Consider the following 279,694-nt stretch of genomic DNA (forward strand, 5'->3'; position numbering starts at 1 on the left):
AGTAATAGATTTGTAGTGAACGTTTCATCTGTTCTTCCTACGGATAATTCATGGAAGTGCCTGCGAGGGGCCAGAGTGAGTCTGGACACGAGATACAACGGATAAACCAGGCAGACAGGAGAAATAGAAAATAAGTGACAAAGGGAGTTCCCGTCGTGGCTCAGTGGCTAACGTAATCCGACTAGGAACCATGAGGTTGCCGGTTCGATCCCTGGCCTCTCTCAGTGGGTTAAGGATCCGGCGTTGCCGTGAGCTGTGGTGTAGGTTGCAGACGCGGCTCGGATCCCGCGTTGCTGTGGCGGTGGTGTAGGCTGGTGGCTACAGCTCTGATTCGACGCCTAGCCTGGGAACCTCTATATGCCACGGGAGTGGCCCAAGAAAATGGCAAAAAGACAAAAATAAGTGACAAAGTAGTAAAATTCAGTACTCTTATATTGGTAGTGTTACACATTGCCAAATGATAAAGAAAAATAGAAGCGGGATGAGAGACTAAGAATGAGATCTGGTGACTTTAGGTAGCTAGGTAGGTCAGGAGAAAGGCCCCATAAGAAGGAGCATTTTCGCCCCGTGGACACCGTGGGGGCAAAAGCAGAGGGAGAGTGAAGGCTACCGTGTGTTTGGCCAGCTCAGGAACCAGTGTGGCTAGAGGGACAGAGAGGACAGAGTGTGAGCTGAAGGGGTCCTGGCCCTGGTCAGAACCCTGACGGCTGCGGGCGTCCACTGCGTAGTTGAATGGAGGACTTGCTGGCTGAAAGGAAGAGAGACCCTTCCTAGGATTTGGCACTGCTTTTCTGAACCTTCACCACCCCAAGACTTGGCTTGGGGGGGGGGGGAAGCGGGTCCCTGCCCAGTGCAGTGTTGGCTGGAGCACCTCAACAGGAGCTGAAGTTGCCAAAATGGCTCCACTTGTGTGTGTGGCATCTCAGCTGGGGTGGCTCAGAATCTGAGTTCTGCTTGCTTGGACCTGTCTAAGCAGCACAGTGAAAACTGATGTTCCAAGGCTCATTAAGGGCAATGCCCAGAAGTCACACAGGGTCAATTCTGCTGCCTATTGTCAGTCAAAGCACATCAGGAGGCCAGGCCAGTTTTAGAAGAGATGGGACCAAGATCCCACCTTTTTTTTTTTTTTTTTTTTTTTTTTTTAGTATTTTCTTTCTCTACCTTTTAAAAAATAGCTTTATTGAGATGTAATTCATACATGATACAATTCTCCCACTTAAAGAGTATACTTTAGTGGCTTTATGTATATTCACAAAACTGTGCAACCATCACTAATCTAATTATAGAACATTTTCATAGTGTCTTCATGGGAGACTAGACTTACAGGGGTGGGAGGAATTGTGGTGGTCATCTTTGAACCTTAGTTCAGTAAATAAAAGTAGTGATGGGAGTTCCCACTGTAGCTCAGTGGGTTAAGAACACAACACAGTATTCACGAGGATGCAGGTTCGATCCCTGGCCTCCTTCAGTGGGTTAAGGATCCAGCGTTGCTGCAAGCTGCAATGTAGATCGCAGACAGGGCTCGGATCTGGCATTGCTGTGACTGTGGTGCAGGCCAGCAGCTGCAGCTCCAATTCCACCCCTAGCCTGGGAACTTACATATGCCCATATGCCTTAAGTGCAGCCCTAAAAAGAAAAACAAAACAAAAACAAACAGAAGCAGTGACAATGGGTAGGAGGGAAGTAGTGGACCTATAGATGAAACAAGGGACAAGGGTTGAAGCTGAGTAACAGGTATATTAAACTATTCTGTCCAGTATAGGTACAAGATTCAAATTTTTTCAATAGTAAAAAGTAAAAAAAAAAAAAAAAAACCCAACTATGTGGGCCGTGTATCCCTAGGAAGGCTCCGTCTCTGCAGGGGTTTGGTTACTCTAGCTTGAGAACTGTGTGGTCTTGACCGCCACCCCCTCAGCCTATCAGGGCTGCCCCCCTCCAAGCATTTTCCAGTATTTACAGGTTTCAAAGCTAGACTGTAATTTTTCTGTCTACTGATCAACAATGAAAGTATGTGGAAGTTCCAGTTGTGGCTCAGTGATAACGAGCCCTGCTAGTATCCATGAGTATGCAAGTTCAATCCCTGATCTCACTCAGTGAGTTAAGACTGGCATTGCCGTGAGCTATGGTGTAGTTCTCAAACTTGGCTTGGATCTGGAGTTGCTGTGGCTGTGGTGTAAGCCAGTGGCTGCAGCTCCAATTCAATCCCTAGTCTGGGAACTTCCATATGCCACCAGTATGGCCCTAAAAAGTGAAAAAAAAAAAAGATGGAAGCCAACTTCATTGCCCTGAATTGTTGCCTAGCAACCTATTTAGAGAAAGTGTCCTTTGCTCTCTTTCTGGTCAACCTTGTTTTCTACCTCCTGAAAAGGGTGGGGCTCAGGGAGGCTATGGTTGAGGTGAGAGAAATAGGTTGAGAAAGACAGTCAAGGGGTGAAGGAGATACTAACACTTGGAGAGAGAATGAAACCTGAGGACTGAAGCCATAGGAAGATGTTTGTGCTCAAAGCGTGAAAGACTGTTCCTCATAACAGTTCACCTCCTCCCCAAATCCTCTCTTTCCCCCATCATAAGTGCCCTTTGCAACATTCCTAGTTTGTGGTGAATCGGCCCATTAATTGCCTCCCACCAGAGACAAGGCTCTCTCATTGAACACAGCTCAATTAAGTAAAAATGCACTTGGCTGCAAGTAATAGAGAATACAGTTAACTGCAGCTGAAAGAAATAAGGAATTCTTTTTCTTTTTTTTCTTTCTAAGGGCTGCACCCATGGCACTTAAGTTCCCAGGCTAGGGGTCGAAATGGAGCTGCAGCCACCGGTTTACGCCACAGCTACAGCAACTCCAGATCCAAGCCTCGTCTGCGACCTACACCACAGCTCATGGCAATGCAGGATCCTTAACCCGCTGAGCGAGGCCAGGGATCAAACCCGCAACCTCATGGTTCCTAGTTGGATTCGTTAACCACTGAGCCATGACAGGAACTCCCTTGATGCCATTTTTCTGACAGCATTTGTTTACTTTGTGTTCAATTCCTGGCCTCACTCAGCGGGTTAAGGATCTATCATTCCTGTGCGCTGTGGTGCAGGTTGCAAATGTGGCTCAGATCCCATGTTGCTGTGGCTGTGGCGTAGCCCAGCAGCTGCAGCTCAGATTCAATCCCTAGCCTGGGAACTTCCATATGCTGTGGGTGCTGCCCTAAAACAAAACAAAACAAAACCAGTCATCAGGAAGCACCACTAATACAGTTTTGATAGCGTATTGTAGTCTAGACTTCACTTCGGAAGCTATAACATCTCAATGAGGATGACACCACCTGTATGGGACTTACATAACGTATCTGAAAATGTTTTCAAAAGCCTGTAACACTACATAAAAGAAAAAAAAATTGTACAGACCAAGGAACAAAATAGCTGTGAGGGTCTCCTAGAAGGGGCCGTGGTCCAGGCCTGGTTTCATGGGATTGGGTAGCTCTTTACCCAGCTAAGTCTTCCTGAGCCAGAATCCCATGTTTGAAAGTCCACCCTTCCTCTCTTTGCAAGTATTCTTGGGAAAAGTAAGACCTTAAACTCATTCATACAAAAGTATGAGCCACACTGGATAACTGAAGGACATGTTAGAAGAATGAAGGATGGCTTGGGAAGAGGTGTGCAGAGAAGGGACATAGAAGATAAACTGAAGGTAAGTCACTTCTTTCTCCCTACTTCTGATTAGGGCCAAAGACCTAAGCATTCATGTTCCATGAATCCATATCACTTGCATTGCTTTGTTCAGAATGACCTGGAACAGGGCTCTGTCGATCTGGTGGTGAACATACCTTCTTTATTCTGCTAGGGGAAAAAAAAAATGTCAGAAAATAGCTCCAGGCAAGTACATAACATTGAGTAATAGGCGGAAGTGAAAACATTCTGCCATCAGGTTTGCCTAATGGTGAAACCAAGATGAGACTGAGACACTAAGGGAAGGAAAGGGAAGAAGGAGCCATGGCCTGATGTTTCTAGATATTAAGTGCACATGAGTCACCTGCAGATCTTGTTACAAGGTTTAAGTCTGGGGTGGGGCCTGGAGTCTGCATTGCCCGAGAGCTCCCAGTTATTGACACTGCTCATTACGGAGGCTACACTGAGTCAGGAGGCCTTCAGATGACTGCCCCACACCTGTGACTACTGTGTGACACAGGGCCTGCGAAGGTCTGAGGAGACCATAGAGTAGGCAGAGCAGTGGTGAGCACCCTGCCATGAACTCACCTGGACAAGCACTCATCTTTCCTGGTATCACTTTTCTAATCTATCTAATGAGATAATTAGAACAGATGCTTCCTGAAAGCTCATCCAGATTTTTTTTTTTTTGGCCGCACCTGTTGCATGTGGAAGTTCCTGGGCCAGGGACTGAACTTGTGCCATGGCTGTAATGAGAGCCACAGCAGTGACAACACTGGATCCTTGTGCATTCCTGCTATGGTACAGTGGGATAAAGGATCCAGCATTGCCCCAGGTGCATTGAAGTTCGCAGCTGTGGCTCAGATTCAATCCCTGGCCTGTGAACTTCCATATGCCATAGGTGTGGCCACTAAAAAAAAAAAAACCCCAAAAAACAAACCCCCTGGATCTTTAGCCCACTGAGTCCCTGGGAACTCCTCTCTTCCAGATCTTAAAACCTGTGATTCTATATCTTTCAGTACATAAGAAGATTTCATTTAATTTTGCATAAACACACAAAACTCTGATTCCAGATATATAAAATTAGAGTTTTGTTAAACTAAAGGAGTTCCCTGGTGGCCTAGTGGTAAGGAATCAGCATTGTCACTGCTTTGGTTTAGTTGGATCCCTGGAAAGAAATAAAATAAATCTCAAATTTCCTTTTAAGAGAGAATCATCAAACTTTAAATGCCTATTTTCCAAAAATTGATTTAGAAGCAAGGTCAGGTTAAAGTTATGACAATAATTTTTCAAGCAATTTCAAACATATAACTTGGTACAGTTCCTGTAAGAATAATTTCTTTCAAAGAATATTAACTTTGGCTGTAGAGTCAGACACTTCCATTTATTAGCTACCTAACTTCCAAAGGATAAAACGAGTTTTAATTTCTGCAACTACAAAATGGAGATATAATTGTGAGGACTGAATGCAATAAAGGGAAAGTGCAATTTAGGGACATTGTAGCTCATTCTTTAAAAAACAAAACAAAACAAAACAAACTTATGTATTTATTTATTTATGTATTTATTTATTGGCCTCACCCAGAGCAAGTGGAAGTTCCCAGGCCTGAGATCAAACCCAAGCCACAGCCATTACCCAAGCCACTGCAGTGACAATGCTTGGTCCTTAACTTACTGAGGCACAAAGGAACTCCTATAGCTCATTCTTAGTGCTGTTATGCCTAAGAAAGCAGTGGGAGAAGGGTGAGAGATGAAGCTGGGTATTTAGGTAGAAAAACCCTCATAGGTCTCTGGATTTTCTCAGTGGCAGCAAATCTTTATCCTCAGAGGGTGCATTTGGCTCCTGGCAGCAGTCAAAAGTTGACCAGAACATAGTCAGGTGAATGTGTTGAAAAGCAAGGTGTCTGAAAGTAATGGGTTAAGTCAAGACCATGAAAATGGCAGAGTGAGAACCCTGGAAACTTCTCTCATCTAGAAAAGCAACAAAAAAAGCTCTCATAAAACATGGCCAGAATTGTACTTTTCAGAACTCTGGAGATTAGCCAAAGGCTTGCAACAATCCTGAAGATGTTTATTCAAGAAAAATAGCTGAATTTTGGTAAAAGCAATGAGTTTTGTGGCGATTTAACTCACCCTAGTCTCCATCTCCCCAGTTCCACTACAGCCTTAAAATCAGCAGTCCAAGAGCCACTTGAGAGAGCACAACAAAGCTACTTGAAAGCCCCATTCTCAGAAAACTGTTACTTTATTTGACTAACTCAGAGCTCACTCAGGGCAGACAGCCTTTTTCCTGCATTTGTCCCTTGAAAACAAATAGAGGCAATTGTTTAACATTATGGATGCCTGAGGCTAAACAGGGGTAAACAGGCTAATAAAGTAAAAAGCTGAGAATGAGGCATCCATAGGGGGCTTTGAAAAGCTCTGACATATTTTTGGGAATCTAGGCCACCTGTGTGCATAGGGCTGTGCATGCCTGGTTCTAAAGAACATGTTTTGTGTTTGAACCCAATTATAATGCCTTAATCTATTCTTAAGTATATCATCTATATTTTTCTGTTAGTTTCTCATATTTGTCTTACTCCAATTTTTAATAAATTTCAGACTTTGACAGTTTTGTTTTTTGGTTGTGCCCACAGCATGTGGAAGTTTCCAGGCCAGGGATTGAACCCGCACCACAACAGTGACCACATCGATTCCTTAACCCACCGGACCACCAGGGAACTCCTTGATAAAGTTTTAATGACACTTTTATAGAGCTTTTGCAAAAATGCTGTCCGTTTTTACACATGTACATTTCATTGGCTTATGTAATAATATATATAATTAATTAAATGATATAATAAAGATAAACTTGCATGTGTAGGTTAGCAAATAAATACAGCTGATTTAAGTAAGCTTACAATGTAACTGATAGAACCAGCAGAGCTCAGGCATAACTGAGAGGAGTCAGTGGTGGCGAAGGGCGAACCAGAGCACAAAGCAAAGTGCCAGTATATTGAGTAGGTTATGTGGAAAGCTTCAGTCACAAATGGAATGTTAATAGGAATTAGAAATAAAGGTTTTGCAATTACACCTGAAATTCAGAAGTCATGAAGGACCAGATAGCTATATTTGTTTATAAAAGTATTAGGGCTATCACATACCCCCTCCAGCCCCAAATAAGAATAAAGTCAAAGAACACTGTTAAGAAAAAAGGTTTTGCAACATATATGACCGTCAGTCAAATGACCAATTTCCAGCATCTCATATAAATAAAACATTAAATAACCTGTTATAAAAGTGAGCAAAGAATATCAATATGGAATTTAGAGAATAAGAAATACAGGAGATCAACAAAGATAAGAATCTGCTTAACCTGTTTATAAAATGTATCTCAAAATAAGATAATATTTCATGTATGAGATAAGCGAATAAATTGATATCAATAAGATTGTGGGGAAACGGACATTCTCATGTTTGGTGAAAGCATAAACCAATAAAATCTTCTCTGAGAGCAATTATTTAAATTTAAAAATGCAGGTGCTCTATGACCTAGCAATCCTACTGCTAGAAATTTACCCATGCAATGATTAGTGAAAATATTTGCATAAGCATATTCATTGCAGCACTGTTTGTACAGTATAAACTGGAAACAGATGTCCATCAAGAAATTAAGTTACGGCATATCCACCCAGATGATGGCGTACAAGGCAGTGATTTAAAAGAATGGGGTATTGTAGGTTACAACTGTCAAATACAGAAAAATTGATAGGGTTTAACCTAGTATAATGAGGGTTTAGATCTGGATCTGGACTTCTTAAAAGTTAGGTTATACTCCAGGTTTTTCTGTAAGAATGTGTATCACATGATGACATACAGACACTTAAGGTGGAAAACACTCGAAACGTCATGAGTATGCTCTTGTCAGTGACCTAAATACCTGCTCTACAATTGTCAGCATTTAAAAACAATAGGATTTACTCAGTGATACTGAGAATAGAATTGTTCAGGAGACTGGATGTTTTCTTTAGCATGACAAGGCTATGGTGTCTCTCTAAACATTAAGTAACCTGGGAAAACTAACCTAAATATACAGAGAAACAAAAACATTCACAAAATATATTATTTCTTTTAAAATAGAGGATATGTATATCTTTTATACCTATTGAATTAAAAATATGTACATAGTATTTACTCATATTAAATTAAAAAAATAAAAGAATGAGATAGATCTGAGTATGCTGTATGGAAATATGTCCAACATGAAGAAGCCAGCTGCCGAAAATATTGTTCAAACCCTTTGGCCTTAACAAAACGCATGATGCTTGTGCAACATTTTCCCCTAGAAGAAAATACAAGGACTTTAAGAGGTTGCCATAAGTTTGAGGGGAACTCTTCTTATTCCTAGGGGAAGGGCATGGGTCTTCCTTAGCAGTTTGAAGTTTTATTATCACACACAGAAGAACAGAGGCATGGCAGAATCAAAAACTGTTACTCCTGCCTTCCTAATTTATTTTTATTTTTCTTTCTTTTTAGGGCCGCACCCGTGGTATATGGAAATTCTTTCAATCAGAGCTGCAGCTGAGGCATACGTCACAGCAACACCAGATCTGAGCTGCATCTGCAACCTATGCCGAAGCTTGTGACGGACGACACTGGATCCTTAACCCACTAATTGGGGCCAGGGATCCAACCTGCATCCTCATGGCTACTAATGAGGTTCATTACTGCTGAGCCACAATGGGGATTCCTTAATTGAAATTAAAATTACTTAAATATTAATATTTTCTCCAAGAAGTTTTCTTACAGATGAAAAACGGCATATCTAACTGCACTTGGGGAAGATATGAGGCAAGCTGATTTCAGACATGGAGACGTCCTTTACTTAGACTGACATGGAATATCAGGAACACCAGAGTAGAGAGGTTGGAGCTGGGAGAACAGGGGAACAAGCAGTGGCCATAGTGCAGATGGAGCTTCCCATCAGACATTCTTTTTTTTTTTTTTTTTTTGTCTTTTCTAGGGCCTCACCCGTGGCATATGAAGGTTCCCAGGCTAGGGATCTCATTGGAGCTGTAGCCACCAGCATACACCACAGCTGCAGCAACACGGGATCCGAGCCGAGTCTGCGACCTACACCACAGCTCACGGCAACATTGGATCCTTAACCCACTGAGCAAGGCCAGGGATCAAACCGCAAACTCATGGTTCTTAGTCGGATTCATTAACCACTGAGCCACGATGGGAACTCCCATCAGACATTCTTTAATCTTCTAAATCCCCTTTAGTTCCCTCCTGACAGCACCCCCCAAACATAGCCACTATGTAATCCTAGAAATAAATTTCACATTTAGCACTCCCAATCTCTTCTGCTAACCCCTAATGAATGTAACTAACCAGTTAGAAAAGCCCAATAATGAAAACTCCCATAAAATAATCTTCAAAACTCCTATACTTAAATTACTAAAGCACATCTTTATTTTGCAATTGAACAGTTTAAAGTCACAGCTAGAATCGCTTCACGTTTGCACCTGAACAACTATTTCTCAATCAAAATGAAGTATGGCCAACAAAATATGTATAATAGCATTTCACATAACATAAATTGCTCTTAGGACTAAAACAGTTTTAATGCAAACCAACATTTTTATCTTGTTTGCTGTTAGTAGTCATAGATTTTCTTTTACATGAAATTGCAGGAATTATAATTTTTAGCTGGAATTAAGACAAATCCACAAGGCCTTTCAAGCATAGTAAGCTGCAGTGACAAATACATAATGATGATTTCAAATTATCCAGTGTTGAACACATTCACGCTGACACATTTTAAATGAACCCTAAGCTTGTCTCCTAATCATGGGAAGCAACATGGAGATATTTTTGTGAAGTGGGGGAAGAGAATTAAAAAAATTAAGGGGCTAATTCTGTTTTGCTACTAGTTCAGTATAATCAAACGTGAAATGGTAGCAGATATGTAAAATTATAATTTAATTAGGAAATAAACTAGACTTTTAACTAAATGACTTTTTGCCTTTTATATTTACATATAGCACCTGTTACAAGAAAAAAAAATCCCAAATTAAAACAGCATCTACATAGAAATATTTTTAAAACTACTACTTAAAAATATCATTGATATATGTTCTAAAATTAAGCCTACACTGTAGAAAATAAAGACTAGCTTTTCTTACTTGAAAAGACTGCAAAATGGATTGTAACTGCAACGGCCTGATGCTATAAGAAACACTGGTTCGGACAGTTTCTATTTGCTTAAGCACATGTATTCTAATAACAGAAACTGAAAACAGCTTAATGTAAACTGTTCAGTCTCTTAAACTTGCCCCTCAACATGTGTATAAAGTGTCAGGACTTTGCCCCCTTCAACTTATTTGCAGTGAAGCATTGACTTAACACCTAGGCACGACTCAAAACAAATGGATTTCCAAGTATTCGTGTAATGTACGAAAATACAAAGCAGAAATGATTACAGTGAACCAATCTTGGCTGAAACTAGCTGAGAGAACTCAGTCCAGAAAGACTGTCAACTGGGTAGCCTTTATTGTACTAAATAAATTACAGAAAAGTGGCAAAGCTGAAATTACATTAGTAATCTTTTACATTAGCAAATGATCAAGAGATCATTGTAAAGCATTTAAACTTGGGTCCAATCCAATGAGCTCTACATGCTAATTCATTATATTTTTTCCATATTTACAAAACTCCTAAGATAAATTTTATCTTTATAAATTAAGTCAGTAGTAAGCATGAAATAAAGTGCTATTTGAAATTCAAGAAATCAATTTCAGCATTGAAATCTGACCTCCTCTACAGAATACAAGAAAGCGTGAATAACATTAACTAACTGAAGGGTGGGAAAAAACAAGTGCCAGAGAATCCCAGAATTGAGTGGAAATTCTTGCTCAGGAAGGCAAAATACTGGAACACAATTCCGGAGTAGAAACTAAAAAGCTTCTTTTAATAGAAGGTAAAATGGTGACTACAGTGGATTTGGGGAAACCACAAATCAGCACCTATTTTTGTCTCAGATTTTAAGTAGGGCTGAGTTTCCTCAATGACCTCATGGTGATAATTTCATGAAGCAATATGACATTTTAGTTAAGATTATCAGAAGGAATATTTGCTAAAATTTGGAAACTCCTGGTGTTGAAGAGGCCTGATACTAATCCTTTAGTAACTGTAACAAAAGTTAATGAAGGAAAATATCTTCTTCACAAAGACTCTACTGTATAGGGAAAATTATATGTTTTTTTAAAAAGTTGGAGATGGAAGGAGTCAAAATATTGAAGGCTCCATTGAGTGAAGCTTAATGAGTGTTAAATAAGTACTGCCTTTTAAAAAATTGTTGAACAAATTATCATGCCTGTTGGTTTAAAATGTAGGGTTTTTTGGTCTTCTGTTCAGCTGAATTAATGAACCCTTAAACACAAAAGATACCACTGGTCCAAGTTAGAGTTGGGCTCAGTGGTTTACGAGATTACCTTTAATAAAAGCAAACTATTTATTTGTCAGGGCTTATGCACATATCTACTGTGGTGAATCTTAGGCACGGTTATCTGGCTTCACCAAAGTTACACATTCTCAGAATGGTGTCCTCATTTGTGGCAGACACGGTGACAAAGCCTGAGAACTTCCCTTCACGGTAAACACGTGCAGCAGAATGCTTATCTTTACACACACTCCAGAAGTCTAGAATTCAATTATTTTACATTTTAAAACAGTATGCACATATTTTTTTTTCAAATTCTCCATTCCAGAGATAACACAAATCACAATGAAAAAGAACGTACATGAATTCAAATGTTTCAATAGTGATCGCTCATTTATAAAGAAAATTATTTTTCTTCTAAAATTGCAGTTTTTATAATGAAGTGGAAAACATCCTTCCTTTCCTTTTCAATTCCTTGCAAACTTTTTTTTTTTTTTAAAAAAAACCAGTATCTTTAGAATTAAGTCTTAATTCTAACATTTGGAAGATACATTCATTTCTTTACAGCATGAAAGACATACAAATATCATTCTTTCCTTTTTAAACAATGAAGCAAAAGAACGATCTTTTGTCCATAGAAAAATATTTTCTGTATCATTTACACAATAGCTAGGAAAATTCTACAGTGTTTAACTGAAACTTCTATGAGCATAACAAGCAACATTTCATTCTTATACTGAAAATGAGCAAACATTTTCATTCTTATATTGGAAATTTTAAAATGTTTTGGGAAGTTAAACATTAGAACTTCCTCCTGAAATTGCAGTCTTTAAATTGCAATATTGCTAATATCTTTCACTTTGTAAATTAAATAAAATGGTTTACTTATTTATTCACCAAACCATATCTAGTCAATGTTGATGGATTGCACCCTAGTAGATTCCACTTTTGGCTGCCCATTTAGCTTGGATTCCTACAATAAAGGTAACAATGACCACGCAACTTTAGAAGTCAATGGTAGACTGCAGTGGATAAACATACAAAAAAGTAGCAGCAAATTTAGATATGGAAACAGAAATATCTATTTGGTGTCAACCCACAACAATTTCACCAAGATTATAGAAATAAAATGTCAACTTTCTGGTTGAAATAGGACTCGTTTTTGATAATGTTGAAAGGCTTATTGTAGTAATTGCTACTGAGAATAAATGAAGTCTGTGTACAATAAAACATTGTGTTGAAAACAGTTGCAGATATGGTAAAGTAAGTTAAACACAAAAAATACAATTTAGGGGTTAATTTCATAGGCTCTTAATAAAATTGTTGAAATGATCTATTAGCAGTTAGCCCTCAAATAAGTTTTATTATTATACAAACTCCTTTGGATCTACATAATTCTCTAAGAACTTTATAAAACAGTTGCTACAAGCTATGCTGTGATCACACTGAGACACCAAGAAATCTTTGCCAACAGATCAGTAATGCCTGATATTTGACAAAATTAATCCAGTGGGTTTTAAAAACATAGATATTTTACTTATACGAAACACCAGAAAAGAATTGGTGGTTTACCAGCTGAAGCATGTTTGGGAAGCAAGCAAGATTAATATAAAGTAGTTACTTTGTTGATGTGGCAGCTTACATAAAAGCAAGCTGTGGCATAATTTATCTTTGTCTTATCATATTATTAGAGATGTTTGTTCCAACAAATATATATCTTAATGTAAGGGACTTAAATGCAAATTCATCTGAACTACAAAATAATTACCATAAAATAAAAGAGGTGTAAACACATCCTACATTACTATGGCATAAATAATTTCTATGAATTCAAAACTACTTTGGCAACCTTACCATCAGAATATCTTTAAATATTCAAAACACAGATATTAAATAGAACATTGCTAAAAATTCTTGTTTCCTTCTCCCTTTCTGATAAGATTATACAAGTAATGCTTTAATTCTACTACATGTTCGCATTATGAACATAAGATTATTTAATTATAAGTGGACACACATTCTAAATCTTAGTTCTATGTTGTAAGTGCTTCTAAAAATTGGTCTTCTAATTTGCATTTCAGAACATTTTCATACTGCACGTGTATCAGCCTAAATACTTTACAAAAGCTATTACTTATCAGGGAAGCATGACAAGCAGAGTAGGGGTCCTAATTAGGACTGCTTTTTAAAGCCTACTTGTTTTCTAAGGTCATCATAGTTATTAAGTAAAAACACTGCCTGAGTATATAACTCTTGAGCTGAAATAGACTAAAATTCACAAGAATTTTTGATATTCACATATGTTGCCTATAATAATAGAAGGTGAGATTGGATAAAATCTTTCAAGTTTCTTTCAGCTCTCAAACTGTAGTACTTCTAGTGGAGTAAGGAGACTTTTGTTCAAATACTTGACTAGACCTGATCAGATGTGCCAACACATTATAAACAACTCTATAGTTAAAATAATCCTTTACTCCTGTTTGTGTTAGCCTTTGTGAAACACACAAATATATAATCGCACAAAAGCATCTCTATGTGTATATATTAGTGCTTGAAACCTTCAAGCAGTTAGTCTTAATGGCTTAACATACCTTTATACACTTGAAGTGAGTTTTTACATAAAATTTTCTCTTTACTCTTAATTGAAATGATCGACCTCCCCCCCCCACTTGAGCCAGTAGACCATACAAAGGAAATTATTTCTTCATGCTATTTACGCTGCCTCTATTTTGAATGTATGCACTGGTTTAACAAATACTGCCAATTATTCTTGTGAATGTAGTCTATTCCAAAATACTCCTCATCCTATGGACACAGTGCTGACACAGATCAGATGTTCAATAAAACAGAGAAGAAAGGCTTTCACAAGCATTTCTGGGCTTTTACAAAAGCCCTTTGATTCACCAACACCTATTTCCACTTGTGAGAATAACAGTCAGCACTTTCTTGTGTGTGTGGAGTTGGGGGTGGGGGCTGGCTGCTGGAGGGGGAGAGTCGTCAAGATACAAGAAATTTGGCATTTTGGTCACACACTATTACTTTGATATGAATGGAGTCTAGAACTACTTGGTGTATGAAAGCTGGGATTATTCCTAAATCCTATCTAGATTAATGAACAGATTAAAAACTTCTCAGGCATAATGGATAAAGTCTTATCTGTTAGATGAACAGGGAACCATAACTAGCATTACACTTAAGAGTCTAATAAAGATGTCTTTTAAAAAGGATCTTTTCTGTACATAAAAATACTGACAGAGAGTAGCTTCCAGATGAAAAATTTATATGAGAAATTCAAATTTTTTTTAAACTTCTAATATATTATCATTTAAAGTCTGTCACTAGTGATTTAAAAAGGCAGCAGCGCTCATTGCCATCTATTAGAGTTACCCTTAGAAGTGTAAACGAAGCCCTAAATCAAGGAACATGCCAACCATAACATTTATCTGCTTTTATTTATACGACTGTATCTTTTAAATCTATGGTTGTTATATTCTGTCCATATTAGGACAGGTTAGGATAGGTTTTCTTTTTGATTCAGGTGAAAAACTATTGCCAAAACAGTTGTTAATTATGTAGACCCCCACATTTTACTTTTTCACATTGCAACTTACCATGATGTCATACAGCAGCTTAAATTACATTTAGCTGTTGGTAGAGAATGGAATGTTCAAATAAGACTATATATAGTTATTTACTAGCATATACTGTCTTGACTGTGAAACCCAGAAATAGATATGAGAATTTTTTTGGACATAAAGGTTATACTTTTATCTTGAAGAAATAAAAAGGTAAAATATTTTAATACAAATAATTTATTTGGCATCTTGGCTGTTAATATTTAGGAATTAACTTCCTAACATTTTACTATTATGAATTTTGACTATCTGGAATAACATCATTTAAATTATACTGAAAATTATTAAATGTACATTTTCCCCCATACTAACTGACATTCCAAAATATCTACCTTCAACTCTAAATTTTATCAAGACTATACAGAAATATTCAGAAATCACTAGTAAATGAATCTATTTTAACCATAATCTATATAAAATAATTGTGTAATATATAACATTTCAGTAGCTGAGAAAATTTCCACTTATATTAAAACTGGACAATTTTAAAGTTCTAACTCTCTGTAGACTTAAAAACAAAACAAAACAAAAACCCTGAAGAAGAAAATATACACATCCTTAAAGGAAATCAGATCCTCCATCAGGCTGGACAATCAAAATGCTCCCTATAACATGCATATAACTTAATACGTATATATAAACTAGAGTAATTTAATTGTACACAAAAATGACAAGAAAGCCCTCATTTCAGTTACTGAGAGATTACATTTAGAAATAATTCTGTCACATTTCATTCCTCATGTGTGGTATCCCAGCCAACAGACCAGTGTGAACAAAGCTTGATATGAACTGCAATGAATGCTGAAGAGCAATACTTAGTGACAGAAGTCAGTCACACAATCAACTGCTCTAAGTTTACCTTAGAGTATCAATATGTTTAACTTTAATGTGTATATCAGATGCCAGTTCTAAAGTTAGGGATAAAATAAATACGAAATTTGAAGAATAAAGCATCTTTTAACTTCGGCTGCTAAACTGTAACCCTTGTCCCGCAGGAAAGGAATGTGCAGATTTCAAATAATCCCATAGCAGCAGAGCGCTCACTCAGAGTAACACAAATTGTCTTGGCTTCTTGTGGCAAAATACAGGAATTGAGTAAGAAATAGGATTTCATTACCCTTCTTTGACTGCATAACTCTTGATACAAGAAGCTATTTTAAAAAATGTGAACTGATCCAAAATGCATAAAACTGTAAATGTACAATATACATACATACCTCCTAATGGGGTCAAATGAGTGCCTTTTCTTTAGACATACAAAGACGTCTCAAGGCACTTAAGGGGTTAAGACACAATGCATGCATTCCTTTACATCAAGTATGTGAAATCACATGATTTGGAATAAGCCAAACTTATGATAAATATAAGTTACAATATTAAATTCAAGAAAACTTGTAGATTCATATTTATACTTTCTATAAGATGCTGGTAAATGGACATGTGCAGCATTTCCTGGGAAAAGCAAATTCCACCTTTCTTCTTATGAACAGCAGGTCTCTATGGGGGGCGGGGGGAGTATAGGAAAGATGTGCTGCATCCATAGGCAGTGTATTGGCTAATATTGAGAATGATATTGCTAACGTTTAAAAAATAAAATCTGGTAATCAGTATAGTAAGAACATGAATCACGGGAAACACCAGAGCTGACTCCTGATGTTTACTCCTTTCTGCTTTCAAGATACAAGCGTACAACAGAGATGACGAGAACTCTGAGCCTCGCTGGCGGCAATTCTACCAGAAGGGGACTGCACGGCACCACCACAAAATTTCATAAATTACCCTGAACATACTTAGTTATTCACTATTTGTTCGGAGCAAAGCATGAAATAGTCTTCAAACACATGAATTACAGATTTTGAGAGAATGACTTTTTTTTTTTTTTAAACATAAAGTGCAACAGTGCTGAAGTTTTCAGTTTTTCTCAGTTCTTCATTTTTTTGTTTAGATGCCATTTCCTGCAACAGTATTATGGCACAGTGAATATAATGGAAAGCAGTTTTCCAACACACATCCTAGACCTTTGCTTATTTATTTGATGATGTCGTTAAAGGTTTAACAAATCCTTCTTCATAAACCTTCAAAATAGCTTCACACACAAATCTGTATTGACTCTGAAAAAAAAATATAAAAAACAGAATTGATCAGTAAAACTTGAAGCCAAACAAAAAAAGGACAAACATCTCACTTGGCTTGCCTATACAAGAAGTACAAAGTAAAACTGCACAAAGATACCATTTTTCACCAAGAGACTGGCAAAAAATAAAGTCTGATGACACACTTTGTTGGCAAAACTCACTCAGACATTGCTAGTGGGAATGTAAAATACTACAATCCCTATGGGTGGATATTTGGTAGTATCTAATAAAATTACATTCCTTTACCTACTGACCCAGAAATCCCACTTCTAGGAATTTATCCAAAAGATAAACTAGAAAAAGAAATTGAAAACATTTATTCATATATGAGGCTATTCACTGCTGAATTATTTATAATAACAAAAAAGCAGAAACAATTCAAATTGCCATTAATAAGGGACTGGGTGAGTAATCTGGTACACGGTCACGGTGGAATACAGTCTAATGGAGGGAGAAGGAATAAAAGTCTACAGCCTACTGCAGAAAGATTCCAGGATACTTTGTTACGTAAAAAAAAAAAAAAGCAAGGCAGAGTAAAGTGCTTACCATACATTACCCTTATAAAAGAAAGGGGGGGGGGATACAAATACGTATCTATCTCAATATATATGCTAAGAAAAAGGCAAGGGAAGGAACATCATTTAAAAAATGATTTCCTCTATTTACCAGAAGGAGTGAACAGGGTGCAGGAGAGGAGAGAGACTAGACTTCACTGAATATACCTCCTTCTTTGATAGACTTTACTGTGGAACTATGTCAAGATAACTCATCATTAGAACATTAAAAGCCTCTATAAATGGAAAACACAAAAGAAATCAATGTGTGTATCTAGTTGATGGCATAACAGAGGAGCTATTTCAAGACACTCTGAAACAGTAATTTGACTATGTATCTCTTGTAGAATATACATCCCAAAACAGAAAGAACTGTGGAGATAACTGAAAATTCTTTTTGGTAACCATACTGTTGGTAGTAGCAGTGTTAGTTTTGTTAGTGTAAGACTGTTGTTGGGTAATGTGGAATAAAACAAACAAGTACTTGTCATATTCTAGATATTGTAGAGAACCAAGATTCTTCTTAAAGAAGAAAAGGCACAAAGATGTAAGTAGAAAATAGTAAGTAAAAACACATGGTCTTGGGAGTTCCCATTGTGGCTCAGTGGAAATGAACCTGACTAGTACCCATGAGGATGCGGGTTCGATCCTTGGCCTCATTCAGCAGGTTAAGGATTGGGTGTGGCCGTAAACTGTGGTGTAGGTCGCATATGCAGCTCGGATCTGGCGTTGCTTTGGTTGTGGCTGACAGCTGCAGCTCTGAGTCAACCCCTAGCCTGGGAACTTTCATGTGTCTGCATCTGTGGCCCTAGAAATCAAAACCCAAACCAAAACAAAACAACACTGTGGCTGAATCTATATTGGAAGCACCAGTATTTTTTTTTTTTTTTTTTGGTCTTTATTTTTTGTTTTTTTGCCATTTCTTGGGCTGCTCCTGCGGCATATAGAGATTCCCAGGCTAGGGGTCGAATCGGAGCTATAGCCACCGGCCTACGCCAGAGCCACAGCAACTCGGGATCCGAGCCGCGTCTGCAACCTACACCACAGCTCACGGCAATGCTGGATCATTAACCCACTGAGCAAGGCCAGGGACCGAACCCGCAACCTCATGGTTCTTAGTCGGATTCGTTAACCACTGAGCCACGACGGGAACTCCTGGTCTTTTTTTTTTTTAGGGTCGTAGCCGCAGCATATGGAGGTTCTCAGGCTAGGAGCTGAATCGGAGCTTTAGCTGCCAGCCTACGCCATAGCCACAGCATCACCAGATCCGAGCTGCATCTGTGACCTACACCACAGCTCACAGCAACACTGGATCCTTAACCCACTGAGCGAGGCCAGGGATTGAACTTGCATCCTTATGGATACTAGTCAGATTTGTTTCCGCTGGGCCACAATGGGAACTCCAGGAAGTACCAGTATGAACTCATGCTAGGTTTGTTTTCATATCTCTGGCAATTTCAAGAGACAGATATTAACACTTACCCAAGAGCAAAAAAACCCCCAGTGCTTAGAAGGTGGTCCCTGAAATAAAATCCCAGTAAAAAGGACCAGGACTTTTGGGAGAAATTATTGATGCTAAGTCTGGGGTAGGAAATGTACAAGTGAAGCGCATACATCTTTACTGATGTCAAGGAATCTATCAAAGTTACTAGAGTCTTGACATAAAGGCTCAGGAGTCAAGCTGAATAGATTCCTAGGGACCAAAAAGGGGACAATTTGGACATGATTAAGGAAAACAGGTGTTCCTATTGTGGCTCAGTGGAAACGAATCTGACTAGTAACCATGAGGATGCAGGTTTGATCCCTGCACTCTCTCAGTGGATTAAGGATACGGTGTTGCTGTGAGCTGTGGTATAGGTCATAGACATGGCTCAGATCTGGGGTTGTTGTGGCTGTGGCATAGACCAGCAGCTATAGCTCTGATTCCATTCCTAGCCTGGGAACCTCCATATGCCATGGGTGCGACCCTCCTAAAAAGAAAAGAAGAAAAAAAAAAGAATTACAATGGGTTGAAACATAAACATATGTTTAAATCCACAATTTCAAAATAATAACAAAACAAACAAAAGTTTAAGTGGTTGCCATTGGGAGAGGCCAATGAACCAATTCATTGTATTGAAAACTTGTAAATGAAGGGAAAGGGAGCATCAGGTGTTCACCTTGTCTGTCCTGTATAGACTGTATCACTGGCTAACCAAACAGCAGATGAAAAGTTTCTCTTAAAGAAGTATTACAACCAATAAATAAAAAAGGAATGATAGAATATCATCATTTTACAAGCCCAATGAATTTATGATACGGCTACTGATCATGCAAGGCTGCTAACTTCACAAAAAGGAAGGTACAGATATCATGCCTCTTGAAGGAAGAACATAATACCACTGAAGTTGCTACAGGCTACGATCCATTTACCACTTCTGGAAAATATAGAGAACACTGCCTTGGGAATGCAACCAACAAAATCCAGACTGTGGGAAAAGAGGTAGCACAAACAACCTGGTCTATTCATTGAATAAATTGCAAGAAAAAAGAGAGACATAAGAGGAAGATACAGATTATATACATATATCTCCAAAATGACTGAAAGCAGTATCTAAAAGAGTTGTTACACATCCATGTCCACAACAGCATTATTCAACAATAACCTAAAGGTGGAAATTAACCAAATATCCATCAACAGATGAAAGAATAAGCAAAATGTGGAAGATATACACAATGAGCTTTGAGGGCATTATACTAAGTAAAATAAGCCAGTCACAAAAGACAAAAACTGTATGATTCCACTTATATGATGTATCTAGAGTAGTCAAATTTATAGAAACAGATGGTGGTCAAATGGTGGTTGCCAGGGGGCTGGGGGGAAGGAAAATGGAGAGTTGTTTAAAAAATCTATTATGTGTGGGAATTCCCATTGTGGCCAGTGGGTTAAGAACCTGACTAGTATCCATGAGGATGTGGGTTCGATCCCTAGCCTCTCCCAGTGGGTTAAGGATCCAGCATTGCTTGCAGATGTGGCTCAGCTCTGGTGTTGTGGCTGTGGCGTAGGCCAGCCGCTGCAGCTCTGATTCAACGCCTAGCCTGAGAACTTCCAGATACTGCAAATGTAGCTTAAAAAAAAAAAAAAATCTATTATGTGTGGATACAGATACAGATAAAGACCTCAAGAAAATAATAGCACATCAAGTGAAGCAACACATAAAAAGAATTATACACCATGTCCAAGTAAGACTTATCTCAGGAATGCAAGGTTAGTTTAACAGCCAAAAAATCAGTCTAATACACTACATTAATAGAATAAAAGACACAAATCACATGATCATCTCAATAGACACAGAACAAGTATTTGTTAAAACTGAATACCCTTTCCTTATGAAAACACAAACTAGTAAGACAGGGAACTTTCTCAACTTGATAAAGGGCAATAATGAAAAAAATCCATGGCTAACATGATACTTAGTGGTGAAAAACAGAAAACTGCCCCCCTAAGATCAGGAATAAGACAAGGATGGCTGGTATCACCACTTCTATTTCACGCTGTACTGAAGGTTCTTGTCAGGACACTTGCACAAGATGAAGAAAAGAGATGAGACAAGATGAAATGAGGTGAAAAGAAAAAAAAAAGAAAACCAAGGTATCTATACTGCAAAGGAAATAATAAACTATATTTACAAATGATATGATCTTGTATATAAAGAATCCGAAGGAATCTACTTTCACATATGCAAAAAATTATTAGACTTAATAAATAATTTCAGCAAGGTTGCAGTATACATGATCAATATGCAAAATTAGTTTTATTTCTATACCCAAGCAATGAGTACTCCTAAAATGAAATTAAGAAAACAAGTCCACTTACAATAGGACCAAAAAAGACTAAAAAACTTAAGAATAAATTTATAGAAACAAGATTAAAGAGAGTTATTATAGCACCCAGCAATTCCACTACTGGGTATATACCAAAGAGGAATGAAAACATTTTCACACAAAAACATTACACAATGTTAATGGCACCATTATTCATAATAGTTAGAAACTGGAAATAACCCAAATGTCCATCAATAGATGAATGTATGGTATATCTACTCAATGAAAAAGGAATGAAGTACTGATATATGCTATGGAATATATAAACCTTTTAATAGTATGCTAATTAAAATAAGTCAATTACAAAAGAACAAATTATAGGATTCCATTCATATGAAAGGTCTAAAAGAGGCAAACCTACAGAGACAGAAAGTAGATTAACAGTTGTCTAGGCTGGGTTGGGGGAAGGCTGGGGAAGGTATGGGGGAATATGGATACAGAGTGTCTTTTGGGGGCTGTTGAAAATGTTTTAAAATTAGATAGCAATGATGGTTGCAAAGCTCTGTGATATACTATGAAAACCAACAAACTGTACACTTTAAAAGGGTGAGTTTTATGGGTATGTGAATTATCTTTTAATAAAGCTATTCTAAAATTTTAAAAGAAATGATTTATATGAAACAATTATAAATTGGAATATTGGTTATTGCTAATATTAGGGAATTATTGTTAATTATAATTTGGTATGATAATGGTATTATGATTTTGTTTAGAAGGAAAAACACTCCTTTTCTTTTGGAGATAAACATTAAAATATAGACAAAATGATACAATGTCTAGGATTTGGTTCAAATATGGGGAGAGTTAAGTGGCAGTATAAAGGAAACATTCAATGTAGTGTCCACTATATCTTATTGTCTATTTTTGTGTATGTTTGTATTTTCTATAATTAAAAGCTAAAAATAATGACAGGCACCTATTAGATCACATATGTCAATTCACTTCAGAAACCATAATGCCACCAACAATGCTAATATTCCACATTGGCTTAATATAGAAGATAATCTTGGAGTTCCTAATGTAGTTCGGCCAGTGAAGAACCCGACTGGTATCCAGGAGGATACGGGTTTGATCCCTCGCCTTGTTCAGTGGATTTAAGATCCAGCTTTGCTGTGACCTGTGGTGTAGGTTGCAGACGTTGCTGTGGCTGTGGTGTAGGTCAGCAGCTGCAGCTCTGATTGCACCCCTAGCCCAGGTATTTTCATATGCCATGGGTATGGCCTGAAAAATTAAAAAAAATTTTTTTAACATTAACTCTAAATTTCATGATTCCTCTTCCAATTCTTGGGACATATTTCAAAGTCAGTACAGAATATAGTAAGTAGCTTAATTTCTATGATTTTTATTGTTGCAATTTAAGTTCTTATGTAAAATAAGAAAGGCAATTTCACCACAGCTGTTTCACTGAAAGCAGGTCTATCAAGATTCTCCAGTTTAGGGATACCACTGTTCTTAGCATTCCATTTGACTGATAACACAGGGCAAGTTCCTCTGTTACACCTGTTTAGGCAGTCAAGAATTAACATGCTAGCATGGTGTTGACAAACATTTTATGTAAAAGACTAGACAGTTACTTACTATCCAGTTATTTACTATAGTTAGAGTAATATTTATTTACTATAACTAATTTTTTAGGTTTTGCAAAGCACATAGTGCCTGCTGCAACTTCTCACCTCGGCTGCTGTAATGTGAAAGCAACATAGATATTATGTGAACAAATGACTATAGCTGTTTCCAATAAAACTTTATTTATTAAAAAACAAGTGGGGGAGTTCCCGTCGTGGCGCAGTGGTTAACGAATCCGACTAGGAACCATGAGGTTGCGGGTTTGGTCCCTGCCCTTGCTCAGTGGGTTAACGATCCGGCGTTGCCGTGAGCTGTGGTGTAGGTTGCAGACGTGGCTCGGATCCCGCGTTGCTGTGGCTCTGGCGTAGGCTGGCGGCTACAGCTCCGATTGGACCCCTAGCCCGGGAACCTCCATATGCCACGGGAGCGGCCCAAGAAATAGCAATAGAAACAACAACAACAACAACAACAACAAAAGACAAAAAGAAAAAACAAAACAAAACAAAACACAACAAGTGGTAGGCCAGTTTCGGCTCGTGGGCAGTATTGGCTGATCTCTCTGCAAGGGTTATTAGCTTCTTTTTTTTTTTTTTTTTTTTTTTTTTTTGTCTTTTTTGTCTTTTGTTGTTGTTGTTGCTATTTCTTGGGCCGCTCCCGCGGCATATGGAGGTTCCCAGGCTAGGGGTTGAATTGGAGCTGTAGCCACCGGCCTACGCCAGAGCCACAGCAACGCGGGATCCGAGCCGCGTCTGCAACCTACACCACAGCTCACGGCAACGCCGGATCGTTAACCCACTGAGCAAGGGCAGGGACCGAACCTGCCACCTCATGGTTCCTAGTCGGATTCGTTAACCACTGCGCCACGACGGGAACTCCATGGGGTTATTAGCTTCTGGCAGGGAATTAAAAAGAGAAAAATGTGGTTTGGCATATACATTGACAACAAAAGTCATGTTGAAAACACATGTGAAATGCATGTGAAATATGTAGTACTGGAGTTCCCGTCGTGGCGCGGTGGTTAACGAATCCAACTAGGAACCATGAGTTGCGGGTTCGATCCCTGCCCTTGCTCAGTGGGTCAAGGTTCCGGCATTGCCGTGAGCTGTGGTGTAGGTCACAGACGCGGCTTGGATCCTGCGTTGCTGTGGCTCTGGCGTAGGCTGGCAGCTACAGCTCAGATTCGACCCCTAGCCCGGGAACCTCCATATGTCGCAGGAGCGGCCCAAGAAATGGCAAAAAGACAAAAAAAAAAAAAAAGAAATATGTAGTACTTACAGGTGTTTGAATCATCATGGCTCGCTGATCTCTCATTGTTCTTACAATATCTAGTGGATAAACTGGTTGATTGCATTCAATGAGACACATGGCTGTTTCCATAGTAATAAGAACCCCAGTTCTTCCAATACCAGCACTAGAAAAGACAAATATGGGACAAAATCTTACTCATACTGTTCTGTTAAACTTCTTGTGCTTTTTGTGAAGAAAATTAGAGTACCAAATCATATTATGGTAGAAGAATTATTTAGTTTTAATATTTTAGAGTAACAAAAGTAGCAAGCCAACTGGAAACTATTTTGAAAACCAAAATAAAATTCACACTAAATACAGATTAAATGGTTTGTATCTACACTCTCTCCCACTCTTGGTTTTAAAACACAATTTTAAAAGAGTTACATTTCAGTTTTTAAAAGGTGAACAAAGTACAGAAGCTTACTGGAGCAATCTCTTTAAAATGCAAAGTAAGAATTACAATAATAAATCATTAACAAGCATGCAAAAGACAGCTATTTTACACACTCAAAAAATCAGTTTTTAAAGCCAAATTTAATTTTGATTTACCACTGAGATAGTTAAGAACAACTCTGTGAAGTATTCTCTGTGAAGGTGGATACAGTAGCGACGGGGACTAAGGATATGAAATGGCCAAATGTGTCCACCATTCCTGCATTTTGCCTCTCATATATTTGGTCTACAATTTGCTCTTAAAAAATGTTGGAAAGTTTAAGAATAAGCAGATACCTTAATACATCCTCTGAATAAAGCACTTAGTAATAAAGGTGATCAGGATGAGGAGAAAGTAATTTCTGGATCTCAATCTCTGGGTCAGTGGCAGTAAGGCTAGAGTCATTGTATTTGGTCCATTGGGGGCAGAAGGAGGCCTGAGTCTGCAAGGAAGGGAGTGGTCTGCTACTGTTCACTGGGAGCTCTTGGAAGTGGCAGACCCTGTGATGGCACTGGGCAGAGCCATTTCAAGACAGGTGAGATGCTCACCAAATGTCCTAAAAGGGGCCAGGAAGGAGTACCTTGCTGGAGGGAGAAATATAAACTTTGGACAGCAACCAAATTCCTACAATTTTGTATTTCATCAAATCTGAGATACCATTAATTTTAAGACGTAACTCAATTTCAGAGATGTTGAACTATAAAAAAGACAAACTTCTAAGAGTCAATGTGGTATTATTTTTACTCATGATAAAATTCCTGCCAATCATGTTAAAACATACCCTTTGCCTCCTACCTTCAGAGCATAACTCTGAGTTCTCTCTAATTATTAGAGTGACAACAAGAGCTTAAAGAAAAAATAAAAGAGGTATTCCTTTTACAAAAAACGATGTATGTAGGAACTCCTGTGTGGCTCAGCAGGTTAAGGATCTGGTGTTGTCACTGCTGTGGTTCAGGTTTGATCCATGGCCCGGGAACGTCTGTATGCTGCAGGGGCAGTCAAAAAGAAAAAAGAGACATATTTTAGTCAGTTAATCATAAAAGACAGAAAATAAAATACCTGCAATGAACAACAATAGGTTCTTCCTTGCCGGCCCTCTTATTTCGTACATGACAAACAAAATCCAGAAAGTCACTTGAATCATCAGGGACCCCATGGTCAGGCCAGGCTATATACTGGATCTGAGTGAGTTGACGACTCTCATTTTTCTAAGTATAAATGAAAAATTATGCACCTGACTTAGAAAAAAATCCTTAAAATATAAACATTCCTGTCATTTTAATTTTAGAAGAAAAGCAAAAGAAACTATCCACATTGCCTCCCCCTAAAAAGTAATGTATAAACTCAATAAAACCCAAAAGTTCAAGTTCAAGGGAAAAAAAAACATTTTATAGAAACACTTGTATCCATTTAAGCATCAGTTACTTGGATTATTCTTCTTATAAACCAATTTCTACATTTGTGAAGTAATTTTAGAATGATAATCAAGTAAACAGGAAAAAACAGATTAAGATCCCAGAGATACCTTTAAAGAAAACTAAAGAATTATTAGGTGTGCAAAAATTTTTTAAGGAAAAAAAATTGGGGGGGGGGGCGCGGGGGGAGGCCGCACACACCACATATGCAAGGTCCCAGGCTAGGGGTTCAATCAGAGCTGCAGCTGCTGGCCTACACCACAGCCACAGCAATGAGGGATCTGAGCTGCGTCTGTGACCTATACCACAGCTCATGGCAACTCCAGTCCAGATCCTTAACCCACTGAGTGAGACCAGGGATTGAACCTGCATCCTCTTGGATATTATTCAGGTTCATTAGTGCTGAGACAGGATGGGAACTCCAAAAAAATTTTTTTTAATGAACAAAGTTGGGCTAATCCTGATAAACACAAGTGAAATTACGAAAATAGGAAAATAAAATTTCGAAATAAATGTAGATTAAAAACTGGAGATGATAAAGATAAAAATCAAATCAGGACTCTCTTTTTTGGGGAGTCAAGAGTTGATATAAGAGAGAAAGAAAGGTATTGAATTTATATATTTTGGTTCAAATCTCAACTTTACCAGTTAAGACAGTATTTCAAAGCCTTACTTTCTTCAACTGAAAAATGAAATAACATTTACACCTCAAAGGGAGAGTCTTATATTAAAAGGATTCAGTGAGAGGATCCCATAAATCAGCCAATCACAACTGTTTGGAATCATATGTTCAATAATTGATAGATACAGTCATTCAACACTATGAAATCTGGTTATTGTCATTTATATTACATGGAGCTTCTAGATAAGATAAGACCATGAAAGAAAAGGTAATTAAGAGAGAATTCCCAGGAATTCCCTGGTGCTGTAGCAGGTTAAGGCTCCAGTGCTGTCACTGCTGTGGCTCAGCTTCGATCCCTGGCCCAGGAACTTCCGCATGCCCCAGGAGCAGCCAAAACAAAAACAAAAACACAACATGCTGATTTTCTTGCCTCTGTTAAAAAAGAGAGAAGAATTCCCTAAGTGATCTCAGTTTAATTTGGTAACTGATTTTTCAGATGAATTGAAGATTTCTAATTTAGACTATTTTTTACTATGTTAACAAAGAATTTAATGGTGCCTTAATCTACAAGAATGGGTAATGTAAAACCATATTTTATTATGTTTTGGGGTAGTATCTATCTGTCTGTCCATCCATCCAGCCACCCACATATGTATGTATTTATGGTAGCAAATTAATTTTCCCAATTATATTTCACTCAAATTTTAGAAACTGATTTGTGTCTTAGCATAATTCTGAGGTACTAAGAGTTGCAAAGAAAAGCCATTATAATATGTAAAACCGCCTTGGAATATCTACAGGTGGAGTACAATATAGGAACTATGCTGAAGAAACACACATCATTGTATGTAACCATATTCACAGCTTATCTATTTAGGAAAATGAAGACAGTAGCTTCTTAGCTTGGTTTTTACATATGACCAAGAGTTAAACAGTAAATATCCAATAAATCCAAAATTCATTCTGATAGTTATCTCTTGCCCATAACATTTTGAACCTTCGTTTAATTTTTTATTTCTTGTGACTTTAGCTTGATTCAGTGCCAGATCCCTTTAATAAATTGGCACCATTTCTGGTCAGTAAGGCCCCTTGTCTTGCTGGACTCTTTTAATCACACCTGGGGAGGGGTGCAGTGGGGGTGGTATGTGGTTCTCATTTCCATGGATGCCTGTGCTGCCTGCTCTTCTCCATCATTATTTCTCTCCTCTTCCAGCCTCTTCAGAATCACAGGAGCTGGTACAGGCACTGAAAGTGGGTGCACTGTCTCTGGCAAGCCTCACAAGCCCTCCACACATATCTTCCAAGCCATCATTTATTAGTCAGTTTTCACTTCTGGCTTTGTATTTGGAAGCCAAGTGGAGTGACCCAGGTAGCAGTAAGAAAAACTAACATGAGAAAGCTATAATCTGGAGTTCCCGCGGTGGCAGTGCCAGGATGCAGGTTCAATCCCTGGCCCTATGCAGTGGATTAAAGGATCCGGTATTGCCACAGCTGTAGTGTTGGTTACAGCTGTGGCTCAGATCTGATCCCTGGCCTGGGAACTCCGTATGCTGTGTGTGGCATGGCCAAAAAAAAAAGAAGAAAGCTATAATCTGCCTGATGTCAGAGGGTTCTGCCTATGATCTTTTTCTCCTTAATGAGAAAACTATGAAATTGATCTGCTCTACTCTTTAAAAAACTGGAATAATTGATAGTTTTGATTGTGCTTTCCATTTCTACTCCAACACTTTATTGATGTTACTTGGAGGAAGAAACTTTTATAACCAACACCCCTGGTATAATTTTTATGAATAGGAAAGGTATTAAGAGTAGCAAGTATTATTTACTAAATTATTTTTCACTGATCATTCATACTTACCTTCAGAAGCTAGAAATACACTTATAATAGTAGAATACATTTCATAAGATTCTAAAGTATCCCAACGAAGCAAATAGTTCAGCAATTTTTTTTATATTTCCTAGTAACTAGGACTCATCTTTTGAAGTCTTTACCTTGAACACAACAGTTCTAATCAATGGATATCCTGCCTTCCTACCTCCTGGTTAAATAGTGTCATCTTCCTGAAGACATAGGCAGTGTTTCCTTCTTCTGAGTGACAGGTGACTTGGTAGCATCCATAGGATGAACTTCCTGTGGGTTCTGGCCAATACTGGTGACATTTAACCTGATATCAACAGATTTTAGAAATATACATAATTTAGGTTCTCTAATTTAAAAACGTTTCAATTTTTAAGAACTTTCAAACTTACAGAAAAGTGACAAGAATAATTTAATGAACCCCCACAAACCCTTCACCTACATCTGCCAACCAGCAACATTTTTTTCTCTTTATAATAACAATCTGTTTGGATATATTTTGAGACTGCAAATATCCTATTTACAAGCCTCCACTGAATGTTTTACCATTCATGACTAATTCTTGCCTGAACTAATTACTACCATGACAGTGGCAAAATGGTACACTAATTTTGATATTTCTTTGATTTAAGTTAACAATGCAAAAGAATCTTCAGAGTTCCTGTCGTGGTGCAGTGGAAATGAATCTGGCTAGCATCCATGAGGACGCAGGTTTGATCTCTGGCTTTGCTCAGTGTGAGCTGTGGTGTGGGTCACAGACATGGCTCAAATCTGGCACTGCTATGGCTGTGGTATGGGCCAGCAGCTACAGCTCCAATTCGACCCCTAGCCTGGGGATCTCCATATGCCGTGAGTGTGGCCCTAAAAAAGACAAAAAAGAAAGAATGAAGGAAAAAGAATCTTCAACTAAAATGCCAACTGCAGTGTGACTGGATTACTTTGCTGTACAGTAGAAAATTGATAGAATACTGTAAACCAGGTATAATGGAAAAAATAAAAATCATTATAAGATTAAAAAAAAAGAAGTTTAACTTATCAAAAATAAATGAAATGCCAAATGCAATCCATTTATTTTCATAATTAGGATTAAAAAAAACCCCACTTTACTGACATACAATTCACATACCATTCCATTCAGCCATAAAATACACTATTCAATTTTTCTTTTTGCAGCACCCAAGGCATGTGGAAGTCCCTGGGCACAGAGATCAAACCTGTGCCATAGCAGCAGCCCAAGCCACAGCTGACAATGCTGGATCCCTAACCCAGTGAGCCATAAGAGAATGCCAATTGTATATTCATGGAGCTATGTAACCATTACTACAATCACTTCTAGGACATTTTCATCACTCCCCAGAGAAACCCATACCTGCGGGTAATCAGTGTGCATTTCTCTAATTCATCATCCTTCCTCCACTCCAGACCTAGGCAACCACGGATCTACCTTCTGTTCCCTATGAATTTGCCTTCTTTGGACATTACATATAATGGAACCATAAAATATGCAGACTTTGGTAAATGGCTTTGTTCACTTAGTACATTTTCTAGGTTCATCCATGTAGCATGTATCATTTTTTCCATACCTTTTTATTGCCAAGTAATATTCAATTGTATGAATATACCACATTTTATCTGGTACATCTGGACTGTTTCCACTTTGGGGCTGTTAAAAATAATGCCATCATGAACACCTGCATACAAGTTTTTGTATGGAGATATATATATATATACACACACACGTATGTATTTTGCTTTTTAGGGCCATGCTTGTGGCACATGGAAGTTTCTGGGCTAGGGGTCAAATTGGAACTGCAGCTGCCAGCCTATACCATAGCCACAGCAATGCAGGATTGGAGCCACGTCTGACCTACATCACAGCTCATGGCAACACTGGATCCTTAATCCACTGAGTGAGGCCAGGGATCAAACCTGGATCCTCATGGATACTAGTTGGGTTCGTTACCACTGAGCCATAACAAGAACTCCTGGATATATGTTTATAATTCTCTGGGTACACCTAGGAGTGAAATTGCTGAGTTACAATAACTCTATGTTTAGCCTTTTGAAGAACTGACAGATGGTCTTCTAAGGGGGCTGCACTATTTTACAAATACCATTTTCTTCACACCATCATCAACACTTGTTATTATCTGTCATCTTTATTTTAGCCATCCTAATAGATATGAATTAGTATCACACCATGGCTTTGCTTTGCACTTCCCTGATGGCTAATGATGCCAAGCATTTTTTCATGACCTTACTGTCATATAAATATCTTCATGGGAGAATCATCTATTCAGATTCTTTGGCCATTTTAAAATGTGGTATTTGTTACTTTATTGTTAAATTGTATGAATTCTTTATAAATCCCTCATCAAGTATATATTAATCCATTTAAATAATAAGCTAATACCTATATCACATGTATTATAACACATTTATTATGTGTTGGTCACAGTTTTAAGCACTTAATCAAAATGATTCTTATGATACCATAAGAAAGGAAGTTTAAAACTTACAAAAGCAACTAAATCAACATGAATACTGACAGTATTAATAAGCAATGTAATTTGAAAAAAGTCAAGCAAGGTGTAAGATTCAAGTACGACTTACTCTGCCCCGTTCAACTTGTGTGGTCAACATGACAACCATGGAGGACCCTTGTTCCCAAGTCATCTGCCAAAAATCAGTACAAGTGTGTGGTAATGGCCCTTGACAAGCAATGTACTGATTTATAATTCTAGAAGAAGGAATTTCCATCTAAAAAGAAAAAAAGCACAAAAACAAAATCATTTGCATTATTAATTTTTATTATGATCAAACATATAAAAATCATCTACTAAATAACTGAATACAACTAACCTCAATAAAGTGCAAAGTTAGTAAAACAAATCTTTATCAACAATTTATTTTATTTGTAGAAGAAATTTCTTGGCAATGTCCAGTAGTTATACATATTTATCTTTTTATTAGTGGAAAAAGGAATTTAAATATTTTCTAAAGTACTCTTTTGGTTTTAAAAGTAGTTTTTCAGGGAATCATGTTCCAGAGGCAGAGACTTGGTATAGAAATAAGAAATATTTGTCTCTACATAGAAAAAAAGCTTACAGTTTCCAAAGGGGAAGAGAGGGAGGGATAAATTAAGAGTTTGGGATTAGCAGATACAAACTACTAAGTATTAAATGAACAACAAGGTCCTACTGTAGAGCACAGGGAACTATATTCAATATCCTGTAATTAACTAATAGAAAAGAAAAAATAATATTTTGTTTCTAAAAACTTATTAAAAAATTTGTGAAGGGCAAAAATTCTGCTTAGTTTAGATTTTTTGTATCCATGATATAATATATAAATTATGTAATATGTACATCATTATATATATTATATATATACAACATGAAAACATATTAAAAAAAATTTTTTTTTTCTTTTGAGGGCTGTACATGGCATATGGAAGTTTCTGGCTAAGGATCAAATTGGAGCTGCAGCTGTTGGCCTATATCGCAGCCACACCAATGCCAGATGTGAGCCACATTTGTGATCTACATTGTAGTTCATGACAATGTCAGATCCTTAACCCAGGATGAGGTTAAGGTTCCCTGAATGAGGCCAGGGGAAAAAACCTGCATCCTCATGGATACTAGTTGGGTTCTTAATCTGCTGGGACACAATAGCAACTCCATGGAAAAATATTTTAAATTCATTATTTTCAGAAAGTAAGACTGAGGAAGATAAGTCATCATCCTATTACATTTTTACAACTGAATTAAAAAAAAAGAGAAGGTGACATATGCACATGGCAAGTAGAAGGACACCAGCGGGTGAGAAGAGAAAGAAGTCTCTTTTCCAGCCCAGCCTCCAGTTCCCACCCAGGGGGCAAGTCTTTCTTCCAGTTCCTAATATATCCTTTCAGAGATGTTCTATGCACAACACACAAATATACATGCAAAACTGTCTTCCTCTTTTTTCCATAAAATATAAATGTATGAGAAAACTCTGTAATAATCCATGATCCCTTATCCACATTCTCAAATTCCCAAAGCTCTGAACGGTAAGTTTGTTGTTGTTTTCTGGCACACCTAACCTAACCGGGACTCATCTGACAGCAATATCTGACCTGAACTGACCTAAGACTGTTTATAATCAATCTGTCCCACTTAGTGGGACAAGCCATAGTTTGTGCTGGGGCAATGCCCCATAGTGTGCTGGGGACCTTACTTATTACAGTATATGGTATAGGCACTGAATAACCTTTCAGAAAGCCCAAACATTCTGAATCCCAAAGCATATTTGATCCCAAGGTTTCAGATAAGGGATGTAGACTTGTACATGGTATTATCAAATTCTTTAATATTTTAATCTTATAGGTGAAAAATGGTAATTTCTTACAGTATTTTCTTTTTTTTTTTTTTTGTCTTTTTGACTTTTCTAGGGCTGCTCCCATGGCATATAGAAGTTCCCAGGCTAGGGGTCTAATGGGAGCTGTAGCTGCCAGCCTATGCCAGATCCACAGCAACGCGGGATCTGAGCCACGTCTGTGACCTGCACCACAGCTCGTGGCAATGCTGGGTCCTTAACCCACTGAGCGAGTCCAGGGACCTAACGCACAAACTCACGGTTCTTAGTCGGATTCATTAACCACTGAGCCTTGACGGGAACTCCTGGTACTTTTCTTTATGTGACTTAAGTTGAGCGTATTGTTCATTTTAAGCGTATGCTATTATTTTTCTAAGTGTTGTAACAGTATTGCCATTTTTCTTAAAAAAAAAAAAAAATGCCTTAGCAGAGAACAGCTGAATCTCATTATTCAGATTCTGTATTTGCAAATTTGCCTACTTGCTAACATTTACTTGTAACCCCCAAAGACTTGCAGGGTGTCTGTAGTCATCTGCAGACATAGCCAAAGAGGTGATAATTCTGAGTCACCTCAAAGTCAATATTAGCTAGAAATGTGCACAAGATATCATCTTGCTTTCCTGTTTCTGCTCTAATGTTATAAACAAGTGTCCTTTTGGGGTCTATAAAGGGCCATGTTAAAAAAAATTTTGTGCTTTTTGGTGATTTCACTGTTTAAAATGGCCCTATATATCCCCTTGGAGCAATGATTCAGTATTTGCTTATTCTGTGTTCATGAAGACTTCATAGACTTTCTATCACCCAAAATAAGAATGACTGTAAGTGATATATTTAAGCTTAAAAAAAAATCATCTGTGGTTAGTGTCTGGATGACACGAGTCTGGCATCTGTTGGCAGCTCTTTGAGCTGCACAACAGTGTACCAGGGAGGACCCTCATACTACTCTCTCTACTTTTGTATGGATTTGAAAATAGTCATAAGCTTTAAAAAAAGGTTTTCAACAACTGTCTTTGTGTATCTTTTATTATTTTCATTGTACTGTTTTTATTTTTCTTATTCATTTATAGAGCTCTTTGTATACTGAAGAAAGGAGCTTTTTGTAGTATTTTAAATTTAGTTTCTAAAATACAGCATTTAAAAATTCAGTTTGTCGGGAGTTCCCGTCATGAAGCAGTGGTTAATGAATCTGACTAGGAACCATGAGGTTGCGGGTTCGGTCCCTGCCCTCGCTCAATGGGTTAATGATCCGGTGTTGCCGTGAGCTATGGTGTAGGTTGCAGACACGGCTCGGATCCCGAGTTGCTGTGGCTCTGGCGTAGGCTGGCAGCTACAGCTCCAATTAGACCCCTAGCCTGGGAACCTCCATATGCCGCGGGAGCGGCCCAAGAAATGGCAAAAAGACCAAAAAAAAAAAAAACTTCAGTTTGTCGTCTGATTTTAGCACTTTGTAAACATCTCCAAAATTAAAACTTTCACAATGCCAAATTCACCAAATTTTTTTTATAGTTTAGATATGTCTACTTTCTGAGATTTTAAATTATTCTCATATATTTTCTCCAAGTACTTTCATGACTCCATCTTCATTCGTATTTTGATATATCTAGAATATATGCTGACATTGAGTAAGTGAAGTATTTATAGGTAATGATACGATGTATGGATCTGTTTCAAACAGTCTGGATGAGGGGGGAAGAGATACAGACAGGTGGGGGGTACAAGTGCAACAAAGCTGGCCATGAACCCACAACTGAGTTATGAGTGTAAGAACATTAGTTTTACTTTTTCCTCTACTTTTCTATGTTTGAAATTTTCTGGATTATGAAATTAAGGAAAAAGGCAAGTAATGATCCTTCTTCTCCTCTCCAAGGGGGGAAATGCCTCTTTACAAATGATATATTCTAGACAGCTGACCCAATCTATTCACCAGATAATCTGTCTTATCTTCAATGACTTTTAAAGGCTACCTCTACCATAAATAAAGTTCTAGTATTTATTTCTATTTCTGCACTATTCTTTTCCACTGCCCTGTGTATATTTAATATACCAGTACCAAATTATTTCTTTACATATTAATCTTATAAAAATTTTCATTATCTGAATGTTTTAATAGTCTCTCAAGGTTAGGCTTTTAACAAAAAGGAATAAATCTCAAATTTACAGTGGCCCCTCTCATTCCAAATGACAAAGGTATAATTAAAAACTTACATTTATATAATTTGCATTAATATAGTCTTCATTGCCCTTTAAAATGACCCGTGTAGCATCATCTGAAAAAATTTAAAAGGAAGAATGTTTTAATAAAGTTATGTTTAAAAGATGAGGCTTAACATACAGAGAGGGTAGATACTTACAAGGTGAAATATCTCTATATCTATTTTTGGAAATGTTCTGAGGTAATTTGGCACAAGACATTGTCATTCCAGGTTTTTTCCGATATAGTTGCTTAAAAAAAAAAGTATAAGGTGAGTCCAGAAAGGCATCAAAAGTTTTTTTGTTTTTCAAACTTGTTTCTATGCTATCAAGAAATACGTTTTTTCCTTAGAATACCTCATCAATACAATTATGTACCTTAGGGTATTGAACCAGATTTGCAAAGTTCAATTCTGCACAACTTCTGAAATTAATTATATACTTTTTGAAAAATAGTAAAACAAGTAAAAACAATTTTGCTTACAGCAAAAGTACCTGAAGGTTTGAAGAACAAATATGCAAAAAGCATTTAGCTTTCATTTAATTTAGATATATTTACAAGAATAATTGATGTGTCCTAAATATTTTATAATCACAAATGTTTTATTGCCACTTATCTATAACATACTTCAGAGCAACAAATATTAATGATGGCTACACTGACAGAACTAGAGAAGGATTATATATGACAAGGTACAAAAATGATTTTCCTTTAACTCAGCAATTTTAAATCTATAATAGTCTTATCTCCATCGGCAACCTTTCATAAAAAGTTAATTTAATTATAGAAAAAGTGTAGTTTGATGACATACCTATAAGATCTCCTTAGCTGTCTCTTTTATTTATTTATTTAATTAATTTATTTATTCATTTGTCTTTTTAGGCTTGCACCCGTGGCATACGTAGGTTCCCAGACTAGGGATTGAAATGGAGCTGTAGCTGCCGGTCTACACCGCAGCCATAGCAATGTGGGATCCAAGCCGCATCTGTGACCTACACCACAGCTCACGGCAGCACTGGATCCTTAACCCACTAAGCAAGGCCAGGGATCGAACCTGCATCCTCATGGATACTAGTCAGATTCCTTTCCCCTGCGCCACAACGGAAACTCCCTTATCCCTCTCTTTTAAACAGACATCTATCGATGAAACCATAGCTAGTGTTTTGGGGAGCAATTTTTGAAACTTTGCATGTGGGAACTCTTTATGTCAAATATTTCTCAGAATAATACTTTATCGTATAAACTATAACTGACAGTAGATGAGGCAGTCAAGAAGCCATGACATTAATTAGAAAATATGGGCAAATGCCTTTTCCCTCCGATACTACTTACATCGAACTGAGTTAGTACTGTTCCAGTGATGAGCCCCTCGGCTAGCTGGATCATGGACTCACGCAGGGAATGATCATCCTGATGGCCGCTATCTAGTGGGGCTTTCTCAGGAATGTACTGGAAGTCTGGCTCATTTTCCAGCTTTTCTTCCACTACATCATATACAGCTACAAAAACAAAATCAAAAAGACTCGTGAAAAACTTAATGAACTGCCCAAAGAAATTTACTGGGTATTATTGAATTTTGTGTCAGGAAAAATATTCATTTATTCATAACTCATCAGATCTGAGTCTGAAGCCACTATGTATGGGCCAAGAGTGGCCTTGGAATTGAAGTACCCTTGAGGAAAAGAAGGTTTTTGGCCATATTGCTGACAATGTCTGTAACTTGAAGAGACATTAAGAAAAAAAGGAACTGCCAAGAAGCTGCTCAGAACAGATCTGCCCTTAATTTATGGGACCCAGGGCAAGAGGACAAATAAAGGCCTATATTCTGTATGTCTAGACACAGAAAGTTACATATAAACTGAACAGAATGCTAAACAAAGTATGTTCTATTCTCACTCCTTGGCATACCTACAAATCAACTTGGGAGGCCAGATTTCAAATGAGAATTCTAGGCCAGAATTCATGGTCATGGCACTGTGAGAGCCAGACGCTAGACTGTGGCCCGTGGCCCACCCTCCTTCTTTCCCAGCCTCAGCTCTACTCTTTAACATGGGGGCCTGTAAACACATCCATGAACTTCCCAGCTCTCACTGAAGCCTATTCTACATCCCGACGGAAATTACTTCCTCTATGCTATACTGTGATCAACCCTTGGGATAATAAGACCTGGGAAGAAATGGTCCTTCAGACCCAGGAAGTGAAGTGGGCTCAGAGTTCTTTGGCCAGAGTGTTGAGGGTTGAAAGAAGTAGTCCAGAAAGGAGGGAAAGTCCCAGGTGATGCCCTGGCTGCCCCACTGGTCCTGCAAAATCTTGACCCCCATGGGGAGGGGCAAAACTGAAGCAGAGTGGAGCCCTTTGAAGGATGCAGTCAAGCTTTTGCCCTTGTATAAGAGGTTTCATTCCTGCTCAAACATGTACGCAGTTTTGAGAAGAACAGATTTCTGAAGTGAAGAATGAAAAAAGACAGAATATGTAAATGCATTTTGTCTGTGAAGAAATAAGATTTAAAGGGGAAAAGACTGGGAAAAACAAGCTCTTTTTTTTCTGACTTTTTGGCAAACATATTTTAAATTTTGATAACACATTATTCTTTAAAAAATGGACATGACAGGATATCTCTGGTGGCTCCGTGGGTTAAGGATCCTGTGTTGTCACTGCCACTGCTATGGTGTGGGTTCTATCCCTGGTCTGGGAACTTCAGCATGTCAAGGGTGTGACCAAAAAAAAAAAAAAAAAAAAACCAAAAAACCATGACAGACCCACACTGAGAGTGAATAAGAGAATTTAGGTCCTACAGGTCCTAGTCTGGATTTTGATGGTAAAATAATATTCGAAAGATCTTTTGCCAAAAAAGTAGGCCCTAAGTGGGTTCCCCTTAAAGTATAAATGGGGTGATTTGGAACTGTGAAAAGGCTACGACTTTTCTATTATATAGACTTTTGTTCATATTCTGCCTCTATACTAGTCATGAGTTTGTGAGCATATAACTCAATGTCTCAATGCCTACATGCCTTCAACTACAAAATTAGGATAATTTATTTATCTCACTGGGAGGTCAAATGAGAATATGTAAGAGCCCAGGTGTATGGAAAGCATTTAATTACTATTAGCTAATATTATTAAGTTCTTTAGAACCTGATATCAAGAGAAAAGAGAAAAACACAAATTGAGAGATAATTCTTAGTATAAATTTAAGTTGCTTTATGTGACATAAAATGCCTGTTTTTAGGCATTTTTAATCACCTAAATATCAGATTTAAAAGAATGAGTTCCTAAAAAGTTAAAATACAATGTTCTGTTTAAGTCCTTTGAATTTTCCTAGAAAGTCAATTCTAGACCATGAATGCAGAAAAATACGAAGTATAGGCATATCTCACTTTATTGTGCTTCTCCGATAACTGTGTTTTTTACACATTGAAGGTTTATGGTAACCTTGTGTTAAGCAAATCTCTTGATGCCATTTTTCTGACAGCATTTGTTTACTTTGTGTCTCTGTGTTACAGTTTGGTAATTCCTGCTATATTTCAAACTTCTTATTACTATATTTGTTATCGTGATCTATGATCAATGATCTTTGATGTTACTATTGCAAAAAGACAACTTGCTAAAGGCTCAGACGATGGTTAGCATTTTTAGCAATAAATCATTTTTAAATTAAGGTATGATTTTTTTTTTAGACATGATGCTTTTGCACATTTAATAGACTACAGCATAGTGCAAACATAACTTTTTTATTTTTTTAATGGCTGCACCCTCAGCATACGGAAATTCCTGGGCCAGGGATTGAATCCCAGCCTCAGCTGCAACCTATGCTGCAGCTGCAGCAACTCCATATCCTTTAACACACTGTGCTGGGCCAGGGATAGAACCCTTGCCTCTGCAGCAACCCGAGTTACTACAGTCAGATTTTTAACTACTGCACGACTAGTGGGAACTCCAAACATAACTTTTATATGAACTGGGAAACCAAAAAATTCATGTGACTTGCTTATTGTGGTATTTTCTTATTGTGATGGTCTGGAACCAAACCCACAATATCTCCAAGGTTTTCTTGTAGAGCAGATGAAATGAAAATGTCTTTTGGTACCCAAAAAGCAAAATGGGTGGTATGTGGGGGGAATAGGCAGAGTTCTAATTATATTGTACTTCCCTGTGGTACATAGCCAGCAAGTGGGCATGAGGCATTAATCAATAATTATTCTTGTGGTTAAAAGCTATGATTAATATAAAACTATTCAGAACAAAACTAGAAGAACTGTCTAATGCTAGGAGGGATGGACTTCAAGAATCTTTCTCTTAGAGGAGACTGATGAGTGCTGAGGAAACTTGGAACAATGCCATTGTGGATTCTGGCTCAAGGATTGGGATTGTTGACTGGAGAAAAAGGATAGCTTTTGGTAAAACCCTTCTGAAAAAACTGCTGAGAGACTGAACTTATTCTGTATTAAATTTACTCTCATAGCCAAAGCGGTAGAATTAGGAACAATGGGAGTGAAGGAAGATGGACTTTTAGATCAGTTACTAGTTCACACTGTCCAAAACGGGAATGAACTGCTTCAGGAGCCACTGGTGTTCCACGTGGCAGGATACCCTTGAGGTTGTTGTGGAAACTGAACTATAGCTTGTTATAGTTTTCTAAACGTGTAACAGAGGTCTAAATTTACTCTTTCATTCAGCAAGTGTATCTGAGCACCTGGAGGAGAGGGGGTCTATGGCAACTATGGTGGTCAGAGAGAACTTTGTGAGGATGACATCTGAGCAGAAACCTGGATGAAATGAGGGTATAAGTCATACAAAAATCAAGAAGCATATTTTAGGCAGAAGGACCATCCAGGAGGCCGGCACAGAGGACAGGAGAGTGAGGAAGGCTCAGTGGCAGGCAAGGTAGCTAATAATTTGGATTTTACTCCATGGGCGAAGGAAGCTGCTGTGCTGTGAGCAAGAGACTGACATGACATGACCTATGTTCTAAGAAGCCCACTCTGGCAGCTGTGTCAAGTAATAAAAATTAATGAATTATAAAAATACCCAGTGCTCACAGAGTACTCACCGTTAGGTCGAACTAGCAGGACGAGCTCCCCAGAATGTTTCTCACAGCTAGCTTTAATAAACAGGACCACCTGATCATGGGTATGTTCCGCAATGTCCCGACCATTGATCAGTACAACTTGGTCCCCTTCGTTCAATCGAGGGACACACAAGTCAGCCTGTAATGGGATTCAAGTAAGGTTTCAGATTTGCACACAGCTTTCTGGAAGTAAGTCATGGGAATTTACTTATATTTATTTATTTACTTACTTTTTTTGGTTTAACTTTTATTTATTATTTTATTTTATTTTCCCACTGTACAGCAAGGGGATCAAGTTATCCTTACATGCATACATTTACATTTTTTTTCCCCCACCCTTTGTTCTGTTGCAACATGAGTATCTAGACATGGTTCTTAATGCTATTCAGCAGCATCTCCTTGTAAATCTATTCTAAGTTGTGTCTGATAAGCCCAAGCTCCCAATCCCTCCCACTCCCTCCCTCTCCCATCAGGCAGCCACAAGACTGTTTTCCAAGTCCATGATTTTCTTTTCTGTGGAGATGTTCATTTGTGCTGGATATTAGATTTCAGTTATGAGTGATATCATATGGTATTTGTCTTTGTCTTTCTGGCTCATTTCACTCAGTATGAGATTCTCTAGTTCCATCCATGTTGCTGCAAATGGCATTATGTCATTCTTTTTTATGGCTGAGTAGTATTCCATTGTGCATATATACCACATCTTCCAAATCCAATCATCTGTTGATGGACATTTGGGTTGTTTCCATGTCCTGGCTATTGTGAATAGTGCTGCAACGAACATGCAGGTGCATGTGTCTCTTTTAAGTAGAGTTTTGTCTGGATATATGCCCAAGAGGGGGATTGTGGGGTCATATGGAAGTTCTATGTATAGATTTCTAAGGTATCTCCAGACTGTTCTCCATAGTGGCTATACCAGTTTACATTCCCACCAACAGTGCAGGAAGGTTCCCTTTTCTCCACAATCCCTCCAACATTTGTTACTTTTAACTTTTATTTTCATACTTTTATTTATTTATTTTTGGCCACTTCTGCAGCACACAGAAGTTCCTGGGCCAGGGATTGAACCTGTGCCGCAACAGTGACTCAAGCCACAGCAGTGACAATGCCGGACCATATAAGCCACTGAACCATGAGGGAACTCTGGAATTAATTTTACGGATTCTAAGGCTAAAATTACATACAGTAAAATATCTATCCATTCACTCATCTGTTAAAAATATAAAGGCAGAAAGCTTGCTTTCCAATGAAGACACTATTTTTTCCCTTCATCATTAACAACGTTTCCTTGGTGCCCTATTATAAACCTAGACATACAGATAAGACTAATGTTCTCAAGGTGCACAGATCAAGGCAGCCCTCACCTTGCACTGTCCAGATACATACAAATTTCAGTTATCACAATTCAGTTAAATAACACCAGTCTCCCAACAACATGGTTCAAATTTCAGTTAACCACAATATATTAAGTGTGAATAACTACACAAAGTACAAAATTTGCTGTTGGCCCATCAGTCCAAAAATCACTACATAAATCATAAACATGCATCATGATTGTGACCAGTCAGGCCACTTCTTTCAGTCTGATGTGATTTCTCATCATGCATCTGTTATTCAGTTCATGTTGAGACAGCAAAGCAGGTACTTGTGTTGTCTGCTTGTCTCCTAGGGATAAATTCATGCAAAAATGGATAACCTCAAGAGCAACCTGGCCCAAAAAGTTAAAAGTGCAGCAAAGAAACAACAGGGGACAGTGCTGGAAGTGAAACCCAAATTGAACATAAAAGGAGCTACAGAAGAAAGAGCTGACAATGGACATATTGACACTTCTACTGTTTGAGAGATCCTAGATGCGCAGCAAAAGAAACTGAGAGAAGGTGAAGTGATCACCATAAAGGAATGCAAGCAGCTATGACAAGAAGAATGAAGATGTCCGAGGAAGTGATGCTGACCAAAAACTTCTCAATACAGGAAATCCTGCAGATATTTCATATCACTGAAAGTGCAAAGAACCAGTGGAAGTGGAATTAAACTTAGAAAAGGATGATGACAACTTGCCAAGGCAAGAAAAAAATGCTCACTCTGTATTTTAAGTTATATGACAAAAAGATGAGCACTGTTCACCAAGTACCTGTGGTAAGTTTCCACAAAGAAATAAAATACTTTAGTTCTCAACATTTCTAATTTTTTTAATTACAAGATATTAAATCAGTATTAGTTTTACTATTTTTTAAATTTCCTTACACATTTACAAGAGAAAGTATCAGAAATTTTAACATTTTGATAAAAAAATTAAGGATCGTGGACACAAATAACTTTCCCCACTGATTATCAAGAGCGCTTTGCACAGTTTCAGTGCACGGCGATCTGTACAGCTCTCCCACATGGGACGACTGCTTATATTTTTACTGAGAAAACAAGTACATAAGGTAAAAGAGATGAAGAGAAATATGCACAGTGAGTTCCAGGAACACAGTAATGAGAACACATGAGAGTCAAGTTTGAAGGATGATGGGGCTAGAACTTACAAAAAAGGGCTATGACAGAGGCTTGAAAAAAACAGAAGCACAACTGAATTCTATTATAAACACAGTCAATAAAATCCCATGAGGTATGAAGATTAGTGGAAAGAGCCCTGATCTAGGAGCCAAGTCTTTCTCTGATGCTTATGAAGTCTGTAACTTGTAGATACTGAAGTCTGAAAATGGAGCAGATAACTGCTCTAATTATTTCACAGTTGTGAAACTTAATCTGAAAAATTCAAATTTAAGGTTGGAACTACTGTCTCTACTTGCTTCTTTTTCTACTTGCAGGGGTGAAAAAAAATCTCTGCATATCATGGCATATTGTTCCCATTATAACTGAAAGGAACTCTCTCACGCTTACTATTAAGCTGCCTTTTATCAGGTGTAATTTTTAATTTGCATTTCATTCTGATCTGGAAAGTCTAGATAAAGTGAATTTTGTTGGGGCAATAGCTATTGGCTCAAATACGATTAGATAGGAAGAAAAACGTGACTTTGGGAATTATTTATCCATTTTAGAAAGGGTACAATATAAAAAATAAAATTAAAATATTTGAAACACAAGGAGTTCCCATCATGGCTCAGTGGTTAATAAACCTGACTAGCATCCATGAGGACTCGGGTTCAATCCTTGGCCTTGCTCAGAGGGTTAAGGATTCTGTGTTGCCATGAGCTGTGGGGTAGGTTGCAGACGTGGCTCGGATCCTGTGTTGCTGTGGCTGTGGTATAGGCTGGCAGCTACAGCTCCAATTGGACCCTAGCCTGGGAACCTCCATATGCTGCGTGGGCGGCCCTAAAAAAGCAAAACAAAACAAAACAAAAAACAAACAAAAAAATTGAAACATGATCTTTTCCCCCTAATTATCTAAAATGAGGTTTCTAACTGGAAGACTGTAATGGACCTTAAATTAATAACATATAAAAATGATAAATTTCTATTTATTTAATTTGTTCTAAATTCAGACATTTCTTATGGAACAAAGTTCTATGTGGCAGAAAGGAAACATTACCAATATAGTAATTTTTTTAGCCTAAAAGAAAATTTAGAGTCATAAAATTGTTGGACCTACTGCACCCCAATAAATTTCTTTTTTTTTTTTTTTTTTTTTTTTTTTGGTTTTTTGCTATTTCTTGGGCCGCTCCCTCGGCATATGGAGGTTCCCAGGCTAGGGGTTGAATTGGAGCTGTAGCTGCCGGCCTACGCCAGAGCCACAGCAGCGCGGGACCTGAGCCGTGTCTGCAACCTACACCACAGCTCACGGCAACGCCGGATCGTTAACCCACTGAGCAAGGGCAGGGACCAAACCCGAAACCTCATGGTTCCTAGTCAGATTCGTTAACCACTGCACCACGACAGGAACTCCCCAATAAAAATTTTTAAAAAATTCTGTTTGGAAATGACCTGACTATAGTTGACTTAACTGAAAACTATCCACATTCACTGCTCAGAAAAACCAGTATCTGTTTTTATGACTATTACAACTGGCACACAAAAAAAGTTTACTATCTTTTCTAATTATAAAAGCAATACATGCTTACTGCCATGATTTAGACAATTAAAAAAGGAACATGGATGGAGTTTCCTAGGGGCTCAGTGGGTTAAGGATCCAGGGTTGTCGCTTCTGTGGCTCAGGTTCGATCCCTGGCCCGGGAACTTCTGCACCACGGTATATGGAAGTTCCCAGACCAGGGACTGAATCTGAGCTGCAGCTGTGACCTACCTCATAGCTGTGGCAATGCCTGATCCTTAACCCACTCTCCTGGGCCAAGGATCAAACCTGTGCCTCAGCAGCAACCTGAGCCGCTGCTGGATCCTTAACCCACTAAGCCAAAGTGCAAACTCCCATCACACAGTTTAAAGAGCTGACTAGGTCTACAAGATTATTAAGAAACCATTTCTTATGTTCTTCCCTATCATCTCCCCCTCTTTTAAAGCAACTTCTTTCAACATTTAGCTACATCTTCTGTCTTTGCTTCAGTATTTCTGAATAACATTCTAATTTTATTTTTCTTTAGTTTTTGTTTTAGACATTACCTAACTTTCTACTTGACAGATGAGAATTCAGCAATCTTTCATTTCCTCATCTGCAGGCCCAGATATCCACATATTTCCCAATACATACTGAAAAAAAATGATTTTGGACTATTTTCCCCATCTTTCACGCACATAGGGAAGATTCAGCAGTCATTTTGTACATCATATGCCTGTCTTGCCACCTCCAATCACAGGTGATTTTTTTAAAAACAGGACATCTGATGCAAGCTGGGTCTAAGAAGGGTCTGCTTCCTAGCAGTCTGTAATCTGGATTGAGGGGTCTAATGACTCTGGTTTGCTGAGCTGGGAATGTACAAATCCAGAAGTTACTAGAAGTCAGGTCCCTCACGTGAACTAAGGAGCAGAATGGTGGTCACCTCACAATTTCTTTTTAGCAGAGTCTTAGGTATCTGAAGGTAGCGTATTTCTGTGGTGCTAAGGTTACAGGACTTGGCTTAAAGCTAATAATAAGTATACTTTTCATTTAGAAGTATTTTATTTGAGGAAGCTTGAGAGATGAAGTTGATTCAGGGTACAAATTGGTTTGCACAGAGACAGAAGAATAGAACATTCATATAAAAATAAATAGAGGGGTTCCCTGGTAGTCTTGTGGTTAGGACTTGGCACTTTCATTGCTGCAACCTGGGTTCAATTCCTGGTCTGGGAACTAAGATCCTACATCAAGCTGCTGTAAGCTGCTGCCACCACCAAAAAAGAAAGAGTCCTAATGATTTTAAAAGTTCTTCCTAGAACTCTGACTGCCTTCCTATCACACTAGGTCTTGTGATATACCCCTATAGCTATATGAATTCCACGAGTACCCTGTGATCTGCAAGTAACAAAGTCCTTAAAATAACTGGCCTCTTTCTCTCAGGTTGCAGGTTCTTACCTTTCCTAGGACAGACAGATAGTTAAATGATAATGGGTGCTGACTTAAAGTCCTTAAAGACCATTTAGGTGAATAAAAAAGTTAAACAGAATAGATAACAACATAAATGGGAATCTGAAAGCAATATCTGCTACATATAGAAGCAATAAAGATAATGTACTCACAACTTATTAAGAACTGTCCTTATGATGAGCAGAAAGTTCATGAATGCTAAAGCTGAATGATGGGGTACAGGTGTTCATCATAATGGGTATGTAAAATACTTTCTCTACTTTTGTTTAGAATGTTTATAATAGAGTCTAAGGAGTTCCCACTATGGCTCAGCAGTAATGAACCTGACTAGTATCCATGAGGACTTGGATTTGATTACTGGCCCCGCTCAGTGGGTTAAAGATCTGGCATTGCTGTGAGCTGTTGTGTAGGTTGTAGACACGGCTCGGATCCTGTCTTGCTATGGCTGTGGCACATAGACTAGCAGCTGCAATTCTGATTCGACCCCTAGCCTGGGAACTTCTATATATCTATATATCTATATCTATATATATATATATGCATGCTGTGGGTATGGCCCTAAAAAGCAAAGAAGGTTTAAAATAAATATTTTGTTTTATTTTTATTTAAAACTTTTTTCTTTTTATGGCCACACCTGTGGCATATGGAAGTTCCTAGGTTAGGGGTCACAGCTACAGCTGCATCTGGGGCCTATGCCACAGCCACCCTAACACCAGAGCTGAGCCACATATGTGACCTCGGCCACAACTTGCATCAACACTGGATCTTTAACCTACTGAGTGAGGCCAAGGATCAAACCTGCATCCTCATAGACACTATGTTGGGTTCTTAACCCAATGAGCCACAACAGGAACTCCTAAAATAATTATTTTAAATAGAAAGTAAACAAACAGAATGTAGGTCAACAATTCTAAACAAAAAAACAAGCCAACAAAAGAGCAAACAAAAACTATACCTCTGTCTCCACTTTGCTGTTTAAAGGGGTTATTTTGACACACCCTAGCTTCTTCCTAAAAATAAAGATTTTAAAAACCCTTATAGACAAGGAATAAATAAAAATTAACTTATAAGCAACTTAAGAGATTCAGCTAACAAAATGTGATACTTGATGAAATTAAAAGAAATGATGATTTTATTCTTTTATTTGAACTAATAAAAATAGGTGTGTATTCTTGAAGATAGAGTTCACTGTAAAATTTCTGTAACTTACAGGTGTTCCTGGTGCAACTCGGGACACGATCACAGGCATCTTCTGGTCACATCCTCCCTTCAAAACAGATCAAATCAAGTATTAGTCAATTATTACCAAAACGGAAACATCTTAACTTAAAAACTGAGAATAAATATAAATTCTAAGTTACCTTTACATTGAATCCAAACCTTCCATTTTCATCAGGTTTCATTCTGATTAGAACAAGATTATCATGTGGAACACCACCATTAGGCTTTAAAAGACAAAAATAAATAACCTGTAATTCTCTTCATTGATAGTCTATCCTGCAGATATACAGGAAGCATGCTTACAGTATGTTGTTATTACTTAAAGCATATAAAGAATCATAATTTAAGTTTCTCTCATGCCCTCTCACTACTGCCAAGTGCAATAGGGGTTCTATGAATTAACTAATTACTTAATCACTTTGTCTCTAGAACCTGGCTCAAAGTTTTGCATACAGCCAAGTACTCATAAGTATTACATGCATACATGAATTCATGCTACTCCAATTTTCCCTTTTTTCTTTTTCGCTCTGTAGGGCTGCACCCGGGCATATGGAGGTTCCCAGGCTAGGGGTCCAATCGGAGCTATAGCTGCGGGCCTACGCCACAACCACAGCAAGGCTGGATCTCCAACCCACTGAGCGAGGCCGGGGATTGAACCCACAACCTCATGGTTCCTAGTCCCGATTCGTTTCCACTGAGCCATGATGAGAATTCTTTCTTTCTTTCTTTCTTTTTGGCTGTATCCACAGCACAGAGAAGTTCCCAGGCCAGGAACTGAACCCATGCCACAGCAGGAACTCAAGCCGCTGCGGCGACAATGTCTGATTCTTAATCCGCTGCGCCATAGAACTCCACTCCCTCTGCTTTTTAAAAACAACTTTATTGAGATATATTCACATATTATATTTTAGCCATTCAAAGTATACAATTCAGTAATTTCTACTATTGTCACAAGTTGTAGCATCATCACTACTATTTGATTTTAGAACATTTCCATCATTCCCCAGAGAAACCCTGGATCCATTCGCTGTGACTCCTCTTCCCTTGTCCCCATTCCCCAAGTCCTACACAACCATTCATCTGTTTCCTCTGTATATATACTGAACATTTCACATATATGGAATTCTGTAATATATTGTCATTTGCTACAAGCTTCCTTCACTTAACGTGTTTTATACCTGCTCTTTGAGGTTAAGTAACTGGTTAATTCTTATCCTTCAAGACACAGTTCAGAGATGATCATTTCTGGGAAGTCCTCCCTTACTCCACAGCTGAATTAGTTATTTTTATATACTTGTGAATTCCCTATAACCGCTTCTACTTACAGAACTTATATTGTCTTCCTACTTTCTCTAGATCCCATGCCCGTCAGTACTCAGGGATATTACTATAGCAATTCTCTGATCTCCTGTATTGTACACTTCTCCCATCCTTCCAGGAAATATTGTTTCTACCATTAAAAGAAAAAAAAAGAACTACTCTCTCTGGACCCCACTACCCTAGCCAGCTACTGCCCATTCTTCCCCTTTCTCTAACTGCTAAAATTCCTGAAAGAACTGTCCACATTAGCTCCTCTATTTCCTCCAACCCCATCCTCCTGAGTTAGGTTTGCATCCCTGCATTCCACAAAAGATGTCCCTAAGCTAAATCCAGTGTTCAGCTCTCAGTCCTCACCTGACCAGACTTGCCAGTAGCACTGGACACAGTTGGTTACTCTTCTTGTGAACTTCTTCTCATCAGCCAGCTGACTAGTTTTCTCCCGCATGTTTACAGTTTAGAGGACTGAAGGCTCAATTTCTAGAACCTCTTATTTAGACATTTGCATACACTACACTCCTTTGATGAGCTCTTGCTGTCTCGTGGTTTTAAACACTGTCTACATGCCATCAACTCTCAACCCTTTAACTTTAGCTTGAACCTCTCCCTTCAGCTCCAGAATCATATCTCCAAATGGATTCCTAACAGACATCCACTGTGTCCCCACTGAGCTCCTGATATGCCATTCACACCTGTTCCACCTATCACCTTTTGCTCCTTTTTACAGCTGCACCTGCAGCATATAGAAACTTCCTGGCTAGGGGTTGAATCGCAGCTGCAGCTGCTGGCCTAGGCCACAGCCACAGCCAACACCAGATCACGACTGATGCTGCAGCTTGTGGCAACACTGGATCCTTAACCCACTGAGCAAGGCCAGAGACTGAACATGCATCCTCACAGAGACAATGCTGGGTCCTTAACCCACTCAGCCACAATGGGAACTCCCCACTTGTCACCTTTCACATCTCAGCAAAGGGCAACTTCATCCTGGTTGTTCAGGTCAAAAACAGTGGCATTATCCTTGATTTCTCTCTTTCTCCAGTACTCCACATCCAATGCATCAGCAGATTACATAGTTTTACTCTGAAACTCTACCCAGAATACAGCCATGTCTTATTTCTACCACCATCACACCTTGGTGCAAATCACCACTGCTTCCTGGAACACGGCAATACCTCACAGCCAATCTCTCTACTTCCTCCCTGCTTTCTGCCTGTTTTCAGTATAATGGCCTGAGCGAGGCTGCATGACATCATGTCACTTCTCTTCTGAGATATGTCCACTTGCTTCCAATCTCACTCTGAGTTAAAAAACAAAATCTTTATACCAGGCTTTCAGATATGGGCTCTCCTGTCCCTGTCTCTTTCTCATTTGCTTATTCTGCCACACTGACTTCCTTGGTGCTCCCCAATCACATCCATCATAGCCCTGTCTTTGTACCTACTATTCCCTCGGCTCACCTGCTCTTCCTCCAGGAAGCTACGTAGCTTTTCACTAAATTCATCTCTGGTTCACCACTATCTAAAACTGTAACACTCCACTCTTGAAATTTCCTTACCCTTTCTTGCTTTATTTTCCTCTCTAGCATTTAGACTATAATATGCTATGGATTCAAGTTATTTACTTTGTTTACTGTTTGTCTCATCCTTACCCCCCAGAACATTAAGTTCCTTGCAGGCAGAGTTAAAAAAAATTTTTTTTTTTTTAAGTTTATTCTGTTATATTCTCGGAGCCTATAACAATGCATGGCAAAGAGCAGGTCAGGTACTCAATAAGGAATTTTTGCATGGATGAGAAAACAAACGAGATGGTATATGATTTAACAGCAGGGACCATTTCTCATATATCTTTGTACACCCACTACCCAAGTACCTAGTGCACAGAAAGACCATGATGACTCTGAACTCATGAATGAATGATACACAAGAATCACCACATAGGTAGCACTAAAGTTATCATTCATTTTGGGTAAAGATTTTGATCTCTTTTGATGTGTCTGTGGTGATGGGGCAGTAAGTGTTGGAAAAGAGAGCGTTTGCCTCTTGCTTTTCAATTTTGGAAAATGTGGGAGGGCTATGGGTGAAAACAAGAGGGCTAAGAGTGCAATGGCCAGCAGAAACCTTGGGCAAGGCTGACACCTGCTGTGGGACCTACCTCCCCTCCCTGCATCTTATTTTATTCCTGAAATACACTCATATTTCTGTCTGTCCTTATACTTTGTGAACATAAGGTGCACCTACTTGAAAAAAGTAATGACAATTCATAAATTGGAGAGTCTAACAATTCATTTTGTTTGGTTAAAAAGTACAAAAATAACTCATATTTTGAAGAATAAAGTAATTACATATTCTAAAGACCTGCAGTCAGTTTCAAAAGGTTGATGAAAATGATGTCTCTGCAATCAGTCAATTATATAATAAAACTAGTGATATTGAATGGATTTTTTTTTTTTTTTGTCTTTTTGTCTTTTTGTTGTTGTTGTTGCTATTTCTTGGGCCGTTCCCGCAGCATATGGAGGTTCCCAGGCTAGGGGTTGAATCGGAGCTGTAGCCACCGGCCTACGCCAGAGCCACAGCAACGCGGGATCCGAGCTGCGTCTGCAACCTACACCACAGCTCACGGCAACGCCGGATCGTTAACCCACTGAGCAAGGGCAGGGACCGAACCCGCAACCTCATGGTTCCTAGTCGGATTCGTTAACCACTGCGCCACGACGGGAACTCCTGAATGGATTATTAACATTTATTCTGGAAATATGTGTTCTGTAAGATTGAGATCAACACATTTGTCAAAAATTAGCTTCTAGAGCAATGAAAATTTTATAAATGATGATAAGAGGAAATTCCACAATTGGGCTACATGGTGGCACAATTCATGACCAAACATACGATGGAAAGAGAAAGTACTGTATATAATTTATAGATAAAACAGTCTATAGTAAAAAAGAAATTTCATTTACAATTAGAAAATTTCAAAGAAAGGAGAGAATATTGAAAGAAGCTACTTACAGTAGATTTTTCAGGAGAAGATGGAACATCAAATGTTTCATGAATATGGTTTTCCAGGTCTTGTTGAGAATGTGAATAATGAATTTGGTTCCAACTATTTTTCTTTGATTGTTTGGGAGGTAAAGCTGGAGGCTGCCCATCTTCAGGGGTCTCTTGTGATCTGGACAGGAAAAAGGAGAAAGAATGAATATTTTGGAAACTGTCTTATAGAATTATTATTTTAGAAGCTAAGGTCAAGCAACTCATACATTTACAATGTCTAGTAGGAGCAAGTTTTAAATATGTATTTGCAAGTGCCACTGTTTAATGAAATCTTTCTTAACTTTGAAGTTTAAAGTAATAATCTAATTTCCTCCTTTATCAAACCTGTAAACAATTCTGCATGTAATAAAATAAACTTTAAAAGTATCCCTATGAAGGTACTTATTAATCCATCATCACAATATACATACCTTTCCAAAAACTCTTTTTTAAGGTTTGCAGTGGAGCCATATGGGTAGCCAGGGAATAAGGCAGGCAAAGAGAAATCAGAACTGAGAGCTGATTTGTTTCACAGAAAAACACTCAGTATTAAAGAACTCAAGTGATTGGCCATTTTATTTAGAAATAAAACACAGTTTACAAAAGTGATGAACACAGTGAATAAGGTGCTGAGATCACTGAAGAGACAAAACTGGATGAGACAGTGTCAGAATATATGATTCAAGGTGAGGAAGCAAAAACCCAATTAACATTAGAAAGCACAAGCCTCCTCTGCAGCAGCAGGAACTGATGAAAAAGACTAGCTACAGACAGGTGAATCTTCAAGGTCAAACTGTAGCTTTTAAGAACAAGCATAGTGTATGTATTAACAAGTGAGTTTTTCACAATGACCAGAAGGGGGAACCAGTGTTTCAACTTGTATCCTAAGACCATGCATCTGTGGAAGTTGTGGAGGTTGTGATCAGGCAAGGGGGAAAAGTTCTTGATAAGAACACTGACCATTGGAGTTCCCGTTATGGCTTAGTGGTTAATGAATCCGACTAGGAACCATGAGGTTGTGGGTTCAGTCCCTGGCCTTGCTCAGTGGGTTGGGGATCCAACGTTGCTGTGAGCTGTGGTGTAGGTTGCAGACGCGGCTCGGATCCTGCGTTGCTGTGGCTCTAGTGCAGGCTGGTGGCTACAGCTCTGATTCGACCCCTAGCCTGGGAACCTCCATATGCCGCAGGAGCGGCTCAAGAAGAGGCAAAAAGACAAAAAAAAAAAAAAAAAAAAAAAAAGAACACTGACCATCACTGGGGTATTATTTATCTCTGAGCTGGCAGGAGGTCCTTTGGGAAAATAAAAGAATTATTATCCCACTGCCTGATGGGAGGGCTAATGGCTGTATCAACCACAGGATGGCTGCTGTGGTACTCAGGCACAGATTTCATCCAGTTTCTGCTTATTTTGTTGACTGTCAACAGATGCCTAAGATATGAGCTATAAGGTCCTGAGGAAGTAGAACTGTACTAGTCTCTCATCATTCAAAACTTATTCTTCGCCCCTCTCTGGTTCACACCAGGCTTGGCCATCTGACTTGCCCTGGTGAGTGAAATGTGAGTAGTCACTTTTGGTTTTTTTGGCCACGCCCACATCATGCAGAAGTTCCAGGGACCAGGAATTAAACTCATGCCACAGCAGTGACTTGAGCCACAGCAGTGACAATACCAGGTCCTTAACCTGCTGAGCCATCAGTGAATCCCTGAGTAGTCACTTTTGAAAGGAAGTTTCGTGTTTCTCTTTTTCCTCAGCCATGAGGCCAGCCCTGTTCCAAACAGGGGTCACTCTCAGTCTGGGTTCTAGAATGACCATGACATGTAGCAGAGCCACAGCTGATCTGGGGTGTACATACAAGGTAAGGAAGGGAAAAACCCTTGTTGTTTTAAGTAGCTGAAAGTAGGGGTAATTTGCTACCACATTACAATTTGGCCCAAGATAACTGATACAGAGATTACTGTCAGAGTGGCTTTTGGAAACATACACTCCCCCTTGGTAGAGAAGATGTGAACTTATTTAGGGACTTGCTGCTAGATACCTGGTAGATAGAGTAGTGATGCTAAAAATCTGACTAGTGCCAAGGAAGTCAGCAGGGATTAATAATGAACGATCTAACTGGATGGTCTTCCAGGTAGGTTTCTCCTAAGAAAAAATACAGCCCTTCTCAAATTTTATAAGCAGATGTAAAATGTAATCACTAAATACAAAGGTAAACAAGAATGCCCACTCCGCTTTCTACATAGACAACTTTAGGGCACAGAATGCTCTAAATTCTGGTGAGTCTACAAGGACTCAATCAGAGAGCACACCCTCCTTTCTAGCAAAAGCTTCTCTGAGGTCTACCTTGATGGCCAGAGATTCGAGGTCCCAAACATACTTGTATGTTTTTATTCTGCTAATTTCAACTGCCTAGAACTCAAGCCTCTAAGATCCAATACTTTCAAGTGCTGTTAGTCCAGGAACATGTTCTTCCACATTAGAATAAAGACATATACTTCAGCCATGGCCTGCTGTAAGGACTAGGAGAGATAAAGACGGACACCTCTTGGCAGAGCCTCACATACATGAAATTTCTAAAAAGCCTCTAAGACTGTACAAAAATCACATGTATCAATCAATGGGTCTCATCTTACTTAGGGTTAAGTATGACCACGTAGGCAAGGATCTAAGAAGAGAAGCTTTTTTTTTCTAGTTGTGCATACAAGTGTCACACCTGGGAAACATTTGGTCTCAAAACTAAAGGTCTCTGGGGAAGAGAATATGGTTGAGATCAGGTGGGAATGGATTCAGAGCAACTTTATTCTTGGTTCAGCTTAGACTCTAAATAGAGCGCCAAAATCAACAACAGGGACAGACTCAAGCCTGCAGTGCAGTACTTAAGTGAGCCAAACCAGGTGGGCATGGGCATTATAGGGGAAACCCTCAATTCCTAGAGGGGGACAGTACCGACATTGTGGGGCATTTTGCTCGACTGTTTAATCTGCACTTCCAGGGTACAGATTAGGCATATACAGTCCAAAAAGCTCCAGAAATGACTTTTATTCTGTACTTCTGATTATAAATCATTTTCCTAGAATGATGGTTGCAAATTCATGGCTTGTAGGTTAATTTTAGCCAACATACATTTGGCCTATTCACTCTAAAAATGTGAGTTGACTACATTAAAAAAATTATACACAGGGGTTCCTTGGCGGTGCAGGGGGTTAAGGACCCAGCGTTGTCACTCCTGTGGCTTGGGCTACAGCTGTGGTGTGGGTTAGATCACTGGCCTGGGAACATCTGCATGTCTCGGGTGTGCCTCCCCTGCCCTCCAAATTACACACAAATCTCGAATTCCAGAATGAAAAGTCTGGAAGCTCTGGAAAGAATGGGCCTGCATTACAAGTTGTCAACAACTGAACAAAGCCAAGTGGTAGCTACTGCCTTTAAATGGGCCTCAGGCATTCTAGTCTGCATAAATACACTTAGTGTAACTTGCCAGACTCTAGTGAGCATTTGAATATAATCTCTCCTTTATTCATCCGAAGTCCAAAGGAAGACACAGAAAAGAAGAAAGTTTAAGCACATAGGCTCAGGTTGGGATCTGAGCCAAATTCTAAAGACAAGGTGAGGAGAATGGAGTGCAGACTGAGAAGGTTATTAGCAAAGATCTAACAGAGGCAAGGACAATGTAATTTTGGATTTCAGGACAGGGGCTACATGACTTCTTTCATTGTGTTATGTAAACTTCTTGTTAAAGTAACTTCACAGAGAGTGATGGACTGGCTCTCCAGATTCCTGATGACTGCAGAGGGTGAAGGTTGCTCTGGGGAGCTTTCACAAACTAATTACGTGCTCTCCCAGTACTCCTTGTAACAATTTCCCCTTTCTATGTTTCCAACTTCAAGAGCCACTCACTTGATCTCTCTCTTTCTTTTTTTCTCTAACTACAGACTACAAAAGTAATCAAAAATATCAACACAGACTCCTGAAATTCTTTTTTGTTTGTCTTTTTTTTTTTTTTTTTTTTTTTTTTTTGCCTTTTTCTACAGCCGCTCCCGCAGCATATGAAGGTTCCCAGGCTAGGGGTCAGATCGGAGCTATAGCCGCCGGCCTACTCCGAAGCCACAGCAATGCAAGATCTGAGCTGCGTCTGCAACCTACACCACAGCTCACGGCAACGCCGGACCCTTAACCCACTGAGAAAGGCCAGGGATCGAACCTGCAACCTCATGGATGCTAGTTAGATTTGTTAACCACTGAGCCACAACGGGAATTCCCTGAAATTCTCATTTTGGGCAAAAGTTATCACCTACATTTTAAAGATATACTACAAAAGTATAAACTCAATTTCTCATAATAAATAACCTCCTTGGAGTTCCCGTCGTGGCGGGAACAAAAAGCTCCATGAGAAATAACGGCTGCCATCCTGAAAAAAGGGACCTAGAATTTAAGACCAGCATCTACTACCAGGTGGTTTAGAGAGGACGAGGAAAATAGGAATCACAGAAGGAAGAAGGGGTCAGGGCTGTGGAGATTTATAAGCAGAAGTAACCATTTGGTTTTAAATGTGGGAGCTAGAAAAATTTGTCATAGGGAGAGTATTGAAAATGCAATCCCAAAGAGATTATTGTAATTACTTAAAGAGAAATGAGGATAAACCCTTAAAACTATAAATTTTAGAAAAAATGATGCTAAAGTTTCAACTGTACCAAACACCTTTCCGAGAAGCATAAAGTTTACTCTAATTTAAGACTAGAAAACAAACAATTTTATTATTGGTAGACACTAATACAAACTTGCCAGGAATGATGGCTTCTTTTAAAACTCTTATTTTCTAAGATCCACACCAGGAGCTCTTGTTTCATTCAACTACACCCATTAGTGTCATCCAAGTCTTCACTGGGCATTCACCCCTACCATACTTATACTATATAAGATACAGGTAAAAGTCTGGCTCAAAATTTAGACTTCTTGATGCTTTGGCTAATTTTTAGTGACATTCAGAGTATTTTCAAAGTAAACACCACTTGAGAATGATTATTAACTGATACTCAAGGCAATTAAAGTACATATAAACCCCCGGGGATATGATTAACTGGAGAATAGAATAAAAAATGTCGTATTACTATCTCAGTAGGAATCTATTCCAGAACCAAGATCCCAGGTCTGAGATTCCTGGTTTCAATCAAACTCCAAGTCTCTGACTTCAGCTCCCAAATGCAGGTAATGGAGACTTCTGCCAGAGATGGATGGCAGCTAAGTACACTACCGTTACAGCAGCCCTGGGATCTGCAATTCGTCTTGTCGCCACAAGGACAGCATCTAATCTGCGCGTCCTGAGTCCCCACAGCTTGATACTCCTTCCATCAACACTCTCTTTGTTTCTTTATTTCCCTGTCCTCGAGCAGCCTAGCATTTGCATGGTCCATGATATATCACTAGACTCCACCAAGACTGGTGTGGGAATTGGGTTAAGCTGAGCCTGCAAGTGAAGTTACCAGTGCCCCATAGTTCAGAGGGCAGAGGAAAGGCAAAGCTCTGAGGACTCAGCAAAAGGCAATGATGAGGTGTGAACAGAGATGTAGTCACTCATTAGATAATAGTGGGACAGTCCAGGAAAGAATAGCTCAGGGAACTGGATTTAACATTTGAGGATTATGAAGTCTGCATAGAGCCTCTTATGATTAGGGGCTGAGTTGCGTTAAACCATGTATCCATATTTCAAGCACGCAGACAGATAAACGGTTGATAATATGCTTAAAAGTTGCTGGTATACATCCCCAAATATTAACTGAAAGATATAATTATTACAGTTAACATCTAATCACTTTTTCTCTGCTGAACTGCTAATAAGCATCTCATTAAATGTTCACACAGAAGCCCTATGTGGTAGATTATATCATCCTGTTTTTACAAGCAAGGAAATTAAGGTTTACAGGGTGAAAATAATTCATCCAAGGTCACTTAATTAGAAATAGTGGAGCCAAGTTTTAAACCCAGTCTGAACTCAGAGCTCATCTCTCAACACTAAATTATAGTTGCACCTCAAAGAAAAAAACTGCAAAATGCAGGAGGAAACTAATTTTAAAGCAAGGATATCTACAGCCACCTGGCTAGCACAGTCGGTAGAGCATGACTCTTAAACCAAGGGTATCTAAACTTGTAGCAGTGGACTCTTTTCTTCAAATGAAATGCTTCTCAGAAGCCAATTTATAAAACAGACAAAAGCTAAGCAACCCTCCTAACTGCCAGTACCTGAGACTTCAAAAGAACTTACCAGAGTATATGCTGAACATGACTATTTCCTTTCATTCCTTTTTGGTTAAAAGTGATAATACTGTTATGTTTTAAATATTAGAATTCTAGTTCTATTCTTTTAGAATTCTATTATTAGGAGTTTCCGTTGTGGTGAAGCAGAAATGAATTTGACTAGAAGCATGAGGTTTCGGGTTCAATCCCTGGCCTCGCTCAGTGGGTTAAGGATCTGGTGCTGCTGGGAGCTGTGGTGTAGGTCGCAGATGCGGCTTAGATCCTACATGGCTGTGGCTGTGGTGTAGGCCAGCAGCTGTAGCTCCGATTAGATCCCTAGCCTTGGAACTTCCATATGCCACAGGTACAGCCCTAAAAAGCAGAAAAAAAAAAAAAAAAATTCTACTGTTAAATTCTACTAGTATTTAAAATATAATACATTAAAATAAAATTTGAATAGAACTTAATTTGCCTAAAATGACACAAAGGGGGTGATGAGTGGAAACTGGGACTTCAAACATACTGTTCAAATTTTAGCCACATAAAGAATTTTGTGGACAAATTACTACCTGTGTTAACTTTTGGATGTGGAGAGACAGGAGTGTAAAGATGTTCCAATGGCCAACTTTCATACTTTCATACTAGAGGTTTTCACCACAAGTAATTTGCTTTGGAAATTTGACATTTTGGAAAATGCTGAATGAAGAGCAAATAATGAAAGTATTACATTTAAGGGCAGTTTGCTGTCAACGGAGCATACTATAACATAGCAGCAAAAGAGTTGTTGAAACTGTCAGGTTTTAAAAAGCCAGGTGGGCAAAAACTTTCCTGATTTATTTCACTCCAGTTAGCTTTACATTTATTTCTTGATGAATGCTTTATTTTTATTTTTTTGTCTTTTGTCTGTTTAGGGCCACACCCACGGCATATGGAGGTTCCCAGGCTGGGGGTCTAATCAGAGCTATAGTTGCAGGCCACAGCAACACCAGATCTTAGCCGTGTCTGTGACCTACACCACAGCTTACGGTAATGCCGGATCTTTAACCCACTGAGTGAGGCCAGGGAATGAACCTGCAACCTCATGGTTCCTAGTCAGATTCGTTTCTGGGTGCACCACGATGGGACCTCCTTAATGAATGCTTTAACAACAACAGTGAAGCAGCTTATTCTTCAGCCAAAATAGTTCTCTGTTGTAGCTTATAGCAATTTTCTTTCTTTTTTCTTTCCTTTTTTTTTTTGGCCACCCTGTGGCATATGGAGTTCCCTGGCCAGGGATCAGATCCAAGCTGCAGTTGTGACTTTGGCAATACAGGATCCCTAACACACCATGCCAGGCCAGGGATGGAACCTGGGTCCCATTGTTCCCAAGACACTGCTGATCCCATTGAGCCATAGCAGGAACGCCAGCAATTTTTATCATAATAAAAAATAAAATCTTATCCATCCATCCATATACTTTGCGGAAATACCTGAGCTTCCCTGTTACATATTAGCATTGTGGTGTGAATTTATTTTTTTTTAATTTTTAAATATTTTAAAACTAATTTAGGGCTAGTGTTTATCTCAGAAAAATCACAAATTAAAAACATTCTAATTTTCTGTGAAACATTTAAAGAAGGAAGGAAACATTAGGATGTACTTTCAATTATACCAGCCTATAAATGGCAACTTTATTCTGAGCAGTAAAAGCAACCTCCTATTTGTTTCCACAATAAACACACCTGCGAGTTAATGGTGTTTCCTTCTTCTGAAGCAGGCAACTTTACCCACTGACTGAAGCCAAGACTCAGGTTTCACCTTAAAGTTTCTGTATTCACTCAGGCCATAGGGAACCAGGGAGATACCTAACATCTATTTCAATGCATGATGTTGAAATGCTCTGTGCTTAATCCAACATGCTGTTTGAGTTCTTTTCACATTTGGATAATTTAAAATCTATGGATTATAAGTTGAAAAATGTTTTCTGTAAATAAGAAAAAAACAATAAAGCCTTGTTCAGGATACAAAGTTCTATCAACTGGCTCAGGTAAGAAAATATTAGTTTTAGTCCTGTAATTGGGACAAACACTCCAAGTGTGGCTTTCTCATCTATAAAATGGAATTTATAAAATAGGAAACAGCTTTCCTATTTTGTTGAGTTCTCTCGAATAGACCAGTGAGATAATTGTGAAAAAGCTAACTGGAAACATTTAACGTTAAGTTATTATTAGTTTACCATTAAGCCTATCTTCTCAAAACTCTCATTATTCTTAAGGTTAGAATTGGCTGAATTTCAAATACGGTGTTACAGATTCAAAACTGAATACAAACACATAAGTATCATAAAACACATGTCTAGAGAGAAGGTACCAAGCATCTGAAATTCTTGTGGGCTGGGCAGGGGAAGCAAAAACTCTGCATTGGTTCTAATCTATCCTGAACTTGATTCTCCACTTCTGGTTAGGAAAGCAGAACAAAGGTTATTTTGAAGAGGAAAGTTATTGTAGGTTGCTCCACCTCCTCTCCCATCCCTCCATCACGCTTGGACCCACCCCTTCTTTAACCTCAATCGCATTCACTGTATCTTAAACCCTTTTCTCCTTCTCAATGGGTAATGAGTTATTATGTATCTTATAAACATTTTACCTTTTTCCCACTAATTCTTGCACTGTATTTTTTACTTGCATGTGAACTAACTGCATTATATATATGCACAAATTAACACTGCACATTAATGTGAGGGTAAACATGCTGTAAACTGATGGAGTATAATTACTGAATTATGAAGTTTAACTTATGCATCAGTATGTAATATGAGACGGGAACGAATTTTGGAAATGAGGAGTGCATGCTCTCTATAACTTATTTTCGGTTAGGTCTCCCTTGCTACTTAATTTTCCCGACATTGTCTTTCCATCCTGAAAAATACTAAATACTACCTTTCATCACCTGACTGTCTAACCAAGGTGATACATTTATCTGGAGGAATATATGACTGCATGCACTAAAAGTTCAAGAATATATGGCGTCAACAAAATAACAACAGCAATTTTGTGGGGCAGGAGGCACCAAGACTTCCAGGAATAAATAATCCCACTTACAAATATATAAATTTTTAAAACATTGCATAAATAAAATCTTGTATCCAATACCATAATTTCCCAGATTATTTCAAATGAAGCAATTTGGGGGATTAAAAAGGATGCAAAATGAAAAAAGGTCTTACGGTGATGATTCCAAAACAATGCTATTGGCTTGCGTTGAAGATGGAGATCGATGATTCACAAATGCTTCGCTTGGGGAAGTGTGAACTGCATGATCCACCAAATGACCCACTGAAGACGGTCGTAACCGGGTTCCCTCTTGTGTGAATGCAGAGTTTCGACTACATGAAGAGGAAGGAAACCTGAGTAAAAATGTGCTTTAACTAAATATTTTCAAGTTTCTTAATTATATGATTACATTAGAAAGTGGGTGTGTGTTTTTAAGACTAACCACATTTAACTAAGATGAGTCTCTGACAAAGACAGTATGATGTAAATAGAAAGAACAAAGAATAGGAAGTCAAAGATCTGAGTTAGACATCACAATCTGCTATGAGGATTTTATCTATTTCAATCATCTATTATCATTTTAGTCACTGCAACTTTGTGTCTTAATCAGCATTTACAAAATAAAGGGTAGAATAAATAATTCAGAAATATCTTCTGGTTGGAATTCTTTCTTAATCCTTATTAATACTTTTATTTATGAGACTTCCTATAATTCCTAATAGAGATACTGAACACCATACTTTTTTTTTTTTTTTCTCTTTTTGTGATTTCTTGGGCAGCTCCCAGGGCATATGGAGGTTCCCAGGCTAGGGGTCCAATTGGAGCTGTAGCTACCAGCCTACACCAGAGCCACAGCAACGCGGGATCCGAGCCACTTCTGCCACCTACACCACAGCTCACGGCAATGCTGGATCCTTAACCCACTGAGCAAGGGCAGGGACCGAACCCGCAACCTCATGGTTCCTAGTCGGATTTGTTAACCACTGAGCCACGATGGGAACTCCTGAACACCATACTTCTATCCTCACAAGTGACACAGTCACTTTAGAATTTGGAGAAAAGACAATTTTTTTCAGATCATATCTAAAATTGCTTTGTACCAGAAAGTTTGGTCAGAGCTAGTACCAATCGATTAATTCAATCATCTGGTTTAAATTTCCTGTGTAGGAGTTCCTGATATGGTGCCAATGGGATTGACAGCATTTTGGGAGTCCTGTGACTCCGGTTTGATCCCCATCCTGGCACGGTGGTCTAAGGATCTGGTGTTGCCATAGCTGTGGCTTAGTTTGTGGCTCGTGGCTCCGTTCGGATCTGATCTCTGGCCTGGGAGCTCCATATGCTCCAGGGTGGCAAAAAAAAAATATTTCCTGTGAATACTGTAATTTGCTATAATTGCTCAGTGGGGAATTGGTACAAACGGAGAAATGGTTGGCTGGAAAAGGGACCAGAAAAAGAAGGTTCTGGATTTACTTCAAACAAGCTGATTAGCCTTTAAATAAATAAATAAATAAATACATAAATAAATAAATAAATAAATAAATAAATGCAGTCTTTCATAAAAAAGATGATTTAGCAATCTACAATTAGTAAGACACTAGAAAATCTTTTGAGTTTTTTTTTTCTATTAGTAAGGAAGACGTGTAGATATTAGGTAATGTTCTGTGAACCAAACTGTTTATGCACATACTCTACTTCCAAAATAGTAAAAATTTATTCTTAAGCTTATAAACATCCATCAGTGAAACAACTTTTATTTATTTATTTATTTATTGACACACCTGCAGCATACAAAAGTTCCCAGGTCAGGGACTGAAACTGTACCACAGCCGTCACCTGAGCCACAGCTGCGGCAACACTAGATTTTAATCCACTGTGCCACTAGGGAACTCCCTTTTTTTTAAAAAAAAAAAAAGTGAAACAACTTTTAGAATTCAGTACACATTTATTGAACATTAACGTATATTAAATATTTCCAAAGGAAGACTTCTTTAAATACTATATTCCATGCCAAAATTAAAATATCTTGCCTATCAACCTTTTGGGTGAACAAGGACTGTCAATATGCTGACATACATTTTGTTATTCTCTTAATTACATACATTTAGTACATATGACACATCTGCTAACATTAGATAATTAAGGTAACATCTTTGGCCAGTACAAGTTAATTACATTATTATTACTATCTCCACCAAAGCACGTGCTTTTGTGAGAAACGCTAGAATGAAGTGCATGTGCAGTAAGTGCTGAAAAACAAGTGCTATGGCTAAGCTGTGGGAACTGATGCTAGAAAGCCCTTTTCTTAGATCATGGACAGGGGCAGAGCTTAAGCTGGGGTAAGAGAGTCACAATCACTTAGCATAATCAAACAATAGATGTTCCCCTAGAAATTATGTAGGAGAGACACATGGGAAAGGATTATGTCAACAACAACCATACTCCCAGATTCTAAGGCTACTAATAGATCGTGATTTACTAGCTGGCGACCCTTACTGTGAGGTCAGCTTTGCAGTTAAGTGAGCATCTTGATTTCATGCTCTGCTCCCTCATTTGCCAAAGCTATTCCATGCCACTTAGTTACAGGCTAAGAGAAATCATGCCTCGGAGCAACAAAAGTCATGTCTGACTGAAAGATTTAAATTTTACATCTTATGATCTTTAGGCAATGAAAACATAGCCAAAAAATTGGAAATGAGCAAAATGTACACCTGATGTACTTACTGATTGGGAGTCCCAGGTGGAGACCGTGATGGAAGGCTTTGTGTTTCTAACCTGTCATCAGATAGTGAATTTCTGCTCACTACTTCCCAATCCATTAATTTCCGAGCCAAGGGTTTACTTGGGGATCTAGAGTAATAATTTAAAGAATGTGTCAACATTTTTATTTTTATACCCCAAACTATTTAAATGCCTAGCTTTTTGCAATACAGACTTCATAGGATGCCTCATACAATGAATTAAGCTACTTACATTAAAAACAATATAAACCTAGCTTTATATATCAGAAATAAATTCACTGAAGGACATAGAAATAGGTGAGACTAAAAAGCATGATAACACTGACCAGGAGTATGCAATAAAATTTACATACAGAGTAGGAAGCATTAAAATAATGAGTGGGCACATCAATCCAAGTTTTGACCTTCCCTTAGACAAATCACTTAAGTTAGATACATCTAAATATCTAAATTTACTAGTAAAATGTATGCTCCTAAGGACCTTCCCTACCTTCTAATTATTATTATTTTTTTTTGGTCTTTTTAGGGCAGCATCCACAGCACATGGAAGTTCCCAGGCTAGGGGTCGAATTGGAGCTGCAGCTGCCAACCTATACCACAGCCACAGCAACACAGGATCCTTAATCCACTGAGGGAGGCCCGGGATCAAACCTGCATCTCATGGATACTAGTAGGGTTTGTTACTTCTGAGCCAAAGGGGAACTCCCCTGCCTTCTAATTTTTATGATCTATGCGTATCTAAATATTCAGTGCAACGTTTTAGTCTATTAACCTTCTAAACCATGAGTAACTTAAATTACTAATAAATCCAAACTACACAAGTGCCCTAACACTTCACACATTCATTCAGAGCCAAAATCTTTTTAGTTTGGCCTAATGACGTTGCTTTTTTTTCTTTTCTTTTTTAACTGAAATACAGTTGACTGACATCTTAAGAACACTGAACATTTTCTAAAAGAGATGTAATATTATTGACTTCTTTAAAAAAAATCACTGACTCAGCTTTTATTTTTCATAATTGAATTCAAAGTAATTTAAGCATAAACATTTCCCATTACCATGAGTTTAAATTATGAGATTTTCTGATTTGAAGACAACCCAGGATACCATTTAGTCTAACCTCCTCATATTTCAGAGCAAATATTCCTATTCAGTCTCAACAAAAGTAAAGTATACTATCTCATTCATTATGTATTTAAAGTGAAGTAAAGATTATTTTAAAGGAGTTCCCGTCGTGGCGCAGTGGTTAACGAATCCGACTAGGAACCATGAGGCTGCGGGTTCGATCCCTGCCCTTGCTCAGTGGGTCAAGGTTCCGGCGTTGCCGTGAGCTGTGGTGTAGGTCACAGACGCGGCTCGGATCCTGCGTTGCTGTGGCTCTGGCGTAGGCTGGCAGCTACAGCTCCGATTCGACCTCTAGCCCGGGAACCTCCATATGCCGCAGGAGCGGCCCAAGAAATGGCAAAAAAAAAAAAAAAAAAAAAAAAAAAAAAAAAAAAAAAAGATTATTTTAAAAAAAGCATTAATTCTCAATGTTAATTAACTATTCTTCTTCACATATTAGATTAGTAAATGTAAACTTTGAGTTCATTAACCACAGTCAGGAGAGCAACTATTTTCATTTTCTAAAAGAGGGTAAGAGTCATTGAAGGAGAAAAAAAATCCAGTTACACTCACCTAATATCATCAGAACACTTTACTGCTGTTAATAAATTAAACATGGCTGGCAATGTTTTGCACTTAAAACTAAATTTGAAGGTATTTTATTTTATTAACAGTTTTAACCTCAGAGACCCACCCACTCAAGCTTGCTGTCTATGTTTCCTGTTGAGTGTGGAAATTTCAGAGAAAAAAATACCACACTTTATCAGTGTGTTTGCAATGTGGTAAATTTATTTTCTGACCACAGCATCTTATTTTTCTGTTGCATGGGAACATTCTTTTGCTTTCTTCTTAGACATCATATGATAATTGAGAAATTATGAAAGCAATTCCAAGAGTTGATACAATCAGAAAAATAAACATGTACTATTGCTGAAAAAAAAACCCTTACATAAAAAGTTTAAGGAGAAATCTTTTTTACTTATATTGCCAACTAAAATTTCAAGGAATGAACAAGAATTCTAAAATTCTCTAATACTCTAACAATAAACCATTAGAATATTTTGATAGACATGCATCAGATCATTACAATTTCAGAAAAGCTTAGTCTTTTAGAGCTAGCAGGATCATTAACATAGTACTATTAAAACCTCATCCTAGTTGAGTTATTATTTCAAGAAGGATTCACAAAACTCCAGCATAATAAAACATGTGCTAGTTCTGCCCCCAAAATATGTTCCTCAAATTTGTTCCCTACTAAGCATTCATTGCCGATATTTTAGTTCAGGCCTTCATTATTTTCATTTGGATTACTGCAACACCTAATTGGTCTCTGTGGACCGAGTCTTTACTTCTAATTCAATCTCTATTGTTGCTCATGAAACTATTTTTTAAATCATAAATCTGATCATGTCATCTCATTTGCTAAAAAGCAAACTGGTTATTAACAGATATTTAAAAAACTAAATGGCACCCAAACAAAAAAAGAACTAAATGGCACCCAAATAAAAAAACAATTTATTTCTTAACAATAAAATTTAAAGAAAGATGGAACTGGGCTGGATAACATATGAAATGAGTTATTATGTTTCTCAGGAACTTCCATATGCCACAGGTGTGGCCAAAAAAGAAAAAGAAGATTGAGTAAACTAGACAAACTATTTCACTATTGCCTCCATATAATTTCTTGTTTAAATTAAAAAAAATCATGATAATTTTGTAATCATATATGGAAAAAGAGTTTTTAGAAATTTAAATCTTGCTTTAAAAAAAATCCAGACACTGAAAACAGTAGCGGCTTACCTTGCAAATACCCTGTCTTTATTTGCCTTTTCTTTGCCATACTGAACTGACTGGACTTCAGTTCTCCCACTGAAATACATAAATATGTACAATAAGAAAACCTTAAAGAGGATTATAAGATAAAATGACAATACACAGCATGATTATATTACAATTACATAAGATACAAGATATTTTTAGCAAAGGAAAGGGAACAGAGGATAAGAAGGAAAGAATGCACTACATTCCACTTCTGCCCAAATGGATGAAGCATAATTACAGCTCTCTAACTAATGAACAGAGATGTGTTCCAAAGACACTTTGTTTCCGGATGCTCCTTCGTTTGGGGGTATGAAAGAAGCAATTTTGTCTGAGAGGAGTTCCTGCTCTGCTGTGCCCTGGAAAGCACAGGGACAGCTTGCTATGTCCCAGCTCATCTAAGCCCTGCCCTCATCCACACGTGTGTGGTTTGGCTAGCATCCTTACTAATCCTTAATCAAGGGCCTGAAATGTGGGGGGATCCTGAACTTGGGCAAGCTTTCCTGCTTGGTCTGCTGCTGATGATCACAGATGCATCCGCAAATCCTTCCATGTCCAGGTACAGGCAACTCCAGATATTTTTGTATAAGAAGGAACTAAGGACAGAAATATGGTTGGGAGTTGGGTACTACAGGGGATTTGTCCTGATGCTGATTTGTTTTGCAAGTCTACTATTCATGCATGGGGACTGATCTGCCTCGGTGGTACTCTGATGTGTTCAGGCAGAACAAATATGTTAATAAAAACTTGGTTGTCAGAGAATTCGTTACTTAGAATATCATATTATTTGTGTGAATGAACATATATGCAGGAAATTTTAAGATCATCATCCACAGACAAGAATAGATAAACGTGACTAGAACGACACGTTTGCTAAAGTTTTAACGGAGAAGTCACAAGCAGTACCATGGTTTTTTGGTGGGCTGTGCCCACAGCATGTGGAAGTTATCAGGCCAGGGACTGAACCTGAGTCACAGCATTGACAACACTGGATTCTTAACTGCTAGGCCACCAGGGAATTCCTGAATGCTTTTACCTATGTTCTCTTTTAAGAGTTTTTTTTTTTTTCCCCATTACCACGATTTTTAAATTTAGGCAAGTTGATATTTCTTAAGAAAACATATTTCCTCTAAGAAGGATAAACCATACTTGCAATTGTGAACAAGGTAAGAGATTAAGGTTCCCCGATGTTTTGTACTTCCATATTAGAACAATGATTGTAATCCCCTGGATATTTTGGAATAGAGATGACAAGGGAGTGTGTGAGGAAGTTGACAGAGGAGGTATTAAATCCTCTAATACTCCAAATTCCATCTCTCAGTCTTAATAATATTTCATCATTTTAAGTATGACAAGAGTTCTAGTATTCCAAACCACTGCTTATTATGAGGGAAAACAAGCATGTATTTAACATGTATCCACTAGGTGCAGGGTTGTGTCTAGATAAACATTTGTCCTGCTGCCACTTCTACCTTGTTTACAAGATTATTAAGCATTTTGGTGATTAAAAAGTATTTGGGGTATGTTTTTTAAAGTCCATAAGGACTATACACATAAGATCTAACTTTCACAACTCTAGAATATGCAATTTTCTTATACACACTAATATAGTGTTAACTGAGCTGCCATAGGCCTCAATCCTGTCCTCTGCTCTGGTAAATTCTTTGCTGCCAGTCGACAAACTCCATTTTCCAGGCTGCTGTGCAAGCTGGCTTCCTCTTAGGTTCTGTTTTTTTTCTGGTGGGAAATCAGAAAGTGGGACAAGTCAGAAGCAGGTGACTGTCAGATGCTGGCAGCTGCTGTAACAACAGTGGGGACAGGGAGAAACAGAACCTTGTAGATAGCACCAGCCCCAATCAAGCAGCCCTCTTGGCAGATGACTGACAGTGGCTCAACAGTGAGGTAGCAGGTCTAGGCTTGTGGATGCTGGCCCAGACGTAACACAAGCTCCTGATCCTCAACTGTTACCCAGGCTTCCTGTTTGCTTCTCTAAAACCCTCTTTCCTTTTGTTTTTCTAGACTTTCTAACACCCGTGAAACCAACTGCCTCAATTAAATTGTTTTAATTTGAAAAATCAAAAGGGCTTTCTGTTTGCCTGACACAGTAATTTTCCAGTGAAGAGGATTCAAGTGAAACATTATTAGTCAAAAGGCTGAATTAATATGTTGCATTTCATTATAAAAATATAAAGATAAAATGAAAATATGAGGGAGAAATTAAGTATTTATATGTCATAATATCTATGATATTATTCTTTATGGGTGTAGTATTATTAGAACAAAATGCAAAACTATACCATAATCTAAGAACGCTAAATTGTGACAGTAAGATACTATCTTTAGAACAATGACAAAATACCAATTGGTGACGAATACAGGCCATTATAAGTAATTCAAGCAATATAGGAAAGTAAAACAAAAAAGTAAACAGATTAGCCATAGTCATACCCCCTAAGAAATAATCTTCACTATGAGCAGGTAAAAATCATTCTGAAACTATACATACATAGAAAAGACTAAAATATGGATATTACACTGTGATAATGTGATATATGCCACAATGAAAATATTAAATAAATTTTCCTTGAATTAAAGGAAAGAAAATGACTACCATTCATTTAAAAAAGGAGAAGGAGAATAAAAAAGTCAAGGCAAACCTTAAAAACTTAGTGTGTTAACATTTAATTTTTATTACTATGGATTCTCACACTTCACTAGTCCCTGACTTCCACTTGCTTTTCTTAGTTATACTATTACTTTTACTTTGTCAAAATTTGTGACATTTTAATTCTGTTTCTATAGTAATCATTCTCATAGTTGTCAAGAACTGCTTCCTTATTTATCTATTTACTTGTTTTTCAGGGCCGCACCCGCAGCATATGGAGGTTCCCAGGCTAGGGATACAATCGGAGCTACAGCTGCTGACCTACACCACAGCCACAGCAATGCCAGATCTGAGCTGCGTATGCGACCTACACCACAGCTCACGGCAACGCAGGATCCTTAACCTACTGAGTGAAGCCAATGATCAAACCTGCATCCTCATGGATACTAATTGGGCTCATTGCTGAGCCACAACGAGAACTTCCAGAGTTGGTTCCATATTTAAAGAATTTATTCTTAGTTCTTTCACCAAGAATCTTGTTGAGTCACTTTGGTTTCTCTCTTGGATGGTTTTACTTTTTTTTTTTTTTTTTTGGTCTTTTCTAGGCCTACACCCAAGGCATATGGAAGTTCCCAGGCTAGGGATCCAATTGGAGCTATAGCTGCCGGCCTATCCCACAGACACTGCAATGTGGGATCTGAGCCACGTCTGTGACCAACACCACAGCTCACGGCAACGCCAGATCGTGAATCCACTGAGCAATGCCAGGGATCAAACCCACAACCTCATGGTTCCTCAGATTCGTTAACCACTGAGCCATGACGGGAACTCCTGGATGGCTTTACTTTACATTAATTTTTTTTTTAATGGGCTCAGAGATATTATATTCCCTGAGATTTTATATCTATTTGCCTTTAGAATTTAGAAGGAAACTGGCTAAGTCTAAGCTTAATATTTTTCAGTCATTTTTTTTCCTTTAAGACTTGGTAGACAATTGTGGTCCAAAAGCTACATAAGCCTGAAGAAAGGTTTTATTTGGCATTTATAATATTTAAAAATATCTAAACCTCTAACAAGCCTGATAAGGGAAAAAAGAGAAGACACAAATTACCGGTATCAAGAATGACAGAAATGACATTACCAGATCCTCTATTGAAAGTATACTAAAGGAATATTATATTTTTATGCCAAAAAAAAACAAGTATGAAGACAAAAACAGATAAGTTCTTTGAAAAATATGATTATCAAACGTCACCCAGGAAGAAAAAGTGAACTGCTTTATTTGTGTTAAAGAATTTGAATGTGTTGTTGAAAAGCCTCCTATAAATAACACTTCTGCCTTAGAAGAACAGAAACGGAAAATCCTATCAAATATTTTAATAAGAAATAATATCACTACAGAAATCCTTCTAGAAAACTGAAAATGAGGGAATACTTTCCAACTCATTAAATGAGGCAAAATTACGACACCAAACCTGATGACATTACAAGAAAACTAAAGAGAAATATCCTTCACAACATAAATGCAAAAATTCTAAATAAAATATAAGCAAACTGAATAAAATAATATATAAAAAGAATAACAGATCATAACAAAATCAGATTTCCCCCAGGAATGTAGGGTTGCTTTACCACTTGAAAATCAATCAATGTCTAACTAACAGTATAAACAAAGTTAAGTAGAAAACTCATATGATCACTGTAATAGCTGCAGAAGAAACATTTGACAAAAACGAATATCCAACCCTGGTAAAAACTTCCCGCAAATGAGAAATAGAGGAAGTTCTTTAACACCCATGTTACAGGACATCTACGAAAGCCTACAGTTAACAACACATTTAATAGTGAAAGACTGAGAGTCTTCCCCTAAGATAAGGAATAAGACAAGGATGTCTGTTCTCACCTCTTCTACCCAATTCTATGTTAGAGTTCCAGCTGGGGCAGTAAGTAAAGAAAAAGAGGTAAAGAGGATCAGAATAGAAAGGAAGAATTAAAACTATCTTTATCCTCTGGGAAAAAAAAATCTGTTGGAAGTTATAAAAAAAGCTCCTGGAATAAATGAGGTAAGCAAAGTTTAAGGAAACAAGATCAACATAAAAAAATCAATGCATCCGTAAACAATGATAAACAATCTAAAATTAAACAATCTAAAATTAAAATTTAATAAGCTCATTTACAATAGCATAAAAAATGCAATAATTAAGGATACATTTGGTAAAGATGTGAGACTTTTAAACTGAAAACTACAATGTTGAGAAATAAAATATTTATTGCTTTTTGTTTTTTCTTTTTAAAATTTTTATTTTTGCATTACTCAATAAATTTACTACATTTATAGTTGTACAATGATCATCACAATCCAATTTTATAGGATTTCCCCATTGCAACCCCCACCCCCAAAACTGTCTCCTTTGGAAACCGTAAGTTTTTCAAAGTCTGTGAGGCAGTATCTGTTCTGCAAAGGAGTTCATTCTGTCCTTTTTTCAGATTCCACATGGCAGTGAAAGCATTTGATGTTGGTGTCTCAGTGTATGACTGACTTCACTTAGCATGATAATTTCTAGGTCCATCCACGGTGCTAAAAATGCCAGTAATTCGTTCCTTTTAATGGCTGAGTAATATTCCATTGTGTATATGTACCACCTCTTCTTGATCCACTCCTCCGTCAATGGACATTTAGGTTGTTTCCATGTCTTGGCTACTGCAAATAGTGCTGCAATGAACATTGGAGTCCATGGGTCTTCTGGAGTCATGGTTTTCTCTGGATGGATGCCCAGGAGTGGGAATGCTGGATCAAATGGTAGTGCTATTTTTAGTTTTCTGAGGCATCTCCATACTGTTTTCCACAGTGGTTGCACCAATTTACATTCCCACCACCAGTGTCAGAGGGTTCCTTTTTCTCCACACCCTCTCCAGCACTTATTGTTTGTAGACATTTTGATGATGGCCATTCTGGCAGGTGTAAGATGGTACCTCACAGTGGTTTTGATATTCATTTCTCTAATAATGAGTGATGTTGAACACATTTTCATGTGTTTTTTGACCATCCATATGTCTTCTTTGGAGAATCGTCTCTTTAGGTCTTCTGCCCATTTTTTGATGGGGTTGTTTGTTCTTTGATACTGATCTGTAGGAGGTGTTTATAAATTTTGGAGATTAATCCCTTGTCAGTCGATTCACCTGCAAATATTTTCTCCCATTCTGTGGGTTGTCTTTTCATTTTGTTTTCTTTGCTGTGCAGAAACTTTTAAGTTTAATTAAGTCCAATTGATTATTTTTGTTTTTACTGTCATTACTCTAAGAGGTGGATCTGAGTTTATTTTTGTGTATGGTGTGAGAGAGTGTTCTAATTTCATTCTTTTCCATGTGGCTGTCCAGTTTTTCCAGCACCACTTATTGAACAGGCTGTCTTTTCTCCATTGTATAATCTTGCCTCCTTTGTCATAGATGAGTTGGCTGTAGGTGTGTGGGTTTAATTCTGGGCTTTCTATCCTGTTCCACTGATCTATATCTCTGTCTTTGTGCCAGCACCATACAGTTTTGATGACGGTTGCTTTGTAGTATAGTCGGAAGTCAGGGAGCCTGATTCCTCCAGCTCCATTTTTCTTTTTCAGGATGTCTTTGGCTATTCTGGGTCTTTTGTGCTTCCAAACAAACTTTAAAATATTTTGTTCAAGTTCTGTGAAAAATGTCCTTGGTAATTTGATAGGGATTGCACTGAATCTGTAGATTGCCTTGGGTAGTATAGTCATTTTGATATATTGACTCTTCCAATCCAAAAGCATGGTATGTCTTTCCATCTATTTGTGTCACCTTTGATTTCTTTTATCAGTGTCTTAGTTTTCAAAGTACAGGTCTTTTGTTTCTTTAGGTAGGTTTACTCCTAGGTATTTTATTGTTTTGGATGTGATGGTAAATGGGATTGCTTCCCTAATTTCTCCTTCTGATCTTTCATTGTTAGTATATAGAAATGCAGATGATTTCTGTGTATTAATTTTCTATCCTGCGACTTTGCCAAATTCATCGATGAGCTCTAACAGTTTTCTGGTAGAGCCTTTAGGATTCTCTAGGTATACTATCATGTCATCTGCAAATAGTGATAGTTTTACTTTTTCCTTTCCAATTTGGATTCCTTTTATCTCTTTTACTTCTCTGAATGCTATGGCTAGGACTTCCAAAACTATGTTGAGTAGCAGTGGTGAGAGCAGACATCCTTGTCTTGTTCCTGATCTCAGTGGGAATTCTTTCAGCTTTTCACCATTGAGAATGATGTTAGCTGTGGGTTTGTCATATATGGCCTTTGTGATGTTGAGGTACGTTCTCTCTATGTCCACTTTCTGCAGGGTTTTTATCAGAAATGGGTGTTGGATTTTGCCAAAGGCTTTTTCCGTGTCTATTGAAAAGATATATATGGTTTTTGTTCTTCAGTTTGTTAATGTGGTGTATCACACTGATGGATTTACAGATATTGAAGAATCCCTGCATCCTGGGATAAATCCCACTTGATCATGATGTACAATCTTTTTAATGTATTGTTGCATGTGGTTTGTTAGTATTTTGCTGAGGATTTTTGAATCTATGTTCATCAGTGAAATTGGCCTGTAATTTTTTTTGTGGTATCTTTGTCTGGTTTTGGTATGAGGGTGACGGTGGCCTCATAGGATGAGTTTGGGAGTATCCCCTCCTCTGCAATTTTTTGGAATAGTTTCAGAAGGATAGGTGTTAGCTCTTCCTCAAATGTTTGATAGAATTCTCCTGTGAAGCTATTGGTCCTGGACTTTCGTTCGTTGGATGTTTTTTCGTTTTGTTTTTGTTGTTGTTGTTGGAAGTTTTTAAATCAGTTTCAATTTCAGTGCTTGTGATTGGTTTTATTTTTTCTATTTCATCTTCATTTAGTCTTGGAAGATTGTACTTTTCTAAGAATTTGTCCATTTCTTCTAGGTTTTCCGTTTTATTGGTGTATAGCTGCAGGTAGTAGTCTCTTATGATCCTTTGTGGTTCTGTGATGTCCATTGTTACTTCTTTTTCATTTTTAATTTTACTGATTTGAGCCTTCTCTTTTTTGCTTGATAAGTCTGGCTAGGGGTTTACCAATTTTGTTGATTTTTTTCAAAGAACCAGCTTTTCATTTCATTGATCTTTTCTATGGTTTTGTTTCTATTTCACTGATTTCTCCTCTGATATTTATGATTTCTTTCCTTCTGCTAACTTTAGGTCTTGTCTGTTCTTCTCTCTTTAGCTGCTTTAGATGTAAAGTTAGCTTGTTTATTTGAGCTTTTTCTTGTTTCCTGAGGTAGGCTTGTATTGCTATAAATGTTCCTCTTAGAATGGCTTTTGCTGCATCCCATAGATTTTGGAGTGTCATATCTTTGTTGTCCTTTGCTTCTAGGTAGTTTTTAATTTCCTCTTTGATTTCTTCAGTGATCCATTGGTTGTTTAGTAGCATGTTGTTTAGTCCCCATGTGTTTGTGTTTTTTGCAGTTTTTTTCTTGTTGATTTCCAGTCATATAGCATTGTGGTCGGAGAAGATGCTTGATATGATTTCAATTTTCTTAAAGTTCCTGAGGTTTGATTTGTAGCCCAGGATGTGATCAGTCTTAGAGAATGATCCCTGTGCACTTAAGAAGATGTGTATTCTGCTGCTTTGGAATGGAATGTCCTATAAATATCTATTAAGTCCATCTGCTCTAATGCTTCATTCAGGGCCTGGGTTTCGTCATTGATTTTCTCTCTGGATGATCTGTCCATCTGTAAGTGGGGTGTTAAAGCCCCCCACTATGATTGTGTTATTGTCAACTGGTCCGTTTAAGGTTGTTCGCAGTTGCCTTATATATTGTGGTGAACCTGTGTTGGGTGCATAGATATTTAAAATTGTTCTATCTTCTTCTTGGATTGATCCTTTGATCATTATGTAGTGACCTTCCTTGTCCCTTAAAATATTCTTCATTTTAAAATCTATTTCATCTGATATGAGTATTGCTACTCCAGCTTTCTTTTGATCCCCATTTGCATGAAATATTTTCTTCCATCCTCGCTTTCAATTTGTATGTGTCCCTAGAAGTGAAGTGGGTCTCCTGAAGACAGCATATATATGGGTCTTGTTTTTGTATCCATTCAGCCAGTCTGTGTCTTTTGGTTGGGGCGTTTAGTCCGTTAACATTTAAGGTAATTATTGATATCTATTTCTTATTGCCATTTTATTAATTGCTTTGGATTTGTTCTTGTTGCTGTTTTTTCTTCCCTTCTTCTCTTGTTCTTTCCTTTTGTGGTTTGATGACTATCTTTAGTGGTGTATTTGGGTTGATTTTCCTTATTTGTTTCTGTATCAATTGTAGATTTTTGGTCTGTAGTTATTCTGAAGTTTTGATATAAGAGTCTATATACAGAGAGAGATACATATATGAGAATGTTTTAAGTTGTTGGTATCTTAATTGCAAGTGCATCTCCAGTGTCTTGCATTTGTACCTACCTCTTCTCATGATTTCTGATTTTGGTGGCATAATTGTGCGTGGATGTTTCTGTTTGCAGCCTTTTTTTTTTTTTTCTGTCTAGAGAAGTTCCTCTAGTATTTATTGTAAAGCTGATTTAGTGTTGCTGAATTCTCTCAGCTTTTGCTTATCTGTGAAGGTTTTGATTTCTCCTTCAAATCGGAATGTGAACCTTGCTGGGTAGAGTCATCTTGGTTGGAGGTTTTTTCCTTTCATCACGTTATGTATATCAAGCCACTCCCTTCTGGCCTGCAGAGTTTCTGCTGAAAAATCTGCCGATAACCTTATTGGGGTTCCCTTGTATGTTATTTCTTTTCTCTAGCTGCTTTCAAGATTGTCTTTAATTTTGGTCAGTTTGATTAACAGTGTCTCAGGGTATTCCTCCTTGGGTTTTAACATGACACTCATTGCACTTCCTGGATTTGAGTGGTTCCTTTCCCAGGTTAGGGAAGTTTTTGGCTATTATCTCTTGGAATATTTTTTCTGTCGCCTTCTCTCTCTTTCTTCTTCTGGCACCTCTATAACATGGGATGTTGGTGCATTTAACATTTTCCCAGAGTTCTCTGAGACTGTCTTCATTTGTTTTAAATTTTTCTCTTTCCTGTTCATCAGTGATTCCCACTAGTCTGTCCTCCACCTCGCTTATTCGTTCTTCTGCCTCCTGTATTCTGCTGTTGGCTGCTTCTAATGAATTTTTTATTTCAGTTATTGTATTTTGCATCTCTTCTTGTTTGATATCTTGTATCTCTTTGCTCAGTGTTTCCTGTAAGTTATCCATCTTTCCCTTCAGTTTATTTTCAATGTCTTGCATCATCTTCAGCATCAACAGTCTAAAGTCTTTTTCCTGGAAGCTGAGAATCTCATCACTTAGCTGATTTTCTGGGGTTTTTCCTTTCTCCCTCATCTGAGTTAAAGTTCTCTCTTTTCATTTTTATAGGTTTTTGGTGTGGTGACCTTTTTTACAGATAAGTTGTAGCCTCTCTTACTTCTGGTGTCTGCCCCCCTTGTGGCTGAAGTCGGTATGGGGGCTTGCTGTAGGCTTCCTGATGGGAGGGACTGATGCCTGCCCACTGGTAGGTGGAGCTGATTCCTATCCCTCTGGTGGGTGGGGCTTTGTCTCTGGGTGAGATTAGAGGTGGCTGTTTGCCTGGGGGGGGGTCTTTAGGCAGCCTGTTTACTGAGGGGTGGGGCTGTGATCCCACCTGGATTGTTGTTTGCCCTGGGGTTTCTCAGTGCTGATGGGTGGGGCCAGAAAGGCATGTTGATGAATATTCTCGAGAGTTTTGCTTTCAATGTCCTTCCCTCACAACAAGCCACATTCACCCCTGTTTTCCCAGGAGGTCCTCCAAGAACTGCAGTCAGGTTTGATGCAGATTTATATGGAGACTTTGCTCTGCCCTGGGACCCAGTGCACGTGAAAGTCTGTGTGTGCCCTTTAAGAATGGGGTCTCCAGAGTTCCCGTCGTGGCTCAGTGGTTAACAAATCCGACTAGGAACCATGAGGTTGCAGGTTCGGTCCCTGCCCTTGCTCAGTGGGTTAACAATCCAGCGATGCCGTGAACTGTGGTGTAGGTTGCAGATGAGGCTCAGATCCCATGCTGCTGTGGCTCTGGCATAGGCTGGGGGCTACAGCTCCAATTCGACCCCTAGCCTGGGAACCTCCATATGCTGCAAGAGTGGCCCAGAGAAATAGCCAAAAGACCAAAAAAAAAAAAAAAAAAAAAAGAATGGGGTCTCCGTTTCCTGTGGAGCGCCTGTGCACAAGCCCCACCAGCCTTCATTGCCAGATGCTCTGGGGGCTCTTTCTCCCAGTGCAAGATCCCCACACATGGGGGTCGATGTGGGGCTCAGAACTCTCACTCCTGTAGGTGAGTCTCTGTGAAACAGTTACTTTCCAGCCTGTGGGGCTTCCCATCTGGGAGGTATGGGGTTTCTTATATTGCATAATTGCTCCTCCTACCTCTTGCTGAGGCCTCCTCTTTGTCTTCTGGAGTAGAATATCTTTTTGAAAGTTTCCGGTCCATTTGGTTGAAGATTGCTCAGCACTTGGTTGTAAATTTTGTTGATTTTAGGAGAAAAGTTGAGCTCCAGTCCTTCTATTCTGCCATCTTAATCCCATCTCCTGAATGACTGTAAGTTTTGTTGCATCTGTCTTTTATGTAAGTCAACTTTCAAAAACAATTTCTGTGGCCAAGTGGCCTGAGAACACTTCGCCTCCTGGCTCCCATGGGTGGCCTCCTTCTCCCGGTGCTCTGCTCAGTGCTCACTCTCCCACTGTCTTCCCCCTTCCTCTCTCCCTTCCCTGCCCAGGAGAGCTGCAGCTGAGATCAAAATGCTGAAGTAACTGGACATCCACAAGCAAATAAACAAACTTCAAACCATACTTTACATCATATACAAAAATTACTTCCAAACACATCATGGACCTAAATATGAGTTAAAACTGTAAAACACTTAGAAGAAAGCAGAGGAATGATCTTTGTCAGATTTCTTAAATATGACATCAAAGAAAAATCCACGCAAAGAAAAGGCTGGTAAACTGAACTTCATCAAAATTATGTGCCCTTCAGAAAAACTGGTCAATTGAAAAGATAACAGAAGGCACTGATGAGAACGTGGTGGAACTGGAAGTTTCATGCACTGCTGGTGGGTATATACAATGATAAAAGTACACTGAAAAAAACTGCAGTTTCTTGCAAAGTTAAACATACATCTACCATAGGATCTGGCCATTCCACTCCTAGGTATTTAGTTAGCCAAGGGAAATTAAAGCAAGTGTCCATGCAAATACTTCCCCACGAATGCTCTTGGCAGCTTTATTTGTGATAGCCCAAACCCAGAAACAACCCAAGTGGAGAAACAACCCACTTGATATCCATAATTAAGTGAATGGTTAAATTGTGATATATTTACACTGTGGAATATTACTCTGCAATATAAGGAAATGAACCACCAATCCAGAAAACGTGGATGAATTTCAGAATAATTACACTGAGTAAAAGAGACCAGAGTATAAAGAATATGTAATATGCATATTTCAATTTATATAAAATCCTAGAAAACGCAAAAAACCAATTTATAGATGCAGAAAGCAGACCAGTGGATACATGGAAGAAAGGGGTTTTCAGATGGGTATGAGGAAAATTCCACGGTGGATATGCTGGCTATCTTAATTGTGGTAATGGATTTTCATGCATGTATATGTATCTCCAAACACTGAACTTTAAACTTTAAGTATGCTAGTTTATTGTATGTCAATTATACCTTAAAAAAAAAACTGTTTTAAAAGTGTAAAAGCTGACTCGGTCCATATTTCCCAAAGGCAATAAGAGCCTGAAAGGCAAGTGTTACCTCCCCCATGTATTTTTTTTATTAGATGGTTCTTCCTAGTTTGTTTTTTAAATTAGTATCTAAGTAGAAATTTCATTGTGTTTCAGGGATGATTTTCTCCCAAACTGGATTACATGTCCTTTGTATTTATAATCATTATGACTGGATTTTGTTTGCTGTGGTAGAGTGTGGGTAAATTACCTGATTTTTTTTCATCTGAGACTGGTGTGAATTACAGTTAAAGGTTGGTTACTACATTCTATTAATTTTTTCTTGCCTAAGTGAAGTGGTGTGTGTATATTTATGGGGAAGTCATATTTTCAAGGACAGAGGGAAGAAAGAGATCTGCTCAAGTGGCCTTCTTATATAAAAACCCTGGTGGACATTTAAGTTAGGAATTAAGTTTGTTGAGGGAATACCATTATGGTCTGTACTGTTCTCTCACCGGAGATTTTTTTTGTCCCTGCTGGGATTTAGTACCAATACGTAAGGCTTCTTGATTTTTTTTCCTTGACTCTGTTGATCTCATACTCACTCTCTATTACCTTTAAATCTGCAAGTAACAACACGTTACTTTTCTCAGTACTGCTTTTAGGACAGTGACAGAAGGGTCAAACATGACATCAAGTCACTTTAAGAGTCTGCTTTTTTATGATTATAATTTCCTTAATTCTATTTAAGTGCTGCTACTGAATTTTTGGGCTATTTTTACTTCTTATTTGGTGGTGGTGGGCGGATGCATTTTTAATGATAAATTGAGACAAACTGGGACTTGGGACCCTTTGCTGCAGTAGTTGCAGTGCTTGTATCTGGACAAACATTTCAAGCAACCAAATACAAAGAAACTTATTATAAGGGACTAAAAATAACTGTGTGCATGCCTAGTTGGGGCAAATTATGGATAAGAAGATATTAAAAAACCTAAAAGAACCCAATTGCCACTTCCAAAGAGCCTAGAGCAAAAGCTGGGTGTCATTAGCAAAAACAGGGTTCTACACATGGCCCCTGCACACACCACCACCAAAGGGTGGGCAGACCACCTAAGCCACCCCTCTAGCCTACCCGTGGATCATCCCCTACCCTCGCCCCATATGAGGAACCAGCCCACCCCTCCCACCTTGGAGAGCAAGCAAGCAAGGGAACCTATTGTTTGCTGCAGCAGGGGCCCTCTAAAGCTTTGCCTGAATTTTCCTGTCTGGCTTCTTAGCAATTTCTACTGATTGGGGAGGTGAAGAGCCCTGGAGAGTAACACTCTATCCTGTACTATGCTTTATGCTGTTTTATAAATGCTTGAGGTTTATAATACAAATATTTTCTGACCACATGTAAATATTTTCTTCATAAAAAATTTTTCTTGTAAATACCTAACAAAGACATAATAGAAATTATAACATAAGTAGACTGTAAATAATTAAACATGGTTGATTTACTTTAGAAAATAATGACCTGAAAAAAAAAGAAAAGAATGACTTGGAATATAGTCAATGGGACAGGTTTCAGAAGTCTAGTTATATCATGAGCATCTACAGAACTTGGTGTTGAAATAGACAAAGGGGCCACATTCCATGGAGATTTTGGAAGTAAGTATGAGTAATAATGACTCTATGGTTCAATAAACTGGACCTTTATTTTAAAGGGAAGAAAAATCCAACAGTAAAGCGTCACAGCATAAGCAATACTTACCAGTACCGGAATTTTGAACCTAATGTAAAATAATGTGCAAAAAAATTCTTTTGAGGTGGAAGTGGTCTGTCCAAACGGAAGAATGTGTGATGTTCTACACATGCTTTCCACAAATTTTTACATGCTCTGTAATTCACCATATTAAATCCCAATAATGTTTCTCTAGATTCATGCTGTAATAAATGACAAAACGCAGAAAAAAATCATGAAAATATCAGGATCTAATGTTCCATTTAATTTACTTTTTACAGATAAATATTCTAGCCTTACAAACACTAATTCTTCTACCATCTTTTTAGCTTATCCAATAAAACAGCAGTAAAACAAATAGAAAGGTTTGCAAAATGTGGACCTCATTCAGAAATATTACAATTTGTCCGAACTTTACTTTAGAACTTTACTTACTGTACTTTCTTACACAGTAAGAAACAAATCTAAAAATTGATCTACATCTGTTTTCAAAAGGTACTAACTATAATTGTTTCAAAATATAATCCCAGCCCACAGATTAAACTTTAAAATATATCAACACACCTTTCAACAAAATCTTTACATTTATAAATCTGTCTAGGTTGTAAATAATTAAAAACATTCAGCACTTCTGAACACTACTTTGAAAGCATGCTTTTAAAGTAAGCAACAGCAGAATACAAGGATTTCTTGAATTCTTCTTTAAATACATGTCACAAGAGTTCCTATTGTGACTCAGAGGGTTAAGAACCCAACTAGTATCCATAGGGATGCAGGTTTGATCCCTGGCATTGCTCAGTGGGTTAAGGATCCAGCATTGCCGTGAGTTGTGGTATAGATCGCAGATGTGGCTTGGATCCTGCGTTGCTGTGACTGTGGCATAAGCCTACAGCTGCAGCTCTGATTTGATCCCCAGCCTAGGAACTTCCATATGCTGTAAATGTGGTCCTAAAATGCAAAATAAATAAATAAAATAAAAAATAAAAACTTGTCACAAACTATGATTTAAATAAATAGTCTCACAGAAGTAAACTATATTTAGCAAGACACACATGATGTTAAGTGGATAGGTCTAATAATGCAAGCTACGCACCCCCAAACCAGATCCAGAACTGGATTGTTAGCAGCACGTGTGTAACCTTTTCTTCGCTTTCTACCAGGTTACCTTCACACATATGATCACTCTTCTGACTCTTATGATCAGAGCTGAGTTACAAATGTTTTTCAACTTTATATACATGCACTACACATGTATGTCTTTAGGTCTGACTTCTTTTGTTCTGTATTATGTTTCTATATTTACTCATGTAATTGTAAAGCAGGAATCAACTTATTTTCATTCTACATTATAGTCTACTGCATGAATAGACCATAGCTTATTTATCCATTTATGAATGATAGACATTTGACGTTTCCAGTCTGGTGATGTAAAAATACTGCTCCTATGTATAATCCTATATTTTGTCTGACGTGCGTATGTGCAAATTTCTGTTGTTGGATCACAGATGTGTAGGTGTTCACCTTTAGCAGACACCACCCAACAGTTTCCCAAACGATTAGATCAATATATGCTCTCTCCTACCAGCAGTGTATGCTCTGCAAACTCCCCAATCACCGGCTTATCAATCTTTTCATTACACTATTCTGGTGGTTGTGTAAAATTGTCACACTGATTATAATTTGTACTTTCCTAATGTTTAAGGAGGTTCAACACCTTTTCATGTTACTGCCATGAGGATATCCTCAGTTCTGAAGTATCTGTTCAAGTCACTAGCATATTTCTGGATTAGGATGAATGTACAACAAAGGACATGGTGTATGTGTGTGCATTATACACATATTCTGGGCTATTTTACTTTTTTTTCTTTTTTCTTTTGGCCGTGCCTGCAGCATGCAGAATTTTAACACAGGCCCAAGTTATAGATCTTTTCTTTTCTTTTTTTGATTTAAAAAAATTTTTAGGAGTTCCCATTGTGGCACGATGGTTAACAAATCCGAATAGGAACCATGAGGTTGCGGGTTCGATCTCTGCCCTTGCTCAGTGGGTTAACAATCCAGCATTGCCGTGAGCTGTGACGTGGGTCGCAGACACGACTCGAATCCTGAGTTGCTGTAGCTCTGGCGCAGGCTGGTGGCTACAGCTTAGATTCGACCCCTAGCCTGGGAACCTCCATATGCCACGGAAGTGGCCTAGAAAAGGCAAAAAGACTAAAATAAAATAAAATAAATGTTATTTAGTTTTCAGAAAAGATTTATATTTTATATTTTTTCCTCTAAACTTCACTGAAACATATACTAGAATGTTCATTAACAGCATTAGTAACAATAGCCACAACCTGGAAATGGCAAAACTGTCCACTAACACAGTAAGAATGAATAACTTATTTATGGCATATTCAATCAGTAGAATACCACAGAGCAATGGAGCAAGCTATTGCTATGTGAAACAACATGGCTGAGTCTCACGGTGTTAAGGGAAAGAAGGCAGACAAAAGAGAAAACTTTCTGTAGGATTTCATTGTTTAAAGCAAACTAATTCCTGATGATATGAATGAGAATAATAATAAGGGTTTGGGAGAGTTAACAGCGAGAGGGCATCAGCTCCAGTAGCAATAACAGCAGCTCTGGGGTGGTGGTAGGAATGGTCTACACAATAACATGTATATTACGTACTTACCAAGCACAACGCTTAAGGTCTGTCTGCTTTATTTCAACAAAAACTTCTACATTTTGAGTATAAATGATGAATCATGGTCACTTAGTAGACTAATATTCTCTATAAAACGCATTTGATTCAAGTACATTTTTAAGGTTTTTGAACACATTTTATACACATATACAAATACATGTGCACTAATTTGTCAATATTTCTAATACTGTAAATCAAAGGATAAGGTTACTTTAATTTGATGAAATAGATAAAACCATTTATAAGATGAAAGTCTTTCCCACATTGCACTTTCTAAGATAATTCAACGTGTTGTATTTAATGTATAAAAAAAAAGACATTACCACTCCAACCAAGGGAGGAAATATACTACATGTTCATGAATTAAAAACAAAATTAAACACTCAGGCTCCCTAAAATGTCTGTACGAAAGGAAGTGCTGTAGACTTAGTTTAAAAAAAAAGAGAGAGATAGAGAAAGAAAAGAAAAAGAACATAAAAATGCTCAGTTACTACTTCCCTCATGAATGGACCCTGAGGACTAACAATGAACAACTGAGGTCAGTTTATAAGCTCAAGAGACAGCAGAATGGACACCTAGAATAACTTCAAATTAGAACCACAGAAAGAGCAGGGAAATACTTTGTCATAAAATGTGAATTAACTAAGTAGACAGTTATCAACAGTAACATTTTTACTCATACTAAAAATACTGTCATAAATGACTACTTATCCCCCCTCCCCACTTTTTAGGGCAACACCTGCAGCATATGGAATTTCTGGGCTAGGGGTTGAATCGGAGCTGCAGCTGCCAGCCTACAACACAGCCACAGCAACGTCAGATCAGATCCAAGCTGCATCTGTGACCTACGCTGTAGTTTGTGTCAACGCCAGATCCTTAACCCACTGAGTGAGGCCAGGGACTGAACCTGCATCCTCATCGATGCTATTTGGGTCCTTAAGCTGCTGGGCCACAATAGGAACTTCATGAGTGACTACTTATTTCTTAAAAGATTTAATTTATATTACTAAGTATTAGCTTAATACTCACCAATTCTTTTCTAAGTTGAATAAAAAACTGTTTGCACTTAAAAGAAATTTTTACAATCTTCAACCTGGATAAAAAGAAAATGAATCAGAGTGTTTAAAATACTGAACAAAGACAAAAACATTAACAGAAATTAAAAATAATCCTTTAACTGTATATCTGGTTATGTCCAAATATTTAATTATATATACATATATAAAGTACACAAAGAATCTAAATTTTTTGGAGCTTCATGAAAAAACAATTAGAATTTATATGCTCAACTATGTGAAGTTTTATCAGAATACTAACTGTGAACCATACAGTTCCCAACTTTATATCTAAAGAAATACAAAAAAACACATATCACAGCTTAAAATTTCAAGAATATCAGTGATATAATTCACTCTTTTAAACTGTAAGTGGGTTTCTTGTTCTGCATGTAAGGAGCTTGAAAATCACCCCTCCATCCTAGCAATAAGTGAAAAACCCACAGACTGAAGAATCAACAACCCTTCTTGGATCCATAAGAAAGGGCAGAGCGAATACAGGGTAAAGTGCTACCCCCAAGGTTTAAGAAACTACCAGTGGAGCACAGGGAATCAGAGCTCAGGAGAGAAGAGATGAGGGGCAGACACTGCTAGAGGAGCCAGTGCTGGGCAGGAAAATGGCAATGGAAGGGGGAACCCTCTATGAACAGATGAAGCCCCAGCGTGGTCAACTCCAAGAGTTAAAAACGCCAAGAGAACCCAGTCCTGGGGAGACCTCACAATAATGTGAGATTTACCTCTAGAAGCTGAACAAGATTCTGACAGTAATAACTGGAGAAAAATAACCCCACATTTCGGACAGGGAAAGAGGAAAAGGAACCATGTTAAAACAGGTCAGACTCACTAAAAAGAGGAGAGAAAGAACCCAAATAACCAAAATTATAAATGAAAAAGGAGAAATCACAACGGATACAGCAGAAATACAAAAAACCATAAGAGAATACTATGAACAACTATACGGCAACAAGTTTGACAATCTGGAAGAAATGGACAATTTTCTAGAATCTTACAGCCTGCCAAAACTGAATCAAAAAGAAACAGACCAACTGAACAAACCGATCACTAGAAATGAAATTGAAGAGGTCACAAAATCACTCCCTACAAACAAAAGTCCAGGACCAGATGCTTCACAGGTGAATTCTATCGAACATATAAAGAGGAATTGGTGCCCAACCTCCTTAAACTCTTTCAAAAGGTTGAAGAAGAAGGAATACTCCCAAAGACATTCTATGATGCCACCATCACCCTCATTCCAAAACCAGGCAGAGATACCACCAAAAAAGAAAACTATCGCCCAATATCATTGATGAATATAGATGCAAAAATTCTCAACAAAATCTTAGCCAACCGAATCCAACAACATACCAAAAAAATTATACACCATGACCAGGTTGGGTTCATCCCAGGTTCACAAGGATGGTTCAACATACGCAAATCAATCAGCATCATACACCACATTAACAAAAAAAAAAGTCGAAAATCATATGATCATCTCAATAGACTCAGAAAAAGCATTTGACAAAGTCCAACATCCATTCATGATCAAGACCCTCGCCAAAGTGGGTATAGAGGGAACATTCCTGAATATAATCAAAGCCATTTATGATAAACCCACAGCAAATATAATCCTCAATGGGGAAAAACTGAAAGCCTTCTCCCTCAAATCTGGAACAAGACAGGGATGCCCACTCTCACCACTGCTCTTCAACATAGTGTTGGAAGTCCTAGCCACAGCAATTAGACAAAGCAAAGAAATCAAAGGCATCCAGATAGGAAGAGAAGAGATCAAACTGTCACTGTATGCAGATGATGTGATACTATACATAGAAAACCCTAAGGATTCAACCCAAAAACTACTTGAACTGATTAATAAATTCAGCAAAGTGGCAGGATGTAAGATTAACATTCAGAAGTCAGTGGCATTTCTGTATACCAGCAATGAAATATTAGAAAAGGAATACAAAAATACGATACCTTTTAAAATTGCACCTCACAAAATCAAATACCTCGGAATACACCTGACCAAGGAGGTAAAGGACCTATATGCCGAGAACTATAAAACTTTAATCAAAGAAATCAAAGAAGATGTAAAGAAATGGAAAGATATTCCATGTTCCTGGATTGGGAAAATCAATATTGTAAAAATGGCCATCCTACCCAAAGCAATCTACAGATTCAATGCAATCCCTATCAAATGACCCATGACATTTTTCACAGAACTAGAACAAACAATCCAAACATTTATATGGAACCACAAAAGACCCAGAATCACCAAAGCAATCCTGAGAAACAAAAACCAAGCAGGAGGCATAACTCTCCCAGACTTCAAGAAATACTACAAAGCCACAGTCATCAAAACAGTGTGGTACTGGCACCAAAACAGACAGACACACCAATGGAACAGAATAGAGAACCCGGAAATAAACCCTGACACCTATGGTCAATTAATCTTTGACAAGGGAGGCAAGAACATAAAGTGGGAAAAAGAACGTCTATTCAGCAAGCATTGCTGGGAAACCTGGACAGCTGCATGCAAAGCATTGAAACTAGAACACACCCTCACACCATGCACAAAAATAAACTCTAAATGGCTGAAAGACTTAAATATACGACAGGACACCATCAAACTCCTAGAAGAAAACATAGGCAAAACACTCTCTGACATCAACATCATGAATATTTTCTCAGGTCAGTCTCCCAAAGCAACTGAAATTAGAGCAAAAATAAACCCATGGGACCTCATCAAACTGAAAAACTTTTGCACAGCAAAGGAAACCAAAAAGAAAACAAAAAGACAACTTTCAGAATGGGAGAAAATAGTTTCAAATGATGCAACCGACAAGGGCTTAATCTCTAGAATATATAAACAACTTATACAACCCAACAGCAAAAACGCCAATCAATCAATGGAAAAATGGGCAAAAGACCTGAATAGACATTTCTCCAAAGAAGATATACAGATGGCCAACAAACACATGGAAAAATGCTCAACATCGCTGATTATAAGAGAAATGCAAATCAAAACTACCATGAGATACCACCTCACACCAGTCAGAATGGCCATCATTAATAAGTCCACAAATAACAAGTGCTGGAGGGGCTGTGGAGAAAAGGGAACCCTCTTGCACTGCTGGTGGGAATGTAAACCGGTACAGCCACTATGGAGAACAGTTTGGAGATACCTTAGAAATCTATACATAGAACTTCCATATGACCCCAAAATCCCACTCTTGGGCATCCATCCGGACAAAACTCTACTTAAAAGAGACACACGCACCCGCATGTTCATTGCAGCACTATTCACAATAGCCAGGACATGGAAACAACCCAAATGTCCATCGACAGAGGATTGGATTCGGAAGAGGTGGTATATATACACAATGGAATACTACTCAGCCATAAAAAAGAATGACATAATGCCATTTGCAGCAACATGGATGGAACTAGAGAATCTCATACCGAGTGAAATGAGCCAGAAAGACAAATACCATATGATATCACTTATAACTGGAATCTAATATCCAGCACAAATGAACATCTCCACAGAAAAGAAAATCATGGACTTGGAAAACAGACTTGTGGCTGCCTGATGGGAGAGGGAGGGAGTGGGAGGGATTGGGAGCTTGGGCTTATCAGACACAACTTAGATTTACAAGGAGATCCTGCTGAATAGCATTGAGAACTTTGTCTAGATACTCATGTTGCAACAGAACAAAGGGTGGGGAAAAAATGTAAATGTAATGTATACATGTAAGGATAACTTGATCCCCTTGCTGTACACTGGGAAAAAAAAAAAAAAGGTCAGAGCACTCTATTCCTAATAAGGTGTGCCTTTTGAGGAAACTAGTCAACCAAAGCTTAACTGACCTGTGGAAGGGAAAACCCAATTTCATCCCACTCCAGCCATCCTGTCCCACCTGTGAAACACCTGTGAAGCTCATGATCCAAGAGCCTAGGCTCATTAACACTCTAAGAATGCATATGGAGAAATGGGAACCCTCTTGAATTGTTGATGGGAAGGTAAGTTGCTGTAGCCACTGTGAAGAATGGTATGGAGATTCCTTAAAAAAACCTACATATGGAAAAACCATGTGATCCAGCAATCCCACTCCTGGGCATATATCTGGAGAAAACCATAATTCAAAAAGATACATGCCCTCCAATGTTCACTGCAGCACTATTTACAATAGCCAAGACATGGAAGCAGCTTAAATGTCCATTGACTGATGAATGGATAAAGAAGATGTGGAATATATACAAAATGGAATACTAACCAGCCGTAAAAAAGAACTAAATAATGCCATTTGCAGCAACATAGACTGACGTAAAGATTATCACAGTAAGCGAAATAAGTCAGATGGAGAAAGACAAATACCATATGATATCACTTATATATGGAATCTAAAAAATAATACAGTGAATGTATATGCAACACAGAAATAGACTCTCAGGTATAGAAAATAAACTGTGGTTACCAAACGGGAGTGGGAAGGGGGGAGGGACAAATTAGGGGTTTGGGATTAAGAGATATAAACTCTTATATAAAATAAATAAGCAACAAGGATATACTATACATGTATAGTACAGAGAATTATAACCATTTATCTTGTAATAACCTATAATGGAAGATAATCTACAAAAATACCAAATCACTATGCTGTATACTTGAAACTAAAACAATATTGTAAATCAATTATACTTTAATTTTTAAAAACTTCTAGGAGTTCCCATCATGGCGCAGTGGTTATCGAATCCGACTAGGAACCATGAGGTTGCGGGTTCGGTCCCTGCCCTTGCTCAGTGGGTTAACGATCCGGCGTTGCCGTGAGCTGTAGTGTAGGTTGCAGACGCAGCTTGGATCCTACGTTGCTGTGGCGCTGGTGTAGGCCGGTGGCTACAGCTCCGATTGGACCCCTAGCCTGGGAACCTGCGTATGCCGTGAGAGCGGCCCAAGAAATAGCAAAAAGACAAAAAAAAAAAAAATAATAATAATAAATAAATAAATAAACAAATAAAAACTTCTAAAAATTTAGGAGTTCCTGCTGTGGCGCAACAGGATTGGTGGCATCTTGAGAATGCTGGGATACAGGTTCAATCTTCAGCCTGGCTCAGTACGTTTAGGATCTGGTGTTGTCGCAGCTGCAGTTTAGGTCACAACTATGGCTGGGATCTGATCCCTTGCCCAGGAACTCCATATGATGTGGGGCAGCCAAAAAAGAAAAAAAAACTCTGGAAAAATTTAAATTTATATGTATTTGCTATCTCTGTCCACTATTAGCACCTAGAAGCAAACCTAGTCCAATAACAATGAACGTACATAATGCCCTATAAACTATTCCACACTAAAAGAAACCAGGACTCCTTGGGAGAACTGGCTAATTTCAGAGCTGGGGCAGGGAACATACAAGATCAGGCTAAACGTCTTGTGCCACTAAGTAAAGATGTCCCAAAATCTGATGGGAACAAATCAAAAAACATGAGAGGCAATTAAAAGGGGCTCCCACCACCCAAATGAGAAAATTTAAGTTTCAAAATAATTAATAACAAGAATGGATACTATTCTAAATAAAATAAGAATCCACATATCTAAATTGATACTAATTTTTTTAGGTGAGGGAGGGAATAACTCTTTTTTGCAGAATAATGTCAAATGATAAATATAAAAGAAATAATACAAATAGAAAATTGCCACATCTAGATATATCACAGTTAAACTGTTAGAAACCACAGAAAATCTTGACAGCAGCAAGACTGACTCATCACATACAAGGGAACCTCAATTACATCAATTACATTAATTGGGAAACATGAAGGTCAGAGACAGAGGATGACACATTCAAATTACTAACGGAAAATGACAATCAACAAGAACTGAATATCCAGCAAAACAATACTTAAAAGGAGAATTTAAGATATTCAGATGAACAAAAAGAATTTGTTGGAGTTCCAGTTGTGGCTCAGTGGCTAATGAATCCGACTAGGAACCATGAGGCTGCGGGTTCAATTCGTGGCCTTGCTCAGTGGGTTAAGGATCTGGCATTGCCGTGAGCTGTGGTGTAGGTCACAGACTCGGCTCGGATACTGTGTTGCTGTGGCTCTGGCGCAGGCCAGCGGCTACAGCTCCGATTGCACCCATAGCCTGGGAACCTCCATATGCCTCAGCAGTGGCCCAAGAAATGGCAAAAAGACAAAAAATAAATAAATAAATAAATAAATTAATTAATTAATTAAAAAAAAAGAATTTGTCAGTAGATCTTTCCTAGAAAATAAGATTAAAGATGAAATGAAAGCATGTTAGATCATAACTAAAATCCACAAGAATAAATAAAGACTATCATTAAGGATAACTACATGGCTAAATATAAACAACAGTATAATTTTGAGTTCTCGCGTGGGTCAGTAGTTAATGAATCCAACTAGGAATATGAGGTTGCAGGTTTGATCCCTGGCCTTGCTCAGTGGGTTAAGGATCTGGCATTGCTGTGAGCTGTGGTATAGGTTGCAGATGTGGCTTGGATCCTGCGTTGCTGTGGCTATGGCATAAGCCAGCGGCTACAGCTCCGATTGGACCCCTAGCCTGGGAACCTCCATATGCTGTGAGTGGGGTCCTATAAAGCAAAAACAAAACAAAACAAAAATAAAAACAGTATAATTTTATTTTGGAATTTTAAGTTTTTTTTTTATTCCTGATTTAAAAGACAACTGCATAAAACAACATTTATATCATGGTGTTGACAGGCTTATATTGTATAAAAAATGTAATTTGTATCACAACAGTACGAAGGAGAATGGAAAGTGAGCTATACAGGAGTAGTTTCTATGTGTTACCAAAACTGAGTTTCTATTTACCCTCCACTAAATGGTTATAGGTAAACTCCCATGGGAATGTCAGTTGACCCTTTAACAACATGGGTCTGAACTGTGAAGGTCCACTTATATGCACATATTTTTCAATAAATATACAGTTGGCTCACCATATGTAGATGTAGAACCCCAGGTGTAAAGGACTTAAATATCTGCGGATTTCAATATATGCAGGGGGTCCTGGAATAAATCCCCCACAGATATCAAGGGACAACTGTTTTAAGAAATAAACACAGGAGTTCCAGTCATGGCTCAGCGGAAATGAACCCAACTAGTATCCATGAGGACATGGGTTAGATCTCTGGCTCCACTCAGTGGGTTAAGGATCCAGCGTTGCTGTAGGCTGTGGTGTAGGTCTCAGACGTGGCTTGTATCTGGTGTTATTGTGGCTATGGTGTAGGCTAGTGGCTACATCTCCAATTCGACCCATATCCTGGGAACCTCCATATGCCACAGATGTGCCCCTAAAAAAGACGAAAAAATTTAAAAAAAGAAGTAAACACAAAATAATACAGTAAAATAAGCAGAATTAAAATGACAGGCTAGAACATATCTTCTTAAAACAAAAGACCATGCTGTAGGAATGGAGGAAAAAAGGAGATAAGACACAAAGAAAACTAGCAAAATGGCATTAGCTTATCAATAACAACATTAAATGTAAATGGACTAAAAACTCAAACCAAAGATTGGCAGGATAGACCCTTCTTTTAACCCTGCTCCATTTATATGCTCTCTACAGAAGATACATTTCAAATATATTATACAATATGGAGAAGATAGCCAATACTTTATAGTAACTATAAATGGAATATATGACCTGTAAAAATTGTGAATCACTATATTATACACCTATAACTTATATACTATTGTACATCAACTATACTTTAAAATTTTTTTAAAGACCATAACTAGAAATAAGAAAATATATGGAAGAAACAATCTCACTACTGTATAAACACAAATATACAGTAAAGGCAACAGACCACCCACTTTAAAAAAGCTAGTAGGATGGTTAAAATACAAAAGTGTACGATCAACTATAACTACAATAACTAGTTAGGAGATACACAAATAAGACAGTAAAAACAAAACGTGAGAGACAAGGAGTAAAAAATGACATTTTTCACAGAAATAGAACAACAACAAAAAATCATCAAATTTGTATGGTACCTTGGAGTTCCCATTATGGCTCAGTGGGTTACAAACCCAACTAGTATCCATGAGGATGCAGCTTTGATCCCTAGCCTGGTTCAGTGGGTTAAGGACCCGGCATTGCCATGAGCTGCAGTGTAGGTCGCACTGAGGCTTGGATCCCACATGGCATGGCTGTGGAACTTCCATATACCATGGAAGCAGCCCTAATAAACTATGTACATTTAAAAGAGTGTACTATGTACATTTAAAAGGAACATGCTGTTACTAATCATAGTATTATATACCAATTAAATCAAGAGATATGATAGTGCTTGAATCTATTCAGCTGATTTTTTTTTTTTTTTTGGTCATGCCCATAGCACATGGACATTTCCAAGCCAGGGATCAAACCTGCATCCAAGCTGCTGCACCACAAGAGAACTCACAAGCTGTTTTTTTATTGTATAGTTTTTCTGTTGATTTTCAAAACTACTAATTGTAGGGATGGAGTAGGATAGTTATACAGGTAGTTGTAGAAGTCCCAATTGGGAGAGGGAAACCTAAGTAATTTGGGGAGACCACTGGAAGTTAATAATCACTCAGGAAAGCCATCAGAAGGCAAGCATGTTTAATTATAAAAGCATCAATAAAAGCATGAGATATGCCCCAGGTCATTAAATGAAAGACAAAATGAGGCCTGCATTCAAGTTCAGCAAGACCTTAGGACCAAGGACAGGAATTTAAGGGGAAAATGATGTTCCAAAGTAGGAGACCCTCATTATATGGAGACCTATGATGATGCAACATATTTTAGCCTATGTAGTCGCCCCTCTGCTGATATGAATAAGCACCATGACAGTGCTAGTTTGACCTCATAGGGTCAAATACTCTCTTACAGGTTAAAAAGGAGGAGCTAAAGATGTAAGCCCTATCTATGGTCCCTTCAAAGAAAGAGGAAGAGTCAGTCTTTTCTCCCTCCCCATTCTCCTAGGATTATACTAATGTAGCCCACCAAACACTTCTTTGCCTGCCCACTTGTATCTATCTCTCAAGTGTTTTATCTTAATAAACTTTTTTTTTTTTTTTTGGTCTTTTTAGGGCCACACCCATGGCAAATGCAGGTTCCCAGGCTAGTGTTCAAATTGGAGGTGCAGCTGCCAGCCATAGCAACTCGGGATCCGAACTGCATCTGTGACCTACACCATAGCTCATGGCAATGCCGGATCCTTAAGCCACTGAGGAAGGCCAGGGATCAAACCTGTGTCCTCATGGATGCTAGTCAGATTCATCTGCACTGAGCCACGATGGGAATGCCCTATCCTAATAAATCTACTTCTTGCCTATCACTTTGTCTCTGGCTGAACTCCTTCTGTGCTGAGACAAAAAGAACCTGAACTTCAATAAGCCCAGACACCAGGTGAGTGAATCTAATTTAAAAAACTGTGGGTTCAATTCCCAATCTGGATTCTGGCTGGGTTGAAGTCATTAAGTGTTGTCAGCTTCAATTTCTGAGAGGGATATGTGCCTATCTCCAACTATAACCGTAGAATATTCTTTATTTTCCTTATATTTTGCTTCATGTATTTTGAAACTGAGTTATTATGCATGTGTATACTTACAACTATTTCTTGTATTTTTTCAGGTGTACAGGTCATACTTTCCTTTATCTTTGCATGTCTTTTTTTTTTTTTTTTTTTTTGGTCATTTCTTGGGCTGCTCCCGCGGCATATGGAGGTTCCCAGGCTAGGGGTCTAACTGGAGCTGTAGCTGCCAGCCTACGCCAGAGCCACAGCAATGCGGGATCCGAGCCGCATCTGCGACCTACACCACAGTGCATGGCAACACCAGATCGTTAACCCACTGAGCAAGGGCAGGGATCGAACCGGCAACCACATGGTTCCTAGTTGGATTCGTTAACCACTGCGCCACGACGGGAACTCCTATCTTTGCATGTCTTATAATATTTTTCTGGGAACTGAAGTTCTACATTGTAGTGAGTCTAAGTATTTGTTTCTCAACTTCCCAGCTTATCATTATTTGGTAGATTACTTTCACAAACTCTATATTTATCCCCTAACCTCCCTTATCCTTCTGCATGAAGCTGTTGCTCTTTAGGAAAGCACGGCTCTGGGTCTGCCCACAATAATACTGAGATGACAATGGTACCAGTCATCCAATTTTTTCAAATACCACACCCAGCTATAAAACTCCTCTGTTATTTTCAACAGTGCCCTGGGCACGTATTTCTTTAGAAACGAATTTTATAAAATTGTGACCATTTCAAAGGAACAGTTTCTGAGGTAGCTATTTGAGGCTACTTTTTCCTCTACTATCCTTGTTTTTGTCTCTTAAAATGTCTTTGGATTTTAGAGACTTCTTCTTAGTCTGCACTTTGCAGTTCTTTGCATGATAACTCTCTGTTATAACACAGGAACCCTGCCGATGTGGCAGTTAAGTTTGGGGTTGGAGAGGAACTGGTCTTTAATCCTGTGATGAAATCTCAGTGGTGTGGTGGTCTGGGTCTCTTGGCTTCGACCTTCAGTGCCCTTCAGCTCACTCCATCCTTAGCTGAAACAAGAAGTACAGAGAGGGATGGAAAAGGGTACTGCCCTTGCCCCACCTTGGGTAGGCTCTGGTAAGACCCATCTTGGTTAAGTGTTGGTAAAAACAGATCTTTGTTAAGAACAGGAAGCTCTGAGCATATTTCAAGATGGTTACTTTCCTGCTCAACCCCCATCCCCCGCCCACTAGAGCACAAGTGGATTTTTCTCCAGTCTTCTCCCTGGGGTGGAGTGGCTGGTATTAAAACTCATGAAAGTGTCGTACCCTTTCTAAGCAGGGCCTCCAGGAGTTTCTGTCAAGCTAGTCTTTGCTCAGTTTCCAGCAATTTGTCAATTACCCTGTAAGTATTGCTGCAGCAGCAGTGGCTTCTAGTCCTGGTAAGCTGTCACTCCTTGTATTCATCTGTCTCTCCGGTTTTCAGAGCTGCAGTATGCCCTGTGTCCTCAATTCTCTGAGAAACCTAAAAAGAGTTGTTGATTTTGAATTTTTTCAGTTTTGGTTTTTTTGTGTGTGTGAGGATGGGGCAACAACTTCCAAAGTCTTTACCTGCTAGACTAGCAACCAGAACTATCTCTGAGCCTTTTCATTTTCCTAATGATGTTTCTTCCTTCCTTTTTCTTTTTTTCTTTTTTTTTTTTTTTTTTTTTTGTCTTTTTAGGGCCACACCTGAGGCATATGGAAGTTCCTAGGCCAGGAGTCAAATCAGAGCTGCAGCTGCCAGCCTACCCCATAGCCAGGTGTCGGATCCTTAACTCACTGAGGAAGACCAGGGAATTAACCCACATCCTCAGGGATACTAGGTGGGTTATTAACTCATGGAGTCACAAAAGGAACCCCTTTACATCTTTTTTTAAACCTAACTTGTATGATAAAGATGTAGAAATATGAGTTTTATTTCTCAACATAAAACTAGCTTTGAGCATATTTACTGATAAAGAAATATATCAACTCCTTGGCATATGGAATATATGAGATCCTTCACAATCTGAATCCAATTTCTCTCCTAAGCGAGACATCATCTTAAATTCTTGCCCCCTTGCTTCTGTCCTCAATGAAAGCAATCGAAAACAAACAAAAAAAGAATCAAGCAAATATCCCATCATTTCCTCAAGTAGCCTTGTCCCTTCTTACTGTTAAGCCTCTGCAAGTGTTTGTTGCCTCTACTCAGAATTCCTGATTGGGATCTCTATACACACATACCTTTTTACATCTTTTCTTCACTGAGCAAATTTCTGCTCATCCTTTAAAAACCATCTCAAATATCATGAGGTCATTATAATTTTCCCCAGAGAGATTATATCTTGGTGTTTTCAAAGTAATTTGTCAAATAGAATCCTTATTTTATAAAAATAAAAAATATATACACAATATAGAATTTTGAAAACATAAAAAATTTAGATTAGCATTTTAACCCACATTATCTCAAAATAATTTATTTTGATTTTGACATTTACATAAAATGTAAAATAGTAAAATCAGAAATGTATTAAAATTGAAGATGCACATTTACCATTAAGAAAACCAACAATAACTATCTTTTATAAAGCATTTAATTTATAAACTTTTTATTATGTTTGGTAATTAATTTTTATGTGCTTACTTTTAGGCAAGAACCATGTCTTGAATTGTTTTGTATTCTCCTCTAAATATGACACAACTGAATTATACAGAAAGAATTTAAAAGATGTGAGATCAAATACTAAATGATCTTTAGTTTACTTTTATGAACTTTAGAGAGGTATAATTCATATATAAAATGAAGTATTTCAATTTTAGCGGAGCAAGTCCATGAGTTTTGACAAATGTATTCAGTTGTATAACTCCTACCCACCAAGGTCATCATATAACAATTTTCATCACCTGAAAATGTTCCCTTGGCACCCTTTGTAGTCAGTCATTTCCTCCCACTTTTACTCCCTGACAACCAGTGCTGTGCTGTCTCTATAACGTGTGTTTTCTAGAATTTCATGTAAATAGAAACAAATGGTACACCATCTCTTGTGTCAGGCTTCTTACACTCAGCATAACGTTTTGAGGGTAGAGTCATCCATACTGCTTAGTGTATCAAACAGCGAATTTCTTTTACTGATGAACACTGCTCCTTTGTGCAGATAAACCACAATCTGCTTGTCCTTTCACTGACTGATGGACATCTGGAATTCTGTCTTTTTGCTATTAAGAATAATATAGCTAGGAACACAGTCCACAAATCTTACATGAACTTGATGTTTTCATTCTCTTAGGCAAATATCTAGGAATAGAATTGCCAAATTATATGGTAAATCTGTTTAACCCTTAAGAAATGCCAAACTGTTTTCCAAAGCCGGTCTACTAGTTTGCACTCCCATCAGCAATATGTGAGATTTCTAGGTCTTCTGTTTCCTTGCTATCACTTGGTATTATCATTTTTTTTTTTAAACTAGAGCTATTCCAGTGGGTATACAGTAATACAGTTCATGTGGCTTTCATCTACATTTCACTGACGACTGAGCATCTATTCACGTACTTACTTGCCATCTGCATAACTTCTTTGGTGGAAGCACCTAGTCACATATTTTGCCTATTTTTCTTTTTTTTTTAAATGGCTGTACCCATATAAATGGTATATGAAGTTCCTAGGCCAGGGACTGAATCTGAGCTGCAGCATATGGTGTTCCCTGGCCAGGAATCAGATCTAAGCCACAGTTTCAGCCTACACCACAGCTGCGGCAATGCTGGATCCTTTAACCCACCGTACTGGATGAAGGATTGAACCTGAGTCCTGGTGCTGCAGAGACCCTGCCAATCCCACTGTGCCACAGAGGGAACTCTTGCAGTCAGATTCTTACCCACTGAACCACCGCAGGAACTCTGCCTATTCTTTTTTCATGAATTTTTTAAGGCCGCACCTGTGGCATATGGAAGTTCCCAGGCTAGGGATCAAATCGGAGCTGCAGCTGCTGACCTAGGCCACAGCCACAACAATGTCAGATCTGAGCTGTACCCCAGACTTCCAACGCAGCTTGCAGCAATGCCGGATCCTTAGCCCACTGAGCAAGGCCAGGGATCAAACCCACGCCCTCATAGGTACCCACTGGGCCACAACAGGAACTCCTGCCTATTCTTCTTAATCAAGTTGTCTTTCTTATTATTGAGTATAAGAGTTCTTTATTTTTCTGATAAGTCCTTTATCAAATATATATTTAAAAAAAAACTGTGTCTAGCCTTTTCATCTTCTTTAGAGTTTCTTCTGGAAGGTAAAAAATACTTAATTCTGATGAATTTATTCCAGTTTTTTTCATTTTTGTTTTGTTTTTTTTTTAGGGCTGCACCCGTGGCATATGGAAGCTCCCAGGCTAGGGGCTGAATCAGAACTGTAGCCACCAGCCTAAGCCACAGCCACAGCAACTCGGGATCTGAGCCATGTCTGCAACCTACACCACAGCTCACAGCAACACTGAATCCTTAACCTGGTGAGGAAAGAGGCCAGGGATTGAACCTGCATCCTCATGGATAAATAGTTGAGTTCGTTAACCACTGAGTGATGACAAGAATTCCTATTTCCTCAATTTTTTATTTTATATTTCAAGTTTTCCTAGATAGTGACCTATTGGGGAAATTTATCTTTATTTCCTTAACATAATTATGGCAATTTTCTAAAAAAATAGCTCACCAAAGTGCTATAAGAGTGACTAATTACCAAAACCTATTAAATAAAACCCACAGACATTGAAAAATCAAGACCAACTCTTTTTAGTAGTTATAAGGAGAAACATTATTAACAGAATGTACTTCTTCTGTATTTGTTTCTTCCCCAAAAGGAAACACTGTGTTTATTTTTAAAAACCTGAGTTACTTATATGATATGTACACAAGGGATATTAATATGATTTTTACTATTTTCAAGTTACCCCTTAAAGGGAAGTGGCAGATGCTACTTTTCATGCTCATTCTGGGATACAAAAGTGATATGGATGAGTCATCCTAGACATGAGGATAAGGACATCTAAGGACAGTAGAGCAGCAAGACAAAAGAAACATACGTTTTAAACCTCATGTAGCCACCATACTCTTCTAGCATCAATTTAAACCACTGTAATAATGGGTCTCTGTTGCAGCAACCATGCCCATGTTGTAACTAACAAGCTAGCATCCACTGAATGCATTTAAATGGAGTATTATATTCAAACCAATCAGCATGGTTCAAGTTATAAACATGATGACATTAGCTATTATTCTACAATATAAATCTAGAGACTAAGAGAAAAATTTGCAAAGTAGTATTTTCTTTAAGCTTAAGAAATTCTTGTGATAGATAATTCAATTATTTTGGTATCTTCTGGTAGATTCCAAGTAAGGGTGATAAAGTTGTATGACAACATTAAACAGTTCAACAACCACTTCCTTTAATGTGAACTATATTTGGTATTATAATTGTAAAAGCAAAAGTATCGATGGAAGTTCTTACCATGGAAAACTATTCATTCGTTCTCTGTTCATGTAAATCAGAATTCCTCCTGACATTACTCCAATCATAATTTCATTGTTACTTTGATCCTTCGAAAAAGAGAAAATGGCAAAACTGAAACAGCTTTAACTGTTAAAGATATGCTTTAAAAATATGATTCGCTTTTTATACAATGTGGCATTACCAAAGGCAACAGATAACTGCATTATACTTACAAATCCATATGGTAATTGTTACCTCATAAAAATAAAAGACATACTTCAAATCAACTTAAATACTGCATTACTAAAATTCACTAATCTAAAGCAAAAATGATCTCCCATAGTTTATCATCTATAGTATGATAAGTTAGTATCTATCCTTCCATTTCTAAAACTATTAAGATCCAATCACTGTGTAAATAAGGTGAAAATATGGTATTAGGATTGCAAAAATGAGTAAAACTTAAAGTTCAGAGTTTGGTGAAGGACAACTTGTAATAAAGCAATATTTCCAATGTAATGAGAATTCTATAATATAATACAATAAAAACACCATGGAAGGAGTATCCTTATGGCACAGGGGGTTAAGGATCAGCATCGTCACTGCTGTGCATGGGTTTGATCCCTGGCCCAGGAACCTCTATGTGCTGCAGGCAGGGTCCAACAACAACAACAACAACAACATAAATAAATAAATAAATAAAACTATAGGAGTGTAGAGCAGAGAACAACTGTTGGAGTTTGGAAGATTCCAGAGAAGAAAATCTGATTCGTACTTTGATGAATATGTAGGAATTTTCAAGCTGACAGATCCAACCTGAATAGCTAACCTGTACTATTGAGAATGAGGAGAAATACAACTTTCCTCAGGGGCTAATTAGCCTTGAAACAGTTTTGCTTCTTGATTTGAAACATACCACAGGCAAACTTGTATCCCAATAATGCTTTTATCCCCTACCACTCACTCCCTCAGAAGACAGAAATAACTGTGAAAACAAAATCGAGATTTTACAACTGTCTCCTTATGGGGAAAAAAATCTTTAAAATGTAGTTTTAACAATTTTTAATTAAATGAAATATTACTAAATTAACCTGTTAGGTAAGCTAATATATAGTAAGTGGCCAAACACAGTAGTGTATATTAATTTGTCTGGCTGCTAGAATTGTGTAGCAATAACCAGCAGAGCTGCACACTATTATCAGAGTCTTAAAGCATTTTTTTTTTTTTTTTTTTTTTTTTTTTTTTTTTTTTTTTTAGGGCCATGCCTGCAGCATATGGAAAGTGCCAGACTAGAGGTCGAATCAGAGCTGTAGCTGCTGGCCTATGCCAAAGCCATAGCAATGCCAGATCTGAGCCACATCTGTAACCTACACCACAGCTTGTGGTAAAACCGGATTCTTAACCCACAGAGAGAGGTCAGGGATCAAACCTGCATCTTCATGATACTAGTCAGGTTCTTAACTCACTGAGCCACAGAAGGAACTCCCTTATAAGCATTTTTTAAAGGACATCAATTAGAAGTTTGAAACAAGATGGCAGACTTAATAATGCTTTGATTACTCTTCTGTTTCCAACCTAAGACTTCAAAGATATATGAAAACAGAAAAACATCTGTAACACTTAAAAACAATTCATATCACTTAAAGGTATGTGAATATGGACCAGACATTTTGAGGAATCTGTAAAGACAAAGTGGGTAAGATCAGATTTATGGAGAGAAGAAAAATTAGAGGAAACCACAGATCAAGGGGGAACCTTCAAATTCCCATCAGGAGGATCAGGTAGGGAGCAGGTAAGGTAATTAACTCCTATCAACCCTACAATCATGTGCCATCTAGACCAAGCTAGAGGACACAGAAATGTGTGCAGCCAGTCTAAAATAGCAGGTGTAAATACTGGGGACAGGAAGTGCAGTGACCCCCAGAAGGGATGGAGAACCCCAAACTCTACATTCTACTTGGCCATACATTCCCTCCCTCCTCTGCTACATCCAAAGCAGGCTATGGTAAAGACAAACAGTACACACAACCAAGTGAACTAGGACTCACAAACACAAAAAGAAGTACACAGCCATGGATCACCAAGCACTTGAGAAGAACCTATACCATTAAAGAGATATAAAACTCTATGAATATGTAAAGCAATCAAGCTGCTATGTTGGTAGAAAAACATGTTAAAAAAATTTCAGGGATATCTAGAAACTCAAGTTCTCAAATTACAGTTAGCAAGACTATAGTGGCAGTTACCAAGGTATTGCCAGAATTGGGAAAGATAACACAAGAAAATAAGTACTATGGCCTTCGTGGATACACATACTATTAATTTCAATGTACAGAAAAATTCATGCTTAGCAACTTATTTTAAAATATCTTCCTTTGCTTTTCTTATCACTTATTACCACCTAGTATTATATTATATATTGACTTGTTTAATCTGCTCATTTTTTCTCTTCTTTACTAGAACCTAAGTAGCAAAGTGTTCTTAGATGCAGACATGGAATGGAAGGATCTGTCATCTGTGAAAAATGTCTTCACTGCTTATCTTGGCATTGAAGGCCTTTCAACAACCACCCCAACCCATTTCATTTCCCTTGTTACTAGGTTTACTAGTAAAAACCTGCCTCCCATCAGGCCAGTTTTGTGTACCAACAGTTACGTGTTTTAGTTAATGCTGTTCTCATGCCTTCTTCATGTCTCTCTGATGAATCAAATCAAACCTAACCAAAGACTAGATCAAGTATATCTTTTCTATGAAAACTACCTTAGCCCACACCTACAAGATTCTTTCATAGATTTTATCTGTCTTTTAAACTACTTTTCTGAAATAAATTACTACTAGGTGTGACAACAGCTGGGATCATGTAAAACAGTGAAAAGGACCAGTTACGTTTGTTTTGTTTAAATTTCTGATTTGTCAGATATTAATACCTTTGCAAAATGTACCAATCACATGTTTGTTGTCAGACTGCCATAAATGTTTAAATTCTATCTCTCAAATTCTGTATATATCTCATCATGGCCTAGTAACTAAGAGTTCTTGGGTTAGCCCCACTCTGTGGTCATACTTTCAGCATCAATAAACCATTATATCATTTCACCCTCCTTCACAGAGCCTAGTTTTCAAGTAAGTATTTAATTGATTTCTGATGGGCATATGCTTACACTTAGCCAAGTCACACTACTAGAGAATATGTTTCATATAATCTCTGACTGTAAAGACTTTTGTGCTGAGCTCTATATGGTTACCTATGGAACTAATAATAAATGATGATTAAAAGGTAGACATTACAGTATGCACTGGCTATATGTTTCGACAACGTAAATTTAGAGCAACCATAGAAAAAAAATCAGGGGAAAAGACGACAGTATTTACAAAAATTTTTTTAAACTATTTCAGTAACAATTGATTTAATATTACAAATACTGTTTTAAATGTAGTACGAGATTAAACTAATTATGAGACTTATAGAATCCCTTGAGTCTTCTAAAAGATCTGAGGAAACAAATACAGATTCCAACTCTGTACAAAGGCCTAAAGACAATGACAAAACCAGTAGAAATGAGCATTCTTAACACCCAGATTGGGATATTGATATTATTTTCCACTATAAGAGACCAGGGCCTCTTAAAGAAAGAGCTGATTCTAGGTCTGTGGCAGAAAATAGACAAGATGAGCCTGAAATAAATGAAAATACTAGACAGCCTGGAAGCTTTCAAAACTATAACGGTCAAGTCAAAAGGGTTTAAGGAACAAAGGAAGAGACTCCAGAGGCCAGAGATGGGACAATCTGAGCTTTACAAAGGAAAATAATATAATATATTGATATTTATAAAAAAATTTTAATGCTTAAGTTCATAATCATCATTTTAAAATATAAGTCTGTAGAAGTTTCCTGGTGGTTCAAAAGGTTAAGGTTAAGGATCCAGCATTGTCATTGCCAAGGCTCAGGTTGCTGCTATGGCATGGGTTTGATCCTTGGCCCTGAAACTTCCCCATGCCATAGTCAAGGGGAAAAAAAACCAAAAAGCATATATATATAAAATTATACATATAACATATATATTTGTATATCTTCTTAGGACAAGAGAGAACCAATTCATACTATGCAAACTGGGTAAACAAAAGGAACACCTTCCCTTTGTACTACTGCATAATCAAATAGTAAAAGAAAAGAAGTAAATCCCTTTAAAATAATTCCAGTGAATAAATTTTTTTTAAAGATGTAATTAGCTTGTTTCTAACTTGAGGTTTCCAATGAATTAATGGATCCAAGCACTAAAGCATCCAATGGCTGCTAACATTAAACAAAAAAAGTAAAAACTGGGCATTATGGATCTTCTGATAAAAAATACAACAAAGGGATCACAATCCCTAAACTAATCATACTTCTAGATCAAACTGCCAATCTGCAGAGAATACAGAGAAGACCAGAATGCATTGAACTGTGCTATGAATACGTGATTAGCGAAATCCAGACTGTGAGAAACTACAGGTGAAATGGTCCAGTTCTTTAAAAATAAAATTCTAAGGAAGAGTAAGGCAAGAAGGGATTAAAGGAGATTTAAAGCTATTCAGTCAATGCAAACAATCAAGCAAGACCAAATTACAGTATCTAGGAAGGCATACTAGGGTGATAAAACAACAACAAAAAATACAATGTACAAAGAAGCTCTTATTGGGGTTGCACATAAGGCCAGTTTCTGGGATAGCTGGCTAAATTCTACTGCTTGAGTTAGGTAATATTTACAAAGATGCTCACAGGAGTTCCCCATCGTGGCGCAGCAGAAACAAATCCGACTAGCAATCATGAGGTTGAGGGTTCAATCCCTGGCCTCGCTCAGTGGTTAAGGATCCAGCATTGCCGTGAGCTGTGGTGTAGGTTGCAGATGAGGCTCGGATCTGGTGTTGCTGTGGCTGTGGCGTAGGCCGGCAGCTGTAGTTCCGATTTGGCTTGTAGCCTGGGAACCTCCATATGCCACAGGTGTGGCCTTAAAAGAACAATAAGACCAAAAAAAAAAAAAAAATGTTCACAAAGATATACACACTTGTATACATGTTTTTTAACAACAGGTTAAAAAACAGCAATGTTTTCTACCCATACCTCAACCTTTCATTCGCATTCCCCTGCCCCCCTTTCCTTTGGAACCTACAGCTCTACACTCTCCAAGTAGCAGAGACTACCTGACCATTCTAGCCTGTCTGCTGTCACATGTTAAGAGGACAGTAACACAAATCCACTAAAATTTTCCATTTAATATTTTCAGACCACAGGTGACTTCAGATAACTGAAAATGCAAAAAGAGAAATGGATAAAGGGGGACTACTGCATATTCTTCTAGATTATTTATACATAAAATCAAAATATAAATGCATATTATTTATAACCAATTTCTTTAATTGACAAAAACTGGGATATATTATTCTGAACTTTTCTTTTGCACCTAGCATTTTGCAGATATCTTTTCATATCTATATATATATACCTCTAACTCATCAACTTTAACTACTGCATCTTATTCCAAAATGTGGATTCATCACAATTTCTAAACCATTTCTCTGTTGAATCACTTAGAGATTTCTAATTTTTTAGTATTATAAACAATGCTATAATAAAAACCCTTGAACATATTATTTAAAACACTTCTATAGGAAGTTCCCATTGTGGCCCAGCAGTAACAAGCCAAACTAGTATCCATGAGGATGCAGGTTTGATCTCTGGCCTCGCTCACTGGATTAAGGATCCGGCATTGCTACAAGCTGCGGTATAGGTTGCAGGCATGGCTCAGACCCCACATTGCTATAATTGTGGTGTAGGCTGGCAGCTGCAGCTCTGATATGACCCCTGGTCCCAGAACTTCTGCATGCTGTAGGTGCAGCCCTAAAAAGGAAAAAAAAAAACCAAAAACCAAAAAAAAAAACACTTCTGTAAAAACAGTGGAGGAGTTCCCGTTGTGGTGCAGCAGAAACAAATCTGACTGGGAACCATGAGGTTGCTGGTTCGATCCTTGGCCTCACTCAATGGGTTAGTGAGCTGTGAGCTATGGTGTAGGTCACAGACACGGATTGGATCTGGCATTGCTGTGGCTGTAGCACAGGCCAGTGGCAACAGCTCCGATTAGACCCCTATCCTGGGAACCTCCATATGTCATAGGTATGACCCTAAAAAGACAAAAGACAAAAAAACAAAACAAAACGATGGAGTCTGAGAAATGGAAGTGATCAAATATTATATTCATATATTCAAGAGTTATAGCAAGTTAAAATTCAACAATGTATCAGAATGTCCTCTTTCTGTATTCTTATCAATAATGGATATTTTTAATCCTTTGAATTTTTGCTAATCTGATAAAATTTGTATCTCGTTTCCATTGTTAAATTTTAGATTATTATGGAAAATAAGCAATTTTTCATAATATTCTCCTGTGAAATGCTCATGTTTTTCCTGCATTTCTACTTGTATATTTAAAAAAATTATTTTTTAATGTGGGAATTCTTTATAAAATGTGAATATTAAAAAAATTTTTGGTTATATATATTAAAATTGTCTTCACTCTCACCTTTAGCTTTTATGTATTTTCCCTATATATAATTTAAAAAGATTATGTTTGTATATTTTTTTATGTAGTCAGGTATAAAGTTAGCCATAACATACATTAACGATTTAAAAAATGTTTCTGGGTACCTTAAGTAGGCCTAACAGTGTACATAAACTCAAACAAATTATTCAGTCAAAGTGAATACAAGCAATGATCTACTGATACTTCCATAAAGATGCCTGATTAAAAAAAAAAGAAGAAAGAAAAACTATGTCTAGATAAATCATGATCAGTAAACACACATATGAGAATTATGGAGAATCACTGTGTGAACTGAATATTTTAGGGTGACACAAATGAAGTCACATACACAGCTCCATTCTTTTCTGTTTCAAGGGATTATATTTTTATATCGTCTAGTTTTATCAAATCAATCTCCCCCAAAGTCTTTAAATACACACAGGTTAAAAACAAGGTTTTGGAAGAAGCTATAACTGGTACTTAAAAACAGAAACTGGAATCATATGATTAAACTACTTGACTTCTCTGTCTCATTCTCCTCACCCGGAAAATAGACATAATACTCTTACCTCGCAGGGCTGTTGTAAGGATTAAATGAGATTAATATACATAAAGTCCTAAAGGATTGTCAGACACACAGTAAAAGCTATACAGGTGTTTCTTGTTATCGGCAACCTATACAATAAAATTTCTTAAAATTACTGTCCCCACAGTTTTACCTGAATACTCCCTAATCAATCAGAATTTAGTCATCACTATACCTCCAAAATTGCTATTAAAAGTCAATAATGATAGTATCACAGTAACTTCTACATTCCTGATCCAATTCTCCTTTGACGTACACACCTGATTCACTTGGCTTGGAAGACATACATGTATCTTTGACAGGAAGAAAGGCTTTTTTTTCTTTATAAATGGCTATTTCTTCCTCATCTCTGTAAACTTTAAAATGTGGAGCATTCCAGCTCTGAAGATCTCTTACCTTTAACCTTTAATATGCTCCTTCAGTCCTCTCATTTCATGGCTTTAAATATTATCTGTAAGCCAACAATTCCTAAATATATGTCTCTAGTTCAAACCTCTCCACTGAACTCCAGTTCCACATACTAGAATTGTCTACCTACTTTCATTTAGATTTATAAATCTTCTAAAATTTAATATCCCCAAATAATTAACTCCTGTCTCACCCCCTCAAACCTGCTTCTCTCTGATTGTTATAAATGAGTGAATAGTTACTCCATCTTTCTAGTTGTTCAGGTCAAAAACTTTAGAATCATTCTTTGAATCCTTTTTCTCTCACACCCGAGAGCCCATACACCAATAAATGCTGTCACTTCCATTGTCAAAAGGCATTTTGATGATTTTCACCACCTGACTGCTCCAATTACCATTCTTTCTCACCTCGATTACTATAAGAGTCTCTTGGCTCAGCTCTTCTGATAGTGCCTTATAGGATACTCTCAAAACAGCAGCCTTTGCTATCTTCTAGAAATATAAATCATGCCATGTCTTACATCTCCTCAAACCCTCGAATGGTCTAACTTATAAATTTTTTTTAGTGGCTGCACCTTTGGCATACGCAAGGTCCCAGACTAGGGACTAAATCCAAGCTATAGCTGCCACCTATGCCACAGCTACCGCAATGCTGGATCCTTCAACCCACTGTACCAGGCAGGGGGGTGAACCCACACCTCCACAGTAACCGAAACTGCTGCAGTCAGATTCTATTTTTTTTTTTTTTTTTTTGTCTTTTTGTCCTTTTAGGGCCGCACCCATGGCATATGGAGGTTCCCAGACTAGGGGTCTAATCAGAGCTGTAGCCGCCGGCCTACACCAGAGCCACAGCAACACGGGATCCAAGCCTTGTCTGCAACCTACACCACAGCTCACGGCAATGCAGGATCCTTAACCCACTGAGCAAGGCCAGGGATCGAACCCGCAACCTCATGGTTCTTAGATTCGTTAACCATTGAGCCACAATGGGTTAACGAATCTATACAATCCTGAAGTTGGATTCTTAACCCACTGTGCCATACCGGAAACTCCCAGGCTTAAATTAAAAGCCAAAGTCTTTAAAATGTCTTCTAAAGCCCTGGCCCATGCTGACCTCCTCAATATTATTCTTCTCCCGCTTCACAAGTACTAGCCATGCTGGTATCTTTGCTATTCCCTGAACTGCCAAGCACACCATTTCACGGCCTTTCATTGCTGTTTCTGAACATTCTTCCCAGAGATATCTGTAAGACTCCCCCACACCTGTTTATCTTCTCATTCTTGAATACTCTCTAATCAATCAGAATTGATTACAAAAATTTAAATTCAGCCTTCTCTGATACCCCATTTTTGGCTGTCTCAATCCCCTTTCTCAGCTTAATTTTTCTCCATAGCATTAACTACGATCTGATGTATTACCCACTTAATTAATCATAAGAAAATTGAGCATAATATGGTAAAATGCAATCAAATGTAAACTCAAGTTTTACATACATGCATATACATCTATATGTATATAAACTTACATGTAACCACCACAAACCAACATACACATGTTCAAAATCCCAGGAGGCTACCTCACAAGACTGCTATTTGATGTCTGTCAGAACAGACTGGTATTTTGCCTGCTACTCAACTTTACTTTCATGGAATCATACACTATACACTCTGATGTACTCAATTATTCACTTAGAGTCTGTCTTGCTCACTGGAATGCAAGCTTCCTGAGGGTAGGGTTTTATCTACTTTATTCACTACTGTATCCATGGTATCTACAAACAGGACTTGGAACACAGAAGGTGCTCAATAAATATTCATTGACTGAATGAGTGAAAAAATTAATAATTAAAATAACATAATTAAGCTTTCCTTTTCTTGAAACTTTTAAGGGCAAAGTTATTTTTCAGTAAATTACCTTCGTCATTATAAATACCTATGGAAATAAGATATTTACAATTAAACCTAAAACTTGAGTACAGTTGTTTTTAGGGTTAGTTTAGACCATCCTATACCTAACTAAAAACCTAAAACCAAGCCTTCTGTGATGACATTTATGTTTAGACAACCAAGAATTTGTTTCTTAGAGTTTATCATACTAATAATTTTATAAAACAGAGATTAATCCTGAGGATCTATCACACAGATAGCATATAACTCTATCATGTTCTTTCAGTCCACTCTCAGTTTAATAAATATTGATTTTTCTAATAAAGATGATAGGTGTTTAGTGAGCCCACGAAAACATCCATTTAACAAATTAATTAGGCCAACTTAGTGCCAAGAGAGTGCTTTTTCCATTCTTAGAGGTCAAAAATTCTTTACAAAAATTTAAATTTAGCTCCTACAGTGTTCTTTGGTATCAAATTAGTATGTTTAATTTTATTTTTTATTTTCAAGATTAATTTGATAGCCATTATTTCATTAACTGATCCTAACCACAAACTGAGAAGTAATAATCACTCTTTCTAGGTGAGTCTGAAAGCAGTGTACAAAGGCTGGGGTAGAAATGATGACAGTATTTGTGCCCATGACTTATTTAAAGGTGTATTTCTTAATTTCTAAATATTTGGAGGATTTTTTTTTTAAGGTCACACCTGTGGCATATAGAAGTTCTCAGGCTAGGGGCTGAATTGGAGCTGCGGCTGCCAACCTATGCTGTAGCCACAATAACTCTGGATATGAACCTCACCTGCAACCTACACCTCAGCCTGCAGCAATACCAGACCCTTAACTCACTGAGAAGCCAGGGATCAAACTCATGGAGGATTTTTAAATTTATCGTTTTGTTACTGTATTTAGCTGTACTATAGTCAGAAATTATATTCTGCATGGCTGAAAATAATGGGCACTCTAAACTTGTTGGATACAGTATTTTATATAGATGATGAAAGTAAAGTTTGCTGACTGCATTGTTAAAATCTAAATTGTGGCGTTCCCGTCGTGGCGCAGTGGTTAATGAATCTGACTAGGAACCATGAGGTTGTGGGTTCAATCCCTGGCCTTGCTCAGTGGGCTAACGATCTGGCGTTGCCATGAGCTGTGGTGTAGGTCGCAGACGCCGCTCGGATCCTGCGTTGCTGTGGCTCTGGCGTAGGCTGGCAGCTACAGCTCCGATTGGACCCCTAGCCTGGGAACTTCCATATGCCGCGGGAGCGGCCCAAGAAATGGCAAAAAGACAAAAAAAAAAAAGCCTTGGGCAGGTAGAGCAGGCACTTTCTTGCCTCAAGAAACTAGGAAAGCCTCATTTAAAAAAAAAAAAAGAACAGGAAAAAAAAATCTAAATTGTGCTGATTTTTAGAATGTCTATTTGATCATCGAGTGAATAAGGGGTATTAGAATACATCCCTTTCTTTTGCTCTGTTAAAGACAATGTTAGAAAAAAAGGGTGAAACAGAGAGTGGGAAAAGATATTTGCAAATCACACATCCAACAAAAAAATGTATCCAGAATATATAAAGAGCTCTCAAAATACAAGAGTAAGAAAAGAAAAAAAACAAATTAAATAATTTGTAAAACACTTGAATAGATTATTCATCAAAGATCTGATACTCATCATCATTAGTCATTCATGAAATGCTAAGTAAAACTATGCGATAAGACACAGTTATCAGGGAGTTCCCTGGTGGCTCAATGGGTTAAGGATCCAGCATTGTCACTGCTGTGGCTCTGGTTACATCTGTAATACGGGTTTGATCCCTGGCCCAGAAAATCCTGCATGCTGCAGACACGGCCAAAAAAACTAAAAATTAAAAGTAAGAAGAAAAAAAACCCCACACTTACAAGAAACGCTTAAAAAGAAACTAAACAAAATGGATAGTACCACATGCGAAAACGGATGTAAACCAAGTAGAATTTGCAAATGTGCTAGTGGGGATGCAAAGTGATTCAGTCACTCTGGAAAACAATTTGGTAATTTCACATAAAGCTAAGTATACACTTACCATATGACCCAGCAATCTCACACTAGGGTTTTTATCCTACAGAAATGAAAACTTAAATTCACACAAAAACCGATAAATGAATGTTCCCAGTAGGTCTATTAATAAACAAACAAACAAAACAAAAAATACTGGAAACCACCCAAATGTCCTTCAATGGATAAATGGATAAACAAACCAAGGTACAACCAAACAAAAGACTACAAATCAGCAATAAAAGACATGTACTGCTGAAACACAGTATGTTGGGTAAATCCCAAATGGATTACTAAAAGAAGCCAGTCTCAAAAGGTTACATACTGTAGAATTCCATTTATAAGACATTTTGGAAAAGACAAACTACAGAGTCAGATAATAGACCAGTGGTTGCCAGGAATTAGGGGAAATTAGGCAGTTAGACTACAGAGGGACAGCATGAGCAAGTTTTTTGGGGGGTGATGGAATTGTTCTGTATTCTGTTTGTGATAGTGGTTACATGAATTTATACATGTATTTAACTCCTAAAATTAAACACCAAGAAAAAAAATCCATTTATTATGTTATTTTAAGAAATAAACATTCCTGGTGTTCTCATGGATAATAGCCGGGTTCGTTACCACTGAGGCATGACAGGAACTCCCTAAGTCTTTTTTTCCTTCCTTAATATACTGAAGGTGCCATTCATTCTTTATTTTTCTTTTTTCTTTTTTTTGCTTTTTAGGGTGCACCCTAGGGGTTGAATGAGAGCTACATCTGCAGGCCTATTCCACAGCCACAGCAATGCAGGATCTGAGCTGTGTCTATGACCTACACCACAGCTCACGGCAATGCTGGATCCTTAACCCACTGAGTGAGGCCAGGGATTGAACCTGTGTCCTCATGGACACGTCAGGTTTATTTCCGCTGCGCCACAACAGGAGCTCCCGTTCTTTACTTTTCTATAGTTTCCTTTCCCCTTATGCATACAATCTTCAAGACACACTAAATGTTTTTATTTTTTCAAATATGCCATGTTCTCTCGATTTCAGGTCTTCCTTCATCCTGATGGTTCTATGATGAAAACCACTCTCCTGGTTAATTCTTATTTATTTTTCTGGCTTCCATACATTACTTCTAAGAAGCCTTCCCTACCCTTTGCTCCCTGGTTGGATAAGAAGTTCCTGCCATATGATCCTATAGCATTCTGTACTTTCCCCTTCATATTCCCAAATACTTAATTGTTAAAACATGTTCTAATTCTTTCCCCCTCACTATATCATGAGCTCCATGAGGGCAGTGATAACTGAAGTTCTGTTCACATAAGTAAGCTTTACTCCCAACACTGTGCAAGGAATAGAGCAGATCCACCAAAATGAAGACATATTTTATCTTGCAGATTGCAACAAGTAACCTGGTTCTGATTCTTTCAATCTATATTCTGGAGGCAGAAAAAAACAATCTTGCTTTGCTTTCCAAAATAAAATATTTCAAATACACTTTTGCTTGTGAAATTCAATGAAAACTTAAGTATTTTCTTTATGTATCCTTTCCCCCATCTTCTGTCATTTTTTGTTCCCAATGCTGCAAAATTTCCCTTCGGATTCACTGAACATTGGCACATTTTCTTAAGTTCACCATATCCACATACAACAGAAACATCTTTTCCCAGTTTTTTTTTTTTTGTCTGTAGAAAATATTCAAAATTTAAATTCCTCCAATCCACTACTCTATATTTATAGCTTTCTGAGAAAGAATTTTACACTCTAATAAATAACAAAAAAACAGAATTTAAATCAACAAATAATAATATGGTTAATTATGTATGATATCTAGCCATGTCACTTAAGTTAAAAAAGGAAATCTAATACGCTTTGTATTTCACAGATAGTAGTCAATGATAGCAGATAGCAGACAAAACTTCCTTTAGAAAACTGTTTAGCACTAAAATGACTGATTGTTAACGATAGTCTAGTACACATACTTAAAGTTTCATTTGTTTTAAACTGAATTATAATAAAAAAACAAAATTTAGTTGCATAAATAGTGACCACCACGTCGTACATTTGGAGAATCATGTTCAAAAGTAATAGCCTCCAAATAGGGAGGAAGGGTGAAGGGGCACATTTTAAAGAAGATGAAAAGTTCAAGAAAGACTTACTCAAATATTAAAAATGGAACCAGGGAGAGTTCCCTGGAGTCCTAGCAGTTAAGGATTTGATGTTGCCACTGCTGTGGCACAAGTTCGATCCCTGGTCCAGGAACTTCTACATGCTGCAGGCATGGCAAAACAACCAAACAAAGCAAACAAACAAAAAAGAGTGCTTATGGCATATATAACCTGGGAGTTCTCTTGCGGTGCAGCGGTTCAGGGTTCAGGGGTGTCACTGCAGTGGCTTGGGTCGCCGCTGTGGTACAGGTTCGATTCCTAGCCCAGGAACTTCCACATGCTGCAGGTGCAGCTGAAAAATAAAAAATGAAATGGGATCAGAAAAACAGATTTCCAAATCACAAATGCTTAGAATTACTAGATATACTCATGTGAGGAAAGCAAGTCATTTGATTTTTATTATTTGCTTTTTAGGGCTGTACATGTGGCATACAGAAGTTCCGAGGCTAGGGGTCGAATCACAGCTACAGATGGCCTACGCTACAGTCACAGGAACTCAGAATCCAAGCTGCATCTGTGACCTACACCATAGCTCATGGCAACACCAGATGCTTAACTCACTGAGCAAGGCCAGGGATCAAATGCGTATCCCCATACTAATCAGGTTCACTACCACTGAGCTACACTGGAAACTCCCATTTGGTTTTTTTAAAGGAATGATTCACACAAGTTTTGTGAAACATAAGAACTAATGCCTCTCTCCTAGAAAATGGCCAGGTGAGGCCCTAAATAAAACCATCACATGAAGCAGAACTTTGAGTTCTCAAAACCACTATTTGTGTGTCTGTGTCTGTCTATATATTAAAATAAATTCAAAATAACTACCTAAGGGAAACTTAACTCCCTTTCATGCTACTATCTGTATTAGGCTGAGTACTTTGTCCTAAGAAAATATAAAACCTATCATGAATTCATTAGGTATAGAGAACAGTGGTATACCAGGTATTTCTAATGGCCTATAACCTCTTGATAAGTCGTGAGAAGGAATCTAGGTGAAGATACACACAAATATGCTCATGGCAGAAGGGTAACAGTCTTCTGGAAGCAGCAAACTTACACAATGAAAAAGAAGTCAGGGTATCAAATAGGAAAAGCCAGTAACTACAAAATTCCACCTTAATAAAGGGATGAGGGGAGGGGACTAGACAAACAAAATATGTAGGTATGATGGATTTTGTGCTTTATAAATTTATACTGATGTCACAAAATGATGAAAATAGTGCACACAAGCCTCAGTGGTAATGATTTTGATAAAAGTTAAATACATAAATATATATAAACATATAAATACATGATACATTTACATTATATATAAACATAAACATATTTATAATACTATATTACATGAAATATAATATATAAATAAATATATAAATAATTGCTTTTCCTGTAAGAATTATTTTGCACAATAAAAATTCTAAAGGTACTATCTCTTGTGGTCAGCAAAAATTATCTTTATAACATAAAACACTATGAAGGAAACACGAAAAATCCACTTCAATCGCTCTTATCAGGTATTGTATCTTAAATGATTGTGAAAATACTTATATTTAGAGGAAATTTTCAGTGCAATTATGTTGGCAGCACTCACTATCCATTTCTTGCCTAATCCTATCAGGGCATTAAAATTTTTTTTTTTTTTTTTGTCTTTTTTGTTGTTGTTGCTATTTCTTGGGCCGCTCCCGAGGCATAGGGAGGTTCCCAGGCTAGGGGTTGAATCGGAGCTGTAGCCACCGGCCTACGCCAGAGCCACGGCAACGTGGGATCCGAGCCTCGTCTGCAACCTACACCACAGCTCATGGCAACGCCGGATCGTTAACCCACTGAGCAAGGGCAGGGACCGCAACCTCATGGTTCCTAGTCGGATTCATTAACCACTGCGCCACGACGGGAACTCCAAAATTTTTTGATACTGAAAAAAAATTTCTTTGATACTGAGACATGCTGCATATAACTCAACAACATCGAAATACATTTTCTTCACTTACCCTTGCATAGTGGAATTCAACTCCATAGAGTTCTAAGGTACGTGCTGTGTTCAGGTAATTAAATTCTGCTTCTGCAGGAGATAAGCCTCTGTAAAAACATCATTAGGTTAAAAATTCTAACAATCACAAATATAACCAAATCACAAAAAAGCTATCTGATCTGGAAATGCTTCAGCATTTTTTTTTAATTTTTAATTTTTTGCTTTTTATGGCCACACCTGGGGCATTGTGGAAGTTCCTTGGCTAGGGGTTGAATTGGAGCTGCGGCTGCCAGCCTACACCACAGCCACAGCAACATCAGCTCCTTAACCCACTGAGCAAGGCCAGGGATTGAACCCACACCCTCATGGATACAAGTCGGGCTATTTTTTTTTTTTTTTTTGTCTTTTTGCCTCTTCTAGGGCCACTCCCGCGGCATATGGAGGTTCCCAGGCTAGGGGTCGAATCGGAGCTGTAGCGGCTGGCCTACACCAGAGTCACAGCAATGTGGGATCCAAACCGCGTCTGCAACCCACACCACAGCTCACGGCAACGGCAGATCCTTAACCCACTGAGCAAGGCTAGGGATTGAACCTGCAACCTCATGGTTCCTAGTCGGATTCGTTAACCACTGAGCCACGACGGGAACTCCAACAAGTCAGGTTCTTAACCACTGAGCCACAACAAGAATTCCCACTACATGTGCATTTAAATTACACAGGGTGCTTCTGACATAAGTTTCTGGGGCAAGCTCCAGAGCACAGCTTCTAAGTGTGTGGAGCACAGACAGGTGTGGACTCATAACAAGTACAGAAATTGAGTGTGTCAGAGCCTTCTGCAGCAGTTTGGCAGAGTAATTTTATGTCTGCTGCATTTAACAATCTTAAATGGTACTCATGATTTTTTTTTTTTTGGTCTCTGTTTATTTCTCCATTTTATTTTTCTAGTATTTCATTTTTATTGTTTTTCAGAAGTATCATGACAGATGGGGGGAAACTGGTCTTTCATCACAGAGAGTTTCAGAAGTACTGTTTTACAGAACCTGATGTAGAATAAATGAGGTCCAAACTGTTTACATTTAAGAAATATTCCTCATCATTCTTATGAACACAAGTTTTTTCTAAATACAAAGCCTTTAAAAACAGATCTGGAGTTCCAGTCGTGGCTCAGTGATTAACAAATCCGATTAGGAACCATGAAGTTGCAGGTTCGATCCCTGGCCTTGCTCAGTGAGTTAAGGATACGGCATGGCCATGAGCTGTGGTGTAGGTCACAGACAAGGCTCAGATCTGGCATTGCTGTGGCTGTGGTGCAGACCAGCAGCTATAGCTCTGATTAGACCCCTGGCCTGGCAACCTCCATATGCCATGGCTGTGCATCTAAAAAGACCAAAAAAAAAAAAAAAAAAAAAAGATTTACTCCTATATAATATACGGTTCTAACAAGCCTGGCTATCTGATTATTATCAGACTATATATAATAGCACAAAAGAGCAGCAAATTAAAAATGTAAAGGTATCAACCTTTCATTCATTAATTATATGAGAAAAGGGAGCAAGCGGCCTGCCAATTTATGATCAGCAAAATGGGATTTCTTAAAAAAAGCAGATATACCTCAGTTTTCTATAAAATTCAATCCAACTAAATAAACATTCTATTCCTCCCTACCCTCATAGTTAAACTGGATGATTCTATTTTTTTTCTTAAAAAAATTTTTTTTCTTTCTTTATAAAACTGCAAACTCATTTCTTTAAAGCCAATAGGAATAAAGAGTCAATAACTTGTCAAATGTACAAACTTTTTCCTTATAGAAAAGATTATTATTTTTGGCAAATAACTTAAAAATTTGGTTTATCTTCAAACCCTTGGTTCAGATATGCTATGTGTGGAAGTATTATTATAAATGGTGTTTACTTATAGATCAAATAGCCCCCACACCAGATTAAGCCAATTTTTAAAAATTCTATTCATTAGTCTCATTTTAGAGTGGGGTCAGTAACCTTCTACTGGAAAGCAGCACTTTCGGCTTTCAGGCCATATGGCCTCTGTTCTAACACCTCAGCTCCGCTGTTAAGGGAAAGTGTTCATTTATGGACACTGAAAGTGAAGTTTCTAAAAATTTCATGTGCCACAAAACGTTCTTCTCCTGATTTTTTCCAACCATTTCAAGTGTACAAACCATTCTTAATAGCCTGTAGCCATATAAAAGTAGGCAGCAAGCCACAGTGTGCCAAGCTGTTTTAGACACATGAGGCATTATCAAAGTGAGTCTCATTATTAACAGCTAATATTTCCTCAACATTTACTATGTGCTGTGCACTATTCTGACTACTCTGTATATATAAACTCAATCCTTATAATAACACCAGAGGTAGATAGTTTTATCATCCCCAATTTAGACATAAGGAAAGAGAGAAACAGAGACACAGAGTGATTTGGCCAAGGTTATAAGACAGTAAGTAACCTCACCAGAATTTCAAACTAGGATGGCTCAGACTCTTGGAGTCCAGTTCAGACTCTTAGCCAATATGTAACACTGCCTAGTTGCTCCATGAATATTTTGCATTGTAAGGTTAAGCAAAACTGAATCCTAAACCAATAAACACTACTACTTTCTCTTCAAAGCAATAAATCTCTTGTAGAAAACACTCTTGTCTCAGAATTATTACCCTCCCAAAATATCAAAGTTGAATAATGTTATGAGTGAAAAATGCTACTATTTTAAAAATTATTTATTTATTTATTTATTTATTTTTGTCTTTTTGCTTTTTCTAGGACCACTCCTGAGGCACACGTAGGTTCCCAGGCTAGGGGTCTAATCAGAGCTGTAGCCGCCGGCCTACGCCACAGCCACAGCAATGGAGGATCCAAGCTGAGTCTGTGATCTACACCACAGCTCATGGCAATGCTGGATCCTTAACCCACGGAGCAAGGCCAGGGACTGAACCCACAACCTCATGGTTCCTAGTCAGATTCGTTAACCACTGAGCCACAACGGGAACTCCAAAATGCTACTATTTTAAAAGAGTATTTTTTTATTAAGTTTCTTTTCTCCTCTCATTCATTACCACACAGAATTGATTCCTTTCACATAGCTAAAAATTGAGAAATTGCTAAGTCGACTGATATGTATACTGTGAACATATTAGTATTCTAAAATTCCTTCTTAAAGAACTGGCAACATTATATAATAGCAAACACATGTCTGTTTACATATAGCTTTATGTTTCTTATCAGACATGAAAATAAACCTCATATTCTATGATACAAGTGATTTTTTTAGTATACCAATATTTCTTCACAGCAATCATACTCTTTTATATGATAGTAACTGTTCCATATGAAGTAAGTACAACAATCACGAGAAGTAATTTAAAACTGCTCTAGAAAAGATGCCGTTAAGAAGTTTTCCAAGTAAGCAGAGAAGTACATAAATCCTTACGTATGTTGCTGATGTAATTTTGCAATTTCTTTTTCAAAATCTTGAGGCTGATTAGGAATGAAAGAATAATCTGAGAGGTAGCCTGGCAAATTTTCTGTTTGATTGTAGTCTCCAAGTTCAGCTAATAAATGGAAAGAAAATATTCACCCTTCAATAAACACATTTTTCATTTTTGTATAGCCAAATCATCAATGACATGAATTCCATTATATTTCTGGAAGTAAAATCTTTGTTTCTACTGTTACCATTTAAGCAAATTGTAATGACACATTTAACATTCTTCTAGGTCTTAAACAACTTCGGAAAATTTCTGTACACAAATCAAAGTAACTGCTAACTAACTGGATGTTGCATTACATTTTCTGCGCAGTTACTTTTTTCTGCAGAGTAACATATGTATAAAAAACTCATACATTAAAGTCAATGTACTATCAACACAGACCACGCAATTGCTATTTGGCCCAAACATGGGCTGCTACTTACACTGAACAGCAAATGAAGCCAAAAGAGCAGCAGTATTATAAGGACAGGGCAATCTAATAAAACAAAACAGAAAATAACCCAAGGTTAAATACAATAATTTCAAAAGCATTGCAATTTATATTATACTATTCATATTTGAAGTTTCTATGTGACTTACATTTTAACTATTAAATAATGAATTTATCTAGTAAAAGTACACATAGCCACATTCAATAATCTACTTGCAATGATCACAAACTATTTAACACAGAATTAAAAGTATTTTTAAAGCTCATTACTAGAAATTTAAAACAGCCCACCTTCCAGTAAGAATGTCTTGTTTGATTTGCAAAAAGTATTGGTACCTTAAAAAAAAAAAGGATAGTTAGCATTTATTGGAATTATAACATTTAGAGTTTTAAAAACTGTATTTACATTAATAAATAAAACCGAAATATTTAAGTATTTGCTTTTATAGTGTACAATTAGCACATGTAAAGATATTTTAAAATAAACCTTCATAAATTCATGAATCCAAATCTTTAAAATTGTTTGATAAATGAGACTTTCTACTTCAAATATTTTGTTTCTATTAGCTTCGATTATAAAACTTCGATGATTTTAAGAATAACATGTCTAAGGGAGGAGATTAGGAAGAAACACATGAAAGACTGGTGGATGCAGAAAGAAGAACTGGGAAGCACAGAAAACTTAAGTCAGAAACACAGAAGAGCTGACAATATCAACACATTAGAAACCAAGTGAAGAAAACCACTCTTACTGCTGAGTTAGGAAGCTGGCTGTAAGGACAGGCCTATGTGTTGATCACAGTATCAGGAGGCAGCAGGAAGCTGCTGACTGTAGAAAAGCACTTTTCCATCTTCATTTGAGTTAAGAAAGCCCTCTTTGATCAAAAAATAAATCTAAGTTTCTTTCCCTAATATAGCTCTACTATTAAAATTGCCAAGTACCCAATTCCTTATAAAACCAACAAAAATGTAAGTGTCCTATATAGCAAGAAGGCTGAGGTTGCTTAGAAGATGGCACTGTCCTGCCTCTGGTAGTGGGCAAAGTCACCCCTCATAGATGTATCGATGTCTGTATAAAGTCACCTATGCTGTTTAATGTTGGCAGAAGATAAAATTTTGTAGCTCTTAATGTTTAAACAGAGCATTTTAAGATTTTCGCTTACCCTACTAAAAAAAGTATACATACTCCAAGTGCCAAAAATTATTAAGAATTTTAGCTGTTTGGCTCATTATAGTCATTAAAGAATTCCATGACAATATTTAAATTACCAAAGAATGTTAATTAAGGTTTTCTGGAGAATCAGATATTCATTAGAAAGCTGCAGGGGGGAGATAACAAATATCTTGACTTCCTATATTAGAAGTACATAAACTTTCTGTGAGGCTTAAATACACAGTACCATAATATTATCTATGTACTCAATCCAAGACAACATATCTTTATCTGGCTTACCTGGTTTCATAATTAAAAGTTAAATAAAGACTCCTGGTGGGAAACTGTCTTATAATTAGGACTGAAATGTGTATATCCTTGACATAATATTGTAAACCCTACACGATTAATACCTATGCCTCCTGAATTTGATTTACACACCAAGCAGTAAAGATTGACAGAGTGGAAATCAGAATTAAAATCCTATGCTACATAACTAGCTTGTGATCTTTGGAAAATTACTTAAAATTCAGCAGAGCTTTAGTTTCTCTATTTGCAAAAGGGAAGTAATGTCACTTGTCTAGTATATGTATTCCAGGGGCCTAACTCTGATGATAAAAGCTCAATTTTTTAAGATAATTAAATCCTTTAAGATAGATTAATAATGACTGAGGTAAATGTAGAAATGGCATGTTTAAGCTGTAAAAATAGTGTTTTCTAGTCCAGATAATAAAATGCCAGGCACTAAATACCCATTATGTACTGAGTACACCTAAGCACTAAAAAGGTGTAAAAGAACGTCATTTGTATTCTCATGATTCCTAAGAAAATGCCAGCTCTAATTATGCCAGCACCTGACAATACAAATGACATTTAACCTGATGAAAGGTCTGAAACTCCACTCTTTTTTACCACTAATCCAAAACAGAATCTCAAGGCAAGGAGGCAGATTTCCTGCCTTGTGGGGTTTAAACTCATCATTAAGGCTAAGGGTGTCTTACTACTAACGATGACCATAACAGTGAGGCTGCCCAAGCACTCAAGTTTGAAGGAGTAACCCTGGCTGCATATTAAAATCAGCTGGAAGTCTATACACAAGTCCTGTATGAAACTTACTAAATCAGAGCATCAGCATGTGTCCAAAGCTTCAGCATGTTTTAAAGCTCCCCTATAAGTGATTCTAATTTGTAATCAGGGTAGAAAATACCTGATGCCCATAAAAGTAATAAAATTAAAATTTGCCATTTACTCCATTTTACCAAACAGCACCAGTTATAAGATTCTAGGCATTCCATTATAAAGGATTTTTGAAATAATGTTTTATTTTTAATGAAAACAAATATTCTAGACTGATGGACTTAGCACAAATTACTAAGTCAATTACTACCAAACTTGGTTTCACTTTATCTTACTTCGTGGAAATAGCTGGACTTCAATTATCACTGCAACACTTTTATTCCTCGGTTATGTTTCAACACAGGTGATAAAAGAACCAACACATTCAAGCTCATTAAATTTAAGGACAAGTTTTTAAGTGAAGTAAATTTTTCATATGGCTATATACATTTTTTTTGGCTGCTCCCATAGCATGTGGAAGTTCTGGGGTCAAGGACTAAACTTGCGCCACAGCTGTAACCAGAGCCACAGTAGTTACAACACCAGATCCTTAACCTGCTGAGTCACCAGAGAACTCCTATAACTAACAAAATTTTAATTGCTTATGCTAACAAACTTTTCATAAATATTAAACACATTATAAATCCGATTAAAAACTGTTGGTCCTTTATTTACAAATATTTCTTACACACTTAAAATCTAATAACATAAACATGTATTATGGAATACTTTGTTACTTGATTTCAATGGTAAATATGCATTTAAAATGGTTTGTAGGAGTTCCTGCTGTGGCTCAGTGAGTTAAGGACCTGACATAGTCTCCATGAGGATGAAAGTTCAATCCCTGGCCTTACTCAGTGAGTTAAGGATCTGGCCTTGCTATAAGCTGCCATGTAGTTGGCAGATGTGGCTCAGATCCAGTGTTGCCATGGCTGTGGCACAGGCCTCAGCTGCAGCTCAGATTCGACCCCTAGCCCAGGAACTTCCATATGCCCCAGGTGCAGCTATAAAGAGAAAGAAAGAAAGAAAAAAAAAAAGCTTTATAATTCACAATTCTCAGTAATTCAGAGTAGTTTCCCTGAAGTTCATCCAAAATTATGCAAGGCTTACTATACTGAGAATTATTTACTAAGATTTCATTTTAATTATTTAACAACAACAAAACCTGACTGATTAACAGCTATAATATTAAACTAAAGGTTATGCATAAGATACATTTTGCTTTTCAAAGCAAATTAGGTTGGACACTATTAGTATCAAATGTTAAGGCTGCCTAATCCATTATCTACATAGATTCCTGAGTTCTCCTGTTATAAAAAAGGTAACATCCTACCTCCCAACAAACACACAGAAAAGGACTCTCAGGAATGTCTGTTTCTCCACTTCACCATAGTATTCTAAATGATAACCAATACATTAACATCTAATAGCCTACCTACAAATAGCTTTAGGTACAGATTTTTAATTTGGCACTCATCTTTTGGAATATTTCTAAATATAGTCACTGGCCTATATTTTTATATCTGAGACTTTTATGGCAGGTATGCTAAATTTTAATTCTTTTTTAAAAAGGCTAATTACTAATTCTATCTTTCAAACAATACACACGGTTATCATTCAGGTTATTTTAATAATGACACTTACCACACTGATTATTCCCCACTATTTCTACCTGAAACAGTTCACCTAATGTCTACTCACCATCAAAACTCTCATCTCGCTCATTCTTGTGTACACTTCGTCAAGCAGAAGTGACAACAAAATTAACTGTAAATTAAGATCAGACTTAAAATGGTCAGCAAAGTGGGCATTTACAGGCCTGAATGTGCCAATGCACACTCTTGACAACATCCTTCACAAAAAGACACCCGTTGACCACTGTTCCTATACATAATGGTCATTACGTATTTTATAAATTCTATGTTCTCCTCAATGGAAATAAAATAGATATAAAATATGTTTTGCATGAAAAAAAAGACACAGTTCTCACTATGCAGAATCCCTTGAAGACAACTGCAGCATCATCTAATTACTTCAATTAGTTAAAATAGTGTTTCTTAACCATTTTTTCAACAAGTAAAAAATATTAACATTGATATGCCTCAGGAAGCTGCTTATGGCTGAACAGGGTGGCCCTAGGCTTTCAATCTCTTAAAGCCCTCCCAGCCATCCAAAAGGAAAGGAGGAAACATCTTGAAATAATGTAACCCTTTCTGTGTGCTGGCTGGGAAACTAAGAAATATGTCATGGTAGGTAATATATTTTTGCCTAATTAATTTCAAAATTTCATAATAGTTTTGACAATATTTTCAAGTAAAGATATGTTGCATAAACCCACCTTGTATATTCTTCTTGTAACTTGTTGGGGTCACTTACAAAAAATTTGACTCTAAAGTTCAAACTGTAAGGAGATCCTCCTAGAATTAATAAAAGCAGTTCTAATTAATCAGATTATATTAATCCTTTATCTTTAAAAAGTATACTTGTATAAATCAAGTAAATATGTTTGCTCACTCTTTAGCTGCTTCCTTATTGGTTTGTTTGGATCCAGCCACCTCTGAAAAATAAATAAATAAGACTGATTTCTTTTTTCCTTGAGGAGCTAATACATCAATTCTTACAAATCTGTTCCATTTGAAGATTAATGCTAAAAGCTGCACTTCTGAAAAGGCCTAAGTAGGGGGAAAAAAAATCAATAAATTACAGATTCTCATATCAAATACACCAAAATTATGCTAGAAAGTACTGTATGCATTTGTGCTTTAAGTTTTGGTTTTACTTTCTCATTGTTATATTGTAAGCAATAACTCTATTCCAAAAGTAAAAATGCTCAATAATTACAGCAATATGAAGTTATTCTGTTAATTTAACTATATTATGAAACAGACTGGCAAGTTTTAAAAATTCTCTTTAGCTTTCATAAAAACAATGCTTGGATTTATGCTCTCATTCATTTAACTACATACCATGAAAATCTACTCTTATGAAAAATTTTAATTCCTACTCTATTCCTTTCAAAGAAAACAAAATATTCCTCCCTCACTCCCCCAGAACAACACCTCCCATTAATTTTTAAAGAGGTAACGCTTAATTTGGGGAAGGACTGCTTTTTGTGTGTGAAAATTTTAAGTAGTCTCAACACTTCCTGATGCCAGTTAAGCTGTTTCAGGAAAACTGTAACTCAATTCAACATTTCAAAAAAACTGAAGAACCCCAAATGAAGTAATAAATGTGGAAGTATTTTGAAAGCACTACACAAATATAAGCTTATATGTCATTACTTGTAAACCTTTCTCCTATCACGCATGCTCGATTCCAGGCAGAGCACTCAAATGGATTTTAACAAGTGGCTAGAAGTAGTCCATGAATCTTTCCTTTCCATCATCCATAACCTCCCACACATCAAATCCAACTGATTTTACCTTCACACTGTCCTCCATCTATCCTGCCACCGTTTTTATCTCTGGGATAGCAATGGCCACAGCCTCTTAATTGTGGTCCTCGCTTCTTTTCTTACCATCATCTTCTTCATGCTCCAGAAGCAAGAGTAGTCTTTTAAAATTGTCACTCTTTTGCTTAATGAATATCTCTTGATAATTTCTCAATGTAAGGTCCAAAGGCCTTACTTTGGCTCACACAGTCTCTCCTTCTTTCATCTCAATTTCCTGAGCTCCAACCACAATGGCCTCCTTTCTGATTCTCAAGGACGCCGTCTTGGGGCCTCCAATCTCAAGATTCCTTATGCACAAAACGTCCTTCAGCTTTTCTCATGGCTGACTTCTTTCATTACCCGTAAGTCTCAGCCTAAACACCACTTCCTCAGAAAAGGCCTTCACTGACCACCCTATCAAAAGTATGTCACCAAGTGCCTATCTACTTGGTCATTTTCTACAAATAGGTAAGGAACATCAAATTCCTTCATAATGTTTTCTTAATTGCAATATGTTTGTTTCACTTTTTTATTGCCTATTCTTCCTTAGATAAGGAATTCCATAAGGTAAGCAATAAAATCTGATTCATTCAAAGCTGAACAATGAGTACCCAGCACAGAACGTGACATATAAATATCGACTAAAAATACCTGGTGAAGAACTAAACCTGATGACTGACTCAGCAATCGGTGGTGGTAGGAATCCGTTTCTTTACCACTGACCATGGTTTTCATCCCTACTTAACACATCTGTTTCTCCTATGTATTCACCCACTTATCCACAGCTCCACCCTATCTATTAATCTAGTAATTTTTCTCTTCATATTTTCTAGAAATATAAGGTATAAACCATAAAATACATTTATTTTAAAATGTCTGTCTAAAACTGAAATTTGGGACCAGTTAATTACCCAGAGCCTGTCTTCCTCACTCACCTCCCCCTCAAAATATTCTGACACCAGAGATAAAGACATATCTACCAACACAAGTAGATGTGTTAAGTGCCACAGTCTAGGAGGAGTGTGATAATAAGCACTGGGAAATGTGACAGACTTCATTAACGATGTCAATTATTGGATAAGAACTTAGGTTCTTGCCTCAAACCATGAAGATGGAGCAAGGTAAACTTGAGGGTCGCAGTGTCAACTTCACTCCCTTCACCCCAAAAGTTCAGCACAGATTCTAACTAGCAAGTGCACTGAACTTACCCATGAAACTGGGAGCACTGAGCTCTGCACAGCACTGAGTCCTCCTCATCCTGAACCTGGTCTTTCTCCACTCAGTCATAGCTCCATTGGCTTTTCCTGTAAAGTTTTACAGCTTTCTTCTTACAGGTTTTGACATACCTAATGTCAAAAGTTTATCCATAGATATTCAATGGATTTGGGTTTTCAAAAGAAAACCTATTTAATTTGCTATTTTGTTGCACTGTGTCCCCTAATTGGTTACAGAGAGCTATTGATACTTGTTTGTTCAGCTTTGAGTCTTACTGGTTGTAAAAAGTTTTCCAACTTCTCATTTGGACTCTCAAGACAGAGTTCTTATATCACCAAGAAAAAAAATGAGTCCTCTCCACCTTCATCCCAAACATACAAACATATCATTCTAGAAGGAAACTGTACCTGCTGCCCTCTATTCAGTTAAAGAAAAGAAAAAAGAGGGGGTTAAGCAGCCTAGTTGTTTCCAATGGTTTGTCAGTTAATTATTTTGATAAACTGTACTCACATTACCCTAATAACTCTTCTGCTTATACAATATTCCTCTCCTACATTTTTTGGGGGTGGGGTTTTTCCTCTAATTCTTCCACCAATCCTTGCAAGCACTAAATCTTCTAAGAAATTCTTACAATTTCTTGTCTGCTCATGACACTCATTTTATTCTGTATGTGTTTACTATATTTGTCACTGGAAAGCAATGAAAAGCAGGCAGAAGAAATAGGAGCTAAGTCTACTCTTGAAAACAAGAAAACTTCAATGGGTGAGATTTATACATTTGTAGTTTTTTGCCTAAGGGCAATCTGAAATTCTGCACAAGGCAGGGGCAAACATTACTAACTTGAAGCGTCAGTGGCAGGAGAAGCAGAGCTCCCAGAAAATTGAGGAGGAAATCCTGAAAGGGAGGAAGCAGCAGAAGGGATTAACTCGAAAATCTGTATGTAAAAGCCTCCTTGACTCTGGCTGACAAACTTTTGCATGCACAGGAAGACCCCAAAACCCCAAGAAAAAGAAGCAGTTGGAAACTTAAAGAAATAAATAGAGGTAACTGCCCGCCCAAAGGGAAACAGAACATGGACCTTGGATCCAGACTGCACTCATTTCAATACACAGTCCAGGTTGTGACCAACACAGACAGAGCGTCACTACCGCCTCCACAACCAAGCTATTTCTAAAACTCTAAGATATTCCTGCTTCCCTGTGCAATCAGTCCCCCAGCTCCCCAGCACTCACTGGTCTGCTTTCAGTCACTATGTATGAGTTTTGCTCATTCTACAATTTAACATATGTGGACTAATAGAAAATGTCATGTAGTAGTCCATTACACAAAAATAAAACAATTATTTTTCATCCATTCACTTATTGATGGATATTAAAGTTAATTCAAGTGTGAATAAAGCTACTAGGATCATTGATGTACAAAGTTTCATATAACATGTTTTCATCTTTCTTGGATAAATATCCAAAAGTGAGGTTGCTTGCTGGAATATATTAAATCTGTTTAATTTTACTAGAAACTGCTAAACTATGCTTTCCAAAGTAGTTGTATCCTTTTAAAGTCCTACCAGCCATTCTTATCAGTTGTTCCACACCCTTGCCAAAACTTGGTATTGTGAGATTCTAACTTTTTAACTATTCCAGCGGATGTGTAGTGACCTCTCATTGTGGTTTTACTTTATATTTCCCTGATGCGCCTGTAAGAGTTTTGTAGATGTCATTTATCAGAGTGACAACATTTCTTTCTCTACTAAGTTTATTAAGTTTTTGTCATGAATGGGTACTGAATTTTATTCTACATAAATTATGCTTCAATTATACTAATTAAAAAAAAAAAAAACCCTCAGGCTAAAAGCATACTTAATGGTGAAACACTGAACACTTTCCACCTAAGACAGGGAACAAGGCTAGGTCATCTGTTCCCATCACTTCCATTCATCCTGGTCCTGGCAATCTTGGCCATGCAATAAAGAAGGAAAAACAGGAGTTCCCGTCGTGGCGCAGTGGTTAACGAATCCAACCAGGAACTGTGAGGTTGCGGGTTCGATCCCTGCCCTTGCTCAGTGGGTTAACAACCCGGCATTGCTGTGACTGTGGTGTAGGTCGCAGACACAGCTCAGATCCTGAGTTGCTGTGGCTCTGGCGTAGGCCAGCAGCAACAGCTCCAATTAGACCCCTAAGCCTGGGAACCTCCATATGCCGAGGGAGCGGCCCAAGAAGTGGCAAAAAGGCAAAAAAATAAATAAATAAACTGTATTTCTATATGTGCTAGTGATAAACAACTGGTAACTGAAAACCAACAATACCATTCAAATAGCTCTCCTACCTACCAAGTTGCAAAAGAAAGAATGTAAGGTGTTAAACTCTTTGAATTCACTCTTTCCCTCACAAACCTACTCTACTTTAGTCCTGTCGATTTTATCTCCTAAATGTCTTGAGCACTTACCACCCACAGCCAATTCGGTAACTTCACTATTGCAACCATCTCCCAAATGTCTGTAGTTTGCAACTTTGTCATCGGCTATACTGTAACCAGTGATATGTCTAAAATACAAGTTTCATGTTATTTGTGTAAATAAATCCTTGGGCCAGAATAATCTTACCATAGATTAAAAGCCCCGATCTACTGTACTACTCAGATCTCATCTTTGATCCATCTTCTCTTCCTATTCTATATTCCATTGATGGGTATTAAAATTTTTTTTCAGTTCCTCAAACGCAACAATTCTCTCTCTTCACTCTGGAACTCTGCATATGGTACTGATTCTCCCGGAAATACTTGTCTGCACCCCAGATTCCTGTGTCATTCCCTCTCAAAATGGAACAGGGTAAAAAGAGATCAGAAACAAAGATCTAGCATTTGGCAGGCTACCAAAGAGGTTTACACAAAAGGTAATAAGAGCCTGAATTAAAGTATTATAGTAGAAACAGATGAAAGGATCATGAGAGAAATATAAACAAGCATTTTCACAATCATGTTGTACTAAAACATGGCTTGATGAAATAAGTCATCCTCCTTGTGACCTCTATATTTCCTCAAACCTGATGACATAATTCAAGAATTTTGTTATGCAAAAATTATCTTCAAATGGAGTTCCTGTTGTGGCTCAGCAGATTAAGAACCCAACTAGTATCTTTAAGGATGTGGGTTGGATCACTGGCCTCGCTCAGTGGGTTAAGGATCCAGCATTGCCACAAGCTGTGGCACTGCTGTGGCTGTGGCATAGGCCAGCAGCTGCAGCTCGGATTCAGTCCCTAGCCTGGGAACTTCCATATGCTATGGGTGAGTGCAGGTCTCTATAAATTATTTCTTACATAACAGCGTATTGCGTTAGAGCAGCACTTTTCAAAATGAGGTTCCTTGGGCTAGCATCATTAGCATTACATGGGAATTTGTTTGAAATGCAAATTACTAAGCTCCACCCCAGACTCTCTGAATCAGAAATTCTAGGCATAGGGCCCAGAAATCTGTATCATAAAAAGCCTTCAGGTGATTCTGATTTAAGTTCATGTTTGAAACCCACAAGGTTCGTGGATATAGAAACAGTAGTGAGAACCCGTAAAATATAACCACAACACAAACTATCAGAAGGCTGACACTGCAGAAAGAACAGGTCAATAGTAATTGATAATCTAGTCTTTGTCCCACTGAAGGGCTCGGTAACTCACTCTGCAGGCAAAAAAAAAAAAAAAGTACACATAGTACTCATGATGCACATGAGTAATATAATCTCAAAGCTCTCATGAACATCATGCTGATAAAGGCCACTAATGTAGAGCCACCTTTAAGTGCTTACAAAATTAAAGACGTGGATAATGCATTACAACCACATTTTTCATATTTTGCTCACTCACGCAGTACACATTTACTGAATACTACTCTTATACAAGACATTATGCTAAAAGCTAAAGTTGTGATAAGTAGTTTTTAAATGAAATCAGAAGAAATTTCAAAAGTCATCACTTTTAAGTAATTTTATTTGTTGCACTGGAACTCAATGCCAAGGAAGAGTTTAAAGTAAAGGATAGTCAAGATTCTGTATTTGTTACATATAAGACTATAATAAAGTGCTAGGTGCTTTTTTAGTTTATCAATTACAAACCTGATTAATTTAATTTCTACATATACATAGTGCCTAAGACAATATTAACATGCAGTATATATATAAAGTATATATGCAACATATACATTTATACATAATACATATACAAACATAAGTATATATAACTAGATGAGCTTTAGGATGAAAAAATTCTGAATAAGACTTGACAAGGACTAATTCTTTAGGAATATTACCAAATTCCTTACGATCACTGCTGGTAATTTTATTGCATGATTACTTCCTCTCCTCTATATGCGCATTTTTATAAATCCTGTGCATCTGTACCATTATCTCTTGGGAAGCAACACTCTGCAGTAGAGAAAATAAAGGCTCTGGATTCAGATTTGAGTTCAAATCCTTTCTCAGCTACTTAATTATCTGTGCAATTAAACAAGTTTTGTAAGCCTCAGTTTTCCATCTTTAAGAGAATTTTAATGATACTTCCACAAGATTACTGTGAGAATATGGTTTACTAACAAGTCCACAATAGATGTTTCATAAACATTACTCCCTTACTCCTTTCTCTTTTTAAAAATTGCATCTCCTTCCCTCAGTCCATTAATTATCCTCAAAGTCATGACATATTTCATACTGACAACCAAACGAGACAATTACCTTTGTGTTCTAAAGGTCCTTCCTTAGACATATTTGGGCATTTTACAGATTCTTCTGAATATTTAAATACAGCAGAAAAGACTTGCAGGGGGAGTCAGGAGACCCACATCTAGTCTCATCAATACCAGCAAGTAGTTTAAGCTTTATCTCCCTAGACTGGGATAATTTCTCATGAAAAATCAGGGTGGTAGGTAAAATAATCTCTAAAGCTTCTTTGAGGTCTTTAAAATTGTATGATTCTAATCTGAGGGGAATAATTATTTTGGATGATTATAGAAATTGGTCCCTAGAAACATATCTTATTTCGGAAGGAATGCTTGAGATAGAAAAGTAAGGCAATGTAAGAAAAAGTAAGAGATGGCAAAAAAATCAAACCAGCTCAGCACACCTCTGCTTCCTCTCATTCATCCTGCTGTGTTTTAGAGTAGAATGTCTTGTATACACATGTGACAGAATTTTTACTTCTTGTAATATATGTGGTTTCAATATGAGTCATCCTGGAACATTCTTAGGCATGATGGAGTTTTACAGCCATGGCAGTGACTATGTAACATACAGCTAGTCTCTTTTCTTCTACTGTCACTTCCTCAATGCATCTAAAGACAGGCTTATATCTAGAGGGTCTGACCTATGAGTATCAGCAAGATAATCTAAAAATCATCTACTTTTTAGTCTCAATATTGCACATAGTTAGGTGTAGAAGACACCTTTCAGGTATTTGCCTGGCTTACAATTTCTCTTTCTGCAGAAGGTTATATTACTGACACTTCTACTCCCTTCTACTTTCATGTGCATTTACTTATTAAGAAATAACACTATTCCTCTAGGCAGTTCAAGTCATCTAGTAGAAGTCATGAAAGTTTGTTTTTATTTTAGGTCAGTACAAAAGGAATTATTTCCACTGGGACTAGCTGGCCCTTGCTTGATTTTATTCACATCATCCTCATAGTTTTTCACATAAAATCAATAAAGAATTCCAAGAAAAAGTAAGATCTAACTTTTCATATATACTTCCCATTAACCATTCATTCAGAGACCCAGGGCCTAACCATGAGAGAAAACTAGAGCAAGAACAAGAGATAGAGAGAAACCCTACATTTCTCACAAGAGTTATTTATTTTTTTCTATAGCCGTTCTATTTATAAGGCTTACAAAGTGATTTCTAAAGCACTGATTCTGAGTTCCCGTCCTGGCTCAGTGAACCTGACTAGTGAACCCGACTAGGATTCATGAGGATGCGGGTTCAATCCCTGGCCTCACTCAGAGGGTTAAGGATCCAGCGTTGCCGTGAGCTGTGGTGTAGGTCGCAGACGTAGCTTGGATCCCAAGTTGCTGTGGCTATGGCATAGGCCAGTGGCTACAGTTCCGATTGGACTCCTAGCCTGGGAACCTCCATATGCCAAGGGTGTGGCCCTAAAAGACAAAACAAACAAACAAAAAAACCAATAAAGCACTGATTCAGAGAACCATTTCTTCAGTCTCCCAATTTTTCTCAACTATACAAAATGTTTCCTTCAAAATAGTCAATCTCCTGTACTAATCAAAAAGATATCATATTCTTCTGTGAGAACCCCTCGTTGTTATAACCATATAAATTTACAAAGAATTCACTCTTTCTGTTATTCATCACATGCTATTTTCTATTTCTATGATAGGATCTTTCCAATAAAAAGAATCATTCTTGAACTTACTGAGGAATTAGTTAAATCTTGAACTTACTGAGGAATTAGTTAAATCTAAGGAACTTAATGAGAACTGTAAACCTCTGAAATTTAATCTTTGTGTCATCTGAGAGGGTCTCCTCTGACGTTTCCTACTTAGAAAAACTATACCTAAAAAATTTAGAATTTTGGTTAGAAACAGCTTGCTACGAATGTGCTTTAAAGAACTAGTTTCATCTTAATGGAAATTAATTTATGTAAGACTCAACGATACACTAAATATTAATATTTTAATATCGCCCAATTTTCTCTCCAAGTATGAATTAGATTTACATCTCAGTTGTCTAAGACATACAGAAAGAGAAAATGGCACTAGACCTATAGATTGACTTAACGATTATGAAAACCTTAAGGAAATAACCTAACAGATGCACCAAGAAAATGAGGTTCAAAGGCAAAAGAATTACTTCCAATCATTCGAATTAACTTTTCAAAAAAAACACAAAAAAACAAAAAACCCTCACTAAACCAGTGAACATTATAAATTAGAAAGAATTTATTATGAAGAGAGGAAAACTAAAATGACAATGCAAGACAACAGCTTAAACTTACTGGGTTATCTGAGGAATCGTCAGCCAACTGTAAACCAAAATAGTCACGCTCAGTCAAATCAAGATGCTTGAAGACTACATCCAACAGAACTTGCCCCTGTTCCTGTTTCTGGAAGAAAATAAAAGGAAATCAAACTATATACTTTTAGATTGGACTTTTTTCCTCTTTTAAAGTTGGCAACTACTTCCATACCAATGACTTGGTTGAACATAAAGACTCCACATGTTCCATAACACTTAAAAAGTCTGACTATAGTCAAACTGGTTCAAAGAGTACACAATAAAGATGAAGCTATAAGTAATGTCTCAGACTGCAACTGCCTCTGCTTTCAGGCTATTATTGTAGTATTTCTGTAATTTTATATTGTTGCCACATTAACTCATGTATATATCATTTGTCTTACTGTTTAATTCTTACCTTTAAATTATGACTGGAAAGTGACGTATTTGACTAAATACAATTTAAAATTTGTGTGTAAAATAAATAATGCCACAAAAGGAAATAAAAACAGTAAAAATTATTTGTAGCAAAATGATAATATTTTAATCATAAAAGTATATAGAGAACTTTAGAAATATCTCACTTTAACCTCATACCAATTTTATCACGTAGGCACTATTTATTGCCCTACTGCTGTAGTAAGAGTAACTGTAACCTCCCTTAAGTGCAATAGCTACTATGCTGTGGTACAAGGGGCACAACTATGTAACTAATGAGTAAAAACAAAGAGAAACTATTAACATGTTCAGCAATAAAAGAAATCAAAGTGGAAAACTATGACATGTCATGAGCAAACGACAATCCAAAATATAAAATACAATGAGTGAGAGAAGAAGTATGTAATGCTAACATTGTAGACAGATATCATCTGCTGGGAAAGCAGTTTGGAAATATCAGACAAGAGCAATAACAATATTACTGACCTCTTCTGGCATCCTAACCTGAGTGAAAAATAAAATCTGATATTGGGAGAAATGGCTATACATACCAATACGTTCAGTGCAATATTATTTACAAAAGGCAAATATCAGGAAAACACATTAGCAAATAGCGGTGTTATTTTACCACTAATTTCCCCTCATATTAGCTATGGTAGTTTGGTAGCTTCCAGCTACAAGTTAAAATCAGAACTAAGAGCTGAAACAATAAGGATGTAATATTTTTTCACACAGTGGAAAGTAGAAAGATACAACAGATTTCAGAGTTGGCTAGTTCAGCAGATGAGAGATGTAATCAAGTACCAGGTTTTTTTTCCATCTCTTTTATCTGCATTCCTGGTGTTGGCTACATTTGTAGGCTATTAGGAAGATGGTCACAGCAATTTCAAAATTCATATCCACACACGATAATGTTCAAAAGAACAACCTTCCTCGTAAAGAGCTTCCCTTTACATTTTTGTGGGTCAAATAGCTAGTTGTAAAACTCATCAATGACTGGAAGTATGTGCTTCAAACAGTGCTTCACAACGGTGAACAATCTGAATAACCTGTGAACATTTTTGGTATTGATTTAACTGCCCTCTCCACTCTCTCATTCTCATTGAACTGATCCAAAATAGAGATCAAGCATTAGCCTTTTTATTTATTTATCACTTTTTTAATGGCCACACTTCCATAGCATATGGAAGTTCCTGGGCCAGGGACTGAATTCAAACCACAGCTGCAGCAATGCCAGAGTCTTTAACCCACTGAGTTGGGTGAGGATCAAACCTGCACCTCCACAGTTACCTGAGCTGCTGCAGTCAGATTCATAACCCACTGTGCCACAGCAGGAACTCCAAGCATTAGTCTTTTTAAAAAGCTACTAAGGTGAGTCTACTGTACTCTTCTAGAGACAAGGCAGAGTAGATGCATTTCTTCCTATGTCTGCAGCTGAGTAAAACAAACAAACAACAACAAAACGTGGATTAAAATGTTTTAAACTCTGAAAGGTGAAAGAAGGTAGCAGCCTGGTTAAGGAACTCTTGGGCTTTCTTTGCATTTCTTTTTGCTGAGCTGAAATTCACATAATATACAATTAGCCATTTTAAAGTGTTCAATGCAGCTGCATTTAGATCACTCACAATATTGTACAACCATCATTTCTACCTAATCCCAAAACATTTTCATTACCAAACAGTATCTTTTGCCCCAGGTCCTGGCAACCACTCAACTGCTTTCTATCTCTACGGATTTACTCATTCTGCATATTTCATATAAATGAAACTGAACAATATGTGACCTTTTGTGCCTGGCTCCTTTTACTTAGCATTAATATTTCAAAGTTCCATGTTGTACCACATATCCATATTTAATTCCTTTTTATGGTTATGTAATATTCCATTATATGGACATACCACTGTTTATTAATTGATGGACATTTGGGTTGTTTCTACCTTTTGGGTACTGTGAATAATGCCACCATGAATATGGTATACAAGTATCTATTTGAGCATCTGCTTTCAATTCTTTGGAGCACATACATGATGGATCATGTGGAATTTCTGTTTAACTTTCTGAGGAACCACCAAACTCCTTTCCATAACAGCTGTACCATTTTACATTCTCATTATCAATGCATGAAGGTTCCAGTTTCCTGAAGTGCCATGGAATTCAAGCAGGGAGCCTACAGCTCCATGTGTCTCCTGGTCCTGGATGGTGGCAAGTGGGAGGACTGGTCTTCTACTCGTTGACAACCAACAGCAAGCTGCACTACACAGTATGTCCTCAGGGGTGGAATCAGCAGAAGCTGAGTGCACAGCATGAACCTCAGCCTAGTGGTGACAGGCAGTGCTCAGACTCCCCCAGTGGGGTGGTGACAGCAGAAGCTGAGCATGAAGCCAAGACTTCTACTCTCACCACCAGCCAGCAGTAACAGGTGGCATCTGCCAAACAGAAATAAACAGGAAGATTAGGGAGAGGAAGTAGCTACAAAAAGGGTACCTTAAACCTTGAAATAAAGTCCAAGATAATGAACTACATTATCGAATGAAATAGACTAAAGCTGATAATGACTAAAACTGAAAGAGCAAAAGATCTGAAAACTCAACTACAGTGTGGAGTACCTGCATAATTTTCAGTAAGGTATCTGGATAACAGACACACACACACACACACACACACACACACAAAGGAGCCCAAAACAGTAACACAAAGGTTCTGGAAACCAAACTGCAACTCACAAAAGCAGGCCGGGACCTATACCAAGGTGATTCCTTGCTACAAAGAAAACTGAATACAATCCAGAGTCTCATACTATATTGGCTCAAATGTCCATGATGCTATCTAAAATCTCTAACCATAACAAGGAAAATCTTGATAAAATGTAAAAAAATAATCAATAGATGCCAACACTGATATGACTCAGATGCTGGGACTATATCCCAAATATTTTGAATCAGCCATCATGAAAATGTTTCAATTAGCCACTATGAATGCTATTTAAAAAACAGAATATTTCTGCAAAAAAGGAGAAGATATAAAAGAATCAAATGTTAATTATATAACTAAAAAATACAGGAGGGAAATGAAAACTGACTGGATATGCTCCACAGAAGAATGAAGATGAGAAAGAAAAGAAAAATCAATGAATTTCAGAACAAATAAAAACTACTAAAACTAGAGGTCCCATTGTGGCTCAGTGGTTAACGAATCTAACTAGGAACCATGAGGTTGTGGGTTCAACCCCTGGCCTCGCTCAGTGGGTTAAGGATCCGGCGTTGCCGTGAGCTGTGGCATAGGTTGGAGACGCGGCTCAGATTCCGTGTTGCTGTGGCTCTGGCATAGGCCGGCTACAGCTCCAATTAGACCCCTAGCCTGGGAACCTCCATATGCCACAGGAGCGGCCCAAGAAATGGCAAAACGCCCATCCTCCTTAAACTCTTTCAAAAGGTTGAAGAAGAAGGAATACTCCCAAAGACATTCTATGAGGTCACCATCACCCTCATTCTAAAACCAGGCAGAGATACCACCAAAAAAGAAAACTATCGCCCAATATCATTGATGAACATAGATGCAAAAATTCTCAACAAAATCTTAGCCAACCGAATCCAACAACATACCAAAAAAATTATACACCATGACCAGGTTGGGTTCATCCCAGGTTCACAAGGATGGTTCAACATACGCAAATCAATCAGCATCATACACCACATTAACAAAAAAAAAAAGTCGAAAATCATATGATCATCTCAATAGACGCAGAAAAAGCACTTGACAAAGTCCAACATCCATTCATGATCAAGACCCTCGCCAAAGTGGGTATAGAGGGAACATTCCTGAATATAATCAAAGCCATTTATGATAAACCCACAGCAAATATAATCCTCAATGGGGAAAAACTGAAAGCCTTCTCACTCAAATCTCGAACAAGACAGGGATGCCCACTCTCACCACTGCTCTTCAACATAGTGTTGGAAGTCCTAGCCACAGCAATTAGACAAACCAAAGAAATCAAAGGCATCCATATAGGAAGAGAAGAGATCAAACTGTCACTGTATGCAGATGACATGATACTATACATAGAAAACCCTAAGGACTCCACCCAAAAACTACTTGAACTGATTAATAAATTCAGCAAAGTAGCAGGATATAAGATTAACATTCAGGAGTCAGCTGCATTTCTGTATACCAGCAATGAAATATTAGAAAAGGAATACAAAAATACGATACCTTTTAAAATTGCACCTCACAAAATCAAATACCTCGGAATACACCTGACCAAGGAGGTAAAGGACCTATATGCCGAGAACTATAAAACTTTAATCAAAGAAATCAAAGAAGATGTAAAGAAATGGAAAGATATTCCATGTTCCTGGATTGGGAAAATCAATATTGTAAAAATGGCCATACTGCCCAAAGCAATCTACAGATTCAATGCAATCCCTATCAAATGATCCATGACATTTTTCACAGAACTAGAACAAACAATCCAAACATTTATATGGAACCACAAAAGACCCAGAATCACCAAAGCAATCCTGAGAAACAAAAACCAAGCAGGAGGCATAACTCTCCCAGACTTCAAGAAATACTACAAAGCCAAAGTCATCAAAACAGTGTGGTACTGGCACCAAAACAGACAGACACACCAATGGAACAGAATAGAGAACCCGGAAATAAACCCTGACACCTATGGTCAATTAATCTTTGACAAGGGAGGCAAGAACATAAAGTGGGAAAAAGAAAGTCTATTCAGCAAGCATTGCTGGGAAACCTGGACAGCTGCATGCAAAGCATTGAAACTAGAACACACCCTCACACCATGCACAAAAATAAACTCCAAATGGCTGAAAGACTTAAATATACGACAGGACACCATCAAACTCCTAGAAGAAAACATAGGCAAAACACTCTCTGACATCAACATCATGAATATTTTCTCAGGTCAGTCTCCCAAAGCAATAGAAATTAGAGCAAAAATAAACCCATGGGACCTCATCAAACTGAAAAACTTTTGCACAGCAAAGGAAACCCAAAAGAAAACAAAAAGACAACTTTCAGAATGGGAGAAAATAGTTTCAAATGATGCAACTGACAAGGGCTTAATCTCTAGAATATATAAACAACTTATACAACCCAACAGCAAAAACGCCAATCAATCAATGGAAAAATGGCAAAAGACCTGAATAGACATTTCTCCAAAGAAGATATACAGATGGCCAACAAACACATGGAAAAATGCTCAACATCACTGATTATAAGAGAAATGCAAATCAAAACTACCATGAGATACCACCTCACACCAGTCAGAATGGCCATCATTAATAAGTCCACAAATAACAAGTGCTGGAGGGGCTGTGGAGAAAAGGGAACCCTCCTGCACTGCTGGTGGGAATGTAAACTGGTATAGCCACTATGGAGAACAGTTTGGAGATACCTTAGAAATCTATACATAGAACTTCCATATGACCCCAAAATCCCACTCTTGGGCATCCATCCGGACAAAACTCTACTTAAAAGAGACACACGCACCCGCATGTTCATTGCAGCCCTATTCACAATAGCCAGGACATGGAAACAACCCAAATGTCCATCAACAGATGATTGGATTTGGAAGATGTGGTATATATACACAATGGAATACTACTCAGCCATAAAAAAGAATGACATAATGCCATTTGCAGCAACATGGATGGAACTAGAGAATCTCATCCTGAGTGAAATGAGCCAGAAAGACAAAGACAAATGCCATATGATATCACTTATAACTGGAATCTAATATCCAGCACAAATGAACATCTCCTCAGAAAAGAAAATCATGGACTTGGAGAAGAGACTTGTGGCTGCCTGATGGGAGGGGGAGGGAGTGGGAGGGATTGGGAGCTTGGGCTTATCAGACACAACTTAGAATAGATTTACAAGGAGATGCTGCTGAATAGCATTGAGAACTTTGTCTAGATACTCATGTTGCAACAGAAGAAAGGGTGGGGGAAAAATGTAATTGTAATGTATACATGTAAGGATAACCTGCCCCCCCTGCTGTACAGTGGGAAAATAAAAAAAATTATTTAAAAAAAAAAGAAAAAAAAAGAAATGGCAAAACGACAAAAAACAAACAACAACAACAACAAAAACCTACCAAAACTAAACAACACAGAGAAGATAAACTGAAAAAAAAAAAAGGACGAGGCCCAGAGAGACACTCAAAAAGCTATAACAGTGTCAGAGCACTAGAGTCCCTAAGAGAGAAGAGAAAGGGCTTTAGGATAATAAAATATTTGAGGAAACATTAGCTGAAATTTTTATAAATTTGGCAGAAAGTAAAAGCACAGACTCAAGAGTCCAAGTGGATCCAAATCAAAATGAATCCAAACAAATCCACACCAAGATACATCATAATCAAACTATTGAAAACAAAAGAAAAAGGAAAAAATATTAAAACACAACTAGAAAAAGAATTTACCTATAAGGAATGACAATTCAATTAGAGTAGATTTCTCATCTGCAACCATAAAACCAGAGGGAAGTGGTACAACAACTTCTAGGTGCTGTAAGAAAAGAACTATCAACACAGAATTCACTAGTAAGAGAAAAATACTGCAAAGCAGTGAAGGGTAAATAATGACATTGTCAGAAAAAAAGAAAAGTTAGGACAGTTTTCACACTTTGAGGGTAAAACGAATCCTGAATTCAGGAAGCAGATGAGATTGCCAAGGGTCAGGAGAGTACGAAAACAGCTAGGTGGAACATGTTCCAAAATTGCTAATAGGTAGAACAGTTACCGCCAAAGAAGGCAATCAACAAATATTTGGTAAGTTGAATGAGCAAATGATGAAACTACAGAAAAAAAAGATGTTGACGGGATTAAGATGGAGGAATAGAAGGACTGGATCTCACCTTCTTTCATAAAAACAACAAAATTACAACCAAATGCTAAACAACCTTTAACCAAATGGACTGGAAACTTGCAAAAAGATATCCTACTCCAGAAGACAAAGGGGAGGCCACATCAAGAGGTAAGAGGGGCATTTAGGTGATATAAGCAACCCCATACCTGCCAGGTGGGAAGCCCACAGACAGGAAAGTAACTGTATCATAGAGACTCACCTACAGGAGTGAGGGTTCTGAGCCACATGTCAGGTCCTCACACCTGGGGAAATGGCACTGGGAGAAAGCGCCCCTAGAGAATATGGCACTGAAGGCCAGTGGGGCTTGTGCACAGGAGCTCCACAGGATTAGGGGAAACGGAGACCCTATTCTTGAAAGGCACACACAGGCTTGCATGTCCGCTTGGTCCCGGGCCAAAGCAGAGGCTCCATAGGAATCTGGGTTGGACCTGACTGCAGTTCTTGGAGGACCTCCTGGGAAAACAGGGGGTGACTGTGGTTTGTTGTTGTGGGGGAAGGACATTGGAAGCAAAGCTCTTGGGAATATTCATCGATGTGTGTTCCTCTGGAGATGGCCATTTGGGGAAAGTACAGCCCCACCCATCATTGCTGAGAAGCCCCAGGGCAAACAACAATCCACGTGGGATCACAGCCCCACCCTTTAGTAAACAGGCTGCCTAAAGACACCCCAGGCACACAACCACCTCTAATCTCATTCAGAGACAAAGACCCAACCACTACAAGAACAGGAATCAGCCCCACCTACTAGTGGGCAGTCCCTCCCTTCAGGAAGCCTGGAGCAAGCCCCAATACCAACTTCAGCCACAAAGGTGGCAGACATCAGAAGTAAGAGAGGCTACAAATATACTGTCTGAAAAAAGGAGACCACAGCAAAAACCTACAAAAATGAAAAGCCAGAGACCTATAACTCAGATAAGGGAGAAAGAAAAAGCCGAAGAAAAACAGATAAGTGATCTGGAGATTATCAGCCTCCAGGAAAAACACTTCATACTTATGATAGTAAAGATGATGCAGGACATTGGAAATAGACTGGAGACAAAGATTGATAATTTAGAGCAAATGCTAAGCAAAGAAATACAAGATTTAAAGCTTAAGCAAGCAGAGATGCAAAATACAATAACTGAAATAAAAAAATTCATTAGGAGCAGCCAACAGCAGAATACAGGAGGCAGAAGAACAAATAAGCAAGGTGGAGGACAGACTAGTGAAAATCACTGATGAAGAACAGAAACAGAAAAAAGATTGAAAACAAATGAAGAGAGTCTCAGAGAACTCTGGGACAACATTAAATGCACCAAAACTGTATCATAGGGGTGCCACAAGGAGAAGAGAGAGGGGAAGGGACAGAAAAAACATTCGAAGATATAATAGCCAAAAACTTTCCTAAAGTGGGAAAGGAACCACTCACTCAAATCCAGGAAGTGCAACGAGTAGCATATAAAATAAATGCAAGGAGGAACACCCCGAGACACATATTAATCCAACTGACCAAAATTAAAGACAAAGAGAAAATCTTGAAAGCAGCTAGGGAAAAGAAACAAATAACATACAAGGGAACCCCAATAAGGTTATGGGCAGATTTTTCAGCAGAAACTCTGCAGGCCAGAAGGGAGTGGCATGATATACTTAATGTGATAAAAGGAAAAAAACTTCAACCAAGATTACTTTACCCAGCAAGGCTCTCATTTAGATTTGAAGGCGAAATCAAACACTTTACAGATAAGCAAAAGCTAAGAGAATTCAGCAACACTAGACCAGCTTTACAAAGAATACTAAAGGACCTTCTCTAGGCAGAAAAGGCCACAACTAGAAACAAAAATACCGCAAATGACAAGGCTCGCCAATAAAGGCATATATACAGGAAAGGTAGGAAATCATCCACACACAATCATGCTACCAAAATCAGATATCATGAGAAGAGGAGGGAACAAATGCAGGACATTGGAGATGCACCTGCAATTAACAGACCAACAACTTAAACTCGTATATATATAGACTCCTACATCGAAACTTCAGGATAACTGCAAATCAAAAATCTACAACTGATACACGTATGAATAAGAAAAATCAACTCAAATACAACACTAAAAATAGTCTTCAAACCAAAAGAGGAGAGAACAAGAGAAGTGAAGAAAAAGGACCAACAAAAACAAATCCAAAACTGTTAATAAAATGGCAGTGAGAACATACATATCAATATTTACCTTAAATGTTAATGGGCTAAACGCCCCAACCAAAAGACATAGACTGGCTGTAGATACAAAAACAAGATTCATATACATGCTGTCTTCAAGAGACCCACTTCACTTCTATGGACACACACAAATTGAAAGTTGAGAGGATGGATGAAAATATTCCATGCAAATGAGAATCAAAAGAAAGCTGGAGTAGCAAACTCATATCAGACAAAACAGAACTTAAAATAGAGATTATTATAAAAGACAAAGAAGGACATTACATAATGATCAAAGAATCAATCCAAGAAGATATAACAATTGTAAATATATATGCACTCAACACAGGATCACCTCAATATATAAGACAACTGTTAAAAAACTTAAAAGGAGAAATTGACAACAACACAGTAATAGCAGGGGACATGTTAAATGGACAGCAATGGACAGATCATCAAGACAGAAAATCAATGAGGAAACACAGGCCCTAATGAAGTTTTAGACCTATAATAGATATTTATAGGACATTCCATCCAAAAGTAATAGAATACACATTCTTTTCAAGTGCACATGGAACATTCGCTAAGACTGATCACATCCTGGGCTACAAATCAAACCTCAGGGAACTTTAAGAAAACTGAAATCATATCAAGCATCTTCTCCGACCACAATGCTATATGACTGGAAATCAACAAGAAAAAAACTGCAAAAAACACAAACACATGGAAACTAAACAACATGCTATTAAACAACCAATGGATCACTGAAGAAATCAAAGAGGAGATTAAGAAATACCTAGAAGCAAATGACAACAAAGATATGACACTCCAAAGTCTATGGGATGCAGTAAAAGCCATTCTAAGAGGAACGTTTATAGCAATACAAGCCTACCTCAGGAAACAAGAAAAAGCTCAAATAAACAAGCTAACTTTACATCTAAAGCAGCTAAAGACAGAAGAACAGACAAGACCTGAAGTTAGCAGAAGGAAAGAAATCATAAAGATCAGAGCAGAAATCAATGAAATAGAAATGAAGAAAACCACAGAAAAGATCAATGAAATGAAAAGCTGGTTCTTTGAAAAAAATCAACAAAATTGATAAACCCTTAGCCAGACTTATCAAGCAAAAAAGAGAGAAGACTCAAATCAATAAAATTAGAAATGAAAAAGGAGAAGTAACAATGGACATCACAGAAATACAAAGGATCATAAGAGACTACTACATGCAACTATCTACCAATAAAATGGAAAACCTAGAAGAAATGGACAAATTCTTAGAAAAGCACAATCTTCCAAGACTAAACCAAGATGAAATAGAAAAGATGAATGGACCAATCACAAGAACTGAAATTGAAACTGTGATTAAAAAATTTCCAGGGGAGTTCCCGTCGTGGCTCAGTGGTTAACGAATATGACTAGGAACCATGAGGTTGCGGGTTCGATTCCTGGCCTTGCTCAGTGGGTTACGGATCCAGCGTTGCCATGAGCTGTGGTGTAGGCTGCAGACTCGGCTTGAATCCCGAGTTGCTGTGGCTGTGGCGAAGGCCAGCGTCTACAGCTCCGCTTCGACCCCTAGCCTGGGTACCTCCATATGCCGTGGGAGTGGCCCTAGAAAAAGCAAAAAAAAAGACAAAAAAAAAAAATTCCAACAATCAAAAGTCCAGGACCAGATGGCTTCACAGATGAATTCTATCAAACATTTAGAGAAGAGCTAACACCTATCCTTCTGAAACTATTCCAAAAAACTGCAGAGGAAGGAACACTTCCAAACTCATTCTACGAGGACACCATCACCCTCATACCAAAACCAGACAAAGATACCACAAAAAAAGAAAATTACAGGCCAATTTCACTGACGAACATAGATGCAAAAATCCTCAGCAAACTACTAACAAACCACATCCAACAATACATTAAAAGGATTGTATATCATGATCAAGTGGGATTTATCCCAGGGATGCAAGGATTCTTCAAAATCCACAAAGCAATCAGTGTGATACACCACATTTACAAACTGAAGAACAAAAACCATATGATCCTCTCATTAGATGCTGAAAAAGCCTTTGACAAAATCCAACACCCATTTCTGATAAAAACCCTTCAGAAAGTGGGCATAGAGAGAACGTACCTCAACATAATAAAGGCCATATATGACAAACCCACAGCTAACATCATTCTCAATGGTGAAAAACTGAAAGAATTCCCACTGAGATCAGGAACAAGACAAGGATGTCTGTTTTCGCCACTACTATTCAACATAGTTTTGGATGTCCTACCCACGGAAATCAGAGAAGAAAAAGAAATAAAAAGGAATCCAAATTGGACAGCAAGAAGTAAAACTATCACTATGTGCAGATGACATGATACCAAACCTAGAAAACCCTAAAGACATTACCAAAAAACTGTTAGAGCTTGTCAATGAATTTGGCAAAGTCACAGGATACAAAAGTAATACACAGAAATCATCTGCATTTCTATATACTAACAATGAAAGATCAGAAAGAGAAATTAGGAAACAATCCCATTTATCATCACATCAAAGAGAATAAAATACTTATGAATAAACCTACCTAAAGAAACAAAAGACCTGTACTCTGAAAACACTAAGATGCTGATGAAAGAAATCAAAGATGACACAAATAGATGGAAAAACATATCATGCTCTTGGATTGGAAGAATCAATATTATCAAAATGACTATACTACCCAAGGCAATCTACAAATTCAATGCAATCCCTATCAAGTTCTAGTTTTTCACAGAACTAGAACAAAATTTTTTTTTTGTTTTGCCAATTCTTGGGCCTCTCCTGCGACATATGGATGTTCCCCGGCTAGGGTCGAATTGGAGCTGTGGCCACTGGCGTATGCCAGAACCACAGCAATGCGGGATCTGAGCCACGTCTGCAACCTACACCACAGCTCACAGCAACGCCGGATCTTGAGCAGGCCAGGGATCAAACCTGAAACCTCATGGTTTCTAGTTGGATTCGTTAACCACTAAGCCAAGATGGGAACTCCTAGAACAAAATATTTTAAAGTTTGTTTGGAAGCACAAAAGACCAGAATAGCCAAAGACATACGAGAAAGAAAAACGAAGCAGGAGGAATCAGGCTCCCTGACCTCAGACTATACTCCAACGTGACAGTCATCAAAACCATATGGTATTGACACAGAGAGAAATAGAGATCAGTGGAACAGGATAGAAAGTCCAGAATTCAACCCATGCACCTACAGTCAACTAATCTATGATAAAGGAGGCAAGAATAGACAATGGAGAAAAGACAGTCCCTTCCAGAAGTGGTGCTGGGCAAACTCAACAGCTACATGGAAAAGAATGAAATTAGAACACTTCCTAACACCATACACAAAAATCAACTCAAAATGGATTAAAGACCTAAATATAAGACCAGATCCTATAAAACTCTTAGAGGAAAACATAGGGCGAACACACTCAGACATAAACCACAGCAATATCTCCTCAGATCCACCTCCTAATGACAATAAAAACAAAAATAAACAAATGGGGCTTAATTAAACTTAAAAGTTTCCGCATAGCAAAGGAAACCCTAAACAAAATGAAAAGACAACCCACAGAATGGGAGAAAATATCTGCAAAGGAAGCGACCGACAAGGGATTGATCTCCAAAATTTATAAACACCCTGTGCAGCTCAACACCAAAAAAACAAACAACCTATAAAAAATGGTCAGAAGGTCTAAACAGACAGTTCTCCAAGGACGACATACAGATGGCCAAAAAACACATGAAAAGATATTCAACATCACTAATTATTTGAGAAATGCAAATCAAAACCATGATGAGGTACCACTTTACACCAGCCAGAATGGCCATCATCAAAAAGTCTACAAATAATAAGTGCTGGAGAGGGTGTGGAGAAAAGAGAACCCTATTACAGCATTGGTGGGAATGTAAATTGGTTCAAACACTGTGGAAAACAGTATGGAGAGGGCTCAGAAAGCTAAAAATAGAATTACCATTTGATCTAGCAATGTCATTCCTGGGCATCTATCCAGAGAAAACCACGACTCAAAAAAATACATGTACTCCAATGTTCACTGCATCACTATATACAATAGCCAAGACATGGAAACAACCTAAATGCCCATCGACAGAGGAGTGGATCAAGAAGATGTGGAATATTACTCAGCCATTAAAGGAATGAAATACCAGCATTTTTAGCAACATGGATGGACCCAGAAATTATCATGCTAAGTGAAGTCAGTCAGTCGGACAGTGAAACACCAACATTAAATGCTTTCACCTACACGTGGAATCTAAAAAAAAGGACATAATGAACTTCTCTGCAGAACAGATACTGACTCACAGACTTTGAAAAACTTATGGTTTCCAAATGAGACACGCTGGGGGTTTGGGTCGGAAATGCTATAAAATGTGGTTGTGTTGATTGCTATACAACTACAAATGTAATTGAATAATAAAAAATGCTATAAAAAAGAAAGAAAAAAAATGTCAAGTGTATATGGACTTACAGTCCTCTGCAAGCAACTAGTCCTTCAATTTTTCTTACTTCAGTAGAGGTCCAGTTAAAGCACTCAGCATTTGAGGGAATCTCTAAAGCACACAAGTCCATCTTCAGAGAAACTAACCTACTAGGAATAGCTTCTTTAAAGATGAAGAAACTGTCTCTAACAAAACTTTTTCAAGTTTATCATTAAGAACTTTAACTCAGTAACAACTGTTAGGCAAAAACCAAGATTCTTATTGGCAGGCCAAGCACAAGGACAGATGTGTTTATAGGAAGTACTAAAGCAGCATCTCTACAGATGCAAGGAAAAATACTTTGTCTTAACTCTTTGAACTGTCAAAAGAAAAAACTAACTGGTAGGTTTTTTTTTTTTTTTGGTCTTGTCTAGGGCCGCAGCCATGGCATATGGAGGTTCCCAGGTTAGGGGTCTAATTGGAGCTGTAGCTGCTGGTCTGCACCACAGCCACAGCAATGGGGAATCTGAACGGGGTCTGTGACCTACAACACAGCTCATGGCCATGCCGTATCCTTAACCCACTGAGCAAGGCCAGGGATCGAACCCGTGACTTCATGGTTCCTAATCAGATTTGTTCACCACTGAGCCACAAAGGGGACTCCTGGTAGTTAGTTTTTTAACTACAGCTAAAGGAGGATTCTCTTGAAGTTCCCACCATGGTGCATTGCTGCAGAGGTGTGGGTTCAATCCCTGGCCCAGCACAATGGGTTACGGATCCAGCATTGTTGCAGTTGTGGTGTAGGTCATAGCTAAAGATTCAATCCCTGGCCTGGGAACTTCCACATGCTCCCATAAAAAGAAAGAAAAAAGAGAGAGAGGATTCTTTTAAAAATTAATTTGTTCATCAAAAGATGTTTATTGAATGCTAACTTTAGAGCCCAGTTTCTCAACCAAACTTGGCATGCTGACACTTTGTGTCAGATAATTCTCCACTCTGGGGGTTGAGGCAGAGAACTGTCCTGAGTATTTTAGAATGTTTAGCAGCATCCCTGGTTTCTACCCACTAGATGCCAGTAGCTCCCACCCAACTTTAATTACCAGAAATATTCTGACATTGTCAAACCTCCCCTGAGGGAAGGAAAGTGGGAAAGATCAGACCGATTTTCAAATCACTGCTATCGAGGTACTATTACAGTTCTAGATAATGGGCTCAAAACCTCCTGCTAAAGACATCCTTGTAAGACTATAAATTAGTTTCTCATTTAGCTTTAGAAAAATACTAAACAGAAAACCCTACTCTATGAGTGAGGACAACAAGAAGTATAACAGCTGGGATTTATCATGAATTCTGACTCTGTCCCATTTAGTATATAAAATGAACAAACAGGAAAATGTGCTCTATAAATAATGGCTAATTATAGAATGTTAATGAGGCCAGGCCAGTCTCCATCCCTCCCAAATGTGTTTCTCTACAAGGCCAAAGATTACATGCACTAGTATCACCTTATGTAGACATTTAAATTACAGATTCCTGAGCCCAACAGACCTATGAAATTGAGGTGTGGGGGAGCCATGTGAACTTTCAGTAAGTCTTTCCTAAGAACTCACCATTCGATTCTTTTTTTTTTTTTTTTTTTAATGAATTTTGACAAACATGTCTCAGGTCTTTTTTGTTTATTAATTTATTTATTTATTTGGTCTTTTTGCCATTGCTTGGGCCGCTCCCACGGCATATGGAGGTTCCCAGGCTAGGGGTCAAATCGGAGCTGTAGCCACTGGCCTATGCCACAGCCACAGCAACGTGGGATCCGAGCCGTGTCTGTGACCTACACCCCAGCTCACAGCAACGCCGGATCCTTAACGCACTGAGCAAGGCCAGGAATCGAACCTGCAACCTCATGGTTCCTAGTCGGATTCATTAACCACTGCGCCACAAGAGGAACTCCTCAATTCTTATAAAATACAAAAATGTAAGAAAAACAGCACTAGAAACTACTTGTCTCCGATCTTTCATGACCACACTTTTAATATATTTTAAATTTGTGCTACCGACGACAAGGATATATAGGGAGGGAACAGAAGATTGGTGTGGAACTAAAAGAAGACAGTGTGGAAATAAAAACACCAGTCTGAATGGTCAGAGGCAGGATTCTCGTCCTAGTTTTACCACTTACTTGGCATGTAGTAACGAGCAAGGCACAAAAATCTCTGAGTTTAAATTCTCTATCTGTAAAAAAGAACTAACTGTTGTACTATATCGTTATTGACAAAAAAGAACAAAAAATGGATGTGAAAGCTCTGAGGAAATAATACAGCACCAATAAGAAAGATCAGTATTACTTGACAGGTATTAATGTGAAGATACAACTGACAGTCATATTCCAATAATTTATCCAATGTAGTATTAATCAGGGTATATGAAAAAAACCTGTTTCTGCAGAAACATATCCTAAAAACATTTAAAAACTACTAAAAATAAAAGCATATTCACAGGGTATCTCTGCTAAGAAAGTTGAAAGAATGGAGAACACATTACTATGCTCTCAGAGAATTTCTACAGATGAGAGGCTGAAAGTCAGCTAAGTGATGAGGAGATTCTCAGCCTCCAGGAAAAAGACTTTAGATTGTTGATGCTAAAGACATTGGAAATAAACTGGAGGCAAAGATGGATAACTTACAGGAAACACTGAGCAAAGAGATACAAGATATAAAACTTAAACAAGAAGAGATGCAAAGTACAATAACTGAAATAAAAAATTCACTAGAAGCAGCTAATAGCAGAATACAGGAGGGAGAAGAATGAATACGCGAGGTGGAGGACAGATTAGTGGAAATTACGGATGCAGAACAGAAAAGAGAAAAAAGATTGAAAACAAATGGAGAGAGTCTCAGAGAACTCTGGGACAACATTAAACACACCAACATCTGTATGATAGGGGTGCCAGAAGAAGAGAGAGAGAGAAGGGGACAGAAAAAATATTCGAAGAGATAATAGCCGAAAACTTCCCTAACATGGGAAAGGAACCACTCACTCAAATCCAGGAAGCACAACAAGTACCATATAAAATAAACCCAAGGAGGAATACCCTGAGACACATATTAATCCAACTGACCAAAATTAAAGACAAAGAGAAAATCTTGAAAGCAGCCAGGGAAAAGAAACAAATAACATACAAGGCAACCCCGATAAGGTTATCAGCAGATTTTTCAGCAGAAACTCTGCAGGCCAGAAGGGAGTGGCATGATATACTCAACGTGATGAAAGGAAAAAACCTCCAACCAAGATGACTCTACCCAGCAAGGCTCTCATTCCGATTTGAAGGAGACATCAAAACCTTCACAGATAAGCAAAAGCTGAGAGAATTCAGCAGCACTAAACCAGCCTTACAACAAATACTAAAGGAACTTCTCTAGTAGAAAAGACAAGACAGCAACAGGAAACAAAAATTCCACAAATGACAAGGCTCACCAGTAAAGGTATACATACAGTAAAGATACGAAATCATCCGTGCGCAATTATACCACCAAAATCAGACATCATGAGAAGAGGTGGGCACAAATGCAGGACACTGGAGATGAACTTGCAATTAAGAGAACAACAACTTAAAACAATCTCACATACATATAGACTCTTATATCAAAACTTCAAAATAACTGCAAACCAAAAATCTACAAGTGATACACAAACAAGGAATCTCTGGAGAAGAAATATACCTCATAGTAAATAAGTGCATAATCCACCATGAAGGGGGTCATGCGACATCATTCTTGGAATGCTGAAGTCTCCTTAGATCTGATTCTGATTTCCTCTCCATCAAAGAATTTATAATTATAATTAAATGAAGCAACTGTACAATTAAATAATACAGTTCTACAACTGTATTATCAATAACCATTTCTCTCCGTGGTACAATGTAAGGTCTATAATGTCTTGTTTATCACATCACCTAGAATGGTGTAATGCCTATAGTGAAGAATCAATAAGATGTAACAAATTATAAGGATATATTTATATAGTAACACTGTTTTTTAACCAATTTATGCATTGTATATTTTACTTATTTTCAGAGGGTGTATTATATTTGTTATTCTTACCAGTGAAGTTATTCTTTTCATTATGCTATATAAAATATTTAATGGTATATAAGGCTTTCTTTATAAATTTTAGTTGTATAATATACACAATTTTAATATAATGCTAATTTTTAAAGAAAAATTGAAATGTAATAGATAATACTAAATAGTAAAGATGAAAGCCATTCAAAATGGGATAAAGTATAGAATAAATTTCCTATTTGTCTCAGCATATTTTCCATTCCACTTCTCCAGAGGGAGTCGCTTAATCTGTTTCTTAAGATCCATGATATAATAATCTGTGTGAATGTAATTGTGTTTAAATATATGTATTTTATTCTGTAAAAAAAATTAAATTAAAAAAAAAAGAAAAGAAAAGGCAAAAAGACAAAAAAAAAATTATATTCAACTCCTGTTGTAGACCCACATGACATAATCACACTCCAGGCTGCTTTTCCTGCTGAATACAGCTAAGATTCCAGATAAAATTACAAAAGGCAATTACATGAGAAATCCAAGAAGTCAAATTATAGCAGGTGGTATACACATAGGCAGCTTTGGTTTTTTTTACTTTTCTGTACCTCTGCCACTGACTCAAAGATGGGTTGCATGAGAACTGCACAGTAGACCCAGGCAGCAAAAGAGAAAAGGAAACTCAATTTTCTGGTAAAAAGAGCCCTGTGAGCTAGCTAGAGACTTGGGGGAAGGGGGGCACTGCATTTTTTTTTTCCCCTCCACCAGCCTTCCCCAGGGATGACTCCAGTCATGGAGTGGCATGGCCCTAGTGCTGATATTGTGGGAATTGAAACCCACCTCTTTGCACAGAAGAACTAGGAAAAAGAGATCTGGTTTATAGAAGAGTACGGAGTAATCTGTTTGTTTTTGTTTTTCTTTACTTTTCTCGCAGCACTGCACCCTAAGGCAGCCCCAATTCTACACAACTGGGCAGCAACACAGAAGGTTAACCTCATCCTTCTGGCCAGAGTAACTATGAGAAGTGGCCACTGGGAACCAGACAGGGTAGAGAAAAACCTGCAAAGTATAGGAGAATATAAATCAACACAAGTCCTGGGCTCATGCCAAAAACTGTACACATACAGAATATACCCAAAGAAACACAGTGAGCACTGAGGACTGAGCTACAGGGTAAGCTTCAAACTACCCCCTGAATGCTGCTGACAAAGATCAGACCCAAACAGAATAATAAAGGCTTTGAAAATTTAATTGATATTGGAATCTCTGCCCAGAAAAATATGAGACAGAATTTGAGAACCAGGTTAATCTCCTGCCAAAACAACAATAACAACAACAAAATAAACATTATATAATGGATTTTAACAAGGTATAGAATCTGATAACATAATATTCCAAAATATCCAAAGTACAATAAAAATTACTTGATACATTAAGAACAAGGAATATCTGAACTATTAGTCAACTGATGATATGATTCAGATGTTGGAATTATCAAAGCCTTTAACATAGGTTCTATAACCATCCTCCATAAGTAAGGAAGGTGAGCACTCTTAAAATGAAGAATATGTAAAAATTTTCAGCAAAACATATATTAAAAACTATTAAAAAAAGAATAAAATGGAAATTTTAGAACTGAAAAAAATACAGTATCCAAAATTAAAAACTCACTAAATGGGCTACATAGCAGAATGAAGATAACTGGTGAATCAGTCAATTTGAAAGTAAATGAACATATTATCCAACCTGGGAGTACCCAACTGTGGTGCAATAGGATCAGGGACATCTGTCCAGCATTAGGACACAGGCTCGATCCCTAGCACAGTGGGTTAAAGCATCTAGTATTGCTGCAACTGCAGCATAGGTCACAATTGCAGCTCAGGTCTGATCCCTTTCCTGTGAACTCCATATGCTGTGGGGCAGCCAAAAATGAAAAAAGAAAAAAAAAATAAAGAAAGAAAAGAAAAAAATCTAACATGAAATAGAGTTTATGAAAATTGAACAGAGACTCAGGACCTATAGGATAAAATTAAAACTCACATTTTTGGAGTTCCTAAGGGAAACTGACATATAAAAAATATTTTAAAAGATAATGGCAGGAGTTCCCGTCATGGCGCAGTGGTTAACAAATCCAACTAGGAACCATGAGGTTGTAGGTTCCATCCCTGGCCTCACTCAGTGGGTTAAGGATCCAGCATTGCTGTGAGCTGTGGTATAGGTCGCAGACGTGGCTCAGATCCCATGTTGCTGTGGCTGTGGCATAGGCCAGTGGCTACAGCTCTGATTAGACCCCTAGCCTGGGAACCTCTATGTGCCGTGGGAAGTGGCCCTAGAAAAAGAAAAAAGACAAAATAAATAAATAAATAAATAAGATAATGGCAGAAGAGTATTCAAATTTGGTGAAAGAAATAGACTTAAAGATTCAAAAAAGATTCAATTAGGAGTTCCTTTGTGGAGCAGCGGAAACAAATCCAACTAGTACCCATGAGGATGTGGGTTTGAACCCTGGACTCACTCAGTGGGTTGGGGATCCAGTGTTGCCATGAACTGTGGTTCACAGACAAGGCTTGGATCCTGCATTGTTGTGGCTGTGGCTGTGGCTGTGGCCGGCAGCTGCAGCTCTGATTCGACCCCTAGCCTGGGAACTTCCATATGCCATAGGTGTGGTCCTTAAAAGCAAAACAAAACAAAACAAAACAAAACAAAAAACCCAAAAACAAAAAACAAAAATTCACTTAAATAAAACTATGCCCAGACCCATCAAAGTCAAGCTGCCAAAAACCCAAAACAAAATTTTAAAAACCTTAAAGGAGACCAGAAAAAAGCAACACATTTCACATAGAGAAACATTCTTTGAATGAATACAGAGTTCCAATCAGAAACTATGGAAGGCACAAAATAGCTGAACTATATATTTAAAGTGCTGGGGAAAAAAAAGCTATCAACCCAGAATTACATAACCGCTGAAAATATCTTTCAGGTATGAAAGCAGGCAACTCAAAACATTCTCACATGAAGGTAGATTAAGCAAATTTATTACTAGAAAAGTTGCTCGAAAAGAAATGCTAAGGAAGTTCTTTACTGAAAAGAAAGAATGCCAGAAGATTAATCTGGAACTCCAAGCAAAATGAATGGTAAATACCTCGAAAAATATAATAAACTATTTTCTCCTGTTAAGTTATTTAAAATATGCATTGCTGTTGAAAGAAAGACTTATGTCTATAGAGTTTCATTCTATGTAATTTTTTTTTTTTTTTTTTGTGGTCTTTTTAGGACCTCACTGAGGCATATGGAAGTCTCCAGGCTAGGTGTCGAATCACAGCTACAGCTGCCAGCCTACACCACAGCCACAGCAACACCAGATCCTTAACCCACTGAGCAAGGCCAGGGATCAAACCCTCGTCCTCATGGATACTAGTCAGGTTCGTTACCAGCTGAGCCACAACAGGAACTCTGGTCATTCTATGCAAAATTAATACATACAACAACCACAATGAACAAGGGAGGAGAAAAGAGGGAACTGCATGAATAAATGTCCAGGTTTATCTGAAGCAGTAAAAGATGAACTCTAAGTAGACTGTAAAAAATAGGTATATATATTATAATTCCTAGAGTAATCTTGAGAAAGCAACAAACAAAAGAAGCCAAGGGATATATTAAAATTGAATACTAAAAATATTCAAATAGGTAGTTCTCCTGTGACTTAGCAGGTTAAGGATCTGGCATCGTCACTGCAGTGGCTCAGGTCACCATTGTGGCACAAGTTCAATCCGTGGCACAGAAACTTCCACATGCCATAGGTGTGGCCAAAAAATTTTTTTTAACAAATAAAAATATTCACATAATCCAATGAAAGCAGGAAAGAAGGGGAAAAAATGAACAAAAACACAGAAGGGACAGACAAAAGTTTAAAAATGGAAAGACTGGGAGTTTCAGTCATGGTGCAGCAGAAATGAATTCGACTAGGAACCATGAGGTTGAGGGTTCGATCCCTGGCCTTACTCAGTGGGTTAAGGATCCGGCGTTGCTATGCACTGTGGTGTAGGTCACAGACACAGCTTGGATCTGGTGTTGCTGTGGCTGTGGTGCAGGCCAGTGGCTACAGCTCCGATTTGACCCCTAGCCTGGGAACCTCCATATGCCGCAGGAACGGCCCAAGAAAATGGCAAAAAGACAAAAATGAAAACAAAAACAAAAAACAAAACAAGAAAAATTTCAAATCAATAATGTATACTTTTACTTTGAAAAATTAATGAGTAAATTAAACCAAAGCAAAAGAAGGAAGAATGGGGGGGAAATCAATAAAATTGAAAAGGGGTAAAGAAGTGACAAAATCCAATAAAACCAAGAGCTAGTTTTTTAAAAAGATTAATAAAATTGATAAAGCCAGGGTAAAAAATTACCAAATACCCAATTTCAGAAAAGAAAGAACAGGCATCAGCAGAGACCCTATAGATGATAAATGAACACTGCAAACAACTTTATGCTCATGAAGTTTACAACTGAGCAGAAATGAACCAATTTCTTAAAAGACAGAAACTGAAGGAGATGTTCTAACTTTGTTAGCTGGAGGACTGATGATACCCAACTTCAAGATAAAAGCTATGGAAATCAAGACAGTGTGGTACTGGTGAAAGAATACATAAATAGATCAATGGAAAGAGTACCATAAAAATACAGCCAACTCATCTTTAATCAAGAAGCAAAGGAAAACAATGGAGCAGTCTTTTCAACAAATGGAACATCCACATGTAAATATACTGAATCTACACACATCTTACACCTTTCATAAAAATTAACCCCAAATCGATCAGAGACCTAAATGTAGAAGGTAAAACAATAAACCTCCTAGAGGACATCATAGGAGAAAACCCAAATGACCTGGATATGATAATGATTTTTAAAATAAACATCAAAGGCATGGTCTACAAGAGAAATAATTGATAAGCTACACTTAATTAAAATTTTAAAAAATTTTCCATTCAGCATAAGACAATGTCAAGAGAATGAGAAGTCAAGTCAGACTGGGCAAAACAATTACAGAGACACATCTGATGAAGGGCTGTTATCCAAAATATACAAAAATCTTTTAAAGTTCAACACTAAGGGGAAAAAAACATTTAGGCTTCTTTTACTAGAAATCAAATGTAATTCTGATAGATTTAACTAAAATTTATAACATAAGAATTGTATAAGGGAGTGAGGGTGTAAAATGGACTAAGAATATTAAATTCTCAACCTTGATAATAGGAAGTCAGTAAATAATAATATAAACCAGCATAGATAAATGGGAGTAAATGCCTAAAGGACAGCTCCAAATCTATTTTGAAACTTGTATTAAAAGAAAAGAGTAGGAGTTCCCAGGTGGCCTAGCAGGTTAAGGATCTGGCGGTGTCATTGCTGGGGCTGAGGTTAGATCCCTGGCCTGGGAATTTCCACATGCATGCTGTGGGCATGGCCAAAAAAAAGGAAGAGTGGGAACATTTTATTAAGCTCTTGATGTAAGATTTGTCCTGCTTGGCTCCCCCCCCACCCCTTGTTTAATATTTATTGTAGAGTATTGCTTAGATTAAAAATTAACCAAAATATCAAGTAGTGAACAATTTTATTAGCCACTATAAAAATACACTACAAAAATACTATTGTAGAGTGAAGAAATAACCTTTTCCAAAGAGAGGTCTGGCCTCTGCCCTAAGCTACTGGGAGGTGATCTCTAAGCCCCTGGAATGCCCTACCTGATGGAAGTGTCTCCTTTCGCCTGGGGGCTTTGGTCACTGGACAGTTTAACAATGCAATTTATGATGGGGGCTTTGAGCAACATCACATCAGATCTGACTTCAGAGTAACGGGAGACTAAGGATATTACCCTAACTGCTGGGAAAGGCTATTGATTAGGTAAGTCATGCAGAAAGAATGTGACCGAGTCCCAGTAAAAAGTCTGGATACTAGAGGCTCACGGGAATTGCCACACACACAGTGCCCAGGAGGAGGTAACGTCATCCACAACTCCACAGGGAGAAGGGGACTAGAAGCTCTCCATTCAGACTCCTCTTGGACTCTGCCCCATTCAGTGCTTCTCCCGAATTACTTTAATCTGTAACATATGAGTATTACAGTTTTCAATGAATTCTGTTGAGTCCTTCTAACAAATTACTGACACTCAGGATTTTAAGAATCTCTCCAAGCTTGCAACTGCTGTCAAAAGTGAGGGCAGTCTGGAGTTCCTGTTGTGGCTCAGGTTATGAATTTAACTAGTATCCATGAGGATGCTGGTTCAATCCCTGACCTCGCTCAGTGGGTTAAGGATCTGGCATTGGCATTGAGCTGTGGTATAGGTCCCAGATGCAGCTCGGATCTGGCATTGCTGTGGTGTGGTATAGGCCAGCAGCTGCAGCTCTGATTCAACCCCTAGCCTGGGAACTTCTATATGCCGCAGGTGCAGCCACAAAAAGCAAAAAAAAAAAAAAAAAAGAAGAAGTGAGGACAGTTTGGTGGACAGCTGCCCTCTAAACTGCTTTGGCTAACTCTGGGTAACTAAAGAAACAGGAGAGGAGTTCTCTGGTGGCCCAGAGAAGAGCCAGTGTTGTTATTGCTGTGTGACTTGGGTCATTGTTATGGCCTAAATTTAATCCCTGGCCTGGGAATTTCTGTATGCCACAGGCACAGCATTAAAAAAAAAAAAAAAAAAAAAAAACACAAAGAAAAAGGATGATGAGGGATATTTACACTTCTAGAGGACCTACTGCAACCCTTATTGGATGTTCTATAAACATTCATTTAATCCTGATAACTCTAATATAATAGGTATTATTTCTTCATTATAAAGGAAATGATACATAAAGGTCGAGTAAGTGGAACAGTGCCACAGAGCAAGTATTTAATATGTCCAGGATATAAATCTAGTCTTTTGAATTGCAAGGCCCATGAACCTTTCCTATTTTATACCACAATGTTTTCTGTAACAATTCAGAGTGCTCAGGGTCTTGATTTTGACATTACTATATGCTTAAATGATCTGTCTGTGATAGTCTAATAACTAGAATCCAGTCAGGTAGTTCTTTATAGAAACTATACCATTCCCACCTGAATTATTCTTGATGAAGGAAAATCAAAGTCATCTCAAAGTAATTCAAAGTTAAGTAACATCAAACAAATATACCGTAAGAGTTTTTGCTGTGATACAGCGGGTTAAGAACCCGGCTGCAGCAGCTCAGGTTTCTGAGAAGGTGCGGGTTCAAACCCCAACCAGTGCAGTGGATTAAAGGATTCAGCATGGGAGTTCCCATTGTGGCTCAGTGGTTAACGAATCCGACTAGGAACCAAGAGTTTGCAGGTTCCATCCCTGGCCTCGCTCAGTGGGTTAAGGATCTGGTGTTGCTATGGCTGTGGTGTAGGCCGGCAACTACAGTTCTGATTAGACCCCTAGCCTAGGAACCTCCATATGCCGCAGGTGTGGCCCTAGGATAAAAAAAAAAAAAAAAAAAAAAAGAAGGATCCACCATTGCTGCAACTGTGTGTGTGTGTGTGTGTGTGAGATCCAAAGTTGTAAATTAACCCGTACTAAACTTAAGGACCTAGTCAATGTAATTAAGGACCTATCTCCTCCAGATTTCTTTAATGTGGGAGAATAGTTAAATAAATATAAAAGAAACATTAAAAACTATAAACTCTTAAGTTTAATATAAACAAATCAAAGGAAACATATTCCCACAGCATTGTGCTCAGTAGAACCCAACCACAAACACCAACATCAATCAGCCTCTGGGCAGAAGGTCACACTAGACACCAGGGCTTCCTCTGGGGGATTATTGGATCCATAGAGAACTATCCAGGGGAGGAGCTATCACAGGTAAGATGGGCAGTGGGCATCAGAGAGGGAGTCATGTAGCTAACTAACACGACAAAAACTCTATGGTCACCCACACCATTTGAATGAATACTAAAAGCTTGTTAGCAAGTTCTGGTAGGGAAACAGAGCTATGTCATATATCCTTTTCCAAAGAAGAGGTCACATCTATCTGAGAAGGGCATGCTGCTTAAGTTCAAAAGAGGCATACATAGAACAAGAGAGAGAAAGCTGATTCCAAGTTATCCACTCGTTTCATCAAATTAATCTTGGCAGCCAGTGGCATAGACAGACAGCCCATGTATTCAGTATAATACAAAAAACCCACATGACGGCAAAAATAGTTAAATGATTACTTCCTTAAAGAATATGAAATAAGCCATATGTAGTGCATACCAGCCCTGTATGCCATGAAAACTGTGAGTACAGCAGTTAAGAGATAAACTGTGGATTAAAATACTTATGAACTGTTTTTAAGATGCTAAATATGTAAAACAAATACAAAACTGTTGAGAAATTATTATGAATTGATCAGCCAGGAGTTCCTGTCATGGCTCAGTGGAAACAAATCTAACATCCATGAGGATATAGGTTCAATCCCTGGAGCTGCTCACTGGATAAAGTATCGGCACTGCTATGAGCCGTGGTGTAGGTCGCAGACGTTGACACAGATCCTGCACTGCTGTGGCTGTGGCGCAGGCTGGCAGCTATAGCTTTGATTTAACCCCTAGCCTAAGAACTTCCATATGCCATGGTGCAGACCTAAAGAGACAAAAAATATTAAATAAATAAGAGAACAAGCTGCTAGCCCAGCTGTTTAGGGCCTCATTCCTTGGAAAGCAGGTGCCATTTTATTCCCTTCAACAAATCAACATATCTTACACTAATTTGATTTTATAAGATGCATATATTTACCATTATTCATTGGAATTCTAGACCTTTTATTTGGATCAAATGAACAATGGATCAAGGAACAGAGCAAACAATATGTTAAATGTTATGAATCAAAATTCACTATTATGTACTGAGATATATGCTCACTCTTTTTTTTTTTTTTTTTTTGTCTTTTTGCCATTTTCTTGGGCCACTCCCATAGCACATGGAGGTTCCCAGGCTAGGGGTGTAATCGGAACTGTAGCTGCCGGTATACGTCAGAGCCACAGCAACACGGGATCCAAGCTGCATCTGCAACCCACACCACAGCTCACAGCAATGCCGGATCCTCAACCCACCAAGCAAAGCCAGGGATTGAACCTACAACCCCATGGTTCCCAGTTGGATTCATCAACCACTGAGCCACGACGGGAATTCTCTCTCTCTTTTTTTTTTAAGGCCACACCTGCGGCATGTGAAAGTTCTAAGGCTAGGGGTCGAATTGGAGCTGTAGTTGCCGGCCTACACCACAGCACAGCAACACGGGATCCAAGCTGCATCTGCAACCTACACCACAGCTCGTGGCAATGCCAGATCCTTAACCCTATGAGCAAGGCCAGGGATCAAACCCACATCCTTATGGATATTAGTCAGGTTCATTTCTACTGAGCCACAATGAGAACTCCTAATGTTCACATTTTAAAACAACCAGAATTTTTGGTCTTGTCATGAATGGAGTAGCTAATGTTAGAATACCTTCTTACTATTACATCTATAAAAGCTAGACCAAATACAGAAAGAGCGAGAGTGTGAGAGAGTGTGAATTATTCGCAGACATTAGACAATAACCAGCACAGAGCTATAATCCTCGTTAGATGAGAACCAGATTAATCAAACCCCACACTGATACTAGCTTCCTCTTTAAGGGTAAGGAAATAGAGCCCAAGCAAAGTGGCTGTCTTGCTAGAGTGAGAAAACTAAAATTACTGTTTGGAGCTGCTAAGGTGGCTGGGTTTGGAGGGACAGGTTATCAGAGGGGAAAGAATCAGAGAGAAAAAGCTACAAAAATCCACATAAAAACTGATTCCAGTCCTCATCTGCCTCCTAGGCTGCCCATGTACAGGTTGAAACTCCTAGAGGCCTAGGAGAGAACAAAATAGGAGTTGGGAGGCTGTTAGCTAAACAAAGGTTTCAGAGGTTGCCCAGTTCTGAAGAAATGGAATTCAGGCTCAGTCAGAGGAGAGAATTTGAAGAATAACCCAGGAATTTAGCTGAGACCCTAGATAACCCAAGCACAAGGAATGAGAACAAAGTTAAAACAAGGCCTATCTTATTTAACAACAGCTAAAACTAAGATTCCATAGGATCAAAGGGATCTGCTAGCAATTTAACTGCATGTTAGAATAAAATTCAATACTATTTAGAGGAGGGTAACAATCTGGAGATTCTATAAAATAGGGATTGAGTAGGGGTTAGCAAATCTTTCCCATAAAGGACCAGAAGGTAAGTATTTTTAGTTTCTGAGGGCCATAAATAGTCTGTTGTACATTCTCTTAAACAACAAAACCAAAAACCTTTGAAAATGTAAAATCCATTCTTAGCTCCAAGGGCCACACTATAACAGCCACCAGGCTGGATTTGGCCCATGGACTACAGTTTGCTACCTGCTACTCTACATTACACTCACAATTTCAATCATATAAAGCTAAACAGTAAATACGTGAAGCAGGGAAAGTGAATGATAATCAAGAGACAAAACAGTCAACAAAAATACACAGACTTATGAGTGATCTAAATACTGGTCTTGATATGTGAGGGTTTCAAAATAATTATGATTAATATACTAAAGAGAAGCAGAACACAGAAAATGGATGAAAATATGAAATATTTCAAGAGAATTAGAATCTACAAAAATGATCACATAGATATTCTAGAACTGCAAAATATAATGAGTGAAACAAAAGAATTTCTTGGATGGTTTTAACAGAAGAAAAAGCACTGTAAAAACAGAATTAGCACATTTAAGCACAGGTTAATAGCTTTCCAAAACACAGAAAGAAATTATAAACAACAGAAGAGGACATATGTTAGATGTGAGATGCAGTCAGTCTAATATATGTAACTGGAGCCCATAAGAAGAGAAGAAAACCTGGGTCAAAAGCAATACTTAAATCTGCAAAAGACAAGAAGTTTACAAAGTTTATAAGATATCAACCTACAGATTCAAGAAGCTCAGTGAATACCAAGCAAGATAAATGCAAACACAAAACCCTATCTAGGCATATGATAGACAAGAAACTAAAAATAAAAAAATAAAGAGGAAAAAAACCTTAAAAACAGAGAAAGAAAGGACACATCTCGTGTCCTGCTCAAGAACAACAATAAGAATAAAAGGTGACTTCTCAAGAGAAGCTATGAAAGCCAATGAAATGACATCTTTAAACTACAAAGAAAAAAAAAAAAAACTACCAACATAGAATTCTATACCCAGCAAAAATATCCTCCAAAACAAGAAGTAACTAAATGCATTTCCAAACAAACAAAACGTTGAAAGACTCTGTCATAACAGACCCTATTTTAAAAAATAATAAAAGGAGTTCTTTAGGATGAAAGGAAATGACTCTAGATGGTAGCATGGATACATAAGAAATGAATAGCTGCAAAAAGTATAAATATAATGGGAAATATAATAGACTATTGACTGTTTAAAGCAATAATTACAAAGTCTTACAAAGTTTACAACATAGGAGGATAGTAAAAATACACAACAATAGCAAAAAAACAGAGGGAAAGTAAATGAATTTAAATTGCTTTAAGGTTTTTGCATTCAGGGGGAACAGTGTAGAAGTAACCCTTGAACGACTTGGGGCTTAGAGGCACTGACCACCCACACAGTTGAAAAGTTGTAGTCAGTTCTCCACATCCACGGTTCTATATCCACAGTTTCAAGCAAATGTGGTTCATGTAGTACTGTAGTATGTATTTATAGAAAAATATTCATGTATTAGTGGAACCATGCATTTCAAACCTGTGATATTCAAGAGTCAACTGTACTAAATAAAAGTAGAGTTCTCTGAAATGAGATCATGCTGTATAGCACACTTATGATGGAACATGATGGAGGATAATGTGATAAAAAGAATGGGTATATATATATATATATATATATATATATATATATGACTGGGTCACTTTGCTGTACAGCAGAAATTGATAGAACATTATAAATCAACTATAACAAAAAACAGGAAAAATCTTAAATAAATAAATAAAAGTAGAGTTCTCTAAGTCACGACACATTTTGAATTCCTGAGGTAATCACTAATACAGTATGACACCAAAAAAAAAAAAAAAAAGTTAAAAAAGGAGTTATAATGGAGTAAGAAATACCTAGAGGGACACAATGGAATCTTACTTGGTGAAGGAAGTATTCAATGCTTTAATCTGTTGGTAGTTCCACAGATAAATACATATATAAACATTCATCGAGTTGTATACTGAAGACTTGTGCAATGCATTGTATAACATGTATTATATATATTATAATAAACAAAAAACTATACATAATTTCTAGGGTAGGGACAGTAAGTTGCAGAATCTTTCTAAATAGAATACTTATCAAATACTTATCAAAATTTTAATGGCCTACAGCTATTTTCTAAAATTTTTCCCATAATATATATAGTAGATACTAAATAACTGACATTAAAGTATATGAACAATGACAATTTAATTTACTGTACCAGTACTAAGATTAAAAATTATCTAATTCTCAAAAATGTGATATTTGACAACTATTTTCTCTTTACTTTTTTAAGAATAAATTTGTATTTTTAAAATTGCCATGTGCATATATTTTTAGTCAATATTCCAGAAACAAACTGGGTTTTGGAAACAGTACATGTGCAACAGTACAAACATGAAAAATATCATATATACGTATAAAGCAATGAGCAGACTGTCTTTTTATGAAATTTTAATAATAGTATTCTTCTAAGAAAACATTTCTGGAAGTAGAGAATAGGTTGACTAGATCCCAAGCAATGAAAGAAAGAAGAATCAACCTTTCTAAATGTGTAATATGAATCAGACATGTAAACAACACTTCACAAATATTCTCATTTAATCCAAATATCCCATGCAAGGCAGACAGTCTTTTGTAACAAATGAAGAGTCTGCAACCCAGAAAGGTAGAGCAACTTGTGAATAATCACAGAACTAGTAAATCTTCAAAATAAAAACTTATCAATGCATTACTGGATAACTGCCTAGGAAATCTTTCAATAGAAGTAAATGCCTTTTTCAGCAAAGACTTATGTATGACCTAAGAACTATACATGCCTGATAAAAACAACACCATCAAAAAAGTAAACCAAGAAATATTGTAAGACTGTGCACAACTATAAATCTAATTGATAAAGACTTTTCTAGTGCTTAATATGATACAGTTTAGGGGAAAAAAAGCAAAACAAAAAAGATTAATGAACTATCACATTCACATTCTACAGTGTTTGAATTTTCAAACACTATGTCAATTGGCAAATTATTACACTTTTTTGTGCTAAATATGACTGCTTCCCTTTTAACATCTGATTTTACTCAAAAAACCTTGGTAAATAGTAAATTTACCTTCAGAGTAGACGTTGTTGAAAATCAATCTGAAAGATGTCAAAGGTTAAGCGAGGCAGACGACACAAATGTTTACATAAGACATACGACAATGACAGTGAAGGCAGCAATCAGAGCAAGTCTTTGTTAGAAGCACCAGTCTCCATGACCATCTCTCACTGGTCCCTTGCTACTGCCAGTCAACTGCAAGAACTAGAGATTTACTCTCTGAAGAAAATGACCCAGTAATAATCTGGATGCAGGGACATCAAGTACAAATTGCTTAAATTAAACTTTACAGGAAAAATCTACATAAGTGGAAGTTTACCTACTGAAAAGCTGAAACCTCTCAGTCCCCTTCTCTCACTCAGCTCTAAGACCTAGTCAGGGCTCTACAAACTCCAGATGGATGAGTGAAGGTTTTCTCTCTAGGGAGGAGAAATTCTGAACTGAGCAAATATTATCATACAACCACTTTGTTTATTCAGAGGATGACAGAGAGGAAGTATGTGCATATGGAGTAGGTTGGAGAGGTATAAGACATCTAAAGTCTCATCCTCCAAAGTCTTTTTTTTTTTTTGTCTTTTTAGGGCCACTCTTCGGGCACATGGAAGTTCCCTGGCTAGAACAGCAGCGGCCAGTCTACACCATAGCCACAGCAACACCAGACCCAACCTGCATATGCAACCTGTACCAGAACTCATGGCAACGCCAGATCCTTAACCCACTGAGCAAGGTCAGGGATCAAACCTGTGTACTCATGGATACTAATCAGGTTCATTACCACTGAGCCATGATGGGAACTCCCAAAGTCAATATATATTATGAATAACAAAAACCAAAGCAGACAAAACCAGAAACAACGTGTGTTCCTTAGAACCATGGTAACAAACATGAGAGAAAAACTAAATGTGCCAAATGTGGTTATCTATAAGGAGCAACAGAAAAGTTGTTAGTTTTTGTTATAACACTTAATAGAATAATTCTTTTAAATTGTGTACATAAATAAACCAATAAATGTGAAAACAAAAAATTTCTCAGGGAATCTGAGTGATGTGTAAATGATAGTAAGTAGTGCAAGAAATAATATAAATAAACAATAGTAAAATAATAAAGTATTGAAAATAAGAGGTCTAAACAGACCTTCTCACATACACATACATATACATATTACTGGCTCTGCCACTGACCTGCCAAGTAACCTAATGACCCTAAACTTTCTCATACGAAAAATAAAGTTAATGGAAAAATAACCGGGAAAAAAAAATTCCCAATTCTATTCTTCTTTACAAATATGATTGTAAAATGATTCCAAGTAAATAAGTTCCATATGCCCTGAGTGTAGTCCTAAAAAGATAGCCCCCGCCCCACCCCCACTGCCAAAAAAGAAAGTCTACAAATAAGAAGTTCCCTTGTGGTTTAGTAGTTAGCATTCAGTACTTTCACCACTGTGGCCTGGGTTCAATCCCTGGTCTGGGAACTGAGATCCCACATCAAGCTGCTGCACACCATGGCAACAACATTTTTTATTTGTTGCCTTTTTGGTGGGCCACAGTATGCAGCAGCTTGATGTGAGATCTCAGCTACTATGGATAAACAGTATGGAGGTTCCCTAAAAAACTTAAACTAGAACTATCATATAATCCAAAATTCCACTCCTCGATAGATATCTGAGAAAAAAGAAAACACTTATTTGAAAATATACATGCACCCCAATGTTCATAGTAGAATTATTTACAATAGCAAAGATATGAAGGCAACCCAAGTACCCATCAACAGATGACTGGATTAAGATGTGGTATGTACTCATAATGGAATACTACTCAGCCATAAAAAGAATAAAATATTGCCATTTTCAGCAACATGGATGGACGTAAAGAATATTATACTTAGTGAAATAAGTGAGACAAGACAATTGCTGTATGATATCACTCGTGTAATCTAAAAAATAATACAAATGAATGTATATGCAAAACAGAAAGAGACTCACAGGCAAATGTATGGTTACCAAAGGGGAAGAACAAATTAGGGGTATGGGATTAAGAGATACAAACTACTATACATAGAACAGACAAATGACAAGGATTTACTGTATAGCCCCTGGGAATTATACCCAAAACCTCATAATAACCTATAATGGAATATAATCTACAAAAGAAACTGCATCACTATGTGGTACACCTGAAATTAACACAATAAGTCAACTGTACTTCAATAAAAATATTATCAGTTATGTTTTATTGACTACGTAAGAGACATATACGAAAGAGAACAAAAAAGAAATAGGAAAAATACAATGTGAACAAAAATGAAAACAAAAATCCTGAATGCATAAGTTTTCTTTTGCCCTACCTACGAAGTGCCTCGGAATTGTTCACTGAATCATGTGTACTAAATAAATTATCATACATTTTGAATATTATTTGTTTTTCTAAATATTAACTCTATATACGTCAACTTTATACATATACACCCACATATAAATATGTAAAACCCAGAAGCCCAGAAAAACAATTTAAATGATACAAAAGGTAGACAGTAAAAATTAAACCTTCTTCTAATGTCTGACCTCTAAGATGTCAGCCATCCTTCAAATATCAAGGGAGACAGTTCTGGGAGAACATTCTTAAGTATGTATGCAGGCAGAAAGCAGGAAGAGTTACGTTAAGAGGTTGTGGTAAGATGGAAGCCTCCACAGGGAGACATACTGGCAGACTACCTTCCCCAAAAAGTTCACAGCAATATTTCAGAACCCACATCATCCTTTGGGGCATTGCCAATTTTCATTAAGAGACAATCTATTTCCATTTACCTGACTGTAAGTGTGACTTTGTGATAGCCCTAACAAATGGAATATCGTGGACGTGACAATATGTGACTTCCAAGGCCACATCAGAAAAGGTAATACAGCCGCAGCCTGGTGCTCTCTGAGTATGCTTACTTTTAGGAGGCAGCCACTGCGCTGTGAAGAAGCCAGGGAAATTGGAGGAGAGATAAACAGGAGCTTTCGTTCCAACTAAGGTCTCAGGTAAGTCATAGGAGTGAATAAGCCTTCAAATGACTTTATCCTCTAGCCTTTGAATCTTCCAGCTGAGAGCAAGCAGCATGGAGCAGGTATAAGTCATCCCTCTTGGATTCCTGACTCACAGAATCCCTGAGGATAGTAAACATGCCACTAGGTTTGGGGGTAATTTCTTGCACAGTCCTGTTAACTGCAACAGGATGGTTCTGTCCTTATCACACAGACTACTGCTAAATAGCTGTACTAAAAGTACAAACAAAAATTAGGGGAGAAAATCCTCATAGGTTGGTGAAATCAATCCATGTAGTATGGATACTGTACATTTTAAAGTATTTAATGGAAATATGTTTTTGGTGAATTGATGATGAATTTAGGGCATGAAGGAGACAACTCTAGTGGCTGGCTACAGCAAACTAAATGGCTGTGAAAAGAGAACCTGAAACTGAAGCAACACTAATGGGTTTATCTCATGCCTATATCCACAACAGAGAAAGAGAAAGTTGTATCAACTCTTTTAGTACATCAATTTCTCTCAGGAAAATATAAAGGAAAAGCTCTGATGAGACAAATGGCACTGGTGAGCCTAGCAGCTAACCAAAAGGGGGATTTCTGATACTTAAAAGTACTTGATGGACACAAGAGAATAAATATCACAGGTTCAAACTCCCCTACCAATTGCAGGCTATCATAAACTGCTGCACAGGCTGTACTCTGCATAACTAGGGAACCATTCACATAGATTAAAATACGCAGGATCTACAACAAAAGTGCAACCAACTCAGACACTCTGAATGATTCCAGTCCCAACACCCAGAAGAACACTACATATGCAATCATCAATTTCTTATACTGTTCCTCTGAAGGTTTTTGATGACCTGAAGTAATGGTATAGAAATTTCTAGTAATATACTCAAGTCTATAGAATTCCTGTTTTAAACATAGAACATGTATTTAAAAGATCTAAATGTAAACACACGAAATAAATACACTAAGTATGTATCTTCCTAAAAGTAATTAGATAGCACATTGATTACTACACTGAAAAACATAATGCTATTACCAACTAAAATGCCCAACAGGAAATTATGCTAGGACTGACCGTTGTGGCTCAGTGGTTAATGAACCCAACAGGAACCCATGAGGATGCGGGTTTGATCCCTGGCCTCTCTCAGTGGGTTAAGGATCCAGTGTTGCCATGAGCTGTGGGGTAAGTCACAGATGTGGCTCAGATCCCACGTTGCTGTGGCTGTGGTGTAGGTCAGCGGCTACAGCACTGATCTGACCCCTAGCCTGCGAACAGCCGCGGGTGCAGCCCTAAAAAGACAAAAAAAGAAAAAAAAAAAAAAAAAGAAAGAAAAGAAAATTATGCTAGATGGGAAACACAGCAAATCTTTCTAAAAACTTTTGAAACAAATTCAGAACTATAAGTTAACATGAAAACTAATATTAACTAATTAAGTATTAACTAATATCTAATGAGTCAATAACAGGAAAAAGTGGCTTATTTGCTTACATCAATTTTCTAATACATGGGTGTTTCCATTAATCAGAAATTTTTATGAAGCAGAATTCTCTTCAATGAATATTATTTCTGCTTGGCAACCAATACTCCAACTATCTATTAACAAATGTCAGAATACAATAAAAATTAAATATGTAACTTATGGGAAAACTGGGTATGTTAGATAATATTTTTAAAGCTGTTACTCTATGGCCTCTTTTCCAATGATGAATGCCTTGGAATTTTGGACAATGAAGATCAATTAGTAATCCTGTTCAGTAATATATACAGAAAATCTTTAAGACATGGGTAAAGATTAAAACTTTAATTTTTTAATTAAAAATTGACAGCTAACATTGTTTAAGTTTAAGGTGTGATGAGATGACTTCATATAATTACCACATTAAAGTTAGTATATCCACATCACATTACTACCTTTTGGGTGTGTGGGTGTGGGTGTGGGTGTGGGTGTGGGTGTGTGTGTGTGTGTGTGGTGAGAACATTTAAGATTTATTCTCTTGGCACCTTTCAAGTATGTAATACAGTATTGTTGCCATTAGTCACCATGCCATACATTAGATCAATCCCCAGAACTTGTCTTAAAACTGGAAGTCTGAACATCTCCCCATTTCCTCCTTCCTTTGACCCCTACCAACCACCATTCTACTCTTTGTGAGTCTATGAATTCATCTTTTTTAGATTTCACAAATGACTAAAATCACATGGTATTTGCCTTCCTCTGTGTGACTTATTTCACTCATCATGATGCCAAGGTCCATTCATGCTGTCATGTTTAGCAGGATTTCATAAAGTTAATATTTTATATTACCTAAAGATTTCAAAGTCTTTTACCTGGGTAACAGAGCAGGAAACAATGAAGATGTTTCTCTAATGGAAATGAGGAATGCGGAATTCCAGTTCCAATATGGACTATATTTTAGATACTATTATTTTCATTGTGTGACGTTTTGGGGTGTGATAATGGCAGAGTGGTATGAGATGTTTAGGCTGCTAAAACACAAGTGTACCACCTACTTTCAGAAGGTTCTGAAAACACACAGAGAAAACAAAAGAGGAAATGAGTGAAATGTTAACAGGTAAATCTAGGAAAAGGATAGATGGGTATTCATTACACTATTTTTTCATTTTTTGGTAGGTTTGAAATTTTTTAAATAAAAAAGAGGAATGCCCTTCTATATACCAAGGCATGTATAACAATGTTCACAGCAACATTACTGATAAGAGCCTAAAGTGTAAAAAACCCAAATATACACAAACAATAAACTAGACAAATAAATGGTGATAAATAAATGGATAATTAAGCTGTAGTATATATAGTCACACAGGAGAGTACTATACAGCAACAAAAATGAACCAATTATTGTTAACACACCACATGGTGAAAGTCAAAAAAAAATGTTGAACAAATGAAGCTAGACACAAATAGAATGAATAAATATTTGTTGAATAATATTTCAGATAAAATTCAGGTAAGATCAGGGCTACTTTGTTTAGCAAAACTCTTCTTCATAGACAGTACAATAAGATCACAATGAAGTGTATAAATAATTATTGGAAAAATTCCTTTGAAGCACCCTCAAGTACATTTCTAAAAACTGACCACATACTATTGATTTGCTCTATTAAAATTGAACTGCTGGATTGGGAACCTCTTAAAAAGACCCAGTTTGAATTGGAACATGTATTTGGCAGTTACAAACCCAAACTAACAAGACTTTTTCCATTGAATAAGGCTTTTCAAATTGTTCTGCAATTAAACAATTTCAGTTTTAAAATTTAATCTAATTTCAGACTTACAACCAGACAATTAAAATTTAAAAACACATAAAATACTTACATTAACTTTGAAAGCTTGTACAGTATTATCCAGAAGAAGGATGTTGCAAACCACCTCTGTATGCTGTCTGTCTCGGGCCAACTCTGATGCTCGTACATTGTAGGTTCTGCCAGCAGGCAATCGGAAACGTGAGGTCATTACTGTCCACACAAGGTCTGAGTTGAAAAAATAAAAAATAACTGTTTTATTAATAAAATGACAGTTGAAGATACAATGTATTACATTAAGAGATAGAAAATTATTACATATTTTTCAACTAATACTTAGGTGAAAAGCAATTACAAATTTTGAAACACCTAGATAAGAATTAAAGGTATAAAAGAAAATACCACATAGAGTTCATCATTTAAACTAAAATTAGTTTTTTCACAATTAAAAAAAATTTAAATCTCTAAAAATTTTACCATCTTTTTTACAATTACAGTTATTTTGAACTATACACAAGTTGCTGAGGAAGTCATAGTCCAACTTAAAATATATAAATTTAGGGAGTTCCCATCATGGCTCAGCAGAAACGAATCTGACTTGCATCCATGAGGATGCAGGTTCAATCCCTGGCCTTGCTGAGTGGGTTAAGGATCTGGTGTTGTTGTGAGCTGTGGTATAGGTTGCAGATGCAGCTCAGATCCCGCATGGCTGTGGCTGTTTACAGCTCTGATTCAGCTCCTAGCCTGGGAACTTCCATATGCTGTGGCTGAAGCTCTAAGACAAACAAACAAACAAACAAAAGGCAAGACAAACAAACAAACCCATATATACAATTTAGGAGTAGCCAAAAAGGAGGAAGAAGAATACATGACCTCAGAAGCCGGGCATTACTTCAAGGTGCATGCATTAAAAACACTGCAGAATGGCAAGGAGTGAAGGTTATTCAACTTTGAAGAGCCTTTCCTTTTATTTAAGCTTAAGATTTGATGGAAACACAACAGTTTATTAGTTCTTGTTTTTTTAATTTTAACTAACCTCAAATTCAAGCTAAGTCTAATAGAACTATTCTTATTACTCTTAAGGAAAACAAAAATAATACAAAACTTAAAGCTATGGATCTTTGCTTCTCAATTTTTTAACCTAAGAGAGAAAAAAGGCTGCCTATAGAAAAACAGATATCATATCATTATCAGTAACATTTGATGTTAAGACAATGAAGATGTAGCTTCAAAGTTCTAAAAGAAACTGAAACGCAGAATTACAGTCCCCCAAAATTATCATTCACATGAAACTAAGGACATTATCAGACATTCATAAAATAAAATAAAATATTTTAAAACCCAATCAAAAAATGAGAGGATCTAAATAGATATTTCTCCAAAGAAGACATACAGATAGCCAAAAGCAGAGGCAAAGATGCTGAACATCACTAATTATTAGAGAAATGCAAATCAAAACTATAATGAGGTATCACCTCACAGCATTCAGAATGGCCACGATCAAAAAGTCTACAAACAATAATGGAGAAGGTACAGAGAAAAGGGCAACCTTCTTACACTGTGGAAATGTAAGGTGGTGCAGCCACTGTAGAGAAGAGTGTAAGGATTCCTTAAAAAAAGAGCTGCCATAAGATCCAGCAATCCCATTCCTGGGCATATATATAAAGAAAACCGTAATTCTAAAAGATAACACACACATCCTAATGTTCACTGCAGCACTATTTACAACAGCCAAGACATGGAAGCAACCTACACATCCACTGACAGAGGAAAGGATAAAGAAGATGTGGTATATATACATAGACACATACACATACATACACACAAACACTGAGCCATAAGAAAAGAATGAAATAATGCCATTTGCAGCAACCAGGATAGACCTAGAGATTATCATACAAGTGAAGTAAGTCAGATAGGGAAAGACAAATACCATATGAAATCACCTATATGTGGATCTTAAAAAAAATAAAAAATACAAAACCTTATTTACAAAACAGAAACGATCCACAGACTTCGAAAACAAACTTATGGCTACCCAATGGGAAACATGGCAGGGGGAATAAATTAGGTGTTTGGGATTAATATATACATGCTACTATATATATAAAATAGCACAGGGAACCCTATTAAATATTCTGTGATAACCTATATGGGAAAACAATCTGAAAAAGAATGGATATGTGTACATGTACAACAGAATTACTCTGTTGTGTTGTACAGCAGAAATTAACACAACACTGTAAATCAACTCTAATTCAATAAAGCTTTAAAACTTTAAAAAAATGGTTAAAAAATAAAGTATTAAATATGATAAATAAAATAAACCACAACTATAGAACTAAAAGAAACCATGAGAACAATATCATGCCAATTATAAAATATAAGTAAAAACACAGAAGTTACTTTAAGGTATTGAGATATATATTTCATTTTTTTAAAAAATGTAATTATAGTTGATTTACAATGTTCTGTCAATTTCTGTTGTACAGCAATGTGACCCAGTCATAAATATATGTACACTTTTTCTCATATTATTTTCTATCATGTTCTATCACAAGTGATTAGAACTTACTTTTTAAATAAACAATTCAAAATTCTGTAGCTAAAACAATTAAAACTGAAAAATTAAATAGAAGAATTTAAAAACAGATTTGAGCCAATATAACAGCAAACTTGAAGGTAGCAGTTTGAGAAACAGAGAGAATAAAGAATGAGGAAATATGAACAACTGTTAGAAACCAAAGAAAAAGAAAATCTTGACAGCGGCAAGGGAGGTACGACTCATCACGTACAACTGAACCTCAATTACATCAATTACATTAATTAGGAAACATGAAGGTCAGGAAGCAGAGGATGACACATTCAAATTACTAACAGAAAATGACAATCAACAAGAACTGAATATCCAACAAGCTAACAGTTAAAGGAGAATTTAAGATATTCCCAAATATACAAAAATAATTTGTTAGTAGATCTGTTCTAGAAAAAAAATTAAGATGAAATGAAACTATGTTAGATCATAACTAATATCCACAAGAATAAATAAAGACTACCATTAAGGGTAACTACATGGCTAAATATAAACAACAGTATAAATTTATTTTGCATTTGTACATCTTTTTTATCTATCTGTTTTAAAAGACAACTGCATAAAGCAATATTTATAGCATTGTGTTTGCAGGCTTATATTGTATAAAAAATGTAATCCGTATGACAATGGTACAAAGGAAGAGAAGGGAAAGTGAGCTAAATGAGTAATTTTAAGTACTACTGAAATTAAGCTTCTATTTATCCTCAACTAAATGGTTATATGTAAACTTACAGGGAGATGACAGTTGACCCTCTAACAACATGGTTCTGAATTATGCAGGTTCACTTACATGCACAAATTTTTCAATAAATACACAGTTGCCTCTATCTTCAGATGTGGAACCCCAGGTATAAAGGATTTGAATATCTGTGGATTTCAGTATCTGCAGGTGGTCCTGGAACAAATCCCTTGCAGATATTGAGGGACAACTGTTCCAACAAATAAACTCAAAATGATATAGTAAAATAAACAACAGAATTAAAATGACAGGCTAGGAGTTTTCATTGTTGCACATTGAGATTGGCGGCATCTCTGCAGCACCAGAACAAAGGTTCACTCCCCATCTGGCACAATGGATTATAGGATCCAGCACTGCAGCAGCTGTGGTGTAGGTCACAACTGCAACTTGGATCTGATCCCTGTCCTGGGAACTCAGTATGCTACAGTGTGGCCAAAAACAAAGGAAAAAAAATGGCAAGCTTTAATATATCTACTTAAAACAAAAAAAGCCTATGATGGAGGAATCTAGAAAAAAAGGGGACAAAAGACATAAGCAAACTAGCAAGATGGCATTACCTTACCAATAACAACATAAATGTAAATGGGATAAAAATTCAAAATGCAAACTTGGCAGGATAGATCCTTTTTTAAATTCTGCTTTACTTATATGCTTTCTACAAAAGACACATTTCAGACTCCAAGACAAAAAGAAACTGAAAACATAAAAGAATGTAAAAAGATTAAATTACAAAAACTGTAAATATAAGGAGTTAGAACAACTGTACTAAAACTGGTCTGGTTGGAACTAATTAACAAATTCAGTTCAGTTTCCCTCCATGAACACATCAAAAACACACCTACATGTGGATCAATCCTCAGGAAAAGCAAACAAGATTGGCAAAAAGACTCTTCTACCATGGCAGCTGTAAAGAAAGATCCACATGGAGTTGTGTAGGAAAGGAAGAGAAGCAATCAGGTCAGGACCCACAACCCTAGGAAGAGACACAGAAGAGGAAAGGGACATGATGAACTCAGAGATCCTTCCCAAGAAGTGAGTGGTTTGGACCACATATTGGACACTCCAACCCTAGGGTTCAATATCACAAAGGCAAATTGCCTAAGCTAGTGTGAAAACCAATGGGACTTACAGGAGTCCTGTAAAAAACCAAACCTATAGGGTTGTTTTTAAAGAGCACGTGCGCACACACACACACACAGGCTTGCTCACTCCCAGGAACAAGACAGAGGAAGCCGACTGAAACTGCCCAGGGCTCTGGTTGGTTTCCTCTGACCACTCCAGGACATGCCCCAACCCGCAAAAAGCACCTGCTCTGGCTCATTTAGCTACAGCACTAGGGAAAAGGCTGCCATTGCCAAGAATAGCATACACTTAGGAGGGATAGAGCTGGCCTGGACAAGACACTGCATCTGACTAGGGAGAGGGCAGCCATTGCTGATGCTAATGTAGATGGTGAATGGGGAGCTGTCTTGAGCTCTGACTGGCATGCAGGGACCATCCTAGCACATGCCCCGGCCTTCAGTGGTCCCTTCTGCTTCAGTGTTGCTCCTCTATGGGACAAAAGTGCCATTGGTGAGAAGGTGATGAGTGCACTCTTAAAGGGAATAGAACCACCTTGGACCCAAATCTTAGGGCTTCTGCTCCAGCACATTGGGACCCGACCCCATACCAAAGAGGGCAGTGACAACCATTGAACACAGAAGGTCTAGCTCAAAGCTAGCTCTAGCTCTAGCACCTCCATCCACAGCCCCATCTCCTACCAAGGTGATAGCTGTGAATCTACCCTGAGGGAAGATATGACCTGTGTTTACTTCAGATCCAGCTCTCCCACCAAAGCCATGGCATATATCCAGACTGCACAGGGATGCTCTCACACACGTACCTCCCTTCAAGACTAGGATATATAATATGTTTTACCAGATTTCATAGACACAGAGAAAGTTAACCAAAAGGAGAAGACAGAGAAATTTGTTTAAAATTAAGGAACAAGGAAATAACCCTGAAAAAAATCAACTACTGATAGAGGAATAAATAATTTACCAGAGAAAGAGTTCAAAGCATTAGTAGTATGAATGCTGCCTGAAATTGGGGAGAGAATAGATTAACACAGTGAGAGTCTTTATAAGGAATTAGAAAATACAAAGAAGAATCAGTCAGAGCTAAAGAATACAATAACTGAAATGAAAAGCACACTAGAAGAATTAACAACAGACCTGGTGATAAGGAAGAACGCCTAAGCATTATGAAGACAGAATAACGGAAATCACTCCATCGGAATAGCAAAAACAAAAGCAATTTTTAAAAATATGGGGACAGTTTAAGGACCTCTGAAACAACATCAAGCATATAATATTCACATTATAGGGGTCATGAAGGAAAAAACAAAGAGAGAAAGAGTCAAAAACGTATTTAATGAAATTATGGCTGAAAAATTCCAAAATCTGAAGAGGGAAACAGATATTCAGGAGCAGGAGGCACAGAGAGTTCCAAATAAAAGGAACACAAAGAGACCCACACCAAGACACATCAAAATTAAAATGACCAAAGTTAAAGAAAGAATTGTAAAGGCAGCAAGAGAAAAACAGAGTCAAATACAAGAGAACTTCCATAAGGTTATAAACTAATTTTTCTGGAGAAACTTTGCAGGCCAGAATGGAGTTTATTTATTTAGTTAGTTAGTTAGTTAGTTATTTACTTAATTACTTATTTATGTTTTTTAGGACCACATGTGTGGCATATGGAAGTTCCCAGGCTAGGGGTCACTGCCAGCCTAACACAGCCATAGCCATATGGAATCCAAGCCTTGTCTGTGACCTACACGACAGCTCAAGGCAATGCCAGATTGCCAACCCCACTGAGTGAGGCCAGGGAGCGAACCCAAGTCCTCATGGATACTAGTCGGGTTTACCTTTGCACCACAAGAGGAACTCCCACATGATATATTTAAGTGCTGAAAGGGAAAAACTTACAACCTAGATACTCTATCCAGTGAGATTATCATTCAGAGTGATAACTTCTCAGACAAACAAAAACTAAAAAAGTTCATTAATACTAAAGTAACCATATATGAAAGGATAAAGGGCCTTCTCTAAGTGGAAAAGAAAAGGCTACAAGAAGAGGAATTTATAGGAATGGAAAAAAAACCCCACCAGTAAAGCCAAATATATAGTAAAGGTTTTGGATCAACCACTTAAGAAAGCCAGTAAGAAAAATAAAAGATAAAAACTGTAAAATCGACCAAAACTACAATAAACAGTTAAGGGATAAACATGAAGATGTCAAATATGACATTAACACAAAATGTAGAGTTCCCTGGTGGCCTAGCAGGTTAAGGATCCAGCATTATCACTGCTGTAGCTCAGGGTCACTGCTATGGCATGGGATTCAATCCCTGGCCCAGGAACGTCTGTACACCACAGGCATGGCCAAAAAATAGAATAAAATAAAAAAGTAACAAAAAAAATTTTTTTAAACACCAAATATAGGGGAAGGCAGTAAAAAATGTGGATCTTACCGAATGTGTTTATCTGTTTAAAACAAGTAGATATAGTTACAGGTCAACATATACAAACCCCATGGTAACCACAAATCAAAACCTACGAAAAAATAAAGAAAAATCGAGTGAAAGGAAAATAAGTATGCCACTAAAGGAAACCATCATGTCATAAGGGAAGAAACTAAAAGAAGAATAGAGAATAACAATTTTTAAAAAGTAGAAAATAAGTAACAAAATGTCAATAAGTATATCTAGCAATAATCACTTCAAATATCAATGGACTAATAGTTCTCTGGTGGTGCAGTGGGTTAAGAATCTAGCACTGCCACGACTGTGGCTCAGGTTGCAGCGGTGGCACAGGTTAGAAGATTGGATCCCTGCCCCAGGAACTTCCACACACCATGGATGTGACCCCCCCATCAAAAAAAGTCAGTGGACTAAAAGCTCCAATCAAAAGATATGATTGGATTAAAACATGACCCATCTATATGCTGCTTAGAGGAGACTCAGTTCAGAGCTAAAGAAGCACACAGACTAAAAGTGAAGGAGTGAAAGAGTTATTCCATGAAAATGAAAAGAAAGCTGGGGTAGCAATACCCATACCAAACAAATTAGACTTAAAAAGAGTATATAACAAATGATGAAAAAGGGCATTATATAATGATAAAGAGAGCAATACAAGAGAATAAAACATTCGTTAAGATATATACACTTAACATAGGAGGACCTAAATATATAAAGCAAATATTAAAAGACATAAAGGGAGAAGTTCAAAATACAACAGTAACAGGAGACTTTAACACCCCACTTAGATCAATGGACAGACCACCCCAACAGAAAATCAATAAGGGAACAGTGGTCTTAAGTTAGACCAACATTAGACCAGCTCGAATTAACAGGTATCTACAGGACATTCCATCTGAAAACAGTGGAATGCACATTATTTTCAAGTGCACATGGAATGTTCTCCAGGACAGACCACGTGCTAGACCACAAAACAAGTATCGAGAAATTTAAGGAGTTCTCATTGTGGCACAGTGGAAATGAATATGACTAGTATCCATGAGGATGCAGGTCTGATCCCTGGCCTCGCTCAGTGGGTTAAGGATCAGTGTTGCCATGAGCTATGGTGCAGGTTGCAGACACAGCTCAGATCCCAGCTGTGGCTGTGGCACAGGCTGGCAGCTGCAGCTCCAATTCAGCCCCTAGCCTGGGAACTTCATATGCTGCAGGTGTGGAAAGGAAAGAAAGAAAGAAGGACGGAAGGGAGGAAAGAAAGAGGAAATCAATTACAGGGGCTGGGGAGTGGGGTGGATGGATGAGAAAACACAAACACGTGGAGACTAAACAGCATGCTAAAAAAAACCACAAAAAACATTGGATCAATGAAGAAGTCAAACAGGAAATCATACAATACCTAGAGATGAGAAAAATAAAAATATAACTTTCCAAAATCTATGAGACAGAGCAAAAGCAGTTCTAAGAAGGAAGTTCAGAGTGATACAGGCCAAGAAACAAACCAAAAAAACCCCTCAAATAAACAAACTAACTTACCATCTAAAGGAATTAGAAAAAGAAGAACAAACTCCAAAGGCAGAAGGAAGGAAATAGTAAAGATCACAAGAAATAAATAAATGGAGGCCAAAATAAAAAGCAACTGAAAACATCAATGAAACAAAGAGCTGGTTTTTTGAAAAGATAAACAAAATGAATAAGCCTTTAGTCCGGCTCATTGAGAAAAAAAGAGAGCACCTATATAAATTAGAATTCAAAGAGAAGAAACTGCAACTGATATCACACACATACAAACCCATAAGAAAATACTACAAATAGTTATATGCCAACCAACTGGACAACCAATAATTGAATAAATTTCTAGAAACATACAATCTTCCAAGGCTGAATCAATCCAAACATACCAATCACTAGCAATAAGTGAAACTGAATTTGTAATTTAAAAACTACCAGCAAACAGAAGTCCAAGACTGGATGGCTTCACAGAGGGCTTCTACAAAATATATGAAGAAGAGCTAATATCTATCCATCTCAAATTATTCCAAAAAGCTGAAGAGGAATATTATTTAGCCATAAATATAGAATGAAATAATGCCATTTGCAGCAACATGAGTGAACTTAGAGAATGTTATGCTTAATGAAATAAGTCAGAGAAAGAAAATACTGTATGATATCACTATACATGGACTCTAAAAAATAATACAATGAATGTATATGCAAAACGGAAACAGACTCACAGGTATAGAAAGAACTTGTGGTTACCAAAGGAGGGAGAGAAGGAGGAAGGGATAAATTAGGGGCTTGGGATTAAGAGATTCAAACTATTGTATAGAAAATACATAAGCAACCAAGATATACTATATAAAGAATTATACCCATTATCTTGTAATGACCTATAATGGAAGATAATCTGCAAATATACTGAATCACTATGCTATACACCTGAAAGTAACACAATACTGTATATCAATTATACTTTAATTTTTTTAAACTTTAAAAAATTTAAATTTATATATATTTGCTATCTCTGTCCACTACTAGAACCTAAAAGCAAAAACAATCCAATAACACTGAACATATATAATGCCCTATAAACTATTCCACACTAAAAGAAACCAGGACTCCTTGGGAGAAATGGCCTATTCCAGAGCTGGGGTAGGGAAAATACAAGGTCAGACTAAACATCTTGTGCCACTAAGTAAAGAAGTCCCAAAATCTGATGGGAACAAATCAAAAATATGAGAGGCAATTAAAAGGGGCTCCCACCAGCCAAAATAAATAATAACTAGAATATATAATATTATCAATAAAACAAGAATCCATAGGTCTAAACTGATATTAATTTTTTTAGGTGAGGGAGGGAATAACTCTTCAAAGTAATGTCGAATGATAAACGTAAAACAACACAAATAGAAAACTGCCATTTTACAACTATCATAACTGATTCAGGCAAGAATCATCAATTAATGCTAAAATCACTGGGCAAAAATTTATTGGGGAATAAGATACACACATAACATCAAAGTATTTTCCCACTGATTACTTAGTTACAAAAGGGAAAATCCGTCAAATTTCACCTTAACCAAATGATCATATTCAACCTCACCAAAACTATCACAGGCACCATGATGTTATACATACAACATCTATATAATATACCTTCCAAAAATATAATATACCTTCCAAAATGTAAATATACCTTCCAAAAGTGTAATACACCTTCCAAAAATGTTTAACCTGAATCTAACTATGAAAAAATAAATAAAACAATCAGACAAATCCAAATTGAGGGACACTCTACAAAAATCTGGCCTGGACTCTTCAAAAACGTGAAGGGGATAAGGAAGAAGGGAGATGGAGGAGGAGACATAGGAGGCTGAGGAAATGCTGTAGGTTTTTTTTTTTTTTTTCTTTTTAGGGTTGCACTCGTGGCATATGGAGGTTCCCAGACTAGGGGTTGAATTAGAGCTGAAGCCACCGGCCTACGTCAGAGCCACAGCAACACCAGATCGGAGCCATGGCTGTGACCTACACTACAGCTCGTGGCAACGCCAATCCTTAACCCACTGAGTGAGGTCAGGGATGGAACCCGCAACCTCATGGTTCCTAGTCAGATTCGTTAAACACTAAGCCACAACGGAAACTCCCCGAAATGCTTTAGATTAAAAGAGACGAAACAACCAAATGCAAAAGAATAAAACATTCGTTAAGACACTTAACATAGTCAGTCTTGATCCAGTCATGAATGGGATACACACACACACACACACACAGGACTTGTCTGGACAACTGGAGAAACTGGAATATGGAATGTATTTCAGATTATAGTATTGTGTCAATGCTAAATTTCCTAAGTGTGATCATGTGCTTATATAAGAGAATGTGTTTGTTTCTAGAAGATTCATGTTTGCATGCTAAAGCATTTAGGGGTAAAGTTTTATGATCATGATGTCTGCAACCTTCAGATAATTCAAAAAAATTTAAATATGTAACAGATAAAGCAAAGTAGCAAAATGTTAGCAATTGGTGAATCTACATGAAGAGTACATACTATTCTTGCTACTTCTGCATAAGTTTAAAAATTTTTAAATAAAAAAATTGAGGAAAGGTAAAAAAAAAATCCTTTCAATTTCTATTTTCATACTTAACAAAAGTAGCAGACAAAATAAAATCTTTGTTATCCAAAATTACGGAGCAATTAACCACTGACAAAAAGCTTTCTGGATAATAACAATCCTTTACAGCTCCTCCTCCCTCCTCTGTGGCTTGACGTGGGATTTCAGTTTCCACACCAGGCATTGGCACAGGTAAAAGCACCAAATTTTAACTGCTAGACCATCAGGGAACTCTCTACAGTTATTTTATATGGAATGTTCTTCAATGAGCCATCTGCTTCTTATATAATGCTTTGGATGTCTACAAATTAAAATGTTGGCATGTAAGACAGTTGACTGAGTAACTTAGCTTATTGCTGTAACACTATATTCAGTGAAGGCTCCTTCAGCCCTCTGAACTGAACTTGGCAATATAAAACTGAAAGGGCCAGATTCTCTTAGGACAGTGCTATCAAAACTATGAGCTATATAATAACACTGACACCTGCAGAAGGGAAAAAAAAATAGTTCTAATCTAAAATTGCTCTCTACATATTTAATATCCCAACACATTTTATAGTAGTTATTATGTAGTAACTTATACAAGAAGCTTCTTATCTAAGAAATGGTATAGTACCACAAAAAAGTATCCCAGATAATCACTTTAGACATAAACCCATAAGCACTGGACATGCACACACTGATTCACTAACATACAAGCAGCATTTTCCAAATACTCTTTGTATATCTTTTATTCAACTGCTACTGACCTGCCAAGAATGCTGAATTACAATGCCAAAATAAATATGATACTCATTGTGAACTATAAACACAGATATCTAACTTGAACCATTTCTTGCATCAAATTTATTTACCTGAGACTTTCCCTTTTTTGATACTTAACAATTTACATCTCTTTATTTCCTATCTATACATTATAGAATTTAAAGTACTGTATGTCTGAGAGACAGATACAGACACCTAACTTCCCAAGGATCACAAAGAGTTTCCTAGTCCTGCGCCTTCAATACATCTGTTTACTCATGTAAATATGTCAACAGCTCCTAGTTCCCAGACCCAGTACTAGATGCCAGAGATAAAAATGGCATATGTCTAGAACTCTGCCCTCAATGAGCTCACCATCTAGCTTCGGAGAGAGACTTTAAATAACTCAATGAAACAGTATACTAAAGAAGACATAAACAAACTGTCTTAGTGAGTCAAAGAACTACCGTCTTTCTCATGTATTAGAAACAACTTCCGCAGCTGCTAGTTCTTTCTCTCCCTACTTTCGAAATTTCTCATCTAACCTCCTCCATATGAAACTCCAACAATAAAGTCAACCTTTCATTAAGTACCACCAGCCAAAGAAAATGTTTCTTTTTCTTGTCTAAAAAGCTCCAGCTTTGTAGTATATGCGGTTATCATCTTTAGAGCTTTGGTGTTCCTCTCGTGTTCAGCAAAAACTGTTTTCTTATTAGTTAGGGGTTTGTATAGAGCATTTTTAGATTTAAAAAAAAAAAAAAAAAGGAATGCTGGCCTCTAGAGTTTTTAATCCTTCCTTTAGAACTAGCAACTATTTCATATAAGCATAGTTTTCTTTCCCTTTTTTTTTTGTTTTTTTGGTTTTGTTTTTTTAGGGCCACACCCGCGCGGCACGTGGAGGTTCCCAGGCTAAGGGTCTAATCAGAGCTTTAGCTGCCAGTCTACGCCACAGCCACAACAACGCCAGATCTAAGCCACATCTTCAACCTACACCACAGCTCATGGCAATGCCGGATCCTTAACCCACTGAGCAAGGCCAGGGATCGATTCCTCCACCTCATGGCTCCTAGTCAGATTCGTTTCTGCTGCACCACGATGGGAACTCCAAGCATAGTTTTCTTTTAAACTGAACACAAACAATACAGTTTACAGCCCTAAATGTTTAATGAAACGTTTCAAACTATAATTTGAAAGTCATTGGCTATGAAATCAAATTAGTGAATCAAAACCACTATTATTTTTTTTTCTTTTTAGGGCTGCTCCCGCGGCATGTGAAAGTTTCCAGGGAGTTCCTGTCGTGGCTCAGTGGTTAATGAACCAACTAGTATCCATGAAGACGTGGGTTCGATCCCTGGCCTCACTCAGTGGGTTAAGGATTTGCCATGAGCTGTGGTGTGGGACACAGACGTGGCCTGGATCCCGAGTTGCTGTGGCTCTGGCGTAGGCTGGCAGCGCTAGCTCCAATTCGACCCCTAGCCTGGGAACCTCCATATGCCCTGGGTGTGGTCCTAAAAAAAAAAAGAGAAAAGTTCCCAGGCTAGGGGTCCAATAGGAGCTGCAGCTGCTGGCCTACACTGCAGTTCATGGCAGTGCAAGATCCTCAACCCACTGAGCGAGCCAGGGGTGGAACCTACCATCCTCATGGATACTAGTCAGGTTCTTAACCTGCTGAGCCACAACGGGAACTCCAAAACCAATATTTTTTAACAAAATAGAATAGCACAAAGGAAAAGCTATCAAGAGCATGATGTAAAAGGTACTTTTTTTTTTCTTTTGGCCACCCCGCAGCATATGGAGTTCTCAGGCCAAGGATCAGATCCAAGCTGCAGTTGCCATATAGACAGCAGCTGTGGCAATGCCAGATTCTTAACCCACTGTGCCAGGCTGGGGATTGAACCCAGCACTCCCAAGACACTGCTGATTCCCTCGCGCCACAGCAGGAACTCCTAAAAGGTACTTCTTAATTGGGGTAAAGTTTAAATTACAAAAGCTACTAATTTTACATCTGCTCATGACACCATTTAATCCTATTTATTACTTCATATATGTTTTTATAGGGCCCTTATGTCTGCTGTAAAGAACTGATTATCAGCATTTCAAATTTAGATTAAAACAGAAGGGGCTCTGCAAAGGGGCCAAAATGATAAAAATACAAACTATTGGTATACATGGGAAGTAACACTAATTAATAGGTAAGGCTGTGGGCTCAGGAAGCAGACTGTTTTAAGGCTCAAATCCTTACTACCTTTATGACCTTGGGTGACCACTAAACTGCCCTGTGCCTCAGCTCCCTCATCTACAGAACAAGTTGCTATGAGGATTAAATGAGATAATTCATAAAAAAACTTTAGCACAGTGCCTGACACTTAAAAAGTACCTAATAAGCATTAGCTATATTATTATCATCACTGGATAACATCTCTCTAAATATTGGAAACTGACTTTAATACTTGGAAATACACATTATGCTTTTATTAAAATATTGTAGTTATACCAGAATTAAAACAGAGTATTATTAAAAGCCTCAGAAACCAGAGAATATCCAAGCAACAACAGTTATCCAGCTAGGTGGAAGACAATTCATCAGAGAACAGTAACATTTATAGTTGGAAAGATATTTGGGACTGTGTTATGGAGGAATTTGCATTAATTTGGGCAAAAGTCACATAGTTCAGGAATCAGCAAACTATGGCCCACAGGCCAAACCTGCTTGCTGTCTTGGGGCCAGAGTTAAGAATGGTTTTTGTAGACATTCTCAGTTGATCTGATGATAGGGAACACTAACTTTGAACCCTTCTTAAGGAAATGTTATCCCATACAAAAGAATTATACTATTCTCAATACTAGACCCATACAATATTATATTCAATTATTATACTTTGATTTCATGAATAAAAATTTGAGAAAAATTATAAAAAATAAAAGCCTCAAATAAAGTTTCTATATGTTAGGCAAATAATGTTCCTCCTTAGTTTCCCCTAACCCTTCCCTTGTTCAAATTATCTACTGAATATGTGCTCTATCCATAATGTGCCAGACAGAGAGAAGCAATATGACTATGTCAACAAATAAAACAAGATAAAAGTTCTTGCCCTTATGGAGCTTCCAACCTGATAAGACAAGAAAAAAATTATATAGTATGTTATAAGGTAGTAACCAGGAAATGTGGGAGCAGAGACAGAATTTTGGATAGGGAATTCAGGAGAGGTATGACAGAGAAATTCATTTTTTGGCCGACTTGAAAGGAAGCGAAAGAGTGATCATATGGATACCCTGTCTGGAGCACATGCCTAGAAAAGTGTTCCAGGCAAAGGGAAGAACAGCACAAAGACCTGAAGTGGGAGCTCACCAGGCCTGTCCCCAGAACAGCAAAGAGGCCAGTGTAGCCTGGGAAAGTGGACAAGGACAATGGTCAGAGATGAGATCAGAGAAAGAGCAGGAGCCACAGACCATGCAGGGCTTTGGTGGCCACAGTAAGCACCTTAGCTTTTACTCTAAGAAAAGACTTAGCATAAAAACAGTTATTTCCCTTGCACCATAAATACATGTTTTTTTGTTTTGTTTTGTTTTTTTCTTTTTTTAGGGCCACACTCACAGCACATGGAAGTTCCTAGCTAGGGGTTGGGAGCTGTAGCTGCTGGCCTACACATAACCATAGCAATGCAGGATCCAAGCCACATTTCTGACCTACACCCCAGTTCATGGCAACACTGGGTCCTTAACCTGCCTAGCGAGGCCAGGAAGTGAAGCTGCAACCTTATGATTACTAGTCAGATTCATTTCTGCTGTGCCACAATGGAACTCCAAGTACATAAGTTTCAAACTTGCAGCATTTCCTATTTATGTTAGATGCAAAAAGCTTAGAATATGTCACAAATGGGCTACTGTGCTAAGAGAAAATCAGTTAATATCTACAATATTATAAATCAGAAAGAAAAAAAATTAAGACTATCGGATAAATGAACAAAAAATTTGAAGGATGTCTGCAACAAGAAATGAAATTAGTAAATTAAAATATATAGCCCCCCCCAAAAAAAAAAAACAACAAAACAAACAAACAAACAAAAAAAGGAGTTCCCATCGTGGCGCAGTGGTTAACAAATCCGACTAGGAACCATGAGGTTGCGGGTTCGGTCCCTGTCCTTGCTCAGTGGGTTAACGATCCGGCGTTGCCGTGAGCTGTGGTGTAGGTTGCAGACGCAGCTCGGATCCCGCGTTGCTGTGGCTCTGGTGTAGGCTAGTGGCTACAGCTCCGATTCGACCCCTAGCCTGGGAACCTCCATATGCCGTGGAAGCGGCCCCAAAGAAATAGCAAAAAAAGACAAAAAAAAAAAAAAAATATATATATATATATATAGCCCAATAACATTATTATTAAAAAGAAATTAAAAATAAAACAAAGTACCATTTATCACCCATTACTAGGGAAACTGTGGTAGTAAAAACTGGTTCAGGTCTACAATCCTGTATCTGAAACCTCTGGTTTCAAAACACTTTCACAATTGTTTTGAATTTCAGAATATTTAAAATACAGACAGGTGATATTGCACAACCACCTTATATTATGTACATTCTTGATTGAGTCTAGGTAACACCCTGCATTAACCATACTGCTACTTAAAATTTCTTTAGAGAACCTTAAGAATGTTCACTGTAAGTAGAATAAATAAAGAATAAACAGCTTCACACACTATTATTACAAAATGGATCAGTAACAAGGACCTACTACTATACAGCTCAGGGAAATCTACTCAATGGTCCTATATGGGGAAAGAATCCGAAAAAGAACATATATATATATATATATATATATATATATATATATATATATATATGGCTGATTAACTTTGCTGATACCTGCAACTATCACAACATTGTAAGTCACCTATATTCCAATAACATTTATTTTTTCAAAAATGAAAAAAAAAAAACAAAAAAACAAAAGCGAAACAAAACAAAAACATTTTGACTGTCCTTAAGCACTTTTAGTAGATAGTGATGTCAAATAGTACTTAGAGGATTTTTCATTTGACAGGTTTTCAGCTAAAGAGAAGGCATCCATAAATTTTTGAGAAAATGTTCTAAGGAAACAACATCAATCAAGTTTAATTATCTTGGGTTGATTATTTTTCTAGCAATGATCAAAGCAATATAGTCAATGGAATTTCCATAATTAACTTTAAAATATTAAACCTTTGAGATTTTATTTTGCTCAAACCTCCTGTGTAAAACATTTTCTTAGTCACTCCCAGACACACACACACAAAATTTCTATAAAAAAAAAAAAAAAGAATGAATAGCCTCACATCAATATAGGCCAAGTCTGGCTGCCAAATTAGTTACAAAAACTTTTTGTTTTTCAGGGTCTTGGGGATCTGAGAATTAGAATTGACCTATACAGTTCTTTTGTAAACTATTACGCCTACACAGATCAAAAACCATAAAAATTACCAGATGCAAGCTGGGTCACAATATCAGAATCACCTAGGAGGACTTTTTCAAATCACAAAATCTTTCCTTATGAAGATTCCCCGTTTCCCTAGTAGCTAGTATTAGAAAGCCACCGCAACAGACTGTAGTATGGATTGGGCTGGAAAAGGTAAGCTGGAAATAGAAATAAACCAAGCATGGAGATTTTTAGAATTCCAATGTAAATAAAACAATCTGGAAATCTTTGGAGTTTGTAAAACTATTTTACTTCATGCATTAAGAAATATCTCAAAAAGAAACAGACAAAAAGAGCACCAACATTACTTTAAAAACTGCTGTTTCCCAAATTATAATCCCCTTGGAAAGTTCATCCATTCTATTAACTCAAAGTGTAGTCACTACTAATTAGCACATATCACATGCAGGGCCCTGTGCATTCCAGGTAATACCAGGAATGAGGCTTAGGCTTGGACAGTTGGATGGGACTATGAGTTTAGATTTTATCTTACAGAGGACAACAAAAAATTCTGAGTAGGGGTATATAAAGGGGTATATATGAGATGTGCATGTCAGATCACCCTGGCTATGGTGCAGAGGAGGGTCAAAAAGGGCAAAACGAGTGGCAGAATGCACTTTAAGAGACTATTGTAAAAGTCCAGACAAGACACGATGACCTTTTAAAATCAACCGCATGATTTCAGAAGTTGTGATCAAGCTTCACATTGCCAAGCTGACGCTCAAGTGTTGACAGGGCTACAGCAAGGGAAATCAGGGTAGAAAGGAAAACTCAGCAGTGATGATGAGAGGCAACCTGGGCAGTCAATAGAAAATGATAGCCACAGTGTATAGGAGCCAGCAACAGGCAGTGATCCAGGCAAGCAGAGCCTTAGCTGCAGAGGTCAGATAAGCAGGTGCTATCCCAGCAGCCAGGAAAAACACATTAGGGAAACATGTCTAATTTCATGGTTCTTGATGAAAGGCTTAGAGCAGATAGAGAGCTCCAGCTCAAGCCTGGAGTTCAAGAATTCAAAAATAGGAGACAGAAAATAGGACAGCAGCAGAAAAGATACAGATTCTGGACTCAAATTAACCTACTTTCAAAACCTAAATCTGATGTTCTAGCTGTGAAAGTCTGGACAACTCAGCTTTGTGAGCCTCAGCTTTTTCATCTATAAAAAGGGGATAACACTCCCTACTCCACAGGGTTGCTAGGAGAATTAAATGAGATATCATACATTAAAAATCCAATCAAGTTCAATGAATATTAGTTTTGTTCCTTTCTCTTTTTCTTCTAAAAACAGAAGCTACTGAAATTTTTATCTAAGCTACTGAAATAAGGAAGTCTTTTTTGTTTGGCCATAAAATCTGAAAGGTTTATCCAACTAGGCATCAGAGGACTTCAGGCGAAGAAAGTAAGGCAGGTCATTAATGCAAAATGCCTCATGGGAGTACTAGTACACAGAGGTGAAAGTAAATGAGTTACACAAGTAAAAGGGCCTAAAAAGCTGAGGTAGAGTAAAAATTTAAATAATTAGAATCAGCCCACACGATAGAACATGTCACTACATTAAAAAAAGGAGGGGAAAAAGTGGGGAGCTTTCTGCATAATGAAGTCAAAAGAGATCCAAGGTATATTTTAAACGAAACAATTTCTACATAAAGCATTAATATAGTATGCTACCTTCTACACAGAAAGGTAGGAGGAAAACAGTAATTTACATTTGTATTTTATTTCTATTTGCATAAATACTGGTAAAATATACAAAACCCCAAAGTGGTTACCTACAGAGAGCAGGGAAGGGAAGGATAGACAGAGACTGTAGTATTGAGACTACTCCATATATGCCTTTTTGTATTATTTTGAAATGTAAACCAAGTAGCCACCCTTAAGTGTCTGACAAAAAGACAAGATATAAATTTAATTAATAATAAAATAAGATTAACAGTGACCCTGAATAACTCCAAAACTCACCATAAGATGGCAATCATTTGAAATGGGGACAGGGAGCTGACCCCAATACCTAGCAAAGTTCATTCAGGACATTTTGTTTATAGTATGTGTTGCTACATAGTTTCAACTTACCCATCTTTCAAACTACCACTATGGTTTTTTTCTCTTAATCCCCCATAGTGTTAAGGCATATGTAACCTTTAAAAAAAAAAAAAATTTTTTTTTTTTTATTCTGTCTCCTATTCCTCCATCACCTAAGAGATCTTCCTTCTTCCCATTATGACCAAATTTCTTAGCATTGTCTAGGCTATATTCATTGCATGTCTAGTTTCATCAATTCAGTTTATCACACCTCTCTACTGTAACTCATCTGCTACAATGAATCTCAAACTTTTCTATATCTCAGAATAACTATAGCAGCAGCAGCAGCATTTAAGCAGATTTCTCCCGTGATCACCTTCCTATTCCTCACCCACCCTTTTAAAAATCTTCACAGTCTGAGATGAAACCTGCAGAACTGACTTTTTTTTTTGTATCTCATTGGATTCTGATATAGGTGGCCCCTGAACACACTTGAAAACCAACTAGTTAATGTCATAATAAGTTTCCAAGAGTCAAATTTCAAAGCACTTTCATTTTCATCTCTCGCCACAGCATTTGGCACTTTCTTGAAACTCCTTCCTGTCTCACCTTCCTCCACACAACCAGACTCTCACCACCATTCAAGTTCTTCACTGGCCTCTTCACTTCTGAGAGCCCTTAACCTTTAAATGATGCTAGCTGGGGCCCTGTCAGTGGCACTCTTCCTAACTTTATACACACTTCATAAGCAGTAACAGTAGCAATCACATCCACTGCTTTCACACCTATACAACCCTAAATTCTGACACTCTGAATTCCCGACTATTTTCAGGAAGTCAGAGGCTATGGTAGTCAGTAGCGGGAGGAGGCAGTTGTTTCGGCGTTATGCACAGCTGTATTTGTTTTACTATCTACATGGCAATACATCCAAAGTGACACACCTTTCTTTGTTATTCTTTAAACTGGGGATAACACCCTTCTAACAAATTTTTGTTTGGATTAAATGAGGGAAATAAAGAAAATCAGGATTCCTTGGGGAAAATGAATGATTCCAGGGCTGGGACTAGGAAAGCACAAAAAGAATCTGGAACATCTTTTTGGGCCAGAAAGTAAGGAAATACTCAAAAGATGGGGATGTGTCAAAAAGGCTTGGGATTTGGCACAATATTGTAAATCAACTATACTTTAATTTAAAAAAAGAAAAAGAAAAGACATGGGAGCCATCTTGAAGGCGCTCCCACTAGCCAAATCTAGGTCCATTTAAGCATCAAAATAAAATTTAAAATGATAATAATAAAATCCATTGAATAGGAATAGAAATCCACGAGTATATATGTAAATAATGTAAATGAATGAATGAGGAAATAAATGAAAGAAAGGGAACTATTTTCAGTAGAAAATCAATTAATAAATGGAGGTGGCAACCTTCATAGCAGTGGCTGATCTAGGCAGGTGTCATTAGTGGACCTAAAGGGTGGTGGGCAGAGGTCTGATAAGGAACAGAACATTTACGAAGTCTTAGAAATGTTCCCATGAAAGAATTACCAATTACAAAAAGAAAAATGATTACTTTATAACAGAGAACCCCAACAGACATGAACTTGACAAGGTTTCAAGGTTAAACACAGGCACACTAAGAGCACAGCATTCCTATTGTATTCCTGGCAGCAATGCACTCAGTCCGCATTATGAGCAACTCCTGGATGGACCAAAGTTAAGGAATCTTACAGAACAAAAAAAGTCAAGGCCACAAAGGACAAAAAAATACTGTGAAACTGTTCCAAATCGAAGGAGACTAAAGAGACAAAACAGTTAAACGCAACGTGTGGTCCTGAAACAAATCTTGGACCAAAATGGAAAGAAAGACACTGTTGGACAGTTGGAAAACTCTGAACTGCATCTGGGGTTTGAAGGTAGTGCATCAGTGTTGATTTCCTAATTCAGGGGTTATGTAAGAGACTGTCTATGTTTTGATAAAAACACACTAGATTATTTAGGACTGAAGAGCGTCAGGTCTGCAACTGGCTCTGCAATGGTTTGGAAAAAGTCAATTAGATGAGAAATGGTGCATTCGTCTGAAATGGTTGGCAGTAGAGATAAAAATGAGAGAACAGAAGAGTTTCTGCTGTGTTTCAGCAGAAACAAACCCAACTAGGATCCATGAGGATGTGGTTTCCATCCCTGACCTACTCAGTAGGTTAAGGATCTGGCATTGCCATGAACTGTGGTGCAGGTCACAGATGTAGCTCAGATCTAGTGTGGCTGTGGCGCAGGTTAGCAGCTGCAGCTCTGATACCATCCCTAGCTTGGGAACTTCCATATGCTGCAAGTACAGCCCTGAAAAGCAAAAAAAAAAAAAAAAAAAAAAAAAATAAGTGAGAGAGAGAGAGAACAGAAACATGATGAGAATCCAATAATAAAGGAAGAAAAGGGTCAAAAATGATGTCAAGGTTCCTTCTTTGGGCATCTGAAAGGGAAGGCCTGATTGCACCAGCCACAATGAACCAAGCACAAGATGTCACACTCTTACTTTCTGTATACACACAGTATACATAAAGCACAATGCTAAAAACTGGTTGAAGTTCATGTGTGGGAACATGAGGGCTTATAGGAAATCTCTGTACCTTTCCCTGAATCTTGCTGTGAAACTAAAAGTATCCTAAGAAAGTAAAGTCTTATAAAAAATATTTTTTAAGTTGCAAGAATAATTCAAAGAAAAAGAAATTCGCTGATGGGTATCCCAGAGCTCTTCACACTGTTCTTGCAACTTTTGTGTATGTTTGAAATTATTTCAAAATAAAATTTAAAAATTCAATGAGAACTTCTGGTAACTTTGGTGCCGAGCAAAACACTGGTTCACTGTAGCTACTCAATATAAATTATTTGGTCTTTCCTTTCCAGTTGCCCAAAGAAGAAATTTTAACATCAACATCAACTCTTTTCTTCTTTCCTCCTATATCCAAACGGACTTTCAGTTCTCCTGAAACTACCTAATCAGTTTTTAGTTCTAGGCCTACAGCCTCATCTTTATTTCCTCATTTCTGGTTCTTACCTCTCACCTGGACCACTGCAAGAGCATCCTAACTGGTCTCTCTGCTCTTTCTAACCTCATCTTTGCATCATTTTTACATATCCTTCCATCATTATTCAGAAGTCAGGAGTTAGCTTTCAAATCTTACATCTAATCTTATCATTCCCTTATTTAAATATATATAATTGCTCCCCAATGTAAATCCTGGTTTCTCCAACAGGCAGACAAAATACTCCTGCAGAGCACCAGCCAGGCAGGGTCACCAAAAAGATACTTCACATACACACAAAGCAGTTAAGTAGTAATTAATGGGGGGAGGGAGAGGAGTGAGGAGAGAAAAAAAGGACTTTGACTCAACTTTATGTTTATTTTATTTTTTGCTTTTTAGGGCCTCACTTTTGGCATATGGAAGTTCCCAGACTAGGGGTCAAATTGGAGCTTGCAGCTGCCACCCTACGCCACAGCCATGGCAACACAGGATCTGAGCTGCATCTGCAACCTACACCACAGCTCATGGCAACACTGGATCCTTAACCAGCTAAGCTAGGCCAGGGATGGAACTGTCATGCTCATGGATACTAGTTGGGTTCGTAACCCGATAAGCCACAAGAGGAACTCCTCTTTATGTTTATTTAACGTTTGGTGTTGGTTTTATTTTGTATTACATACTGAGAATGCCAGGAGGTGAATAGTTATCATAAACTTTTCAATACTAAGAACCTCTAAAACAGTGCTTTTCACAATGCTTTTCTTAACTTGGCAACAAAGAAAATAATTTTTATTGCACTAGGACAAGCCAAGAAGCCTTTTCTAGGTTAAAAGAAACCATCCTGGGGGCTCCAATATGTCTGGTTCCATATGCTGACAGGTATCTTGTTCTCTGGTCCAGAGGAAAGCCATTCATGGTACCTCAGTTGAGAAACTCTAAAGGCCTTAATATGATTGCATTCATAGCCCAAACAAGGACCTTCACAAGGTTTTATCTCCTATCATAGTCAATACACATATACAACCACACAGATTTACACACAAAATCAGATATCAATACCCATCTCATTGACATGGAGATAGACCATTTCCCTAAACACACATTTCCTTTCATGCTTGTCTTTTTGGACATGCTGTTCTCTCTACTCAGATCAGTTCCAACTCATCTTCCAAGACTCTGCTCAAATGCCACTTCTCCTTTCCCCCAGATCTTATTACACTTGTCACTCTGAATTATAATTGTTTGTTGACATATGCTACCACCCTAGAATTTGAGCTCAAGGACAAGAATCATGTCTTATTTACTGGTATACCAGTAATCCCTATAAACATTCATCCAAATGTCTGTTTAATTAACACACAAATGAATGTTCACTACATCATTCCCCAATAAACTAAATTTTTCAAAATACATTAACTAAAACAATGAAGTATAATTTTATAAACAAATTAGCACTTCTTTCCAAAACAAGAATGCCTATTGTTCCAGAAGAGAACTGGCATACAAATACTCATACTACTGGACCATTACCCCAGTCCCAGAGTTGTGGACTGAGGAAACAGATATACAAACAAGCTAAAACCACAAAGGTACTCACTGAGGATTAAAACAGTGGAAACTTTAGAACAACTAAAATATTTAATGAAAGGTAAATGTTAAATCACTTAATCATAAATCACCTAAATGTCTAAGCCATTTAAATTATATTCATGATGATGGGAATGGGAAAATAATACCAATTACCCTTTATTGATCATCTCATATTTAAAGAATAATACTAAATGCTTTATATACCTTATCCTAACCCTCACAACAATTCAAGGGCCAGGTATTATTACACTAATTTCATAGACAAGAAAGTAAGCACAGGGAATTCCCTGGGGGTCTAGAGGGTTAAGGATCTGGTGTTGTCACTGCTGTGGTATAGGTTCAATCCTTAGCCCCAGAACCTCTGCACAGTGTGGCTGCAGCCAAAAAGAAAAAAAAGGAAAAAAAGAAAAAGACCGGAAAAAAGGAGGGAAGAAAAGAAAGAAGGAAGGGCAAGCAAACAAGCACAGAGGTTACAGAGTTTGCCCAAGGTTTTTGAGATCAGATGCCAACCCACTTCACCCCAAAGTCTGTCAGCTTTTCCCTACACTGTACCTCCTCTGCTATACAATGTTACCAATATACTAAACTCAAAATTATTATCTCTACCATACAACTTTATTAAAAAAGAAAAAAAAAATACTGACAAAGGCCTGGAAGGAAACAAAAATATGTACTAGAGTGGTGATTAAGGATGAATGTTGTTACAGTATTATATTCCATATTTTTTATTAGCAACTTTTTAAAGCAGAAGTGCTGAGCAGTGGACTAAACTCAGAAGACAATACAAAAGAAACAATGCTCATTTTTAATTTTTTTACTTTTTCATTAAGTAGGCAACATAAAAAGAAAGATATACTCAACTATACCTAAACAATCATATATTAACTCTAAAGTACTTATTACCAGGATTCAAAAGCTGATCATTATGACTGCATTAAGCAGCATTCTTTCAGAAAAAGGTGAATTTTGTGGAAGACTTAAAGAGGAGGCACATGGACTGGAGATAGGAATGTTTAAAATGAAGAAACAGTGAGTTCCCGTTGTGGTGCAGTGGTTAATGAATCTGACTAGGAACCATGAGGTGGCAGGTTCTATCCCTGGCCTCGCTCAGTGGGTTAAGGATCCAGTGTTGCTGTGAGCTGCGGTGTAGGTCACAGATGTGGCTCGGATCCCTCGTTGCTGTGGCTCTGGCGTAGGCTGGCAGCTACAGCTCCAATTTGACCCCTAGCCTGGGAAGCTCCATATGCCTCGGGAGCAGCCTTAGAAAAGGCAAAAAGACAAAAAAATAAAATAAAATAAATAAAATAAAATAGAATGAAGAAACAAAGGCAGGGGGTGGGGGAATGCTTTTTTTTTAAGGAAGAATGAAAAACAGGGTTAGTGAGACGAAGTTGGTGGAAAATCTCTAAGGCCAAGCAAACAAGTTTGGAATTAATTTGATAAGCAACAGGGAACTGTAATATATTCTCAAATGGGAAGTGGCATGCTGAAAATAGGATCATTAAAGATTCAAACTTTGTTCCAAGGTAAAGTACTACCTTTGGTTACACAATGTTTTTGCCAAACAACCGAGGGGAAAATAATCCATTATCCTTTATGTGTGCTTTACACATACTCTTTTCAAAAAGAGAGACTAAGCAAACAAAAATCTTTATATAAGGAGTGGGGTTCTTTCAGATATAAATGCCACTGTACATTTTAACAAGAATCATAGAACTCTAGGGCAAGAAGGGATGCTGAAGATAATCTTTAAGTAATAACGTCTTCTCATTTCACAAGGGATTAACTTGAGGCTCAAGAACTAAGTAACTTGCCTAATGTCATATATAAGCTAGTTCAAATATCAAAACTCAATAATTCAATATCAAAACTCAGATTTTCTAGGCACAAGATCTAAAAGTTGTGCTGTCCGATATTATAGATAACTAGCATCTGGTTATTTAAATTGAATCTGATTAAAATTCAATACAATTTAAAATTCAGTTTCTCAGGCATGACAGTCAAATTTCTAGTGCTCCATGCCACACATGGTTAATGGCTACCATATCTGACAGTACTGCCACTGCTGCAGAAAGTTTAATTGAACAGCAAGACCTGAAGAATAAGCTCCCTCGGACCTAGTTTGAACTCAACTGATTAGCAGTGTGATCCTAGACAAGTTATTTAATTTCTCTTGGCCCCCATTTGGGGGAAGGGAGTGGGAAGTAGGGGGTTAATAATACCTACCTCACAAAGTATACTTGACGACTCTGTGGGTTAACACAAAAAGCCCCCTGACATTGTCTGGCACATAAGAGATAATGAACACCTCCCTTCTGAATCCTTTTTTTCTTTCCACTTCTCTATAAAACCTCCTTGTTAAAAGATACAAACACAATAACTCACCCAAATCACTATCTTCCCTGAAAGGTAATCCACAGTACCTAATTTTCATTTTGTTCCCACCAACTCCTTCAAATACATGCACCTCTCTTCCAGTGTTTCGGCTTAGTAACAATGAAAATGAAGAATAAATGTAGGGGGGAACCGCCTCTAATAAAATGGAGGAGAATGCAATAAATTTCCTCGCTCGTTTCCCACCCTATTTTAAATATGACTGTACTTTATGATCGTGCAAAGGAAAAGAGATAAATCACAGTGCTCTGAGATTCTGTACTTCCACACCAATAAAGAAGATTCTACAATACTGCCACACTGTATTCCTTCTCACCATCTGTGCTACTAATTGAATGTTAAATGAAGAAATAACACCTTCTTCCTACAGTAGTTTTCTGGTAAACAATAAAAAGGATTTCTAGAATGGTAAACCAATCTTCAAGACTTCACAGCAGAGTCGAGTACAATGACAAATTTGACAAATCTAGACTACAGCATATAAAAAACTTCATAACATGCATGCTGTTACCCGGAAAAACAACAAAAATCAACTCAAGTTTGTAACTGGTGAACTGCTGCCAATACTAAATTTTACTTAGAAGCAATAATTCATACTTAGTCACATTAAGTCACAAAGACTTATTTCTAGTGAGGTTGCCAAATTTTACATTCCTAATAACTAGCAATTAAAAGAGAATTTTTAAACATTTGTCTTTAAACTTCCACCAAACAAGATTTCTACATATTTTTTAAAGCTTTCTTGTAGTTTAAACTCGGGGAGCGAGGGAGAAAGTTCTCTCAATAACAGCTAATAACAGTGTCTCCTTGAAGTTTTCTGGCATTCTTACCTTGTTCCTTAAAGATAATTTACTCAAAAACATGACCACTGACACCTCCTCAAAAAGTTCAGAATAAGTCATAAATGAATACTAAACAGGTAACACTGCACATTGTACTGTCACACCACAGTTTAAATTAATTACGATTAATAGACAAAACTAAAATATTTCAAATATACACATCAGAGTTTAGTATATCTATGGGGAGGGAAGTCACATAAGTTAAAAAAAAATTAAAAAAGCATTGCAGTAAGTTTTTACTATCCCACATGAAGTACTTTATACATTAAAGTTAGGATTCTATGGCCTGTAACTGATGAAATCTAATTGTGAAAGCCTATAATTTTTTTAAAGTCCTTCAATACATTGTACATTGGTCACAGTAGAACAGTTCAAATGAATTTTCCTGAGGCTGCATTCTAAGTACATCTGACCCAGAAAGTATTTTTAGCAGGTGTGTTCAATCAATGCTGGTTTTATGCCTAGCCTAAATTAGAAATTGGGTGTCACAAATTTAAAGTAACAAAGTTACAAAGGCCATTTTAAAAGATATTCAATTAGAAAATAAGGGGAAACCACAAGTTTTAAATAACTTAGTGCCCATAGCCCAGAATCTAAGCAGGTAAGAAAACAGGCAATAAGAAAGTCACATCCTCATCCATGACTACTTTTGAGGAAACTGTGATTTTTAAACTTAAACTTTAACCTAGTCAATTAATATTAATGAAACTACAAAATGGTCACCGCTGCTTGTGTTTTCAAAACCTCGTGCCAAATGTTTAAAACTGATTAGCTGAATCACAAATATTCCCATAGACAAAAAAAAGACCATGATTCTCTTCTTATAAACCATTCAAGATCATGATATTGTCATACACATGTTTTGACAAAAAACTGTTAACAGATCATGTGTGCCATTAAAAAAAAAAAAGAAAGATCCAGAGAGAGACATAAAAATAGCATTGGTGGTAACTGGAGCATAAATTTTGTCTGACAAAATCAGTGGATCCCACAGTATTTTGTCAGACTAAATTTACTCTCTTATTATGAGTTAGTAAAGAAGTTCTGTCTGATAAACTTTTGCTTTCAAAAAAGTCTTTTAAAAAAATCTGTATGTTGAATATGCCAAATTTAACTGATATAATATCTAGCTCTATCCCCTTAAGCACACTTAGAGCTCTGAATAATCATTTATTTTAAGGTCATCTCCTCCCCACCCCCTTAAAAAAATGAAAAATAATTTTTTTCTCTGGCAGGTTAAGATTCAAAAATCAGGATTAAAAAATGCCCTGGTTTTACTGTTCCACGGTCGTCTTCTTACTCAAATCATCTTTTACAAATCGGATACTTTGGCTTTAGGGGTTTTTTCCCTCCATCAACATGGTTTAAACTGGACTGTTTCAACTGTCAGCTCTGGTCACAAAAAACCTAATACTACCCCAATCTCGGATTCTAAAAGCAGTTGGTATACTGCAGACGTCCAGGTTCTCCGAGAAAAAGCGCTTGAAAATTCTACAAATCGGAGTGCCCATTGTGGTCACTATATAATACCTCCCAGGCATTAAGTCTCCCTTCTAAGTTTCGCAGAACCCATCTATACATATATCTATGCAATTGTAAACTGCTTCATTTTAAGGAAACCCTGGGGAACGCACTCGTACCTCTATTCTGCTAAACTCAACTTTTTTTTTCCGGGCCAACTACAGATTTCCTTAATACAAGTAGGCATCAGTAGATCTATAAAAGGCTTAAAACTTCAATGGTAGGGACTGTAAGCCCATACAGCACGCAGGAAGCGCTCATAGGACCCAATTTATTAAAATAAGAAAAAAAAATCTTACCAGCAATGGAAAACTCGGAAGATTCCAAAACCTCACCTAGAGTTTAGATGCCGTGGAACATTCCATCTCCGCACCTATTCCATCCCTTCTCCCTTGGCTCAACCACAACAGACATTCCAACTAAACCCCCCAGGAGCTCGGAAAGCAGGAGTCCCGCGAAGAAAGGGAGGAGGCAGGAAGCATCCTTTTCCCTTACTTTGGCATCAACCTCGCATCTCCAGCTGGCCCTGACTTGCCCCTACGAGCCCCAAGAGCCGCAGGTGACAGCCTCGCGTACCGCGCAGGGCCGAACGGCCGGCAGGGCTACGGGAGCCTCTTACCTTCGTATCCCAGCCGCGTCCTCCCGGCTGGAGAAGAAAAGCCCGGAGGCCCGGCTGCGCCGCCCCCAGGGCTCCCTCAGCGCCCCCCCAGCAGCCGGCGCCGCAGCGGCCGCGCCACGGCCCCGAGCCGCCGGCACCACCTCATACTGCGGGGCGGCCGCGCGCTCTCCCACCTCCCTGCGGGGATGAGCTAATCCGACCCCGCCACACTGCCGTGGGGGAGGGGAGCCCCGGAGCGGGGCCCGGAATCCGGCCTCTGGGGACCCTGGAGTCCTGAGCGAACAATGTGGGGGCCGAGAGGAGCGGAACTGCGTGCGGCGCTGCGCGAGCGGGCAGGCAATCCCGGGCAGCGTTTGTGTGTGAGAGTGCAATGGGAGCTCAGTCCCTCCCGCCTCCTCCGCCTCCTCCGCCTCCTCCTCCTCTTCCTCCTCCTCCTCCTCCGTCTCCTCCTCCTCCCTCAAGCACACCCCGTCTCCCAGGCCACAGCATAGCAACCGAACATGGCGGCTGCGCAGACGCCGCCAGTCAGCAGCCAGGAACGGCGGTGGCGGCCACTGGAGGCGATCTCGCGAGAGACGAGGCCAAGCCCCTTCCCCGCCAGCACCGGCTGGAAGATGTTACACCAGCCCGAGAGCCGGGGGACGCGCAGGTGCGAGGGAGGCCGGACCTGGGTAGGTGGGGAGGAGGGGCGGGGCTCTGAGGCTCCACCCCGCGGCCCCGCGGCCCCTTGGCCCCGCGGCCGCGCGGCGATTGGTTACTGGAACCGCGACCCCCGCTGGACCTACTGACCTAAGGGATCGCCCGAAGGGGCAGAAAGAGAAAAACCGGACCTCTCGGCCCCAGGTTGTACTAACTTAAGTGTTAAAAGAGAATATAGGTTTTAGGATGCAGTTTTGAATCATTTCCTCTCCTAAATACCGACCCTGAAACAAAGAACAAACAACGTTCACTTATAAAACAGACGTTTGGGTGTCTCTGTGTGCCAGGAACGATGTACTTTTAAAAACTGAATTAATTCGTTCTAACCAAACGTATGAAGTGAGTGTTACCACGCCAGTGTTTGTAGCCTGGTGCATTCTAACATCCTATTGATGGCACAAACTTATTGGCGATGAGACATGACTAGGGGCGGCCGCGTGGAGGGGGAGGGGTTGTTAGCCAAATGATGGGAGGAAGAATTTGGAAACTGCTACATTTCCTTTTTGCATTCATTTTTGTCAGAGTTCTTTCCTGTCGTCTGGCACCTTCTTGCTCTTCCTTGCTCTTAGCCGCAGCGCCCCCACCAGAACCGGCCTGCCTAAAACCTTCTTTCAAAAATCACTTTCTCTCCAAGCCGACAAAATGCTCATTTACTGATGAGGGGTGGTTTTTGCAAGGTGAAATCTGGCACATTTCTACAAATCCGTGAAAGACAGCAATTTCTAATGACCGTCTTCTCCTTTGCACCCCAGTTCAGTTTTTCCATTTTATTTTTTCTTTTTAGGGCCACACCCGCAGCATTTGGAAATTCCCAGGCTAGGGGTGGAATCAGAGTTACAGCTGCCGGCCTACACCACAGCCACGCCAGATCTGAGCCATGTCTGCGACCTACACCACAGCTCACAGCAACACAGGACCCCTAACCCGTTGAGTGAGGCCAGGGATTGAACCCAAATCCTCATGGATCCTAGTCGGGTTTGTTAACCGCTGAGCCACAAAGGGAACTCTGAGTTTTTCCATTTTTAAAAAGACAACTTGCCAGTCCCTGTTTTTCTGCGCTACCTCTTCCAGTTAGTTTCCTTCTGAGAGCTTAGTTCCAGCCAGTGCTCATTCATCCTTCCCTGACAGGCTTTCCTGCCTGTTTCTCCATTTTCTGTGCCTAAGATCCTGTCCTCCCTCTATTGAAATGCTCGTCACTTCATCTCCGCCTAGCAACACTCAGTCATCCTGCAGCCACAGATCACAGAGGACTTACACCTGAAGAATTTCTTCCTCCTTTGACATTGATACTTCTAGATCATACACCTCCCTTTCTCTTATCACAGTGAACATTTGATTATGGGATACCTGTCCCTGCGTGGGCCACTTCTCCATTGTAAGCTACTGGAGGGCAAGGACCTTGACTGAGTCATCTTTGTGTCCCCTCTAATGCCTGATGACAGTGACATTGCCTGGTGTCAGAAAAATCTGTTGAAAGAATCAAGGGCTTAAATATTATATTGGGGGGAGTTCAAAAAGTTACTTGATGCAGAGCCGGCTCTTACCCAGCTTCACATCTGGTAAATTGCTGTGTCTCTGAGTGAGACTAGTCGGGTCCAAATGTGTCCTTATTGATTCCCTGTAGAGCCTTGCAACTAGTCCTCCAACTAATTTTCCTATTTCCAGACCTTCTCCCTCAGCCCATTCTTCCTACCCTCAACCATAAACTCTAGTGACCTTTTATGCAAATATAAATCTCACCTTTAATATAAATACAGCTGGAGCCTCAACGTTGGAGGGGCAGGAAGAGGACACACTTTCTTTAGGGAAACTCCACAGGGTGAGTCCTTTAAGTAAACGGATATACTCTTCATGTATACCTACAATTCTTTAGGAAAATTGTGAAGAAACTTTTTAAAAGTTGAGATATAATTTCTATGCCATGGTGCTTTTTGGTATATTTGTGAAGTTGTGCAGCCATGACCACTACCTAATTCCAGAACATTTTAATCACCCCAAAATGAAATCCCATACCCAGGAGCAGGCACTCTTCCTTCCCTCTTCCCCCAACCCCCTGACAACCACCAATCTACTTTCTGTCTCTATGGATTTGCCTACTCTGGACATTTGGTGTAAATGGAGTCGTACCTCCAAGGTCTCTATGAAAATATTTATTACCTTTATTTCAGTTATAATCTTTAAAATATCAATATATGCCCATTCTGGATCATCTTGATAACCACCTTGTAACCAAACACTGCCACTTGATTTTGCATTTGGCACCAAGAACTATAACTTACACTTTCTTGGGCTAATGAGAAAAAAAATTGAATCCTTTAGCTAGATGAAGGTTAAGCGTCCTCATGGCACACTGTACAAAAGTTTCACAGAAATTTAAATAGAGAAGAATACTGGAGAGTTCCCACTCTCCAGAGGGCACAGCAGGTTGAGGATCCAGCGTTGCTGAAGATGCAGCTTGGATTTGATCCCTGGCCTGGGAACTTCCATATGCTGCAGGTGCAGCCATTCAAAATAAATAAATTAAAAAATGGGATTATTAAATCAACTATAAGCATGCCTTAAAAAGCACATACCATAGCAGTGAGTTCCATAGTCTCCTCACAAAAGGGCAATTTAATTTCACCAAAACAACATCATTTGTATTACATACCGAACATTCATTGAATTTTCAATCTTGTTAAATTAATGTGAAAATTGTTTTCATTTTATGAACGTACAGGAGATCTGAGGATAAGAACTTTATACCTGATCTTATGATTACGCATAATCAAGATCCATAATCTGGAGTTCCCATCGTGGCTCAGTGGTTAACGAATCCAACTAGGAACCGTGAGGTTGAGGGCTCGATCCCTGGCCTCACTCAGTGGGTTAAGAATCCAGCGTTGCTGTGAGCTGTGGTGTAGGTTGCAGATGCGACTCGGATCTGGCGTTGCTGTGGCTGTGGTATGGGCTGGTAGCTGTAGCTCCTATTCAACCCCTAGCCTGGGAACCTCCATATGCCGTGAGAGCCGCCCTAGAAAAGGCAAAAAGACAAAAAAAAAAAAAAAAAAAAAAAAAAAAGAAAGAAAGAAAAGAAAAGAAAAAGAAACCTAATCTAAATAATTTAATTTAGCACTAAATGAAATGAGAGTTTGCAAGATTTTTTTTCACATAAAAGTGGCCTCAAACGTTGCTAGATATGGGCAGACACTGCTGTGGACTGATTTTTTTCCCCCTTGTCTGTGCCTTCCCTTGGCTGTGCTTTGGGAGCGTAAAAACAAGGGTTGTGTCCACACTTGGAGGGTGTTGGCAGAGAGGCCTAGTGGCCTTGCAGTGTCTGATTGCCTCCCAACCCCGGGTAGCTGTAGCCAGAAAGGAAAAGACATTTGTTCTGGCTTGCGTGCCAACCCAGGCTGCCTGGGCTGGGGCAGTGACCTCTGGCAGCCGCAAGGCAGCAGAGAAGAAGCTTTGATCAGGCGTTGTGGCCGAATGACCAGCCATCATGCCTGACTCCGACAACTCCCTGCTCCATACCCCATCCCACATACCACCACCCCCCCCCCCGACACACCCCTCCATCAGCAAGTTGGGGGAGCTCCTTTTGGAAAAATGATAAACCCTTGGATCACTGAGGATCTGTAAGGAGGACAATTCTGAAGGAAATCTGGAGTCAGCTTGCTAGGTCCAAATCAGAGTGGTATGAGGTTTTGTTGTTTTGTTTTGTTAATTCTTAGGGCTTCACATTGCAGCATATGGAAGTTTCCAGGCTAGAAGTCAAATTGGAGCTGCAGCTACATCACAGCCACAGCAACACAGGATCCAAACCGTATCTGTGACCTACGCCGCAGCTCGCAGCAACACCGAATCCTTAACCCAATGAGTAAAACAAGGAGTCAAACACAAGTCCTCATGGATACTAGCCAGATTCGTTCATATGGAAGTTCCCAGGCTAGGGGGTGAGTTGGAGCTACAGCTGTCAGCCTACATCACAGCCACAGCAACGTTGGATCCTTAACCCACTGAGCAAGGTCAGGGATCAAACCCGAATCCTCGTGGATTCCCTAAATTCTAAATTTGATTTGGGAATTTTTTGGTGTATGCCACAGAGCTATCTATTCCATCTCTGTTTTTGTTTCCTACTGCTTCTGGAACAAAGTACCACAACTTTAGTGTCTCTACACCACAGATTTATTACATTACAGATCTGGATGTAAGAAGTCCAAAATGGATTGACAGAGGAGATGGGATGAAGATGGTGGAATAGAAGGAATAGAGATCAACCTCTTTCCTAAAAATGATAAAATCTACAACCGAATGCTGAGAAATCTTCAACCAAATGGACCAAAACCTTTCAAAAAGACATCCTACTCCAGAAGACAAAGAGGAGGCCACATCAAGAGTGGTACAAAATTGAATTGTTAAAAATATCTGACAATTAGAGATAGTCTAAAACAGCAATAAAGTAAAAATGTTATCATACTACATTTTTTCTTAGTATTAAGAAATGGAATTGCTTATTCAAATGATTTTAAATCATTTGCTTAATAGAAATAATTTTTACATGATAAGAATAAAGTAGCAGAATGATCAGCATGTAATTATTGTCTCATCGTCGTCATCAACATTGATGCTATTGAGTGCTAGCTTTGTGCCAGGCATTGAGAACAATGTTCTAAAAAGCATGATTCCAGTTAAGAAGAGAAAGACAAATACCATATGATATCACTTATGTCAGGAATCTAATATACAGCACAAATGAATCTTTCCACAGAAAAGAAACTCACGGACTTGGAGAATAGATTTGTGGTTGCCAAGGGGGAGGAGTGGGATGGACTGGGAGTCTGGGGTTAATAGATGCAAACAACTGCATGTGGAGTGGATAAGCAATGTGGTCCTGCTGTGTAGCACAAGGAACTATATCTGGTCACATGATGGAGGATAATGTGAGAAAAAGAATATCTCTATGTATGATGGGGTCACTTTGCTGTACAGTAGAAATTGACCGAACACTGTAAATCAACTATAATGGAAAAAATAAAAATCATTAAAAAAAATGGATTGACAGGCTGGGTGCCTCTGGAGAGTCCGGGGGCCAATCTCTTTCCTTGCCTTTTCCAGTTTCTGGAAGCCATGTGGCCCCTACTCCATCTTGAAACACAGCAGCCTCGTATCTGCAGGTCTCTCCGTGTCTTATTACCTCCTGTGCCTCTCAGGACCCTCTTATAGGGACCCTTGTGGTTACACTGGGTCCACCCACCTAACCCAGGACAGTCTCCCCATTTCAAGGTCCTTCATTCAAGCACATCAGCAAAGTCTCTCAGCCATGCCAACTACCATAGTCACACAGTCACCCTGGGCTTGAAGGTGTCAGCATCTTTGTAAACATGACTCTCTGTGCCATGGTCTCTAATATCAAGCTTTTTAGCTGATAGAATTTCTCACAAGTTACAATATCTGAAAGAGTTCGTTGCTTCTCCTGACTTCTTTTTCCAAGATGAACATATTTTTAATCATATGAATTTAAAATAGATGAGCCCTAGATTGTGACTAAAATATTAATTTATATCAATAGCCTATGTGGTACGCCTTGTATAGAATCTATATACTTAAAAAAAAATTTGTTGATGAATATAATCTGTATATATAGGTACACTCGGAGGACACTGATCATATGATAAGCCACTTAACCCATCTCTAAGTCTTCTTCATTTAAACATTAATGTGAATTAGTCCTCATCATTTTTGTTTATTTAAAAATACAGGTATAGGAGTTCAGGTTGTGGCTCAGCAGGTTAAGAACCCAACTAGTATCCATGAGGCTGCAGGTTAGATTCCTGCCCTCACTCAGTGGACTAAGGATCTGGCATTGCAGCAAGCGGTGTAAGTCTCAGATGTGGCTTGGATCCTGTGTTGCTGTGGCTGTGGCTGTGGTGTAAGCTGGCAGCTGCAGTTCCAATTTGACCCCTAGCCCGGGAACTTCCATATGCCTTAGGTGTGGCTATAAAGGAAAAAATTAAAAAAAAAAAAAATAAAAACACATGTATTGTGCTCATACCGTTGGAGAGACACTGGGAATACAGGTAAGAGGTGGCCCTTGCCCTCAAGGCAAGAATTTTTCATTCTTCAGTTGTGACTTATTAGAGGGTTGTAAGATCAACTTGGAGGAATCCAACCAGTATTTTGAAAAGAGAAATGAACTGGATTAGACAAGAAATTATCTGCATGCATCCTAAAAGTGAAGGTAAACACAGGACTGTGAAACTAATTGGTATACGTTTGTGCATTTGTGTGTATGTGAATTTCAATGTGCAATGTCTTTTTTAAAATTATAGTTGATTTACAGTGCTGTGTCAGTTTCTGCGGTACAGCATAGTGACCCGGTCATACATATATATACATTCTTTTTTTCATATTATCTTCCCAAGAGATTGGATATAGTTCCCTCTGCTATGCAGTAGGACCTCATTGCTTGTCCATTCTAAATGTAATAGTTTGCATCTATCAACTCCAAACTCCCCATCCATTCAACTCCCTCCCCTTATTCCCTTGGCAACCACAATTCTGTTCTCTTTGTCCTTGACTTTTTGTTTCTCTTTTGTAGATAGGTTCATTTGTGCTATATTTTAGATTCCATGTATATGGTATTTGTCTTTCTGACTTCAGTTAGTATGAGAATCTCTAGTTGCATCCATGTTGCTGCAAATAGCATTATTTTATTTTTTTTATGACTGAATAGCATTCCGTTGTAAATATATATAGACCACACCTTCTTAATCCATTCATCTGTTGATGGACATTTAGGTTGTTTCCATGTCTTGGCTATTGTGAATAGTACTGCAATTAACATGATGAAATGTGTTTCTTTCTTTGGTGTGGTAGCCACAAAAGTTTGAGAGCCTCTAGTTGAGGGGGAATGAATAAGTACATAACCAATACAAATTCGGAGGAGAAGTGCTTTCATAGATTAAACTCCATCAGGGCAGGCACCAGCGCTCAAGTCACTCACTATGACTTCATCACAGCCTGACCTAATGTCTGCTATATAATCAGCCCTCAGTTATTCTTCTCTAATAAATAAATGAATGAGGTGGGCCTAGGATGCCAGAGAGAGCAGTAGAAGGAGGTCAGGTGCTAGCACATTTTGTCCTTACACTTGTATGGCTTCCTCTGAGGGCTGTGGGCTTTGGGAACAAGGTTTGAGGAGGAAAATGATCTGATATGGAATTGAAGCCTGGGCAGAGCCTGAGGGACCTTGAGTGACATCTAGTGGCTTCTTTGACCAAATGGGAGGCACCAGAATCAGAAATCTTCCATTAGGTGGTGTATTATTGGGTAGCTGTTTGCTTTTAAGGGGGACAAAGTGGGCTCCCTTCCTGCATGGCATATATGCTCGTCATCTGTAGATGAGTTACTGTGCTCTTTATTGGTCTGTGCTTTTTTTTTCTGTCTTCGGGCCGCACCCACTGCACATGGAAGTTCCCAGGCTAGAGGTGGAATCAGAGCTGCAGCTGCCGACTATACTACAGCCACAGCCATACCAGATCTGAGCTGTGTCTGTGACCTACACCACAGCTCATGGCAACACCGGATCCTTAACTCACCGAGCAAGGCCTCATCCTTGTGCATACTAGTCGAGTTTGTTACCTCTGAGACATAAAGGGAACTCCCCTGCTCTTTTTTATGTGTTGGCTTTGTCCGAAGGGGCTTTAACATCAGATTAGAAGATCTTGATTAATCTTCGTGCCTTTGTAGTCTGTAACTCAGCACCTAACTTGGCATTTTCAGGTGCGCTTCATGTGTGTAACAAACACCTGCTGTTGGCTGGTGGACGTGTTTTATTCATTCATTCCATCCATGGCCATTGATCAGCTACCACCCATATTAACGATTCTCATCCCTGGCCACACTTTAGAAACACCAAGGGTGTTTTTAATAAATAGAGGATTTGCTATCTCCCACTTGACCCCAACTCCATTCTTACTTAATTAATTGGGGTGGATCCCAGGCTTCTCATACAGATCTGGATATAGATATTTTTTGGCTTCCAAGGAGATTCTGTTATGCAGCTGGGTGAAGATCCACAGCCCCTGTTTGCACAGGCACCCGATGTAATACAGCGTCAGTGTAAAATGGATCTCCCTGCCTCCTAGATCAGTGCTTCTCAAACTGCCTGCGGTGAAGGACCAAGCTTCATGGACCTGTATTTTTGTAAAATATAAATAAAAATAAATTACTAGAAAATTAAATGAGACAACAAAGACATATAACAAAATCCCAGCCCCAGTTGTTCATCAGATTCAACAGAAATTCATTTCTTTGTTAAATGTCTCTCAAAGGTTCTAGTGACTTTATCTGAATTTCTGTACTTGTGAGCTGGTCACACACCATCTGCAGGGTGGTACTTGGTTGTACACTTGGTTGTATTCTAGATGGGGTGGGGCAAGGAGAAAACCAGAAATGCAGGACACACCAGTGGCACTATAGTAACAGGACACAGAAGTTGTTCTTGTGCATTTGAGCAGGAGGCCTGCTGACACCTCAGGCAGAGCCTCATGGGACCACCAGGGCCAAGGGTGGTCTTTGGCTCCCACCCCCTTTTTTTGGTCTTTTTAGGGCTGCACCTGTTGCATATGGAGGTTCCCAGGCTAGGGATCCAGTTGGAGCTGTAGCTACCAGCCTACGCCACAGCTACAGCAATGTGGTATCCCAGCCACATCTGCGGCCTACAGCATAGCTCATGGCAACGCCGGGTCCTCAACCCACTGAGTGAGGTCAGGGATCGAACCCACATCCTCATGGATGCTAGTCAGGTTCATTAACTGCTGAGCCCTGATGGGAACTCCCCCAGAGCCAACCTTTGATCTTATCAGGATACCCACATCATCAGGCACTTAGGGCTACCCACGTGCTAAAATTTTTAAAGAAAATCATAAAGCAAAGATCACTCTCTTTTTATTTTTATCTATTTATTTATTTTCTTTATAGGGCTACACCTCTGGCACATGAAATTTCCCAGGCTAGGGGTCAAATCAGGGCCGCAGCTGCCGGCCTACACCACAGCAACTCCAGATCTGAGTTGGGTCTTCAACCTACACAGCAACGCTGTATCCTTAACCCACTGAGCGAGGCCACGGATTGAACCTGTGTCCTCATGGATGCTAGTCGGGCTCATTAATCGCTGAGCTACAACAGGAACTCCGAAGTCACTCTTTTTAAAGCACATGTGCCCTTCCAGGGACCAGACACTGATTTTGCTACAAGGATACCCTCTTTCCAGGATGAACGTTGTTGATGAAAATAACCAGTAAACACTCAATAATAAGAATAGAAAAGAATTTTATTTGAGCCAAACTGAGGACTAGCCTGGAAGCCAGCTTCCCAGGTTACTATGAGAAACTGCTCCCAAGAAGCAGGGTTTTCAGCAGTTTTCTCTTTTGTCAGAACAAAGGATGTTAAACAAGTCAGGGATACATTTATTCGAGGTTTCAAAAAACAGACCAGCATGTGCATGTCCACACATCCAGCATGGCCTTGGCACTTGGGAAGGGAGTCTTATCATCAAAGGGGCACCAGCATTGCTGTCCCAGGAAGAGGGGCATTTACTCTTTATTTTTAACATGAATATTCTTTACTTCTGGTCAGTGTGCCCTTTAATAATTAAAGTAGATAAACAACAGATGTTTGATAGGCCACAAAGAGGCTGTTTAAGTTAGCATTAAATTCAAATTACCTTACGTATAAGCCAGAATGACTTCCCTACACTTCAGTATGTTGAGATGTTTTTATTATAGTTGATTTAGAATGTTCTGTCAATTTCTGCCGTACAGCAAAGTGACCCAGTTTCATATGTTTTAGTTTTTCTCATACTATCTTCCATCATGTTCTATCCCAAGAGATTGGATATAGTTCCCTGTGCTCTATAGTAGGACCTCATTGCTTATCCACTCTGAATGTAATAGTTTGCATCTATCAACCCCAAACTCCCAGTCCATCCCACTCCCTCTCCTTTCCCCCTAGGCAACCACAGGTCTGTTCTCCATGTCTGTGAGTCTGTTTCTGTTCTGCAGATAGGTTCATCTGTGCCATATTTTAGATTCCACCTATAAGTGATATCACATGGTATCATGTCTTTCTCTTTCTGACTTACTTCAGTTAGTATGAGAATCTAGTTGCATCCATGTTGCTGCAAATGCCATTATACGTTCTCTTTTATGGCTCAGCAGTATTCCATTGTGTATAGGTAGCACCTTGAAGATGTCTTTTATCCAGGTCCTCCTCGGGCAGGAGATTACTTAGGGAACAGAGAGTGAAACTTTCCCTGACCTGCAACAGCACACCCTGACCCAGGATGCAGTGTGCATGCTCATTCCACACAGGCATCTCTCCCTTGGATGGCCTCTGACAGCTGTCACACATCTAGAATATACCCCCTGTCCTTCCCACCTCCAGCAGGCAGGTTCAATACACCAGATTAAGTTACCACTTCCTCCAGTTTTAAACCGCTTCTGAGGATACCCTGTCACCTTGATTGGACTTGGAGCGATCCCTGGCTTTCCTTGGCAATATATAGGTCAGCTCTTCCCAGCACATGTTTCACCCACAAATGACCTATCCATCATAAGCTGATGGTACCTCCACACCATATTAGATGCAGCCTTTCCCTTCTGCCTCTAATGCCTTGCCTTCCTTTCTCCTGCCAGATTCTTACCTTTTATTTATTTTTATTTTTTGCTTTTAGGGCCACATCCACGGCATATGGAAGTTCCCCAGGCTAGGGGTCGAATCAGAGCTACAGCTGCTGGCCTACACCACAGCCACAGCAACACCAGATCCGAGCTGTGTCTGCGACCTACACCACAGCTCACAGAAATGCTGGATCCTTATTCCACTGAGTGAGGCCAGGGATCAAACCTGCATCCTCATGGATACTAGTTGGGTTCTTACCTTCCTGAGTCATAATGGGAACTCCCATTTCTGCTATTATTAACCTCATGCATTGATGTGGTATATTTGTTACAACTGATGAGCTGATACCGACACATTATTATTAACCGAAGTCCAAGCTTACATTAGGCGTCACTCTTTGTGAGGTGTATTCTCTAGGTTTTGACAAATGCACAGCATTACAGTATCAAACAGAGTAGTTTCTAATAACAGTAGTAGCAGAAATGAATGAAGGGGGTGGAGGGGACGGAGGGTGTGTGGGAACTCTGTGCTTTTTGCTCAGTTTTTCAGTTAACACCAAAGTGCTCTAGAAAATAAAGTCTATTAATTGAAAAAATATAGGCAAAGAAAAAAGACTAGAGGGAAGTACAATAAAGTTTCTGTAAGGCTGTGTAATCCTCTAAGATCCTAGTTAAATTAATTCTCACGTTATAGATGCAAGTTGCTACGGATCAAACACTGTCTCCTCTGCTTACTGCTCAGGCATGTTACTTCCATACAATGCTTAGAACATAGTCTTATTATCTTTGGAAAAGTAGAACTGTGGTGATTTTAATTTGCTCATATTTGCTAATATTTCTCCAATAAATATGCATTATGTTGATACCTGTGGAAAACTATGTGTACATGTTATACATTATGTATCTGAAAAAAATACATCTATTTCTATATTTTGTATCAGCTTGACATAAAACAACAAAAATTGATTCTCTCACAGCTTCTCTGGGTCAGGAATCTGAAAGTGGGCTGCTGTCACGGAATGCTGCAGGCTTGAGGGGAGCTGGAGGTCCATTTCCAAGATGGTTCATTCGAGGGGCTGGCTGCTTGGTGTTGTGAACCTCTCCATAGTGCTCATCTCATGAACCTCTCCGTAGCGCTGTGCGGGCGTCTTCACAATGTGAGGGCTGGCTTCCCCCAGAACGAGGCATCTCAAGAGAGCAGCGCAGAAGCCCCCATAATTTTTATGGCCTAGCATCCGGAGTCACTTGTCATCTTTTCACAATATCCCACTGATTGCACAGGTCAGTCCTATCTGGTGTAGAAGGGAACTGATACAAGGGGGTAAGGCCAAGAGGCAAAGACTGGGGACCATCTTGAAGCCTGGCTACCATGTATATGTATATGTGTATATATTATCTATCTATCTATCTGTCTATCTATCTGTCTGTCTGTCTATCTATCTATCTATCTATCTAATTTCTATCTACCTACCTACGTACCTACCTATATTTCTATATATATTTCTATGTGTCTGTGTCTGTGTGGTGTGTTTGTGTTTTTCTGCCAGCTGAAGCATTACCCTACTGTCACTGCATGCACATTCTTTCTTTTTTTTTTTTGTCTTTTTTTGCTATTTCTTGGGCCGCCCCTGCGGCATATGGAGGTTTCCAGGCTAGGGGTCCAATCGGAGCCATAGCCACCGGCCTACGCCAGAGCCACAGCAACGCGGGATCTGAAGCCGCGTCTGCAACCTACACCACAGCTCACGGCAACGCCGGATCGTTAACCCACTGAGCAAGGACAGGGACCGAACCCGCAACCTCATGGTTCCTAGTCGGATTCGTTAACCACTGCGCCACGACGGGAACTCCTTTTTTTTTTTTTTTTTTTTTTCTTTTTAGGGCCACACCTGCTGCATATGGACGTTCCCAGGCTAAGGGTCAAATCAGAGCTGCAGCTTCCAGCCTATATACCAGTCACAGCAATGCCAGATCCAAGTCACATCTGTGACCTACACCACAGCTCAGGGCAATGCCGGATCCTTAAGCCATTGAGCAAGGCCAGGGATCAAACCCACATCCTCATGGATAGTAGTCAGATTCTTAACCTGCTGAGCCACAATGGGAACTCCTGCATGCACATTCTTGTTCTGTTTATTCCATCAAAGCAAGCCCTGGCTCTCAGCTCCCTTTTGGCTGCCTGTTTCTTGATTTTAGCAACCTCTTCCTTCCTTTTCTTCCTTCCTTCCTTCCTTCCTTTCTTCCCCCTTTCCCTCCACCTTCCCATTCTTCAGGAGATACTGCCACACTTTTAAGTACTCAGTGAATTACCTCTGTCCACCCTCTGACCCTATTCTCCTCCTCTGCTCCCTGCTCTCCTTTAGAGCCCCTAACACTGACTCTATGTACCCGACTGGCTCACCTTTCACAAGAGAATCTAAAGCTTCCATCTGCGCTACAGCTCTGATTCAACCCCAGACTTTTTATGTGCAGCTCTAAAAAGACAAAACAAAAACAAAACCAAAAAACATTATAAAGCTGTATTCCCGAACACCCCAGGCCTGCCTATTCCCAGATACCCTCAAGCTCTGATCCCTATCACACTCTCCACCGCATCTTGTCAAATACATCCCCCTTCTGTGCCGGTCCTGGGAAAGCCCAAGCTTGCTGCAGATCTATTGTCGCACTAGTACATCAGCCAGCCTTGTCCCAGCAAACAGGCAGCTGAGTCTGGTGTGGTACTCAGCATAATATCTGGGAAATCAGAGAAAAACACACCAGAACAGCTCAAGAGGGACCAATTAGCTTTTTGCAAATCCAGCATAGACCAAAGAGCTTAATTTTTTTTCTGAGTTTTTCATTCCCCTAAAACTAAACCCCTGAAGATAAATAAAAACTCAGCCTGGGTAGTTTAGCACAGTCATTAACAAGAGACCACTAACAATTACACGGTCTATAAGTAATAGATGGGCTTATAAAGAGGAACACAGTGGAAATGCATCTGACTAATATCCATGAGGATGTGGGTTCCATTCCTGGCCTTGCTCAGTGGGTTAAGGATCTGGCGTTGCCTTGAGTGGTGTAGGTTGAAGACAAGACTCAGAACCCGTGTTGCTGTGGCTACGGTGTAGGATGTCAACTATAGCTCTGATTCGACCCCTAGCCTGGGAACTTCCATATGCCTTGAGTACAGCCCTAAAAAAGCAAAAAAGAAAAAGAAAAAAATCAGTTAATATTATATATATAGTGGATAAACAAGGTCCTACTGTACAGCACAGGGAACTCTATTCAATATCGTGTGATTAAACCATCACAAAGAGAAAGTGAAAAAGAATGGGTATATATGTATACCTGAATCAATGTGCTACGCAGCAGAAATGAACACAGTTGTAAACAACTGTACTTCAATAAAATACATATTTAAAAATCACAGTTAATAAACCCTAACCCAGGGTAACCTTTCAGTAAATGAATAGTCCGTGCTTCATGAGTCCTCAGTAATTTTGGAGCATCCTGAAGGGTTGTGATCGCTCCATCAATCGCCTACACAACAGCTTTTGTCCCCTTCTTTTGGCTAACAACCCAATTTTATGGTGTGGCAATTTGCCCGGCCCCATAGTATATGTCCTGATTGTTCAAAGGCAATTGATGCAATGCTGTTTCCCTTCTCCAGTAACTAGTCTGGTGTGTGGAGGTTGGGGGTAGGCAGATATTGGAGGAAATTTGCTGAGAGCATCTGGAAAGGTTTCCTCCTCTTCCCTGACCTCCCAAAAGGAGGGGAAAATGGGGACAAAGCCAATTTTCCACCCTTCCTCCTCCACTCTGTTTAGGGCTTAAAATAAGTTGAAAGGAAGCCCAACAAAGTTGTGATTTTCCCAGCAATGATTCCTTGGATGCATCCTTAGAAAATTCAAACTGAAAATTATATCAAAAGGCAAGTTTTTGGAGTTAGGGATCTGGCATTGTCACCACAGAGGCTCAGGTCGCTGCTGTGGCATAGATTCAATTCCTGGCCTGGGAACTTCCACATGCTGCATATGCGGCCAAAAACCAAATGAAGACATTTTTAACAGTATGGAGGGTCCTCAAAAGACTAAAAATAGAACTACCACATGATCCAGAAATTCCACAGCTGGGTAGCTATCTGAAGAAAGTGAAAATGCCAACGTGAAAAGATACATCCACCTCAGTGTTCAGAGTGGCACTGTTTACAATATCGAGACGTGGAAGCAATCTTGGTGTCCATAGACAGAGGAGTGAATAAAGAAGATGTCTTTATATATGTAAAGACAATGGAATATTACTCAGCCATAAAAAGAATGGAATTCTGTTTTTATTTATTTTTTTATTTTTTTGTCTTTTTACTATTTCTTTGGGCCGCTCCTGCAGCATATGGAGGTTCCCAGGCTAGGGGTCCAATCGGAGCTGTAGCTGCCAGCCTACGCCAGAGCCAGAGCAACGCAGGATCCGAGCCGCGTCTGTAACCTACACCACAGCTCACAGCAACGCCGGATCGTTAACCCACTGAGCAAGGGCAGGGATCGAACCTGCAACCTCATGGTTCCTAGTCGGATTCGTTAACCACTGCGCCATGACGGGAACTCCGGAATTCTGTTTTTAAATGTTCCTGCTTTGCAGGCATCCTAAGCAGATTTTAGTTAGCTTGTTAGACTAACACGGACCTTGAGCATCATTACTTACTTGTATGAGCCTCAGCTTCCTCATTGGTATCCTGGAGGTGAAAGCAGGTACTAAGTGAGCTGAGCTGAGGACTGAGTTAGCACGTGGAAAGTGCCTAGTACAGAAGTGACAGTGCCCGGCTTCTACTGTCATGTGAGTTCTTTACACACATCATCACTCTCCCTTCAGCTTCTCCCCTAGGGAAGGTGCTGCTCACCCTCTCTAGGAGAACTTGGAAGGGCCACGGCCATGGGTAGATTGCTGAGAGCCAGCACCCTCCACAGAGACCTGTAGGTGATGCAGATTCCACCCTTCATGGCTCTAGGTCATCCACTGGCTGCTGGCTCCATGATCCCTTTCTTTCAGCTCAACCACAGCTGCTCACCTAGGCTCATCCCCCCTCCACTTGCTTGATTGACTGACCACATTCCCAGACTGTCCTGGGCTGCCAGCCTCTTGAGCCCACAGATGCAGTGCTCAGGCCTTGTATTCCCTCTGGCACCAGGCCTGAGGCAGCTCAGTTTCCCCAGCCCTGCTCCCAGCTTTGGCCCTGCCCACTACCCAGTCAACCAGATTTTCCTGGGCCCGTGTTATAGCAGGTGCCAGGGACCCGGTTCCCTTTCCCACCAAAAGCCACAAAATAAACCCTGTGGTCAGTAGGGAACATCAACCGAATCCATCCCCTTAGATACTAGGACACTCCTTCCGGGGAGAGGATGGGGTGTCACTGTCTGGCTATCTGTCTTTCATGCTCAGCCTAAAAAAGCAGTATTGAGCCATGAGGATAATGTGTTCTTTGCACTAAGACAATGATGCAAATCCCAGCTTCCACTCTAACAGCAATCTGAATTTGAGGGAGCTGTGTCACCTTTTTAATCATAAAAATGACAATAAGAGTGCCAAAATGTATTGATTGCCAATTTCTCTGCTACACACACACACACACACACACACACACACACACACACACATTTTCTTTTTACGGCCACACCTGCGGCATGTGGAAGTTCCCAGGCTAGGGGCCAAATCGGAGCTGCAGCTGCTGGCCACGGCCACAGCCAGAGCAAAACGCCAGATCCTTAACCCACTGAGGGAGGCCAGGGATTGAACCGGCATCCTCACAGAGACTGTGTCGGGTTCTTATCCTGCTAAACCACAACGGGAACTCCCACTTTACAATATTATCTCAAGCCAATTAACTTGGTAATCCCAGTTACCCTATAATTGAGAATTTAGTGTCCTCCCTGTATTACAGAGGAAGAGCCCAAGACTTAAAGATTTGTGTAACTTGCCCAGAGTCACAACTAGTGCGTGGAGGAGATGGATCTGCTTGATTCTGGAGTCCAGACTCTGGGACATAATTTCCTTACCTGTGAAATGTGCACAATAATAGTAATCTCATAGAACTGATCAAGAATAAGACCTAACTCCTATAAGACCCCTGATAGATGCTCAAGAAGGCAAGTTCCTTCCTGCTATCTTCTCTTCTAAAGGAATCAACATGGACTATTAGGGCAATAGGCTCTCAGTAAAGATTTGTCTCCAAGGAACTCATTAACTGATGAACCCACCAGCAATGAGGAACCACTACTGTCACCTTCGAGGCCCTTGATCGGCCTTTTGAATGAGTTCCCACGGATGTCAGTCACTTTCAACTCAGTGCACTAGACATTCAGAAACACTAAAGGCTGTTTCTACCTTCCATCACTCGGATACCAGGTGTTGGGGTTTTCTCCCAAACACCCTAGTCTTCACCTCTCTGGACACCCACTGGGTGTCCTACCATTTACATCAATTCTGATGGAGTTCCCGTTGTGGCTCAGTGGGTTAAGAACCCCATGTAGTGTCCATGAGGATTCACGGTCAATCCCTGGCCTCGCTCAGTGGGTGGGTCACAGATGTGGTTCGGATCTGGCATTGCTGTGACTGTGGTGTAAGCTGGTAGCTGCAGCTCTGATTTGACCCCTAGCCTGGGAACTTCCATGTACTGCAAGTGCAGTTCTGAAAAAGACCAAATAAATAAATAAATAAATAAGATTCAATCAATCAATCAATTCTGACACAAACAACCTAGACTTAGTGTCTGACCCCACCAGTGAAGGGCTCAGCAGCTCCAGACTATGCCACCTTCAGATGCCAACTGTAAGTCACCAGCTTCCTGTGCTGCTGACCTATGCTGCTATAAATAGAGGGTCCCATGATTCTGTCCTTGGCCTTGATAATTTGCTAGGACGTCTCACAGAACTCAGGCAAAGAGTCCACTTACTATAGCCAGTTTCCGATAAAGGTTACAGCTCAGGAAAAGCCGAATGGAGGTGGTGCACAGGGTAAGATGGGGCGGGGGAGGGGGGGGAGATGGAGCTCCTGTGCTCTCTCCAGACCGACCACCCTTCCAGCACCTTGATGTGTCTGCCAACCTGGAAGCTCCTGGACCCTGGGGTTTAAGGGTTCTTAGGAACCCTGGAGGTCTAGGGGTGGGTCTGAAAGTTCTAACCCTGTAATCCTTGGTTGGTAACCCAGGCCCCCATCCTGAATTATCTAGGAGCCCCCCAGCCAAGAGTCATCTCATTGGTATACCACAGGCATCCTCCATCACTCAGGAAATTCCAGGCGTTCTAGAAGCTCCTGTGCCACGAACCAGGGACAAAGGCCAAATATATGTGCCTCATTTTATCACAGCATCCCACAGCAGCACAGCTGTTGAGAATAGCGTCTGTCAAAAACACACCTAGACTTCGAGGATGACCAGTATTAGCGCAGGCAGGACGAAGATGGTTTAGCCAAGTCTTGGGGGCGGGGGTGGAGGGAGGAGGGGACCTTAGATACCAATCTCGGGTGTGAAGTTCCTCAGAGCTGACTCAAGTCTGTAATTTAGAACCACACATAAAAATTGCTTTTTTGAGAAAGGCTCAAAATTACTTACACGAAACTTCTTTCTCTCCATAATGTGATTGCAAAATACTCCCAGACCCACCCACAGGCCAGTTTCCTTGTTCCTTACAACTGTTTAGAAGTTTGCTCCCCTCCCCACCCCCTCATTCATGCCTTTCCTGGCACTGTTAAGAATAGCATAATTTGGAGTGGGTTTTTTTCCCCCCTCTTTTGGTCTCTGTAAATGACCTGTGGATGTATTTCATTCCAGATGTTTTTCCCCAACCTGTCTTTCCTAAGAAACCCAGAATTATTTTTAAACATAATTTGGGGGCTTCCAAATAAAACAAATAGCCTAACTGCTTGTGGGTTCCTAAGTTACAAGTCCTTGCATGGTGGTGGGGAGAAGAAAAGACGGAGGCCAACAGGGCCAGCTCTGGGGATGGACCAAGTGAGGCCTCTGGGGCTGACTCTATAGCCTGCTTTCCCTTTCTCTCTTTTCCACTTCTTGGGCAGTGTAATGGATGGAATGTCTATGTCTCCCCAAGGCCCGAATTCACATGTTGAAACCCTGATCCCCTATGTGACTGTTTTTGGAGATGGGTCCTCTAAGGAGGTCATCAGGGCAAAATGAGGTTCTAAGGGTGGGGCCCTGATCCCACAGGATTTGTGTCCTTACACGAAAAGACAGCAAAGAGCTTGCTGTCTCTGTCCATACACATGCAGAGGAAAGGCCATGCATGGGACAATAAAGTGGTCATCTCTAAGCCAGGAAGAGAGCTCTTATCAGGAACCGTGGGAGTTCCCACTGTGTCTCAGCTGGTTACCAACCTGACTAGTATCCCCGAGGAGGCAGGTTCGATCCCTGGCCTTGCCTAGTGGGTTAAGGATCCAGCATTGCCATGAGCTGTGGTATAGGTTGCAGACACGGCTTGGATCTGGCGTTGCTGTGGCTGTGGTGTATGCCAGCAGTTGTAGCTCCTATTTGACACCTGGCCCAGGAACCTACATATGCTGAAAATGCAGCCCTAAAAAATGGCAAAAAAAAAAAAAGTTTTTTTTTTTTTTAATTATAAAGGTAACATGTGCTCATAGTTCTGCTGTTATTGTTAATGGAAAAGTTAGAGATTTTAAATGAAAGGCAGAAAGTCTCGCTTTCTTTTATTTTTAATTAAAGTAGAGTTGATTTACAATGTTGTGCCAATTTCTGCGGTATAGCAAAATGACCCAGTCTTACATATATACACATTTTTATTCTCAAATTACCCCCATCATGGTCTATTCCAAGAGACTGGACACAGTTCCCTGTGCTGTGCAATAGGACCGCCTTGCTTATCATTCTAAATGGAATAGTTTGCATCTACTAACCCCAAACTCCCTGTCCATCCCGCTCCCTCCTCACTATCTTAATCCCACTCCTCAGAACCAAAGACTGTTCACTCTTTTATGTATCTCTTTTCAAAAGTTATCTACGTGCATGCTATATCATACATACTCATTTTGTATACAAACCTAATCAAATGATCACACTTGCTCTTTTTATTTCCAGGAAATTGTGGAGAACTTTTCACATCGCTACAAAGTCAGTGACCTCATTTTCCCCCATGAGCACTGAGCAGCACCATGGGGTGGACTTCACACGGCAGTTCTGTGAAGCTCAGATGCTGGGGAGAGCCTGTTGGAGAGACGGCTCTTCTCTGGGAGGGAGGCTGGGTCATTGTCCTCCAGGATGTCCTCTAACTTCAAGATCTCTTAAGAAATGGATCTTGGAGTTCCCTGGTGGCTAAGCAGGTTAAGGATCTGGCATTGTCACTGCAGCAGCTCATGTTGCTGCTGTGGGGTGGATTCGATCCCTGGCTTAGGAACTCCCCCATGCTGTGAGGGTGGCAGAAAGAAAGGAGGGAGGGAAGGAAGGAAGGAAGAAATGTATTTTTTTGAAGGGAAGCTTTCCTCTCAATTGTACCAAGAGTGGCTACCTGCTTGTGTGAAGATGCCTCGGTAGAGACCTAGGTCTTCTGTGGCATTCCTTGGCATCCTTTTCCCCCCAGAAGCTAATCTGACAATCGTCTGAAAGGTAACATGTCGCATCACAGCACTGAGCGAGCACCAGAGCGTCACTCTCACTCCCACCCCCCACCACACTGAGGAAAGTCTTTGGAAATTTTGGGAAGATATACCCTCTGGAGGAGAACTTCAGGTCCATCCTGGCCCTTTGGGGCTTCATTCACTGGAGGGTGGGCCTCGGGACACGCCAGGGGACTGTGGAAGGTGAGGTGTACCTGGACCATCCCTCATGAGGAACAGAGGAAGGAGCCAGCAAATCTCAAGGGGAACATTCTAGAACGAACCTGCAACTTCACAGAGACAGACTAGAGAAAATGTGCCATTTGATTTCTTAGATAATTAAACTAATAATCTATTCTCCACTGTGGAAGGGGGTTACCTTCTGAATTGGGGGGGGCGGCTATTTCATCATCCTTTCCAGTGTGGCAATGCTGTGGAGAGAAGCCCCCTGTAGTCCTGATTCTGTCACTACCTTAGTGTAAAAAGTGAGATAAGTCTTTTAACGGAACTGGGTACCAGTTTCCTTATCTATAAAAAAGAAATGAGTAAACTAGATGATTTTTTTTTTTTGGCCAAGCCCATGGCATGTGGAATTTTCCAGGCCAGGGATTGAATCCACGCCACAGCAGTGACAGTGCCAGATCCTTGGTCTGTTGAGCCACCGGGGAACTACAGTTAGATGATTTTTTTAAAAAAAACAGCTGCACTTGCAGCATATGGAAGTTCCTGGGCCATGGGCTGAATCAGAGCTGCAACTGCCGGCTACACCACAACCATGGTAATATGAATCCGCGCCATATCTTCAACCTACACTGCAGCTTGTGACAACGCTGGATCCTTGACCCACTGAGCAAGGCCAGGGATGGAACCCACATGCACATGGACACTAGTTGGATTGAACCTGCATTCTCACAAAGACAAAGTCAGGTTCTTAACCTGCTGAGCCACAATGGGAACTCCAGTTAGATAATTTTAAGGTCCTTTCTGGCTTAAAAACTTGAGATTCCATGGCTATGACTATGCATAACCATATAAGAAGTTTTTAAAGGAGTTCCCGTCGTGGCTCAGTGCTTAACGAATCCGACTAGGAACCATGAGGTTGCGGGTTTGATCCCTCGCCTCGCTCAGTGGGTTAAGGATCCGGGTTGCAGTGAGCTGTGGTGTAGGTGGCAGATGCGGCTTGGATCCTGCATTTCTATGGCTGTGGTGTAGGCCGGTGTCTACAGCTCCAATTCGACTCCTAGCCTGGGAACCTCCATATGCTGCGGGAAGAAAGCACAGAATAAGTTTATCCAGGTGCTAAGTAGCCACAATGACAAAGGGTCACCACAGGCTCCTCCACCTGCTACCACCAGCTGAATGACTGGAGGAAGGGGGCAGTGTTCATCTCTGGGACAGCTGTGTGGATCCAGTGGGAGCATATGTGAGTCCTCAGCCCAGGGCCTGAATGCTGCCCACCCCTGCCTCCCCACCCCCCGGCCGCAGAGCCATGTTCCTCGGAGCCTAACCTGTGCTTAGGTGACAGGTTCCAGGTGTTGTCCTGTGGGGAGGGGTGAGATAGTGGGGGATGGGGCCTGGGACAGGACAGATCACTTTGTCACCTCTTGGTTTCCGCAACTTTGAGAACCTTGGAATTTAGTTTCCCTGGAGGGTGGGGGTCGGGGGTTGTGTGGAAGGCATTTCAGGCACTTTAGAAGCTTATGGAGGTTCCCTTGAGACACCCTGGGAGCTCTCCAAAAATCTCCAGTGGAATCCACATGGGGGAGAGCTGGAGGCCCTGTGTCAGCAGGTGGGAGGCATGAGCTGTGACATCTTTAATGTGGATTCATCTGTCCTCTGGCCACTGGGGCTTGAGAGAAGGTGGGACATACACACATCCTGCTGTGGATTGTCATCACTTCCCTCTGAGGTCGGCAGAGTGAGCAGGAGGAGGCCCCGTTTCTCCCAGAGGAAGAAAATGATGCTAATCAACAAAAATAGGCTCGCCGAGGCTGGGAGGTCCTGTTGTTACTCAGCGGTAACGAACCCAACTAGTATCCATGGGATGCAGGTTAAGGTTAAGGTTGCCCTGGGCTGTGGCAGAGATTGTAGACGAGGCTCAGATCTGGTGTTGCTGTGGCTGGGGCATAGGCCAGCAGCTGCAACTCCAATTTAACCCCAAGCCTGGGAATTTCCATATACCACGGGTGTGGCCCTAAAAAGGGAAAAAAAAAAAAAGTTTACTGAGGCCACTCAGCTGGGGCCCAAGGGGTTTGTTTTCCTGATCCTGAGCTCAGCATCCTTTCCACCATCCGCAGCTCTTTCCTGGGCTGGTACCTCCATTCTTAGAACACCTGGATATTCTTAGCTAACAATGGGCGACATAAATAAATGCAGGGCCATTTCCGCACAGATCCACCACAGATGGCAGAGGCCTTGCTCTGAATGCAGTGCCTGAAAAGGCGTTTTCACAGAACAGAAAGAGCGACCGCATTCATCCTCACCGAGTAGCAGCGGAAACTGGCTTCGCAGGGGACAGAAGCTACCTCAGGGAAGATGGGCAGCTCAGGCTTGCTGTCAGGGGACCCCTGTGTTGGGAAGTCAGGCCTGCCATCCCAGGGCCCATGCAGAGGGCTTCAGCCGTGCCAGGGAACAGGTGCTTTACTCAGTCCCCCAGGGAGAGCGCCGTCTGCTGCCGTCCACCAGCAGAGATGGGCCTGAAGCCCTGAGTGCTTTATTAGGTGCTGGGATCTTGGCCCTGCGGCCCAGGCCAGGGTGGGGGAGGGGTGGTGCCTGGCCCGGAAGACAGGCCTGGAATTCTCCATGCATTTACTGAGCCAAGGCCAAGGATCAAAAATAGATCCTGGAAGAAAGAAGAGGTCAGAGGCTGAGAGAGGCTGCTTCCTGGGTCAGGCTGGGAGGTGGTAGGACTGGGGTCCCAGGGGACGGGGTGCCAGGGGACAGTGTCCCGAGCCAACAGGGACAGTGTCCCGAGCCAACAGGGACAAGGATTAAAGTGCAGAGCCCCTCTATCAGGACTCTAGTGCCTAGGAGAGGGGAGGTGATCAATGACTGTTGGTTGAATTTGTTACTTTCATAGTTGCGCAGCCAAGGAGGCTTCGGGGAAGGTGGCTCCTTTGTTGTTGTTGTTGTTGTTTTGTCTTTTAAAACTGCACCTGCAGCATGTGGAGGCTGTGGCAGGCTGAGTGGGGCAGGAATATTATGTGGCTGAGCCCTTTTGGGATCCCTCCAACCCCAGTGTTGGGGCTTCTCTGCCTCTGAGCCTGAGTGGCCTTCCCTGCACTGTTCACTCTGCCACGGGGGAAATCAGGTGTCTCACCAAGTCTGCAAGCCACCCCCCGCCCCAGTACCCCCATCATCCCGGCTCCATGGATGATGGTACCTGGACCAGCCTTCCTTGGGCAGCCAGCCAAAAAAGGGCAAGGTGGATGCTGGCCTAATGCGATGAAGGTTTAGCTCACAAACAGGCTAGAAAGCCTGTTTTAAAGGAAGGGGGGTGGGTGGGGAAAGAAAGATGAATTTGCCCATTTGCTTAGAAAACTAACAGGTTGATGTGAATTGATTTGTTTAGCGATTAACCTTTAGAAACCAATCTGCATGTGGAAGGAGCAGTGTGTCCATTCAGTAACTTGAACAGATTGACAATTCATGCAAGTTGGTGACAGTTTTTGCAGTGATAGGCACTCAGTCTGAGGTCCAGGCAGCTTTGTGTTTATATGGTGCGTGACCTTGGTTGGCTGCTCTCTTGCTGGGGAGGTGACAGAAGCTGCTGAAGCACCGTTCCAGTCCCTGGCCCCCACCTGGGCTGCTCTCTCTGAGTCCGGCTGGGTCCCAGGGCCTCTGACAGCTTTGTTATCCCTCAGGGATGCTCTGTTGGCTGACTGGGCCAGTCTCCCAGAGCTTTCAACATTCCTTGACCTCAAATTTCCATGTCATGCCAGCCCCTGGAATCCTATCAGGCCAGGCCTCCTCCTGGAAGAGGGTTTTTTCTGGTGGTTGACCCCAGCTTCCCCCTTTTCTCCCTTCCTTCCCTCCTTCCATGTAAAATGACATGGTCAGGCTGACCAGCTCCAAATCCTTTCCTGCTCTAACTGCTCCTGGGCCTCATGAAAGTGCCACTGAGGTATCTGGGGATGGGTCCTTTTCCAAAAACAGTGATGGGGGTGTATGGGACTCCACAGACTATGTGCACCAGCTTTGCTCTCCAAGAAGAACTGAGATGGCTCTCTGGACAAAGACCCACTGAGCCAGGCAGGGACCAGGACAGAAGGCAAGCGCTCCAGGACCAACATGCCATCGAGGGAGGACGTGCTCATCAGGCTCAGGGCTGGTCCAGAAGTGGATCTGACATCCTGGTGAGCCACTCATTGTTCTCAGAAAACAGCAGCTGCTTGTGGGGAGTTTCAGCATTTGGGTGTGACAACCCAGGGACGCTCTTTCCAGCATGAGGCAAGCGGCCTTTCTCTTGCAAGGAAGGAAGGGGGGCATCATTCCGGACAGGGCATTGGGTTTCTGCCACTGCTGCAACAAGTAACTACCCATTTGGTGGCTTGAAACAGCACAGTTCACTACCTGTAGGTCAGAAGTGGACTTGGGTCCCCACGTGACCCTGGGACCGAGTTCCTTTCTGGAAGCTCTAGAGGAGTAGCTGTTTTCCTGTTCATGTGGTTGTCAGAACTAGGTTCCCTGGGGTTGTAGGACTGAAGTTTCCATCTCCTTGCCAGCTGTCAGCTGGGGGCTGTCCTTGGCAACTTGAGACTTCTTCCTAGTTCTCATACCTAGTCCCCTACAGCTCAGAACCAGCATCAGGACACCTCCTGCTGCCATCTCCCTGACTATTCTCCCCTACCGCTGCTGGGCATGGTTCTCCATGTTTAAGGACTCATGTGATTAGGCTGGGTTCACCTGGGTAGCCCAGGAGAATCTTCCCACAGCAAAGCCCTTAACTTAACCATACCTGCAAAGTCCCTTTGTTTTCTGTCTTTGTCTTTTTAGAGCTGTACCCGTGGCATATGGAGATTCCCAGTGTAGGGGTCAAATCGGAACTACAGCTGCTGGCCTACACCACAGCCACAGCAATGCAGGATCCAAGCTGCATCTTTAACCTACACTACAGCAAAGCTAGATCCTTAACCCACTAAGCAAGGCCAGGGATCAAACCCGCATCCTCATGGATACTAGTCAGGTTTGTTAACCACTGAGTCATGATGGGAACTCCAGCAAAGTCCCTTTTGCCACATGAGGTAACATTCCTAGGTTCTGGGGATTAGGGCATGGACGTCTGTGGGGGCCTGATATTCTGTCTTCCATGGTCAAGGTTATGCTCTGTGATTGGCTGACCCCCTACTAGAATTTATGCTGCAACAGGAGGCCTGGATCAGGTGACTCACATCTCCTGTGCTTGGTGAGAGACACAGTTATGTGCAATGCAGCAAGCCAGGGCCCCTGGGTGTTGTGCAAAGCAAGACTTGAATGCATCCGTCCCAGGCCCTTTGTGGTCAGGCTGTGAAATTCACCTCATAATTAATGCTCACACAGCTTTGCGAAATGCAATTATGTAGGCTTGCTCATAAAGTGTTTTTTTTTTTTTTTTTTTTTTTTTTTTTTTAATAAGATCTGACACAAATGGAACCCACTCAGCTTGCTTTTCCTGTTCTAGCTTTGCTGTGTATAGTCAGGACCCTTCTGGACCTTCATGATGCTAACTCCCCATCCCCCTCCCACCAGCCTGGTTTGGTCTCTTTCCACCTCTGACCCACAGGAGGACCCCACAAAGCCGCAATGACATGCCCTGAACTCCTCTTCTGCATTTACACTTGCTGTTCCCTGTCTGTGATGCCCAGCACCTTCCACCTCCCCCAGGGTCCAGCACCCCCCTCCTATTATCCTTCTAGTCTCTCTCTGCTCAAAGTACCTGTGAGGACCAGGTCTGAGAGCTGAGGGAAATGCAGAATCTCAGGCCCCACCCCAGACCTACTGAAGCCACATTTGCTCTTATTTATTTTTTCTTTTTTGGCTGTACCTGTGGCATATGGATGTTCCCGCAGCAGGGATAAAAATCCGAGCCACAGGTAAGGCCTAAACCACAGCTATGGCCATACTGGATCCTTAACCCACTGTGCCACAGCAGAAACTCCTCATTTAGTTATTATTTATTATTATTATTATTTTTAATTTTATTTACAATATTGTGTCAACTTTAGGTATATAGCTCCAGGTTGTTTTCCACTATAGGTTACTACAAGATATTGAATACATTTCCCTGTGCTATACAGTAAATCCTTGTTGTTTATCTCTTTTATATGTGGTGGTGTGTATCTGTTCAAATCTGCTTTTTAATTCAGTCCCAGGGATCACAGACACCTGTTGAGGGCCTGCTGGGTGGCTCCTTCCCGTGAAGCCCTTCCTGATTGTATCAGACCGAGCCAAATTTCTTCCCCAGCTCCCTTGGTGCCCCGTTTGGACTTCATTTGTAAGAAGGATGTATAAAGTTCACATCGTAGCTCAGCAGTAATGAACTGGACTAGTATCCATGAGGACACGGGTTCAATCCCTGGTCTCGCTCAGTGTGTTAAGGATCCAGCATTGTCATGAGCTGTGGTGTAGGTCGCAGACATAATTCAGATCTGGCGTTGCTGTGGCTGTGGTATAGGCCAGCAACTGGAGATCTGATTGGACCCCTAGCCTGGGAACTTCCTATGTCTTAGGTGCTGCCCTAAAAGAAAGAAAAAGATAGGAGTTCCCGTTGTGGCTCAGCAGAAACAAATCTGACTAGCATCCATGTGGACACAGGTTTGATCCCTGGCCTCGCTCAGGGGGTTAAGGATCTGGCATTGCTGTGAGCTGCGGTGTAGGTTGCAGACTCGGCTGGGATCCCATGTTGCTGTGGCTGTGGCGTAGGCCAGCAGCAACAGCTGCGATTAGACCCCTAGCCTGGGAACCTCCAAATGCCACAGGTGTGGCTCTCAAAAGACAAAAAAAAAAAAAAAAGGGGGGCACATAACTGGGTGTTAAAAGAGACTTTTCCTGTTACACAGAAATGCCAGCAGAGTCCTCAAAGGTAGAAAAGCTCCCATCCATAGGAGGTGCTGAGACCCCATGCAGGTCAAGCTCAGAGAAGGTGAAACTTCCTCTGTCAGCATTAGCCCTTCCCCACTTCCAGCCCATGAAGGACAAGTCGCAGGGCTTCCCTGGAGAGAGAGGGTTGACTGAAAGCTGTGTGTTCCCACCATCCTCAGTGCCCTTCTATGGGCGAGGGGAGACAGGTGCTTGCCCCTCCGTCAAGTTAAAAGAGAAGGGCTTTGGGGGGTGGGCTTTGCCTGTACCTTTCAGTGTTTGGGAGAACGTGAGGACTGGTCTGAGAAGTCGTGGCGTCACTGGGCCAAGGCTGTCCTTTCCCTGAGGGCAGTGAGGCAAAGGAGCCTGGTTCCCATGGACCAGACATGGGTCACAAGCCGGGGAGACTGCCTGGAGCCTCCTTGAAAGGAACCCCACCCAAGAGGGCTGTCTGGGTTGGAGGGCAAAGGGACTTAGCAGAGAGATGGACCACTAGAGAGGCTAAAGGCTAGTGCAATTCCCTCCTCTATATACACATAACCAACCTCCCAATGACAACTGGATGGGTTAGCGTTGCCTTTTTTTTTTTCTTTTTTTTTAGCCTCACCCGCTGCTTGTCCAAGTCCCTGAGCTAGGGATCAAACCCACGCTACAACAGTGACCAGGGCCACAGCAGTGACAAAGCCAAATCCCTAATCTGCTTGAGCCACCAGGGAACTCCTAGGGTGGCCTGATTTAACAAATAAATACAAGGTGGCCATTTCAATATGGATTTCAGATAAGCAATGGATAGATTCTTAGTATGTTTTTAGTACGTCACATGCAGTATCTCAAATAGAGCTATACTTAAAAAGTATTTGTTTATCAGAACTTCCAATGTAGCTGGGCACTCTGTATTTTATCTGGCAACCCTAAGTTGGAAGCTCTGCAGCAGAAATACTTGTGGCTTCTCCAAGAAATAACAGTAGGGGCACAAATGGAAGTTAGCTCTTTTTTTTTTTTTTTTCTTTTTAGGGCCGCACCTGTGGCATATGGAAGTTCCCAGGCTAGGGGTCGATTCAGAGCTACTGCTACTGCCCTATGCCACAGCAACGCCAGCTATGAGCCACATCTTTGAACTACACCACAGCTAGTGGCAATGCCAGATCCCTTAACCCACTGAGTGAGACCAGGGATCAAACCCGAATCCTCATGGATCTTAGTTGGGTTCTTTACCCCTGAGCCAGGACGGGAACTCCTAGAAGTAAACATTTAGAACGGATAAGCAAGGAGTTCCCGTGTATATATACCTGACTGGGTCACTTTGCTGTACAGGAGAAATTGGCCCAACGTTGTAAATCAATCATACTTTAATTTAGAAAAAGGTAAGAAAAAGGAAATCAAAGGGTGAAGTCAAAATTAGGCCTGAATGCGACTATTCATTTAGGGGAAGTAACAATAAATTACCAAAATTTAAAAACTAACAAATACCAACAAACATCTCAAGATCCAGAAAAATAACATTTGTAGTGTTTAACTAGTGAAAAAATCTCTGTGATACTTTATATATAATCTACATTTTTGACTATATTTTTTCCAATATTATTTGGTCAATGTCCTTGTATTTATTTTAAAATTTATTTTTCTATTTTAAAATGTATTTTATTTATTTATTTTTAAAATTTTTGGCTGAGATATGCAAAAGTCCCCAGGCCGGGACTGAACCCATGCCACAGCAGCAACAATGCCAGATCCCTAACCACTGTGCCACCAGGAAACTCCAGTCAATGACCTTTTTAAAGTACATTGTCTCTATTAGAATTACAGTTTTGTTCTGATATCCTTTTTCTTAGAAAGGGTCTCAGTTTGTGTAAGCCTCAAGTCCCCCAAAACGTAGATCTGCCCCTATAGATCTATATTTTAAAAATATATTCAGTGATTCACTCTTCTTCATTAAATTGGGTAGTTTGAACAATTTATTTATGCTCAAAAGGTATCTCTTCCTCTTAAGGAACTATTGCTTTTGGCATAATCTGATTCTTAAAATCATGCCGTCATTTTATCTTTTCTTACATGTGATTTTTTTATATGATTCTTTTCCTTAACTTCATGCACTTGTTAATTAGACTTTTTAACTTCTGTTGTGTTAGAACAAGAGAATTTTTGACATTTTGAAGCTTCCTCTACACAGTTCTTTCTGATGTTTCCACTAAGAGGCTTCTTTCTTAATACATTTGGGTATTATATAAGCAATAATTCTGAAAAGAATATACAAAATTAATCATAAATAAAAGCATACTCAAAAAGAAGTCAAAAGCACTTAAGATAGTTTGAACAAAAACAGAATTTTTTTTTGGCAACATCCATGGCAAGTGGGCCAGGGATCAAACCTGAGCCACAGCAATGCAATGCCGAATGTTTAACCACCAGGCCACCATGGAACTCCTGAAACAATTTTTTTTTTTTCTTTTTCAGCCACACCAACAGCATACAAAAGTTTCCGGGCCAGAGGTCGAATCTGAACCACAACTGCGACCTATGCCACAGCTGTGGCAACACTAGATCCTTACCCCACTGCACCAGGTCAGGGATTGAACCCAGAGAAAACACTGGATACTTAACCTGCTGCACCACATCAGGAACGCCCCTCAATTAAAAAAAAAAAAAAAAAAAAAAAGCCCTTAAAACTTCTGAGTATGTTGTGTTGAATTTCATATCTCACAATCAAATTATTCTTCTCTATAGACTTATCTGTTGGTGAGGATGTATAGGGGTTTGGTAACTGTGGAATACTTTTATATACCCCCACCCCAGCTGTAGTAACTTGGTGCAGTTTCATCTGCAACCATCAGACTTCATCATGACAGGAACGTCAGATCTTCTCAGAATGATCTGCTTGGCTGGAACCAAAAACATTCTAAGAGCATCATGTGAATAGTGGAATCTCCTTTTCTTGTGGAGAGGAGAGAATAAGCTGTCTTAAATAGACAAGCATGGACCCCAGACAATGGCTTGGTGTGAACTGGTATAACCGTATTGGAAAGTGGTATGTATTGACAGCCTTAAAAATATTTAGATCCCCATCAAACACACTTCGATCCCTACATTTTGATCTAGAAATTTGACTTTGGGGTGTTAATTTTAAAACACTACTCCTCAAAATGAAAAAAGAAAGCATTATGCACAAAAATGTTAACAATATATACTTAACAATAAATCATTTGGAATAAGCTGCTCCAACAATAAATGATTGGCTATCTAAATTGTGAAACATCTACTTGGGTATTATTACTATTGAAGTTTATAGAAACTTTGTTATATGGTGTAAAATAGTTCTTACATAATGTTAAGCCCAAAAAGGGCAAGATACAAAATTATATATACATCCTAATTTCGGCTAGATTGTAATAATCCTTATGCTCAGAAAAATCCTGGACTATACATTATTATTATTTTTTTGGACTTTTTGTCTTTTTAGGGCCACACCCTCAGCATATGGAAGTTCCCAGGCTAGGGCTCGAATCAGAGCTGTAGCTGCTAGCCTATGCCACAGCCACAACAATGTCAGATCCAAGCCACGTCTGTGACCCACACCATAGCTCAGGGCAATGCCCGATCTTTAACCCATCGGGTGAGGCCAGGGATGGAAACTGCATTCTCATGGATACTAGTCAAATTCATTTCCACTGAGCACACGACAGGAACTCCTACATTATTTTAAAATGTACACTCCATGTAAGTTCCCTGGTGGTCTAGTGGTTAGGATTTGGAGCATTCACTGCTGTGGCTCATTCAATTCCTCATTTAAGAACTGAGATCCCACTTCAAGCTGCCGCATGGCACAGACAAAACAGAATTGTACACTCCATAAACACATACACTATACATATCACAAACATCTTCCCATGTCAATACAGAACTATGATTTTTTTTTTTTTTAAGGGCCGCACCTGTAGCATATGGAAGTTCTCAGGCTAGGGGACAAATTGGAGCTACAGCTGCCAGCATATGCCACAGCCGCAGCTATGCTGGATCCCTGACCCACTCATTGAGGCCAGGGATCAATCCTGCATCCTCATGGATACTAATCAGATTCGTTTCTGCTGTGCCACAACAGAAACTCCCTAATATCATTTTTAATAGTTGCATGGGACTGTATTCCATTGTATGAACCAAAATTTAACCCATGAACCAAAATTTAATCAATCTCTTACCTTCAAATGTTTAGATTATTTCCAAGCATTTCCTTGTTTAAGTGCATTGCAGTGAATAATCTTGCACATTAATCTTTAGCCAGTTTTCTATTTCCTCAGGATAAATTCCTAGAAGTGGAATTGCTGGGTCAAAGGCATTTTTAAGGGTTTTGAAATGAATTGCTAAATGACCTTCCAGAGAGACTAGACATTTACACTCCCACCAGCAATGGATGAGTGGATACCCTTTCCCTGGAGCCTTTGCAACACTGACTCATTAATTTGTTTTAAAGTTGAGAAAATAGCTTAAGAAAATATGCCTGCAACAGATTTGAAACTTATTAACATTTTTATTACACAATCCCAGCTTGCTAGGATAATGTTGCTAGAACTAACATTTATTATGCAGTTGCCAGGTTACTGTGTTATGGGACTTAATTCATAATCCACCAGATCTTCCAAGAGGTAGGTGCCATTGTCAACCCATTTCACATGTGAGGAAACTGAGGCACAGAGATGCTAAATAACCAGCCCAAGGTAATGAAATGATGAGCTAAGATTTGAACCCAGGCCGTGGCCTACACCCAGCTGCATAATTTCTCTCTTGAAGATCCCTGCTGAGATGCTTTTTTTTTTTTCAATATTTTTAGGGCTGCACCTGTGGCATATAGAGGTTCCGAGGCTAGGGGTCAAATCATAGCCATAGCTGACGGCCTACACCACAGCCACAGCAATGCCAGATCCGAGCCTCATCTACGAATGTGTTAAGGATCCGTCGTTGCAGCAAACTGCTTATCTAAATTGTGAAACATCCGCTTGATGGGTATTATTACTATTGAAGTTTATAGAAGCTTTGTTATGTGGTGTAAAATAGTTCTTATATAATGTTAAGCAAAAAAAAAGAGCAAGACACAAAATTATATATACATTCTAATTTCAGCTAGATTGTAATAATCCCTATGCTCAGAAAAATCCTGAAATATGCATTATCACACTGAGTAAGGCCAGGGATTGAACCCATATAGTCATGGATACTAGTTGGGTTCTTAACCCACTAAGCCACAATGGGAACTCCCCTTGCTAAAATGTTCTTAAGCATCCAGTGGAACCATTCAGTTCAGGACTCGGCAGCAATTCCTCTGGTCCATATCTGAGGATGGGTTTTGGTGTAGGCAGAGGACTCAAAGAGAACCATTTAGAAGATGCCAAGAATCTACACCCCAGAGCACAATAGACACTCTGCGCCCACTGGTCACCTCAGGCTGAAGAGTCCCAAGAAAATGGTTACTTTGCAGGGCACTGGGGGAGTGTGATATGCCCACCCCCTGGGTAAGGTGACGGTGCCTCCTGGTTTGCCTAGGGCTGTGCCAATTTTAGCACTAAAGCTCTGCATCCTCGGAAATCTTGCAGCCCTGGGCAAACTGGGGCAGCTGGGTACCATGTTGTTAGGGCACTTCCCTTTCACCTCAAGACAGGTGTGAGAGGCTTTGAGGGTCTGTTCTGGAGCCATAACCCTGAGACCGAGCTGGGAACACAGCATCAGACCCCCAGAGCCAACAGGTGTGCTCGCCTTCCCCCCAACCAGACCCTCTCCCTGCAGATCTGACCTCAGAAGGCCTGAAAGCTGGCTAGTGAAACCCAGACACCCCTGCCCAAGCCATTTTGGCTTCCAAGCCTTATGGTGTCCTCTGCCTTCAGGAGGCGGGAACAAAACTCCAATCTGACGGCGGTTCAAGTTTATCACACTGGCTGGTAAATTTGAGTCACGGAAATGAGATTTGAAAGGGCCCAGAAACACAACGGGAGGTTGGGAGATGATCCCCGGGGCTGGGGAAAGATGATTGCTTTCTGATTGCACAGTGTTGAGCCCAGCCCTTTCAATAACAGGCTTACTTGGAGGAGCTGTGGAGGGCCACACCCAAAGCCTCGCCTCCCTTGGCCAGGGGTGAGGTCACAGCTGTGGCCACTGCTACTACTCAAGGGACAGAGGTGGGCAGAGAGCCCAGGGCCCCCTCACTGTCTCCCCAGACTGAGTGTCCCAGCTCCTCAAAGGCCAGAGCCCATCTTCCCCTCTCCCAAGCAGCAGCCATCATAAATGATAACTTGCTAAATAAGCCATACACTTTAATAGGTCTTTTTATTGGCCATGCCCAGGGCGTATGGAAATTCCTGGGTCAGGGTTGAACCCACGCCACAGCAGTGAAAACACTGGATCCATAATCCAGCGGGCCACCAGGGAACTCCAATATGTCCTCTTTATGAATTGCCTTCTTTTCGCCCTTGTGTCTTACTCGTAAGGTATTTGTTGGAGGCTCAGAGAAGTGAAGGAACTAGCCTCACTGTTAACTAGTGGAGGGGACTTAACAACCAGCTCTATCTCCATCCAAAGCCCAAGCCCAGTTCACAGTTCTCTTGGGCATCTTTGCACTTGCCTGGGTGGGACCTCTTCCTAGTGGCCCCCGTGGGCTCCCTGTGTGTCCATTATTCCTGCTTGGAACTTGGTGTGTGCTTTTGCTTGCAAACAACATGACAAAGGGTGACTTTGACTCTGCTGTGGTTACTTAGTGGTTGAGTTTGCTTTGTGGCCTGATCTGGGGTTCCAACCACATGGGATCATGTGATTTCCCGGGGAGAAAACACATCCCGCCTCCTAAATAGCCAATGCCAAACACACTGTTAGAACACAGCTAATTTGTGAGTGAGGAGGGAAAGCCGGCCTGTAAACAATTTGATTCCATATGACAAGAAAAAATAAGCTGGGCTCTTGGATGTCACTGTTTGGGTTGTGGATTTAAAATAGTCTAGAGACTAGGGACCATGAGGTTTCGGGTTAGATCCCTGGCCTCACTCAGTGGGTTAAGGATCCGGTGTTGCCGTGAGCTGTGGTGTAGGTCACAGACGCGGCTCGGATCCCGCGTTGCTGTGGCTGTGGTGTAGACTGGTGGCTACAGCTCCAATTCGACTCCTAGCCTGGGAACCTCCATATGCTGCGGGAGCAGCCCCAGAAAAGGCAAAAATAAAAATAAAAATAAAACAAAATAAGTTTAGAGAGCCTAGAAGCCGTGGGGCTGATGCACGGCTTGTCCTTCTCACAAGGGCATCATCTAGTTGAATCAATAAATCTCTTTTAGGAGTTTATGACTATGGTCTGATGGAAAGGTCTATGGTGCAGCAAGTAAAGACTGGATCAGAGTCAGGTGATTGTGGGTCTGGCCCCGCCCTTGCCCTTGACTAGCTGTGCGGTCTCAGGTGAGTCACTTTACCTTGCCAGGCACCTGCTTCTCCATCTGTAAAGTAAGGGGGTTATGGAGTTCCCTGGTTGCCTAGCAGTTAAGGATCTGATGGTGTCACGGTGGTCTCAAGGGTTCGATCCCTGGCCCTAGAGCTTCTGCATGCCATGGGTGTGGCCAAAAAAATTAGGGGGTTATAATGAGAGGGTCTCCAAGCTCCCTTCCTGCCCCCAGATTCAATGAAACAAGCAGCCTCAGGTGTGGAATTATAAATGAGGGATCTGCTTGGAAATCGTGTTGTTTTCTTTACTCCCCTTTGCAATTTTTAAAAATCTCTCGGTAGTGGTATTCTCCTCTAGCTGTGGCAGAAGAGGAGAAAGGCAAAATGAGGCTCTTTGGCGTTAAATGGAGCATTTAATGATGGATAGGCCAAAAGATGTGCGATGGGTCTTTTTCTCACGTTGGGTATTTGGCTAATAGATCAGCAGATCCTGGCATCGGAGTGACAGGCTGCATTGAAAAGGGCGGAACTTGGCTCCCCAGGCCCTTCCAGCTGCGAGGGCTTGAAAGGGAAGCTATGGGGGGAATGTCTTTCATTCTCCCCTGGAAGCTGGGAGAACGTTCAGCTCAGCCCTGTCAACTGTGCACTGTGGGCTCGCCTGTAAATGAAGCCTTTTTCCTTGGGTGTCTTTCAGGCTGCAGGATCTCCACCCCCCTTCATGCTCCCCTCCACCCCACCTCCTTGGAACAAAGCCTAATGTAAAGTCTGGGTGCAACCAGACCAGCCTGAGAAAGAATTTGCTTAATAACAGCAGAAAGGCCTCGATATGTCTTTAGTGGCTTTTTTTTTTTTTTTTTCAACTAGATCATGGTTTACCATGTTTTTGTCCTCTCTCTTTCAACAAAAAAATGGCTTACAGTAAGGATACAACAAACTGCTCCTGGGGGAAAACAAAGATAAAAGCAGAAGTTCAGGCCCAAGGAAATTAGAAATAGAACATCAAGATCAGGTACAATAAGAGCACAGATGTATGGACCACAAAAGCCAAAGAGTCCTTAAGGTGGAAATTCAAATTGATCCAGCTACGAATTTTCCTGGAGTTAAAGTAACAATAGGCTATATAGTTGGGTGCATAAATCTGCATATAAGGTGAAAGCCCTGGGAGCTCAGCATCTAAGGAAGGCTGGAGGAAGGAAAGATACTTATGTACCTACCATATATTATACACTGAGCCTTTTTGTTTAATGCTCATATTATATAGTCATTCAGAAGGTCATTAGTATCTCCATTTTGCAGATAAGATAACAGACTCTCAGAGTCTGTTCCCACAGTAGGTAAATTTTTTTTTGGGGGGGGGGTCTTTTTAGGGCTGTATGTGTGGCATATGGAAGTTCCGGGGCTAAGGGTCAAATCAGAGCTACAGCTGCCAGCCTACATCATAGTCACGGCAACACCAGATCCTTAACCCACTGAGCAAGGCAAGGGATCGAACCCGTGTCATCATGGATACTGGTCCGGTGTGTTACCTCTGAGCCACCATGGGAACTCCCACAGTTGGTAAATATTGCCGTTGGGATTCAAATCAAAGGCTATCCTTTTAAAAAATATGTGGTCTCTCTAACATCCATTATTCACACCCCTTCTCTTTCCTAATGGAACCGACTTTGTATACTTAGATGCTACCCCTCCAAAAAATAGCTTGCTTATGAGGGCTAAGCAATGATGACCCCATTTTCAGCTCTTGGAGGCAGGATGGGAAGATGGATTAATCTAAACCAGCGACAGCAATTGATTTAAGTCCTGGACGTCAACCAATCAATATGTGACATTCTCCTGGTGACTGTCTTAGGGCTAGGATGATGTAAGAGACCACACTAAGATGAAAAGAAAGATCATCTATTTCATGTTTGGGGGATATATTTTCTCTTCTTCTCACTGGAAATAAACTTGTAGGTATGTTGCCGTTGGCAGGCTTTTCATGGCTCTGGGGGAAGCTGACTATTCTGATACCAACTGTTCTGACACCAGCTGGTATCCTGCAGTACAATTCCCCTCATACAAATACAGATCCTGCCTGGAATTAGTGTGGACCCACAAGTTTAAGGGCACAGTTCCCAATGAGACCGCCTCCACTTCAGATGCCAGCTGCAAATGGGGCCCCAGCCACTTGCACTTCTGACCTACTGACAACAAATCTGGGTGTCCCCACAGCACCCCTCAGGTCCAGTAATTTGCTAGAGTGGATCATGGAAGTCAGGAAAGCACTATCCTTATGATTACCCTTTGATTTATAATGGATATAAGTCAGGGAGTTCCTCATTGTGGCTCAGCAGAAATGAATCCAACTGGTATCCATGAGGCTGCGGGTTCAATCCCTGGCCTCGCTCAGTGGGTTGGGGTTCTGGCATTGCCCTGAGCTATGGTGTAGGTTGCAGTTGCAGTTGCAGCTCGGATCCTGCGTGGCTGCGGCTGTGGCCTAGGCCAGCAGCTGCAGCTCGGATTTAAGCCTGGGAACTTCCATATGCTGTGAGTATGCCCCAGCAAATGGTATATAAGTCGGGAACATAGGGCAAGGTCTGGGAGGGTCTTGAATATGGGTTCTCCTCAGTGCCCTCTCCCCATGGAATTAGGGTGAACTCCAGGGTATTCACCAACCAGGAAACCTTGCTGAATTTGAACGTCAGCATCCAGAGGTTTTTTTGGGTTTCATTCCATAGGTATGATTGATGAAACACTAGCCATATAATTGAGCTCAAGGTCCAGCTCTCCCTTCTCCCTGGAGTGGAATTGGCTCAAGACCTTGATTCCCTGGTGACCAATCCCTAACCTGAACATCTCATTAGCATAAACTCCGATGTGATAAAGGTGCCCCAAAACACAAAGACAGTCCTATTACCCAGGAAATCGCAAACATTTGGGATGTTCTGGGCCAGCAACCTAGGACAAAGACCAGATACGTTTTTATTACACAGCAATGACCTTCAGTCCAACCACACGGAGGAAACTATTGATAGGAAAGGAACAAAGCTGGAACTCTGCTTAAACTACGTCAGGAGCCCATTGTACTCTAGACTCTGAAATATGAGATAATGCCTCTCCTCGATGTTTAAGGCAGTTTCAGTTGTTTTTCAGGTTTTTTTTGTCACCTGCAGCTAATTGATTTTATATTTGTTACTATGCTTGGAGACACAGCACACAGAAAACATAACGAACAGTAATGTAAATAATAAGGGTTTTTATTATTCCACATAATAAAAGGTCTGGAAGTAGAACATTTTTAGTTTTCCTTTTCACCAGGGGCTGGAACTGGGTGAGGTGAGCGAGGTAATTGCCTTGGGTGAAAAATTCATGGGGGTACCGAAAAATTTGGTAATGAAGATAAATAGTATTTAACACAATATTTTTTAAAAGGAAAATGAATACACACATGCATGATGGACAAAACATCAAAAATTTAAACAAAGGAAGGATCAGTATTACTGATTTTTTTTTTGGCTGTGCCCGAGGCCAGGGATCAATCCTGCAGTGACAAAACTGGATCCTTAACCCATCGCACTACCAGGAAAATATCTGAGGTTTCAAGTCACCATTCAGATGATGGAGGAGTTAAAACAGGGCTTGGACAAGGACGAGGTGAGTGAAACTGTCACCTAGGGTGCGATATTTAAGAGGGTGTCAGAAACCTCAGTAATCAAGATAAATAACATTTAATGCAATATTTTAAAAATGAAAGTGCAAAAAACCCACACTGAATAAAAGAGCCATTCTTTTTATTTTTATTTTGGTTTTTTTCTGTTTGTTTTTTAGGGCCACACCAGTGTCACATGTAGGTTCCTAGGCTAGGGGTCGAATCAGAGCTACAGCTGCCAGCCTACGCCAGAGCCATAGCAACACAGGATCCAAGCCGAGTCTGCGACCTACACCACAGGTCAAGGCAACACTGGATCCTCGACCCACTGAGCAAGGCCAAGGATCGAACCCACATCCTTGTGAATACTAGTCAGATTCGTTTCTGCTGGGCCTCAATGGGAGCTCCTAAAAGAGCCGTATTTTAAGTAGACAGAAAAGTAACAACATCATGCTGATCGATAGTGAAGCCTGAAACAAAAGGAAAATTCTGTGATACTGGAGTTCCCTGGTGGTAAGGGAGGGTGGTTTGGCAAAAATATAGGTTTTTCTGGAAGGAACAGAAATTGGGATTCTGAATTCCAGAAACATGGGCATTTTAAGCACTGTACAATTTATTCCTTTTACTCTAAGATAAAAATTCTGCCTATGGGAAGTTCCCTGGTGGCCTATCGTGGCCAGAGGGCTGGGTGGTAGTGGGGAAAATCGGGTGTTGTCACTGCTGTGGCTCAGGTCACTACTGTGGCACAGGTTCTATCCTGGCCCAGGAGCTTCTGAGGGCTGTGTGCATGGCCAGGAAAAAATTCTGCTTATGATTCCAGCCTACATTCTGAGCTCTCAGACCCCTTTGGGCCCCACCTACAGGTTCTGAAGTGTCCCAGGCAGCAGCAGCAGCAGGACATAAAGGTGGCACAGAGAGGGACACAGAAGGAGGCTTCTATTATTATGTAGCAGGCACGGTCTCGGGTCAGGGGCAAAGGCCAGGCCTGGGAGAACTAAGGGAGATTCAAGGGAGCTGTGACTTTGAGCAGTCAGAGGCTTATCAGCAGCCAGGGGCCCAAGGAAAAGCTCCTGAATAACGCAGGACTGTATCAGCAGGGTGACGGGGTGGCCCCTAGTAATTATGAGCAGAGCCAGCTTCACGGGCATGTGACTGTGCAGTCACACAGGGCTCCAGCCTGTAACTGTCACAAAATCTTAGTAGCTTTTTCTTCCTTTCTTCCTTCCTTTCCTCCCTCTCCCTTTTCCTTCCTTCTTCCCTCCCTCTTCCCTCCCTTCCTCCCTTCCTTCCTTTTCTCTCTTCTTTCTTTTCTTTCAGTGGCCATATGGATGTTCCCTGGGCCAAAGGCCAAAATGAGCTGCAGCTGCCGGCCTACGCCACAGCTATGGCACCACCAGATCTGACCTGCATCTGAGAATTTCAAAGCAGCTTGCAGCAATGCCAGATTCTTAACCCACTGAGTGAGGCCAAGGATCAACCCGTACCTTCACCGGGACAACGTCAGATCCTTAACCCACTCAGCCACAACCGGAACTCCAAAAATTCTTAGTAATTTTGAACATGGGGCCCTGTGTTTTCACTTTGCACTGAGTGCCACACGTTATGCAGCCAGTCCTGGCACTGGAATGGCCAGCAATCCTCCCCACCCCGAGGCCACATGAAGAATCTGGTTCAACTTGTTCATATCTTCCTGCCCCTAGAGCTACCTTTCTGTTCTCAGCCCCCTGCTTCAGGCCCTCTCTAGGTGAGAAGTAACACACCAGTCTCATGGGACTCAAATCGAGGTGCTTCCAGAGGCTCTGATGGGAGAATCCGAGTCTTTGCCTTTTCCAATCTCAGAGACCACCCCTTCTTGGCTCACAGCCCCTCCCTCCCCGTGCAGAGCCAGCAGGGGTATGGCAAGCCCTTCTCACGCTGCATCACTTTCAAGGTCCGTTGGGATTACATTGGGCCATCTTGCATAATCTCCCTAGTTAAGGTCGACAGATTAGCGACTTTAATTTCCCTTTGCCAGGCAGCCCAACCCACTTGCACTTCTGGGTACCAGGATGTCGACATCTCTCGGGGGTGGGGATGGATCGCTCTTCTGCCCACATCAAAAGAGAGGGGAGGGAGGGATAAATTAGAAGTTTGGATTAGGAGTTCCCGTCGTGGTGCAGCAGAAACAAATCCAACTAGGAACCATGAGGTTCCCGGTTTGATCCCTGGCCTGGCCTCGCTCAGTGGGTTAAGGATCCGGTGTTGCTGTGAGCTGTGGTGTAGGCTGGCAGCTACACCTCCAAGTCGTCCCCTAGCCTGGGAACTTTCGTATGCACAATGCAGCCCTAAAAAAAAAAAAAAAAAAAGAAAGAAAGAAAGAATAAGAGAGACCCTTGAATAATTTCATTTCTTTCACTTCTGAACATGACATCTATGCTCTGGACCAAATGAATTGCCCAAGACCCTTCCATTTCGCTAGAAAGTTTTCATTCCATCCCTCTTTCCAAGGTCAGGATCTCCCTTCCTTTGAGGGGGCTGAGGGGCTGCAGAGTAAGTGTGAATTTGCCCTTGTGTGTTCCTTACACTGCATTCTCCCCCGGTTGGACTTTGAGCATTGCAAACAAGAACTCTTGGGCAGATTGCTCAAAGAGAGGATCCTGGCTTGCAAAGGGCTGCCAGCTGGTCTCGTACCCATATCTTTTCAGTAAATTTCTCTCGAGCATATGTACACACACAAATACGCCTTCTGTTGACGGCAGTGAAATCATCTTTCATCGTGGAGGCTGGAGAAAAATGTGCTGAACCATGAAATGGAAGCAACGCTTTGGGGTCTGGCTTTTCCTGGAGGAAAGTGTATTACCCCCATCCTCGAGCAGTGCAGGACTTGAATGTTCTGAAGGTCAGAGTGGCCCCTGAAAGACTAATCCTGAGTGTGGATGTCCCCCTGGGACAAGCTGACCCCCTTCCCCATCTACCTGGTGGAGGGGGCACCTCATCCCCACCTCCCTCGTCCCCCCACCCACCTCCAATCCTGTTTCACATCCTTCACAGCACTGACCACTCTCAGAAGTCACCTGACTGCTTTGTGTCTGTGTTGTCTGCCTCCCTTACAGGAATATAGGTCCCCCCATTTGTTCTGTTCCCGGATGTAGCCCCAGCATCTGGGACCTGGGTGCTCCATCCACACTGTGCCAGGCCTGACTGCAGGGCAACCGTGTCTTTGTCCTGGACCACCCATCGTAGATCCCGCCAGTTGGGCCACCCTGCCGCTCAACCACAGGGCAGCGACTGCCAATCCCCAGCTGCTCCTCTTGACCTAGGGAAAGGCTTTGTCAGTTAGAGGAAACCCTGCAGGAGACCTGGGGCAAGGCTGTGTCCCAGTGGAGCAGAAGGAGCTGGTGCTGCCAGGGCTGGGAGTCAGGGAGGGGCAGCCAAGGATCTGGCCTTCGTCCAGTGGGAGATGCTTCCAGCTCAGCATGTAGGGTGCTCTCAAAGGCAACAGCTCCCAGCTGCTGGGTGCAGTCTGGGGGAACCGGGGAAGGCGTCCAGAGGACAGGCCCTTGAGTAGAAATTTGAGGAATGAGTGGGAGTTGCCAGGAGCAAGGGGATTTGGGTGAAGGGATGTGGGTTCAAATCCCATCACTCCCACAGTGCCAAATACACTCTTGATTTCTCCCTCTGTGGAAGCCTAATCATAGCCTCTATGCTTTAGGCGCATGGAATTCACAGAAGGGGAGCAAAAGAACCCAGCTCCTGGCCTTCAGTTCCAGGCAGCTTCAAAGCCAAGTGCAAAGAGCACACACTTCCTGGCTCCCCTCTGCCCTCATTCTCTCCCTGTTGCCTTGTCTGGTTCAAATGCTCCTCCTGTCTGGGGTTGGCACATCTGCTCTTGCCTGTGTGTTGAGCCCCATGGGCCTACTTCCACCCCACCCCGCCCCCCGCCCCACGTGTGATTCGCAATCAGCAGCCTCCACTTGCCTTTTTCACCCAGACCTGGATCTTAGCAGCTTGCACTGACCCAGCCCAGCTGCAGGCCTGTCCTGTCCAGCTCTGCCTGACCTGTGGCTGCCCCACCCTTTGCCACTGCACATCCAAACCCTTCAAGAGGCTGGCTCTGAGGGACAGGGTGGAGAAGCAGTTGGAAGTGAGCATATAAGTGGTAACCCATGATAAACTCTCTAGCTGTTGCTGTCTGCTGCTTTGAGGTCACCCACACGTGGTTCCCCACCTTCCTTCTTCCCTGTATTTCTCTCAGGGCTCTGGATGGAGGATTCATGAGCTCATGTCTCAGAAATGCTTTGAAGATGAGAAGCCCTGAGCATTTCCCCAACAGCCCTCAATTTACTTTTTCAGCACTCTCTCTGGGTTGTCAAGCCTTTGTAGTTATTTTTATAAATAGCCATCGCTGGCTGCTTCCATTTTTACCCAGGAAAACTCCACCTCCAGCTGGAGCTGCAACCATCCTACAGCAGACCAGCCATGGGGCTGGCTTCGCCCCTGTTTTTCCTGACCTTCCCCTTCTTTCCATGTCCCTTCCATTCCTGCACACCCCACCCTCATTGTCTCTTGGGTGCTTCCAAGGTCACCCATCTCCCTGTTGCCCAGGCCCTGATCAATCCCCATTGCACCTGTCTGCACCCTGAGCCCAAGTCCTCCAATGTGGTGCCCATCACCCTCATGCTCTGGCAGCTGCTCACCTGCTGAGTTCCATCCTTTGCCTTGTTGCCAATCCTGGGCTTAGAGGCACCAGGCTCAGTCACACCTCCAGGCCAGGAGAGAAGCCAGTTCCTAGAAAATGGAAACTGAGTTTGGCGGTGGGCCTGCCCAGCATGGAAGAAAGAGTAGCCTCCTTGACTGATCAATATGCACTTTTTTGAATAAAATATTTGAATCATACCAAGGGCTACGGGGACTAACATATCAAACCACCTTCAGGTCTGTGGACCTCTTGTATTTCTCTCTCCTACTCTCTCTGCTAGAGAAAACCACTCTCTTAAATTTGCTGTATGGTGTTTACATATATCTTAGTCATACATAGCATTATTTTTTGTGTTTCTAGAATTTACATAAATGCCAATGTACTGTACATATCCTTAACAGATTTACCTTGGTGACATTTTAGTCACATATTCAACACACTAACCCTTGCCTACTTGATGATGCCAGTAACATCTTTTTTTTTTTTTTTTTTTTTTCTATTTAGGGCCCTAGGTGTGACGTATGGAAGTTCCTATGCTCAGAGTTGAATTGGAGCTGAGGCTGCCAGCCTACGCCACAGCCCACGCCACATCAGATCCAAGTTGCATCTGTGATCTACCCCACAGCTTGCTGCAAATGGATCCTTAACCAACTGAGCAAGGCCAAGGATCGAATCCTCATCCTCATCGACACTATGGACACTATGTCAGGTTCTTAACCCGCAGAGCCCCAACAGGAACTCCTCCAGGAACAATCTTTTTATCATAGTGTTAACAAGATTCATGTTGCCCAACAATGTGACAAGGAGGGGAGTGATGTGAGCACTCAAGGCTCCAGGAAGGGGTGTTTTATCACTGACTTTCTTTAGAATTGCTGGTGCATGCTGGTAATAAAAATTGAAAAGACTTTAGTGGTTGCTTAGTCAGCTTGGGCTGCTGTAACAAAATACCAGAGACTGAGGGACTTCAGTAAGAGACATTTATTTCTCACAGTTCTGGAGGCTGGACAGCAAGGTGCCAGCAGTTTTGGTTCTCCTGAGGCCTCTCCCCTTGCCTTACAGACGGCCACCTTCTCTCTGTCTCCTCACGTGGTCTTTTCTCTGGGTGGCTTTTCAATGAGTGAAGGGAGTTAGTCTTGGGTTGGGGTGTGGGGGCTATCCATATTTCAAGTCCCAGGGGAAGAGAAAAACTTGGCCCGGTTCAGGAGTATCAACATACTGAGGATATGTGTGTTTCTGTCTACAAGAGTGACTTGCTTTCGCCAAGCTGCTGTTCCATTCCAGATTTTATTGACTGCCTCTGTGCCACCTGCTTTACAAATATTATTCCCTTGAACATTTGCAACCACACAGCAAGAAGGCATTATCATCCTCATTTTACAGAGGAGAAAACAGAGACTCAGATCAAGCAACTTACTTCACAGCTTGAACTCCATAGGGTGCACACATGAAATGGTCTTATTTTTTTCCCCAACCCTTTTAGAGATTTATACCAAATCTCCTCTCACAATCCTTAATAAAATCTTGCGTTGATCCCATAGCTTTTTGGTTGCTTTCAGGTATTTTTTTTTTTTTAACTCCTCCTGTCCAATCTAATTCCTTTTCAAAATGTTAAATCTCCAATCCGATTGAATGCCCACCGCAGCCAGGGCCCTTTCCCACTTTAGGCAGGAGCCTGGGAATGAGGCGGGCACAGGCGAGGCCACGCCCCTCCCCGGACAGTCCTTTACTCTCTTGGTCCCTTTCTCTTCCCGTATTCACGGACAGGCCAAGGGGTGGAAGAGAGCGGAAAAATTTTTCCTCTTCCCTGGGCGTTTGACTGCCACCTCTTCTGTGCGCCATTGTCGGGTCTCGGGGCGGCAGGTGTCCGTCCGCGTGCCATCTCCCAAGAGGAATGACAGTGGGCCCTCTGCCTCTCAGCTCTGACAGCTGTCCCTTTGCCTGGGGTTGGCTTTCTTGGAGGCGATGGGGGAAGAGCTGGCAGGGCAGCCGGGAAACCCTACCGCCCTCTGAAACTAGGATATACTTGGACACGAAAGCTGCTGCACCGCGGCCTCCGCATCTTGCCCAAAAGCCTGGCTCCAAACCAGGAATGTGGCGTCTTGCAGGCGCCCCTGATCTCCTTGGGTGATTCTCTTGCAGCGCCTCCCTTGACTAAGGAGAAGGGAGCCCCAACCCCAACACAGTGCTCCACCCCCCAAGTCACGACTCCTCTAACACTTACATAGGCTGGGGTGCTGGGAACGCTGGGGTGTGGCTGAGCCTGGCAGAGCTGAAGTGGGACGTTTAAACCTGTTTAGTGAATGTATTTTTATTGGGGCGAAAATCGCATAATGTAAAACGAACCGTTTTCAAGTGAACAGTTCAGTGGCATTTAGTACAGTCAGTGTGTGGCACAATCACCACATCGATCTACCTTCAAAACATTTGCAGCACCTCGAAATAAAACCAGGGGCCCATTGGCCTCCTTGTCACTAGCCCCTGACAACTACCCATCCGCCTTCTGTCGCCATGGGTTTACAAGCTAGTGCATTTTGACATTTTCTTTTGGAGACTGCTTTCCCTAAGATTAACTGGCTGACCCTATCAGCCAACACAGGTCTTCTAGCACCCAGAGAATCAAATACTCCCTGAAAGATCAAGCAGATTGTAGCATTGGGGGATGTTTAGAAACCACCAATCATATGCTTTCAGCTACTATCTCTAGGAGTTCCCTGGTGCCTTAGCAGGTTAAGGATCCTGAGTTGTCAATGCTGTGGCTCAGGTGGCTGCTGTGGCATGGGTTCCATCCCCGGCCTGGGAACTTCTGCATGCCATGGGCAGGGCCAAAACGAAACAACAAGAACAACAAAAACCAAACTATCTCTAAACAATTAGGCTCAGTTCAAGTAGTTAAAAATTCAGATCCATAGCTGTAATAGATATATTAGGCTACAGGAGTTCCCTGTTATGGCTCAGCAGTAATGAACCCAACTAGTATCCATGAGGATGCGGGTTCAATCCCTGGCCTTGCTCAGTGGGTTAAGGATCTGGTGTAGGTCGCAGATGTGGCTTGGATCCTGTGTTGCTATCTGTGGTGTAGGCTGGCAGCTGAAGCTCTGATTTGCTCCCTAGCCTGGGAACTTAAAAAGACAAAAACCAAACAAACAAAAATATATTATTAGGTAACAGTTATTTTGTGAGCATTTTCTTCGTCCTTCCCTTCCTTCCTTCCTACTTCCTTCCTTTCTTTTTTGTCTTTTTAGGTCTGCACCCACAGCATATGGAAGTTCCCGGACTAGGGGTCAAATCAGAGCCATAGCCGCCCGCCAATGTCACAGCCACAGCAACATCCTTGACTTACGCCATGGTTCACGGCAACACCAGATCCTTAACCCACTGAGCGAGGCCAGAGATTGAATCCGCATCCTCATGGATACTAGTTGGGTTCATTACTGCTGAGCCATGACAGGAACTCCTCTTTCTTTTTTAGCCACATCCATGGCATGCAGAGGTTCTCTGGCCAGGGAGAATTCGAGCCACAGTGGTGACCCAAGCCATTGCAGTGACAATGTCACATCCTTAACCTGCTGCACCACAAGAGAACTCCTTATGAGCATTTTGTATGTTTCACACAAATAGTGCTAGATGCTACAGGAAACTAGAAAGACAGAGGTGTGTAGTCTACTGGAAAATCCACCACCAGTGGAGACCTGCTCTGCTACCAACTTGCTGCATGTCCTTAGACACATTATTTAGCTGCTCTGGGCCTCAGTTTTCTCATCTGTAAAATGGGTGGTGGCCTACTTATACACTTGGTGAAACTGCAAAAAAGAAAAAAAAGTCAAAGCTTCGTTGAGATATCTTTAAGATCCCTTTGCGGTTGAAAGTTATTAAGAGGCTTAGTTTTTGCCTCCATGTGACTTCACAAACTCTGAAGGAAACAAAACAAAAACAAATGTAGAAAGAACTGAAAAGAGTTCAGTAACAAGCTGTGATGTGGTGACTTGGGGTCTGCAGTGGTCTGGAGAAGGGAGGAGGAGTCTTTGAGGGGAAGCAGTCTGTGGAGGGGGCTCTGTGTGAGGAGGGACATGGCCAGGGTGGGTGGGGGACTCCGTACAGCTGTGACTCCCACCTCTTCTGTGCCGGGGTCGGGGAGACACTCAGGGGAGTTCCTTTTGTGGCTCCGAGGGTTAAGAATCTGACATAGTGTCCATGAGGATTCTAGTTCCGTCCCTGGCCCCCTGGCTCAGTGGGTTAAGGATCCAGCATTAGCCCTGAGCTGTGGTGTAGCCTGCAGACGGGGCTCAGATCTAGTGTTGCTGTGGCTGTGGTGTAGGCTGGCAGCTGCAGCTCTGACTTAACCCCTAGCCCAGGAGCCTCCATATGCTTCGGGTGCAGCTCTAAAATGAAAAAGAGGAAAAAAAGGCACTCAGAAAAAAAAGACATGGAGGAAACACATCTACCAAATACAATGAGTGGACCTTGTTTAAATCCTAATGCGTGGAGTTCCCGTCCTGGCTCAGTGATTAACGAATCGGCTAGGAACCATGAGATTGTGGGTTCGATCCCTGGCCTTGCTCAATGGGTTAAGGAGCCGGTGTTGCTGTGAGCTGTGGTGTAGGTCGAAGACATGGCTTGGATCCGAGTTGCTGTGGCTGTGGCTGTGGCTGGCCGCTAGAGCTCTGGTTCGACCCCTAGCCTGGGGACCTCCATATGCCAAGGGAGCAGCCCAAGAAACAGCAAAAAAGACAAAAAAAAAAAAAAAAAAAAAAAAAAACTCCTAATGCAAACCAACCAACTGTAAAATAGAACAATTCAGAGACTTCAACTGTGGATTGGGTAGTAGAGGACCACGAGGAGCTTTTGCTCATTTTTGTTAGGTGTGCTAATGTGTGGATGTAAATTGGAGCAGTTTAAAGATACTTGTTATGTAAGCAGATGTCCTTATATTTTAGAGATACACAACACTGAACTCATTAAGCAATGTCAGGGTGGCAGGGATTTTTTTTCCCCCCCCACAAAACCAAAAATAGATGAAGCAAGTATGGCGGAATGGCAATCATAGTTAAACCTAAGTGATGGGTGTTTGGGTGTTTATCCTACTGTTTCTATGAGTCAGGATGGAGCTGGGAGGCAAAAACCACAGGATTATTTAAAGCCCTGGGACTTGAGGCAGAGTATTGGTTACCCAGGAGGTAAGAGCTTGCGGAGGCCAACAGACAACACAAGGTCAGTGCCAGCCCAGGCCAGCCCTGGGCCAGAGGGCGACACAAGAAGCTGGCATCACTGGGACCCAGGGCCTGGGGTCCCTCAGCCAAATAGAAACCACACAGGCCTTTGCAGGAACATTGGAGCCACAGCAGAGCAGAAAACCCTGCTGCTCCCTTCCTCCCACCTCCACCTCTAGTGCCAGTGTCTTTCTCAGCCCAGCCCAGGCTGCGGTTACAATGAAACCATCAGGAATCACTGCTGGGACACAAAGCAGAGCAGGGCTGGGCAAGGAGGCAGCTCTGAGGGTGGGCAGGGCCAGGGCCTGCATGGAATCCTACAGTTGTGCCTGTCTTTTTTTTTTCTTCTTCTTTTTAGGGCTGCAGGTGTGGCATATGGAGGTTCCAAGCCTAGGGGTTCAATTGGAGCTGCATCTGCCGGCCTACACCACAGCCACAGCAATGCAGGATCCGAGCCATGTCTGTGACCTATGCCACAGCTCACGGCAACTCCAGGTCCTTAACCCACTGAGCGAGGCCAGGGATTGAACCCGAATCCTCATGGTTCCTAGTCGGATTTGTTTCTGCTTTGCTATAACAAGAACACCACTAGTTGGGTAGTTGGGTTCTTAAACTGCTGAGCTACAACAGGAACTCTCTCTCTCTCTTTTTTTTTTTTTAATATTAAGCATCCCTTTATTTGCTGACGCCATTAAAAAAAGTGATTATGTTAGCAACAAAAAGTGGTTTTTTGAGTTGAAGTCAGAGGCGGTTATTCTCCATAATGTTACAACATCAGTATTAAAATGTTAAATTTTATGTTGTCATCACCACTTTTGATCTTCTGAACAATTTTATTGAGTAAAATAAGATCAAAGATTACATGCTTATTTTATCTTCAGAAACGTAAAGGTCTAATTATTCAAAGAGTTTTTATTGTAAAACTAAACTCTGAAGGTGTCTACAGAGTTGGCTTTTTGTCTCTCTCTTTAAATCAGGAGTCTAACAAGGATTAGAAAAGACAAAACTCCGTTCAATGTTTCTGACAAAGTAGAACATAAATAAGTCTCTAATTTGGCAAAATATAATACAGCGCCTTCTGTTATCCTTGAATGAACAGTTTCCCAGTTACTTCACTCTAATATCTAATATCTTTCTCCTTTGTGAGGTGTTGGTTTACAGCCTGAAGTGATTGTGCATGTTTTTTTTTTCAAAAGAGAAGAAAAAGAGCCTTCTCCTCTAAGTGTTGTGAGCATAACAACAACCTCCCCTGCCCCTACCAGTGCTCCAGATAGCAGGGCTTTGGGGGCAGAAGAGCCATCCGTTCCATTTTATGGCAGTTACTGGTTGCTCGAATAATGCCTTCTGGCACATGAAGCAAGAACATCCCTGTGTCAGCATAGCCTGTGGACAAGGACCCAGAAAGAGTCAACTGCTGTCACTGCCCGAAACTGTAGATGTGTTTCCTGAGCTTGGAGAGGCTGTGGAGAATTGGCCTAAGGCCCTCCATGGTCCTGCTGGTGCCCTACCCCGAATCCATTTCCCATCTCCCTGATAATGGAACTTTGATTTTGTTCCTGCCGACAATGTGCCCAGCTAAAACACTCACTCCCCCAGTTCTTTTAGAGTTACTGGTGACCATCTGATCAAGTTCTGGCCAACGTGATGTAGGCAGAAGTCCTGAGGAAGGGTCCTCAACAACCAACAAACAAACAAACAAACCAAAAACCCGACAAGTCTCTCTGCCTTCCTGCTTCTAGCTGTGTGAACTATGGATGCAATGTCTGGTGCTGTCGTAGCAGTCTTGTGACCATGAGAACTAAAGTTAGCTGCTGGAACAAGGAGTCTGGGACAAGGATGACATCTTTGAGCAGCTGCACCAGCCCTGGCCTGCCTAATCTTGGGCTTCTTGCTAGGTGATTAAAATAAATCCCTGACTTATCTGAGTCAATGTTGGTTGTGTTTTCTGTGATTTGTGGCTGAACACATATCTCGACTCAAAACAAAGAAATATGCTTTTTCTCAATAGAAGGAAAAGCAGGAAGTAAATAAACTGGCTACAAAGGAGAGACGAGCATTATTGAATATATGCTAAGCACAGGGCAGATACTCAAGAACCGTAAGCCAATAAATGGGTGAGTTGACATGGTGAATGGACAGTGACCTGAGCAGGGAATCTGAAGAGTGGAAAGGCTTCTAGTCGTGAAGAAACCTCTTCCACTGCCTCCAAGAAAACCAGCCACAAACATTGCCAGGATACCTGATGCTGTCACAGTTTCCTGGGGTAACAAATTACTTCCTGTATGTCCTGGGGAAAGTGCAGATAGTGTACATGGAAGGAAAATCCAGAAGTTTGTCCATCAGCCAACAGATAACACAATTCTGGGAGGACAGATGTGGTACATACACCCTAAGGTGACCCCCAGTGAAGCACGCCCTGTATATCCCCCACCTCCCCCTCTCTGAGTGTGGGAGGAACCTGGGACTTGCTTCTAACCAATGGGATATGGCGAAGGACTGTTTCTTCTTTGATAAAGTTACATCATTGGCAAAGGCGATCACATATGTACACACACACACACACACACACACACACAGCCCTGAGCAGACTAGAGTGTGAGAGAGATTCTTCTGTGCTGCCATGGAGTGAGAGGGGCATTTGTCAAGGAAGTGTGGGCAGGATCTAGGAGTTGAGAGAGACTCTAGCTGACAGCCAGCAAGAAAACAAGGACCTCGGTCCTACAACTAAGGAGACTAATTCTGCCAACAACCAGAAGGAGTCTGTGAGACCCTGAGGCCAATCAACGGCATGTGCCCAGGCTCTGAGACCAGCCCCAGTTAAGCATCCACATAAGAACGCAGCCCCACCACCACCTTGGTCCCGGCCTGTGAGTCCCTGAGCAGCAGAACCCAGCTGGGCTATGCCCAGAAGTTCTGAGATAATAAGTATGTGTTGCTTCAAGATCCCCAGTTTGTGGAGATTCTTTACACAGCAATAAAAATTAATACTGGGAGTTCCCACTGTGGCTCAGGAGTAACAAACCCAACTAGGACCCACGAAGATGCAGGTTTGATCCCTGCTCTTGATCAGTGGGTTAAGGATCCTGTGTTGCTTTGAACTGTGGTGTGGGTCATGGATGTGGCTCAGATTTTGAGTTTCTGTGGCTGTGGCGTAGGCCAGCAGCTACAGATCTGATTTGAACCCTAGCCTGGGAACCTACATTTGCCTGTGGGGGCAGGGGTTAAAAAGCAAAAAAGCAAAGCAAACAACAACAAAAACCCCCACCAACCCCAAAAAGAACAACGAAAAAAATCTCATACAATGGAATAGAGAATGAGGATCCTTTTGTGAAAGAGAAGATGCTGCACAGCCTTTCTGGGACCCAGCAGAGGGAAGATGGATCTGGCAAGAATATTCATTTGTTCATTCATTGATTTGCTAACTGCTTGTTAAGGGCCACTGCTATGTGCCAGGCACTAGGTCACAATATGAAGCTTGTGTCTCTCTCACAGTCTATTTCTTCTTCTTCTTCCTTTTTTTTTTTTTCCCCCATTTTGGCTTTGCCCAGAGCATAAGGAAATTCCCAGGCCAGTAATCGAACCTGCACCACAGTAGCAACCCAAACAGCAGCAGTGACACCACCAGGTCCTTAACCTGCTGAGCCACGAGGGAAATTCCATTTCTTCTTCACCATGTGCCCACAGCAGTAACTTGCCCACTCTAGCTGAGGCTGAGGAGATAGAAGGCGAATTCATACTTGCCGCGTTCCTCCAGTGACGTGGCGCGGGGCCAGACCTGTCACATCTCTCACTCACCAAGCATCATGATGAGCCTCGAGGGAGGTATTAATATAATCATCTTACAGATTAAAAAGACTAAGGTCACACAGTGGTAGAGCTGGGATTCTAAGAAATTTAAGTCAGTCAGCTCTTCCCGTTCAAAGCTGGGTTAGAATTTGGTGTAGGGAAAAGTCAGGTCATCTGAGCTCCTGTGGCCTCCTCCTCTCCCCCACTCCTTCGTCTCTGAAGCACGTACTTAAAAGCGTTAAAATATCGGAGTTCCCATTGTGGCCCAGTGGAAATGAATCCAACTAGTATCCATAAGGATGCAGGTTTGATTCCTGGCCTCACTCAGTGGGTTAAGGATCTGGCGTTGCCGTGAGCTGTGGTGTAGGTCACAGACGTGGCTTGGATCCCGAGTTGCTGTGGCTGTGGTGTAGGCCAGCAGCTGCAGCTCCAGTTTGACCCCTAGCCTGGGAAATTCCATATGCTGTGAGTGCTGCCCTAAAAAGGGGAAAAAAAAAGAGTTAAAATATCATGCAATAAAAAAATACAATCTAGTAGTAACTTAGGGCAATTTAAAAATGGGATAAATACCTAGTATGCCTTTTTCACTTTTCCTTTGTCAGCATATTTTTCCTTTCTGCGAAGACATTATTAGAATGTTCCTTCAAACACTTTCTAAATTTGAATCTGGTGTCAACACTGCCTTTGACTGCATTCTGCTGCATTGCTGTGAGGGTTCAGTGAAGTGATGCAGATAAAGCATTGGTCCCTTTTTTCTGTACAAAGCTTTGTATTCTTTGCTTTTCACTTAACACGTGTATCAGTCAGAGCCCCGACAGGAAAAGCATTCACTCCGATGGTTCAAATGAAGAGCCACTTAGTGAAGGACAATTTACAGAGACGCGGACAAGTTTGAGGGACCCAACAAAGGATGCTGAGGCACCCAGGAGCTGGCAGGAGCAGTTACCTGCCTCAGGGCCAAAAGGGCAAGGGGAGAAAATGTGCTACCGGAGCCCAGAGAGGGCTGCAGACATGGGGGTCTGTCCAGGGGGAGCTGTGGTCCTGGAGGCACGGTGGCAAGGAGAGAATGGACAAGGCGGAGCCCAGCCCTTCTCCTCCCACTCTTCCATCTCCCGCTGGGGCCAGAAGCAAAGGGGATCCGGATGAGGTAGTCCATGGAGTCAACTTCCTGGGGCGCAGAGCAGAGCAGAAAATTATTCTGGAAGGACACACGGAGAAGCATTAGCACATTATATTCTGAGCACTATCTCATATCATGAAATATTTCTTGAAAACAGTGTTCTTTTTTTAAAAGTGAAGTATAGGTTTTTTTGTTTGTTTGTTTGGTTTGGTTTGGTATTTTTGTCTTTTAGGTCCGCACCTGCGGCATATGGAGGTTCCCAGTTGAGGGGTTAAATCGGAGCTACAGCTGCCAGCCTACACCACAGCAACACTGGATCTGAGCCATGTCAGCAACCTACACCACAGCTCAGAGCAGTGCCAGATCCTTAACTCACTGAACCAGGCCAGGGATCGGATCCTCGTCCTCATGGGTGCTAGTCAGGTTCACTATCTGCTGAGCCACTACAGGAATTCCAAGTAAAGTATAGCTGATTTACAATGTTGTTTTAGTTTCTGCTGTACAGCAAAGTGATTCAGTTATACATATACATATATATATACACATATATATACTTTTTCATATTCTTTTCCATTATGGTCTATCCCAGGATATTGAATATAGTTCCTTGTGCTATACAGTAGGACCCTGTTGTTTATCGATTATATATATAATTGTTTGAATCTGCTAAACTCCCAATCCAGCCCTGCCCACTCCCTTCCTCCTTGGCAACAGAAGTCTGTTCTCTATGTTCAAGAGTCTGTTTCTTTTCTATAGACAAGTTCATTTGTGCCATATTTTAGATACCACATATAAGTGATATCATATGGTACTTGTCTTTCTCTTTCTAACTTAGTATGATAATCTCTAAGTCCATCCATGTTGCCGCAAATGGCATTATTTCATTCTTTTTAATGGCTAAGTAGTATTCCATTGTGTATATGTACCACATCTTCTTAATCCATTCACCTGTCAATGGATATTAGGTTGCCTCCATGGAAGGCAGTATTCTTTTTTTTTTTTTTTTTACACAGAAGTAAAGAGATTCATTACAAAAAAAAATACAAAGAGTTTCTAGTGTACAAGTAAAGAAAGAATTATGTTTAAAGCACTTTAATTTGTTCGTATGAGCAAATAGCTTTGGGAGTCAAACATCCCCCTTCGATACGGAGGATTGACAGTATATATACAATGGAATATTGTTCAGCTATGAGAAAGAAGAAAATCATGCCATTTGCTACAACACGAAGAACCCTGAGAGCATTATGCTGAGATAATTCAAAGAAAGACAAATACTCTATGATATCACTTACATATAGTATCTAAAAGAGCTGAATTCATAAAAACAGAGAGTAAAAAGGTGGTTACCAGGAACTGAGGGGTGGGGGAGCAGGGGAGATGTCATTTAAGGTTGCAAACATGCAAATAGTAAGTAAGTTCTGCAGTTCTTGGTTCTTCAAACACAACTTTCTTCATGTCACATTCTTTCTCAAGAATTTATTACCTATTAGTTTTAGGTCTAATTTCACAGCTATAGATCTAAAGTCTTTCCTTAACTAATCCTGTTTTACAGGTATCCCCTGCTTTTTGAGTTTGGAAGGCAGTATTCTTAACAGCTAAGAATCGCCTCATCATTCGGTATGTCTGTGATTCATTACTAGTAGGAGGATTTGTAGAAGCATAGTAGTAATATTAGAGGATATTTAGATTGGTCTGTTTTCAATTACGACAACAGTTGTCTTTGCACAAAATTACTTTTCTACACCTGCCATGTTAAGTGACTCCATTCACGGAGGACTTTGTACAGTCCAAAGGCTTGGAGGGTCTAGGTGAGAACACAAAGACCCGCCCCCCCATCCCAACCATCCTGAGATCCCTGGAAAACAAGGTGGGCCATCAATTTACCCCTTTCTTAGCCCAGTTGCAAGTCAGGAGAAGGCATGGGCTGCACCTGAAAAAACTGTTCTTTGGAAAATGTGGAGCTGGACTCAGGGCTGAGGGAGGGTGGGTGGGTGGATGCCCAGGGGTGGGCCAGATGCTCTCAAAGCTGCCCATCCCTAGAAGACAATAAATGCCGGCCAACTCAGCATTTCCCGGTTCCATCCACTCTTCTCCTCAGGGCTCCTGGGCCCTGGGCTGTGGCAAGCTTGCTCCCCCTGCTGACCAGCCGTGGTCCTGCAGGTCCTGAGCATCAGCCCCCTTGAGCCTAGCTACCAGTATGAGCACAGGCTCTGGAACTAGTCCCCTGAAAATTCCCACAGGCCTTTCAGCATCTGAGAGATGCTTGGATTCACTTCCCTGGAGTGGAGAATTGTCTTGATTAGAACAGGACCTCTAGGTCACTGGTGGAAATGTAAATGTGCATACATATTAAGAACCTTCTTTTTTTTTTTTTTTTTTTTTTTTGTCTTTTGTTTTTTTAGGGCCATACCTGCAGCATATGGAGGTTCCCGGGCTAAGGGTCTAATCAGGCCTACGCCAGAGCCACAACAATACGGGATCTGAGCCACATCTGCGACCTACACCACAGCTCACGGGCAACGCCGGATCATTAACCCACTGAGCAAGGCCAGGGATCAAACCCACAACCTCACGGTTCCTAGTCGGACTCATTAACCACTGAGCCAAGACAGGAACTCCGGGACCTTCAAATTTTTGATCTAGCCTCACCTCCTCCAGGAAGCTTTCCATGACCACACCCCTAACACCCCAGAGTAATCTATATGCCACCTTTCCCTGTAGCATTTTTGCTCATCTCTGACTCTGGTGAACAAGAAAAATAACTTCATTTTGCTCTGATTTTTTACATTTTTATTTTGAACTCCAATTTCACCAAGTATTTGTAGTGACTTGATTTTTCAATCATTTCAGGGTTTCTCTCTGCCCTTTCTTTGGGACTATGTCTCAGTGGCAGGTGAGAAAGAGGGAATGCTTATGAAGCCAAGATGGGCAACATGATGTATAGTCATGAAGCCGCTGCCTCTTAATCATCTGTCTTTGCAGAGTTCCCCTGGTGGCTCAGTGGGTTAAGAACCTGACTAGTATCCATGAGGATATGGGTTTGATCCCTGGCCTTATTCAGTGCGTTAAGGATCCGGTGTTGCTGTGAGCTGCAGTGGAGGTGGTGGATGCAGCTCAGATCTGGCATCGCTGTGGCTGTAGAGTCGCTGGCTGCAGCTCTGATTTGACCCCTTGCCCAGGAACTTCCACATGCTGCAAGCATGGTCGTAAAAAGACAAAAAAAAAAAAAAATCTTCTTTCCTTGCAGACCTTACCTGGGGAGTCCCCACCGAGCGGGCCCAAGTTCCTGACTATGGACTCCACTGGTTATATCTGGATTCCCAGGAATTTATCTGAGGTCCTTTCACCTCACAGAGGCACCAGATTTTCTGAAAGGACAGCTGAAGAAAACAAAAGGCTAAGTTCTTTCCAATATCTTCTCTCCCCACACCTAGTACCTCCCAGGAAGGGGATGGCCAGGCCCCCTCTGCTCTCACATCCCATCACCCTACCTGGTCCTGCCACACCCCAGGGCTCGGCTCAGGAAGCAGGGTCCAGGGTCTACCTTTCACCTCCCCCTTCAGCTCATCCCAATGCCTGGCCCAGCCCAGGGCATCTTAGCCTGTGCAGGAAACCAGCTCTCGTTCCCGGATCATTTCCTCCCAGATCCTTTGTTCACACCCAGTGACTCTCTTCCACTCACCGTCTGGAAGGGCTTGGTGGGGGAAGTGGGGGGGAGAAGCCAGGAAGCAATTTTACTCTGCCTTCTGCTCTGTACATCTTTTTGCTTCCCAGAGGCCAAGGGCACAGCAGCTAGAAGGGGAGAAGAAAGGAAGAGAGGGAAGGAGGGGGAATGGAAGAGCAATCACCTCTGTTTCCAAAAGGGCTTGCCACCCACACTGCTACCCTCATGCTTGCCTTACTCGTCCTCTCCCCTCCTGTCGGGGGTGGCCGGGTTGGGGGTCGGGGGCGTCAGGACTTGGCCTCACAGAGGTGGGGTGGAGGCTCCGAGTCCTAGGCCTGCAGCAGATCCTTAATTTGACAATGCACACCATCAGCAAAGGTCCTCAGACAGCCAGGAAAAGCAAGGAGCTAATCTCCTTGTGAAAGAGAGAGAGACAGAGACAGAGACAGTGAGAAAAACACAGAGAGAGAAATCTGCCAGGAGAATCTGCCTTTGGTGAAATTGATGTCAGGTGGCCGTGATCTGCAGAGGCTTGAAGCAGGATCTCAGGTCCCTGACCAGGGACTGAACCTGGGCCCTGGTGGTGAGAGCACCAGATCCTCTAGGGGCTAGTAGCTGGGAGCAGGACCCTGACTCATCTACTCTGAAGAAAGAATTCAGCAAAGAGATGAAAATCAGTGAGGTGAGTAAAGTGTTTATTAGGAGAGAAGATACATGTAGAGAAAGCACGGGGGAGGCTCAGAGAGAGGTAGGGGCTGTGCGCTACGCTTTGCGGGTGGATTCAGCCACTTATATGGAGGCAGTCTTTCCAGGTTTCCTCTGGCCAGTGATCTTGCTTTGCCTGGCCTGAGTCCATATTCGGCCGGACTCAGGGCCCTCCCCAGTGTGCACCTGAATCTTTTAGTTAAGATGGACTCCGGGAGTTCCCATCTTGGCGCAGCGGAAACGAATCCGACTAGGAACAATGAGGTTGCGGGTTCGATCTCTGGCCTCGCTTAGCAGGTTAAAGATCCAACGTTGCCATGAGCTGTGGTGTAGGTCACAGACGCGGCTCGGATTCCACATTGCTGTGGCTGTGGTGTAGGCCAGCTGCAACAGCTCCGATTCGACCCCTAGCCTGGGAACCTCCATATGCCATGGGTGTGGCTCTGAAAAAAGAAAGACAAAAGATTTAAAAAAAAAAAAAATGATGGGAGTTCAGCGCAAGGGCCTCTGGGTGGTTGGCAGGACATATTACGGTCTAGCACTCCTTCCCCTGAGGATCCTTCTTGCTCGTGAGTAGCTTGGCAGGGGTGGTGGTGGGGGCACCTTGACCTCAAGAATGAAAAATAGGTGTTCTCTTTATCGTGCACCCAAGCAGGACTCAGGTCCTCCTTGGTCATGCCATTATCTTGATCTTGAAGTATCTATCCACAGGAGACAGATTCCATCTGCTTGGCCTGGGACCCATCAACCTCCTGCCTCAAACTGAGCATTTGACTGGGAGCTGGAGACCCACATTCAGTCTTACTCGGGGCCGGGTCTTACCATTGAGTCCCAGGAGCAGAAGACAGAAGAAAGTATGGCAGGTGACACTACCCTAGGAGACTTAGCTCAATGGTGAGTGTGGTGCAGGCAAACACTTAATCTTTCTGGAAGTCTCGTTCTCCTTGTTTGTGAAGCAAAGATCAGAATTTCCACATTGTAGTGTTGTTGTGAGGATGAAGTGAGCACAGACGAACAAGGACCCACAGGCCACCTGGGGCAGATGGAGAGGCCCATCCCTACCAGGTGCACAAACCTTTGGGTTCATTGTCTGGGAAAGCCTGGCACAGCGCCAGGAGTGCTCAGACTCCCAGCACGAGGAAAACTGCAGACTCAGTGATGCTTCACCTTGAAAGCGTGCAGACACCCATGCGGCCAGCCGCCTCTTGTCCCCACTTTCCTCCCATGGTCTGTGTCCCCATCTTCTGCTTCCCATCTACCCCAAAGTCCAGTCTCAGAGGGCTGTTCAACCAGAATTTCTAGGTACGCTCTCATGCAGCAGCAATATGCTGGGTGCTTGTATATAAGGGAGTGAAACAGACACAACAGGAAGAAAAAAGACAGAAAGCAGATCACCCTGCACTCTGCCGGGGGAGGGGGGGCAGAGCCAGTGGAGGCGCAGGTACAGCTTCCCGGGACAGGGGTGAGGAGAGGGTAAGGAAATGACTGGCCTGCTTGGGCTGCGACAGGCAGAGAGCTGCAGAGCTTCAGGCTGGGCGCGGATATCTGGAGGGAAGAAGGCACAGCCCAGGTTCCATGGAGCTGGACAGCCAAGGTGAGGCGCTCCCTGACCCCTCAGTCCCGGGAAGGCTGTGGTTCCCATCAAGGGCTACCTGGGTGAGACCTGCACCTGGGGGTCGGGGGAGCATCGGCACCAGCCTGCAGGGGCCAGAACAGGAGGAGTCTTTGGGGCAGGCTGCTTCCCGTGGCGCACAAGAGACTACTGATTTCAACCTGAGAGAAGATGAACAAAGGCTTCCTGGAGAAGTCGGCGCCCCCTTTGAGAGACCCTGTGCAATCCAGCCCCTCCCCCCACCTGTGTCATTTCAGCTCCTGCTCCCGCCCCAAGGCCTTTTCTCCTCTCCTGCCCTCTGCCGTGAACGCACTCCCCCAAGTTTGCTCATTCCATTCAGCTCTTTTCTCCAAGGTCACCTTCTCCGCATGGCCTCCCTTGACCAAACTAGGTAGGAAAGCATCCCTGCTCTGACCCAGCATTTCAGGTCCCTTGTCCCACAGTTGCCCTTAGCGTGGTCTCATGCCCTGTGATTGCTTATTCTTTATTGTCTGTGCTCCTCACTAGAACATAGAGGCTAGAATATTTATCCATCGCTATGTTTTTTGTTTTATCCTTGCTTTTTATGGCCACATCTGCAACATATGGAAGTTCTCTGGCTAGGAGCGGAATTGGAGCTGCAGCTGCCAGCCTACGCCACAGCTCATGGCAGCTCCTGGATCCTTAACCCACTGAGCGAGGCCAGGGATCGAACCCCCAGTCTCATGGATACTAGTTGGGTTCTCAGCCTGCTGAGCCACAGCGGTATCCATCACTATGTTTCCAGGGCCTAGAACAGAGCCTGGGGCATGGCAGGTACTTGGAAGGGTTGGTGGTAATGATGTGACAGGTACCTGCTGGGCAGCCCTGTTTGTGATCACAGTGAGGTCAGTCATAACACTAGCAAGTGATGGTTACCTCAGGTCAGTCCTCCTGGGATGGACAATGACCCCAACCCCTGTCTACCCAGCCACACCCTTCTCCCTTGGTTAGATTTAATCTCTGAGCACTGGGATTTTTGAACACCGGCCCCATCTGGGCTGCCTCACTTGTGCCTTCACTGCCTGCCTGGCCAGTTCCTGTAGGATGCTCTATGGACATGCAGACGGATGGTCCAGGCCTCCAGCCCTTCTCCCCGCCTACCCCAAGGCCCCAGGCTGCCCTCAGATTCGTGGCACCTGCACACATCTTGTTTGGCTAATCCAGCAGTCCTAGGTTTCAGGTCAGGCTGGGGCAGGGAAGAAGGGTGTAGTTGCAGACCCAGACCCCCTAGCCCATTATAAACCCAGATCCTGGAGTTCGTGGCTCAGTGGAAACCTATCTGAAAAGCATCCCTGAGGACGCAGGTTTGATCCCTGGCCTTGTAGGTTAAGGATCTGGAGTTGCCGTAAACTGTGGTGTAGGTCGCAGACGCAGCTCAGATCCCATGTTGCTGTGGCTGTGGTGTAGGCCAGAGGCTACAGCTCCGATTCGATCCCCAGCCTCGAAACCTTTATATGCTGCAGGTGCAGCCTTAAAAAAAAAAAAAAAAAAAATACAAAAAATTAAAAAATAAAAATAAACCCAGATCCTTCCCAAGGTCACATGCTGGGTGGGTACTCAGAACAAGATGCCCAGCTGAAAGCCACTGCCCTTCTGACGCACCTCATGTAAACCCATTGTCTTCTAAGGTAAACAGGTGACTTATGTCGTTTACTTCATCGCAGTGTTGTGAAATTCCAAAAACAACAGATATGAAAGTGTTTGTAAACTGATGAGTGCATCTTACAAATCTGGACTTTTCCCCAGCGCCGTGCACAGCGACTGAACCCAGGGGGGGTGCTCAGTAAATGCTTTTGGAAGGTGTGGCCCTCAGGCCCACAGGGTGTCCTCCCCTCTTGGGGCGTCCTCCAGGCCCCTCACTCCTGCTCTCCCTTCTCACCTAGCTGGGGCCAGGTGCTCAGCCAGGTGGCTGAGAGGCAGAAAGGCAGGCCCACCCTGCCCGCCAGGCGTTCACAGCCCAGTTGGGAGAGACTGACAAGGGACCAGACGAGATGCAGTGTGAAAAGTGCACGCAGAGCGTGCCAGGCTGCCATGGGAACAGAGGGGGGCTGGAACCACAAGAAGGAAAACAGCCCCTTACATCTGCGCATGGCTTTCAGCTTTTCAAAGAGAGGAGAGGGAAGGGTGGGGGTGGGGAAGGGCAGAAAACTCAGGAATGGCCTCTTCCTGCATTCCAGAGCTGTCACCTTAGCTGAGCTTACACTCTTTCAATGGAAAAAAAAAAAGACTTAAAGACATCCTCACACACCCATAAATGAGGCTTTCTAGTGGCTCTGTCTTGAACAATCATTTTTTCAAAGTTACTTACTTTGTTTATTTATGTATTTAATCTTGGCTGTACCCACAACTTACAAAAGTTCCCAGACCAGGGATCGTTCCCAGGTTACAGCAGTGAAAGTGCCAAATCTTAACCACAAGACCACCAGGGAACTCCTTGCACAATCATTTTATTTATTTTTTAACCGCTGCACCTGTGGCACATGGAAATTCCCAGGGCTAGGGGTGGTGTTGCAGCTGCAGCTGCCAGCCTATGCCACAGCCATGGCAACACTGGATCCAAGCTACATCTGCGACCTATGCTGCAGCTTGCAGCAATGCCAGATCCTTAACCCACTGAGCAAGGCCAGGGATCGAACCCTCATCCTCAAAGAGCCAACATCTGGTCCTTAAACTGCTGAGCCACAGTGGGAACTCCTGCAATCTTTTCTTGATGTTTGCTTTTCCTAAAGGCTTGGTGGCCTCAATGGACACCAGGCCGTGAAGGTGTGAGCAGTAAGAATTCGCAGGGCTGCTTCCATGAGCCGATGTCTCACCTCCTATTAAAGAGTCACACCCTGGGTTTAGTTTAGTGCTAAATTACCTGAATCATCTAAGCAGAGAGAGTTTAACTCTTGTAATTTGGCTCTTAAGTGTGGCCTAGTGGCAGGAAGGAGGTGTTAATTCAGTGGTAACGCAGAACCCCCAAATCTGTGCTGTAAAACCACACGGGTCTATTGGCTCTCACAACACGCCCAGCATCAGGAGGCCCGTTGGGGAAGGAAAGATGGAGATGCCTGGCTCTCAGATGCTTGCCCGTGAGAGGGACCCCCTTCCCCATCAAACCCATGGGCCAGAGTGGCTCACACCTACCTTCAAAGGGGGAGGGAGCAGGTGGGGACTGGCCCTCCAACCAAATGTTCACACAAGTGCCAAGAGCACAACCCACTCACAGCAGTGACAGGGGTGTGAGCTCCTCTTGTCCTGGAGAAAAGCCCAAGTTCTCACATTACTGATGACATCTGCACTAGAACTTGAGTCCGCTAACAATGTTATCGCACTCTGAACAAAGTAATTGCAGTCGTCTGACTCTGGTTGATGAGTGTTCAGTTAGCACAGGATTGAGGTCAGAGGGGCCAGGAAAGGGAGGAAAGGTTTGGATAGATAGATTAATCATAAACTGGGCAGGGGAACTCAGTTTTAGGATGGACTCTGTTTCAAAGAGGGACCTCAGGCCAGCATCATGCCCCCAGAGGACAAAGAAATGACTCAGGGACTGAAATGCTCCAAGTAGGGTTCCTGGCTGCCTCACCTGCTACTGATTCCATCTGTTCACCAAGCATATCCCAGGAGGCCTTGGGGCTTCCTGGAGTCTGCAAGAGGATTTGCTCTTTCAGGAAACAATGCTGCTGCCCCAGTTGTGGAAAGCCTGGGAGATCCCTGCTTCCCTGGGATCAAGGCTGCAGCCATGATAGAGGAAAGAGCACAGGCCTCCCCTTAGGGGCGAGGGGGTCCTGCTGTGTTCCCACACACAACAGCTGTGTGTCCATGGGCAAGTTACTTAACCTCTCTGAGCCACTGCTTCCTATCTGGACCAGAGGAAACCTCTCTTCAAGGGGTTTATGGCAATTTAAGAAGATAATGTAAGGAAACAGCCTGCCTGGGGCATGTGGGAGGGTGCTGTTCCATGGGGGGAAGCTCCCCGAGAAACTGGGAGGAGCTGGTTTAGGGGAAGGCTCCCTGAGGGGCCCTGGGGAGGTGTGTAGGCTCTGCCCTCCGCGGGTTGGAGGGGTGAGCACCCAAAGCCAACTCTACCACCTCTGCGGAGGGCCAGCCTGGTGTAGCCCAGGCAGGGGGACGTGGGCCTCATGGTCCCACAAACCTCCTACCTGTGGCTTCGACCCCCTCAGTGGCTTTCTCCTTGGCCACAGGGCCTCCTGCTTGCTGGGCCTCCTCGGTTGTCCTCCTCTGGCATGGTCAGGTCCACCCTGTGAGGTGGAGGTAAGAGCCCTGAATGATTTAGCCAATCTCATACTCAACTGAAAAATCTCATCACGAAGCAAAGCGAAGTCAATTCATATGTATGCGAGCATCTCCCCGCAGCTGCTCGGCCTTCGCAGCAGATGGCTCCTGACACTCGTTTGGCTGCAGGGAGAGCCCCAGGCACCGGATCCAAAATGGAGCGAAAAGGAGTTAGAGATGGAGGCAGCTATGGGTCTGCAGTCTGGAGGCGCAGGCACGGCAGCTGGCAGGGGTGCAGGAGGGGGCAGCTGTGGGCTCCCACTGGGGCTCCGAGGTGCCTCCCTGCACCCCAGGCATCGACTAGCTCCCTCTGCAGGGGCTGAGTCCAGACCTCAAGGCCGGGACACCTCTCCTCCCTTGGGACCAGCACAGGACAATCAGTCGCTAGAAGGCGGGTCAAGACCCGTGGACTAATGTCCAAGGGTGGCCTCCCACTGAGGCTGGGAGCCATGTCAGAGGGTGCTGGGAGCCCCCTCTGAGATGCCCTATCCAGAGGGGACAAGACAGGGTTCGGAAGCCTTCCTCCAGCAGCCTCTGCTGCATATGCCTGAGACCCATGGGCTGAGCCAACTTTCACAGGCCCCACCCCTCTGGGGGCTGCCCGCTTGTTACACTCTGTCCCCTCATCACAGCTCAGTAATGGATTCGGCCAACACTTCCTGAACACCGACTTGTCAGGTCCTGGGACTGAGAGGGTGGCAGAGTGAATAAGGCTCTGCTGGTGGGGGGGGGGGGCAGGCTGAGGACACTGTGGAGGGCGGTGCTCCCATCACAGTCACCTGGGACGCTTCCAAAGGTGCCACCCAGAGTCCCTGCCCAGAAACTGTGCCCCGATGAGTACAGATTATCCTTGACTCCCCCAAGCTGTGACTCTGTGCCAGGCACTCTTCCAAGTGCTTTACAAATACCAACTTCTTTTTTAATTTATTTATAACGCTTTTATTTTTTCCATTATAGCTGGTTTACAGTGTTCTGTCAATTTTCTACTATACAGCAAGGTGACCCCGTTACACATACATGCAAATACCAACTTCTTAAACTCTTAAAACACCTCTGGGAGATGGGTGTTGTCATTTTTCCATTTACAGACGGGGACACTGATGTACAGAGAAAGGAAGTCATGTGCCTGAGGTAATAAATTGCATAGTCAGGATCTTTTTTTCTTTCTTTCTTTTTAGGGCCACACCTGCAGCATATGAAAGTTCCCTGGCTGGGGGTCCAGCCGGAGCTGTGGCTGCCCCCCCATGCCACTGCTTGTGGCAATGTCGGATCCTTAACCTACTGAGCAAGACCAGGGACCGAACCTGCATCCTCACAGAGACAATGTTGGGTCCTTAACCCACGAAGCCACAACAGGAACTCCCATAGTCAGGATCTGAACCCGGGTGGTCTGGTTCCAAGGCACCGGCAGGGTCAGCCCCTTGCCAAAGACCCCTTGATGGACCCCAGTCTGCTAGGACCCTGATTCCCATCTTTTCTTGCCCCAGCAAATCAACAAAGACATATACGTATTTCAGGCCCACAGGGCTGCGTGCAAGCAGTGGGAAGCAGAAGGGACCTCCAGTGGGTGTGTTTAGTTCTGGAGGGAACCAGCTCAGGGCACTTAAGCTCAGTGACCTGGGGAAGTGAAGGAGACCCTCTGTTGGGGAAAAGGCACATCTATAAGTATTTGATATCATGAGTATGCGGTTCTTTCAGCTCCCACTGAGGGTTTCACCCACAGCGTCCCCTCTTCTGGGAAGTCCTTTCAGGCCACCTTCCATCCCAGGCTGAGTTAGGTGCCTCCCCTGTGCTTCCACATGGATCTGGCCCTCACACCTCCACTGCACTCATGTCACTGCGCTGTCACTGAAGGTTTATTTCTGTAGGTCTGCAATCTCCACATGGGCAGGATATGTCCCCAGGGCCTTACCCAGCACCTGATTGAGGGAGCAACTGTTAGTTCAGATCCTCTGGGAGATGACACAGGGGCAGGATTACCTAAGTAAGAGGTGTGCTGGGAGAAATGCCTGTGAGGACAAAGGGGGCAGGAACAGAAGAATGTGGGGAGAATCTTCAAACCACAATTCGGGTCTCATACCTGTGAAGGGTGGGGGATGAGGTGAGGAAGGAGGCCTGTCGAAGTGTCTCAGATCTCAGAGCAGTTCTGAGAAAGATCTGTCCCTGGCCATTGGGGTGTCCTTAAGCCACAGCCCCCCACTAGAGGAGTCCCACTGCTTAGCAGAATGGGCCTGTGTGAGTCCTGCCACCATGATCAATCCCTGCCTGAAAGCATCCTGAGAGAGGCGTGGCTTCAGTGTAAGCATGGTGGTGGATCTAGAGAAACAACAGCTGGGACTGTCAGTCAATCCTGCTCCCATAGCAGATCTGAGCAGCACATTTTCTGATCGCCACGGTAACTGACAGGCAGAAGGTTGGCCACACCCCAAGGATATAGGGCCAAAAGCAATGATGCCAGGATCTGTCACCTTGATGCAGGGACCTCTCTGAGTAAGTCTTCATACGTATCTATGTTAATATACATGTATAGTGTTAAGTCCTTATATATATTGAGTGGATGAAGTAATTAAAAATCCCACCACTACAGAATTACTTTCTGCAATGAGATTCTGAATTCAGAGATTTTGCAAATTTCTTTCAAGTTGTTACCATATTTACATTATTACAATCTTTGTGCATGTAGTACTTCATATTTTTTAATTTTATTTTTTCCATTATAGTTGGTTTAGAGTGTTGTCAATTTTCTATTGTACAGCAAAGTGACCCAGTATACATCAGGTATACATCAGGATCTCATTCCAAATGCAAAAGTTTGCATCTATTAACCCCAGAATTTTATTTTTTTATAATGATTTTTAATTTTTTTCCATTATAGCTGGTTTACAGTGTTCTGTCAATTTTCTACTGTACAGCAAGGTGACCCAGTCACACATACTTTTTTCTCACATTATCATGCTCCATCATAAGTGACCAGACATAGTTCCCAGTGCTACACAGCAGGATCTTATTGCTTATCCATTCCAAAGGCAATAGTTTGCATCTATTAACTCCAAATTCCCAGTCCATCCTACTCCCTCCCCTTCCCCCTTGGCAACCATAAGTCTTTTCTCCAAGTCCATGATGTTCTTTTCTGTGGAAAGGTTCTTTTGTACTGTTTATTAGATTCCAGATATAAGTGATATCATAAGGTATTTGTCTCTCTCTTTCTGCCTTCACTTGTATGAGAATCTCTAGTTCCATCCATGTTGTTCTTTTTGATGGCTGAGTAGTATTCCATTGTACCACATCTTCTTAATCCAATCATATGTTGATGGACATTTAGATTGTTTCCATGTCTTGGCTATTGTGAATAATGCTGCAATGAACATACAAGTACATGTATTTTTTCAAGGAAAGTTTTGTCCAGATGTCTGCCCACGAGTGGGATTACTGGGTCATATGGTAGTTCTCTATTTAGTTTTCTGAGGCACCCCCATACTGTTTTCCATTGTGGTTGTATCAGTTTATATTCCCACCAACAGAGTAGGAGGGTACCCTTTTCTCCACACCCTCTCCAGCATTTGCTATTTGTTGAATTGTTAATGGTGGCCATTCTGACAGGTGTGAGGTGGTACCTCATGGTAGTTTTGCTTTGCATTTCTCTAATAATTAGGATGTTGAGCATTTTTTCATGTGCCTGTTGGCCATCTGTACTTCATATTTTAAAAAAAATTTGATATTTAGAATATTTCTACATGTTTATACCAGTCTTCATAAGTATACTTTTTAGTGATTAAATAATACTCAACAAATGAATGTACCAAAATGTCCTAAATCACTGTTTTTCAACTTTTCCATTATCTCTTTTTCTGTTACTATAGGCAATGTGCTTATGTCCATCTTTGGGTGTATATGATTTAGTTTCTGCTGGATTATAGCTCTAGGATAGATTTCTAGGTTTGAAATGACTGAATCAAAAGATGCAGTTTTGTGACTGTGTCAAATTTTGCTAAATTTCTTTCTAATATTATGTCTATTCATAATGCGTATTAGTTATCTACTGTTGCATGAAAAGTTACCATAAAATGAAGTGACTTAATATAACCCACATTTATTATCTCACTGTTTCAGTGGGTGGGGATCCAGGCATGGCTTGAATGTGTCCTCTGCTTCAGGATGTCACAGGCTGCAATGGAGGTGTCGACAAAGGCTGGGGTCTCATCTGAAAGCTAGACTGAGAGAGGATTTTCTTCCAGGTTGTCAGGATTCAGTTCATGGTGGGTTGTTGGATGGAGGGCCTCTCTGCTTAGCTGGCTGTTGGTCAGAGGCCACCCTTAGCTCCTTGCCACATGGGCCTCCCCAATATGGTGACATACTTCATCAAAGCATGACTCCGAGAATATACCAGGCTGCTAGCAAGACAAAGGTCACAATTTTTGTAACATAATCACGGCTGCCTTATTCTGTTTTTATTTTTGGTTTTTGTTTTTTTATAGCCACACCTGTAGGATATGGAAGTTCCTGGTCTGCTTATTGAATCTGAGCCACAGCTGCAGCAATGCTGGACCCTTTAACTCACTGTGCTGGACAGAGGATTGAACCAGTGCCTCCGCAGCGACCTGAGCCTCTGCAGTTGGATTCTTAACCCTCTGTGGCACAAAGGAACAAGAATAAGAAGCTCCCTTATTCTTGTTTTGAACCAAGAGATACTGGAGAGAGGATGACGCAAGGCTAAGGACACCAGAGCAGGGATCACAGGGGCCACCTTGGAGGCTGCCTCCTACAAATGTCAAAAGGGCATACACTGATGCCAGTTTTACCTCGACCTCACCAACACAGAATGTTCTAGAACTTAAAAATGACTGGTATGGTAGGTGGAAAAACTGGTGTCCCGTTCTACTGCTGTCTCCCTTTGGGCCACCTGGGTCCCTTGCTCCCAAATGCTGCCAAGTGATCCCCCAAAAGTTGTCCACTGAGAGCAAAGTAAGGAACTGCTCACACCCCACCCCCACCCCTTGCACCCTGCGTGAGGCAGCAGAGTTCCTTGAGAGGGATGCAGCCTCAAGAAATGGATGGTGTTTGGGCAGCAACTCCCAGACCTGAACACCCTGGTACCACCTGGAAGCACCAACATTTAGGAGCCAGCCTTCTTTGAAGGCTTTCACTATAAACTCTCTCTGGAATTCACGTTTTGCAAATTTCATTGCCAAAACAATGCTGTATGATACACATTAATTCCCCATTTTACAGATAGGAAACGCAGCACCAGAGGTGGGAAATTACTTGTTCAAGGTCACTCCACTGAAGTGGCAGGTCCGGGGTTTGGAGCCACAGCAAGCTGCCCACTCTGTGTTCCCCCTCTGTCTCCTTAGGTCCCCTTGTCCTCAGCTGGGGCCTCCTAAGGCTTCCAAACACCCCACCCTTCTGCCCCACCCCCACTCAACACTAAATATGATAGAAGGGGGGGGGGTCCCTTTCTCTTAGTTAGCTGAAAGGGGTTCCAGAAGTTTCTGCTCAGTTTCCATTGTTTCCTAATAAAAAAGCTGAGCTGGAGAGTCACCTCTAACCAGCATGAGAAGAAAGCTCTGGGGGCCACAGTCCAAGTCTGCCCCCTGGAAGCCTCAGGATAAATAGGGTAGCATAAATTCAGGGTTTTGAGGATGGAATTGGGAGCTGGAGTGCCAGCTTCAAATCCTAGTTCTGCCACTTACAAAGCTTTATGATGTGGGACAAATTTCTTCACTTTTCTGTACTATTTGCTTGCCTTCAAAATCAAAATAACACAACCAGAGTTCCCACTGTGGTGCAATGGGATCAGTGGTGTCTTGCGAGCACTGGGACACAGGTTTGATCCCCAGTCTGGTACAGTGGGTTAAGGATCCAGCATTGCCAGAGCTTTGGCTTAGGTCACAACTGCAGCTCAGATCTGATCCCTGGCCCAGGAACTCCATATACCGTTGGATGGCCAAAAAAATAGAAAAAAAAAATCCAATATAACCAACTACATGTTCTAATTTGGGGATAAGTTTTTTTGGCCGTGACTGTGGACTGCAAAAATCCCCAGGCTAGGGATCAAACACATGCTGCAGCAGTGATGATGCTAGATCCTTAACCACCAGGCCACCAGGGAAATCCCCAGGGTTAAATTTTTAAACTACCTCTAAGAGCCTAGCAGTGTCTAGTGCCCAATAAAATCCCCATAATATTACTAGGAATGGAGTGGGCAGGTCTCACCAGGTGAGGACCTATGCCTCCATCTGGGACCCATCTCTAACAGGTGTACACGTGGGGAGCAGGATCCCATGGGTACGGGCTGAGCTCCAGGCATGGCTGTACAGAGCCCTGTGTTGCAGACACTGGCTGGTGGGGACAGAGAAGGTGGAGCCTGCTAAGGTTAGGGGTGTGCAGGGCCAGCACAGTGACCCTGGGACTCCCCTCCTTGTACTGGGTCTGGATGTAACTGTACGTGTGTGTTTTGGGGGACGTGAACTGAAGTTTGGCACCTCCCATCAGCCTCAATATGGATTAAGTCATGAGCCATGGCAGCTGTCGACGAGAAACACCTCCTGAGCAGAGCACAGGGTGAAAATCAGGAGTGAGACACTCTGTGCACTGAGAAAACTGGCAGAACAGGTCTTCAGACAGATATTTTGAGGAGACTTTAGGAGCCCAATCCTTGCATCTCCTCGTATCTAGACAAACACTAAAATCCTTCATGGTGATGTCTGCTCCTCATGACTAGCAGTAACCTTCACGAGACCAGCAGCAAGTTTTGTAAAATGGCTGCATGCATCTCTCTCCTCACCTTTTAACAAACACTGATATTATTTCCCCCTGGCTCTTCGGGGCTGTATTTCAGAGCTATCTAAATACTTCAGCCAGGGCTTAGTTAAGTCAAAACAAAGGATGCCACAGTCATCTTCAAATGCAGCCACCTCCAAGGGTGAACAGTGAGTCCTGAAGCAACTCAGGAAGGAAACAAAGAATACCTGCCACCTAGCAGCCATCAGATTGCAGCTATTCCTAACTGTGAGCCCTAAGGAAACCCAGGCTGTGAACACTCAGGATGCTGGCCCTGATAGTGGATGTGCATATCAAAGGAAGGATTTCAGCAAGCCCAGGCCTCTTTGGTTCTTGCTACCTGTGCTTTGTTGGAAAAACCCCTATATATCTTAGCTCCCCCCCTTGCCTCCTTGGAGCGGTTTCTCAGGGCTATCTGAGATGCCGCCTCCCGGGCTTAAGTCCTAACTTTGCCTCAAATAAAATCTAACTCTCAACTTTCAGGTTGTGCTTTTTTCCCCCCAGGTCGACAGGGGGTGGGGGTGTATTGGCGCATTGACACAGCTCTGAGAACCATGGGCATGTGGGGGACATGACTCAATAGAACAAGTTCTCTAGGGACCCCAGGGCAGAGCACTGATGATGGAGGCAGGTGGCTGGCACCTGAGAGAGAAAGATGCAGGACAACGTTTATAGGCTAACTTCCTGCCACCTGGCCCATCTGCCAAGCCCTAGAACATGGTTTTTAACCTTTCTGGGATCAACCCCTGCAAGAGCACAAAATGTCACAAAATTTGGGGGGTCATCTTCCCCTAAAGCCTCGGGGTCCCTGGTGCCCTAACAAATAATCTGTGCTCTAGAGGAAGTCACCCCCAATTGTCCTGGTTTCCCCAGTGAAGCTGGCAATCATGGAAGACTGAGGCCAAGCCAGGCCTTTGGACAGTCCCAATGTGGGAAGGTAGGACAGGGTCACAGGCGATTGACAATGGCCTTGCCCAGCGCAGCCAGCCAGCAGGACTGTAATTGTTCAGACTCTAAGGAGCTGGGCCTATGTCTGTCGGAGCATAAGGGCGTTGCTCATTTATTCATGAATGTGGAGAGCCTCAGTCCAGAGCTGTGAACAGGACACACAACCCTGTCCTTGCAGACAGTACATTTTGGTAGAGGGGAGGCTAAATCATGGTCCCTAAAATGCTTAATTACGGTTGGCAGCAGAGGCTAGGAAGAGGTACAAGGCATGATGGGGCGGGTTCCTGGAGTCAGTCCCTGAGGATCCCCGCAGGAGGAGCCCTAAGAACCAAGCAGAGGGCAGGCCGGGAGAGCACCCCAGACTGAGCTAGAGGTGGACGGGTCCCTGGGCTGGGAACAGCTGGGACTTGCCAGGCTGAGTAAACTGGGTCTTGTTTCTTTTTGACACATCAAGGAGAAAGTTAGGAGTTCCCGTCGTGGCGCAGGAACCATGAGGAACCATGAGGTTCCGACTAGGAACCATGAGGTTGCGGGTTTGGTCCCTGCCCTTGCTCAGTGGGTTAACGATCTGGTGTTGCTGTGAGCTGTGGTATAGGTCGCAGACATGGCTCGGATCCCGCATTGCTGTGGCTCTGGCGTAGACTGATGGCTACAGCTCCTATTTGACCCCTAGCCTGGGAACCTCCATATGCTGCGGGAGCGGCCCAAAGAAATAGCAAAAAGACAAAAAAAAAAAAAAAGGAGAAAGTTAATGACAAGAGCTGAGCTCTGCTGGAATAGAAAGAGAAGATGACCTCTTCAATCACACCTGGGGTCAAGGAGACCTCCCCAATTACACATGCGCAGTAAGACTCCTAGGGGTCATAAAGGGAGGGGGCTTCAGGCCATAATAAGTATTGATACGTTCCCGGCACCCTTTGCTCTGGAATCCATCTTTGCCAAAAGATGCACACGCATATGGGGAAGGTCCTGGGTCCCTCAGGTGTGAGAAATAAAGCAAGATAATTGGCCAAAGGTAAACAAAGACCCAGAAGAACTGTGCTACGTGAGTTAAATCCCCTCTCTGGTGGCTCCTCACTCAGGGGGACACCAGCACCCGCACTCTTTAAGGTGTGTATTAGTTCTTTGCTTCTGACTTAAATAAACTACTTCTCTGTGTGCTCTCCCACATGCTGTACTGTGACTCAAACAAACTTTATACCTGTTTTCAATCTTTGCCTCCTTGAAACATTTTTTTTTTTTCTTTTTAGGGCCACATCTGCAGCATATGGAGGCTCCCAGGCTAGGGGTCTAATTGGAGCTGTAGCCATCAGTCTACGCCAGAGCCACAGCAACGCGGGATCCGAGCCATGTCTGTGACCTACACCACAGCTCACAGCAACACCGGATCCTTAACCCACTGAGGGAGGCCAGGGATCAAACCCGCAACCTCATGGTTCCTAGTCAGATTCCTTCTCACTGCACCCCGAAAGGAACTCCTCCTTCTTGCTCTCAACAGGGAGCAAGAATCAGGGAAATTCTGCTTCTAGCCTCTAGCTGGTCTAGCAGCTAGGATTCCTGGTTTTCACCCAACCTGCCCAGGTTCAATTCCTGAGCAGAGAATTAGATTTTGATTTAAACCATCACTCACTGCTGCCTCTCCAAGACCAAGATGAAGGCCTGTGTGGGCAGGTGGGGAGGCAGGGAGGCAGCCAAGGAGGTCAGACTCCACAAAGCATGGGTCACAGGGTGGTCACAGAGCCAGCAGACCCAGGCTTGAAGATGCAGTTTTGGCCAAAAGCAAAGGGATGCCTGCAAAGGGTTTTAAGCAGGAGAGAACTGAACCAGACCTGCACTTCCAATAGTTTCCCTAAGAGAGGTGGGGAGAATGGCCAGGAAGCCCAAGTGAGGAACAGCCTGGGGCCAAGGGGGTGGGTGTAGATGGAGCTGAAAGACTATGGGCAGCATCAGCCCACTGTCGACAACCCAGCAGGAAAGCAGGCCACCCCTGCCAGCTCTCTCCATTCATGATCTTCTGCAGGGACAGTGGGCCACAGATGAGTGGGCCTTCCAGGACAGCTCTGTGCCTTCCCTGGGTGTGGCCTAAACCCTCTGTCCCCAGTTACACTGGCACTAGGTCTGAATCCTTCAACTCTTCCAGAGAAAACATAATCACCAGCAAAGAAGAATACAAGAATGGCCTGAAAAGATGCTCAGCATGGCTATTAGAGAAACACAAATCAAAACTATGAGGAGTTCCCATTGTGGCCCAGTGGGTTAAGGACCTGGCACTGTCTCTATGAGGATATACGTTCGATCCCTGGCCTTGCTCAGTGTGTTAAGGATCCAGGGTAGGTTGCAGATATGGCTCAGATCTGGTGCTGCTGTGACTGTGGTGGGGGTTGCAGCTGCAGCTCCAATTCAACCCCTGACCCAGGAATTTCCATATGCTGTAGGTATGGCATAAAAAGGAGAAAAAAAAAAAAACCCAAAAAGTACAAAGAGATGCCACCTCACATGGGTCAAAATGGCCATCATCAAAATGTCTACAAATAAGAAATGCTGGAGAGTGGAGAAAAAGGAAGCCTCCTATACTGTTGGTTGGAATGTAAACTGGGGCAGCCACTATGGAGAACAGTATGGAGGTTCCTCAAAAAACTAAAAATGCAGTTGTCATATGATCCAGCAATCCCACTCCTAGGCATATACCCAGACAAAACTTTCATTTAAAAAGATATATGCACCCCTATATTCATAGCAGCACTATTCACAGTAGCCAAGACATGGAAACAACCTAAATGCGCATCAACAGAGGAGTGGATCAATAAGATGTGATACCTGTACACAATGCAATACTACTTGGTCATAAAAAGAATGAAATAATGCTATTTGCAGCAACTTGGAGGGACCTAGAGAATATCATACTAAGCAAAGTAAGTCAGAAAGAGAAAGACAAGTATCACATGATTTCACTTATATGTGGAATCTAAAACATGGTCCAGGAGTTCCCATTATGGCTCAGCGGGTTAAGAACTCAACAAGCATCCATGAGGATGTGGGTTTGATCCCTGGCCTCACTCAGTGGGTTCAGGATCTGGCGCTGCCACAAGCTGTAGGTTACAGACATGGCTCGGATTGGGCATTGCTGTGGCTGAGGAATAGACCAGAGGCTGAAGCTCCGATTTGACCTCTAGCCTTGGAACTTCCATATGTTGCACATGCAGCCCTAAAAAAAAAAAAAAAAAAAATGTAAAATATGGTACAAATGAACCTATCTACCAAACAGAAAAACTCACAGACATGGAGAACAGGTTCGTGGTTGCCAAAGGGGAAGGAGCGTGGGGGAGGGAAGGATTGGGAGTTGGAGATTGGCAGATACAAACCATAATATAATGGAATGGATAAAGAACAAGATCCTACTGTATAGCACAGGAAACTATATTTAATACCCTGTGATAAACCATAATAGAAAAGAATATGGAAAAAATGTATACATGTACAACCAAATCACTCTGCTGTACAGCAATTAACACAATATTGTAAATCAACTGTACTTCAATAAAATAAAGAAAAAAAAAAAAAAAGAATGCAGGGATGGCCAAGCAAGCCTGGTTTGCTCATCACAAGGCTCCTCACTTTCCCAGCCAGTGCCCTCTAGCCAAGGATCATAAGTGGGGTCTGCTCTATACACCGCAGGGCTCCAGGTTGGGTAAGGCTGCAGCCTCCCCTGGGTCCTGCCCAAGTGGACACCAGGTCTGGCCCACTGCCTACCTCCACCCCACTGTTCTCCCTGCTGCTGTGAGCCAAGCTCACCCCATCTCCATCTCTCCTCACTGGCCCCCCTGCTCTCCAAGCATCATCAGCCACACTTTTGCAGGCCTCACTAGGTTCCGGCAACATCCTCTCACCCAGGGGTTCTCCTGGGACCCCATCAAGCCTGGCTGGTCCCCTGGCCCTCTCCCTGTGTCACCCCTCAGCTCTCAGGCCCACACCAGCTTCTCACCTTGGCCTCTCAGAGGTTTTAATCTCTACCACAGTAAGAGGAGATTGCCATCAGACCACCAGGCAAATGATGGGGTGATTCCTCGCTGTAAGAAAGAGCTGGCTTCACCTCTCGCAGGAGGATGTGGCCTGACCTCCACAGCCCTCTGGATTCCAAGAGCCAGAAAGAAGGATCTCCCATGGCACCCCCTCTCCCAGGACCTTGCGTTCATGATCTCATGCAACCCCACAACACCATCAGGAGTTCGCATCACTCCCAATTCACAGTAGAGGAAACCAAGGCTCAGATTCATAAAGGGATGGGCCCAAGGTCATGGAGATCATAGGTGGTGGACTGGGGTAGAGTCTGGACTGTTTAACTCCAAAGCCTGTGAATTTTCTGATCCCGGGCTCTGGGCGCAGAGGCTCCAAGGGCGCCCCCCCAAGAGTCCATGGTGGGAAGGCACTGGCTGGAGCTGGACCAGTCCTGGGGAGGAGGCCCTCAGGAGCTGCTGGAGCTGTGCGCTGCCCTCCACAGCTGCAGTACCAAGTCCCGGCGGGTTGTGTAGGGCAAGTGTTTGATGCGGAACCAGTGTCTGGGCACGACGTTCCCGCTGGGTGTATACAGCTGCTCCCCAGGCCGGCCCAGGAGGCTGCGCAGGGCCAGGTTGCAGGATAGAACCTTCTCGTAGAACTCCACTCCGCCCCAGGCATAGGCCACAGACAGGGAGGCTGTCCGCCGGTCCAGCCAGGCTTCCAGGGCATGGGTAAGAGAGTCCGTGCAGAAGGCATAGGCCACAAAGCCGGCCACCGCTGCCAGCAAGTTGAAGGCAGCCCGTAAGTTCAAGGGGCCTCCGTAGAGCCCCAGGGCATGCTTGGCAACCACGCTCAGTGCCCAGGTGCCCGCCAGGCAGGCGGGGGCGGGCAGGGCCTGCAGGGCAGCTGCACTGCTCTCCAGGTACACCACCTCCCTGGCCAAGGCGAACTTCTGGGCATCGCGGGACAAGGTCAGGGCATCTCTGAGCCTGGCACCCGCTGGGCTCTGCCAGTCCACTCGCTGCCCATGGACCACCACAGGCTCATCGGCCTTGGTTACCGGGCCACCTAGGAAGCTGGCGGGGATGCCTACCACAGCCCCGGCGTGGAGTCTCGGGAAGCCGGCGCTCACGGGCTGGAAGGTGAAGGTGGTAAAGGCCTCGAAGTGGTGGCCTGAGGGAACACCAATGTCCTGCAGCACCTCCTGGAAGAGGCCCTGCAGCTCTGGGGAGAGGGGGGCCGGCCGGCCCTGAGGCCAGTACTGGTACAGCCACTGGACCACAGGATCTGGGAAGAGGTGGTACGAGATCTGCGCCCCAAACAGACCCGCACAGGAACCCACCAACAGGCCTGTCCGGTGTCTCTGCACAAATGCAGTGGCCCGCCACAGGGGACCCGCCATGAGGGCTGCCACCACGGTAAACCTGGGCCAAGAGAAAGAGAAGTCAGCTCTCAGCATTGCCCAGGGCCATACCCGCTTTCACTGAGGCAACACAGCACAGGAGGCTCAAGCTCTGCCTCCAAATCATTTTCCCCACCTGCCAAAGGGGCAGGTGACAGAGGCCAACCACATGGGTGTCTGTGCAGAGTCAATGAACACACATAAAATGATCTGACAAGAAGCAGACACCCCTTGTGGAAATGGGTGTGATGATTCCTTTTATTTTTAATTTTTTTTGGCTGCACCTGTGACATATGGACGTTTCCAGGCCAAGGACAGAATGTGAGCTGCAGTTGTGACTTACCCCACAACTGCAGCAACTCTGGATCCTTAACCCACTACACTCCTGTGGGAACTCCCAATGATTCCTTTTATTCCTGGGCACAGCACCAAGTACTGTGCACTCTTTAAGAACAGCACTAAGTATTGTGCACTAAGCACTCCCTCACTCCACTATTCATTCCATACTGAATATGATCACTAATTTATACATGAAATATTCATGTTCCACTTATTCAGTACTCACTATATGCTAGACATAGTTCTGAGAGCTTTACCTAAAATATTTAACAACTGAATCCTTATAACTCTGCGACCTCATTATTACTATCATCCCCTTCCCACTTTTTTTTTGCTTTTTAGGGCCGCACCTGTGGCATAGAGATGTTCCCAGGCTAGGGTTGAATTGGAGCTGCAGCTGCTGGCCATGCCAGATCCAAGATAAGCCTACGACTTACACCACAGTTCATGGCAAGGCCGGATCCTTTAACCCACTGAGTGAGGCTAGGGATGGAACCCTCATCCTCATGGATACTAGTCAGGTTCTTAATGGCTGAAGCACAATGGGAACTCACTATTGTCCCTATTTTAAAGCAGTGAAAACTGAAACACAGAGAAGCTAAGTAAACTGGTCAAAACCCCATAAGTGCTATGGTCAGAACTGTGTCCCTCCAAATTCTGATGTTGAAGTCTCAGCTCCCAGGACCTCAGAATGTGACTGGACTTAGAGATAGGTAATTCAGTTAAAACAACACCCTTAGGATAGGCCCCAACCCAGGATAACTGGTGTCCTTATGAGAATGGGAGATTAGGACACAGACACAGAGGACTGACCATGAGGACACGAGTAGGAAAGAGACCATTTTATAAGCTGAGGGGAGAGGCCTCAGAAAAATCTAGCCCTGCTGAGACCTTGATCTTGGACCTCAAGCCACCAGAACTGTGAAAAAACGCATTTCTGCCACCCAGTTCTTGTCACTGCAGGTTGAGCAGACTACCACAGGCCCAGGATTTGAACACAGGTGTCCTGAGCAAGTTTTTCATTACTGAACATTTTTGATGCTAAATTAAAGACATGCAAGAACTCCCGCTGTGGCACAAAGGGAATTGGCAGTGTCTTGGGAGTTGCTGGGACACAGGTTCAATCCCTGGCCTGGCACAGTGGGTTGGGGATCCAGCCTTGCTGCAGTTGCAGATTACATAGCAACTATGGCTCTGATCTCATCCCTGGCCTGGGATCTCCATATGCTGTGGGTGGCCCAAAATGACCAAAAAAAAAAACCACCCAGAAAACCTTTCATCATAAACCAACTTCAATCATTATCAACTCAAGGCCAGTCTTGGTTCATCTCTACTCCCATCCATACTCCCCTCCACCTGGTTTATTTTGAAACACATTCAGGGCATCTTATTACTTCATCTGAAAGTATTTCCGTAAAAATTCACAATGATTTAACTTCGGATGAAGCTTACCGTCTGCCTGTCTCTGAAAAGTGTTCACTTAGCAAATAAACTGCTGCAAACAAGAAGGCAGCATACTCCTGAACCACTTGGCTTTTTTGCTACTGAAGAAACCCAGACCAGGAAAAGAAATGTCCTGGCAAAAGTCTCATTGCCTCCAGGACCACCAGCGCCAAGGCCGCGCGCTCCAGGGCCATCCTAGGAGGCTGTGCGTCGCTTCCCGCAGGTGGCTGGGCGAGGGACTGCAGGATTCATGCTTCCACCCCCGGCCCCCAGGTTAAAGCCCGAAACTAGAACCCCCTGCTGAGGACGCCTACGGATGGGTCTCGCCCCCGGGTCCGCAAATCTGCCCGCCCATCCCCGCAGACTCACCTTCTCTGCCGCAGCCGCCAGGGTCACCGAACACGTGCGCGGGGCGGGGCCAGGCGCAAAGCACGCCGGCCGACTCTGGGGGCGGGGACAGGGGCGGGCCCCGGGGCGGGGCTACAGGGTGGGGCTGCGGCGCAAAGCACACTCTGGGGACCGAGGCACAGGGGTAGCACGCGCGGTGGCCAGGGGGGAGCCCCGGGAGGAGCCCACCGGCTGCTGAGGCTCTCGCCGGGGCTCCTCCCAGAGGGAGCACCTTAGGGCGGGTCTAAGACCTGCGACCTCCTAGCCGCAGGCTACCGCTTCCTTTCCACTCAAAAGCGGCCTGCACCTTCCTGTTTAGCCCTGGAGGAATCAGCGGCTCCGCGTGGCTCAGGAGGTGGCCAGGGTAGAGCCCACATTGGAGCCCACGCCGCTTGTTACCTCCCCCCGTTTCCTTCCTGTCTGGAACGTCTCTGTTGGCAGTGGGGAAGGAGGACGCTCTGAACTGCGTTTTAATTGCCCCCCAACCTCCTCCCAAGTGATCCGCACCGTGCAGTTTATGGAGCAGCCTCACTAACACAGCAGCTGTGTGAGGGAGTCAGGGGTCAGCTTGCCTGTGCACTGCCCCCAGCTTGCCACCTGTTGAAACTAAGGTTTTATTGGAGCACAGCCATGCCCATTCCTCTACAAGATGTTTCTGGCTGCTTTCCGCTAGAAGGGCATAGTTGAGTAGGGGGCACAGAGGCAGTCTGGCCCAGAGAGCCTAAAACATTTACTGTCCGACCCCTTAGAAAAAGGTCTGTAGACCCCTGAAGTAGGACTGGAGGTGTGGGAATTTGCTGATGATGGACCAAGCATTCTAAGGGTCACAGTGAAGTTTAGGAGGCCTGCAAGGAGTGAGACTAGATTAGGGGATAAGCGGAGGAATAAAAATAAGCAGAGAATGATGGATTACAGGACATTTGAGGGTTGATTTTTTTTCCATTGTGGTAAAGTACACATAATATTTACCATCTTGACTTTTAAAGCGTATGGTTTAGTGGTATTAAATAAGTTCACAAGGTTGTGCAACCGGCAGCGCTAACACTAGTTTGTGTCAGGATTTCCCTCCTTTTTAAGGCTGAATAATATTCTGTTGTATGACTAGAGCAGAAACACCTGCTGATAGGCATTTGGGTTGCTTCCACATTTTTGTTGTAATGATCACACTGCTATGAACATGAGTGTACTACAAGTTATCTCCTCAAGACCCTGCTTTCAATTTTCTTGTGTATATACCCAGAAGTGGAATAACTG

General features: G+C 40.5%; 3 protein-coding genes across 16 annotated transcripts; 1 reads left to right on the top strand and 2 right to left on the bottom strand.

The window, feature by feature from the left end:
* Positions 1–9,088: 9,088 nt before the first annotated feature.
* PTPN4 (protein tyrosine phosphatase non-receptor type 4) lies at positions 9,089–199,420 on the bottom strand. Of its 11 annotated transcripts, none has more exons than XM_003133309.5 (27): positions 199,031–199,420; positions 169,954–170,108; positions 132,238–132,345; positions 123,120–123,162; positions 122,944–123,022; positions 118,628–118,672; positions 118,329–118,381; positions 117,846–117,966; positions 114,426–114,513; positions 98,843–98,931; positions 83,810–83,873; positions 80,122–80,294; positions 65,998–66,066; positions 63,077–63,202; positions 60,529–60,687; positions 51,075–51,234; positions 46,890–46,973; positions 46,739–46,795; positions 40,050–40,206; positions 36,332–36,498; positions 35,160–35,250; positions 35,014–35,075; positions 31,066–31,212; positions 28,631–28,759; positions 25,617–25,765; positions 24,110–24,245; positions 9,089–16,826 (listed from the first exon to the last, which is right to left on the bottom strand). In XM_003133309.5, exons 2-27 carry the CDS (start codon positions 170,089–170,091, stop codon positions 16,740–16,742), a joined length of 2,781 nt encoding a protein of 926 aa, XP_003133357.2. In that variant the 5' UTR covers positions 170,092–170,108; positions 199,031–199,420; the 3' UTR covers positions 9,089–16,739. The 11 variants fall into 11 exon arrangements, with proteins under 11 accessions (XP_003133357.2, XP_005654226.2, XP_005654227.2 ...); XM_005654169.4 differs by having other exon boundaries at positions 122,944–123,043; XM_005654170.4 differs by having other exon boundaries at positions 198,711–199,420.
* Positions 199,312–204,306, top strand: LOC102162428 (uncharacterized). Its single transcript, XM_084999640.1, has 3 exons — positions 199,312–199,701; positions 201,487–201,548; positions 203,895–204,306. The coding sequence occupies exons 1-3, from the start codon at positions 199,401–199,403 to the stop codon at positions 203,970–203,972; spliced, it is 441 nt and encodes a 146-aa protein (XP_084855766.1). The 5' UTR covers positions 199,312–199,400; the 3' UTR covers positions 203,973–204,306.
* Positions 204,307–265,815: 61,509 nt separating this feature from the next.
* On the bottom strand, positions 265,816–278,484 carry TMEM177 (transmembrane protein 177). Of its 4 annotated transcripts, none has more exons than XR_014829666.1 (3): positions 278,423–278,484; positions 274,856–276,293; positions 265,816–267,533 (listed from the first exon to the last, which is right to left on the bottom strand). XR_014829666.1 is itself a non-coding variant. In XM_003133310.7 (2 exons), the coding sequence occupies exon 2, from the start codon at positions 276,269–276,271 to the stop codon at positions 275,336–275,338; it is 936 nt and encodes a 311-aa protein (XP_003133358.2). In that variant the 5' UTR covers positions 276,272–276,293; positions 278,423–278,484; the 3' UTR covers positions 274,275–275,335. The 4 variants fall into 4 exon arrangements, 2 of the variants coding, with proteins under 2 accessions (XP_003133358.2, XP_084855776.1); XR_014829667.1 differs by having other exon boundaries at positions 265,816–267,536; XM_003133310.7 differs by lacking the exon at positions 265,816–267,533 and having other exon boundaries at positions 274,275–276,293.
* Between the last annotated feature and the right edge of the window lie 1,210 nt (positions 278,485–279,694).

This window comes from Sus scrofa, chromosome 15 (assembly GCF_054392235.1).
Source record: "Sus scrofa isolate SSC_HxYL_T2T_F1_AM1 chromosome 15, Sscrofa_HxYL_maternal_Yorkshire_Landrace_v2.0, whole genome shotgun sequence".
Lineage (NCBI taxonomy): Eukaryota > Metazoa > Chordata > Mammalia > Artiodactyla > Suidae > Sus > Sus scrofa.

Bases quoted from the DNA above. Each gene is read 5' to 3' on its own strand.
- LOC102162428 (XM_084999640.1), top strand. From the start codon at position 199,401: ATGGGAGCTCAGTCCCTCCCGCCTCCTCCGCCTCCTCCGCCTCCTCCT. The intron at 199,702-201,486 runs GTAGGTGGGGAG...ATATAAATACAG, and splicing joins GCGAGGGAGGCCGGACCTGG to CTGGAGCCTCAACGTTGGAG. The intron at 201,549-203,894 runs GTGAGTCCTTTA...TCTACACCACAG, and splicing joins CTTTAGGGAAACTCCACAGG to ATTTATTACATTACAGATCT.
- TMEM177 (XM_003133310.7), bottom strand. From the start codon at position 276,271: ATGGCGGGTCCCCTGTGGCGGGCCACTGCATTTGTGCAGAGACACCGG.
- PTPN4 (XM_005654169.4), bottom strand. From the start codon at position 170,091: ATGACCTCACGTTTCCGATTGCCTGCTGGCAGAACCTACAATGTACGA. The intron at 118,673-122,943 runs GTGGGTTTATGC...TTTTTTTTTAAG, and splicing joins TTACAAGAAGAATATACAAG to GTACCAATACTTTTTGCAAA. The intron at 35,251-36,331 runs GTAAGTAGTATC...TTTTTTTTTAAG, and splicing joins CAGTACTAACTCAGTTCGAT to CAACTATATCGGAAAAAACC.